We start from the raw sequence: 288358 nt of genomic DNA, 5'->3' as shown, positions 1-288358 counted from the left end.
TAAGTCATTAGCAGTCCTGACAAGTGACTCTCCTCATTGTACATCCAAGCTAAATGTCTTTTTGTGACATTACCCTTATGAACACAAAGGATATACTGTATACAAAGAGAATATATGACAGTATTTTATTTTAAGAACAACAGCATTCTGTTCTGCAGCACACCATTCTACTTATTCAGAATGTAAATAAAATGTTAAATCATTAGTGAAAAAGCTGAAATGCAAATTAAATATGAGTATTTGTGATAACTATCATTATGCTAAAGGGGCAGCTACTCTTTTGAACATTTTTTGCATTGAAATAATTGTATATTTAAGTGCAGTTCAATTTAGTAGTGGCCTCACAGCTTCAGAATTGAAGTCTAGCCAAGTCATTGTCTTTGTAGTATTTGGCAAGCTTTCTGTGTTTCCCTCCATATTATAAAAAACAGTGTGTTAGTTTAACTGACATCTCAAATGAATTCACCTAATTTGAGTGACTTTGAGAGTGTGTGTTAACCATGGTTCCTCCTAGTGTTCAGCATTTCCTTGGCAGGCTTCAGTGGCCTTGTTTATAAAATGATCATGGAAACATTCTTACAATTATACAAACTGAAAAGCTTGTGTGCAAACGTTTCTTTGTGCATATGCAGTTGTAAACTACTGCCGGATCAGTTTTTTTTCTTTCTAGATGAGTGACTTATGATAACAGCAACAAAAAATAAAACAAAATAAAAAAAATCAATTGATAAAACCTTAAAAACTAATAAAAATGGACAACCAATATACAGTTTTGATTGTATGACAATCAAAATGAGAATGGCATTGACATTTTGATATAGGTTATGAGCAGGGAAAAAGTGAAAGACTATTGAGAGCAAACAGTAGAAGGACTGCTTGACCCCCAGACTATATCAAAATGCCTACATTTTGTGTCTCATCATTTCAATTAATTAATATAAGACATTCACCTCATTGTAAATCACAAATTAGTGTGGTGTGTTCTCTTTTTACATTGAATGAATAGAAATATTAAAGTATAATAACAACATTTATTTACATACCATATTTTCATACAAATGATGTAGCTCAAAGTGATTTACAAGATGCAGAAAGACAAAAAAAAACATAAAAATAAGATTAGGCAATACTAAGTAACAAAGAATAAAGTAAGGTCCAATGGCCAGGAGAACAAAAAGACAAAAAAAAAATCTCCAGGGTCTTGGAGAAAAAAAAAACAAAATCTGCAGGAGTTCTGAGGCCACGAGACCACCCAGCCCCCACTGGGCATTCCACCTGACATACATGATCTAAATCACTCCTCATGGTTTTCAGGCTTCACGTGCAAGAATTAGATGATATTAATAATAATAATAATAATAATAATAATAATAATATTCCCTTAAAGATAGGGTGAGAAGCTCAGTCATCCGGGAGGGACTCAGAGTAGAGTCGCTGCTCCTCCGCATCGAGAGGAGTCAGATGAGGTGGCTCAGGCATCTGATCAGGATGCCTCCTGGACGCCTCCCTGGTGAGGTGTTCCGGGCACGTCCAACCGGGAGGAGGCCCCGGGGAAGACCCAGGACACGCTGGAGGGACTATGTCTCTCGACTGGCCTGGGAACGCCTTGGGATTCTCCCGGAAGAGCTAGAAGAAGTGGCCGGGGAGAGGGAAGTCTGGGTATCTCTGCTCAAGCTGCTGCCCCCGCGACCCGACCTCGGATAAGCGGGAGACAATGGATGGATGGATGGATGGATAATAATAATAATAATAATAATAATAAGGAGCTATGGCTATAATTCTTACACTAGAGGACTGTCCTAGAATATACAATCTTCAATTTTTGAAACTGCAGACAGCTTATATTAAATTTTAATTTTGCTCCAATGAACTAGGATGAACAATGCGCCTACGTAACTACAAAGGAATTTATAGGATTCTTAAGGCAATTTAACTACGGGGGTAATTCACATTGAAGGTATCCTCTCTTATACATTCATCCTGTATTGCAACATTAGTTTATGACTTTAATTGATCTGTTTTCATTCAGTTTATAAGTTAATGGTAGAGGGAATGGAAAGCAGAGTGGATACCACAAGATCAAAAGCTGTTTCAGTCAGTTTATAACTTGAGAACAGAGGCACATACAGGATTGAGGCCTTTGAGCAGAGTCATCCTTCACAAAAACTGCTAACTATTCAAATGTGTGCAATGTCTCAGAGCCATACATGTAATTTCAGCAAGACATAATGATGACATAAGGAGCAGAACAACATAGGAAGTGACATCAGGGACCAACACACGCCAGAAAGAGAGAGTTACCATTCTCCTACATGTCTGTGAATGTAAACTTATCACACTAACTGCTAAATTAAAAAGCTGCTCAGGATAACATAATAAGCTTTTTTTTTTTTCTAAGACTATATATATCCAGACTTTGCTATCAATTTTATTTTCTGTTATACATTCTTCTATTACTTGTTGCTCTAACATTTCTATACTTTATTTTTTATCTTTTGTGATTGAAGTAATTAAGTAAATATTAGGGCATCTGATGTGGGAAGATTGCCAGTTTCTTGCCCTCAAGGTTCATCAAGTCTTTGAGGTTGCATTTCAAAAGAGGAACAAGTGAAATAGAAGTAAGATTTTGATTGGCAAGTGGTAAGTTTAAGCGGGTGTTCAGCCTTCGTGTATCTCGGAAACAACAGTACGTTTGTCACTTCTGGTGACAGTGACACTCTATGCGGAGTACTGAGAAATGGCAGACTTGAGGCATCACTCTTATGTACTTATGTGGAATGGATCCTATGTGGTTGTGTGAATAGGACCTCTGTATGTGGTTGGGAGGTCCTATGTGGAATACTAGAGTGACTGGCATTTGGATATCACTCCTACGTAGATAAAAATTAGGTAATTAAATAGGAACTTTAATTTGTATGTGCATATCTATGTGTGTGTTAGTGTTAAGATGCAAGAGTAGACAAACTTGGTAAGTTTGACCCAGCCCACAATAATACAAGGACTTCACCAAAAGTATTAATACAGAGCCCTTGATTTCAGAAATTGGTTAGATTTTTTCACTCCTGATGAGGACTGGCTCATGGGCCATTAATAGCTGCATTAAACCCTAGAGAGTTTACCTACATGTGTTCATCCTATTAGAGTGAAGGTGTGAGTTCTCCTGGGCTTGAGCTCCTTCAACAGAAACCTTTAAGACAGTCCAAGAAGTTAAGTCAGATGTATTCTAGGCTAGGCTTGTTTTATTGACCACCACTTTTTCAGCTAGCCAAGCAGTTCAATATATTTTGCTGCAGGCTATGCCATGCTATACAGTATATATATTGTAACAAGGCGCTATATAGGCACCTGACCCGGCACAGAAGGACACAGAGGCACGTATAAAACACACAAGGACTTTTATTTTTCTTCATCCGTGGGCGCACGTCTTCCCCGTGACCCACAGGCAATACACAGTCCCAAAAGCACAATCCCAGTCACAGCAACAACACACTCTTCTCTCCCACCACTCCTCTGCAAGCTTCGTCTCCTTCCTCCCAACTCTGGCTTCCTGAGTGGTGGTGGCTGGCCCTTTTTATAACCCACCCGGAAGCATTCCAGGTGCTTGACCACCTGGTCCTAATTGCACTTCTGGTTGGGGCTGAAGAGTTGACCAGCCGGGCTGCAGACTCCATGCAGCGCCCCCTAGCGGCCATCCGAGCCCCCAACCAGGCTGTGGAGGACTCCATCTCCCCTGGAGCCATGCGCTATGCTGGGGGATCACCGTCCGCCAGGGAGGCTGCCACCAAGCGTCCAGGGGGAGGTACTGAGCTGCCCATGGTGGCTCCCCAGGAACAGGTGCAGCAGGGGCGTCCCTGCCGGGCATGGGACCTGGTTGTCCTTCACAATATATATATATATATTGCGATTGAGAGGCAACTAAAGGGCCTGAGTAATAATAGTTCCACAGCAGACCAGGGGGTGGCGAGGTGTATTGAATTTCTCAATCCTCTGCAGACCATCCACAGGAAATCCAACATGTTCCAGTGCCCATGGAGATGCCACTTCCGGTTCTGGTGCCTATGATGATGTCACTTCCGTTTCCCAGCGCTTATAATGATGTCACTTCCGGTTCTGACACTGATTACGTCACTTCTGGTTTGGGGCATGATGACATCACTTCCTGTCTTGGCAAATAAAGCCTCCATCTTTAACAACCTGCCTCAGTTCTGTTTTGGACTCAGACCTTTGAACGACTGAAAAATAAATTACCCATTTGCATTTGCAGGGCACAGAATATGGGTGACTGTCCCAAACCTTTTAGAGAACATTTTTAAGTGAGTAGCTCTCATTCACATTTATTCTCCTAACAATATAAATGACTCTTCAATGTTATACCTTATATGACAATATTACAGTTATGCTTATTTTTCTAGTAACTAGGAAATTGTCCGACATGTGTATGTTATATTGACAATTTTTATGACCATGCATAAGTCTATGATGTACTTTGGAAATATGCAAATGAGTTAATTATTGGCATATTAACCAGTACTTTGGTAAGAAATTTCACATTTGGGCAGATTAGGTGCTTTATATAATTCTGTGTCCATCTAAGCACTATGCATGCATGTGTATTATTGAGTCACATTTGTAAACTTTTTAAGATATACTTTCTTTATATAAACCAGAGACACTTATTTAATACATCTTACTGTTGAATGTAAACAACAGATCTATTTTTTCTACCACTTTCCTTCCTGTTCACAGCTTTGGGCAATTTAGAGCTGACAATTTGGGCACAAACCCAAGATGATACAGCTGTTCAAAATACAAAACAGGTGTTAACACAATTTGCATTATATTAGGTCTTAATTAATTACCTCTCATCTTTAAATTCTTTGAGATAAACTACAAGAAAAAAACAAGAAGAACTTGTAGTAAAGGAAAAAAAATATTTAGCCCTGGATCACAGGTCAATAATGCCAAGTTCCTCCTTTCATAACTTAATGCAACTTATTTTCTTCCATAAACAGGAGAAAACATTATCTATTAACATAAATTATTGCCACATTTCAGTGATTAATCAGGTGTATTAAAAACGCTATTTCTGCCTTAGTAAGAATTAGGTTTAAGGTACAGCTGAGTGCTTTGAAGTCACTGGCCATAATAATTCAACATTTGTCATCTGTAATAATAGCATTTTGTATGGAATTTAGTCAATTACATTTATATAATACATAATACTTGTATGTTTCTCATCCATAAGCATTCATATATTTAAATAATTATTTTATATTTTAAATAGTATGTTAGAATATGGCTGAATGAACAAGATACAGAATCTACACCTCTTAATAGTTGAATTGCAGCTAAATAAGAACGGCTCAGTTATAAAATTGTTAATCCACTTTGGTAGCACACTTTTTAAGAAACTGTTTGACTTAAATAGATCAAAAGAAAAATGTGGTTTCATAACAATGGCCTGATTTTACTTGTGAAAGGTACAATGTACTGTACTGTATTCAAACTGAAAAGATTAAAGCAATGATCATTTTAGAATTTTTTTTGCAGTGCATCAGAGCAGCTAGGAGTTTATCTTAAACTAACAATAATAATTGTCATTATAACAGATGCAAGTTACTTTAGCAGATAATAGCATTTCCAGTTTGTTACCAGAAATTCCAGATATGACGGTGAGGCTCTTTCCAACACCGTGGATTCGGTGATCCAGAAATTGTTAAATACTAAAGCATGACTGACCCTATTTTACCACAAAATCACAAAATAAAAATGCACATTCAGAAGTTTTGCTTTGTTATTTTGTATTGTTTTATTTAATACATCACTTTTGTTTGCAATTCTTAGTATTCTTTTTTCTGTATGAAATAAGCTTATTAATTTACCTGAAAAGATCATGCACACTATTCCCTGACCCAGCCATGAACACACATATGACAGACCAGACATACACAAAACTAAGACCCTAAATATATCTACACTTACTAGCTAGATGTTGGTGTGACTTGCCACCACATTACAATCAAAGCTTCTGCCTTCCTTTACACACTAATTTCTAAAAAACAGTCAGATATACCTTCCACCCATTTGAAAAAAACAGATGTTTGTCGTCTTTACAGACTTTATGGTACTGAAACCTTCTGCTATACATTTCAAGGATTACTAAAGTGCTTTCAGAAGAGGACAGCATGTATACTACTGAAAACATGCTACAGCTCAGTCATTCTCATTTCCAACTTATTCAGCTGAAGTTCCTTACTGATGTAACTCGGTTTCTAGAACAAAGTTTAATGGGTATATTATATCCATTATTTAATGTTGCCTTGTGCAAAGTTATATTTGTTCTTTTATTTATCATTTTACATAGTGTTTAATACTTAACATAATTACCTTCAGTCAACTTTTATTTATTTGGCTTCTTTTTCTGTGCTTCTTTTCTTAGTTTTCCTTTTTGGATATGTGTAAAGTGCTTTTGGACATGGGAAAGATGCGCTACAAATAAAATGAATTAAAATAATAATAATTGTATGAGGATAGGATCACTATCTAAAAGCAATGCATTTCAGATGTATACAGTAACAAACCAATTGCAGCAGAGTGAATTCTTTTTAAGCAAATTCCATAGTCTAGGTACAAAATGTAAGTAAATTTCAAACCATCGGTTTATACTGCATTCATAAACCAATTATAAAATTAAATATTTAAGAAAGATGGGAATTTTCATCTGTGTAAGAGACTGTTATTGACCGCTGCGGTCACTATGGATTTTCAGGTTTGAGACTAGTATACAGTATCTGTTTCAAACTGTCAGGTTATAACTGAGGACAGATATCTGATGGTAAAATGTCTTGAATAACATGACTGTATTTTAAGTGTAATCAGTTGTAAGGACTCTGGGTCCCTTACTTCCTATTGAATAAGATCACTTCATCACTTGCTGATGCAAGTCCTTTTTCTTGAAGATATAATTCTGATGACATGGCATTGCAAGGCAATGTTGGTGTGGTGTGGTGTGCTGTGGGGTTTAAGAGACAGCTTTTCAAATTACTAGAATGCTCAGTGGTCCAGCCGAGTAGGTCTGGATTTCAGATCATTTAGATGAATAATTTGTGTAATTTAGGAACACAAAAAAAATAAAAAATAAAATAGAATTGCTCTATTAGGAGTTTGTGAAAAAGACAAAAATTAGAATATGGATGGATCAAGATGTGCAGATATTTCAAAAATACTGGGGATGTGAATTCAATTGAAAGTGCATTTCATAAGACAGTAATAGAGGTCTTATGTGACAGACAAAATCTTTTGCAGCATAGATAAAATAAATTATGAGACAGATTCATTTTACCCTGGTTATTCTTTCCTCCTATTAAGATTGGGAAGATTTAGAAGAGTGAAAAAAGGCATGATCTTGAATTACATAACTGCCTATATAAACAACCCATTTTAGGGAAAGATATAATCTACATGATGAATTGTTCAGCAGGGCAGAAATGGAATCTATTCCAGCAGGAACAAATTCAGAGCAGATAGTGTTGTGAGTGTGAATATATAAATAAATAAATAAATAAATAAATAAATAAATAAATAACATATTATTAAGGTAAAACAGTATTAGTATGTTTTTTAGGGTATGGCTTTGATGCATTTTCATATATAATTCACCTTTCATCAATTTGAAAGTATAATGTATACTTTATATTGAGACTAATCCAAGGCTGGGGTTATGTTAATAAAAGGTCAAGAGGAAAAAAAATCATAGGTGAAGTGATGTTCACTTATAACATGAGTCAATCATGTTAAATCTAATTAAAAAAAAAACCAAAATTATTAGGTAATAATAGATCAAACTGAGCCTCCTAAATTGTTTTGGGGCCTGAATTTAAGAATAATGGGTGAAGCATTAAAGTAGAACCCCCTTCCATCAAACAGAGAGGAGCAGCTTAACAAGTATAAATGTCAAAGGGGTGTTATGACTGTCTCAAACGGCTCTCATAAATCTTACTCTTAAGGCTGTCCTAATGTATTAGCTTCTTTCCAGGCTGTTTTCCTGCCTTCTTTGATGCTGTCAAGTTAGTTCCTGTCTCCTTGTGACCCTGAAATTACATTAAGTTGGTTTATAGACTGATGGTTTGATACATTGGATACTTCATTCAGGTGATTTGGTAATTAAGAGCAAAAAAAGGACATTATATGTTTGAAATTGTTTCATGAAAATACTCTATAGATACCAAATGAATATTTTAGTAGTATTAGGACATTCATTATAAACAGTTGATTCTTTGGTAACAATGTTCATATGAATTAAGAGGGAATAGTTATGCTGATCTGCACCAAAATCTTCCCGTACAAAAAAATCCATGCACTTTATAGATTTATGTGAGCTGAATTCATTTTTGAAATTGGAATTTCTTTAAAACTAACATTTTCTGTGAGAAATTGATAAAGAACACCCTTTTGAAGAAAAATGTTGACTTTTTAAAAATGTTAAATTTGTTTTATGGTGCAAGCATTTTTCATGTTCAGAATATTATTTGAAGTATATTTTGAAGCTGAAAAATTGAACTCTTCCTCTTTTTTAGCATTAGTTGAGAGGTAAAAGAACTCAAAATCAAGTATTTGTATATTTTTTACATATTTGTTTGATATGAATCTTTTTTTTCTTTTCTTATTCCATTAAAATAGCCAGGAATTTATATAAAGAATGTTAGAAAGATTCCTTTTTTTATTACTGGGCAGCAAACATACAAGCCATAAAAACCTGGACACAAATCAATGCACATACACAGGCTTGGTCTGCAATAGAAGTAAAATCCTGTAGTACTTCTTTATATTCCCTGCTCTGCTCTACAATAAATGAAAGTTATCGCAAATATACTAATAACCCAATTGTGCTTTACTCACTCAGAATATGGAACCAAATTAGGAAGCATTTTAAGATGGAAAATCTTTTATCAGTGGCACCTCTGCAAGGGAACCACCTCTTTCAACCTTCGCAAGTATATCCAGTTTTTAATACCTGGAAAAGTTTTGGGATTAAAATGCTCAGAGATCTTTATATAGACAACATATTTACATCTTTTGAACAATTACGTTCAAAATTTAACCTCCCAGCTACACATTTCTTTTACTATCTTCAAATTAGAAATTTTGTTAAACAGAAATTGCCCGATTTCCCCCACCTCGCACCCTCCACAATGCTGGAGAAAATACTGCTCAATTTCGAGGAATTAAACACTATTTCCGCAATATATAAAATCCTATTAGAGTCCCTACCTTTCAAAGATCCAAGAGGACATTGGGAAGAAGATCTCTTAATCAATATATCAGAAAAGGAGTGGAAGGTAGCAAAGCAGAGAATTCACTCGAGTTCTATATGCGCAAAGCATAGAATTATTCAACTAAAAATTATATATCGAGCTCATCTGTCTCACTTAAAACTGTCCAAAATGTTTCCAGGGCAAGATCCAACCTGCGAACGCTGCAATCAAGCTCCTGCCTCACTGGGTCACATGTTCTGGGCCTGCACCAAATTAACATCATTTTGGACCAACATTTTTAAGTGCCTTTCAGACAGCCTTGGGGTCACAATCCCTTCTAACCCACTAACAGCTGTGTTCGGTGTTCTTCCAGATGGACTTGAAGTGGAAAAGGACAAGCAAACGGTGATTGCATTCACTACACTTTTGGCACGCAGACTTATTCTGTTAAATTGGAAGAATCCTAATTCTCCTCTGATAAGTCAGTGGGAAACCGATGTTTTATATTATTTGAAATTGGAAAAAATCAAATTCTCAGTTAAGAGGATCTGTACAAAATTTTTTCAAAACCTGGCCAGGATCTGATCAATATTATTTTAGAATAAGAGAAATAACTATAACCGCATTTAATTCCCTTCTCCATCTCTTATTTACATATATATTTATTTCTCCCTTTCTTTTGCTTATTGTTGTCTTATTAAAAAGCCCTAAGCAATTCTCCTTTAGCTAAGCTCTCCTTCTCAGGGGTGGGGTTTAATTTGTCTTCAATTTGTTTGGTTATAAATTGATCTATTTGTATGGAATGATTGCAATAAAAATTAATAAAATATAAAAGAGAAAAAAAAAAGAAATTCACTGTATGGCCAGCTTAGACAAAGATTTTACCCAGATTTTAATAATGCTTTGTGAGGCCAGTTTGATATCACAGTGCTGAAACAGCCAACCACAGAACTTTTATGTATGTGTGTGTATTCCAGCTGGATTTCAAAACTGTATGCGTTAAAAAAAAACAAAATCCAGGATTTTCATTTGAGTAATTCTGATCATAATGAAAACATTATGAATACTGCCAAAGGATTTAAAACATTGATCTCTGTGCTCCCCATGGCTAATTTGCTTGCATAATTAGCTATTTGCCACAACTAGTAGTCAAAACAAGCCTTGAAGGGACCCTCCCACTCCCTCATCAAAAAACACTAGAGACCCTGTGAAATAATAATAACAAAAGATTAATTACTATTTACAAGGTGTTTCTTTTTGATGGAAAAGATAAGTACAAGGCAACTGCACAGATTCATGGTAAACGAAAAAGAGGTTCCAGCTGCACCCAGAGAAGCCACTTTAAACAATGGAATGAGCCAGTCTGCTTCATGTGTGCCCCAAGACCTGAACTCTGTGAGCACAATGGTCTATATTTTATTTGACTTGTTGCTAGTTTTTGGCCATTTGTTGTAATCTGTGCAAGTTTAACGGTTCATCTTCTTTTGTTGTTTGAGGTACAGTGGTGTACAGGTTAGCACTGACGCCTCACAGAATAGATCACAGCTTTGGCCACAATTCCCTCATCCTTGGTTCTCTTATCCTCAGGAACACTTAAAAGATCATAGCACGATTATAATCTACTCAAAAAGTAGTTTAGTTCCTGTTTACTCAAGGACTTCAATGCATTTCACAGAGTTCCTTGAAGTTCCTGAACATTTCTGTGATTTTACCATTATAATAATGCTCTTGACCTTCTAGACTAACAAAAATGCAAACTGTAGATGCTGCCTGTAAATACACAAAATGAAAACCTTTCTAGACATAATCTAAAAGGTCTATTTACAAAAATTGTACTTACTTTTTAAATATTTTTTGTGTGAAAAAACTGAAACTTTCACTGCATTATACAACATACCTGTATATTGTGTTTAGCTCAACATTAACAAAAAAAGCTTCTTAGTTCTTTCTACGATAGCCTGTTATGCTTAGATGTAACACAAGCAGGGTTACGAAATGCTGTCTGGTATGGGAGCACCAGCTAGATTTGGGAATGAAACTTAGGCTACCATTTGAATAATTGACAAATGGGGAATCCATGCAAAATGTAGTGAAGAATGGTTTAACATTATAGATTTACCTTCTGGAAAACATACAAACATACTGTACATATAGCTTAATATACAATATTAAAGTTCATCATTAATACTTTATATTTTTAATTCATGAAAGTATAAAATGTTGACAAAGCATTAGATTCGATAGGTATTACATTCTTTAAACAATTCAGAATAAGATGTTAAGAATTAATGCTGTTTTCAGAACATAATACTAAAGTATCAGAATTACAAAAAAAATGACAATTACCTAATGCTAAAATATTGCTTGCAGTTATTTTCTAAATACATTTTTTAAGGAAATACTCCACCTGAAAATTATATTTTTTTTACTTACCCCATGTATTTGGTAGTGTTGGACAGCAAAAAAATGTTATCTCATTCTTTAATGGAGAATGAAGATAACAAACTTTCTGATAAAACTGGCATCTATAAAGAAAAATGTTGGATCTCAGGAAATAATTAATATAAAAATATTTGTAAAAAAATCTCATGTCACTTGTTAGGTCACCCAGTTGTATACTCACGTTGTACAAAACGCATGCATTTATTGCTAAAATACATACTGTATATATATATATATATATATCTAAAAGACATCCTGAAGCACACAGAGAAAACACATTCACAAATGAACACAAGCTTTTAAATTGAAGACAGAACTCTTGACTGATGAATGTGAGTAAGAGGCCAGTCTTCAATATCTGGGTATTGTAATTTAATTGATTCTTTTCATAACATGGCAAGGCACATTATACTCATCATGAATGTTATCTGATTTATTTAAAGACTTGTCTCCATTTACTGTATTTCTTTCACGTTGCCAAATGTACGTATCATTTTTTCTCCATGGCCTTGAATATTTAAACATTATGCTCAATTTTTGTTCAGTATTGTTTACCCAGATTGTGCTTATCAATTACTATGACCAAGTTGAATATTACAGTAGGTGACATTTAGGATCCACTGATACAGAAATACAGAACATTTCAGAGAGTCCAGAATTGTAATTTTTGGAAAACAAATGTGTTGCTTTTTATATCAGTAAATACTCTGATATTTTGATGCTCATTAATTGATTTAGTTAAACATAGATACATTTCTAATAGGGGTGGCACGGTGGCGCAGTGGGTAGCACTGCTGCCTCGCAATTAGGAGACACGGGTTTGCTTGTTCTCCCCGTGTCTGCGTGGGTTTCCTCTGGGTGCTCCGGTTTCCTCCCACAGTCCAAAGACATGCAGGTTAGGTACATTGGCGATTCTAAATTGTCTTAGTGTGTGTGCTTGGTGCTTGTGTGTGTGTGCGCCCTGCGGTGGGCTGGCGCCCCACCCGGGGTTTGTTTCCTGCCTTGCGCCCTGTGTTGGCTGGGATTGGCTCCAGCAGACCCCCGTGACCCTGTGGCTAGGATATAGCGGGTTGGCTAATGGATGGATGGATGGAGCCTAACAATAACAACACAAAACCAACTTGGATGACTTCTCTGAAATTGCACAAGAGTGCAAGAAAAGTGAAAGACTTTCAGGAACAAATGCAAGTCGCCTAAAGTTTTTAGAAATTTCTAGCTGGATTAATGGATAAGAACAATGTATTTGTGAGAGACAGTCAGCAGGAAATCTAAGTAAAATCAAAGCAGTAAACTCTTTGTGTCTCATACCAAAACAAGGTTCCCTGTCTTTACATTCAAAACATTACAAATTAATTTTTCTTACCTTTTTCTCAAACATACATTACACCACTAGTGCTAAAACTGTGCCTGCAGAAAAAATACAATGTTAAAAATAAGTGACAAATAATAATTGCAGCATACATGAAATAACTGACATGTGATGCTGTGAAATCCAAAACAAAACAAAAACAAGGATCAAATACCAAGAAAAGTCCAAACAAATGAAAAAAATGCCAAAAATGGTAGATAGTATACAAAATCCTGAAAATACTGCTGTTAGCATAAGTATGAAGTATGGTATAAGTCACACTTCCTACTTTTTAGATGCCTCATATCAGGGGGTTTGGATTCTCTCTTTTTCTTTCTTCAAAGGAGGTCATTCATTTCGGGTGAGTTTCCAAAAACCATTTCAGCACTAAGAACATTGTAAACATCTGAATCTTAAGACTGATTTGTTAGTTTACAAGTGTTTCCCAAACCCATCAAAACTAAATTAGTCAATCAATGTGCTATCCGACGCACTCGTTAATCACTATTTTATAAAGGAACTACCCTTTGGGCCCAACCTTAGTAACAAACGTCACCAAACTCTGGTCATTTTAAATTTACATGATAATTCTCCAGAAATTAAGATTACTAAACTTCACTAGATGGTATCATTTTCATGCATACCTGTTGATGCCTGTAACTAATTCCCAGACAATGTCTGAACAACAATCCATTGCAGCTAATTAACAAACTCACAGTGGTGTAATGCCGTATACGGATATGGAAAATGTGATTCTAGTGTCTTCTTAAGTTGTCTGGTGGCATGAGGTTGATTTTCATTTCATAAGTACTGTAAGTGGCATGAGGTTGATTTTCATTTCATAAGTACTGTAACAGGTACAATTGTGCACTGCCATTAGAAAAGGCAAACATTCTTGTACATTGAAGATGACAGGAAATGAAAGACATGGGTGCTAGAAATGTCAGAATTCCTGATTTTAGAGCTGTGGCTATACATCCATCCATCCATTTACCAACCCGCTGAATCCGAACACAGGGTCACGGGGGTCTGCCGGAGCCAATCCCAGCCAACACAGGGCACAAGGCAGGAACCAATGCTGTGGCTATACATCAGGCTGAATTGAAGGAAATGTAGGTCATCACTACCATTATACATAAAAATAATAATTATTATTTTTACCACTTTCTAATTGAAAGACCTTGTTTTCATTTTATTGTGAATGAGTGATAAAGGGACAACTTTATCTGCCCACCTCTAGTCTTGACCCTCACTTTTTTTTAATTCTACCACTCTTCATCTGACAGCTTTTTTTTCACACATGTCAGCACCAGCCCTAGACTGTGATGTGCAGCCAATTACCCTCTTCCCACTTTTATTTCTTCTCTCAGTTGCAAAGGCTGCCATTTGTCTTGGTAAATCACTACACTCTTGTCGATTTCACCTCAATGAAAAACAAGCTCCTCTGTACAAAAGTGTGCTTTCCTTTATTGGCATATGTCCATCATTTCTTTTGCATTTGTCTTAGAAATAATAGTGTCCAATTTTGTGCTTATTTATATAATTTGGCTTAATCTGTTATTTATGTACATCTTGCAACTTTATCTCAATCTAGCAAAGGACCAACAATCACATTATATAATAAAAGGTCTTGTTAATCGGTTGCCTTTCAATAGACTGGTGATACGTTTTGCAAAATAACTTCAGAGGTGGATTAACAGAGAAATAATATATACTCAGTCACAAAATGGCAGATCAAGAGTAATAAAATAGCACATGCTTTAAAAACTTAAATACATTGTAATGTTTCTTGTCAATCTGTCAGATTCACTGTTTTCAGGAATCACACCCAAGTTCATTTTGAACCACAAAACGGTAGATATGCATGTGTAATATAATAAGTTGTCAGAATATTCTTTCTTCCTTTTTTATTAAACTCAAAGCTAAAAATCCTCCTCCTTCAAGTATTCCAGTGTTGAAAACTTCTGAATTTACTTCTCTTTTCTCATAAGTTTTTTGACATTAAATATATATACTTTTTTTTATTGAAGAACACAATGTCACTCAGGGATGTAATATGGTAACCATCATGGATGAAGCCAATACTTATACAAGCAGTGGTGAGGACAAAAATGACTATATTTCAAGGGGACTGAGAGTTGGGAGTTGCAATGATAGTCATGATTACAAAGCCACTGTGTCCTCTGCACAAAAAGGTGCTCAGTCAGGACACTGAGTTCACTGAGTAAAAGATGATTTTTGAAAAATACTTTTTTGCAACTATCATACGTTTTCCAAAATGGTGCTCATAGTCTTATCAATAAGACTATTTGAATGAAAACAATTTAGCAAAGCATTAGAGTATGAAGCAGTTAATTTCTTTTATGAAGGTAACTTTTATGAAAGCAAAGTAATTTCATATTTTATTGACTACAACCTGTGTATGAACTCAAAATCCTGTTGCCACTCCAGGTTTTACTTTTCTGTACAGGTGCTGTATATTTAAAACATGACACCTTCACAAATGTGATATGTTGCCTTTGTACATTGTGCATGTGACACTGAATCACAAAGATTGCTCTGAAAGAGCCTAAGTTACATAACAGATTCCTTGATCTTCATAAGAAAATGCACCATTAGTAAGTGCTATTTAAGAATATTGACAGTTTCCTTGTTATCGTGATCTCTTTTTACAGTCCTTTAAGTTAACCTTTGCTAGCCTTATTCAAGTTAAATCTTTGCTCATCTGGCTGCCTATATCTATATCTCAAATCACAGAAATTCAAACCAAAGAATGTAGATTTTGCGAGCTGAAAAATTCAGTTTGTCCTTAACAGTTCAACTCTTTGCACAGCAAAAGCAGTGAGCTGAATTTTGCATGCCAATGCACATTCGATAAAGAGATTTCTCCAAATTTGTATTTTAAAGTTGATCAGTTGAATTTACTTAAAGTTACATAATGTTAATAAAGCAACAAGGAAGATGTTAACTGTATGGTATACTGACCAATAACACACTGTAGTTGGAAAAAGTGCTTTAATATGACAGACCTAAACCCTCACTGATGCATTCAGTTGGTTCTAGAAGTCACATAATTAGTTCAATGGAGATCACCGGTTTGTAGTTAAGGTGTTTCAATTGATTTTAATCCACTGTAAATGCACCTGTATGTGGGAAGTCTAACTTTTGGGAAACCTACACAATGAAGACCAAAGAATACTCGAAGCAAGTCAATGAAAGGGGATGGATACAAACAAATATCCATGTCACTGACTACCCCTTGGAGTTCTGCTCCACAAGGCTTATTCTAACCTGGACAAAGCTGGTTGCACTGTGAGGATTACATTTTTTGATTTTTTTAGCATCTTCAATAGAATCCAGCCATCCCTGTTAAGAGATAAGTTCAGAGATATGCAGTTGGATGAGCCTTTGGTGTCCTGGCTAATGGACTATCTGTTGTGCAGACCACAGTTTGTGAGACTCAAGGACTGTGTTTCTGATTCGAATATGAGTACCACTGCAGCACCACAAGGAACAGTCCTGTCCTTTTTTTATCTTTGCTCTGTACACTTTAGACTATATAACACCAGGTCATGTCACATGCAGAAATTCTCAGATGATTCTGAACTTATGGGATGTATTGATAAAGGAGATGAGACAGAGTATAGGAGTCAGGTGGAGAACTTTGTTTCTTGATGCAAAGGGAATTGTCTGTATCTTAACATCAGCAAAACCAAGGAACTGGTGATTGACTTTCTTCACACAAAAGAACCTCAATGTCCAGTCACTATTTAAGGAGTGGATGTAGTGGTGGTTTACTTCTACAATGTATTTGGGGGACTACATTAATGACAACAAGCTAATTAAATCCTCCAAAGTTCATGCAAATAGACAATTTCTTCTTGGGGTCAATATAGTGTACCTAAAAAAAAGTGCAAAGTCAGTTATATGAGTCACTCTGGATCCTCTGGAGGTCGTAGCGAAGGAGAAAATTAAAACAAACCTGAGTGCCAATGCTGCACATCCACTTTCTGACACTCTAACATTGAGTACTTTCAGCAGAAGTGTATCAAGAAACACTAATGGGGCTTGTTTATACCAATACGTCTGCATAATGCCTCACTGGTACTGTGATGCCAAGTCAGAACTTTTCATTCTTTTGAACTGTCTTCCTTTAAAGTCATTCTGGTGTGTGTTCAGACCAAAGTGTGTGTATATGTATGTATGTATTTACTTACTATATGTATGTGGTTTTTTAAAGAGCTATGGTAAAAAGCCAAATTTCCCCCTGGGAGAGGCCACCAAGAGACCTAGAGAACTCTGTAGGAATTACAAGTTACAACGGATGAGATTGGAGAGACTTTGTTGCTTGGGTTTATCACCAGTCGCAGCTTAGGGACTAGTGGTACTATTGAGGGAGGTCACCGACAGATATATGAGAACTCTGAAGAAGCTACACGCTACGTGGCTTGGAAATCCAGTAGGAAAACCTGATGCAATCTGCAAGAAACCTATCCCTTTTGAGAATACTTGTTTTCTAGCTAGACAATGATCCCAAAGATAAAGCTAAAGCTACATAGGAAAATTAGAAGTGAAAAGTGAGGAAAAAATAAATTTAAATAAAGATAAGGTATAAGCTATCCTACCTTATGGACAAACTCTAGAATTTGATAAGTAGGCCCCTAAAAGTGGTTATTTATTTTATATTTTAAGATACTAGCACTACAACGGACCAGTGGCCTGTCCATGGTTGTTTCCTGCCATGCTCCCAATGCTGCAGACCTAAAGCTCCCACTGCCATTTCCCCCATTAGAGTGGAATAGGTCAGTTTTGGAACATATGTATGTATGTTTGTCATACAGTGATTTTTTCACATCCTACTTCCATTCATACAGTTTTTTGAAATGTATATTTATTCAATTGCTATGGTGTTACAGACCATCCTAAACTTGCAGCATTGGGTACATGGTGGGAACCAATCTTGTATAGCACAGCAGTTCAATGTGGGGCACACCTAAATACACCAAACACACAAACACATCCAGATTCACTTGCCCTCAATTAGTGTAGCAGCATGTCTTTGGAATATGGTAAGAAAATTGAGCAGACAGAGAAAACCACATGAAAACAGGGAAAATGGTAACCTCCACAAAGACCGAGGTTCAAGCCACAAACTTTACCTGAGACAGCAGCATTAATCATTACACTACTGATATTAGTTCTGTCATTGTTTATGTTAGTTCTGTTTGCAGACTCTAAGGAAGCTTAGAAAACTTTGAGTGATTGTGGGTATTTAGATACAACAAACATTTATTCATCCATATGTTTACAAAACTGTTTTTTCAAGTATAGACTCACATGAATCCAAAGCTCAATTTGGCATTACTGGGTTCTTTTAAAGTTGCACTTACATTTAGTCCTTTTAGACTCATCAGTTAACCTATCAAGCACATCTTTGTGATGTGGAAGCGAAACAGAATAGCTGGAAAAACTGCATGGAGTTATGAGCAGAGCATGTGAATTGTACATAGACTAACTGGACTGGGATTAGAACCCAGTTCCTTGTGCAGCTCTGGGAGTGATATGCCAAAATAAAGAAAGAAAGATTGGGTTGAAGTAGTTACAAATGTTGCAACATTGATACATTTTTATAATTTACACTGATATATTATTTTAATAGTGTTGTACTCAATTGCATGCAGTGGTTGATAAAGCCATCTTGTCATTATTAATTTGTACACATATTAACACTACAGAACTTTAAAGGGAAAAATTAGGCATTGTGGAATGAAATATAGGAAATAAAAACTATTCAATTGACTCATAAATTTGCAACTCTTGATATTTTTGTTACATTTTTAATTCAGCAAGGTGCTGTTGAGTAAGCATATTTTACATAATACATTAGAATTTATTACACTGGTGCTATGGCAGATTCAGATTTCATCTTAACATGGTTGGTTAAGTACAATTTTTGAAAAATTAGCTGACTTCAGGTAACATCTGAAACTACTCCTTACTGAGAAAATAACCTGCCAGTAATTTTGTAAATTTCATGCAAATTGCATCTTTGTGAGTTTTCCTCAACAAACTGAAAAAAAGTATATATTTTAGTGCATGTCTTATGTGTCAAACATTTAGGCATAGTTGTTGTTCTATATTTTACAAAAGCAAATAAGAAAGAGTACTGTTGATTTTCTGTAGCAATAAAATGATACACTATTATTTAATTTAATTTTGTAAAGATCCGATTTAAAAATGTATTAGGCAGCTAAACTTGCACACGTGCATCCACTTACTGAATATGGTCTCTGTTAGCTGACAGAGCCATGCTGTTAAATATACAGTTTCCAAAGATTTGCAAAAATTAAATAAGTAAATAAAGAAAGAAATAAAGAAGGCACAGTTTTAGAGACACAGGAAAGTTCTAGTTAAATTGAATCAATCCATGGGAAGCGCACCACATCGATAATTAAGAAAAGGTAGGTGATTTAATCTTGCAAATTGGACATTTTAATAGGTTTCTTTGTATTTAATTAAGTACATGTGGCTTAAGCAAGTTAAATGGAGCTGTGTGCTGCTCGAAAGATTTGTGCATATCCAACTAAAATGAAAAATAGTTTAATAACGTCATTATGGAAAGCCATCCAAGGTCACTGCACAATACAAGCAGTCCTAATGTCACCACAGGGACAGGCAGACACAAACAGCACTCTACAGAAAAATAAATCTGATTTATTTTGTATCGTTAGAAAGTGTAATGCTAAGACTATGCAGAAATTAAAATGGAAGGTACAACTTTAATGTCAGTAAATAACCGCTTGAAAGTTGCTTGCAACACTAAAGAACATACACACACATAAAAAGGAAAGAATAGTAGAAATAAATGTTAAAAACAGAAAAAAGCTTCAAAATTCTACCTATTAATTGTAATCCTCTTTATGCATACCCGCAGTTGCTTACTCTAGACTCACCCTATATTAGCCGGTGTGGTAATGAAAGGACACATAAAAATTTGAAAATCAGCACAAACTAATTAGGCAATAAACATAGAAGCCTGGCTTTGTCTAGACTGAATAATGCAGGAATCTCAGCTAAGAGTCAAACCAAGGAAGGGCACAAGCCTGGTAAATTTAAAAATGCCCAAATTGCTACCATCCCATTACAGGTTATTTGTTCAGTTTTCAATTTGACATATATGAAAAAAATCACATTTTATGATTACATGAATCATGAATCAGTCGAGTGGTGGTGCAGTGGCTATGCCATCTACTGTACTGGAAAGTTCCAGGGTCAAAAAGTCAAAGTGAACTTTATTGTCATCTCAACCATATACAAGTATATAGATAGACGAAATTGTGAAGCTCAGGGTCCACAGTGTAACATCATGATGTGCAAATAATAAATTAAAAATAGAATTAAAAATTAAATTTAAAATTAAAACATGTATGTCAGAATAAGTGACCTCACTAAATTCGGCTGGAATGAGTACAAGTGAGTGTGTCATGTAATGGACTGACATTACATTTGGGCCCTACTCTCCAATCTGTCAACATAAACCTTTCATCCATCCATCCATCCATTTTCCAACCCGCTGAATCCGAACACAGGGTCACGGGGGTCTGCTGGAGCCAATCCCAGCCAACACAGGGCACAAGGCAGGAACCAATCCCGGGCAGGGTGCCAACCCACCACAGATAAACCTTTCAGCCCATGTGAAATTTGCAAAGGAAAAGAAAAAATGTATAACATCATATTTGACAAAAAATACATACCCAGCATTATAATAAACAGAGGTGGTAATTAGAAAATGAGGAATTCATTTGTGAGGGTATACTTAATAGAATGATATGAGGCTTGTAAGTATATGATTTTTTTTTCAATACCATGTCAGTCTTCACTTTAAATTTACCAAAAAAAATTCAGCATTACATTTCTTGCAAGTTTGCCTTACTACTTGTTAAGGAATAAGTGTTGAAACTCTAGGTTCTCTGTGTGACCTTCAGCTACTGATTTAACTTGTCTCAATTCTAAATGAAGAGTGCATTTCCAGCTCTCACTCAATCCACTTGGCTCAAACAAATTGCTTTTCTTATTAAATGCGTTTTGTAAATACACTGTAACTTTATTCAATTGGTATCCATTAGTCTTGTTTCATAGTGTGAAAACCTATTCCTAGAATTGATTCCTACTATTATTCTCATAACACTGAAAAAAGTTTTAAAATAAGGACTTCAGCTATAGGATACATAGATGCAAGAAGCCTTTGCTGTGCACAATTACAAAATGGAAAAAGACATTGATAGACTAGAGACTAGATCACACAGAAGAAATGTAGCTAACAGCACATTAAGGGGAATTAAATTCAATATGGAACTAAACTACTAAGTCATATGGTTCAACGAGGGGTTTTGACAGCCTTTCAATTCTGGATGGATATGTTATTGGAGCAACCTAATTACAAGCTAACAAACAGAGCAGTATAGAGTGAATAATCTTCTGTCATTTCAGAAGTTATTGTTTGGTCATATTTTTACTTCCCTGCGTACCGTCACACCACTTTCTTACAGATCTATCAAAAAAAGTGATTAATTTGCCTAATTTCAAAGAAGATGCTAAACTATTTCACAGTTGTTTATAGATTCAAGTAACTCGATTATTTTTGACAGACTGTCTTTAAAGAAATGTACAATGCTTTCCAGGGTGTTTTACTTGCCAGTGCTTTTAGGGATTTATTCTGATGGCTTTGTCTTGGAGAAAATGTTTACTTTGGTTCACTCTTGCAAAACTATATTTTATTTGTACTATATTTCTTTCAGTCACCAGTGTCAGTAGAATACCATTCTGTGAGAGACTCACTTGTTATTGATTGGAAAGCAGCCTTCTCCACCCACTCAGCACTCATTGACAAGCATTATTCCACTAGATCATAGTGCTACTAAAGACTAGCCACATCAGGCAGAGCACTTTTTCAGAATTACAGGCTTGGTGAGGTCAAGGTCTTCTGATGCAAACAGCAGTGCTGCTGCTGGATTAATCAAAACTGAAAAAAAGAAAATCACAAAATAAAGAAAAGTAACTCCAGAAGCCAGAGCACTAGAAAGTATGTGTGTCTTTTGTGGGCTTTTCATTTCAATAACATAATTTATGGCCATGTAATATTTGTGCTCCAGGTGTGTGGTTTCCATAATCAATTAACATACTGGAAGTAAATGGGACCCCCAAATAAATTAAACATTCTAATAATAGACTTTGTTTTATAATAAGATAATGTACTGTTTTGTCTTGGTAGAGTAATATATATTGCTCTACTTTCCCCTATTGTATTATTAATATGTAGCCTTAGAATGCCTAATTTCACAGACTTACCACTGTTTATAAGGTATTATTGTATATAACTTATCCCCACCTTCCCTTCTATATCTATTACCTTAGGCAATTAGATGTAGTAAAAAGACAAGCAGAAGTTAAGTTACACATAAAATAATGTATTATTGATAATATACAGAAATAATAACAAAATGCAAAGTATATTTGAATATTGGCAACCATACAACCTGATTAAATGATGATATGTAGTTCAGGTGGCACACAGACTTGTAGGTACTTAAATGTCTCTAGTTAAGGCAAAATTGGTGCTCAGCTTTCAGCCACATGTCTGTTCAAAATGGCTGCTGAGCTGTGCTCTTCATTGTGCTGTCTTCATCACAGGTTAGCAAGAGAAATGCTTCTTTCAGATGTTGGTTAGTAAGAGAAAGAGTGTGAGGTTAAACAAGTAAATATATAGATTTTCTGTCCAACCCCTACAGCCAATAGGGTGTCATAGTACTTAAAGGCTTCTGAACCAAGCCAATTCCAAACAGCCATACTTCAGACCAATGGGGGAAATAGAACATCTTAACACCTGCCCCCAAACCATATGTTAAAGTACACCTTAGCCCATTTACGGGGGTAGAAATGACTGTAGCAAAGAAACACTTGCCAAACTGGTTCAAAACACACATCTTCCCCCAAATCCTGTCGTAAAAATGTAAAGAGGCTCAGTTGTAAAAGGGTGAGCAAACACGAATGCCTCTCACCAAAGTAACACTAAATTACATTGCTTTGCCTAAAAATCAAATAAAGACATACAAAATATTCATCAAATTATATGTAAAATCTCACATCACAACATGTACAATACAGTACACTTTATCTATATCATGTTTTAATTTACACTAATCATGCCATATAAACAAATTCCTTAATGTGTTTTATATTCTGGTCAATATTTTGGACACAAAACTAAATAATAGATGGCCCCTTTAATTGAACATATGGTAAGGCTATCTTTACAATGTAAGAGATTGCCGGCAGCTCAACCTGCCCGGGACACCCCGAGAAGTGAAGGCAACTACGTTTTTAAACTGCCTCTCCCATGGCACTCCCATGGGACTTTACCTGCAGCATAATGGTATCCCGGATTCCCGCAGGTCACTATGGGATTTAGAGTTGGGTACCGCCAAGAGACACTGCAGGAGGACATGGAGAGGTGTGCTTCCCTTATAGCCCAGAAGTACTATTGAGTCACATGGACAGAAGAACAGAAGCCCTTCTGGTTCCGACACTATATAAAGGACTGCTGTGAACCCAGCAAGAGAGCCAGAGTCAGGTGGAGGTGGACAAAGCTTGCTGGGAGGTGTGGAGGAGAAAAAAGAGAATATTGTGATTATTGTGGTGTTATTTACTTGTGTTATTGTGGCTGTGGTGCTTGGAGAGCACTGTTCAAGAAGAAAATAAAATAAATTACTTCTTGGTGCTTTTACCTTGTGTCCTGCATATCTGTCTATTGGGTTTAAGGAGGCAACAGTGACCCCAAGCGTCCACAACCCTAATGTAAGTGAAAACAAGACCTTTTTCTAATTTTTATATCAGTATACTGATATTGCTGTTGTAGCCACTGCATACAACCTGTTTAAGAGTAAAGAGGGCTATTAAAAAACCCTCAGTACCTTCTGAAGTGGATTTTGGGTATTTTGCTTGTGCATTGACTCAGGCTGAATTATTTTCCCTGTTGTCATATAGAGTGCCATTACATCATGGAAAATATTAATTCATTGTAATATAACAGTATAATTTATGTTTTAATTTTTATTTCTATTTTAGACATATAACTAGCTTATTCAAGAGAATTTCACTATTCACATATTTGATAATGAGGGCAGCATAGTGGTATAGTGGCATTGCTGCTGCCTTACAGGAATGACACTAAGGTTCATATCCTGGGTCCTCCCTGTGTAGAGTTTGCATGTTTGCGTGTTTGCCATGCGATGGTCTGGCACCCTGTCCAGGATTTATTCCTGCCTCGTGCCCTGTGCTAGCTAAGATAGGCTCCAGCACTCCCTGTAACCCTGTTTAGGACTAAGCGGGTTTGAAAATGACATGACTTATTTGATAATGGTGCAGTCAGGCTTAATTCAAAGCTGACAGTCTGCAAGAACTAATTATCAGGTTCAGAAAATACCTTTTTTTGTTTTTAAATTTTATATAGCTTTTTTTTGTTAAACGCCATGCTAAGGCACATTACAAGTTTGGAAAATATTTTATTTATGCATACTAAATTTGAAGTGCTTAAACCAAACAAGCAATACTTTTCATTCTCTTTTCGTTCCTATAAGATTGATTTGCTGTTCCAGAAACATATTATGTATTATTTTGAAAAGGGGAATAAGTCACAGTCTATATCTTTGTGCATATTATATATTCTGATTAACCACTTTATTAAGTACATACTGTACACCTAGAGTTTTCTCTGGGTACGTTATTGAAATGTATTTTCTAACTAACTGCAAACTGCTGGTGCTTGCCTGCTGATTCCCCTGTCTGTACAGCGTTAGCACAGTGATTGTTTTGACTGAGCCGGCTGTGAGGCTTATGTTTGCACTGTGTGAGTGTATTCGCACAGGTGTTCCGCTGTACTCATGTTGGCATGTGACATTGCATCAATCACTGTTTGACAGAGGCAGATCTGCGACAAGAGTGATTTTAGCCTTTTCATGATCTTGTTTAGAAATGGCTAGATGTTGCGTTTGTGACAATTTTTTACACAGTTCTCAGATGATCCATTACGTCTCCTGCACATTTTTCCCTCCACCATTCTCTTTTACAAGTTTCCAATTCTTCCACACATTAGAAAGGTACTAGGAATGGAGGAAAAGAAACTCCAACAAAGGAGGTCTGAAAAAATAAAGTCATTCAAATGGAGGCATCTTGGTAGGCATATGGTGTAATACATTTTGTGTAAAATTCAGCTAAAAGTAGCATAGATTTCTAATTCAACTGAAAAATACTGACAATACAACAAAGATATTTTTTCAGTTTACGTAATAATTTAGGCAAAAAAAAATGAAAAGAAGAAAGGTGAAGAATTCATATATTTAACTGCTGAACCTCTTGGCTAAATTTTTAATAACAGCAGTATCATACATAAGGGCTAGTTACAGCTTCTTTTTTACATACATCCATATTGAAACTCTTTTGATTTTCTGTGACATTTACTAAAAAAAAAATCACATGTAAGAATGTATTTAATTAGCACTGATATTTTTATCAGCAAATGTTAAAGTATCTCCCTCTTTCTAGAAAAACACTGCAGTGAAAACTCAATATGATTTTACATATTACTTCAAATATCAGATGGCATTTCTTTGAAGGAAGAACCACAATATTCAGGCGTGAGCTGCCTGTCAAGGTTAAATCAAATAAAACAGCAATACAACATTCCTGACGCTTTGCCATTTCTCTATTTGAGACCAGGAAATATGATTTAAGGAGTAAAGGAAATGGGAAATTCAAGTTGAAAGAGGGCAAGAGAAAGCTTAAAGACAGCTTGGTCAAGAAATGGAAGCAAGTCAGACAGAGCACTGTCAGTAGTTAGGGAACATTTTGACAAAGATCTTCTGGAAGCACACTAGTGATTTAAATGCTTCTGTCCAGAATACACTAGTCAGACTCCAGTAACAGCATTCAAGATGTTCAATTTAGAAGCATCTTTGTAATTCTACTTTCAGTTGTCACTACACTTCACTTGGTGTCAGTGAATAACCAATTGATTCTACTTTTACACTGTTTTGCAGGAAGCCATTTGCAGAAATTTAAACACAATGTCTTTACAACTGACACACAGCTTGTCTATCCACAGGCAGAAACTTAGATTGCAACATCTATACCAACATAAAATGTATCAATAACATCTTAATATGCAGTAGGTTAAAGAATTTATACTGAATTTCCTACATCTGAAAGGTCTTTCTGAAATGAATCTGTCTACTGTGGCATTTCAAATAAAGCCACTGATTCAGTTACTTTAGAAGTAATATACACAAAATGATGTTAAAGTTTTTTTTTTTTTAATTTAACAGTATATTTCATTAGAAATTGGGCCTAATGAGACAACATATTTTAGTTATTCCATCTTTTTAATATTGGAAACAGCAAATAATAGTACCATATAACTTTTTATTTAATTTGAGAATTTTATATATTAAAGAGAAATCCAAATGCCTCACTGTTCAGTGTCGGCAGGTACCTTGCAATTTTTAAATAACTTGTTGATGAGAATATCTGAGGAAAAATGAGACATACGCCTGATAATGAGTATTAAATTAAAGACATTCAAACTTTCTCATACATATCTATGCTATATGTCTGAGGTTCACTAATAAAGGAGCATAGGGCAAATATATCTGTTAGAATGCTGCTTTAACATAAATAGTTTCATTTTCAGGTAGGAGCAAAATAAAAATGAGGTCACCAACGGTTTTTTTGATTTATGTGCATTTTCAAGTAAGGCAGCTAGTTTATGTGGGAAGATTGTAAGCTGCAGTTTTGTACCATTGACTTTACAAATCCTGATACAAGATCCTTCCTTTTCCCTTTTATGTTATGCTTTTTAAAATCTTATTCATTTTGATTGCAATTTTTTACTTATATACAATGACTAATTAAGAGACAGCCTGTTTAAACATTGCACAGATTTAAAATAATGCCATACCCAACATCCCACTCTGAAGAGCATCCTCTTACATGCTATCAAGACAACTACAAAAGAGTGGTGGCAGAAGCAGGACAAAACATTTTGAACATTATGATAAGTTTACTAGTGTTCACAGCTATTATATTAAAACGTAACATTTACTTGGTATTAATGGTGTTTCTCTTAGTAGGTAAAGCTCAAAAGATATAAAGTCCAAATTCCAGCTGTTCCATTCCATCATTCCATACTCAAATAATGACATTCTACATTGGATATAAAACAAACTTGGCACTAATCCACACAAAACTATGCTATATTAAAATATTGAGTCTTCAGGCTTGATTTAGATGCTGAGACCAAAGAGACTTTGTGATTGTTGGTTGTTAGTTTCCTTGCCAAATACTGTAAAATCTGATACTATTTGAACCACCATAATTAAATTAATTTATTTTATGCTTCTGTAGCACAGATTCTGTCACATACATACCAAGGAATTTATAAAGTGAATCAAATAGTCTAACATTATATATAAAAATCTGTTATTTTTTAAACTCACTGTAATTCAATGGCATTGTCTTACAGAGCAAAAGTTTATGTCAATAGGACTAAACACAACAGTGAAATAACCCCAGAAAGGCCGGAGCAATGCAAAGCAGTTAAAACTGTCTTTAAAAAAAAATCAGTTGAGGTTATAGTTTTATACCAAAATTGTAACTTTCTAATTACAGTATCTAAAAAGAAGAAAACATTCATTTACTGATAACAAGTTACTTATTTGCTTGAATGTGGCACTTGAATTGGTTGAAGGAGTGGGGCATTTGCGTAAATAAACACTCTCAAAAATCTTCTATCCTTAAAATTTCAGTATTAGATCCAAAACATTTTGTCACAGGCTCTCATACACAGTTCCTTGAGGGCTACAATGGTTGCAGACTTTAATTACTTTATTATTTACTTTATTTATTTATTTACTTTATTAATTAGAAGAGAATTTGGGTTAAGAAGGAAATGTGACATTTAATTAGATGTCTTGCTGTAAAATACTTCTCTTTAAAATTCAAAAACTTGCTTACTTTTGTCATAGCTTTTGATGCACAAAAGTCATGTTTGAGTTATTCTTCATTCTTTTTGGGTCTTATAACTTCACTTATTCATTAATATTAATTTGCATTCTTTTTCCTTAAATGTCTGCCAATTATCAAAGAGGTAAAATAGCAAAGCAGGTGTCAGTCAAGCAGTTAACTTCAACCATTTTAATCTGCCTAAAAAATTTAATTTATTCTTATATGGCACACTTTATTAAATGCAGACTTGGTAAAGCATTGAAACTTCTCAGTGTTTTTTTATGTTGTATGTTGTTACATACTGTGACAACCTCTAGAGGGCGTAGCAGCCACTCAACCCAACACAGACAGACACAAGATGCACACTTACGAAACTCACGTTTTTATTTCTTATTCTCCAATTCAGCACACAGCACCTTTCCACAGTGCTCCAATCTACTTTCTTTCTCTTCTTTTCTTTTTGTGCCGCCTGTACTCCTCCCTTCGCAAACTGTCCTCCACTTCCCGACTCCGGCTCCCTGACTGGAGTGATGTGGTCCCTTTTATATTGTTCCAGGATGTGCTGCAGGTGCTCCCTATCAATCTTCCTGCAGCACTTCCTGATGTGGTGGAAGTGGTGCCTGGGCACCCGAAAGCACTCCGGGTGTGCCCGGATTCTCTTCCTGCAGCACTTCCTGGTGTGGTGGAAGTGCTGCAATCCATGGCTCCGGAATTGTCCAAGCGCCCTCTTGTGTCCCGGGGGAGGTATTGCCTCTCTCCTGGTCTTCTCACCACAATACATATGGACTCATACAACATTTAGTTTATCTAAACACTCAATTCTATTTAAATGAGCAGTAATAGAGTGATTTTGGTTAAATTGTGATAGATATAATGGAAACAAAGGATCTGGGGCCTCATGTATAAACGGTGCGTACGCACAGAAATGTTGCGTACGAACCTTTCCACGCTCAAATCGCGATGTATAAAACCTAAACTTGGCGTAAAGCCACGCACATTTCCACGGTAACTCATTCCTTGGCGTACGCAATTTATCCGCCCGGTTTTGCAGACTGGCGGCACCCAGTGTCAAAGCAGTGCTACTGTTCCTGCGTGAACACCCTTTCTTTCTTAGATCCACATTCCTGACGCGGCTTTATAAATACACTGAAATTAACTGCATATTGTTTATTAGTGTAATGCATCTGATTGTAATTAACCTGTAGCAATATAATGGTCCAGGGAATAGCCATAGTATTCCAAATACCATAACTGCTTTAGCGTTGTAACTCTCACTGCATCTTCTTTCAGCTGATCCCGTTAAGGGTTGCCACAGCAGATCATCTTTTCCCACATTACTCTCACTGCACCACTCGGAGTATTTATATCACTGTATCTGAGTGGGAAATCACAGCAGCAGCTGATTGGAAAGAGAATTATCGGTACACAGCATGAAGCAGATGCTGCCTGAGCCACAGCAAACGCTTTAGTCCCTGTACGGACTTCGCGGTTTAGAAACACTTTCATCCCAAGAACTCTAAACGCACTAAATCAGTCCATCAAGTGCTCCTTGTAGAAATATTTGGACTTATACGTACAATTACCCCACTGTAAACTTGCACTACAGTTATAATATTGCACAACCTGCGCCACTTTATAAAGCGCGTATTTACATGTGATGACGGTATTCATTTCTAAGACGAAATGCAGCAAAACATGTTGATTATATTATACAGATAAAACTTTAACTTAATTTAAATAATCTGTATTGTTAATAATTAAACATGTGAGGACACGGTGCCGCAGCGCTAGCTAGTTCAGTAATTGTTCCTGCCTTGCGCTGTATTATTGCTGGTGCTGACGCGACACTGGAAGGATAGACGGATATAATAATTAAACACGTACTACTAAGATATTTCAATGTTCCTTAAAAGTTTTGAAGAATCGAAGTTCTAAGCTTACAGATGGCTTCACGTCTATTACATAGCTTATTGTGTGGCGATTGAGTTTTTGGAGAAAGAAAAGTAAGGACAGGAATTGGAGGTTAGTACGTTTGAAAGAGACAGTACTGCTGTGATAAATTATTTAACTGAAGGTTGCGCATGGCGCAGCAAGCCTCTTGCGTGAGACATGAACAAGCACTGCGCCACCGTGTTCCCATGTTTAATAACATGCTTTCATTCCTATCATCATGAAAAAGATATCACGTATACATCTCAGTATTTTAATTATTCAGAGAGCTGTAATATCAAGAATGTAATGGAGTATGTGTCCCGTCGGAGAAAGAGAAAGCCCGTTTAAAAAGCAGGCAGTGATTCATACACACAAAGCACATAGAAGATCAAATACAGAACAAAGCATTTAACATGCCACTTTAGTTACAATAGGATTTGAGAAACTAGTAAATTAAATGATTTTAAGATGAAGTTTATGATGTTCTACCTTAATGGCAAAATAAACTACGTGATTAAAGTGGAAATTTCGAGATTAAAGTTGACATTTCGTGCTTTTTTCCCCACTGTGTGCCTTTTTTTTGTCTGTACCCTAATAAGCTTTCATATGACACTCAGACGGTGGGCTACGACTCGCTTTTTCACGGCGACTTTGATATGTGATTTCTTTTTTATTTCGGGCACTGTGCGACTTTGTGAAGTTGAGCCTTCGAGTTTCTCCGACACTCTGTCACTCGATCAGCTTCCTTTTGTTGATTATACCACTGTTTAAACCAACAAATAGTACGTTTTTCATTTGCCTCCACTTGGTATTCGCTGAAATTCTTATATTTTCTCCCGTGCTTTTCCCATTGTCTTTTCACAGAAGGCTATTTATATTGATTTGCATATTCAAAGAGGCGTAATTCTGGGAGGAGTTGGGGCGGGACAGAAGGCGCGTGCACGTGCGTTACTTTTCACGCAAATCGGGATTTATGTAGTAGAAGAACGTGAAAGTATGCGTGCGCACAGATTCCTGCATCTGGATTTTTCTGTGCGTATGCACAATCCCGCTTTTGTGCTTACGCCATGTTATAGTGTGAGTTCTACGCACGGCGTTATACATGAGGCCCCTGGTGAGTTGATATCAGAAGAGAGGAAAATAAAAACTGCAGATGTTAGAAGAATGTAAACCTCTGAGGTGGGCACAATTGTTGGGAATGTTATATGACTACTGGCCTAATGAAATTTAAAAAGAGGTTTCAACTCTAAAACTGTACCTCAAAGTTCAAATGATTCCTAGAGATATAAAGTTAGACTGGTCCTGAAACTCGAGAAGAGGCTTACATCCTGTGCTAACTCTAAAATAAAGCCAAACTTACAGATTTGTGAAAAAAGACAGGAACTGTGAAACACCTTATTTAAATGACAAACACAGCATTTCTTTATTTTTAGGGACATTATTTATGAAATATTCTAACCAAAAAGTTTAGCAAGAGAGAGAAGAAATCAAAAACAAGGAATCAAAAACAAGGAAAGAGAACCAAAGTTTTAAAAATACAGTAAAACAGTAAAATACAAACAGAAAAACAAAAGCACTTATGATATCTCCAGACAATCCAAAAGCAAAAGCCGAGCAACACAAGAAAGGTAATGATTCAGCAATGGTTCAGAGACACACAGGTCTTATGTAGGGCAAGGACAGCAACAAACCTGTGCTTGTCTTATGTTCCTTGTTTTCTCAATGATGAATTAAAGCAAACAGAGCGCCCCAACACTGCATCTAAAGGACTGTCCTCATCGTATATAAGACTGTTAAATTGAATAAAAAACAATTCTTTTTAAACAAAGCAATACTCTTTAATGATTATAATAAAAAATAGAAAGGAAATACAGGTAGTAACATATTTATACACATAAAACAAAATATATAGAAAATCAACAAATACAAAAAACATGACTAACCCTGGCAAGACCATGACATGCAGTAAGTGAGAACTGAGCTCACCCTCATAATTCTGAAAACCAATATATAAGATGGAGGGCCTGTCATTCTTCGCATCTCCAATTTAGTTGTTTTTATTCTTTTAAAAGCACACAATATTTTATCTTTTTTGAAGACAACATAGCAGTGCAGGATGTGAAGCTTTGGCTGGAGTGTATAACTTGCTTGTTAAACCCTGAAAAGAGGAGAAAAGTTTAGGTTTGATGGTGACTGCTGGGTAGACAACTTAATACTGCTTTAAAGGAAGGAAAGAGTGAAGAAAACTGTTTGAAAAAGCAGACACCTATTTTGTGTATTTTTTATTAAGTCTGCATTTACCTGAACTTTGTAAAGCTGTAATTTATTGTTCAAACTTTAGGAATGTTTCAACATTTTGGCTTTTTTTTAGGGAAGAATTTGGATGCATATGTGTGGAGGGATTACAGTGTTGGGGTAACCTGTGGATTGGGAAGTATGTGGCATGCAGCATCTACCTTACTAAGTAGGTGCTGGTCCAGGCAAGTGTTCTGAAGGGCAACATGTGTGGTGCACTGTGTGGGATATGCCTCCAAAGTACAAGTTATGGAAAAACCTGTGAAAGACTAACTGCAATTTCCATGTGTGGACACTTTATGGTGACATTCCATGTCCCAAGAGCCAGCTTCTGTAGCCGAGGATCGGACCGCCAAGGTCCCCGCCTTCGGCCACCACCCAACTCACACTGTACCCTGTCCTCCTTGGCCCCTCCCATAGGTGGTGAGCCCATGGGAAGGGGGACCCACGTTGCCTCTTCGGGCTGTGCCCGGCTGAGCCCCATGGGTGCAAGCCCGGCCACCAGGCGCTCGCCATCGAGCCCCACCTCCAGGCCTGGCTCCAGAGGGGGGCCCCAGTGACCCATGTCCGGGCGAGGGAAAACGCAGTCCAAATTTTTTGTTCATCATAGAAGGTCTTTTTGAACTGCACTTTGTCTCATCCCTCACCTAGGACCAGTTTGCCTTGGGTGACCCTACCAGGGGCATAAAGCCCCGGACAACAGAGCTCCTAGGATCATTGGGACACGCAAACCCCTCCACCACGATAAAGTGGCGGTTCGAGGAGGGGATAAGTTGGCGGTTCGAGGAGGGGTGATCTTCAGCTCTCTCTGGATCGGTTCGCAGCTGAGTGTGAAGCAGCTGGGATGGGAATCAGCACCTCCAAATCCGAGACCATGGTCCTCAGCCAGAAAAGGGTGGAGTGCCCTCTCAGGATTGGGAGCGAGATCCTGCCTCAAGTGGAGGAGTTCAAGTATCTCGGGGTCTTGTTCACGAGTGAGGGAAGAATGGAGCGTGAGATCGACAGGCGGATTGGTGCGGCATCCGTAGTAATGCGGGCTCTGCATCAGTCTGTCGTGGTGAAAAAGGAGCTGAGCCATAAGGCAAAGCTCTCAATTTACCAGTCGATCTATGTTCCTACCCTCACCTATGGTCATGAGCTATGGGTAGTGACCGAAAGAACGAGATCGCGAATACAAGCGGCTGAAATGAGTTTCCTCTGCAGGGTGTCTGGGCTCTCCCTTAAAGATAGGGTGAGAAGCTCAGTCATCCGGGAGGGGCTCAGAGTAGAGCCGCTGCTCCTCCGCATCGAGAGGAGTCAGATGAGGTGGCTCGGGCATCTGATTAGGATGCCTCCCTGGTGAGGTGTTCCGGGCACGTCCAACCGGGAGGAGGCCCCGAGGAAGACCCAGGACAAGCTGGAGGGACTATGTCTCCCGGCTGGCCTGGGAACGCCTTGGGATTCTCCCGGAAGAGCTAGAAGAAGTTGCCGGAGAGAGGGAAGTCTGGGCATCTCTGCTCAAGCTGCTGCCCCCGCGACCCGACCTCGGATAAGCGGAAGAAAATGGATGGATGGATGGATGGATGGACACTTTATGGCTCTACATACTCTTCATTCAGCCTTGGTGTGTGCTGTTCACCTGATGACTGACTACCCCACCATGGCTAGAATTTCACATTGGTGGTGTGTATATTTTTGTTAATGAAAGTGTAGACCAAGATATTATCTTGTATCATGCAGGAGCTGAAAACATCCTGACTTTGTCACCTATATTATGAAAAAAAAAACTAGAAGGAGTAAGATTTAATGAGTGCCATGGGTTACATCTGGACCTCTCTTACAGTAGGCTTAATTATCCTTTACATTTTTTGTAAGGATTCACCCACTTGACAACCTCTTAATGCTATAAAAGCACTTCTTCTCTCATCTCCCTCACGTTATTTCTCTGTCTTTCCTCTCTGGCTAGTGGTTTCATGTTCAGGTAGCTTTAAAACTACAGAATATCATTTGTACTAAATAATTATAATTATTTATAATATTTATGAAATATATAATTGCATGCAAAGGTACAGTTCCATACAGTATATAAATAAGTAAATAAATTGTGAAAAACTCATCTAATTATAATGAATTACAAAGTCATTATTTTATTATTATTATTATTATGTTTTATTTCACCATGGCCTTATTTTTAAAGATTGTTGATATTTTACAATGCGACTTTTCTAAACAACATATTTCTGGATGGCTCTTTTAATGCCAGCACTATTTATTTCCCACTACCTCTTTTTATGATGGTTTCCTCACCTACAATCAAGTCAAAGACTGCCTAGCTTAGCCTGTTCTTATTGGTTAATCCTTTGATGTACAATTTCTTTTCCCTGATTGTAGACAGTAGGCTGTTAAAAGTCTTTTAGCACTACTTGCATTTAAACTGTCAAACACGCAGAGACAGTTGAAATTTGGGATGTACAGTTTAAATAAAAAAAGATTATTTAACACATGACACTATTTTGAAACAAATTGGTAATATATTGGAAATGCTTAGAAAAGGGATCTTCACAATGTTCACAATGTTCATAGTAGTTTTAGACTGACTGAGTGCTGTGTCCACAAGAAAATGTCCATGAAGAAATCATAAAGGCACATATTAATGCTAAACATTCGAGGCTGAAAATTCTAGATGACATGCTTCCAGATGACCTTCTGTGCAAACACAGCACTCAGTTGATCTTAAACTATTCAGAATCTCTTCATCAACATGAATATGTTGAAGATAATTTATCTGCTCACCTACTTCCAATGTATCAGCAGTTCATCTTAAAAACCATCATATTTTAGCTGACAGACTGTTTTTAAATGCTTGAGTGACAGTAACTTGTTAGGAGGGAACTGTAAGGGACCCTGCATTCCACAAGTCTCAAGAACATTCAAGTCGATACGAACTTTCAGAGAGAGGATAGGGGTTGGTTGTTCTTGCTGAATTGGGAAGTGTGAAAAAGAAGAAGTGAAAGAATTACGTTGAAAGGATGATCACTGCTACACCAGCAGTGTTACATTAAGTAGGGGGAACAGCATGTGCCTAGCCATTGCTATTCTTTTGCCAGGCATTTTCAGTGGATTGTAACAGTGAGAACACAAAGGTATTTAGATGTTTAACGCTCAGTTTATTATCGTTTAATATGTGCTTGCTTGGTACAGTAAAAATATGTTAAATTATCTCTGTATATTTCGATGGCAAAATAAACTATTTCAGCTCTTACTACATCAACGTTTTGCTCGTTATTAATTAGAGAAAAGAACAAGCAGAGCTAAAAGATCTTTGGTAGGATACCTACCACCTATAACAAGCAAAAATAATAGATAGAAGAGGATTAACCAATAGGAAATGGTTCAGTACGTTGGTCTTAACTGACAATTGATGAAAGCATCATGAAAAAATGTCTTTGAAATAAATAGGGCTGGCTTTTAAAGATCCATTTAGAAATGAGACGTTCAGAACAGTTGCATTGTGAAATACAAAAAGTCTTTAAAAATAAGGCCATTATTTTTTTTATACGCATTTTTTTCACAATTTATTGACTACGTTTTATACATTGCTGTACTTTTGCATGCTGAATATTTATTTCATTTTGGCACAAAAGTGTATTCCATATTAAAACTAAAATTAGAGTTACTTTCATCCAAGCTTCACAATCATTTCCAGGGTTGTGACAGATTTGTTATATCTTGCTTCTTTTATGCTAACTAATATTAATGAAAATTTGTGTTACTAAAGTTGGTAGAAATTCAAATTTCTTATTTGTGAAAAATCACCCCTCTTCTAAATACTACATAGGGGTAGTTTCTTTGCTTATCTAATTTGAATTTTTTAATTTGAATTTTTTTTTTTTTAGTTTTTAAGGCATTAAGTCCACACTGTTTGGTAAAGTTGTAATTTAGCTGTTCTCCATGTTCTTGCCCTGGGCATTTTAAAATTTATGTTCTATCATTGAAATCCTAATTTTTCTTATTGTACTAACTAATTTTTGTGAGAGGAGATTCTCTAAAGGCAGAGATGACCCGACTCCTTTCAGATTATTTGAAGATGACATCTAACCTATGATTTTAACAGTTTGTCAGACATTAACAACATGGGAAATCCCAACCAAGTACATACAGGAAAAGTTTACAAAAGGTGATTGTTTCCATATCTAGGAAAACATTAAATTCAACCAATAAAATACTCACCTATCAAACATACTTAAGTTATGATCACTGTATATTAAGGCTTATTGTCAACAAAGAATAGTGCCTTATAATAGTTATCCCACTAATTAACGACAACATTCTCAAACCTGTCCAATCCAGTTCCAGGTTGCAGAGAAGATGGATTCTATCCAGGCAGCACTAACACAAGGCAGGAAACATTCATAAACTGGGTGCAAGTCCATAGTGGAGCCTGCTTACATAAACCCACAAAATTTTAAATAACCCATTAACCTAACAATGCACAACTTTGGGGATATGGGTGGAAAACCTACACAGATATGGAAAAACACACAAAGTCCAAGCAAAGAATGGTTATGTGCATTTAAATCAGCTCTAACCACTGTGTTACTGTACCATGTACCATTACTAAATACTACAATTGAAAACTTCTGAATTCTCACGCTGATTTAACATGCATCTGTCCACCTAAAAATTAACTTAATAAACTTTTTTATAGATAGTTAGAGGATATAAATATATTATAAAGAGGAGACAACACAATGTCAAAGACTTTGGGCACCACCATGGTAACTCCGTATAATTAGAGTATTTAGAAATACAAAATACATGCAGCAAGTTATGGATGTGTCTATTCAGATGAGAGCTCAGTATAAAACTAATTTCAAAGTGGCTGAACTTCTGGTCATATGGGTTCCAGGCAGGAAAGTGCAGGTCCAGGAAGGCGGATAATGGAAGTGGCATCAGCATACACACACGCACACACATATACATACATATATATTCACTGTGCAACTTATTGGGAACACGTGTACTGTACACCTGCTTATTCATTCAATTACTGAATCAGACAGTCATGTGATGCATAAAATCATACAAATACAAGTCAGAAGCTTCAATTAATGTTCATGTCAAACACCAGAATGGGGAGAAAAATGTGATTTCAGTGATTTTCACTGAGGTATGTTTTTTGGTGCCAAACAGGCTGGTTTGAGTATTTCTGTAATTGCTGATCTCTTGGAATTTTCACGCACTACAGTCCCTAGAATTTGGTCAGAATGTTGAGCACCGGTCCTGTGGAGGGAAATGCCTTGTTGATGATCAGAGGAGAATGGCCTGACTAGTTTGACCTGACAGAAAGGCTATGGTAACTCAGATAACCACTCTGTACAACTGTGGTAAACAGAAAAGCATCTCAGAATGCACAACACATTGAACCTTGAGGCAGATGGACTATAACAGCAGAAGATCATGTTTGATTCCACTCCTGTCAACCAAGAAAAGAAATCTGAGGCTGCAGGGGGTACAGGCTCTCCAAATCTGGACATTTGAAGGCTGGAAAAACATTGCCTAGTCTAATTAATCTTGATTGAAGTACACAGATTGTAGGGTCAGAATTTGGTGTGAACAACATGAGTCTGTGTGGCCAAGCTGCCTTGTGTCAACAGTCCTGGTGCTGATGTAATTCTGTGGGGGATGTTTTCTTGGATCACTTTGGGCATGTTAATACCATTCAGTCATCTTTTGAATGCTACATCCTATTTGAGTATGGTTGCTGGCCATGTGCATCCCTTCATGGCTATAATTTACCCATCTTCTAATAATTTACTCATCTTCTAATGGCTAATTGAAGCATGATAATGTACCATGTCACAAAGCAAGAGTCATTTCAAACTAGTCTCATGAACATGACAATGAATTCAGTTTTCTTCAGTGGTCTTCCAAGTCACCAGTTCTGAAATTCGATTGAACACATTTGAGATGTGGTAGAATGAGAGATTAATAGCATTAATGTGCAGCTGAGAAATCCACAGAAATTTCATGATTCAATCATATCAACATGAACCAGAATCTCAAAGGAATATTTCCAATGTCTTGTAGAATTCATGCCATGAAGGACTGAGTTTATTTTATCTGTAAATGGAGGGCCTACTCAGTATTAAAATAGTGTTCCTAATAATTTACTCAGCGAGTGTATATATATATATATATATATATATATATATATATATTTTTTTTTTCAAATAATATATTATTTACTTATCTGTATGATATGTCATCCTTTTTTTACTTTGGCATTGATGTGACTGGTAGAAAAATAATGCAAAGATAGAAACACAATTACTATTAAACATTCATAGGGAGACTACAACATTTTTTAACTTCATCTTTAATCAATGAAATATATTCAATTCAGTACCAAGACACCCTAGGTTTATTTTTATGTTAAACCATAAATTCTTTCAACAATATTACTGTTCAAGGTTTTCAGATGCCCATTAGTCTTACTAATCAAAGTGTTCATCTATAGCTGTCTGTTCTTTGCTCTCATCCTGCTTATTTGCTGTGCACAGCTGGTTCATATGACCTGTCCAATTCATTTTCAAGCTTGAGATCAGCCGCCTGATCTCTGAGCAACTTGATAAGCTGACACTTCTTACAAGTGTATCTTGCAAGGATAGATTTATAAATGATGTACACTGCATTTTGTCTGTTTACATTTAAAGCAATTTCTTATTGAATGCAATTTTTACATGTAGTTTTGTGCTAGTTACTATGTTAACTCCCCCATATATCATACACAAAGTTTATACAAATGTTTAACACTAAATATCATAATTTTCCAACAAACTGTAACTATAACAGGGAAAATGTTAATAGATGGTTGATTTTTTAAATTCAGCTAATATTTTTGTAGCACCTATGACACTAGACCAGCTGAGTACTAAAAGAAAGGCAAAAACATGGTCCTTCTTAGCTGTAGTATTTAAAATAGTCTTTATCTTTAAGTGAGTCCTATTTACTATAATTTTCATCTAATTTAAGTATGAAAGAATATATTATAGGTGAACCAAAAATAGTAACTGTGCTATTAGCATTATAGGTGTCATTTTGCATCGGTAAGCAGAATAAAATGAATTAGAATAAAAGGAAAACAAAAATCAGTATAGAACAGACCTGTCAGAAGAAATGTAATGTCATAAGATGACAAGTATTAAGATCATGTGGAGTCAGCCATGATAAAGGTACGACTACAATGAATTAATTTGTAGGTCAGAGTTGTAAGAGAATATTACATATACAAATATTTCGAGAGAAATGACAAAGGATCCTCCAGGTGCTATCTTTCTCTAGCAGATTTAACCCTCTGGAGTCTGAGGGTAAACTCAGTAACTTTTGTGATTGTTCCATTTTCTGTCTTTTTTGCAGATTTCATCACTTTTAACTTTTTGTTTGCATAAACACAGCTAAAATATTATGCAATTATTAACTGGGTCAAGATCATAGGCAACTTTTTAAAAAAATACACAACTGTAAACATCCATTTTAAACATATGCAGGATTAAAAAAAGAAAAAAAACTGAAATATGCTTAAAGTCTTGAGAATGCATAAATGCCAGAATAGTTCAAATAATCCACAGAGATAGGCAATTATATGGCTAAAAAAATCTGCCACCCATCTTTTAAGATGGCAATGGAAGGACCAAAGGCTTTTTCTGTGTTGAATATGTAGCAGGCATATGTCATACTCACACTAGCTGTGCATACCCACTGGCAGGGGGGAGAGGGGGCCTCCAGACCCAAAGTGTCCCCTAATCAGATCGACAAAAAGCCAGGCACAACAATATGTATTCTTTCTGAAAACAGAAATAAACATTTTGCACGTTTTAGGCTAAAGCAAAGAGTAACAGTTGTGTGATGTTATAAACCAGGCATGTCAAACACGTGGCCCGCAACAGAAATCTGTGCGGCCTGCATGACAGATCCTAGTTAGCACTCAACTTGTACAAAATGATTACTATCGTTTGTGATTGAATCATTCTGCATCTTCGGTGTTACTTATTGACTTTTCTTACTTCTGCCTTCTGACGAAAGCGCGTTTCCCATGGCATTACGGTACCGGAAACGTCATCTGCTAGTATAGCAATGAGCCTTGTCCAAAGTTAATGAGCCGCAGCGTCACAGCTGAAGTGCTAGGCTGCAGCAGGGGTGGCCTTAGGCATGTGCAAACTGTGCACCTGCACAGTGCCGCCAAATCCCAGGGGCCGCCACATCAATATATATTGAATATAAAACAGAAAGAGAAAATAACGATACAGCTGACGGCAATGTGGCCGAAAAACATTCTGTTTTTTGTTAATTAGTACGCTGTATTTACAAATGTCGCCAGAGTCGGAGCAGTAAGCTATATGTAGTATTATAATGTTTTGCTGTAATGAGAATATCATGGGCCGCCACTTGGTTTTTCAAGTTACGGACACGCGCATATAGAAGCGTGTCATGAGCACGAGGCGGCTATGCAGTGTCCGCAACGGATGTGGCCATCCGCCGTGCATAAGATACCATATTGACACTGCCAGGTGACGGGGCCACCGATTCTTTCTCTGCCCAGGGCCGCCACGAGCCTAGAGCCGCCCCTGCTAAGGCTACACTACTGACTGGGCTGCTGAGACTGGCCATTGGGCAGAACTGACCATCACGAGTAGTAATAGCCCGCATATTTTCACGTTTTTTTGCTCTAGTTTCATGTAATTTTGTGCTAGTATTGTAACGAACAGTTAGTGCAGACTACAGCTGAAGATCTGAAGTGGATGCGAGAAGTGGGTAAGTTATTTATTAACATATTTTTGTGATTTTGAGTTTGTAAAATTATTGTAGGTCAGGTGGCTTTTTGCTTATCGGCTTATTTTACAATATAAACTTTGAAGTAAACTTAGTAAAGTAAAATTTGATTTTTGGAGGATTTGTTTTCCAACTTGAATTACTGAGCAATGAATTCAGTCAGCATTTTCGTGATTTCAGTTCACACAAACAGGGCATTGCGCTGTTCTTTTACAATGTTGAGAATACACCTAAGAATATCCAAATGGAATTTATTGAAGTGCAGTCAGATTCTATTCTGAAGGCAAAATACAATGAAGTTGGTGTGCCAGGCTCGTATGCTTACCTGCAACCCTTGTATGTGCAGATCCGTAAGCTGGCATCGAGAGTACTGTCAATGTTCGGAAGCACTTACCTTTGTGAGCAATTGTTTTCGGTTAATGAAAGCTACCAAAACCCACATCGCTCAAGACTTACCGTCGAGCACCTTTCATCCCTCATAAAAGTTGCAGCTGCACAAGATTTCAAGCCTGATATTGACGAACTGGTTACTAACAAGAGATGCCAAGTGTCGGGACTTCAATACCCAGCAGTTAGGATGAGTGCATAGTGACAAAAATTAGATTGGCACATGCCTTAAAGGAAGTTGCCATTGAACTTAACATGGAAATGAAATGGCCCAGGCTAAGCTGCAGAGGTATTTGACAGATAATCTTTCAGTTATATACATCATGAAAAGTAGCTTTTATGTATAATACTGGCATGATTTTTGTTTGTAGTCATGGCTTTTCCGTTGATCTGACAAAGAGGCTGTTCACCCATTTGTCCATCTCCATCACTCCCACTCCTGTGTGTATGCTGGTGGGAGAGCAGGCCACTTTTTGTTCAAAGTGATGGACTCCTTAATTTATTGTCTGTCTTCAAACTGTGTGGTCCCTAGCAAGTGTCTCAAGCTGCATATGTGGAACAGAGTAGGCCTTGAGAGAACGCTTCAAATAGTCCTTTCAGCATTTCTTTGGTTTACTTTGAGGACAGGATCCTTCAGCAAATTCATCATACAGGACTAAGTCTCATCCATGCAGATAATGTGCCCGGTAATGGCTTCAGTGCTAGTTGATGAGCAACGTTCCAGAATTTTAGTGTGTGGAACCCTGTCCTCCCAAGTGATACCTAGTATCTTCTGAAGGCAGCAGATGTGGAATGCTTCTAGTGCGGCAATTTGCTTGAGGTAGGGAGTACAGGACTGGCATCCAATAAGGAATGTTGATATGCAGCCCCCCTTCACCCCTAGTATGACGCTTTCACACCAAGTAATGTAAAAGATGGAGGAAAAGAAAGACCTTTACTTTGGAAGCATTGTCTGATTCATTGAAAATACCACACTAATTATATAAACAGAAGATGCACTTCACAGACATATACACCAAAGTTTTTTTTTTTCTTCTAGTAGACATGGACAGCCACATGTTTTGTTTTGACCCCGTGAAGTGACATGAGAAAAAAAAAAATTCTTATTTCTTGTGCGCATGTGAAACTTTCTCAAACACCACACGAAACATTTTTGTACACAGTTTCACGTGCAAACAAAAAATAACTGTTTTTTTATTTTTTTTTCTGCTTATGTGCCTTTAGGGATTCCATACTTTTTGTGCCTAAAACTCAAGATCTTTTTTGTTTTTTGTAACATTTCTCAAAACAGTTTCTGTACCTGTAGACAATATTTTGACACATATTAATAGGTTATTTAAATCGACTACCTAAATGTATTATTCCAAACTAAAGTGAATCACACACATGTTCAATAGGCTACAGCAGTACAATGAAATGTGAGTTCACCTTAGAAAACTTGCAGGCTCAAGTGTGCTGTATACACACTTCCGGACACTACTCATAGTAAATTGATTGAGACACCTGCTTTGGTGGGTTTACATTGACTAAGCACACAGACATGCACACTAAAAGCTCCTTCACAATTGGTTAGTTTGGTTAAGTTGATTTGCCTTGCTGATCTACTTATATAGTGTTTTTTTTGCTCCAAACCCTAATAAATTTATACAGTACTTTCCTTATCAAAGTGTGCACTACTGGACAGTTACAGTACTTAATTCAATCACTAGGCAACAAAACACGAAATAAACAGGCCAGACAAAAACAAAAACGAGCAGAATGTTCATCGCACTTTAATTGTAATACGTTTTGTTTACTCGCTGTCATTGCCAAAATATGATAATGAACGCCAAACAGCACAAGACCATACAGTATTTGTCTTGCATTAATTCATGCAGTTGAAGGTTTTTTTTTTAGAGACAGACAATAATGAGATATGCATTTTTTTTTTGCAGTATGACATAATCATTTCTCTGACTGGTGTACTCATTAGTCACACTGTGGGTCAAAATTGCATGAATAATTTTTCCTTAATGGTTTTGTAAAACTGCACACACCACAGAATTCATTTTAAGTTATACAAGCAATCTTGGACAAAGTGAAGAAATGGCCTTCTTCCAAATGTAACTTATCTAATGTTACAGCTAGTCATGGGCACATATCTAATAACACATATGTATAGCAGTGTTAACCAAAACATACATAATTTTAGCACTTCCAGAAGTTAGAATGCTTGCTTTCACACCAGGAGTGACCCATACACAAGACCCTCGTTTTCTGGGAGAACAGAGTATGTATGGAAAATAGCTTTTACACAAATCAACAAAATTGAGTGTTAAGGCCAAACTGATCCTGGTCAAGACCAAAGGCTCTAGTGTGAAACCTCTCTAAATGTGAGTCACTATTCCCACTAAATTGAGTGAGATAAAACCTTCAGAGAGAGCATTCACAATCAAGGAGCACAAATAAATTACCAACATATTTTAGAAATACTATACATTTAATGAAGGTAAGGCTCAATTTAGAGATTCTTAATGATAATATACAAATGACATACATTGACACACACTTTACAAAAAGGATGGGCAACCCCCTGGGGCTCTCTGCAACTGAAAATTCTATAAAAAATTAATTGAAAACTGTGAGGCTACAATTCCAAATGGTTATGTAGCAGAATTCTGCAATTTGTTGTCAGTTTAGTGACATAAATATTAACAATGATTGTGAAAGGCGCACACAGTAATAGCAAATAACATAATATCAGGTGTCAATCCCTATCTTTCCAAAGAAAAATGAAGACCTAATTCAGTGTATATTCCACAGACCAATCTTTCTTCTGAATAACAATGCTAAGATCCTGGATAAAGTATACGTAATATCTCGGGGTCATCTCATAGTAACGAAAGGCAGATATCTAGTATTAAAAATACCATAATTCAAAAATGTTACATATCTGTGTCTCAATTGTTAGGAATCAGAAAAAGCATTTAATTGAATCTACAGGTATTATCTATTTATTGCATTGTGCAAATCTGGTTTTGGTTTCAAGTGGATTAAATAAATGGCTTTACTTTAGTTATTTTTTTATACTACAAATACAAATTCTGACTACTTTGAGTTAGAGCAAAGAAACAGACAGGAATGCCCATTATTACCAACAGTTTATATAATTGCTGTTCAACATATACACTGCAAAAATGCATATGCAAAAATTACGAAGAAAAACTTTAAATAGGGTTATTGTATTAAGCAAAAACATCTACCATAGGGGTAAGCAAAATTTACTTGACAAGATTTCTTAAAGTAAACTAAATAATCATAAATACAAATTTTTGGAAAAGTCAGTAATTCTTACAATAAGGAAAACTAGATTTATTGTCATGATTTAAATACTTTTCACTTGGCTTGGATTTAATTTTTTCAGTGTAGCCATTAATCTGTAGTTGTATTCACATAATACATTATATTCATGATATTACAGATGTTTGAACATTTTAGAATACTAAGTTGTATACTTGATATCATTTTCATGATGAAATGTATTAAAGCATTTATTAAACATGTGGGAGCAGTAGCAATGAGCAGGTGCCCCTTCCATGGATTGATTTTGCCTTGTGCACAATGCTTGTTGGGATGGGCGCGACCCTGGATGGAATAATTTATTGCAGCATTACTTTCTCCATCAAACGTACCAATCCCCAATTCCTGTCCTTATGTTTTCTTTCTCCACGTAACCAATCGCCACACAATAAGCATTGGTAGTAAATGTAAAACCAGCGGTAAGCTTAGAATACTGATTCTTCAAAACCTTTAAGGAACACTGAAAAATCTTTGTTAGGCAATTTTAAATATTCCTTCCATGCATCCATCCAGTGTCACGCTAGTCCCAGCAAGTGGTGAGCGCGACACAGGAACAATCCCTGAACAAGGCACCAGCTCATCACAGGGTGAATACAAGCACCCATATACAATTGTAGTGCCAGATTAGCATCACCAAATCTCCTAACATGCTTGCCTTTGGAAGGAAACCAAAGCACATGCAGGAAACATACCAGAAAAACATACAAACTCCAGGCAGGGAACACCTGGGATGTGACCCCCTTACTACAAGGCAGTAACGTTTCCACTGCACCACCATGACCCCACATGTTAAATTAGTACCAATATTTTATTTAAATTAAGTTAAGAATTTATCTGTAAAATGTAATATACATACTGTACTTTAATGCATTTCATCATAAAAATATCAATAATACATCCTAGTATTCTAACAGCACACAGCTCCAAGAGGATTGCTCTTGGAATTCTAAATTGACTTAGAAGCCAGTCATTATCATGGGACAGGAAATCAGTATGATCTGTAAATACAGACTCTCTTATAATTCATCCATTTGCGATGTCTTCTAACAATACTAAAGCAGCCAGTAGTCGGAATGGTTTGGCCATTCAATGCACCATTATATTGTTACAGAATTATTACATACACAAAATTTTTCTGTGTACACACCATTTATAGTCTAGATCTGCCCATCTCCAAGTGTAATGACAAACCCATTTTTCACCCTTAATGTCTCATGTTGTGTATGTAATAATTTTGTAACAATATAATGGTACATTAACACTTGAATTGGCTAAGATATACTTAGAGATATCTGAATCTTACAATAGCAATATTTATTTACAAAAATCAATCTAAGTCACTTACCCTGTACATGCATGTGAATTCCATTTTAATAGATCAGAAAAACGCCAGTATGCTGTTCATGTTGCACATAAAATGGTTTATGAAAACGTTAGTCTCTCTCCATTGAGATGAGGTTAGCTTTTTATTTATCACATAAGTAAATTTATGAAGAGTAAAGCCTACATTTAAATAAAGAGATGCTGCAGCGTTTAACATAAATCATACCAATAATATTCAACATGTATTTAGTCAGCATCTCTTGCGTCGGATTTTTAAAAGGTAAATGTATTTACATTAAATGCTAATTGAATTCTAACTTAAAAATTCAGCATCAATTATAATGCTATTATAAGAGGATGAAATTTTCAAATACATCATATTGATGTTTACTTCAAATGCCAGATGATCAATAGCTTCGGTCAGTTGATATTTCTAACATATAGTATTACAAATTAAATATGCATTTATAACGAGCAGTAAATAAAATTACAATAATAAAGGTGCTTGTATTTAATGACAGGCATAAATGCGTAATAAATATAAATGTGTATGTCTCCTTATGCGTACATGGTAGTGTATAACTCCACTAAATTGTTTTTGCTTTTATTTGCATTGTCAATTCTTATAAAAATTGCTTGGAGAAAAGTGGAATTGCTTTTACATATGGCCCTTTCAAGGATAGGAAAGGTAAAAAAAAGTCAGTCTTGTCAACATGAATTGTAATCACCCACCCTTGTTATTTTGCCTTTAAGTAGGCCATTTATACAAAGCACCCCCCAATATTTATAAAGGGTAAAAAATACTGATCATTACTACTTTTATTCTTTAACGTTTTAAAGCAAATTTATGAATTTGAGTCTACTACAAAATTACAGAAAATAATTATCAAGGAAGTTCAAGGAATGTCCTTGGTAGTAACAGTCATGGCAATAAATATTTTCCATTTAAGTATGAAATTTTAAGTATAAAATTAAACATAACTGGAATGCTAAATGAAATCACTAACTTTTATATGGCAATATAGAGACAATAAATACTGAGGTACTAATTTCCATATTGGAAAAAAATCTTATGATCTGTACTCATCTCAGTTATATTCTGCATTCACATCCTTCTTTTTTGTTTCCTTTGACATTTTTTGTACTCAAGTAATGATGAGCACAGGTAATATATTATTTATTGAGCAGTGGGCACACCATGAGGCAAATTAGTATTCTATCCTTATCGCTCACTGCTAGACACTGCACACAGATGGAACACATTACCACATTAGACCAGTTAAGAGGGTTTAAATTAGATTTGTGACTTGAAAGTTTGAATAAAAAAAAACTAATAGAACACAAAATGAAGCAGAGGGAAAATTGGATTAATTATCTTTTACATTCAGAGTGAACTGTTGCTGTTGCTCGTACACTGTTTGTCAGTCTCAAATGTTTTTGTTGAGAAATGTAGGGTTTTATATTAAATTCTCTTTGCTTATTAATGTGTTAATATTGATCAATGTTACAAGTGAATATCAAGGTTATCCTTTTTGTTAAAAGTAATTTTGAAAAGTATTTTATAAATTGAAGTACACTTATTCTTTACTCTAGCCTATTTAATAAACCATACTTTATGCTACATTGTTTAAACTCTGCATCTATGTTTACTTCATTTATAAAGACTTTGCCACATTTTCTTTGAAGTATTTAAACTTCCTATTAGGTTTCGACCTTACAAGTGGTTTAATGATACAAATGTTTGAAAATTGCTATGACAACAGCAGGTAGAAGTCACCTATGGCCTTGAAGTGATTAACCGTACTTCTCCATGATGGTGCAAGTGTTTCAAACAACATTACCCTTAAGGGCGGTACAGCTCTTAAATGGCATGTGCCGATCATGATCTTGCAACAGACTACTTGAAAAAATGCTGTTTCCTATTGTGTACAAATCTCCAAAAACATTTCTGTTTTTAAGGAAGTTTAGATGCTACCTGGTTACCATACCAGGAACCTACACTTTGAAAAATTACTATTCGTTTCCTGGCAGCAAAAATATGATTTTTTTGACTTCTTCTAAAATAATCTTACAGTATTGGCAGTGTTGACCTTTACACAAATGGAAAAAGAGTCTTACTTATTCAAAACTAATGACAATGCCATTTTCTGAAAGAAGAAACCCTTAAATTTAAAGATAAAAAATCAAACAAAAAAAATAAGCATTTCTTTGGTTTGCAAACAGTTCTGATGCTCTACATAAACTGTTGCTTGTGGAATCTAATATCTACAGTAGGATCTAATATAACAGTAATTGGTCAAACTCTGTGAAATGAATATAACTTTCCAAAGAAGGGTGATTTACAATACACAATAAAAGACACATATTTTTCAATCAAGCAGACTTTACTACATAAAGCTAGCCATGCCCAGGCATTTGTTCTGGGATTTCCCCTCATTACTATCCCATTGTTGTCCGCATATTATTCATCTTTTACTCTGAGGATTTTGATGGAGAAGTATAGAGAAGGCCAGAAGGAGTTGCATTGCATCTTTGTGGACCTGGAGAAAGCATATGACAGGGTGCCTCGAGAGGAGTTGTGGTATTGTATGAAGAAGTCGGGAGTGGCAGAGAAGTATGTAAGAGTTGTACAGGATATGTACAAGGGAAGTGTGACAGTGGTGAGGTCTATGGCAGGAGTGACAGATGCATTCAAGGTGGAGGTGGGATTACATCAGGGATCGGCTCTGAGCCCTTTCTTATTTGCAATGGTGATGGACAGGTTGACAGATGAGTTTAGACAGGAGTCCCTGTGGACTATGATGTTTGCTGATGACATTGTGACCTGTAGTGATAGTAGGGAGCAGGTTGAGGAGACCCTGGAGAGGTGGAGATATGCTCTAGAGAGGAGAGGAATGGAGGTCAGTAGGAACAAGACAGAATACATGTGTGTAAATGAGAGGGAGGTCAGTGGAATGGTGAGGATGCAAGATGTACAGTAGAGTTAGTGAAAGTGGATGAGTTTAAATACTTGGGATCAACAGTACAGAGTAACGGGGATTGTGGAAGAGAGATGAACAAGAGAGTGCAGGCAGGGTGGAATGGTTGGAGAAGAGTGTCAGGAGTAATTTGTGACAGATGGGTATTAGCAAAAGTGAAAGGGAACGTCTACAGGATGGTAGTGAGACCAGCTATGTTATATGGGTTGGAATTGGTGACCCTGACCAGAAAGCAGGAGACAGAGCTGGAGGTAGCAGAGTTAAAGATGCTAAGATTTGCACAGGGTGTGACAAGGATGGATAGGATTAGAAATGAGTACATTAGAAGGTCAGCTCAGGTTGGACGGTTGGGAGACAAAGTCAGAGAGGAGTGATTATGTTGGTTTGCTCATGTGCAGAGGAGAGATGCTGAGTATATTGGGAAAAGGATGTTAAGGATGGAGCTGCCAGGTAAGAGGAAAAGAGGAAGGCCTAAGAGGAGGTTTATGGCTGTGGTGAGAGAGGACATGCAGGTGATGGATGTGACAGAACAAGATGCAGAGGACAGAAAGATATGGAAGAAGATGATCCGCTGTGGCAATAGCAGCCAAAAGAAGAAGGTGAACTATCCCATTGGACTTTTCTTAACTTTGTGGTTAACATCCTCTTGTAGGGTTTAGGTGTGCTCTTGATATCTCAGTAGATCTTCATCCACATTCATGTCTTTTTGGAGTTATGCTACATGGATCCCATTCTGAAATGTTTAATTACACATAGTGGCTTTTGTCACACTGGTGTCATATCACATATTTTTGCTCCAATTCCTCTACTCCTACTTTTCATATTCAAAAACAGGAAATTCCTTAATGAAGCTGTGTTGTCCCATCAATTTTCTCTGTCGAAAATTCTCTCCCAAATTTTGACCATTCTATCTTGCTTGTCACAACAAACTAATTCAGATATAATTCAAATATTAAAATTAGCTGTGGCAGTTGAGAATTTTGGTAAAGGCTTACAAAAAAGAAAGTCTTTGTTCACTTCCCCCTTATGTTCAAGGAATATCCAAGGAAATTGGAAAGGTTTGTAATATCCATAAAGTGAGACTTTGTCGCATTGTTTGTAACAGCTGTTGAGTTACATTATGTGCCTTGTCATTAATCCCTCATGAGAAAAAGAGATTTAACTGCTTGCAGGTCTTCTCTCCTTACATGACACCAATCATCTCTTTCGCAGTACGCAAAATGAAATTCTCCCTAGCTGCATGAGGCTTTCCAGACTTTGCTATAAGCAGCTACATGGCAGGATGTTTTAACTGCTTTAACATTTCAGAATTATTTCTCTTGCTTTGGTATTCCCTACATTTGTTTTCAAATAATCTCATAGTACTTGCTATATTTTGTTCTGAAGTGTTGATATAGTTAGTTGTCATTTAATAGCCCTTTGCAACATACAACACATACTGGCAGCAGCTCTTCTTAGTTAAGGTACGTGTTAAGCCTAGAGCCAGATACAGCACAGTGAATATTTCCTCTTTTTTGTTATGAGTTATCAATAGGAGACACTGAAGCAGCTTCTTTTCTTGTAAATGAACCTATTTCCATGTCTTTCCTAGTAAGAGAACCAGATGCTAGTCACTTATCTGTGATGTACAGAATAAGGCAGGAATACTACTGTACATCACATAAATGACGCTGAAGCATCTTAATGGTGATCATGCTGAATGCTAAGTCAGTTGGCAAATTTTACCAAAAATTAGTTATTATTTATCAGTCAATTAAATAACATGATCATAACATATTCAATATTTATATAACTTTTTTATAGTTTATACATTTTCATTATTAATATTTTTAAATGTTTTTACAATTACAAGGGTCATTTCATGGCCCACAGGTTGAAAATGACTCTAGATGTAGGTAAGTGAGCTAGGCACCATTTAGCATAGTTAGTATTTATACCATCTCTAGATAGACCTAAAGATGCTATTAGTATTTTATTGCTGAGTATTCTGTCTCCTGAATCCTTGTACCTGCAGTTACCTCTTGTTTTTGTTAACACATTCTTCATTTTTATTAATTGGCCCCCTTGACTCTTTTTTATAAGTTTGGGGTAATGGTCAAAAACACCCTTGCAGTGACAGTTTTTTCCTCATTAAAATATATTTGCTGTTATCGACATAAAAGTTTACAGAGTAGCAATGTTTCATGGCAGAGCTAAGTAGTGTTTACATGCTATTATTTAAAATGCAGCATGATTGCAGTCCTTTTGCTCTCCCAATTCAAAAGACGGACAAACTCTTCAGATAATTTTAAAGCTTCACATTTCATATTATAAGGCATGTATTCCTTATCCGTTGGCTACACAACACCCTTGTGTTTTCTTGTCAACTGCATTTCCAGAAAGAGTTTTGTTATTCACCTTTAAGTTGCTAATTGAAAGGTATATTTTCCACATATAGCAGATCTCTTGCCTCTCAGTCAGAATAAACTTTGCTTATCTTTCCTGCAGAGCTATGGTGCAAAACCAAAAAGATTACCTGTAAATATCAAACATTATATTTATTTTATAAGGGCCAGTATTTACACAGCTACAAATTGTTAATATTTCTCTCAAAAAAGACTTAAGTCCATCTACATTGTATAAACTCATTCTGTTCTCACGGCTAATTAACAGGTAATGATTGCAAGTGTGGTGGAGTCACTCATTTGTAAATCCTTGTTTCATATTGGATTTCTCTTTCATTTTTCGATTTTTGCTTGCTCTTTTGTAAATTACAATAACACATAAACTCTTCTTCTGTATCTGCAAATTATGTGCAACATTGCACATACATTTATACTTATGGAAAATGTTTTATATAAGCTTCTGCGTTTTGTTTTTTCAAAAAGATTTTGGAATTAGCTCTTGCTTATTGATTTATTGTCTTTGATGTGCTTCTTATCAATCACAGCACAAGCTGTTTGGTCCATTTCCTCAGTATAATCAGACAATTGTATTTTGTGCTTCATTTTTTAGTGACAAAATGTGCTTCACTGCCTTTCTTCTTGATTTTCTTTTGCAGAGTAGCATATGAAGTGCACATTATATATGCTTCTTTAAAAAAATATTCTGACCTTTTCTATTAACTGTAACTCTCCCTTTCCTCATCTATGTCAGATGGTTCTATAGCTGTGGACAACAGCTGTGCTTTTAACAAAGTGTATTTTAATTCTTTGCAAAAATCAATAATTATATAATTCTGAAGATGCTAGGTATACTAGTTATACTAAGTTATCTTAATAATTATAAACACTACATAATAAAAGTAATAATAATAACAACAATAATAATAATTGCTTGTGACTGTGCATTTACTGGCTACATAGTGGCGTAGCATGTGATTCCAGCTGTATGCACGCAAGTCTGTGGATTCTGAATGCCATTGAAGTGTCTGCATCAATTTTATTCCACACTTTGAATTGGTTAAATTGCAAGTCTAAACCCTTCTACAACCCCAACTAGGAAAAAGTTAGAACGTTATGAAAAATACAAATAAAAACACAAAGCAGTGATTAGTAAATGATGTTTGACCTGAAAACAATACAACAGCACATTATTTGAGTTTATAGCTAATGATTTTTATTTTGACTTTGATACTTGCAACATATTCCAAAAAAAGTTTGGACACTTAAAAATTAAGCACTTTGTAATGTTGCCTTTCCTTCTCACAACACTTAAAAATGTTTAGATATTGAAGACACTAATTTATTGAGTGCTACATGTGTAATTTTGCCCCATTCTTCTTGCATACCTTAAGACTTATTTGTAACAGTCTGGGGTCTTTCTTGTACCACACATTCTGAACTGGGGTCATGTCAGGACTGTAGGCAGGTCAGTCATGCACCCACACCCTCTTCTTAATCAGCCATGCCTTTTGTAATGTACACAGAATATGGTTTTGCATTGTGTTACTGAAATGTGCATGGCCATCCATTGAAGAGATATAGCATATGTCTCTTCAAAATCTGTATGTACTTTTCAGCATTAATGATGTCTTCACTGAAGTGTAAGTTACCCTTGCCCAGGGCACTAAAAAAACCTCTACCATCAAAGACACTGGCTTCTGGACTGGTAACAGTCTGGATGATCCTTATTTCCTTTGGTCCAGATGATATCACATGCATTTCTTTCAAAAACAACTGAAATATTGATTTGTCTGACTACAATACCACTTTGTGATGGCCCATCTCAAATGCCTCAGAGCCCAGAGAAGTCAACGGTACTTCTGGACAGTGCTAACATATGGCTTACTTTTTGCACAGTATAGTTGTAACTGTGATTTGTTGATAATAATAATAATTCTTTGCATTTATATAGCGCTTTTCTCACTACTCAAAGCGCTCAGCAATTGCAGGTTAAGGGCCATGCTCAAGGGCCCAACAGAGCAGAGTCCCTTTTGGCATTTGCAGGATTCGAACCAGCAACCTTCTGATTGTCAGTGCAGATCCCTAGCCTCAGAGCCACCACTCCGCCATAACTGATGTAACTATGTATTGCATTACTTGATAAAGGTTTGCCAAAGTACTTCTGAGCCCATGTGGTTATATCACTTATTGATGAATGACAGTTCTTGATGTGGTTTCATCTGAAATCATGGCCAGTCAGCCCCAGGCTTGAACCCCTTCTCTTTGCAAATTGAAATTTCACCAGATTTCTTGAATCTTGTATTTATATTATGCAATGTTGAGGGTCAAATACACAGACCTGTGGTATAGCGGGTCCACAGCTCCCGTTCAAAAGGCCCGTTTAAAATAAATAATCACGCTCGTGGCTTAGCGAGGGGGCATGGTAGTTGTGTGGCTGAAGCAGTTCTCAGGGCGATTTGCGATATGGGCGTTTCTCACCAAGTGCACAGGTGAGAGACTGCCCACATCTGTGATTGTTCCTGGGGCTGCTAATTTGCCGCAGCTGCTATGACCTCTCGATATATAGAAGCGAGAGTCGGCTAGAAGAAAAAAGTAAAGGAAAGAAAGGGAACGGGGAGGTAGCGAGAGAAGACAGCAAGCAGGTGGAGAGAGCATGAGAAAAAGCAGACAGCTAGGAGGAGAGCCCACGAGGGGAGTGTTTGGCCGACACCCAGTGGGGCTGAAGGAAGCGGTCCAGCTACAGGTTAAAGTGAAGTACAAGAATATACTTTGTGGAGGATGGCCAGGGTTCATGCCCGGCCAGGACGTCCCTTCTACTTGTATTCCGGGGGAGCAGCCATGGACTCCTCAATACCTCCCCCGGGACACTTGGTGGCTGCCTCCCTGGTCGATGATGCCTCAGTTTCCCACAGGGTTTCATGGGAGATGTTCTTCCCAACCCTGTGGGGACCTGGGATGGCCGCCAGGGGGCGAGGCAGAGATAGTTAAGCCCAGCTGGTCTAATCATGGGCCCCACACGGGAATGCAATTGGGAACAGGTGAGCAAGCACCAAGAGCACTCCCGGGAGGGCCATAAAAGAAGCCAGCAACCACCACTCAGGGCCAGAATCGGGAGGAAGAGGACGAGGTGCTTGAGAAGATTGGTGGTGCCAACGGAAGGATTGCTGTCTTGAGAAAGAGGTACTTTGGGACTGTGTTATACCTGGGGGGTTCACGGGGAAGACGTGCCCCACAGGTGAAGAAAAAGATTTGTGTTGTGTTAAGTGCTTGTGGGACTGTGTTGGGCCTGTGGGACACGGGGAAGACATGCGCCACAGCTGAAGAAAAAATAAAGAGTTGTGTTCAATTTATACGTGCCTCAGTGTGAGTCTGTGCCGGGTCGGACACTGATATAGCGCCTTTATTCACAACTTCAAACTGGTAAATATTGGTATATAACTATTTAAAGAATTGTTGACATAAATAATCATATCTATATATATAATTCACAAAGTCGACGCCAGAAGGGGAAGACACCCATGAAAGCACGCACACCAAAACAAGACACCCATGAAAGCACGCAGGAAGAGGCGTGGATTCACTAAGCCGCCGACAAGTAGGAAAGAGCCTCGCCCACCAACTCTATGACCATTGGATACGATGACAACTCGTAGAGCCACGCCCACTAACTGGGACGCGACGCCTCAAAAAAAACGGTGTCATTTATGTTCATCTGTTGTACGCTACACATGGACCTCTGAGCCACCTTGAGTTGGGGGCAGCAAGTCTTTGATAGGCTGCAACAAAATGATGAAAGTACGGGCGCATTTTTTTACACAAGCTGTGTGTGTGTGGGTGGGTGTTAGTTAATTTGTTACTCGAAGGATTTCAAGATTTAATATGCACAGGCGGTAACACTGCAAATGCAGCCCAAACGAACCAAAAATCTTGCACAGTCTCCTTACTGTAAAGCAGCAACACTACCACTGCGCTACAAGACAGAGAATGCAGTTAAAGAATGCACCAGGCTCGATTTTACTTTCACTTCTGTTTGGACAACTGTGTCGTTCAGAAAGTGTTCACCCATCAATACATAATTATGCGACATATGATACGCCGTGAGTTGGCAAGAGTCACGAGTGTTCAGCGGTGTTTTCCAAACTCGGTCCTGCTGAACCCCTGTGGCTGCAGTGTTTTGTTCCAATCAGATTCCTAATCATTAATGCCGGTGAAACTCATCTGGGATAAGTCAGTTTTTCAAACGCAGTCGTGTAGCAGATTAGCTGGATGTAATAATCCGAGATGAATGCGCACCTCCGCGCTGAGTGAAAACACAATGTATATTGCTGCAACAAAATGATGAAAGAACGGGCGCATTGTTTTTCACACAAGCTGAGTGGGTGGGTGTTAGTTACTTAATTAGTTACTCAAAGGAATTCAAGATTTAATATGCACAAGTGCTAACACTGCAAAAACAGCCCAAACCAGGAAAGACAGCTGGCAAAAAGTCACCAACAAACTAAACGCGTGTGCATTGTACTTACTGAAAGCAGCGTTACGGATTTTGCAAATGTTCATTTTTTTCCCTCTGCTTAAAAAACATTGAAAAAGCAGCGTATACTACGCCGCGGGTTGGTTTGCAGCGTGTAAAACAGTTTGTTTGTCGTGGATAATTTGCTATCCACACAGGGAGGAACCACGAAGCAAACCCACAATCTTCCACTGTCTCCTTACTGCAAAGCAGCCGTACTACTACAGAGCCACAAGGCAGTTAAAGAAGTTACATTTATATTTTTTACACATCACACACTAGAAGCTGCTGACGAACCCTTCTCTTCGTTGTCAGTCTGTAGCTTCGAAAAAATAAAAGCAATACGAGTTTTAACAGACATCATTGAAGTGTATCATATGTTTCTGTAACATTAATAAAAATGGCCAGGAAGTGTCACTAGAGAAGTGAGTGTTAAATGCTTCGAAGCTTCGATACGATTTCCGACACAATTGCTTCGAACCCTTCTCTTCGTTGTCAGTCTGTAGCTGCGAAAAAATAAAAGCAATACGAGTTTTAACAGACGTCATTGAAGTGTATCATATGTTTCTGTAACATTAATAAAAATGGCCAGGAAGTGTCACTACAGAGGTGAGTGTTACATGCTTCGAAGCTTCGATACGATTTCCGACACAATTGCTTCAAACGTGTTGATGCTTCGCGAGACTTCGGCGTCCTTCCCCTCTCCTCCGGATTTTTCAAATGTTAATTTTTTCCCTGCGCTTAAAAATCATTAAAAACCCAGCCTGATTATGCGGCGTATGGTACGCTGCGGGTTGGCTATATAATATAAAAAACATTAATTTTAAAGCTAATAAGAAGGCAGACAAGCAAAAAACAGCTGGAGGTCCACGCGGTCCAGACCTAACCCCTGCAGAAGAGTTGGCTATCCAGCAAAATGCCCATCAATCTGTTTCTGAGGGCATTCCAGGGAGAAGCTCCTCCTCAGAACCAGAGGCAGGATGCAGTGGTCACTTCATTTCAGGTAAAGGATGGTCATTGCATATATTAGTCCTCCATGTGTGCCATAGGTATGTTCCATATAGCCCTCTTTTTTGTTGGGTCAGTTGCAGGGAATGTCATATCCCTAGAACCAGTGTCTGACCAACGAGATATTGACGAAGGTCAAATATTTGATGAAGACACTGTGTCTGATTATTCATAAGGAGGAGAGGTACATTTTCCAAATCAAACTCCACTCTGATCAGTCCCATGTGCCCCAATCACATTTGGAAATCCTGGTAATGAGACTGTTAGGCTGATTGTGGGATTCTTTATGGAGCTGTGGGTGTTTTAGCCTGTGTATTACCTACCTGCAATGGCATGAAACGCCTCTTTTATTGTCTGCACACGCAGGTGTCCAGGAAACACTATGAAAACCCGAAGGATATATTTCAGAGCCAAACAGACTTTACGAATTGCCTGGCAAACTGCATTTTTAGTTAGATTTTCCGCATCGCCTACAGTACTGTCTGTGTGGTTGTGACACACACACACACAGCTTGTGTGAAAAAAAATGTGCCCGTTCTTTCGTCATTTTGTTGCAGCCTATCAAAGACTTGATGATGATGTTTTCTAGACTTAATATATATGGGCTTTTCACTCAGCGCAGGCGCGCGCATTCATCTCGAATGACTAGATCCAGTTCGACTAATCTACGACGCGGCTGCGTTTGAAAAACCAACTTATCCCAGATGAGTTTCACCAGCATTAACTCATCCAAGATCAGGCATCTGATCTCGGATGATTTAAGCGACTTACGGAAAATATCCCCCAGCTTTATATAAGAGTGATTTAAATCTATGGTAGATCAAGTGCTGCAGGGGAGGGTATGGATGATGTTTTGTAAAATTCTTATTGGTAAATAAGAATACTTAAATAGTCTGCATAAATAATGACATTTTGGGGGCAGTTGTTGGCCAGCTGCACTTGAGTGACCTTCTTGTTGCCAAGCTCCATGTTGATTTAAGTAGTTCTGGACAACGGCATTAAGGATGCTAGGAGTAATTTGAGCAGAGTCTGGAAGTGTAATAAGGAAAAGAGCCTTGGATCTGAAAACAGAGAGAAACAGTTTGGATTTATAGCAATAGTCTGTTTGTGATCCTGCATGTCTTATTAAAATCACAACATTATGGTCTCTTTTGACATTCTGGATGTTATTTCATATCTGGGCAGGGTGGGGGTGTTCTAACTGTTATGTAATATAGAAAGAACAATGTGTTTTTGTAATTGAATATAATAAGTACTCATTTGAAAGAGTAAAATGAAATAAGAAGGATAACAAATAAATTAATGCAAGGCAGTATGCTTACAAATTTTGCATTTTATTTACAAGATTTTTAAATTAAAATATTCAATAGTCAAAATGCCATGGAAATTGATGATTACATTTTATCTGACTCAGATAAGAACGCCATTTTAATTGGAAAGAATTGTTTTTTTTTTTAAACTGGAGACAGCCACAGACAATAACAGTGAAGTATGAGTGTTTTGCTAATCTGCAGACAACCTACTTAAGCAAAAGCTCTATAAAGAAACATTTAATTATTTGCAACATAAACCCACCCTTACAATGCAACTCAGGAAAAATAATATTGGTTAAGTTACATGCTAAATCCCATGGGGTTATCAGCCGTCTTTTGATATAAAGAAGCAGTAAAATGTATAGAGTATAATATTTTAATATTGCCTTTAAACTGTCCTTGTTGCCAAAGTCAGTTTCTTTCAAAATTTTGTAACATTTGTTTTTCTAAGAAATCACTGAGATAAATAACGTCATTAAAATGTGATAATTTACAGAACCATGCTACCCATTCATTTGGATATACAGTTAGGTTGTCCTGTCCATTGCATATATATTACAATGCATGCTTACACACACTCAGTAGGTAAACAATTGCTAGATCATGGCATATATTTTATATCTGAAAACAAATTGGAGTCCTTGAACTAGCACATATCCTGGGAATTTATACATTGTTACAAAAATGAACCCCAGCCATGAGTTGAAGGTCCAGGCTCTCTGGAATGTTATCTTCTGTGGCACAATGCTAACCAAAAAAGAAAACATGAATCTAAATATGTTCATTGATGAATATGAACATCTCCTGTTGTCAGTTTTGACAGGCATTAAATTGTACACTTTAAATGCATCCAAGGGCACAAATTCAGTAACTGGTCAATTGTTTTGGGCTTTTCTAACACATACAGATACAACATTGTCACTCTTTGAAATAGAATAGCAGCAATGCTGCTTTATATCTTTTTAAAAGCATTTCCTTATTTAAAAGAAACCTTTTAGCTCTACATTTTAAATTGGGAGCATTCAAAAATACAATTTTTCTAATGAATTCTAGCATCTACAATAAAAATTAATATAGTTGGTATTTAGTACCATTAGAAATTATATCTCTCTACCATAACAGAGAACAGCCATTTCACAATATTTAAATAATGCATCGCATAAGTAATCTCTTGTTTCCAGTCATGTGTTCAAAACTGAAATAATGAAGATTGCTTTTATGGTAATATTTAGAGTAGTGGTTTCAAGCATTTCAAAGCATAAGATCAACTTTTGATATGAAAACAAATCAGAACATCTACTGCCATATATGCTGGATAAAGGCTATCCAGAATAGTCGTGCATTAATCTTATTCCCACTACTTTATTGTAGCTACAACTGCATACAGTATCACTTTTTACATCTTTTTATTAAAGCACTGCAAAGTGGTGACATTCATGACTTTCAGTGAGATAGCTATTGCTGTGTACTCTCTTCAACTGCTTTGCGGTCCATTGTATAGTTTGACATAATAAGTCTAATGTTTTTGGTTCAGTCATCTATCAGGCTGGAGTTATGTCACATTTCTCTACTCATTAAAAAACCACATGTTTTTATTTTCAGCACAATTCCCTGCTTTCTGATTAGAGAGTGAAATACAACTAAGCTCATTAAGTTGGTACCTTTTGCTTTTGATTTCACCAGCAATTTCCAATAGTGAAATTTAGAAGAATTTATGCATAATTTGCACTGCATTTGCATAATAATGATCTGTTCTGCAAAATAATTTCCTACATGCACACTGCTCTTTTGAGTTTTTTTTCAGTTTTGTGTATAGTATTTACAAGTTGCATTGCATCTGCTTTCAGCATTATTTATTGTGCTCTTTATTCTGTCATACTGCTGAACTATACGGAATGTTTTATTTGATGTTATGTTGCACATTTTCATGTTATTAAAACACAGTTTGAAGTTTTGACAATAAGGCATGCTCATATTTGTTCAACACCACCACCCCACCCCCACATTTTATTCTGAAGGAATCAAAATCTGTTAGGAATAAAAATACATTTTATTTATAATAAAATTAATACAACATATTATGGAAGAATATCCCCATGCGGGAATCCCATACCTAGCACAAGACATGTATGGCAGTATTTAAGTCCTTCTCAATTTTTATGTGCTTCTTTTCATTGACTGTCCTGTCCAGACTCCCCAGACACTCCATATATACTCATTTTGACCTTTCTTCACATTAGTTAACTCCAAACATCTATTTACTAAGTAGAACAAATGGAAGTTAACAATCCTTAAGGTGTTCAAAAGTCATCTATTGCTAGAACCATTTCTTTTCTATTCTGGCATGTACAAATTCTGGACCAAATTTTGGCAACATCTAGTACAAGGTAGACACCAACATTGTACAATATGACCATTTATCACCAGGCACAAAATCACTTATATTATGCCAATTCACAGTTGCTCACTAACCTAACCTAAGCTGGAGCTCAGAAGAAATCCAGACACCTGGAGAAACCCATGAAAAGAGCTACATCTATGCAAGGAGCCTTGAATGAAGCAAAATCATTCTCAGGTGATGGACAAGCAGCTACTGACATTTTGGCAGTGACACTCAGAAATCACAGTTATAGATGTAGTCAAGCATGGCATACATTTCCCTTAAAGTCATGGCTTAGAGGTAAAGTCTATTGCATGGACCATGGGTAAAGCATTTATAGTGATTAAAATACTAAAATAGCCAAAACATTCTAAAACAGATTCATTGTAACTGGCATGAAATATTATGTACACTGGAACAAGCTGGTTCAGACACTTCTCAAGATTAACACGTAACAATAAACATTTTTTCTTGCTGAAGCCTGCAGACACCGATAAACTTAAAATACAAACAACATCAAAAAAGGTTATAATTCCTAAAAATCAAGGAGAGAATATGATGAACGATACATTTCCTAAAACTGCTTCAGTAGACTGGTCGAACTCTGACTTCTCTCTCTTGAAGACAAATAGTAGAAAGTTTTCTGTGTCTGTGGCCATCTCTGTTTTCAAAACCCTGTTTGATATTGGGGGATGATAACTTGATGCTGTTGGAAGACATCAAATATAGAAAAGATGTACAAATTCAAATGACATCTGGTTTAACCATGACCAATCTAATAGAGTACGTAGAAGAGATGCAACCTCAGCCAAAAGTTAAAAAATTGATTGTGGCTGTAGGTGTTGCGGATTATGATGGTGAGGACTTTAAAAGTTCCTTGCCATGGCCCTTGTCATACTGAGGTTGTGGGATCTCTCCCAGACCCACCCACCCTGTTGCCATAACACCACCAGAGCCTTGTTTTTCAGCTGAGACTCCACTAGCTCGACTGGGCTCTCCACTTCCTATCTGTCTGTACCAAGATGCCAGGTGATACCACTCTAGAGTCCCTGCAGTCCAGATAGAGCAGTGTCTCTCTTGTGCATGACACTTTAAACTTTTCTTATTATTCCTCCCATGAAGAGCTGCACTGCTTAAACTGCTTGGCAGACCCAGCCACCTGCAGAAGTAACAACTAATATTCCTCTCCAGGCTCTCCACAGTTGACATAGTCACCTCATACTGTACACCAGCAGAGGCCACAGGGTAAAGGGCTAGATACCATGTTGGTATAACCAAGCCTTGAACCTGCCACGTAAGCCAGATTTGTCTATGGTGGTGAGCCTTCTTGATTGTTGCTTGGACAGCTACTGCATCCCTAAGGCAACAGTGAAAAACCTTGCCTAGGCTTGTGACTGGTTTCTATGTAAAGGAAGGTATTGCAATGCAATCCACAAAAAAGCAAAACTTGTCCACCACCTTTCCCCACTTCAGCAACATTCCCCTGGATTTTGCTGGTTTGAAGCTCATTCTCGCCCAGGAGATGAGCTTTTCTAGGCCCTGGATGATCCACCTGCCACCAGGCACTGATGTATTGATGACAATCAAGTCGTCCATGAATGCTCTGATGGGGCGATGCCAAGTCTGCTTGACCACTATGTTAATGACAAGAGCAAAGAAGGTAACTGAGATGGTACACTCAATTATGATCCCTTTGTCAAGCTGGTGATAGACAAATGTTAATTTCCCAGTTGTGACTCTAATCCTAAAATTCCCATAGTAGTTTAGGATGAGGTCCTTGATCTTACTGGATACATGGTATCATTCTAGAGTACTTTCAACCATTTTACTGAGCCGTATGCATTAGCAAGATCAAGACACTTCACAACCAGGTCTCACATCCCTTTGCGTGCTTCACTGATGAGCTGGGTCACAACTCCCATATATTCTGGGCACCCTGGAACTCCAGGAATTCCACCTCTCTGTACTGAGGTGTCAATGTACCCATTTTTAAGAAGGAAATCTGTCATCCTTCTAGATAGGGAGCTGAGGAAGATCTTCCCCTACACACTGAGAAGCGAGAAGCTTAGTTGACGTTAATACACAACTTTGTTCCCCTTCTCCAGCTCCAGAAGTACACTGCAACTTCACTTAGTCTTGGTCTTGATCCAGTGCTTGTCCATAGTTCTGAGGCACACTGCCACACCAAAGTTAGTCTAATTACCATAAATGCGGACTAAGACCAGACCAGCTCAGGATCATCTCCACCTCAAAGCACACTGCAACTGGCTCAGGATGACTAAAGAACTGAACAGTAAACCAAAACATTGGCTTCTCACTATCTCCACTAACCCTCTGTGTGGCCCTGAACAAGGAACTTAATCTGCCAGTTTTATAAGTTTTAAAAATCTGATTTATTTCATACATGAGCTTCCTCACAAAATTGTGCTATAGCAGGGGGCAAAATAAAATAATCAATATTTGTAATAAACTGTGGTCCCTTAAAATGCATTTAGAAAGGTAATACCCATCATAAGTTTCATTTGGCCTGAATTATCAGTTTTTTAGTTTTAATGAATCATTTCATGACTGATCACATATGGACGCACACACTGATATCACCCTGAAAGTGTTTAAATTGCATTCAGAAATATCAAAACATGAAAATCTGTTGAACACTCAAATGGTACAAACTTTGACTCAGTACTTCTCTTATATCTATATATAACTAGCTGTGTAAGTCTGTGCTGTAAAAAGCCCGGGGTCCTAGAAACTTTTGAAATTGTCAGAAAAAAAACTGAAATGTAGAGATGTCAGGTGATTGAAAGGATGTACTCTGGGCGTTTCTCTCCTAGGAGGATGCATTTTGCCAACATGCTTGCATCGCTTGTGCATTAGCGGTGGGAGGAAAAGTAAAAGGGATACCGTTTTGCTGATGTTAGCGGCTAAGCAACTTTGTCTTTCTTCTGAGGTTTTGTTTTGCTGATGTGGTGGCCCCACTTGTGTTATTAGTGGCTAAGCGAGTTTTCTGTTTCCTTGGAGGCGGAGTCCTTACCCTGACTCCACCTCTCACTTCCGGGCTGGACAGACACACACACTTCCACGCGTAGACGTTTATATATAAGATATGCCTATGATATATGTAGGGAAATGAAAAATGTATGTTAACTAAAGATTGTTTGTTAGGTTTTATATTTCTGTCTATACCTATTTCCCTATGTCTTTAATGGTATTTTCTTAGAATATCAATTATGCCTTTTAAAATAATTCTGGAAATGCTTGAAAGGGATAAAAAGGCAATGTAGCTTACTTCCACATATACTTTAAAACAATGGCAGCAACCTAATCAAAAATACAGTATAATATTGTGAAAATGGTTATATATATATGTTATTATGATACAGTATATATAAATTATAAGAGCACACAATCTCTAAGCACTGCTGCCTAAAACATGGCATGTACACCCTTATAGGAATATATCTTATGTAAAACTGCATTCCATAAAACTTAAATTAAGAGTGATTAAAATGAACCATATGTGAAAGGCTTTGTGTCCTTGGAGTCATCTTGTCCCCACAGCACCTGATCCTTTCAAAATGTCCAGAGAATGCCCATAGTCACAAAGCAATTAGTATTTAATGTTTTACTTAAGATTTATCACTGCTGAAGAGGTGTCACGCCCTTCTACATCAGAGTTGCTAATTTATGTGTGATATCTGACATCGACCTCCAGTGTGCTGCTGGCAGCCCCTTGTGTGTGACATGAGTAAGTGTTTATAATAGCGCTTCACTCAGAGTATGACTTTTACTTTCTTTGAAACAGCCTGGCAATGAAAAAACTCCTGAGAGCAGCAAGCTGATTTTTATTAATTAGATTAAAGTTTGAAATGCACTGTGGCAATTTACAGATGTAGTAAAAATGAAAAGAAAATATAATGCCACTTTTTTGTTATTTGACTTCAGATTCTGCCTAAGGTTTTTTTTTAATTATTATTTGAATTATTATGCAATATAAATAAATCTAAAGGCAAGCTGGAATTTTAAAAAAAATGACAGCATTTTGATTATATTATTCCAACTCTGTAACTTGTTTTTACCACCTAAAAGAATGTTGCAGGCAAAAATAATATGGCCATTTCAGGTTTTTACCGATCATAATATTAAAAGAGACTTTAATACAAATTAAATATCAAAGTCAAGATGATACTATATCTGAGACCTCTTTTTGTTTCTTTAATCAACCTGATTATGTACTCTACAGCAAGCCCATGATTATGTATTCATTTTTCCCATTTTCTATTCTCATAATCTATGTCCTGCATTACTTTGTGCCACTGGATAATTCTAATTAATATGGCAGACTAGAATGGATTTGAGCTAATAGCTTTTTATCTCCATATTATTTTCTAAACTGACTTTACAGCATAGAATTTCTACAGCCAGCTAACTGTATTTCCTTTCACCAGAGTTTAATTAATTGCATCAAGATGACAGAAATCTCCATAGCAGCAGGATATGTTACACAAGGTATTTGCAAATTTTTTGTTTCAACTAAAACCTAACTTCTGAACCTTATTACAGAGATTATCAATACTCATCATTCTTTTTTGCTGTTTAGATTGGCAGGGTGCTTTAAACAGAAAGGAGGGATACAAAAGTAAAACAATTAATCTGTTATTTGTATTATTACACAGTACTTGTTCAAAAGTAAATAAGGTGTTATTTAATTTTAAAAGCTTACGTGTAATCAAGACATTTCAAGCATCATGAGTACATACACTACATTGAACTTGAATTGAATGATATCATATCAATTGCTACCCAGTCATACAAGACTTTTAACTTTAGTCACATCCACCCTGCTTTTTGTGTGCATCATTGCACATTTTCTGTAATGCAGAGCACAGATTATGCCTGAAAATTTAAATTTGACTCAAACCATATTCAGCTCAACCCACAGACGACTGGCTTAACAAGAACCCAGTGACTATTACTGTAAATCTGCTTTTCTGATGGTGTGTTTAGTGTACATTTTGCAGATTCAGCACCAAAAGTATGCTTTCATCTGGTTAAAGTGGAACTGAAGAAAATGTTTCTAGCAGCAGTGTCACTTCAAGCTTTTGAGTCCAGGCACTTGTAAGAGCTTTACATCAGCAGATATATATTGTATTCAGAGTGTATAATATTTGGGTATTTCTTTGTCAGTATAAGGAGGTGAGTGAAGTACTCTTATAAAAGAAAGAATCACTTATTAATAAATGCCTTCTCTTTTGCAAACTCGTTACCCCATACACATTATCATAAAATTATGCAGAAAGTTATCATAAACGCTCTTGGTATGTGGCTGCATATTCTGCGGTAACATGAAATGTGATCATTAGAAATCAGTACAGGGGTGTGTACGAGTGTGAGCTCTAATGCAATGACCTCCCATTCAGAGTTTGCTCTCTCATAATTCCTGACATCCTACAAAAGAAAGAGGACTTCAGTGAAACTCACATATGGTTGATTTTGAAAATAAATACAAAGCAGAAAGTAAGAAGGGCGACACGGTGGCGCAGTGGTAGCGCTGCTGCCTCTCAGTAAGGAGACCTGGGTTCGCTTCCCAGGTCCTTCCCTGTGTGGAGTTTGCATGTTCTCTCCGTGTCTGCGTGGGTTTCCTCCCACAGTCCAAAGACATGCAGTTAGGTGCATTGGGGATCCTAAATTGTCCCTAGTTTCTGTGTGTGCCCCGGGTTTGTTCCTGTGTTGTCTAGAATTGGTTCCAGCAGACCCCTGTGACTCTGTTTTAGGATATAGCGGGTTAGAGAATGACTGACTGACAGAAAAGAAGAATCATAAAATAAAAGCCATCTTTTTTGCAAAAGTAATTATAACACAGAATATAGCACTAGGTGTTGGGGTTTGGACACATAACATAGGGAATATTCCAGTTTATTTCGAAATTATGGTTTTGTTTGAAAGGATCACAATATATTTCTTACTCTGCCATCCATCCTTCCATCCATCCTCTTCCGCTTATCCGAGGTCGGGTCGCGAGGGCAGCAGCTTGAGCAGAGATGCCCAGACTTCCCTCTCCCCAGCCACTTCTTCTAGCTCTTCCGGGTGAATCCCAAGGCGTTCCCAAGCCAGCCGAGAGACATAGTCCCTCCAGCGTGTCCTGGGTCTTCCCCGGGGCCTCCTCCCGGTTAGACGTGCCCGGAACACCTCACCAGGGAGGCGTCCAGGAGGCATCCTGATCAGATGCCCGAGCCACCTCATCTGACTCCTCTCAATGCGGAGGAGCAGCGGCTCTACTCTGAGCCCCTCCCGGATGACTGAGCTTCTCACCCTATCTTTAAGGGAAAGCCCAGACACCCTGTGGAGGAAACTCATTTCAGCCGCTTATATTCGCGATCTCATTCTTTCGGTCACTACCCACAGCTCATGACCATAGGTGAGGGTAGGAACGTAGATCAACCGGTTAATTGAGAGCTTTGCCTTTCAGCTCAGCTCCTTTTTCACCACGACAGACCAATGCTGAGCCCGCATCACTGTGGACGCTGCACCGATCCGCCTGTCGATCTCACGCTCCATTCTTCCCTCACTCGTGAACAAGACCCCGAGATACTTGAACTCCTCCACTTGGGGCAGGATCTCGCTACCAACCCTGAGAGGGCACTCCACCCTTTTCCAGCTGAGGACCATGGTCTCAGATTAGGAGGTGCTGATTCCCATCCCAGCCGCTTCACACTTGGCTGCGAACCGATCCAGAGAGAACTGAAGATCACGGCCTGATGAAGCAAACAGGACAACATCATCTGCAAAAAGTAGTGACCCAATCCTGAGTCCACCAAACCGGACCCCCTCAACACCCTGGCTGCGCCTAGAAATTCTGTCCATAAAAGTTATGAACAGAATCGGTGACAAAGGGCAGCCCTGGCGGAGTCCAACTCTCACTGGAAACGGGTTCGACTTACTGCCGGCAATGCGGAACAAGCTCTGGCACCGATCGTACAGGGACCGAACAGCCCTTATCAGGGGGTCCGGTATCCCATACTCTCAGAGTACCCCCCACAGGATTCCCCGAGGGACACAGTCGAATGCCTTTTCCAAGTCCACAAAACACATGTAGACTGGTTGGGCAAACTCCCGTGCACCCTCCAAGACCCTGCTAAGGGTGTAGAGCTGGTCCACTGTTCCGCGACCAGGACGAAAACCACACTGTTCCTCCTGAATCCGAGGTTCGATTATCCGACGGACCCTCCTCTCCAGGACCCCCGAATAGACTTTTCCAGGGAGGCAGAGGAGTGTGATCCCTCTGTAGTTGGAACACACCCTCCGGTCCCCTTTCTTAAAGAGGGGGACCACCACCCCGGTCTGCCAATCCAGAGGCACTGTCCCTGATGTCCATGCGATGTTCCAGAGGCGTGTCAACCAAGTCAGCCCCACGACATCCAGAGCCTTGAGGAACTCCGGGCGTATCTCATCCACCCCCGGGGCCCTGCCACCAAGGAGTTTTTTGACCACCTCGGTGACCTCAGTCCCAGAGATGGGGGAGCCCACCTCTGAGTCCCCAGGCTCTGCTTCCTCATTGGAAGGCATGTTAATGGGATTGAGGAGGTCTTCGAAGTACTCCCCCCACCGACCCACAACATCCCGAGTCGAGGTCAGCAGCGCACCATCACCACCATATACAGTGTTGACACTGCACTGCTTCCCTCTCCTGAGACGCCGGACGGTGGACCAGAATCTCCTCGAAGCCGTCTGAAAGTCATTCTCCATGGCCTCCCCAAACTCCTCCCACGCCCGAGTTTTTGCCTCAGCAACCACCAGCCGCATTCTGCTTGGCCTGCCGGTACCTATCAGCGTCCGCCAGAATCCCACAGGACAAAAGGGTCCTGTAGGACTCCTTCTTCAGCTTGACAGTATCTCTCACCGCCGGTGTCCACCAACGGGTTCGAGGATTGCCGCCACGACAGGCACCAACCACCTTATGGCCACAGCTCCGGTCAGCTGCCTCAACAATAGAGGTACGGAACATGGCCCATTCGGACTCAATGTCCCCCACCTCCCTCGGGAAGTGGTCGAAGTTCTGCCGGAGGTGGGAGTTGAAGCTACATCTGACAGGGGGCTTTGCCAGACATTCCCAGCAGACCCTCACAACACGTTTGGGCCTACCATCCCTGACCAGCATGCTCTCCCACCATCGAAGCCAACTCACCTCCAGGTGGTGATCGGTTGACAGCTCCGCCCCTCTCTTCACCCGAGTGTCCAAGACATGTGGCCGCAAGTCCAATGACACGACCACAAAGTCGATCATTGAACTGAGGCCTAGGGTGTCCTGGTGCCAAGTGCACATATGAACACCCCTATGCTTGAACATGGTGTTCGTTATGGACAATCCGTGACGAGCACAGAAGTCCAAGTCCAGTTCTTACTCTGCCCAATTTTACAATCCACATATTACATAGAAGAAGGAAAAATAGATAATGAGTATAACAATGTTTTGAAAATAGCATATATATCCAAGATCAATAGACATTACCCATAACATGTGAGTTTGGACCCTTTTAAGGAACATTTGGCATATACTGGTTATCAGCCCTCCTGTATTATATAAATCGTTTCATCACCTTGTCTTATACTGAAGCAGAATGTGAAGATTAATTTCTATAATTTTTGCTTATCTCTTAAAGCTAATCTGTTCTGCTTTTTTCTTAACAATATTATGCCTAGTTAGAAATCTAGCAAATGCAGGTCATGTGATAAGATATTTGAACCCATTTTAAAACAATCATAAGCATGATGCACAAATGGATGAAACAAATCTTCCTTCCTAAATTGGCATTAAAAGATACTTTTGCTAAAGAAATCAAGGTCAGCACTTACTGACCAAACAATAAGATCAATACTTTACTGTTATCTACAGAGAAACAGTGGCAAGCAGAAGAGGTTGGATTCAATAATTCATCCAATCCACCAACTATCATATAGCTGGGCATCCTATAGAAGGCTGCCGTGACTTAAAACAATAGCTGAGCTAGATTCGGTTATAAGCAAAGTATTATTACATTGAACAGTGAAGAAAAGGAAAATATTAGTTGTAATTGACTTAATGTGATTTGAAAATACAACCCTATCCTTTAACATTTGCTTTACCATACTTAAAAAGTACTAGGGTGTTGTACCGTGTTAGCCATTATGAATGTAGAGAAAAGCCAAGCAAAATGACACCTTTTATTGGCTAACTAAAAAGATTACAATATGCAAGCTTTTGAGGCAACTCAGGCCCCTTCTTCAGGCAAGATGTACATCCATACTTAAAAAGGAATTTAGCTGTTTTGTATTTGTATACTCAATACTTGAGACCATGTAGGTTCAATCAAAATTAATAAATGATTTAAATTTTAAAAATACATGTATGTACATATACTGTAAATATGTCATGATGGCAATATACACATGTTCATCCATCCTTCCATCCATCCATCCATCCATTCATCCATCCTCTTCCGCTTATCCAAGATCGGGTTGTGGGGGCAGCAGCTTGAGCAGAGATGCCCAGACTTCCTTCTCCCTGGCCACTTCTACTAGCTCTTCCGGGGGAATCCCGAAGCGTTCCCAGGCCAGCCGAGAGACATAGTCCTTCCAGCATGTCCTGGGTCTTCCCCGGGGCCTTCTCCCGGTTAGATGTGCCCAGAACACCTCACCAGGGAGGCATCCAGGGGGCATGATGATCAGATGACTGAGCCACCTCATCTAAAACCTCTAGATGCAGAGGAGCAGTAGCTCAACTCTGAGCTCCTCCCAGATAACTGAGCTTCTCACCCTATCTTTAAGGGAAAGCCCAGACACCCTGTGGAGGAAACTCATTTCAGCCGCTTATATTCTCGTTCTTTCGGTCACTACCCACAGCTCATGACCATAGGTGAGGGTAGGAACGTAGATCAACCGGTTAATTGAGAGCTTTGCCTTTCAGCTCAGCTCCTTTTTCACCACGACAGCCCGATGCAGAGCCCGCATCACTGCAGACACCGCATCAATTCGCCTGTCAATCTCTCGCTCCATTATAAATGTTAATGTGATCAACAAATTATATAACATCTTGTTGGTCCAAACAGTGGCGTAGCTAGGGGCGGGCGGAGGGGGCGGCGCATTTTTGAGGGCGGCATTATTAGCCAAAAGGCTCAGAACACTTCACGTGTAAGCAGCAGGGTTCGGAAAAATATCACTCATGAATGAAAAAAGTCAAATTCTCTGATTTTCATCCACAAATGCTTAAAAAATCATTTTCAGACGGTCCTTCTTTCAGACACGGCAGTTGATATTTATGAGGCAGTAACAAAAGTAAACAGAAACATTACAACGATAATAATTTCTAGGAAGGTAAACAACTAATTCACAATGTACAATTTCGTTTCGTTAACAATCCGAATGCGTTCATGCTCATCCCCACCTATCACTTGTACACCACACCGGTTCTGGTTTTCGCAGCGTAATTATATTAAACTAATAATCAGAACATGGCTTATCAGCGTGTCTATACTCTATTCTTGTCAAGTTGATGCTTATAAATAATTATATGTGAAAAAATATTGCTGTTTCTCTATATATAAATAAATATGTGCAAAATGTATCTTAATTTTTCTCCATACGTCATTTTAATTTTCTATTTAAATAGGTTAACATATTCAGATACGTTGGAGGGCGGCAAATTGAAGCCCCGCCCCACCCCAAGTGCCGCGAACTCGAGCTACGCCACTGGGTCCAAACATAACATGAAAGTTCCAGTTTGACTCAGATACAGTAAATACCGACCCCTCAAAAAATAAAACCACACACACATACACACCATCAGTATTATTCACCTGAAATACTCATTCACCTGAAATACTCATTGTCCCTCATTGTAACGGCCAGCATATTTATTCTGTTTTATTTTCTTATTTAAATCTTTGAATATGGTTTCACATACTTATGGGGAACTTTCTGCTTACTCATACCTTGAATTCATATACACAGAAATTGATCACCATACATAATTTTCACTCTAAAGTTAATTGTGTACTTTACCTAGAATCTAAAATATTTTAATATTTCTGTTAGGGTGGCTAGGGAAGAAACTGAAGGAGATGGCATTGTTTGTTTATTATTTTATGACGAGTCCTGCAGTCTATTATTTATAGTATTCTGCACCAGGCCGTTACTGATGGGTCATGCCTTTTGCTGTGTTTTTACGTTTTTTTGTTTTCATTCACAATCTTGGATTATGATTAATCTGGTGGTGGCACTATGAATTGTCTAGGGTTATGCTTCTCTTTGTTTTTTGATTTTTCTCACCAGTATAACAGTAACATTTCATTCACAAAGTCTGCTTAGTGGAGTGTTTCCATCTTTTAAACAACAGAGTGGTGGCTCTGAGGCTAGGGATATGCACTGGCAATTGGAAGGTTGCCGGTTCGAATCCTGTAAATGCCAAAAGGGACTCTGCTCTGTTGGGCCTTTCAGCAAGGCCCTTAACCTGCAACTGCTGAGCGCTTTGAGTAGTGAGAAAAGCGCTATATAAATGCAAAGAATTATTATTATTCTATAAGATCATTTTCTTTCTAGTCTCAATCTCATAGGACTCATTCATGAATTTACTTTATTCAAACTTCACCTTTTCTCTGACATAAAACCTGTTGTTCCTATCTTGTTGACACTCTTTTAGGTACCACTGTCTAAAGTTAAGTGTCTTGTACCAACGAAAACACCTAATATGCTAGAAAATTTGAATCACTTTGGTCAGCTCTCAGGAAAAAAAAAATGAGTGCATGTTCAATAGTGTCAATAGTCCTGCACTTTTGTGGATGGCTATTAAGTGTTTTTTAGTTTTTTACAATTATTTTCATTTGCTTCCAATTCTGTTCTCAACAGCAGTGCTAAAGTTATACAGATAAATTAAAACAACAGGACCTTGGACAAATACAGGTAAAATTCCGTTACAACGAATATCTTTACAACGAAATTTTCATTACAACGAAGTATTTTTATGGTCCCGACAGCTTCCCCATATGACACGAGTCTACAGAAATCTCGTTACTACGAAGTACATTCAGTAGATACTTTCATTACAATGAAGTGCACAAAAGACCTTGAAATGCTTGAATGAATCATCCACAGAGCAGTTAGTTCTGTGGCCGCAGCTCAGTTGTGCAAAATGATCCCCAAACAGAAACATTCTAATTTTTTTTTCTTTCTTCGAACTTTCCTCGTAGGCCCTACTGTTTTTTGTTTTTGCTTTTTTTGTTTCTTGCGTTTTCAGTGATATCTTTTGCTTATTGCTTGTCAACATTTAAAAAACATCCATTGGAATTTAACTCATTGTCACCCTCCAAAAAAACGATAACAGTTCATATTAGAAAAAAAAAACTTTACATTTTTGCAGCTCTCGATTGCAGCAAAAAGAAAAAAGACATTGCCAGTGAATTCGGAATTTCGCTATTGACGTTGTCAACTTTCTTGAAAGACAGAGCAAAAAAAGTAGAAAAATCTCGGGTTGCAAACGTATGTGAACTGCTGCATTTGAAAACGTTGAAAAAGCCGTTTTTATGTGGGTCAGTGATTCTTGTTCAAGAAACATTCCTATTAATGCGGCACTCGATCAAGAAAACGTGAGGTTTGTAAACTCTCTTGGGACCTCCCCCAACTGGACAGCAATGTGAAGGTAGTCTTTCAGCGTCTTTTTTTTTAACCTGTAGGGGTGCGATCAGCCCCCCAGCTCACAACAGAAAAGATCTCGAGGGGTGATGCAAGGTTAGGAGCATGTAAATTGCAAATGCAGATACTGTAACAGGATTACTTGATCACTGACCTGGTCATGACTCTGCCTGACTGCTGTGTCTGTGTATAGCAGAGTGGCAGATCACGCTACAATAAATAACTGTGCCGTTCCTGTTTCAAGCTGAATAAAGCTGGTTTTGCTAAAGTACTGAGACTAAGCCTCGTGTTTTGGGGTGTAAGACAGGGACTTATAGTGTGACCCCGATCTTTTATGATTTGCTTCTGTGGCACTTCATTGCAGCGCTGTGAACCTCCTATTGCCCTGCCTCAGCAATGGACAAACAATCTTCCACAGACTCTGCAATCACGCTTCAGGATGCACTTCAGCATGTCGTTCCTGTTGGGTGGGGAGTGGGAGGGGGTCTCAAAAGAGTTCAGAAACCTCACGATATGACGAAGAAATAATGATTCGGCTCCTGATTGATAACTGTGCAGCCCACAACATGCTTCCACATTTAGATAATGTTCGCGTTGAATCCCTCCCACCCAATTGCACGGCAGCGCTTCAGCCATTGGTTTTAGGCATCATTCGCACCCTGAAAGTGTATTATGGCAAGGAAATGCTGAGAAAAAATCTCGTCAGCATAACTTGCAGGCAAGAGGAGATTAAAATTAACGTGAAAGAAGCTATTGAAATGATTGCAAACACCTGGATACAAGTTAAAGAAAGCACTATAGTAACAAATACAGAATCTCATTACAACAAAATTTTCGTTACAACGAAATATTTTTTAGGTCCCTGTGAGTTTGTTGTAACGGAATTTTACCTGTAAATCATGATATTTTTAATCTTGCCATTGAAGTGCAAAACTGATGCAGTGTGGTTGGAGCTTAGTTCTCTTTTAAGGCACTGTGCTGAATTTCTGATCCATGGTGTTTCATGGACAGATAGCAACAAGTGTGGATGTTTCTGTAGAAATTAATCTTTAGAAAATTTGCTTCCAAACATGCAAAGCACATGCATTTTTACTAAAATATTGATAAACACATACTAACAACATAGTATATCTCTCCAACACTGAGGATCCTCCTAAGCCCCAGTACTCCGTTTCAAACAAATTAAATTCTTTCACCAGGATAGATTTACCTGATTTACATAAAATAATTTCTCAACTGAAACCCTCCACCTGCGTCTTTGACCCGATACCAACACGTTTTTTAAAAGAAGTATTGGGCGTGCTAATTGATAATATTCTTGACAAACTAAATTCGTCATTAGATACGGGGGTCTTCCCAGACTGTCTTAAGACTGTTGTAGTTAAACCCCTACTTAAGAAAAATAATCTTGTCCCCTCTGCTCTTCAAAATTTTAGATCCTTCTCTAACCTGCCTTTCTTAAGTAAAATTCTAGAGAAGGCAGTCATTATGAAGTTAAATGACCACCTCAATAAACATGCTATTCTTGATAAGTTTCAGTCAGGTTTTAGAACAAATCACAGCACAGAAACTGCACTCGTTAAAGTAGTAAATGACTTGCGGGTAAATGCAGACAGAGGCCATTTATCTGTTCTCATCCTCCTAGATCTGAGTGCTGCATTTGACACCATTGATCATAATATTCTTAGAAATCGCCTTAGTCAATGGGTGGGCCTCTCTGGCAGTGTCTTAAATTGGTTTGAATCCTACCTGGCAGGGAGAAAATTCTTTGTTAGTTGTGGTAATTACAACTCAAAGACACATGATATCCTATATGGTGTTCCACAAGGCTCTATCCTGGGTCCGCTGCTCTTCTCAATCTACATGCTTCCGTTAGGTCAGATTATCTCAGGGCACAATGTGAGCTACCACAGCTATGCTGATGACACACAGCTGTACCTATCAATAGCACCTGATGACCCAGATTCTCTTGATTCACTAACACAATGTCTTACTTGTATTTCTGAATGGATGAATAGTAATTTTCTAAAGCTAAATAAAGAGAAAACTGAAATTTTAGTGATTGGCAACAATGGATACAATGAGGTTATTAGAAATAAACTGGATGCATTAGGATTAAAAGTCAAGATGGATGTAAAAAGCTTAGGTGTAACTGTTGACTGTAATCTGAATTTTAAATCGCATATTCATCAGACCACTAGGACAGCAATTTTTCACTTAAGAAACATAGCAAAAGTTAGACCTCTTATATCATTGAAGGATGCTGAGAAATTAGTTCACGCGTTTGTTTTCAGTCGACTGGATTACTGTAATGCACTCCTCTCAGGAATACCCAAAAAAGACATAAATCGTTTGCAACTAGTGCAGAATGCAGCTGCTAGAATCCTAACTAGGAAAAGTAAATCAGAGCACATTTCTCCAATTTTGATGTCACTACACTGGTTACCCGTGTCATTCAGGATTGACTTTAAAATTCTGCTTATGGTTTATAAAGCCTTAAATAATTTCACCCCATCTTATATATCAGAATGTCTGACATCTTATACTCCAAATCGTAACCTTAGATCCTCAAATGAGTGTCTCCTTAGAATTCCAAGAGCAAAACTTAAAAGAAGTGGTGAGGCGGCCTTCTGCTGTTATGCACCTAAAATCTGGAATAGCCTGCCAATAGGAATTTGCCAGGCTAATACAGTAGAGCACTTTAAAAAACTGCTTAAAACACATTATTTTAACATGGCTTTCTCATAACTTCACTTTAATTTAATCCTGATCCCAGCCAACACAGGGCACAAGGCAGGAACCAATCCCGGGCAGGGTGCCAACCCACCGCAGGACACACACAAACACATCCACACACCAAGCACACACTAGGGCCAATTTAGAATCGCCAATCCACCTAACCAGCATGTCTTTGGACTGTGGGAGGAAACCGGAGCGCCCGGAGGAAACCCACGCAGACACGGGGAGAACATGCAAACTCCACGCAGGGAGGACCCGGGATACTCTGTATATTCAATTCATTATAGTAACTATTCATGGTGGCTCTAAAATCCATACTAATCCCTACTCTCTCTTCTGTTTCTTTTTCTGGTTTCTTTTTGGTGGTGGCGCAACTACTCAAAGCACTGTGATGTTCCAACATTGATGGATTAAAAGACAGAGGTCTGCATGACCATCATCATCAAGTCCTTCCGTGAGAACCCTAAATACAAAGAGGACTATTTCATTTATGTTAGGTAGAATGCCCAGAGGGGACTGGGCGGTCTCATGGCTCTGGAACCCCTGCAGATTATATTTTTTTCTCCAGCCATCTGGAGTTTTTTTTTGTTTTTTTTTCTGTCCTCCCTGGCCATCGGACCTTACTCTTATTCTATGTTAATTAATGTTGTCTTATTTTAATTTACTTTGTTTTTTATTTTTCTTTTCTTCATTATGTAAAGCACTTTGAGCTACTTTTATTGTATGAAAATGTGTTATATAAATAAATGTTGTTGTTGTTGTTGTTACTACGGGAAAAGTCAGCACAAACCATGAACAAATAATGCATTCCAATAATGGTGCACTTTTTAATTGAAGATCTGCCTTTCCCCCTCGTTAAAAATCCTGTTCATGTGTTTCACATGTTCTGTGCATATGACTAGATAACTGACACGTGGATTATGCAAGGCTGGTAACAGGAGATTTTTTTTTCCCATGGACATTTTTCACATCCTTTGTCATTGTACAGCATTGGTCACTATTGGATGCTATATCTTAAACTTTTTTCTTTCGTTTCCGGCCATCGTTACAAACTTCTAAGTAACATATTAGAAAAATAGAATGTGTGGGTGGAGTTTTCCTTTAAATTAGAAATTTTAGAAACAGAATGTGAATTAGGCGGCACGGTGGCGCGGTGGAAGCGCTGCTGCCTCGCAGTAAGGAGACCTGGGTTCGCTTCCTGGGTCCTCCCTGTGTGGAGTTTGCATGTTCTCCCCGTGTCTGCGTGGGTTTCCTCCGGGCGCTCCGGTTTCCTCCCACAGTCCAAAGACATGCAGGTTAGGTGGATTGGTGATTCTAAATTGGCCCTATTGTGTGGGTGTGTTTGTGTGTGTCCTGCGGTGGGTTGGCACCCTGCCCGGGACTGGTTCCTGCCCTGTGTTGGCTGGGATTGGCTCCAGCAGACCCCCATAACCCTGTGTTCAGATTCAGCGGGTTGGATAATGGATGGATGTGAATTAGTTGAACTAATACATTTAAAAGCCTGCTAAAATAGGTGGCTTGTTTAAAAATATATTTTCATTTTAAAAAATTTTTTAAAACACGTTAGTGGGTTTAGAAATACTATATTTTACTTTTTCATTTTATTTTTTTTTTCTTCCAATCACTATCATCTGAATTAGGATTAGTTTCCAAGCCTTTAATTTTTAGTACATTAAGACCATGAAGGAGAAAGTGATTCACCAAATCAGTTTGAACTTCTCATTTTTTTCTTAATGTTATAAACATTTTATGCTAATCTTGTACAGGTTATATTTCTTGTTTATCCCATATAAATCAAATCTCATTTTAAACAAATGATGGCATATATACAATTACTACTTAAATATTTTCTGGAATTTAATTTCTTCCAAGTTTAAAATTAAAATATTAAAATGGTGTGAAAAAGATGTTTTAAAGAATGATCTCTTTTTTATCACTCTACTGTGGAAAGTAATTAGTAAATAAAAAAGAGCCTTAAGCCATTGCCATTTATGAACTCCAAACATGGAGTCCTTTATTTAAAGCAACAGGTGGGACCCACATGCTCTTGTTAATGCAGTATGGCAGACTGAAGAAATTTAACAGAAAGCTTCCTTGAAGCTCCTAGGCTCATTTACATATAATGACTAAGAAGTATTTCAGACACACCAATCAGCATACAGGTAAATGCCATTATCCACAAACACACTTCTTCCATAAAGTATTATGTAAAGTCACAGACTAGTTAAACATATTAAGAATTGTGAGTGGACGCTATCTTAAATTAAATAGGACTTGTTATTTGTAAACTGTTTCCAGGGAACAAAATATAAGGTAAAATGTTGTATATGATCTAATTTTCTAATTTAAATGCACTAGTATAGTATGTAGTTACAATGTCCTAGTTAAACAGGTAGGTAATTTCAAGAACATTTTATCTTACAATCTCCATTTTTTTTTATTTTGTATAATGTTGTGTAAACATTTCTCAAGAAACTCCTGAAGTAATTTACAGTTCTTTCAACCTTATAAGGAATCATACACATCTGCATCATGTGTAAAAATTAAATGAAATCTTGGTAATTTTGACTTGGAAATTCCCATAAATATACGGTAAGATACAATACCTTCTTTTATGGAGAAGTCAGTGCATATCTGCATATCTTAAAAAATACCCACATGCATAATGCAAACACTTTTTCCTCAACATCTGCTCACAGGGTAAACAGAAATTGAATCTGATTCATGTCAATCTATATTTTACTTTTATTTTATCATGAAAAGAATTCAAATTATTTACATAGGTAAAAAAATGTGCCTTTCTGTATTCCCAGATACCCCATAAATTGTTGAGAAATGTATAATATGCAGTTGGCAACTTATCATATTTTAAATGTGAATCTTTTCTATTCCCAGTCCACCATATACTGTATATATTGGCAAACGATGGAGCAGGTTTTTTTTCCCATTGACAGACATTTAATTTGGAGAAACCGTTCCCCATTAAACTCAGAATAATATTTTCTCTGACTGCTTCTGAACATCTGTAAAATACCATTATAAAAAACAAGGACTTATCCTACCCTTCCAATTCTAGGGTTTTTTCTAAAGATGTTTCTATTGCTTTTTTTCCAAGCTCAACATGAATATTGGTATGAAAACTTTTTACATTATAAAGTAAACAAAACTGCTTTCTGTTATTTTATTAATCTAATTTAAAAAGTCATAAGTATCCTTTACATACCTTTTTTGTTTTCTTGAGAAAATATTCAGATAGAAATCAACAACTGTGCCACTGTCCAACACTAGAGATGTTTTTTTTCTTTAGGCAATTTAGGTAAAAGGTAAAAATATCTGATTCTCGGATGTTTGGGTCCCAATAAATGTTCCATTTGTTTTTTATTTTATTTTCTTCAACCATCTTTCTCCCTGAACAACTATCTGCTGCTTTTAAGGAAAGACATGATAAGAGAGTTTTGTAGTAAGTACGGTAAGCTTTTTTCCTCAGGTTTAATCACAACATTGGAGTTCTTTTGAAAATGTTTAATACTTTTCTTTCTTTTTTTTAACAGATTATCTTTAATTTTTAAACCTATAAAATTACACGATTTTGGTATCACCCATTTTTATGGTTTCTAGATAGACAGGAACTTTTGTAATCCTGAAGGAAATTGAAGGGTTACAGCAGCAGACTAAAAGGCCACAAATATACATATAAAAAGAATGATCATAATCTTAAGTATGCTAACAAGATATAAATGCACATCTAACAAGAATTGTCTATATGTAGATTAACAAAGTGTAGGTATTTACTAAGTGTAAAGTGATTAGAATTGCACATTCTTATAAATTAGAATTTCATAGTACAGAATGTCAGTCATTGATACAGTACACCATAGAGTCTAAAATATTTAGGATTATGATCCAGATTGGGGTGCAGTTCAGGGTTAAGGCTTTGATTAGAGTTATAGTTAGGAGTTGTAGTGGGGTATAGGTCATGATTAGCGTTAAAATTAACATTAGGGTTAGGGTCAATTTAAGAGAGGTGATCTGTTTGGCATTAGGTTTGAAACTTTTATTAAGATTGGGCAATCTGTAAGTTTCCTCTCAACATTTATGGTAATAATAAATTCATGATACACGGTCTCCCTCAGACATGAACTATTATTATTCCCACTTGTCATGTAAATATATATAATATACCTAAGTCTTAACTGAATGTAAAAAAAAAATTGAGTAATCTCTAATCTAAAGTACTTTTAAAATGCAGTCATGTTAATATCCTTATGTCTACAGAAAATTCAGTAAATACTAATCAGTTGAGATTTAATTAACCCACAAATTAGCTGAACCATGTTCTCTAGTGATGCAGTTTTATAAATAAATAGGGTAACAGAATGGTAACCACAATGTGGTGTCTCGTGGAGAGGGTTAGAAATGACTTAGCTAACACACTTTGTCAGATATAAAGTCATAGATTAGTATCAACAAAGCTATATAGTAAGTGAGAAATTGCACACCAAACTATATCTTCAAAGTGTAGTGTGCAAGCTGTTATTATAATATTTGAAAAAAATGGGGAAGCTGAAGACAGAAAACATAGTGGAAAATGATGTGTGCTACCTGATAAATTACTCACATATCAGATTCTGCACCCATATTGCATAAGATGTCATGCACAAAATAGTGGTCACACCTCATTGTAAGGCCAGAAATTAAAAAGATTTCAGTAGAAATCAGGCTAGATTCTGGAGTAGCAGTTTTTTTTCCAATTCCAAAAGATACTATGGGACACTACTAAAACACTTAAGACAGCATCTAATATTTATTATTTTGAGAATACACATGCCTACATAGAGTCGTCTATGCTCAAATGTGAGTGAATGAATAAACTGCTGCTCTCCTACTGTACTTGGCAGATAGTAGATGCTTAAAATAAAATTAAAAGGGAGGCATAACGACTGTTAGCCAGAGCACACTGAATGTCACAGAAATGTTGCAGAATGCTGTAGTTTATATAGGCAGTTTGAGGTAGAAGAAGTTGAGGCAAGTATGCCACTGAAGCTTAAGTACAAACTCAAACTGTGCCAGACATGAGTTGCTTCATGCGTACTGTGACCAAAAGATAAAACAGAATTTGTTTTGGTTTTTCTAAAAGAGCAGCACCAAACTTATTAAATTTAAACGATAAAATAAAAAAATTGACAAGGAAATGATATACCAATGGGAAACACACACAGTCATAGTCTATAGTGAAGCCAGCAAAAACAAACAAACAGTGCGCAATACTTGTAAATACAATATGTATGGTATATATTCATATACTGCACATATAATCTATATGTTGCATGGTCACTATATTATTTATTTGTTTTTGGTAATTTTTGTCAACTGTTCTGAGGAGAAATACAAGTACGAATTTCATTGTACTGTGTACACATGACAATAAACTAGGCTTTATTTTACCATTGCTTCAAAATAGCAATAAGACCTATGCTGTAAAATTAGACAAAACTTAAAACAAATCCATTCAAATAAAAAGTGAAATGTATGACAGAATTTGACTCATCTTACACAAACTAGAGTATTAACACCTGTACAATACAGTGATTGGGGTACTATTAATTCTATTCTATTGTGTTCTGTACTGTATATTGATGACCTTTTTATGTCATCAGCAGGAGAACACTGCTTCAACAGATTAAACCTGTCCAATGCCTACCTCCAGGTGTGACTTAATCAAAAGTCATTCAGGTTCCTCTTAACTACTATGTACCAATGTTTATTCTGCTATAATTGCCTGGCATTTGAGATTGTGTCAGCTCCAGCCGCATTTCAGAGAGCTATTCTTATAGTTCACGGGCTAAGCTTGCACTACTACATTTTACAATAGCCCGGAGACAGAGTGTGCTGATACTGGCTACCAAGAACACGTGCAGTTCTAGGACATCTTGAAAAATATATATTTTGAGTTGATAAAGGAAAATGCAACTTTTTCAAAGATTCATTAGAATAATTTAGCCACATTATTGATGCTGCAGGTCTGCATAAGTCAACTAATAAAGAAAGAGCAATAGGTGCTAACACCATCCAGTTTCTTTGAAATGATGTTGTCCCTAGGTCTAGTTAATTATTATGGTTGAATCATACATAATGTGAAGATCATTTTGAGTCTATTGATAGTGTTGTTTCCTAAGGTAATATGTTGGCATTAATCAAAAAAGTGTAAGTGTGCATTTGCCAAAGAAAAAGAGTAGCTTGTGTCACACAATGTATTAATTTGGTATAATTTTCACCTTAACACATAACTATTATATTGTTATGTCAGAGAAACAACAAGATTTGATAAATGACTGGAAAAACTTAACAGAAAAGGGGGCAACACCAGGAAATCAAAAAGACGAACGTCAAAGCCAAAACAAGAAACAAGGATTAATCAAAACCAAGTAACATTAGGACTGAGAAACTTTTATAAACAACAATTTGAAAAAAGGGCTTTGAACCCATAACTAAAATAATGAAGTAAATCCCCGAATGAACTTATATTCTGTTGTGTTGTACCTGAAGGCCAAGAAATCCAAGGACATGCCCCTAGTAATGCATAAAGCATTCCTAACAAAAAAAACCAAACATGGTAGCAATTCTGAAAAATACAAAGTGGCAAATCAAAATGTCCAAAAAATTTGATAGCTGTTTAAGTGATTGAAATTTCCAGAAGTAAGCTTTAAATTCATATTCAGAAGCCTCAGAAACTCGACAAATGACTATTTGATCTCAGAAAGTCATGAAAAAAATGTACAAAAACCAAAACCAAAACCCTAAAACATATATTGCATTGCCATATTGCATTGGTTCAGTGATATCTTATTTGCTACCTTATGAGAAAGAAAAAGTAAAAGTGTTTGCTTCCTGGACAGTTGGCAAAGCTGAATAAAAATATGCACAGTATGAACATAAGTCCACCAACACCTACTGTATATGGATGGATTTTAATGTCCCCTTTCTATAATTTTTAATCCATAGAAAGGGTTTGTTGCAAGAATGAAATGATGGGCTTTATTGCTGTTGCACAAAATTACAAAATAGAATATAGCAAGGAAAGTCACCATGAAAATGCAATTAGTCTCTCTTGACTTCCGTTAAGTATGAAACACAATGACTCTACTTCATCTGGCAGACCGGCCAATTAAATTTTGGCTATGGGGAAATGGTCAGAAGCACAGATTATGGACTCCACAACCATGTAAAACATTGTTCAACTGCTGAGATACCTCCTTATTTGTGATATGGACCACAAATCACAGCACAAGAATTTGCCACATATCCGAAGTCAAGCGCATTTGCTTTGCTCCACACCATCCTGCTACTAATCGTCAAGCCAAGAGAATCATACCAACTATTAAGAAAGCACAAAAGCCTTCTAGTGACCACTGCTCAGTAAAGCCTGGATATTTTTCTGCTCATATACCACAATAATCCACACCACATAACAAAAGCATCCCTAGCAATGTTTTTTTATCAGCTTCCCATTAACCAATTGTTTAGATGCTTTGAAGCCCAGTGTGGATCCTACTGTTAAGCACACAAAGGACTCCAAAGTATTTTACCAAGTTTCACAGGACTGATAGAGTCATATGTAGTACCTTTCACAGAAGATATGTATTTATAGTAGTATGTATCACAAATAAAAACACTACAAGACTAAAAACTAAGAAATGTAAATAAAACCTCCTGTCTCACTACATTCTGGTCAATTCACTTTGGAAAATATATACAGCTCAAAAATACAACCTTACAAAAGTAAAAATATTTCCATGTTTATAATTTTTTGGCCAGTAAGACAATGGATGAGAATTTTTTGTCTTTCTAAACTAGCTTTATCATTACCGGTTGATAAAAGTTTCAAACAAATGATGTTTAACTTAGAAAAGATTTATCTTTGCCATAACAGTACTATGTATTTGTTCTAATTTAGAAATGTAACACAACCCTTTTCAGGAATTGCTGCATCTCTGTTTATTACTCCAAACTCCATTCTCTTAAACTTATAAAATTACTTGTAGAGATATTCATAAAAGATGAGTTACGTTTGAAAAATATGATTTGCAAGGCTTGTTATATTTGAGAGATATGCCAACCATAAGACCAAAGGAGAAAATTCCTTCTTTTGAAGTGCTCTGTCACTCTTTGATCAAGTTAAATGTGTTTCACTAATGAGGCACTTTATACCCTTCAAGTACATAAAAACCTCTATTTTCCATACAAAATGTGCACAAAGTCAAAACATTACAAATAACCTGCCTCTGTCTAGCAGGTAATCAGTACTGTATAGTGCTTTTAACAGAACATAATGCAGTTGGAGCCTATTGTTATTTTATAAAACATATAAAATAAGATATAAAAGTCTGTTAAAGATCTACTTGGTGGTGGCATTTTTGTGCAGTGATTAATTGTATTGCCTCATAGCTGCAGAGAGCTTAGTTTAAAAGTATGCATTGTGAATGTCTATGTACAGTTCTCACATTCTATCACTTGTCTGCATGGAATTTTTTGCTTGCACAACAAATAGTTTATTGAGAGATTTCATTCTGGACTGTATGAGTTGATGATATGTAGTAGTAGTAATTCATTCATTCATTCATTAATAGTAGTATATAATAAACTCACTGCAAAAGGACCACAAGAGCTTAACAGGCTGTTGGACTCAGTGGAAATATTCATCCAGGATATCTGCATGTCTTTTGGCTTTGACAAATGCAATATACTCCATCACAAAAGAGGAAAACAACCAATAATATCAGGTATAGGACACATTCTACTCTGCAGCCAAGTGTCTGAGATACTGCCCTAACAGACCTATACATATTTGGGGATTACATCTTACAAGATTACATCTTGCCTGAAGAAGGGGCCTGAGTTGCCTCAAAAACTTGCATATTGTAATCTTTTTAGTTAGCCAATAGAAGGTGTCATTTTGCTTGGCTTTTCTCTGCATATTTGGGGATGAAAGAATCTGGCAAAATTAATCACAAAGAAATCCTCTTGAACCTCAAAGCAAAATGTTCCAAAAGTCTGAAGAAGATCTTGGCAACTAAACTAAACTTCCGACAAATGATTAAGGCAATAAACACATACTGTATGCAATCCTTACCTACAGTTTCACAATAGTCAAGTGGAAATTATCTGAAATTCAATCACTTGATACAAGAACCTGCAGACTCCTCACTCTCAGTCATTGCCACCAAGCCAAAACTGAGGTTAGAGAGGTTATATTTACCAATAGGGAAGGGTGGGAGGGGACTTATAAACACTGAGTCGCTTTACCAAAGGGCAGTCATCAAACACACCCTGTATCTCAAAAGAAGAGAGGATGAGGTTGTCCGTGCTATCAGATCACATGATATGACAAAGCCTAAATATTCCAACCAATAAGAATTTCAGACTTAATCCGAATAGCGAACAATTTACTGAGGAGACAGCTAGTATACATATGAAGAAATGACAAAACCAACAATGTGACCAAAGCTGGAAGAGAAAATCAGTGCACAAACAGTTTTGAAACTATGTTGAGAAGGCATATGTTGATATTCAGGGGTCATTCGACTGGATGAAATGGCAAGCCGTCACATCATTACTTGAAGCCAGTACTTTTGCCATCCAGGATTAGGCAGTGAAAACGAAATACTACATAAAATAACAAATCCTCAAACAACCAGAAGGGAATAGTTTGACCATCAATCACATTGTCAGTGCTTGTGAAACACTGGCCAGTATGTCCTATCTATGGTGTCACAACAATTTAGTAAAATATATCCACTGGACTCTAGCTAAGGATAACAATTTTTAAGTGTCAAGGCAATGGTGGAGATGGAGTTTGCAGGAGAATAAAATCCTGGAAAATACTACACCTAAGATTCTCTGGGAGCTCCCTGTTCAAACAGATGTCACAGTCAATGTCCACCAACCAGACATCATTTATCCAATTCTATCTACCAATAAAACTTTTTTAATAGATGTCTCTGTGCCATTGGACTATAACATTGGTTCAAAAGAAGATCATAAATTAGAGCACTACCATCGGTTCTGAAACTAGATTAAAAGGCTTTGGAAAACAGACATAGAAGTAGCCCCAATCCTCATAGGTGCTACTGAGGTTGTTGTTAAATCCATCAAGTGATATTCTGAAAAGATCTCCTTCAACATCAACATCTCTGTTCTACAAAATCAAGCAACAATATCCACGGTGTCCATCATCAACAGAATCCTTGGAATGGTTAGCAGTGATTAATCCCAGACATTTTCCTTTGAGATGACCCTGACTAGACCTAAGTTCTGGAATGTATCCCTATCCAAGGCTTTCAACTATGCCATTTCTCAAGAGGTCTCTTGAGAACGGAATACTTTTCATACCAGTTGAAATGCTGTGAGATCCAAAGAGCTAAAATGTAATAATAATAATAATAATAATAATAATTCTTTATATTTATATAGTGCTTTTCTCACTACTCAGAGTGCTACCATGAGTGAGGAGCCACCATATTTGATCCAGTACACTCACCACACATTAGCTTTTTGCCAATTAGAAACAGGGTGATTAGGGAACCAGTATGACTAGGCCATGGTCGGCAACTTAGTCTGGACATCAGGATACACCCTACTCTTTACGAAGGATGCCCTGGGATCTTGTATGACCACACAGAGTCAGGACCTAGATTTGATACCTCTTCTGAAGGATGGCGTCATTTTTACAGCAGAGTGTACCCATCATTGCACTGGGGCATTGAGATACACATTCAGACCACAGGAAGAGCACCCCCTGCTGATCTCACCAACACCTCTTCCAGCAGCAACTCAGGATTTTCCTAGATGGTCTTCCATCCAAGTACTGGCCGGGCCCAAGCACACTTCAGGTGGATGACCTGTTCTGAAGTGCATGTGGTATGGCTTTTTGTATACTGTTTAATACCCTGATGTTCCATTCTGGGTTTCTTCCTGCCTTTGGCCCAGTGGTGCTTCAACAATAAAACATACTTTTTTTGAAAGCAATAGTTTTAAGTATAATAGTTTTTTCACCATTAATAACCAGTTAATTACAATATTTAATTATGCTTTTCAGTTGAATTCAGTTTTAACATAGTACACTTCAACTAAATATCAAGAAACAAATTTAAAAGCAAAAATATCTCACACTGAGACAAAGTGAATAACAAAAAACTATAATTATAGCCACCACAGACTGAGGTTAACCAGTCATCAAACTCTCTGTCTGGAAATTCCACAAAGCACTATAGTCCAGACAACTTTTGTTGAACAGAATACAACAAACATAAGAAGTTTCAAAAAATAAAGGTGACCATTCAGTTCACCAAGCTTACTTGTTTAGCTAATAGCTACATTGTCTCAGTATCCCATCAGTGTTATTTAGGAGGACTTTTTCATCTAGTTGTTTTCGGGGCATATCAGGTTGGAGCTGTAGTTCCCTAGAAGTATCATGATGGATCTGCCTCCAGGTCCTATGACTAATTGTTGAATTTTATGGGTAATTGGTATATTGTTATATTTCATGTCCTTTTTATGTTTTATTTTTGTTTATGTTTTACTTTGTTTGGCATTGTTCAACTGCTTTTTCATTCTGTACTGCAGTTCCCCAGTTTGCCTTGTGGTTATGTTTTTGCAGTCACCAGAACCAGTAAGGAGTGGGACTTGGGTGTGTGTCATCTACTACGCTGCCTCATTCTGGATTCTGGAGTTCAACTGCCATTATTCCTGATGTACTGGGATGGGCAGATTCATGGAAAGAGTGTTTATTAGTATTGCTTTACTTATTATTGGACTGGTGGCATTGGGGTTCATGTTTGGGTGCCCTGTGAGAGTTTTTATTAACACTTATAGTAAAGCTGTTATTTCTTTATTTCTTTACTCTGTTAATGTTAATTTTTTATGGTCTTTCTTCATTTTGCCTTTTCTTCCCCTTTAGTTCAGTTCCCTGAATTTTAAAACAATTGATATTCAATCTGATTGATATGATGCCAATGCAACTATACATTCTATTTTAGACAAAACTCCTTCCCCAGTTTTTCATCTCTTATTTGACTCACACCTAGGCAAATCTGCATCAGATTTTATTTTTAGTTGACAGTTTTTAAATGTTTAATTACTCCTCAGATGAGTTTTCTTTTCATTCCCCTCATCATGACTCTTAATGCAGATTAGATTACATGTTTTATTCCCAGTCTGTTGGTTCCTCTTTCTTAGACTCAGCAATGCTATCTAGCTCTTTTAGTTGCAACAAATGTGTTATTTTAACTATTACTCTCCCACTGCTGCCAGCCCAGGTCCCTCAAAGCCATTTGAGGGTAGGATTATTTTATTTAAATTGAGCAGGCCTTTGTAGATGACCCAACATTTATTTGGCCAGTAGTTAAGGGTGCTATTCATGATTTTACTATCTCTAATGCATATAATAAGGCAACAACACAATGAAAAACTTAAGTGTAATCTGCCTTTATTAGAAAACATGCACCCTTGCTTGAGTGACCACAAACATAAAACTCTACTAATCCAAATTAGACATGAAGTAAATTGGTAACAACTACTAAAAGCAGATTCATATTGAAACCATATCTGTGTGCAAATCTAGTTTACTTTCACTTATCTCTATCCAAAGGTTTCTTCAAAAAAATTCTTTATCTGCTGAAGATACGCTGCTTTACTTTGGTGATGTCTCCATTGATCTCATTGTCATCTTTAAATAATTTTTTTATTATTTTTATCTTTGGTATAAATTACCTGAACTTAATCATTTATCTTTCCTTTGAATAACCTGCAGAATGTTAACCTTGTTTCTAATATTCTCTTTACAAATACCTTCAGATATTTAGGTATTAATATATCTAACTCAGTAACTGATATTGTCATATCTAATCATCATGGCGTTCTTAGTGATGTTTACTTCTCCCTTTACTCATTGTCCCATCTTTCACCGCCTTTCAAATCTCATATGACCATTTTAAAAAGGAATATCATGTCCCGTATACCTTTCACAAGTTCATAACTCCCTATACCATAGTTATACACACAGTGTTATTATAATAGGTACAATTTTGTGAATAGCTACAGTTCACTAAAGAAATACACACTTTGTCTCGGGGACACCATGTATCTTTGTCTTGGCAGCCAGCCACACACGTGATTTTCTTGCACAGTAATTATCCTTTTTCTCATAACATTTTGCATTTTATTAAATGCAATAAACTTAGAATATAATCATGGTTCCAAAACATATTGGTTCTTGTGGTTCTGAAAGTGCTCTCAAGAGACAGAAGAAAGTGATGACCTTAAAAAAAGAAGGTTGTATTATTAGATGAGTTTCGTATAGTGAAATCAGCAGGTGCAGTTGCTTGCCAGTGAGGTATATCAAGAAAAAACTAATTGTAATTAATAATTATAATGCTATTGTAAAGGTGCTGTGCATACAGTATATCACCTCTCTCTCTCTGGGTTTTGTATTATAGCCGGTGTTGTTGAATGTATTCTCGGATTTTTGCCTTCATGGGGATATGTGTTCCTAACCTCCACGAATTGTAAGAGCTTGCATAACTTCTGCTACCTTAAAAGGTGTGCAGAATTGGAAATGAAAGCAGAAGTGTTGAGTTGTATGGATAAACGTGTCCAAAACTATATCATTTAAAATATATATAGAGGTAAACATAACTCAAAAAATATTTTTAGTTTGACAGATGTTACAAAAACACAAAGAAATCAAACAGATCATAAATCATTATAGTAATATCAAAGTAATTTTAAAAATATGCTGTATGTCTGTAGTAATCCAAACGTTCCATTGAGAACAAAAGAGTGGAACAATTTATAATGATGTCCATTCTAAATGAGAGGACACAGAATTGACAAAGTCAATAAACATAGGCAATAGCTGAACCTCTTCTGTGAATTAAGAAGGCATAGTCACATACTGAGATGTTCACCACAAAGCCTTGAATCACCAGGGGCCTCATGTATAAACGGTGCGTACGCACAGAAATGTTGCGTACGAACCTTTCCACGCTCAAATCGCGATGTATAAAACCTAAACTTGGCGTAAAGCCACGCACATTTCCACGGTAACTCATACCTTGGCGTACGCAATTTCTCCGCTCAGTTTTGCAGACTGGCGGCACCCAGCGTCAAAGCAGTGCTACTGTTCCTGTGTGGTTACTCTTTCTTAGATCCACATCCACAGCGGCGGCTTTATCAAATACACTGAAATTAACCGCATATCGTTCATAAATTTAATGCATCTGATTGTAATTAACCTGTAACAATATAATAGTCCACAGAATGGTCAAACTACTGTTCCTGTGTGCTCATCCTTTCTTTCTTAGCTCCACATTCCTGACGCGGCTTTATAAATACACTGAAATTAACTGCATATTGTTTATTAGTGTAATGCATCTGATTGTAATTAACCTGTAGCAATATAATGGGCCAGGGAATAGCCATAGTATTCCAAATACCATAACTGCTTTAGCGTTGTTACGCTCACTGCATCATTTTCTTTTTTTTGCTGCTCCCGTTAAGGGTTGCCACTGCGGATCATCTTTTTCCATATTACTCTCACTGCACCACTCTGAGTATTTATATCACTGTATCTGAGTGTGAATCACAGCAGCAGATGATCGGAAAGAGAATTATCGGTATACAGTTTCAAGTACACACTACCTCAACCACGGCAAAAAGCGTCAAAGCCTTTCCTGTACGGACCTCGCGTTTCAGAAACAGTTTCATCCCAAGAACTATAAATGCACTCAATCAGTCCATCAAGTGCTCCTTGTAGAACTGTTTGTACTTATAAGTACAATCACCTCACTGTAAACTTACCCTACAGTTATAATATTGCACAACCTGCGCTACTTTATAAAGCGCGTATGATGACAATATCATTTTTAAGATGAAATGCAGCAAAATATGTTGCTTATAGTATACAGATAAAACTTTAACTTCATTTAAATAATCTGTATTGTTAATAATTAAACATGTGAGGACACGGTGCCGCAGCGTATAGCTAGTTCAAGGATAGCTCCTGCCTTGCGCTGTATTCTTGCTGGTGCTGACGCGACACTGGAAGGATAGACGAATAGAATAATTAAACATGTACTACGAAGATATTTCAATGTTCCTTAAAAGTTTTGAAGAATCGGCGTTCAAAGCTTACAAATGGCTTAACGTCTATTACAGAGCTGATTGTGTGGCGATTGGAGAAAGAAAAGTATGGACAGGAATTGGAGGTTAGTACGTTTGAAAGAGACAGTACTTCTGTAATAAATTATTTCATCGAACGTCGCACATGGTGCAGCAAGCCTCTTGCGTGAGATATGAACAATCACTGTGCCACCGTGTTCCCATGTTTAATAACATGCTTTCATTCCTATCATCATGAAAATGATATCACGTATACATCTCAGTATTTTAATTATTCAGAGAGCTGTAATATCTCGAATGTAATGCATTCTGTGTCCTGTCGGAGAAAGAGAAAGAACGGAAGCACGTAGTGATTCACACATATAGAGCACATAGAAGATCAAACACAGAACAAAGCATTTAACATGCTACTTGAGAAACTAGTAAATTAAACGATTTTAAGATGAAGTTTATGATGTTCTACTTTAATGGCAAAATAAACTACGTGATTAAAGTGGAAATTTCGAGATTAAAGTTGACATTTCCTGCTTTTTTCCAACTGTGTGCCTATGTTTTTTGTTTGTACCCTAATATGCTTTCATATGACACTCAGACGGTGGGCTACGACTTGCCTTTTCACGGCGACTTTGATATGTGATTTCTTTTTTATTTTGGGCACTGTGCGACTTTGTGAATTTGATCTTTCGAGTTTTTCCGACACTCTGTCACTTGATCAACTTTCTTTTGTTGATTATACCACTGTTTAAACCAACAAATAGTACGTTTTTCCTTTGCCTCCACTTGGTATTCGCTGAAATTCTTATATTTTCCCCTGTGCTTTTCCCATTGTCTTTTCACAGAAGGCTATTTATATTGATTTGCATATTCAAAGAGGCGTAATTCTGGGAGGAGTTGGGGCGGGACAGAAGGCGCGTGCACGTGCGTTACTTTTCACGCTGATCGGGATTTATGATAGTGGAAGAACGTGAAAGTATGCGTGCGCACAGATTCCTGCATCTGGATTTTTCTGTGCGTACGCACAATCCCGCTTTTGTGCTTACGCCATGTTATAGTGTGAGTTCTACGCACGGCGTTATATATGAGGCCCCAGATGTTTATTTGGACATTAGTCCTTCATCAGAGCCAAATTTTAAAAGACAAATTGTATAAGGCAAATTATTTTTGGAACAAATAGATTGAATATGAATACATTCATGCCGATTAAAGAAAATAAAAGCATGTTACTAAAAAAAAGTACCCATCTAATAGACTAAAAACAGAATACACTAACTAAGCATGGGAACAAGTTAAAAATGCTGTAGTATCAATAAAATGCTTGTTGATTGTTGATAAAAGAACCGAAAGTCAACGTGAAATGAAATTCAAATAGCTCAGCATCAACAGAAAAAACAGAAGCTAACAAGTGTTAAGTTTACTTGGTAAAAACACCAGCTTGAAGACATGGAAATGGCATATAATATTTAGAGGTGAGAGCACATTGTGAATTAAACAAAACAATTGAGGTCATTGATCTCATTGAGTCCATTAGGTTTGCATACATTTATGGAGTAAATTGAAAACACTTCTCTGCACAACAGATGTTTGTTAAATTTCCCCCTTGGGGCAGTAATTATAACAGTTTTCTAAACTGTGAACCTAAAATCAGCCCTATGACTATTTGTTTTGAATAAAGTGATGTTACTGGATGTTGTCCGAGTTACATCTGATATTAGATTAATGTCCTACAATAAACAAATGCTGTTGCCAGTGTATAATACTGGTCAAGGAAACTTGAGAAAACAAATAATCCCTTTGATGTTGAAATTTCATCAGTGAGAAAGAGAATGTTTACCAAAAGGATTATAATATCTGTGGCATCTTCTTTCAAGACATTAAGATATCAAGATCAGTAAAAGCATGGGTAACATCCAAGAGAAGGGGTAACTTTATCTATTAGAGGATGTAATGCATGTAGTGTTTGGTAATTAACTATTTTATATTAGCACATTGAAAAAAGTGAAAACAAGAAAATGTACAGGCCATTCTCTTATTAGACTATTTTCTGTATTGATCAATAATAAATCTCTGCTTTTGTGTAAGGCATTTTTAAATACATTATTGATGGATTATGAAGAAAATACCTTTTTACAAATAATATAATTATGGTCACTTTTATTCATAGTAACTTATTACATTGCATATTCCGCTTTGTCTTTAAACAGAATATGTACAGTTTTGCCAGGAGGATTGTTCACTGTAGCATTTTAAAATAAGAGTTAGGCAGGTGGTTGGCCATTAAGTAGGACATGAGCTTCAAAAAGTGTCCCTTTGCAATAGTGGGGCACATAAACTGAAGCTAGTGACATGTAATGAGGATGAAAATGGAAGAGAAAAACATAATTTATCTCTTAACATCTAGTTGTAACTACAAATAATCAGTAAAGAAGGTGTACTATCTGTGCTCATTTGGGTATTTAGTAATAAGCAACAATAGTGCACTGCAAGAGTAATTAAAAATTGTCAATGCTAAACCCCTCAAATAAGACTGAGCACAGGAAAGTAAGGAGGAAAAAAGGAACCATGCAGTTTTGTTCACTTTGGTTGGGAAAGGTGGTTCACTAAAGAGGAAGGAGTGATGAAGGTGCTGAACAAGAAAGATACTGCACAAAGGGGCAGTGACTGATCACTTCAGAAAGTGCACACATGTAGATGCTGCCAGTTTCTTACATGCTGGTTTCTTTCAGAGTGTCATGGAGATATCTTTGGGTATGTGTCCTTGGTCTCATATAAGATCTTTCAATATATGTGTTACTGTTTATGGAGCTTGTGCTCTATTGTGGTTTGTGCAGTGATGAGACTTTCTTTATGAATATTGTCCCGCCTCTGATCAGGTATTTTATACACTTTGGTTACTGTTAGTTATTAGGAATAGCTGGGTGCATAATAAATGGAACCTCTTCTGTATTATGTAGGAAATTAGTCATAGTAACATAATTATGCTTCAGATAAAATGCCAGTAATTTATATTCTTGTCTTGTCTTGTCATTACTTTCCGTATAGGGATTTTCATATGGTCAAATTGAAAAACATTAAAAAATAAAAAATTGAGTTCTGGTCCACAGATAAGCCAAAACTAACTTTTGGATCTATTTTGTTTTGGATCCTGAAATTCTCTTGACTTATCTGTGAGTATATAGGATATATATCCTCTTTGAATATTCAGAATGGAAAATTAAGACATTAAAACAGGCTTTCAATCAGAACAAACTGTTCAGATTTTTTAACAAACATTGCCATTTTTACAAAGCAGACAAGTAACCTGCAAAATCACAGAATACTACCATGAAGATTTGTTCAATGCAAAGATGAGTAAGAAAACTAGATATTTGATCCCTTGAGTAAGTATAGAGTCAAAACTGCTGTTAATCACCCCAAAATAAAAATACATAAATGAGCATGCAGTGATAAGTAGCTGAAAACCAAATGCTCTCAATTTGATCAAGTGAGTATAACACTAATGTGAGCATATTTTTTAAGAGATCACAGTAACCTATAGTTAAGCATGTAAACTCTTAAAAACGATGGCACTTTATGGTTCTTTACTGGATTGTGTGATTCCTTGTAGAAATTTTGCTTACCAAAGCACAATTCCATTCTGGGAAGTGTTCTTTACATGTAACGTTGGTTTCTTGTGCTTTGAAAAACCTACTCTTATGTAGAAAAAAAAACCCAAATCTTTAATGTATGATAGGATACCTTTCAGGACACTAACAGATTAATAAAACCTGAAATTAGCCTGTGTTACTTTATGTATGCAGCAAGAGTCCTTTTAAAATCATGACCCATTGGTATTTCATAAAGCTGTTACCATCTGTTCATGGTTATTTACTTGTTACAGATCTAAATAAATAAAGATTCTTTCTAAAACCATTATGTGGAAGAGACTTTTGGGAACCAAAAATGGCTCCCTTATGGCATCACTCTGAAGAACTGCTTTGGAACCTTTATATTTAAGAGTGTACTTAGTCATCGTCCAGCTTAGCATATCATATGCTATACATTCATAAAGATTTTAGCATTAATGCTGTTTTCAGAGTATATAGTGGCAGTCCCTCCGGTTTCTCACACAATATAATAATTTACTGTATAATTCTCTGTATTACAAAAAGGGTCATTAACAAACCTAAACTTTCAATTCTTTAACTTAAAAACATTAATTTGCATATGTTTAAGTCCAATTAAAAAATAAACGTTGAAAGTATGCAAAGACTAGAAGGCTTACAGGCCACTTCCATAACAGCCAAGCTTGGAGACTAAACTCCTCAAAATTTTGGTTTACTTTGTTGCTGAGAGATCATTGTGTAAGAAATAAAAAAATATTCAAGCTTCATTTTATGTTTCCTGTTTTGTGAAATAATGAAATGAAATTTCAAAAACATTCATAATAAATGAAAAGTCATGCAGATACTAAAATATATATATATATATATATTGATTATCTAGTACTAGTAGTGCTTGATGTTGCAGTGGTTAAAAATGGTTGAGGCAAACCAATGCTGCAAAGTTAGAGTTGCCTTCATGATAACAGGCAGAGCAACACATGGATTAAAGGAAGGGTGATTCTCTAAACAATGTACAAATTTGATTATTATGGTGTTTTAAAAAGTAAAGCATACATCTATATAGTAAATGAAAATAGACTTGATTTTTTTAGTTACTCTTCAGTTCCATACTGTGAGTTTAAAGTATGTTTTTTGTGCTCAGGTGTCGAAAGCAAACAGTGCCATAGCATACTAAAAGTTCCCTATTGCCACTTCAGATATAGCAATTTAGCTGTGAATTTGAAAAATCACCTGAACAGAGCACAGCTGCTGCGGTGAGACGTGATAGAAAGTTAACAGAGAGAAGATTGGACTCTTGGGCCACAGTTCTAGTATTTAAGGACTAAACATTCAGGTTGGTGATTATTAAAATATGGGCATTATTGGAATTATGTTGGACTTTTTTTTTAATCAGTTAAATTATTATAGTTCTAAACCATTAGCCTACAGTATATTGCTTATTATTTTCCATTTTCTATGTTCAATACCATGTGGCTGGTTTATTACAAAGATGTAATAACAATTATGAGATAAATTACATTTAATTTATTTATTTAGCAGAACCTTTCATGCAAAAGACTTTGTAAGTCATGGTTGCATGAATACAAAAGTAGTGGAACATAAGAGGCACTCAAGAATTAGTACACAGTGAATTTTTTTCATTTGTTGCATTTAACAAATCTCAATGTAAGTCAGTTAAAACCATGAATTAAACACTACATTAAATGTATATTTACTGCTGACCTGTGTACGAAAAACAGAAGAAAATACATTAAAAACTAAGAAAAAATAATTAGTCAAAGTCTGTGCTCTACTCTATACAAGTATATAAGTATAAATGTTATAGAAGAGTTTAAATGTTGTTACATGTTTCTAGCTTTATGACAGTTTATGTAATTTTGACATATACAAGTTAGAAAAATAGAAATTGCTCCTAAAGAAAAAAAATGGGCCTATACCTTCTGTTGTGTTTGTGTCAGACATGGCCCACTTCTAAGTTGAACAGCATAGATAACTCCCTAAATATTATCAGAGTGTTTGTTTCTTGGTGTAAAAGAACTGTCTCCAACTAAACATCATCAAAACCAAGGAACTGGCACCACAGAGCCTCTGTGTCCGTTCACTATTCACTCCTACAAATATGTACTGTAACACAGAGAATTATATAAGAAAGGTCAGAGCAGACTCTTTTTTCTTAGGTGATTGCATTCATAAAATGTGGAAAATGACATCCTTTGCATCTTCTACAACTCTTTGATGGCCAGTGTGATTTTCTAGGCTGTGATGTGCTAGGTTAGTAACATAACTTCAAGAGAGGCCCACTAAATCAACAAGCTAAATAAAATGGCAGGCTCAGTTGTGGAACACTCTGGACCCTCTGGATTTTTTAGCAAAGGTGAAGCTATGGTATTTGAAATAGTTTGGCCATTGCATGCACCATTATATTGTTACAGAATGGTTACAATCAAGTTCCTTAAATTTGTAAACGATATGCAATTAATTTTAATATATTTGATAAATCCCATGCCATTGATGTGAATCTGAAAAAATGGGAGACCACACAGAAAAAGTAGCACTGCTTTGATGTTGGGTGACAAGCAGTTTTCATGATTGCAAGTCCTCTTACTGTTAGTTATTGTTATACAGTAGCTTACATGTAATAACACTTTATTCATCAAAGTTTTTAATTTATCCTTGATAGATATTATGTGTAAATATTTATAACTTTGTAATAGTTGGAAAATGAGGTAGGTCATTTTTAAAGGTTGTATGCAGATTTTAAAGCCAAAAGGAGGGGAAATGATAGAAATGTAATACATAGGCTATCATGTATTCTAGGAATGAATCTGAGTAGCACTAATTATCATTAGATGTAAAATATTAAAAAGAAAATGAACCAGAATTGTATGTTCCTAAATGGAGTGATGTTTTAGTTGATTTTGTGCTCTACTTCCTTTTTTTGTGCTTACTTGAATCTCTATATTAACTGAAGACTTCTGTCTGAATTATTTGGGCAGTAGTAGAATTAATGCTTTTGGACAGAAACATCATAACATCATAACACTGCTGGTTAATTTTCAGTTAAGTATCTTTGTCTAGCTATTTTGTTATAATCCAAATAAAAAACAAATTAATAAAAATTAGTGAAAACACCCAATTTCTATTTTTTTATTTTACAGAACAAGTTTAAAACAACATTTCTGAATATTAAGTTTATGTATAATATTTACAGTTTGCTCGTTAACAGTAAGAGTTACACAATGCTGAACACATTTAAATGTGCGTGTCGCACATAACTGAACACAAATGTTTAAACTATGAAAAGTAAAAACTAAGTAAAAACTAACATTCTTATGTGTTGAAGAGAAGTGAATATTGTCACAGAAGTGGCAGTGATGAAACCTTCAAACTTCTTTAGCTTACACTGAAACCAGTCAATCCTGATTTAATTTTCATTTTACAACAGATTCTTGCACAAAATTTCATTCTCAAATTGACTATTCAGAAGTAAAATGTTAATAATTGAGTTCTTCTATCAAACATCCATCCATTTTCCAACCTGCTGAATCCGAACACAGGGTCACAGGGGTCTGCTGGAGCCAATCCCAGCCAACACAGGGCAGGAACCAATCCTGGGTAGGGTGCCAACCTACGGCAGGACACACACAAACACACACCAAGCACACACTAGGGCCAATTTAGAATCGCCAATGCACCTAACCTGCATGTCTTTGGACTGGGGGAGGAAACCCATGCAGACATGGGGAGAACATGCAAACTCCACGCAGGGAGGACCCAGGAAGCGAACCCAGGTCCTCAGGTCTCCCAACTGTGAGGCAGCAGCGCTACCCACTGCGCCACCGTGCCGCCTCTATCAAACATATCCTACAAAATAATGTATTCCAGATAAAGATGGTTTAACCAAATTGCTGGCTTAGAAAAAGTATAAATCAATATTTGCATAAGAAAATGTAATGACTAACTAAAAGGGGTTGTAAAAATGTAACCATTATATTAATTCAGTAAAACTTCAAAACTTTTTTGCATGTTTTTTTTTCCCAGAAGCATGTTTTAGTGCAAATGATATTTTATTTTTGTTTTCTGTATTGCTTTAAATGCAGCTTCCACAATCTTAAAACAAACAAGCTACAAAAGAATAATGACACTTGACTTTGACATGCTGTATGATGAGATGAATGTAATAAATACAGTTCTCATTCAGAAATGAATGTATGCCCTAATCATAACCCTTTTTATTTTTAATAACAGTGTGATGAATTATATGTAACTTAATAAAGTTACTGGGATATAAACTTTCAGTCTTCCTAAAATATTTATGGGTAGGAGAATAACAGAATACATGATACACCAGCAGGTACACAGTGCAAAATTGTAGGTCACTCTAATTTAAAGTAATATATTGTTATCCAAACAGTGTTTGTTTCTGGGTATAGTTCTCTTCACTTTTACTGTCAAGTTATCTTTCTTCAAAGTATTTCTAATTCATGGTTTGCAGGTATATCACATAAGGTAACTTTTCTTAGCCAATGTAGTTCTAAACACTGTATCTATATGTATATTTCAGCATGTCTGTCTGTTGGTTGGTTGGTTGGTACGTTTACATCAGTGTTTTGATTGGCTGATATTCTACGAATTTTGAAAATTTGGACCAACCAACTAAAAAAGAAACAAGCTTGCATTTTAATGACGAAGAAACCCAAGAAAAGACCATAAACAATTTGAATATTGAACATTTGCCTCAACAACAAAATAAAAAACGAAGCACTGGGAAGCGAGTGACCAATCGGATTAAAAGAAAAGCTGAAGGAAGTCACTCGACTGAAGAAGACGAAAATGCAAAAAGAAATAAGATTTTGGATATTTCAAGTGCTCAAACTACACCTCAAGAATTGCCAAAAACGAAGAAACCAAAAAGAATTTTTACTGAAGAACAAAAACTGTGGAATAAACAGCGACGTCCAGTACGACAAGCAGCAAAGAGTGTTCAAATCTCGCAGCAGAGACAAAATGAACGCCAACGAGTTGCAGCTTACAGAAGCAACCGCACGGAAGAACAAACACAATTGGTTCACGAAATTGAGCGTCTGCGATTGCAACAAAAACGTTCTACTGCCACTGAAATTGAAGTTGCTGAAAGACGTGAACATGAACGGCAACGACAAGAAGAAAGTCGGTCAAACGCAACTCAAGTTGAAATTGTTGAGAGAAGAGAACAAGAACGTTTACGACAACGAGAGAATCGTTTAAATGCAACTGAAGGTGAAATTGTCGAAAGAAGAGAGCAAGAGCGACAAAGACTACGAGAAAATAGACTTCATGAAAACGAGGAAGATGCAAATTCAAGGCGTCAACAAGATCGCATTCGAACTCGAGAAAGTCGAGCAAATGCGTCTGAAATTCAGGCTCAACTTCGAAGAAACACTGACGCACGTCGAAGAGCCTCTGCAAGAGCTGCTTCCAGCAATCAACTTTGTCGTGCTCTAAATACTTGAATAAACATAGTTTACGTATTCGTTAAGTATGCATTGATTGTGTTAATGATTCATAATTTTATTTAGATAAAGATAAGTCGTTCATTTTATGGCATGTAACACTTTCATACATGACTTAAACTAGAAACAACTTTCATTATGTTTATTATTGCCTTGGAACTAAGATCCATACAGCTCAGGTGGTAGAGTGCACACTACCCTTGGTCGGTGGTTCGATGCCGGAACAAAGTTAGGACCTAACACCACCTACTGTCCACCTGGGTTCAAATCCCGATTTGTCGTGTGGCACAAATAACAAAAAACATTTTATTACTAAATTTAATCATGGTAGAAATAATTTTGCACTTAATGACTTTTACCCTGCAACACTGATAAAACTCGCCTGCAGCCCGTCCTTGACGGGCACGACTACCTTGTTAAATTATAATCCAGAAAATGACTAAAACAAGACCATGAGTAAATTTAAAAGTAATCCTTTGATTATGCTCCAGCTGACAGTATAAAAGCACATTATAGTTAGGATCATGCTGTCACCTATTTTCAAAAAGAACTTTTCCAATACTGGATTACTATGTCATCTCACAGGAAGCCAGAATTTACCCAGTTACAAATTAAGCTCACATGCATCCCTCACTTTTTACTTTCTTACTCACAGATTGTTTGATAATTTCTCATATTTGTAATTTACAATTACCCTCTTCTTCTGCCCTCTCTGAATTATTGATCTTTGCCACAATATAAATTACCACACTTTTGAATTGCTGTTTCTATTTCTAGTGATCACTCAGAGACACTTTTACCATGACTTGTAGACTGGCTCACTGCGCATTGTCTGTCTATCATCGATCATCAGTGCATTTATAGTGATGTGCTATTTAAAGACAAAATACACTTTAAAGTAAAGTGATTGAAAGCACACATGGAAAACTGAGGATTGGGGTCTCTGTGATTGATAAATTACTACATCTGGCACCCTGTTTTCTTACTTGTCAGATTTTGTCTTTTTTTAATAATCTCCTTTGCCATCTTAGTAACAAATAAAGTCCCTTTATGCATTTCAACCCATTCCTTACCCTAACAATCTCAAAAACTTTCTTTTAGTCTGTCCCATTGCTGTTTGTAAAAGCATGTTATTGAACCACAGCTAAACAAATATTTAATTTCCAGTAACTTGATGGAACTGTTTTAGCCTGTTTTAAGCATCGTTTGAATTTATTTAGTGACTAGCATCTTTATTGAAGGTAACTTGCAACATTTGAGATACAATTGGTTACATTTCCTTTGTTTTTCCTATTAGATTCCACCCGGGGGAGTAAACATTAACATTATACAAAATTACTGTCTGTTACACCTGCATTTTTATCACTGTCTAATTTCATATTGGTTTTTATCAGTATGCTGCTGCTGGAGTATGTGAATTTCTCCTTGGGGATTAATAAAGTATCTATCTATCTATCTATCTATCTATCTATCTATCTATCTATCTATCTATCTATCTATCTATCTATCTATCTATCTATCTATCTATCTATCTATCTATCTATCTATCTATCTATCTAGAGCACACACGGGTGAAGTGATTTGCTCACATAGTGGCAGTACTGGGATAGTTGTGAAACTGTATTAATAGGATGTAAAGCACAGCTACAAAAATTCTTCATCATTACTTTAGGTAATAACAAACATACGGCTCTATCTGCCATGACTACACATGAATTATTTTGGAACTTATTTAACTGATATAAATCACATATATACAGTAATTTGTTGCTTGTAGGTTATAACAACTGTGTCCTGAGATTTTTCAGGTAAGGAAGACGGAAATTTTGAGGTAAGGTAGACATACTTACTAATCCAGAGATTGGCAATGTGTTAGCATGTTGACTGCCACACGCAAGAAAAAATTTCATTTGACTCCACACACATGACAGTTTCTTTATTTCATCTATTGTATAACAATTTTTTCTTCTCTACTTCTGATATTTTTTCTTCTACTTTTTGTAATTCTTCTGTGTGTGGTGGAGGGGAGAGGTTGTTGTTGTTTGTTTTAATATTTGGTGAGTCTCAATAAAATACTAAATTTCTCCTACCAATTAATCTATTAGGTTCTTTTCTTGATGTGGGATAGAAATAAATGTCAAATCCCAATATACAGTACAGCTGTTACTCATGTAGAAGGATGTGTATGATTGATCAGTTAATTAATTATCAATTAAAATTTTGGCAATGCTGTTAATTGATTAAATTAATCAACAAGATGTCACCCCAAGTAAGACCAAGTTAAATGTAGGTTGAGTGAGGAGTTTCTGTTTCAGTTTCCATCCGGGACGCCAGAAATATGAAGAGATCTATACAGTTTATAAATGAGGTTCATATATCTGCATAAATCTACTTTCACACATAAAGACTTACTTTCACACATAGCCCAAACACGCTTGTTGAAATAAACAAAACAATGCAATTTATTTATAACATAAGAATAAAAGATTTTATATATATTGTACCATATATATTGTGGCGGACGACCGGGGACCTTGCCCCACCGGGATGCCTGAAGAATGGAAGGACCGGGAGAGAGGCAATATTTTCCCCAGGACGCAAGAGGGCAGCCCCGCTGGATTGCATCGAGGCCAGGGCTTGGAGCTTGGAAGCTCAAACCTGTGTGGGCCCGTGGCCAATGCCAGGGTCCACCTGGACAGTTCCAGAGCCATGGACTGCAGCACTTCCACCACACCAGGAAGTGCTGCAGGACAATCATCAGGGTGCAATCATCACTCCAGGACAATCATCACTCCATTCATTTTTTTTTCCCATCAGTTTATAAAAAGAGAGACGCTATAAAGTACATAATTGGGCTAGTACAAGGAGACATGGAGAGAAGTAAACTATTGGCCATCCATATTTTGTTTTTGCTGGCAAAATTAAATGTAAAATATTCAAAGTCAAACACAATCACCCATTTTTACATTCAACTGTTTTTTTTTTTCCTTTTTTCCAATCAATCTTATTACTCTTACTATGATTGCTCCCCATCATTTTGGACTTGAAGTGGTTCCTAAATGATTACCTTTAAGTTTTCATCTGTTCTGCTGTATGTAGTCTTATTGCTTTAAATGTATCTGGCCTTCAGTAATAGTAGGTTTATGTTTTTTTTTAATAAGGAGCTAATAATTGAGCACATTCCTAAATCAGATGAATTGATCCTTTATTCATTTTGCCCACTGTGATACTCTATTTAAGTGGAAGGTGCAGGTTACTCAGGGAGTGGCATGGTGCACCTAAAGTGGAGCTGTTAATGACTGTAGAGCTATTAATGCTGCTGCATGCAGTACCAGCTTTATATGTCAATTAACAAAGTGAGGCACTTTCTAAGCAAAAGGGTTGTTTGAGTAACAGAGTATCTATCGATGTGCAGTTTGTGAAGAAGAAGGAGAAAGACATCAGGGAAGAAGTGTCATTGGTATGGAGAAACAGACAAGTAAAGGAGAGATAATGAAGGGCAGAACAGGTCATGTTTCCTTTACTGATGACATGCCTTCTAAAAAGATCAGGATCAATCTTGTTCCACTGTAGCTAGGAGAAGAGGTGACAGAAGGTTGGAGCGTTCATTGAAGGGAAACCAAGAAATATGGCTTGAAGCAAAAGCCCAGGAGTCTAGGTTTACCAGATGGGATCTGCAAACTCGTAATATTTGAAAGCAATGAGGTGTAAGAAAGGAGTGGGTGACTGAACACGAAGTTGCTAGTATATTCCTAGAGTGAGTGGCGATGGTTCGATGAAGTTTCATTCATGGACTAAGCGTTACTGGGATTTGCTTGGAATATTGCTGCCCTGGTAGAGGACAGTGTTTATATTTCATTTATTGATTTTATCTTTGGTGACTCTGATCATTTTTTTAGAACTTATTTATTATCATTTTTAAATTTTGCCCATTTTGCACAGTAACACTTGTTATTAATAAATATGCACTTTTTGGCATCATAAATCTTGTTGTCTGCCTCCTCACTTATCTTAGTTGATCTTCAGTTAGAGGAAGAAGCCAGTGGCCAAGGCTTTAGGGGTTCATACCTCCAGTATATGTACAGTAAGATATTCCTGCCAAATGTACTTTTACGTTCCTGAGAATTATTGAAAAATGCTCTTTAGATTTTCACTTCATTTTAACAGGGCTTTGGTTAAAGAAAAAAAAATTTAGACTTAAGATCATAACAAGGGTGTGAAGTAAAATAAAGCCAACAGATGGCAACAGATGAGCCATTGAATAAGAAAAGAGTACCTGCTACTTACAGCAAATGACAGAACAAGAGCAGATAATTCCTTAACTCCATGAAGGCTACCACAGAACTTGAAGTCAGGATAAGGTACAACTGTTGACTTCTTCTCAGTTATTGCTGAACATAGAGTCAATTGATGCGCAATGATGAAAGCTTTTCTAATATCGAGACAGTGTGGCAAATAATTAATAGAGGAAGGTAGGAGAAAGTAATGTAGTAATGTAGGGGACAAGTGGAGAAAATTCAAGTTTAGCTAGATCCAATGGCCTTGAAACTTTTGTGAGTAAATTATTACATCTAGATTTTTTTTCAGCTACTTGATCAGCACATATTTTACGTGGCATTTTATTTAAAAACATGCACATGTATGTATGTATGTATGCACAGATTATGTGGAAATGAATTCCTGAGCTATGATATTGTGCATAAGGTGAGTATTCACAACACATTCTGAGTTACATTCAGCATTTAGTTACTGGGTTTTTTAATTCTAAGTTCTTTTGCAGGTGTCGGGTGATTCATGCAAAGCGTCTTGTTATGATCTATTATGTTATGATTCCAATCCTGTTTCTGATTGCACTCCTGGCAAAGGATATTTTATTTGATTACCTTGTTTTAGTTTTGAGATAATTTTTTTGTTATTTTTTACCATGTTTCTCTCTAGCACCTATAAGCAGTATCCTTTTTACAGAACTAGCCACTAAGATGAGCTGTTAACAACATTAAAATACATATTAGCAGTAGAATATTTCATAATGGTTGAACTTACTTGGATTCAAAAAAATAGCTAAAAACACAAGATAACGAATTTTAATAATTTACTTTTAATAAAGGGCATGAATACACAGTACAAAGAAAACTCTGCAGTTTCACTAGGCCTATTGCTTAAGGGCAGGCTTATGAATCTAGCAGTTGGATAAAAGACTAACCTTTGAATAGTCATTCTTGTAAAATGTAATTCCTTTGTGTACTATTCGTTCAGCAAATTTCATACACTGTAAAGTATGCAAATACTTCCATATAGATTATAGAAAGAACAGAAGTAATTACTGTATATGACCACCATCCCTACAGTATGTCTAAGTGGATTTTTCACTCCTTGTACAACAACTTTCCTCCTACATCTCAAAGGCCTTATTGTTATGATAAATAGCAACTAAAAATTACCCACATATGACTGAGCTTATGTGTTTATGTGTGTGTGTGTGAGTGTGCTTTGCATCTGAATGGTGCCCAACCCAGCCCTCAGACTCTGTAGACCTAAAGAGGAGTTTATAATGAATTGATGTCCATGGCCAAATTCAAAATATAACTTCAAACAAAAGAATATAGCAAATATTGTAGAGAAAATAATGCTGTTCAGTTCAATTTATTTAATTAGTTAAGCAAATATATAAAATAAAAAAATGAAATAAATATATTTTTAGTTAAAGATGTGGCCATTGATGACAAACACATCTCACTTATTCATACCTGAAAATACATTTTGAGGATTTCTTTTTGTCACAGGGTGTGGCATCAGAACTTTTAGAAAGCAATAAAAATAACAGTAGTCATAAAATAAAAATTGTGGCAGATTGTGCCACAGGATCCTTCTATTTAATCAGATTTGTGTACATGTAAGAGAATGGGGGGCTGCAGGAGTAGTGCTATGAGCAGCAGAGATGTTCATGCGGGAATGCGTATCAGCTTACTGGCTCTGTTAGGTGAGTAATGCTGGGGAGAGGAATGCTGGCAAGAAATAAGTGAGAGGTGTCTGAAATAGTGATTTGAAATAGCTAACTGCTAGAGAAGGTGGAGTGTGGGTCTTCACTGTATAGAGAGAGAGATACAGCGTAAGTGAAATGAGGCAATTATGATCAGCTGGGTATAATTGCTTTGTTTTCGCTTTGAGGTATGTATCAGTAGAGCTGTGTACAGAGAAAGGGAGTGGATAGTCTCTCTTAGGAGTATGAGTGGTCTTATTTTTGTACAGCTTGAGCTTGAGCATGAGGTTTATGGAGTGATGGAGCCACTTCCTTCACCATCACCATCAGCTGGGGACATTCCGAACTGCTGAAATCTACAGGAAAGAACAGCAAGGTGAAGAAGGCATGATTTTTCTCTGAACAACAGTGAAGTGAGGGATGGATTATAAATTTAAGTTGAGAGGTAATGGGAGCAAACAGAGTTAAAGAGTATGTCTGGGATAACCAATTTGTGGACACCATAGATCCAGATTGGGCTTTGGACTATTGGACATGGAAGCATGGAACCAGATTTGGGAGAATGAGTATGGGGCTTCTGGTATTGTTCCATTTACTTGGTTGAGTGTATTTATATGTATTTTTAATAATGACATATGGTTCTTGATTTGCACTCTAAACAGTTTACATTTTTTAATTGGTGGAGTGAACTGTTCTTTTGAGTGGATTTGAAAAGCACTTTTAATCTATCTATCTATCTATCTATCTATCTATCTATCTATCTATCTATCTATCTATCTATCTATCTATCTATCTATCTATCTATCTATCTATCTATCTATCTATCTATCTATCTATCTATCGATCGCACTTTCTCTTATTAGGGACCTCAGGTAAGAACTACAACAGGCTCCCATAGCGGTATGAGCCCACTAAGTTTGGGCATGTTTGTAATATACTTTTTTCTTTGAGGTGTAAAGTGAAGGTTTTCATAGTCTTTTGGAAATTTATCTCAGTTTAAATATAGTTTAAAATATTGATTGCCTAAGGTGGGTTAGGACAGTGACAGAAAGGCCCCGCTTAGGGCTCCAAAGTCCTAAATTCTAGTCTCAGCCTTGGCATTGTCAGTATGGAGTTTGCAGTTTCTGCATGGGTTTTGCTGCATAGGCTTTTGATCTCTGTCCCACATGCCAAAAACATGCATGTTAAGATTAATTAGTAACTCCAAATTAGAGTCATATTTAAGTCAGTGTACTGAGATGAACTGGTATCCTGTAAATGGTTGGTTTCAGGCATGTGCCTGGAGTGGTCTACTGAATGAATGAATATTTAGGAAGTTATAAAAGGCATAATATAAAAAATCCATCAATGGATTTCAACTTTGATTCAAGGTTTACTGGTCTGGGTGACCGTAGGAGAGAAAGAAGAATGCTTTATGTTGTCTGAAAAGCCTGTTTGTAATGCATTTCGTTCATGTTTTCTTCCTTCATTGGAATAATGCTTTTTAATAGGTATAAGCTATATGCTATATATTCATTAATGATTGTGCCGGACAGTGGCAATGTGCCGTGATTGCCACATGCAAGTATAAACTTAAATACGCTCTATGCACGTGACAATAATTACTCTATGAATCAGTATATTGTACTTTCAATCCAGACTCATTTTTGGACTAATAAAACTGATAAAGATTACCTTTTCAAGGTGTCATTTATTATAAACTCATTGTACCCCTACAGTCATGCCATTACAGTTGTTTTAAATCATTGTGACAACATCAGCCATAAATATGAATCCAATACCCAAATAATGCTTCTCACACTGTGTTCTCCAAGTACAGAGCATACGGTAGGTTTGGGAGTTCATAAAGGTCTATGTTTTCTCAGCCTTGCTGCGGACCGCCTAGATTACCTGCCTGCTACCCTATTTTGTCAGATGGATTGCCAGAACACTCTGTGGCACTGCTTGGGCCAACACTGCAAACTCTGCCTTTTTGGCCTACCAGTACCTCCCAGGCTAATCTAGAGATCTGACACTCTATTATTGATCATTTAAATACTATAGATATACAGCATGCTTATTTTGCAACAGTAGTTGATTTTGAATCCAGACGTCTGACTTAGACGTGGATAAATGTTAAATTGACTCTTTATTGTGCTCATTTAAGGTCTGTTAAAATACTGCAGTGTTTTAGAAAACAAATAGAAAACAGTACAAGGGACAGGAATTGAGTCTGATTAAAATATCTGCTAATTAATGTTCAGTAATTCTTATTTGATTAATATTAGAAAAACTGTCAATGTAGCACTCAGAAACTTTTTTTTTCTTTTTTTAACAATACAAAATGAGCATTTCATAAGTAATACAGCAATGTCTTTGCTTGAGTAGTGTCTATTTATTGTGATGCATAAAATACAAAGTTTGTGATTTAATGTCATGTTATACCATGCCCACTATACTGCTGGCTTACATACAGTGCCAGCCTAAAAAAAGGAGCAGTAGGGTATCTGTTCGCAATATTTCACACATAGGCTGGCATATTATGGACTTGGCTAGCACAAATAACCAAACATTGGCGCTTGTGCTGCATTATTTCTTGTTGATACAATCGCTTCATTTGCTTTTTTTTTACTGTGCATGTTTAAATCCACTTAATAAGGAATTTTACAGCAACTACTTCTGGAAAACATTTTGACATGTACAGTATGTCCTAACTATACAGAGTTTATATACATGATAGAAAGTTATAATATTTACCTCTTTCTCTGAATACTTGTGCATGTTATTACAATTGAAAAATACTTAATTTAGTACCTTCTCAATGGGAAATATTTAAAAAATGGAATATCTGTACTGATGTAATGATGCACTGGTTCATTGCAACATACTGAAACCAAACATTTTTTTGCTCCAGATATGCAATCAGCATATAATATACCAATCATTAGTTGCACACACACAGTGCACTTTTAGGAATCTGCATCTGTTACTAATGAAAATGAAGCAATGTCTGCACTGTCACTTTCTTAGACCTGTTCAAAGTTCTAGTGGTAGTGAGCCAGCAGAGAAAAAGAGAAACTTTCCATTTCTGGATAGGACATTCCTTTGCATCTGTGGGCTGTAAATATGGCATGAATGAGTGCATGGTTCATTATGAAGCGATCAAAATGCAAAAAATTAAATAGCGTTTAGTCAAATATTCATGGAATTAACTTGTTTCGCAAAGAGATGACAGTTTAATGTTACTGTACGGAAATTATTTTTTATTACATTATTATATTACAATGTAACAAATACATATAAACAGTATTGATGTGAATTCATTTTGCACAGCTGTGCCTTATGCGCCTGCACTTTGAAATCTGCCTTGATCTTCTCACTGCAAAGTAGGAAAACTTTTTCATATTGTTAAGCTGGGCTGGATTCCTGGAGCAAATTCTAATAAATAAGTCTTATTTGAACAGTTTCATTTAATTTGATGTTGCATTTTATTACATAAATGCAGGATTAAAAAATGGATTGCTGGATGGGCCAAGCAATGATATCTAAAAATGTATCTCCAGCAACTTACTGCTTTTTGAGTTTTTGAGTTAAGTTTTTGAAAATAACAGCCTTGCACTTTAAAGTTCAGCTGTTAATTAAGGAGTCCTCACCGCTAACAAAATGTGTTTCAGTAATTGCTCAATAAACTAAATTATAATGACCCAGCCTTCATGAGTTACCTTTAACAGACCTCATGACACAAGGGAAGGGTGCACATTGAACCAAATTGGAGTCAGTCCATCTGGCTTCATTTAAAACAAATCATCAATTTAATCTGACCAGGAGAAACTTAACCAATGCAACTCTAAAATGATCTCAATATTTTATGTGTGTATACACAATTGCTATTAAAAATATTATTATAACTTATATTCTTTGCATACGTCACAATGAATTTGGTTTGTTCAGTTGTTACTTTTTAATGAGAGACTTACTGTTATGTGCGGCATGGTGGTGCAGTGGTAGACCTGGGTTCACTCCAAGTGCTCCGGTTTCCTCCCACAGTCCAAAGACATGCAGGTTGGGTGCATTGACCTTCCTAAATTGTGCTTGGTGTGTGGGTGTGTGCCCTGCGGTGGGCTGGCACCCTGCCCAGGGATTTATTCCTGCCTTGCACCTTGTGTTGGCTGGGATTGGCTCCAGCAGACCCCTCGTGACCCTGTGTTAGGATATAGCAGGTTGGAGAATGACATGATTGACTTACTGTTACAGCTGTTAAATAGAATAATTTCTTCTATTGTTAGTTTGTGCTCTGAATTTCGGGGTTTAACTCCAATATGAGGTGACTATATTTCTCTTAATACCCCCATATTTTTTAAAGCTAAAATAGTAAACACAGGCATTTTTAAAGGTGAATAATATAAGCACTATAGTAGCAGAAAGTGATTATTAACAATAACTAATACTTTCAAACTGATAGTATTTTGAAATTTTATTTCATGCTGGGGAATTATTATGGTTTTAAAAAAGCTTTGCTCCCTAATTGAAATGCATTTTTTTTAGATAGCTGTCCAAACCTCTTTTATGAGAGAGAACTACTTAACAGATTTAGACTGGGTTTTTTTCTATAATCTGCTTGAACATTCTGTTTTGCAACTGCTCTCATCACGCTAAGAATCATGGTTCACTTGCAGGAGCGATATATTCACGCTAATCAGAGACAGAGGTTGCGGGCTGAGGGGAGGGGGAAGCGTAACGTCAGGAGTAGGGAGCTGGGCAAGGCCCTACTCACTGTCCTGTTTCACTACTATGTGGGCGGAGCCGCGGGGACAGCTAGTATACAATAAAAACAGGGAGATTCATTTGAAAGAGGCCTTGAATTTTCTGTTGTAACTCCAGTTAGAATGAAGCAATCTGAACCAAATAAATACGCTATATACAGTACCTTGACGTATGTGTAATCGATTGCATTACAAGCAATGCTGGAAGTGGTTTCCGTTTTCTGGCAGACACATTTTGACGCGGAGCTCCATGTTCCTGAACATATTGGCAAGCGTCTCGGGGGGAATAGCAGCAATTTCACTTAGGATGTTTTCCTTCAAATCTTCAACAGTGCGAGGCTTGTTCTGATAGACTGTTCCTTTGAGCATACCCCAAAGGAAGAAGTCTGGTGGTGTCAGATCCGGCGACCGTGGAGGCCAAAGCCCCTTTGAAATAACCCTGTTGCCAAAGAAGGAATCAATTTCTGCCATGCTCCTTGCTGATGTGTGACACGTTGCTCCATCTTGCTGGAAGTAACCTTCTGTTAACTCACAATCATCCAGTTGATTCTGACATCGCTTAAATGAATTGGTGACCCAATAGGTTCGCACCATGACGACGTGCTGCTTAATACTGTACACCACCATCCTGATGGGAAGTCGAGTGACTGAGTGAAGGGGTACGGGCAGTATGCACCCAGCAGTTGCAAACAGAGGTTAAATGTCGCAATGGCTGTCCATCACCTACCTCATCACTTGTTTGAAGCTCCACATAATGAGGAGCACCTTGCACATTGTTTTGTTCAGATTGCTTCATCCTAGCAAGAGTTACTGGGCCTCTTTCAATTGAATCTCCCTGTTCAAAGTACAGGGTCTTTGGCTCTCCTAATAAACCCTGTGGGCCATCCTGAAAGCCTAAAAAAAATCATTGCATCTAATGTTTTTTGCAATATTGCAGCAGAGTGCAGAGAGCTCTTCACAGTGTTTAGACTGGCCGGGACAAGATGAGGGTGTGTGGCAACAGAAAGGGTGGGATGAGAGGTCTGACTGGCAGCAAACCTTTACATCAGGAGGGTTTGAGAAACAGGACTGTATAGTTGGAACCCCAGGCAAGTATTAGTACTTGCCTACATGGAAAGTATAATTGAGATTGCTAACGCCATGATACTGACAGTGACACATTGTTAGATTTTTGACTTACATCTAATTTTTGTTTGGAGTGTTAAAATTAATTTTGCAAGCAATTCAAATCTGATATCAATGTGTACTGACATCTACCCTGAATTTGCAAAATTTATACTCATTAATTAATTAGACATGCAACCTAACAGACCACCATGAAACGAAGTTCAGGTCTTGGGTGCTTCCTGCATAGAGTGACATTCCAAAGACGTGCAGGTTAGGTGGACTGACAATGTTAAATCGGCTTTGATGAAGATGTGTATGTGTGTGTGTGTCTGTGATGGGCTTTCTTCCTGTCCCAGGATTGTTCCATCCTTGCACCTGATGCTTGCTGGGTTTGACAACAGCTGACCTGCAACTCCACTTAGGATATGCAGGCTTGAAATAAGAATGGATGGATGCATAACAAATGACATGCTAACCCCATATTATTTACGGTGAAAGTGTCTGTGAATTCATCAACGCACAATGGCAAGTCAGTGGAATTATTCTAAGTAGATATTTCTGCAAACTGGAGACATTATGGGTATATCTGTATGTAAAATCTAATGGGCATGAGAAAAGATCCAGTCTGCAAGACTTTCTCAGAAAAATGAGACACAACAATTCAGAAATCATTAAGCAATTTGTGCTGTATTGCTTCTGTTGTTTTTCACATTTCTCAAAAATGATCTCATCGGGGTCAAAGAAGTGAAAGACAACTCGTTTACGTAACATTATTCATAAAGCGTGAGTAATTTTCTGTTTAACCCACCAGCATAACAGATGACTTTACAGTGCCATGCTCTTTCTATGTAGCCACCATAAACTTGTAAACTAATTCAGGTCCTTGAAATAAACTGTCTAGCCTAATATAATAACAAAATGATATAAAATTGAGCTATAATGATGTGTTAAACAGATATTAATGATTCCTGTTTTCCACATCTCACATAGGTTTGCAAATAAGGCAATTTTGCCAACCACTCAGTGAACAATGTAAAGGTATACTTTGAGCTAAACTTGCCATTAGCTATGCAGTCAAAGCCTACAGCTCTAATTCAGTTGCCGTGTTGATTATTATTATTATTGTTGTTTTTGCTGTTATTTTATTATTTATGTCGTAGCTTGTATTTTGTTTGCACACACACCTCCACCCCCCCCCACCCCCCCACACACACACACAAGTCGGCGCTTGTGTACTTTATTGATTCTGTTGTGATAACTATGCATTTCATCAAGTATTGTTTTTGACCCTAATCATATGTCTTTTGGAACCATTTAAGTCATAGCACAAGGCAAAAACTATTTTTTCACTATTGACCAGAAGGCGACCACCATTCTACACTTACACTAGCAGGCACACAGCACAATTTTCAATGAAATCACTATAAAGATCACAAATGGAAAGAAGTTTTAAAAAAGGTATTTCCAATTAGACTGAAGAAGGTGGGTGCAAATAACCCTGTAAGGAAAAAACTCACTGGAACGTGAAACCTTTAGACAGATGACAACTACACTTGGGTATCAAATACAGCAGTGCTAAATGAAGCCCCTTTATATCTCCATTATGTTTGCTGTGTACACAATTTGCAAGTAGATATGAGGCAGTAACAAATGGTAATACATTAATCAGTAATTGAAGCACCTAAATGCAATATATTACTCTACTAGCCATCACCACTGTAAGGACAATAAAGTTATTAAAAAAGAAAAAATATTGTCAAAGTTTTCCCAAAACAACCACTTGTGACATATTTTATTGCTTAGATACTTGATTTTATCCCCTTTAGCCCCTTTCTTTGTCATTAATGGAAAGTTATGTTCTTACTATTGTATAGAAATGGATAAAACATTAGACAGTAACATTTTGATACATACAATATTTTAAAAAAGGATGCAGTTCAGTTGTGTACATTGTCATAGAATTTTTATCTACGGTGTTGATGCCATTTCATGGCTTTATCTTGTACTTTGGCCTTGAAAGACACAATTAAATAAAATGTATTATTATTACTGTTTGTATTTTCTACAAAAGAAATCTATTTTGAATTTTCCCTAAGAGGATGTAAGCCTGAAAAGCATACCTCACATTCACATGCTGCAGCTTAATAACAGTTTTAAACCAATACAAGTTTGAACTATTTTCAACTTAAATGCAGTAATTAAAAACAAGATTGAGCTTTGACTGAAATTTAAATTCTAATTCATTGCAAATATTTGACATTTAAACCTTTCACTGCTCCCTCCACCTGTTGGGTTTTCAAGCTAGTGCAGTCACAGCACTGGAACTTTTGAAATTCCTCACAGTGCAGTACAGTACAGGCGGCGTAACACAACATAAGAAGACATTCCTCACTCATTCTGGATGGCTGCATCTGTACAGCACCACAGTTACAGCATATCCATAGACGTAACAATGTAATCTCTGTAACACTGAGAATGACTTGAAAGGTGAGCTTACAGGTAGGCACACCGCTTTGCTATGTGGTATTCACTAAAATGCCAAGTGACAGTTCAAGGCAATAACTAAGCAACCATTTATTTGACTACTTGTGTTCACCACTGTTTTCTGCTACAGTTCTGGCAAAGATTATAATGAAGGTCCTCATTGATATACAATTCTTGATTATCCAGGATTGATTTGCTGCTTGAGGATGGCCCTCTGTAACATGAAATCTGGTGCTCACCCTCATTGTGAAAATGAATCAACCAGGGAATATTTATTTATGTAATGCCATCAATATCATGCAAAATCATCATTTTTTTTTGGGAAGAGACAATATTACATTATTTGCAGTACAGTATATACTACACAATCAGTTGTTGAATGTTGTATTAAATTCTGCTTTACCTTGCATGTAAAAATCCACTGATTTAAGCTACCAGCACCCTACACCTTGCGCTTAATATGCCTTGAAACCTCTCTTTACTGCTTTAGAGTATTTCCTTTGATATTTTGGAACATTTCTTAGAAATATGCAGTCACTAGCGTCATTGATAATTCAGTGGGTGCCAAAGAAGGACTCCTACAATTAAAAATGTTCTTAACAGTTTAACTCAATTTATGATTGTATTGGGCTCTTTTACCAAGCAAAAAGAATATCTGTTATAAATTACCACTAATACTGTAATTCAATAATGAGATAAAGACATAATCAATATTATTAGGTCCTTGTTATTGATAACTCTAGATACCTGAAAGTTTGAATATTCTATGACTATAATGCCATATGACACCGATATCAATGGTATTAAGGCATAATTAAAAATAAATGCACTTTATGGGTAGAAATGTACATTGTCCATGACTGATACTTTGATTATGACCTTAGTAAATTTTAATATTCTCTGCTGTAAATTAATTGCACAAAGGCAAGATATGAGAGTTTTGTCTATCATGCTCACCCTCATGGTATGTCATTTTAATTGACCTGAACATTTCAGGAAGTATAATGAATTGACCATAATGGTCAATGTCTATCGATGAGTAAATCTAATTATTAGTATTTTTTTGTTATAAAGAAAAAAAGCATTATATCAACATCACCATTGAATTATAGATTTAATAAATGTGAAGTGAATACCAAAGTTACAAAATTCACCCATTTTTAAAAATTTGAACAGCTGTAAAGAGCCTGTTATTTACCACATAGCATGGCATCTTGGACTGAGAACACTATGGAACAACAAACACTCATGAGAAACTGCAGAAATAAACACGTATTATGAGGTCATTGAACAATTTTGTATTGCCTTAACTATTACTGGGAAGATCATAATCTTGTTTTTCCCATTTTTCTTCATCTTATACCAATATATATCTCATAAATAAATATATCTTATACCAATGGAACTGCTGTTTTCTTTGTTTGTTTTTTTATTGGAGCCCAATGGTTTTCCTTAATTTAAATATTTTTAAATTAGCTTCTTTATTTCTTGTTTAATTTTAATAAGTGTGATTTAAATGTCCCTCCCCCTTCAATAAAATAAGCAGCCAGAGAAAATGGACAGAGCTTTTAGCATACAGGAATCACATCATGTCATGTATTGTTTTTTCTTTCATTTAAGGAATTTATTTTCATGTAAACAGCTTGTTCCATCATTTTTTTTCAAGCTTTATCATTTCAAAATGACATTTAACAAGCAGCAAACATTGGTACAAAGACAATGTCTCTAAACAGGAGCTGTTAATTCAGTTCCATTAGTATCTGTGCACTCATCAGCAGAGGAGCAGTTGATTTAATAACAGATATTGTACAAGAAATAAGAAAGAAAAATATTATCAAGCAACCACAGGAATATGAATCCATTAATTGGAATAAAACACAATCATCTTTGCCAGATTCCTTAGAAAAAAAAGTCAGGACATTAAAATAGAAAAAGGAAATAAGTTAACATAAAAATAATATAGCATGCAGAAAAAACAAAAGGTACAACATAAGGGAATTTATACAAGTCCAGGATGCTTCTCATTCAATGTATGGAGCGCGAGTCTCTTTTCTGTGCCTTTTTTTCTGAAATATCTGGGAAGGATTGTTCATCAGGAGGGACAGTTATAGTAGACGTTTCAGCACATTTAATCTCAGGCTATTCACATCCCACAATCATGTCAATCATTAGGGGGAGTGAAGCGCAGGTGTGCTCCAGAGAGAGAGAGTCTCGCACGGTGTGTTGCCTTCCAGGAGCACCGATTGGAGACCTCCCTGGAAAGGTGGATAGGCTCTTGGCCAGAGCGGGGGTAGATCCAGTTGTCATTGTCCATGTTGGAACAAATGACATACATAAGGGTAGTCTGTCAGTTCTGCGATCCAAATTCAAGGAGTTAGGTGCCAAGCTGAGGAGCAGAACTGACAAGGTAGTCATCTCCAAAGTTCTGCCTGTGCCACGCACCAGTCCAGGTAAGACTGAGGAGATCAGAAGGCTTAACGTGTGGCTCAAACCTTGGTGCAAGGTAGAAGTGTATAGGTTTATGGGGCATTGGGACTCCTTTTGGAACAGATGGGACCTGTTCCACCATGATGGGTTATATCTGAACTGGAGGGGCACCAATGTATTGGGGAGGCGTATGTGTAGGCTAGTTGAGGATTGTTTAAACTAGGGAATGGGGGGCAGGGAGTTTAGGACAGGCCAGGTTTGGAAGAACAAACAATGGTGTAGAAATAAAAATGCATAGTAATGTAAATTCTAAGCAAACATTTAAATGTAGAAGGAGTAACACATTAAAAATAGCTTGCCTTAATGCTAGAAGTATCAAAAATAAAGTAAGTGAGTTGGAGTTGTATGTAGCAGAGCATAATTATGATATTATAGCAATAACGGAAACCTGACTAAATACCAAAGATGAGGATGAGTGTAACATAGAGGGATACACATTTTTTAGGAAGGATTGACAGAACAGAAAAGGAGGTAGGGTTACTGTTTATACCAAATAGGATTTAAATGTAAGTCCTCTTCAGTTGGATGATGAGTCCCATCTTAGTGAGTACATGTGGCTTCGCCTGGAAAATATTAGGGAAAGAGGTCTTATTTTAGGAGTGTGTTAGAGACCACCCAATTCAGACAGTAATTTCAACACACATCTTTTTAGTAATATCAAAAAGGCAAGTATACAGGGAGACATTATTGTCATGGGGGACTTTAATTATCCAAATATTAACTGGGATAGCCTTGCAGATGGAGGAGCACAAGAGCAGGAGTTTTTAGAAGTAATCAGTGACTGTTTTTTAACACAGCATGTTAAAGCACCAACAAGGGGTGAAGCCTGTCTGGATTTATTATTTTGTAATAATCAGGATAGAATTGAGGGTGTAGAGGTGATTGAACCACTAGGATCAAGTGACCATAATGTAATACAATTCTCAGTATTTTGTAAGAGTACAGATGCAAAGACTAAAATTGTTAAGTTGAACTTTGGTAGGGCTAATTTTGAGCAGATGCGACAATGTCTAAGTAGGATACACTGGGATAAGGTTTTAAGTGTGGAGACAGTCGAGGAGCAGTGGAACAGGTTTAAAAATGTTTTACATGTAATGCAGGACAGATACATACCTAAATTTGGAATTAATAGGAAACTAAAAAAAACTCCACAGTGGATTAATATTTAAAAAAGAAATTGCAAAGGAAAAAACTGCTTTATAAGGCATATAAGACTAATGACTGCAAAGTGAATCGTAGAGCGTATGAGAACATGAGGGCAACCATTAATAAGGATATCAGGGAGGCTAAAAGACAGTTGGAGAGGAATATAGCAGATAAGGCGAAAGACGACCCTAAGAGATTCTTTCAGTATTTTAGTAGTAAAAGAACAGTCAATCAACGAGAAGGTCAAGTGCATCAGAAATAGTGAAGGGGAATTAAAAGAAACAGATAGTGAAATAGCGGATGCCCTAAAATTACATTTTTCTGAGGTGTTTACAAGTTAGCAAGTGGATAACCTCCCAGAGGTAACAGGGAAATTGTAGAGGGAGAAGTGCGGCTCAGATTAAATAAGCTGAAATCAAACAAATCAACAGGACCAGATAATATTTACCCTTGAGTTCTTAAGGAGGCTAGTGAGTACATATATAAACCCTTGACACATTTTTAGGAAGTCACTGCGCACTGGAGAAGATTCTGAAGGACTGGAAAATGGCAAATATCATCCCATTTTATAAAAAGGATGACAGGGCAGATCCAGGCAACTATAGGCCAGTAAGCTTAACATGCATCACAGGAAAATTAATGGAAGGAATCATTAAGGATAAGATTGAGCAACACCTGGCAAGGACAGGAGTTATTCTGAACAGTCAGCATGGGTTCAGAAGAGGGAGGTCATGTTTTACTAATATGCTGGAATTCTATAAGGAGGCAACAAAAGGATACAATCAAAGTGGAGCATATGATATTCTTTATCTGGACTTTCAGAAAGCATTTGATAAGGTGCCACATGAGAGGTTGGGCATCAAATTAAAAGAGGTGGGAGTTCAGGATGATGTTTTTAGATGGGTGCAGAATTGGCTCAGACACAGGAAGCAGAGGGTGATGGTGAGAGGAACCTCATCAGAACTGGCCGATGTTAAGAGTGGCGTTCCACAGGGGTCAGTGCTACGGCCGCTGCTATTTTTAATATATATAAATGATTTAGATAGGACTATAAGTAACAAGCTGGTTAAGCTTGCAGATGATACCAAGATAGGTGGATTAGCAGATAATTTGGAATCCGTTACATCATTACAGAAGGACTTGGATAGCATACAGGCTTGGGTAGATTTGTGGCAGATGAAATTTAATGTCAGTGAATGTAAAGTATTGCACACAAGAAGTAAAAATGTTAGGTTTAAATACACAATGGGTAGTCAGAAAATCGAGAATACACCTTATGAGAAGGATTTAGGAGTCATAGTGGACTCTAAGCTATTGACTTCCCAACAGTGTTCAGAAGCCATTAAGAAGGCTAACAGAATGTTAGGTTATATAGCACGATGTGTGACGTACAAGTCTAAGGTGGTTATGCTCAACCTTCATAATGCAATGGTGAGGCCACATCTTGAGTACTGTGTGCAGTTTTGGTCTCCAGGCTACAAAAAGGACATAGCAGCACTAGAAAAGGTCCAGAGAAGAGCGACTAGGCTGATTCCAGGGCTACAGGGGTTGAATTATGAGGAAAGATTAAAAGAGCTGAGCCTATACAGTTTAAGCAAAAGAAGATTAAGAGATGACATGATTGAAGTGTTTAAAATTATGAAGGGAATTAGTACAGTGGATCGAGACTGTTATTTTAAAATGAGTTCATCAAGAACACGGGGACACAGTTGGAAACTTGTTAAGGGTAAATTTTGCACAAACATTAGGAAGTTTTTCTTTACACAAAGAACGATAGACACTTGGAATAAGCTACCAAGTAGTATGGTAGACAGTAAGACATTGGGAACTTTCAAAATTCAACTTGATGTTTTTTTGGAAGAAATAAGTGGATAGGACTTGCGAGCTTTGTTGGGCTGAATGGCCTGTTCTCGTCTAGAGTGTTCTAATGTCATAGTAAAGACTTGAGAGAATCCTTACAACCAATCTTCCCATTACATCCTGTGTGAAATAATCAGACTCAACACACAAAAAAGGTCTGGGGCAGCCGCCTGTATAAGTTCTCTGGCTGCAATGGGTTTTGAAAATCAAGACAGATGTGTCCTTGATGGAGTCCAAAACAAGACTGAGGGTTCATGGAAAAAAGGCGGCTTTGAATGCCAAAAGAGGAATTGTCTTAGTGGACCTGGAAGTGACGTGTTTCTGGGGCCAGAACTGGAAGTGACATGCTTCTGGGTGTTGGAACCAGAAGTGACACACTTCTGGGTGCCGGAACCATAGACATAGAATTACTAGATCCCTCATGACCAGCAGCATTGTACGTCAACATCACCGCCATATTGCGAGTGGCACTGCTGTGGAGTGAAGCAATGGATAAAGATGCCTCATGCATGTGCTTCTTGGGATTGTATAAACCTCTGTACACTCCAAACCAGATCACAGGGATTACATTTCATAGATAAAGCTGAACAATTGTTTTGGTTATATTTGGCCATTACAAAATCCCGTTTTATAATCTTAACTTTAGCTATGCCAGTCTAAGATAGCAAAGCTATGCATTTATGTACTCAAGTGAGCCTCCAAACAATATTTTGCCTAAACGTATTTAGTCACTAACTATGTAGATTGTTGTTAGCTGTTAACATTTCTCAAACTTTGAAAGTTTCCCAAAGAAATCCACCTCAGGAAGCAGTGGGTGGTAGCCCTTAGACGGTATTTTGAGAAAGCTGTCCTGTGATGTGTGTCATGCTAGTTTGGTAACAGATGCTGTACTGGCATCATATGATCAAAGCTACCACTTGCTCACATTAAAAGGAGGTTTGATGATTCCTTCTGAAGGTACAGTCAAGATGGTCAAAGCAGCTGAGCGTGTTATCCGACAGTTGACATTAGGGCAATCTGTCAGTGTATCTTTGATCAATCAGTTTGTTTGGGCTGAGATTGGTTCAGATGATGTGTTTTTTCTCAAGGAGCACATTGAGGAAACACAGTTTGAAATTGACAACCATCATTTTATGCTCATGTCTTTAGTTGTGTCTGTCTTCCACAAACTAAGGCTGCACTATATTGCCAGACTGAATACTATCGAATTACAGAGTGGCAACACACGGAAAAAGCTATGTAAGACAGTTCTGTTTCATGGATTTTAGATACTATCCTGTATATATTTAAGTAACCACATTATGTGTGCGCGTGTGTGTGTGTGAGAGAGAGAAAGATTGAGAGAGGAATGAGTGAAATGTTTTCAGAAACTATTAAGCCAATTTGTATACAAAAAAAATGTGTTTATTTTTGTCATTGAGTGTATCATTTCACTGTTAAAAGAAAGACAAACAAAGATAACTGGCAGTAACAGTGCAAAATTCACAATTGGTATGCCAGCTTGAAAAGATAAGTTTTGAGGGTCGTTTTAAAATTTGTGATTGAATCTAGCTGACGTATATGAGAGGAAAGAGAATTCCAGAGTTGAGGAGCACTATGAGAGACGCTCGAGCTCCCATAGAACAGAGTTTGATGTGCGGTACAGAAAGTAAAGCTGCAGATGTGGATCTGAGTGAGTGAGATGGAGTGTAAGTCTGTTGGAAATCAGTGAGTTTGTGGAGAGCTTTAAATGTTAAGAGCAGTATTTTGTATTGTATTCTGTAGTTAACAGGGAGCCAGTGAAGTTAAGAGAGAACAGGTGTAATATGTTAGGTGGATTTAGAACAGCAGGTTATTATCCTGGCAGCAGAATTTTGAAGAAGTTGTAAGCGATGGATAAGTTTTTGTGGGATGCCAGATAGAATAGCAATGCGGTAATCTATACATGAGGTGACTAGGGCATTAACCAATACTTCAGTAATGTGTTACATAAGAACAGGACAAAGCCTAGAAATGTTTTGGAGATGGAAGAAGGCAGTCCGAGAAATGTTACTTATATGGGAGGAATTATTTAATAATAATAATAATTATTTTTTAATAATTGTTATTATTAGTGTATAAATGGATATAAATAATTGCATTTAAACGATTTGCCAAAATCTGTTGTATGCAAACGATACTGTTTTAAACGTTATTGTTTTTTCATCAGAATACCCGGTTTCCAAGTTTACCTGCATTAGTTTAAATGCCACTTTTGCCACTCGCAATATGGCGTACGCGCTGACGTATCGTGTCGACTGGGCAACACAGTGAATGCGGTGTCTATCTATGTATGTCTATGGCCGGAACCGGAAACAAAGCACTTCTGGGTGCCAGAACCAGAAGTGATGCTCTTCTGGACCCCGGAACTGGAAGTGACGTCTTCAGGGTTGAATCAGACAGGTTTTTCTGTTTTTGGTCTGCAGAGATAACAGAAGAAGGTTTAGGGCACCCCACAACACCCTGGCCTGGCATGGAATTACCTTCACTTGGTCCATACAGCTCCCTCCTATTCGCACGTGTGTGACACCTGGTAGGCCATAATACCCAAACCAAAGGAACAGAAGTGACTCTTTCTGTGAATTCAAGTAAGCAATGCCTGTTTTAGGTCCAAAAGTGGTAATATTATTACCAGTATTCAGTAGAGGTCTTATCTTGTTTCCACTAACCACACCAAAGTTTGGAAAGAGATTGTCTACTAACAGATAGGCAACAATACCATCTTTATGAGCAGCTGTGTGAATACTTGGGAAGGAGCTACCTCTTGATCTCATGGCTTCCACAAACATAGTCAGCTGGCACATTGTTTGCACCTTTTTGTTGGAGGGTCTCAAGAACATTTTTAAGGTGTGCCCGTTCCAGCATTTTGCCAGAACATTGTGGTGGCTACGCTATTATAAAAGAGAATAAGCATATATGTATAAAATGTGTTGGAAGAAAATAACATTTAACATTGGGCAAACAATGGTTAAAGAAATCTTGCAAAATATGAAAACATGGTAAATCCTATCATGTTTACAGTGCCTCTGTCTATTAAATGATGGACACTTTCAGGTTCTCTGTTGTTTTAAAGTCAGCTCTAAAAGAGGTGGAGCTGGAGGCAGGGCAGGAATAATGTCACTGGTCATCTTTAGAGGTGTTCAACTCTAGTCTAAGAGAAAAATGGTCAGTGACTGTGCAACATCCACTCCCTTCCTCTGTCCACCCATAAAATTGACCTCAATAAGAGGCTCATCTGGCCCACACGTGTGTTGACATATGTTGGAAAATTTACAAGTACAGTTAAGTTATGTCTCCACAAATTGAGAACAAGAATTAGCGAACAGCCAACTATCAGGAATATCCGGGATGTTTTAGTATGTTTTTCAGTATGCTTGATGTCACATGGTAATGATGTCAAAGAGCATGCTATAGGTTACATTTTGCTCTACAGTGTGCATATTGTTTTTACCCATGTGTGTGTGCACTGTGACGCATGATGCCTTAAACATCACGCTGTATTAAAGTAGTTAGCAAGCATAGGCTTCTTGTCAATTCTTTGCTTTTTAAAGAGAAGCCTCTGTTGTTTTTGGCAACTTTTGTTCATTTTTTTGAAAGGATAACAAATTGATTTAAGAATGGCACTAAGCCCCTTGTACTGGAATTAACAGTATAGTATTTGTTTTTGGAATTGATTTAAAGACTTAATATTATTTCAGTTTAGATACTTTGCTCTAGTTTATGTCTGTGTTTTAGATATGGATGTGAGCAACACTGGAGCACCACAAGGAAAAGTCTTGTCTCCTTTCCTCTTTAATTTGTACACCTCAGACTATAAATATAACACCAAATCATTTCACTTACAGAAATTCTCAAAAGATATTCTCATGCATATCAAGAAGACTGATGAGACAGAATATCAGAGTCAGGTGGACAACATGGTTTCTTGGTGCAGAAAGAATTGGACTGGTTATTGACTTTTGCTGTACCAAAAAGTCTCTATGGCCGGTCATTATTCAAGGAGTGGATATAGAGGTGGTGCACTGGTCCACATTAATGACAGGCTGGACTGGTCTCATAACACAGAGGAATGATATAAGAAAGAGCAGAGCAGAGTCTTTTTTTTCTTAGTTGACTGCATTTCTTTAATGTGGGTAGTTACATCCTTCACATCTTCTATGACTCTGTGAAAGCCAGTGCGATTTTCTATGCTGTAATGTGCTGGGCTGGTCACATACCTTTTCAAGAGGCCCACTGAATCAACAAGCTAATCAAAAGCATAGGCTCAGTTATGGGACGCATTCTGGACCCCCTGGTGGTAGTTGCAAAGTATACTGTAGAATAAAAATAACACTGACAGTCATTATGAACAATGCTGCAAATCCTCTCTATGACAAACTAACATTGAGGACTTTCAACCCACAAATAATTCATCAGAAAAAGAAATCTAGAAATGCTACTGGGGCTCCTTTATACCAACAGCAAAACGCCTGCATAATGCCTCACTTGGTCTGTAACTGTCAAGCCAGAATTTTTTTTTCTTTTTAATTTTCTTCCTTTTTTGTCATTCATGTGTGTGTTCAGACCATATTGTGTCAATCTATCTAAACTCAGCTCAACTTTTATTGTTATTCATCCACATACATAGTATATAGTTGAATTAAATTTTGTTCCTTACAGTCCCAGGTGCATAAACAAATCAACATACAGTTAACATACACCATAATCATTATCAAAGCCAGTGCAACAATACAATGTAACAAGACAAAAAACCCAGGACTATAAAGCTCAACAATGCTCAATGTCCATAGTAAAGTGCAGAATGTAAAGTGACAGTACATGATTTCGGAAATGTTTCTGAAATATAGTACTTGGTGACATGTAGGAGTTCAGAAGTCTGAGAGCCTAGAGAAAGAAACTATTATAAAACCTGGCTTTACTGGTCCTAATGCTGCAGAATGTTCTGCCTGACGGCAGGAGACCAAACAGTGTGAAAGACATCTTTCACAATGGCAGAGTCTCTACAAGCATGTCTGAAAGATGTCCTGGATTGAGAACAGGAAGACTCTTATGATCCTTTCAGCTGTTCTCACTATGTGCTGCAGGGTCTTGCACTTATGGGCTTTGCTGTACCTAAACCACACAAGGATGCAGTTAGCCAGGGCGCTCTCCACAGTTGCTCTGTAAAATGTGGCAAGAATCGGTTGTGGCAAGTTGATTCGCTTCAGTATCCACAGGAAATAAAGGTGTTGTTGTGTCCTCTTGACAACAGAGCTGGTGTTGATTGTGCAGGAGAGGTTGTCAGAAATATACACACCAAAAAACTTGTTGCTATTTATGAGCAGTGTGGAATAGTCAGCCAATGTTTTCCTGAAATTGACAAGCATCTCTTATGTCTTATCAACATTTAGAGACATTATTTTCATTGCACCATCTCACCAGATGTTGCTGATGAGGCCCACTATGGTTGTATCATCTGCCAACTTGGCAATGACATTGGGCTCAGACTTTGTGGTGTAGTCATGAGTAAGCAGTGTAAACAATAGTGGGCTTAGCACACAGCCTTGAGAGTCACAGAAATTCTTGTTAATCTTCTGTGCATACTGACATTTAGCTTTCCTGATGGACTTTAAAAGTTTATCCCATGCTGATCTGAGAGCCCCTCCCTCACCTGATCTGAAGGCAACATCTCTTGCTCTCAGCACAACATGGACCTCATCCGTCATCCATAGCTTCTGCTTGGCACTTACTGTATAATGATGGTTTTTGCAATAGTGACATCTTCAATTCACAGAGTCATTATACTCCTCTAAATAAATATGCTGGTCATAGGTGGCTGGCTCCCTGAACATATTCCAATATGTACACTCAAAGTAGTCCTGCAATGCAGAATTAGTTCTTTCAGGCCATATTTCTTTGTACTGGCCTGTACTATTTCAGCAGTGACCTTTATGCTAGGAGCAGCATAACACAGAGGTGGTCTGAGAATTCCAATTTGGGACAAGGAACAATCTTGTGAAAATCTAAGTTTGTATAAAATAGATCCAGTGTATTATCTCCCCTTGTGGCAAAGTTCACATACTGGTAAAACTTTGGTGCTAGTTTTTAAGTTGGCATGGTTGAAATCGCTATCAATAATAAAAGAGCTGTTGGGATGGGATGTTTGCTGCTCACTGATGACATTATGCATCTCTCGCAGCACCTCGTTAGCATTAGAGCTATATACACTGCCAAAACAATAATGGCGGTGAATTCTCTCTGCAAATAAAATGGTTAAAATTCCACCACTGAAAACTCCAGCTGAGGTGAGCAGTAAGTCACAACTACCGTTAGCTTCAACACACAAAATATTTTTTACATAAACATAGAGTCCACTGCCATGAGTCTTACCAGAGGCAGTGATGTCTCTGTCTGCACAAAACAATGTTAGTCCTCGTAGCTGAACATCCGAGTCAGGGACGTTGTTCTGTAACCATGTTTCTGAGAACATGAACACACAAGAGTTCCTCGTTCCAGACTGGGTGTCTCAGATAGTCCATTTTATTTTCCAGAGATTGTATGTTAGCCGGTAGCACTGATGGGGGAACTGGACAGCCAGGCTTAGCCTTTAGCCTACAGCAGATTCCTAACTGGTTACCTCTCACCACTTGCAGTGCCTTCCTAATCCCAGCAGCCAAGTTACGTGTTGCCGTGGTGGAACTTTGTCTGCGTAGTGAGAAAGAAAATTTAGAATTAAGGTGTGTCAGACTTTTCAAATAATAAAAGTATGATGCTAATAGAACTATAAGTGTGACACTTATGTATTAAATAAGAATGTGCTAAAGCTAACTGAACAAATGCAATCTAATGAAGATACTAAAGCAATAAAAATATAATTTCTTTATAACTAATGTAATGTACTGAACTAACCTTTATGTAACCCTTGATATTTTATGAGCAATGTGCGTGACCTCTGAAATGTTTCCTTAGCAGAATTAAACTGTAGATATGTTTGGATCGGAGATTGTATTAAAATTGCATTCAATATTAAACATAGAATTATTTTTGGAATTGTGTCAGTCTGAGAATATTTCTGGCAGCTTTTTATTTATTCTTAAATGTACACAAGAAAAGTAAAGCAAGAACTTTGTTCATCATACTCCATGTAATTGATATTCAGTATTGGTGCAATATTTTTATTAAAGAAATTCTGTTATATGCATTTTAAAATCTCTGACAACAAGTGTGCAATCAATGTCATCCAATTATACATTTTTGTAAAATATAATAATAAGACAAGAGTGCTCTGTTTCAGGGTAGTACAGTGGGAGAGATGAAGTATCTTGGTCACTGCACTGCAGCAGACCTTTCCGTGTATTATGACTGTTTTTCTAAATTGTTTCTTTTGTTTTTTATTACAAGTCTATCAGTAGTTCTTTCATAAAACACTCGCCTTTGTAAATCACCAAGCCATTTACACACAACCTCTGAAGGAAATTCCAGGTAGATGGCCAACGGTGTTCATCTACAGTCGGGATGTGCTGCTATCAATAAGACTAGCTGCCAGTAATGTCCCATGCACTGTTAAACATATCACATGAATGAAAAACTCCAAACCCAGAAAGCAAGCAAAGAGAGATGGACTTTGAGTATGTCTAAAATGAAGATGTTTTAAAACTCCATTGCCAATGACCATTATAAGCCATACACAGTCCATTCAGAATAAACTGTACAAGCTCAGGTCATCTTTGTGATACTTCCATGAGTACCATGAAAGTTGTCTAATATGATTTACTGGGACTTGGTTTAAGAAAACTGGCTTGAACACTAACATTGAAATAGATTAATTATTTGTGAACAGCAAGACAGAAACTTAACCTTCTGGTAAGCACACAGATGGTGGGGTCTGCCTATACAGTGATCCCTCCTCGATCGGAAAGGCGAAAATCCGCGAAGTAGAAACCATATGTTTATATGGTTATTTTTATATTGCCATGCTTGGGTCACAGATTTGCACAGAAACACAGGAAGTTGTAGAGAGACAGGAGCTTTATTCAAACACTGCAAACAAACATTTGTCTCTTTTTCAAAAGTTTAAACTGTGCTCCATGACAAGACAGAGATGACAGTTCCGTCTCACAATTAAAAGAATGCAAACATATCTTCCTCTTCAAAGGAGTGCACGTCAGGAGCAGAGAATGTTTTTTTTTCTCTCTCTCTCTCTGAAAAAAAATCAAAAATCAATACGTGCCCTTCGAGCTTTTAAGTATGCAAAGCACCGTGGGGGAAGCTTGTCACTTGATAAAGCAGCTGCTCAGAAGAGAGCAACGTGAAGATAATCTTTCAGCAGTTTTAGATAAGCGTCCGTATCGTCTAGGGGTGCGAACAGCCTCCCTGCTCACACCCACTCCGTCAGGAGCAGAGAATGTTTGTTTCTCTCTCTCTCTCTCTCTCTGACAATCAAAAATCAATACGTGCCCTTCGAGCTTTTAAGTATGCAAACCACTGTGGGGGAAGCGTGTCGCTTGATAAAGCAGCTGCTCAGAAGACAGCAATGTGAAGGTAATCTTTCAGCGTTTTTTGAGGAGCGGCCGTATCCTCTAGGGGTGCGAACAGCCCCCGTGCTCACAATATATTTGAGGAGTTTTATTTAATACGTAATACGCGCTCTGTTTGGGTAGCTTCTCAGCCATCTGCCAATAGCGTCCCTTGTATGAAATCAACTGGGCAAACCAACTGAGGAAGCATGTACCAGAAATTAAAAGATCCATTGTCCGCAGAAATCCGCGAACCAGCAAAAAATCCGCGATATATATTTAAATATGCTTACATATAAAATCCGCGATAGAGTGAAGCCGCGAAAGTCGAAGCGCGATATAGCGAGGGATTACTGTAAATTAAGAGAAGGTGAAGTTATAAAATAACTGTAGGAGAGTGCATCTGCATGACAGATATTGGACTACTCATTGTCTGACTTCATTCGTACCATTTGCTGTGTCAGTTTACTTATATCTTTGTTACAGTACATTATGTACTGCCACATACTAATGTAGGAGCTACAGCTGAAGTGATTTTTGAAACTGTTCAGAAACTGGAAATCAGATCACCTGGCTCATTCAAACTCATGATGGGTGATTTCAATTTAAGGAAACTGGAATCAGTATTGACACACTATTATCAATACGTGCATATTAACCTCCTTAGTGTTAGATCCGAGCATCACTCCAGCTGTAAAATCAGAGCTAAAAGCGTTAGTCCCAAGTGTCACTCGGGCAACTGTGTAGATGCGTCTCGTGTAAGAGTTAGACCCAAGTAATACTTGGACCGTAAAAGTGCCAACAGTGTTAGTGCCGAGTGTTGTTCTGGAAATGATATAGGCATGTCTTTTGTAAGCAACAGGCTCGAGTGTTACCCAGGCAATGGTGCAGACCCATCTTCTCCTGTCCTAATAATGACGTTTCGTAAGAAACATTTTTCAGTAGCCCAGGTGGTGCACACTCTTGACAATGATAACGAGCAGTATTGACAAAGTGAATCTGTCTTTAGGCAGTGAAATTGAAATGGAGAGTTAAATTGAAAGTGATTCTGATAAACTGTCAATCACACATGTGCAGTGTGCTGTTCAAAAGCTGATCATTCTGGAAAGAAAATCTGCAAAGAATCACATCCGAATGTGATGATGGATTGTGTATTTGACTGTGCTTCTAGATATATCACACAAACAACACCTTTTGACAGTATATATGGTATTAATATTATTATTATTATACATTATTATTATTATTTGTATCATTATTATACTTTATACACTTCTGACTTTGTACTTTTAGTGTTTTACAAAAGGATCAGATTTAATAAATAACGTCTGTTATGGTGTATAAAATCTACAAATTATTATTATTATATTTTGCTCAATCCCAACAAGATGAATTCAGATTAAGGACACTTGTATATGCTTTATAATAAAAAAGGCATATCCTCTTCACAGAATAGTGCTAAAATGGTTTTACAACCTGGGAAAGGAAGACTGAGCCGTGCCTCAGGATATTGATTACTTTATGGATGGACATCTGGGACAACAATTTGGTTTACAGTCTTGGAAAAGATAGATTAAAAAGTTTGAGCAAAATTCATCCATTATATTGACAGCCAGCCAATCAGGTGCATGCAACAATCAAGTGTTGTGAAACCATGGCATGAAAGTTTATAATAAATATGCCTCATTTTGGAAGCAATATCAGAAGAAGAGAAACAGCGACGACGGAAGAAGCCAAAGACACGTATGACCAGTTTTCATCCGATCGTCAGTTAACAGCATTTTCATGAACATTGATTGCTAAATCAAACACCGCCTGCGACATTCATCCTTGTCATCTTAACTTTTTTTGTAAGCTTTATCTGAAGACTATATACTGTATATATCCAGACTTTTCTATCAGTCCTATTTTCTATTATTCTTTGTTTCACTGGTATTATTATTATTCTTGTAATAAATACCATGTTGCTTTTAACTTTCTTTGCTTTTTCTTAATGTCAAGAGTGATTGAAGTAATAAGTTAGGTTTCTTTGAGCACCTGGTGCAGCCGGAGATTTGCCATTACCTCTGTGCTGCGAGGTTTATTAAGGCTGCGAGTGAGAGCTCCACTCAATAGTAGGGAACAGTATTTAAAGTAAGATATTCTTGGCTGATAAATGGCCTATAGTCAAGAGTCAAGCCTTTGTATGTTTAAATGTATTCTTGTAGACCAAAAGTAATATTTAGGTCTGAGATATCATTAAAACATTGTATGTTGTTCGTGCCGATAATAAGTAAGTCTCTTGAAGTTCTGAGTGACAGGCTGTGTTATTCCTAAAGCACTTGTGTGGTTTAAAGTGCTAAGGGTTAATCAGCGTGTGTGTGTCATTCATGGGGCACTGTTGTGGTGAAGGTCTGTGTGTATGCATATATCTATGTATGTGTGTGTTCATCTTAAAGTGCAACAGTAGACTAACCCGATAACGAACTTGACAAGAACACTTACTCTTGAGAAAACCGGTAAAGGGTAAGTAGAGGGAAATACTATGATAATACAATGCCTTATTCATGTTTCTTCAAGAAAATATGTAACACTAAGAAGGTTAATACTAGAGGGGACAGCAAACTGGATAAGAGTTATGGAAACATCCCTGGTGCCTACATATCCCATTCCAGAGCAACCCTGGGAGCATCTAACCATGTTGTTGTTCTTTTACTTCCAAAATCAGAAACTGAAACAAGATAAAAGTGCCCTATGGAAAACAGAGAATTGGTGCAATAACAGTATAAATGAACTGCTTCTACTCTTCTGACTAGGATGTGCTGACATCCTCACAGCCACTAGATCAGGGTACTTATGTTGTCAGTGAATATGTGAAACACTATGCGTTTATGATCATTAAGGAAAGACCTGTCAAAGTGTGCCCAAATAGTAAGACATGGATCAATAAAGATATAAAAGCACTTCTTATGGATAAATAAAATGCTAATGGGAAGATAAGGTAGAAGAAAAGCAATTTTTTAAAGGATTAACTAGTCAATTAAATAAAGTAAAATTATGTTCGAGGGAAATCAAAAGGTGGTTTAATGATAACAATCCAAAGCAGGTTTGGAAAGGTCTGAAAACAATCACAGGACTGGATTCTGAAAAAAAGTGTAACCTTTTAATTAGACATGGGCCACAAGCTTTTAGCAGATGAACTAAATAACTTTTTACAAGATTTAAAGCCAATAATTTGAGTACTTACAATTCACAAATAAGGGAGGTGCTTTGTAAAAATACCTAAAATCTTCCTGGTATGGTGGTTAGTATTACTGAAGTGCAGAAATCTTTGTGACAGGTACAAACTGCAGGTTGACTCCTTAAGTCCTGTTTCAAGTAGCACTCTCCAGTTTTTTATTTGCTTTTTAACTGGTCCCTGAGCTATGCTATTGTACCTTAACTCTGGAAACAGTCAATCATTCCCCAGTACCCAAAGTTTCCAGGCCATGGAATTTTAATGACTACAGAGCAGTGGCACTCACTTCAATTTCAATGGAACTATTTAAAAAGTTTGAAAATTTTAATGATAGATACTATAGGCACTTACCCACCACAAGAACTATTTTCAAGAACCAGAGACTTTTAAGAAATGCAGGAACTTTTGTAAATTCCCACCACAGGAACTCAGGCCATTTGTAGTTCCTTGTAGGTAGTTCCTGGTACTTTTTTTAGCTCCTACTCCATGGCAAGTACTTTTCATTTAATCAGGAACTATCGTGGATGAGGCTCAAGCAGTGAGTTGTGCTGATTGGTTAACCACAAGCAGTGGCACCATCCTACAAATCTATTAGTAGTTTGGATTTTGGAATGTTATTTGTGAAGATGGAGCACCACACTTTGATTCCCACTTTGTAATGCATCACTTTTCATAGCCACCTCCCTGGTGTGTACCGTGCCATGCACTGCCTCAACACCATTATCTCCTCTGTGAAAATCAGATCATCTCCTATGAACTCTCGATTGAGCAACACTTCATAGCTGCCTCCCTGGTGTGCCACACCATGCACTGCATCAAAGCAATAATCTACCCTGTGAAGTAGCACTCCCTTCGAACCAATAAGGTGCTGGGGTGTCCCCTGTGAACTTCCGGTGGTGCCCGTGCTTCACACCACACTACTCTTTCAATATCTAAAACTGTCACAGAACACAGACATTGGACAGAAGATGACTGGGAAAGCATATTATGGTCAGCATCTTGAAATTGTTATTTTCTCTGTTGCAGATGACATTGTTGTTTGGTGTGTTTTTTAAAAAAGAAGCCAAATAAGGGCCTTTATGGTGTTTGTTTCACAAACTGCAGACTTTTCTTCTTCTCCTCCTATGCAGGTGTGCACCTGGGCCTTCCCATTCTTTTTCTATCCTGGTTATATGCAGTTTATCCTCTTCTTTTAAGATAATTTTGTATGAAATCTTCAGCTACTATACAATCTGTTGTAAGGAATAGTCCTCATTCTGGAAAAAAAAACTGTTTTCATTTTAACCTTGCAAAAAAAGAAAATAGAATAACAGGTTTTAACTTCCTCCCACAGTCCAAAGACATGCAGGTTTGGTGCATTGGCAATTCTAATTTGTCCCAAGTGTGTGGGTGTGTGTGTTTGCCCTGCGGTGGGCTGGCACCCTGCCTGGGGTTTGTTTCCTGCCTTGCACCCTGTATTGGCTGGGATTGGTTCCAGCAGACCCCCGTGACCCTGTGTTAGGATATAGCGGGTTGGATAATGGATGGATGGATGGAGGTTTTAGCTGTCTTAATACAATACAAATGTTCCTCTAATAATCAATTATGCATGACTAATTAAGGATAACCTAATGGAGTTCACCATTAGGACACTGAAGGAATAGTTGCTGAAAATAGGGCTTGCAGTCATATGTGAATAAAAAATGTAAAATCACTAATTTCAAGAAATAATAGCCATTAGAAACACTAGAGATTCCTTGAATATATTTTTAAATCAATTTAATAGTTTGTTGATAAGGAAGGTATCAATTTCTATCAAAAACATGAAAATTTCTGTGTTTGTCCAAACTTTTGACTGGTAATCACAAGTAAATTTATCATTAACATACTTTATGAGGACTGATCAGAAATTTTTACCAAAACAATTTAAAAAATGAATAATTCATAATATACAAGCACAATTGTGACTTGTAATTGATTTTCTTACAGTTTGGAAAATTGGCCCACTGGAAGATGGAACCACAGCCCTTAATATTCTGTCAAAAACTTTGATAATGTTGTCTGTATTTGTGTGGAAAAGCAAAAGATATGATAAAGGAGCTTTAGCATGCTTTGATAAATGTAAAAACTAGTGAATGTTATTTAAATCATAAAAGTTCAATAAAAAAACTAAACCATCATTTTATTAAGAAATTCATTGCAGTGTAAAACTTGAAGCATTGCAGCCTGTCAAGTCCAGAATTCAATTCCCATGTCTCTGTTGGTGTTTAATAGATGGTCAATTTTATTTGAAGAAATCTGACTTTTTACACAAGATCAGTACATAAATAAATAATACTATTATATTATGATAAACAATAAACCCATCTCAAATATACACCAGAATGACTAAAAAGAAAGAAAACTAAAAAGAAAAAAAACAATTGTGACTTTGGTGTCACAGTCACACTAAGGCATTAAGCGCGTGTAGTACTGTTGGTATAAAGGAGCCCCAGTAGCGTTTTTTGATACACTCCTGATGAATAATTTGTTGGGTGAAAGTCCTCAGTGTTAGTGTCTCAGAGAGAGGATGTGCAGCATTATTCATAATGTCACTCAATTTTGTTTTAATTCTCTCATTTGTGACTACCTCCAGGAGGTCCAGAATCTGCCCTTTTAAATTGCCTATCTTGAAGTGATGATACCAGCCCAGCACAGCATAGAAAATGGTAATAATAATAATAATAATTCATTACATTTATATAGCGCTTTTCTCAGTACTCAAAGCGCTATCCACACAGGGAGGAACTGGGAAGCGAACCCACGATCTTCCACAGTCTCCTTACTGCAAACTGGTCATCACAGAGTTGTAGAAGACGTGATGGATGTCACTACCCACATTAAAGGAGTGCAGTCTTCTGAGGAAAAAGAGCCTACTCTTATATAATTCCTCTGTGTTCTGAGACCAGTCCAGCTTGCCATTTGACTCCCAAGTACTTGTAGCAATGCACAGCCTCTACATCCACTTCCGGTGCTTTGAAAGCTGTGCTGTTTCTTATAATTTTCTTGCTTCCACTTTAAAATTATTAATTTTTGATCCATTAGTAAAATAGAAATATTTAATAGAATGATACATAAGATGTTTGCTACTTGTCTCAGAATAATTCCTGAATCCTCTAAAGAGTTAAAGCCACTGATTATTTTAGTGAATATTATGAGAACCTGAAATTAAATATGATAAGAGAATACACTTTATGATATCTTAATGGGAAGTTAAATGGGAATAAAGGATGATTAAATATTGTGACTAATTGAAAAATTATGATGTTTAAAGTAGCCTATTTTTAGAAGTACATGATGATTTGCCTTAGGGCATTATCACCCATTTTATTAACAGCCTGGCTGTTAGCATAATATCTTCGATTTAACCATTTATTATTTTGTTATCAAACATTTTTTTTTATATTACACCTTAAGCCCAGTATATTTTTTTCATTTTGTTACATTGCTGCTGATTGCAATCAGCTTTATGTCAGAACAACAAGTAAAGTCAAGAGAAGGAAATTATTACCCGGCTCCCAGTCAAGATGTTATTTTAATTCCTGAGTGGAGGGCTGATGTTGTAGTGTTGCTGTGCTATTGCTATGACTCTGAAATGGTTAATGTTTCAGCATTTCAATCCGGTATAAGTGTTACCTTTGGTGTTACATAATACTACATCTCAGCCTGTTTTAAAATGTTTAGAAATGTATTAAAGAGACCTTGCACAGCAAGTACAGACTTATTACAGCTCTTTTGTATTTAATAACTTCCATGTCTATTTATCTATACCTTTCAAGGTAGTCCTGTTGTGGCACGGTGTTCTCAGAAAAAGATGTTAAAAAAAGATGCCTAAGAATAGGCTGTGCGCACCATGGGTATTGCAAGTTAAAATTACCATCTCTTGTATTATGAGATTTTAATATCTAACATCTAGCTGGCACCTGTTTTTGGGTGAATTATTCCTATGTGGTGTTTTATCTTCAGTTATACTATTTAGCATTGCAGTAAAGTTGTGTCTTGTGTGGTATGAAAAATGCTATTGACAACAGATACAGATGTTCTAGAAGAATTTGAGGAGAGTTATCCAAAATCATGTATTACCTGATCTAAAAGGAGAAAGCTAGGAGAAGTGGCAATAGGGTTACACTGGACAGGAAACTGGCCCATGAAGGACAAAATAAGGTTCTACAATTACACAATGACAGAGTTAGAGTTCATTTACACATTAGTTTAAAAAATAGGGGCCTTAAATTGAATTGTTTTAGAGAATTCAACTGAGGGAAAACTACAAAAAAGCTCAAAAAAAGAGTTGGCACTCAAAGTTACCAGTATCACTAAAGGACTGCATGAGCAATATTATACAATTGGCTCTGAATCAGCTACTAGAACAGTATAGAATGATAGTGCCTCCATAACGTGGCCCACCCATCTGGCTTGAATAGGATCCATAAATCAACTGATTAAACTAAGACTGGAGAAGCCAATCATAGGCTGAAATGTAGTAACTCTGTGCTATTCAGGGGCACTAACCACAGAACTGGACTAAGTCCTACAGAACAGGAATCATTGCTCTATTGGACAACATATTCAAGCTGACCTTCTACGCAAAGTAAATTGATACTATAGAAGGAAGTTATTAAAGTTAAAACCATTTTTTTAATAAAAACATGAAACAGTAACAAAATACAGGACATCTTATTAGAAGAAACACGGATGTTAAATGAAGAACTGATACCAGCCACACTGATAATCAGGACGCAGCAGGTGTTAATTGTCTGTACACCAGCAGGAAGTACAGATATGACAACAAGGTTATGGGTTGGTCAGCTACATAGTCATGACTTGTATTGGCCAGCTACAAAACTGATGTGATTGAAGCTGGGTTTACTGGCCAGCAGTCTTTTCTGACAAAACAAGAAGGGGAGAATGGCTGGACGCTGGTTATGTTCACTGGCAACTCAGACACATGGACAGAAAAAAAAGAAAACTACATGTAAGTCCTTCAAAACAAGCCATCTACCATTAGGAGTCACAGACAACGTTAGACAAAATGTACACAGGGAATTAAAAACAAACAGGAGGCCAGCTAGACAAGGGCAAAAAAGAGAGATAAATATAGATTTACCATACTTCTCTGGGCTGCTAATTTTACGCAGGACATAATCAATTCAGATCTACAAGGCATTGGGACTACCCTAAATACAAACAAAAAAACAAAACAAAACAAATCTTTTCTGTTTTTCCTTAATTTATTTCCTTAGTATTGTAAAACACGAGGATGTGTGCTGTCTTTACATTTTAGCTTTTAAAATATGTCACTATCATTTCACATTTGAACAAGAACATTCATGTGGATTTGTGCCTGTTCATGTGTTTTGCCACAACACACTGGTATACCTAAGACACGTACAGATGATGTCATAGATACAAGATGCCAGAAACACATAAACACAACGCAAAACACAGAAACTAACTGTGAACCTCAAATAATGAAATCACATTACAAACGCATTTAAACATGGAACCTAAAAAAAAAGAAGAGCTCAGATTCAGAAAGGAGGGTTCAGTATTACAAGCCCATATTACTAGGGTGTTGTACCGTGTTAGCCATTATGAATATAGTGAGAAGTCAAGCAAAATGACACCTTTTATAGGCTAACTAAAAAGATTACAATATGCAAGCTTTCGAGGAAACTCAGGCCCCTTCTTCAGGCATAGTACTAAGTTCTGTTAAGGGTAACCAATCACTTCCGTTATCTTGTAAAGTCTAAATATGATAAAAAGGATATGGATCTATACACTGGTTAACAATCTGCTTTACCATGCTAACCAGAAAACAGAAGAATAGAAATCCTAACACTTGAGAAGAAATAGCTTCAAAAATTAAAAAGTGTCATTTTAGAAAGGATACCATGGAACATAGAAAAGGGCAGTTGCTGGTGTCTTCAAAGCATTAGAAGATTCACAAAACAGTGACAACAACAAGAGTATAACTCCAAGAAACAGGTAAATTAGAAATAAGGTCTATGAAGTTATTACACAACCAAGCCAAGAATTTTAAGAAACTAGACCAGGCAATAATTTTGGAAAATTTGTCATAGTATACAGTAACTCTGAAATATTCTTTTATAGGACTGGCCACTAATAATAATGATGAATAAATTTTAATCACAGGTTTACCCCACTATATTTAGCAAAAAAAGAGTTGCATTCACAGTGTAAACTGAAGTGAAGACACCTAAAGAAACATAGCCCAATTAACTGTATAGTTAAGAGAATTAATATTTTTATGAATTTTCTAAAATCAAATTGGTTATGTGGAGTAAAAGCTGTTGTATCCAAATGAGCCTGATTTGGGTGAATCTATTTTGAAGTCTGTAAATAAGAAACATGATCTGTAAATAACATAAAAGGGCGATCAGCCCTCCCAATGTCACCACTATTCTAAGTCCAATTTAATGGTTAATAACTCCCAATTATCAACTTAACAGTTGTGTTGTGCATGGATGGATTTGTTGTGTATCAGGTAGTGATACTCCAAATTCTCTTCTAATTTTTTTTCTGCAAGCACAAGAAAAACATTGTCATCAACTCCCCAAGATCAAAATGTCACATAGCACTCCCTCACTTTTCACCTTGCATCTCATTTTCACTGGATTCTAACCTTTCTTTGTCTCTTCTTACAGTTCCAAGCACAGTTAATCTCCAAGTATAAAAACTCTTTAATTCCATTCTGATGACACTTTCACATCATATCCTACAAGGAATTTTGGTGTTAGGTGCAGTCCCCAATAGTTATAGCTCTAACAGACGGGGGATTCTTCTAATGGCTGTAGGAGTACCCTGCAATCCTGAGCCTTCTCTTGTAAAAAGAAAGAGTGATTTTAGTTTTCCCTGTTAGGATCTATGTATCAACCCATACAAGTCTGAAGCAGTTGTATTATCTTCAATGTTTGTATTCTTTGTTGCAGTTTCTTTAAAAATAAACTGGTTAGCCAGCTAATTTGCTTCTTGGAGGCATCCTTGCTTCCCCTTGTCCATATTATCCGTAGCTATGGACTGGGTTATCATTTTTATGCAGATGATACTCAACTCTACTTCAAAGTTAAAAGTGGAACTTCATCAGAGCTTTCTCAGCTCACAACCTGCCTTAGTGAAATTAAAACCGGGATGGAGCAGAACTCTTCAAAATTAAATTGCAATAAAACTGAACTCCTGAAAATTGGGACTAAAATGCAACTTAATAAAATGAGCTTCTTCCCAGTCTGTCTTGGCGGTGATCTCATCAGACCTGCCTCTACTGTAAAAAATCTTGGTGTCATTTTTGATTCCTCCCTCTCTTATAAATCATAAATCACATTAAGAAACTTTCTTACTTTCACCTCCGTAACATATCCCGTGTTCGCTCCTTCCTCTCCTTCTCTAATGCTGAGAAAATTGTCCATGATTTTATCACATCCCGCATCGATTATTGTAATTTCCTACTGGCAGGTGCCCCTTCTAATCTTCTATCACAGCTCCAGCTTATTCAAAACCCAGCTGTAAGAGTCCTTACTCGAACCAGCAGCAGCGAGCACATCACACCCATCCTGCTCCGTCTTCACTGGCTCCCTGTGTCTTACAGAATCGAATATAAAATCCTACTAATAACCTACAAAGCATTGAATAACCTCGCACCAAACTACATCAGTGACCTTCTCCATCACTATGTGCCTGCCCGCCCACTAAGGTCCTCTGATTCTGGCAATCTTGTTGTGCCCCTCACTAATCTACACTCCTTGGGTGACAGGGCCTTCAGCTGTATAGTGCCCAGACTCTGGAATGACCTACCGAAATTAATCAGGTCAGCTGACTCCATGAATTCTTTTAAAAAACAACTCAAAACTCATCTGTTCAGGAAGGCATTTAGCTCTACTTGACTTTATTACCCTTCTCTCAGTTTACTTCTCTGTCTAGATGCTCATGTAACCAGTATGTGTGTGTGTGAGACCATCAATTATGTTGTCTGTTTTTTTTTTTCTGAATTCACTGTCTTAATCTTCTTTATTTATTTATCTGGTTTGTACAATGCTATATACCGTATACCCTGTTGTTCTATCTTAAACTCTGTGAAGTGCCTTGTGCATGGGAAAGGCGCTATATAAATAAAATGTATTATTTTTATTTTTATTATCCTCCAAAGGCACCACACCCACTATACTACTCTGGTTCCCTTGAAAGTTTTATTTAAACAACACCGTTAATTATTATTGAGTATACTGATACCAGCAGATCCTTTCTGTCCACATAGGCATGCAAAATTATACTCTAACTACCATTATGCATTATTCTCTGGTAAGTCTACCTAGAGACTGTTTTTGCATCATGCCCTACTAATAATAATCTTGCCCCAGCAGCCCCTTTTCTACCAATCAACTTACATAAATTGTAATGTTATTTTCATATCTGTTGTTATGTGGGTTATCTTTACATTTTTATTTTGCTTTAGATAAGTTTTGTTAGCTTATTAGGTTATAATATTTTGAAAGTGGGACTGTTAAGCTTAATATTCATGCACAAGCACATGTTTCATTTTTATGTTCTTGCCTGAGGAAAATATAATTGTTTTTGTTTGAATTTGAAGTGCGTGACAAGTAAATTTTTCATTTTCAGTGTTAAGTTAATGAGTTGCTTTGGTTCATGTCATGAGGCACCAACTCGTTGACGTGCATCAGGAAGCCTCAGTAATAAATTGCAGGAGTAATTTTGCGTGAGGGTGAACATCTTTGGAGAAAAATACATTTCTGTTAGATTTTTAGGGTGTCATGCCTTCACAGGAAAGAGAATTTTTGAGTTTGGATTTTTGTAGCAGCACACCTTCATAGTAGAGACGTTCCAAGTTTTGATTTTTGTAGTGGCTGATTGCATAAGAATTCTTTCAAGTGTTGTTTTATGGTGACAGCTCATCTCATAATTGTGTTGCTATTTCAAGTTTTTGTCTTATGGCAGTTTACCTTTAATTCCTCATAAGGATTCAGTCAATGAACAAGTGTGATTAGAAGTTCTCATTTTTGGAATTAAGTTTTGACCCTTGATCATTCATGTTGAGTAAGATTTTTCATCATAGTATTTTGGCTCTGGTTATTTAATAAGATTCTGGTGAATGACCACTTGCAATTCTTTCCTGACATTGATTACGGTTTAGCCTCCAGTTTAGAAAAACAGATTTTAGTGCTCAGAAGAGTTTACTTATGGTTTTCAATTTTATTCCTATTTTTAAAAAATTAAATCATTTGTTTTATTTCTGAAAGAAATATAATTGTCACAGTTAACTGCTTTTAACATTCAAACACTGTAATAAATAGTATCAGTGATCAACCTGGGGCAGTTGGTTTGGGAAAAAACCAGTGGTGGACGTAGAAGCTGAGGATCCTTTGGGTCATTTTGTGCATTTGTAACTAGCATAACAATATCCAAGGCAATTGTATTTAAATAAAATAAGCATCTATGGACTGTAGAAGGGATGTAACACACATCATTCATTTTTTGACAATTATTGACTAGCATATTTTTAATCAAGATGGTAAAGTATACAGTTTCATTCACAAAATCAGTTGCTGTTTCACAATTGTAGCTTGGCAAAGGCAATTGATACAAAAGACCAGAAAACATATTTTAAAAATGAAAGCAAACTTTTTGGGTTATTCAGGTGAAGCTTCTTTATTCTAGTACTCTACTCCATGATTCTTTTTTGTTGTTTTATAGTCAAGATAGATGGTTTGAAATGTAAAGTACATAAGATGTGTTTGGGATCTTTGTTATTTGGTACTTGCTATAAACTGTAGCTCAGATATATATATATATATATATATATATATATATATATATATATATATATATATATATATATATATATATATATATATTGTGGATGCTAGAGGCGCTGTTGCCCCATTGAACCCACCAGACAGACGTCCAGGACACACGTTTAAAACAGCAAGAATAATTTCTTTAATACTATTCTTCAATATCAGTGCACAAAGCACCGCACACTCTACAATTCTCCAACAATCAATAATACAAATAAACAATAACCAATCTTCCACTCCCAGCAGCTCCGTCACACTTCCACCCAACTCCGGCTCAACTGCTGGGGTTTCCCACAATCCTTTTATAGTCCATGACCCAGAAGTATTCTCCGGGTGAAACGCCTTCTTCAGGTGTTCCGGAAGTACTGCGAGTTTCCGTCCTCGTGACTCCTACGTACTTCCAGGTTAATGTCATGGTAATATTCCCCTGGTTCTTGGTGAGATCACCCTGGCGGCACCCACAGCACCCAACAGGGCTGAAGAGACGGACTCCATGTCCCATACTGCCCTGCGGGAATCCGAGGAACCATTTCCATCCAGGGGAGCTGCCATCTAGCGTCCCGGGGGATGTAGTGGCCTGAAAAGGTTGGTTTCTTTAGTTGAGGGACATCCCGGCCAGACTGAAACGCCGGCCGTCCATCACAATATATATATAAACCTTTACAACCAATACCCCCACCCCCCTCCTGAACACACTGACTTATATATAGCTAAGAGCTATTATAAATTAATTATAAAAATGGAGATCATTGCTCATTAGGATAACACATTTAAACAAATTTATGCAGAGATAAATAAAGCTTAGCATGTTTCCAGGTAAAATTAATTTACTGTTTGAATTCCATGTGATAGTAGTGGGTAACATTTTTTTTTTTTTTGGAAAATGTTTTATTTTCTCCAACTGTGTCTCAAATCAATTTATTCCTTAAAATATGGAGACTTTAGCAGTGAGAATTGTAATATAATTTCTTGTACATACCATATCAGTATTAGCCCTGTTATGCTGTACTTTTCTTACTGTCACTTGACTTTGACAGACAATTGTAAACAAATTGTAATCAAAAAACTTTGAATGTCAAGGATTGGTGTCTCAAACATGACAAAATAGGGAGGAGGCCTCCAAAAGAAGCTTTACTAGCCAGCCCAGGAGTGGCTCACTCTGTTCAGCTTAATCCAAAGTGAACTACAGGCTTTAGCCTGGGCTAGGCCCAAAAATGAAGAATGCTGGTTTAAAGTTCAAAAATAAACTCAAATTTTCCGAAATGCCTCACATAAGGGAGAACCATGGAAAAAACCACTTTTGACTCAAAAGGCAGGTCAAATTGTTTATAAATTGAAAATATTTATACAAACCATTAAAAAAGAACATGGAACAAACTTACATAGAAAGTACACAAAATAACAAATAATAAACAAAATCAAAAGAAATAACATAAAATGGATGAAAAAATAATTCAAACCTAACAAAACTCTTAAAACATAGAATATTATTTTAAAGCAATATTTTGCCTAATATGGATATAGTGTAAAAATAATCAAAAGTGAATGACTGCAACATAAGTGTAAAGAAATTTATATTTTTACAAGTAGAGTGAACAAAGTAAATAAGGATTATTTGTTGCAAAGTGACAATAAACATGAATGGATGGACAGATGGAGGTTTCCTAACCAAGTAGAGCTTTGAGAGCTTTGTCATTATCTGTTCTAAATTATAGGCTCAGAAAGTGTGTCAAAAATGGAAAAATTTCAAACTTCTAGTAAGAAATGTTTGCATAAATACTAGCGTTTACACAAATATACAACAGTATATTTTAAATTAATTTTTTTAACTTTTTTTTACATTTCATGGCTTCTGTATTATAGATAAAAAAAGTGTTGTGGAGCTTTACACTTTTTCATTTTATTTTAAGCGGTGAATGTAAAGGTGCAATTGCATGAACTTTGTAACGGGCTGGTGTCCCATCCAGAGTAGGTTGCTTTTGTGTCCAGTTCCACCAGGGCAGGTGCTGACTCTGGCTCTGGCTCTCAAGAACTCTGAAACTGAAAAAGAAACTTTAGACAAGTACTGTAGTGGATGACTCTGAAAATATATGTACTTTGTACTAGATGTTCACCACTGTTTGCATTAGTAAAGCACTGAAATATAAAGCAAACATTAAAATACAGAAGCTATTTTCCATTGAATTAAAAAAAAAATTTCAGAACATTTTTGCATTTGTTATAAAAGCTATTACTTTCTTTCCTGCTGGAAGTGGCTAACGTTTATGCCACTCAAATAGATAGCGCAGAATACAGAGGCTATAATAAAGGCTTAAAAAATTATAGAATAGCTTTAAATTTGTGTGCCAATAACATCAATAAAGTATATTATGCTTTGAGTCTGGAAACTCCACTTAATAAAGTTTGTAAGATAAAAATATTAATACACTGTAATAATAGACAATTGTGAAAGTGCCACAATGAACCTGTAATGTTTGTCTCCAGGCCTTCAAGCATACATACAAACTATGACCTTGCTACAGGAGGAACACAATAAAGTACCATATTCAAAAGAATACAAAAAATACTTAATTTATGTTTTTCTGATACCTTTATACTTTCATGATTATTGCTTGCTATATGCAGGATATTAAAATGAGAACATTTTTGGTTGCCATATACTGTAGATACAGTCAGTCAGTCATCTTCCAACCTGCTATATCCTAAAACAGGGTCACGGGGGTCTGCTGGAGCCAATCCCAGCCAGCACAGGGCACAAAGCCGGAACAAACCCCAGGCAGGGCGCCAGCCCACCACAAGCACACACACACACACACACACACCAAGCACACACTAGGGACAATTTAGGATCGGCAATGCACCTAACCTGCATGTCTTTGGACTGTGGGAGGAAACCCACACAGACACGGGGAGAACATGCAAACTCCACGCAGGGAGGACCCGGGAAGCAAACCCAGGTCTCCTTACTGCGAGGCAGCAGCACTACCACTGTGCCACCCACTGTAAATACCATTTTTTTAATATAAAATAATTACTTAAATATGTAGTGTTACACATCTCATTGCAATTAGTAAACAAAAAATAAGGCAATCACTCTGAAATATATATAGTGGCAAGAAAAAATGTGAACCCTTTGCAATTACCTGGTTTTTTGTAATATCTTCTTCCAGCCTAAGAAAGCAGTTGAAACATTGAGACTGATTGGAGAATGAGACATACTGACGTGCTGATGTTATCTTTGTAAACAAAGGAGTAGCAGCTAAGAGTTTCATATTCAGTGGTGTTAGAGCTAATTAAAAATACATTTTACTCCTAAAAGGTTCATGGTTTGGTTGCCAGTAAGGAGCTGTGTGAATTTTTAAAGCCTTTTTCCCTTTTGAAGGGTTTTTGCTTTTTTTATTCACCCTAACAGGAGCAAAAACAGCTGAGTGTTTGGGGCAATGTTTGGAAAAGTTGCTTGTTACTTGTACTTTTTATTTGTATGCAAACTAACATCAGTGAAGCAGGGCAGTAAGCAGCAGTAGCTGACACCGGCATCTCTGTAGGTAAATAAAAAGTGTCATAGTAAATAAGAGAAACAAAGATTTCGTAGTGGGAAAAAAGGGCAGCGGCTGACTTCAAAGAGGTAAAGAGAAGGGTTCAATGGTATACAGGCAGGCAGCTAGCGTTAAGGTGCCTGTTTGGCACAAGCAGCTGTAGGAGCAGACAAGACAGTAAGAAATTAACTAGCAGTGGATATTCAGTCATGGAGTTTTTCTAAATTGAACAGCTGTTATTGGTCAGGAAAGTAGAGCAGTTAAGAAGGCAACAGCATAATGGTTCATTAATACGCAGAAAGACAAATAATGTGAGTGAAGAGTTTTAAGTAAGGAATAAGAGGAGCTCTAACTTAGGAGAACAGAGAAAAGTAAAGTTAACCTCATAGAAGGAGGATCGCAGGAATCGTCAGGTAGAGGGGTCCTTTCATTGGATTGGCTGGCCCAGCGCCGTCTCAGCTGTGGAATGGCCAATATGGGGAGGCAGCTTGATGGCTGAAGTCTCCAGGACTCTAAACAAATCCAAATCATATTATGTGATATCTTCTACTGTTAAATTCTGCTCTGTACTTGTAATATTTTTATTTTACTATTATATTGTAATGAGGTTTACTTGTGTGCTGTTCTGTGTATTGTATTGTATTGACCCCCTTCTTTTTAATACCCACTGCACTCCCAACCTTACCTTGAAAGGAGTCTCTCTTTGAATTGCCTTTCCCAAGATTTCTTCCATTTTTTTCACTACTAGGGTTTTTTTGGGAATTTTTCCTCGTCTTCTTAAAGAGTCAAGGCTGGGGGGCTGTTAAAAGGCAGGGCCTGTTAAAGCCCTTATTGTGTGATTTTGGGCTAGACAAAAATAAATTGTATTGTATAGTATTGTATAGAAGGACAAACAGCAGGCAGTCGAGAGGGAGAATATTACAGGAGCTTAAGGGGTCAGAAGGTGTAAAATAAGTTCAAATTGGCTTAATTATTTTGTTTTACTATTTAAGTTAAATAATTTACTTTTAACAAAAAAAACTTTAAAAACAAGCAGTTTTAGTAATCAAAAGTGAAATTTTAATAATGAGGACAGATCAATGCAAGTTGTTGGATCTGTTGTGAGGCTAACATCTGCAGAAGATGCCAGCTGATCCAGTACCTAAAGCAGAGGGTTGCTGAACTGGAGGAGGACTTGACTGACCTTTGTTGTAGTAGAGAATTCGCGGATCTAGCCCAGGTGTCCTTTAGAGAAATAGTGAGCACCCTTAAATTGACGCAGGAGGAGACTCCAGATCAGGCAGGTAGAGATGAACTAAGGTCACAAGGTAAAGGATGCACACTGTTCAGGGGCATCAACCCCAGAACTGGAAGTGTCAGACCATTTTCAGGTCCTTGTGGAGCTGGATGGTGTCTCTGAAGATTCTGATGTGGTTGCCAGACATGAGGAGACCACATGTGATAGGCAGGCATGATGGCCACATTAAAACCTGTTCCCAGAAAGTGAGAGGTAGTGATAGTTGGGACTCAGTCATTAGGGGGAACTGAAGCACAGGTTTTTTTCCAGAGACAGAAAGTCTCACACTGTGTATTGCCTTCTGGTTGCACAGGTGGGAGACCTTGCTAGAAGGCTCTTTGCCAGAGAGGGGGTGGATCCAGTGGTAATTGTCCATGTTGGAACAAATTAGATAATTTAATAAGGGTAGTATGTCAGTTCTGTAATCCAAAATAAAATAATTAGGTGGCAGGCTGAAGCGCAGAACTGACATGATAGTCTTTTCTGAAGTTGTGCTTGTGCCTCATGCCAGTCCAGGTAAGACTATGGAGATTAGAAACCTTAATGTGTGACTCAAAGTTTGGTGTAGGGTAGAAAGGTATAGGCTTATGAGGCACTGCGACTGCTATTTGAACAGATGGGACCTGTTCTGCCACGACGGGTAACATCTGAATCAGAGGAGCACCAGTGTGTTGGGGAGACATATGAGTAGGTTAGACAAGGATTGTCTAAACTAGGGAATGGGGGGTGTGTGGGGCAGAGAGTTTAGGACAGGCCAGGTTTAGAACTGTACATGAAGTTACAAATAATATTGTCAAAATGAAAAAATGAATAGTAAATTCTAACCAAATGTTTAAATTCAAAAGTAAAATGAGTAACACATTAAAATAGATTGCCTTAATGCTAGAAGTATCAAAAATAAAACAAGTGAGTTGGAGTTCTATGTAGAGAAGCATAATTATGATATTATGGTAATAATGGAAACCTGGCTAAATAACAAAGATGGGAATGAGTATAACATAGAGAGATACACATTTTTTAGGAAGGATAGACAGAATAAAATAGGAGGTGGGGTTGCTGTTTATGTCAAACAGAATTTAAACACAAGTCATCTTCCGTTGGCTGATGAGCCCCATCTTAGTGAGGACATGTGGCTTTGTCTGGAAAAAGAGGCCTTATTGTAGGAGTATGTTATAGACCACCCAATGCAGACAATAATTTCAATGTAAATCTTTTTGGTAATATGAAAAAGGCAAGTTTACAGGTGGATATTATAGTCATGGGGGTGTTTAACTACCCGAATACTAACTGGGATAACCTTGCAAATAGTGGAGCACAAGAGGAGGCGTTGTAGACGTAATCAGCGGATGAGAACATGTGGGCAACAATTATGAAGCATATTAAGAAGGTTAAAAGTCAGTTAGAGAAGAATATAGCAGATACGGCGAAAGATGACCCAAAGAGATTCTTCAATATTATAGTAGTAAAAGAACAGCGCAGGAGATGGTGAAGTGCATCATGAATAGCAAAAGGCAATTTAAAAATACAGAGAGTGAAATAGCAGATGCTTTAAAGTTGCCTTTTTCTGATGTCTTCACTTGTGAGGAAGTGGATAAGCCTTCAGCATTAAAAAAGGACTACTAATGAGGTACCTAGTGATTTGGAAATTGTAGAGGGTGAAGTACTGCTCAGATTAAATAGGTTGAAATCAAACAAATCACTTTGACCAGATAATATTTACCCTCAAGTTCTTAAGGAAATTATTGAGAACATGTATAAACGCTTGAAGCATATTATTAGGAAGTCATTGTGCACTGGAAAAAGGACTCAAAAATGGCAAATATTATTCCATTATATAAAAACGGTGACTTGGCAGATACAATACAATACAAGTTTATTTTTGTATAGCCCAAAATCAAACAAGAAGTGCCGCAATGGGCTTTAACAGGACCTGCCTTTTGACAGAAGACAAGGAAAAATCCCGCAAAAAAACCCTTGTAGGGAAAAAAATGAAAGAAACTTTGGGAAAAGCAGTTCAAAGAGAGAACCCTTTCCAGGTAGGTTGGGAGTGCAGTGGGTGTAAAAAAGGGGGTAAATAGAATACAATATACAGAACAGAACACAAGTAATTCTCAATACAATATAATAGTGCAATAGGAATATTACAAGTACAGAGCAGAATTCAACAGTAAATGATATCAAATAATATGATTGGGATTTGTTCAGAGTCCTGGAGACCTTGGCCATCAAGCCGCTTTCCCCTCCCTCAAGAAACATGATTTAGACAACTTTGTAATTTGCGCTTTAAATGACATACTAGAATCAAAGATTTCTCCTAGATTGCGGGCTGATTCAGTAAAATTAATGGTGATTACAACTGAGTTAAACGATGACAAAATATTTTGCAATCAGCATCATTCCCTCCTTAACTAACATCTTTGTTTTATCGATGTTTAAAGACAAGTAGTTCTCATCCATCCACTCCTTTAATTCACTAACACAACTAATTAAAGACAACATTGGAGAAACTTCATTTGTCTAAAAGAAAGGTATAACTAGGTGTTTTCTGCATACGCGTGAAAATTAACATTGTATTCTAATGATAGATCCATGTGGAAGCATGAAAAGTGAAAAAAGTAAAGGTCCCAGTACTGAGCCTTGCGGGACAGCATATTGAACTTCTATGTATAATGATGGAGTGCTGTCATAACATTTCTGTACATACTGGAATCGATTTAATAAATAAGAGCTAAACCAGGCAAGGACAGTGCCTGTAAGCCCAACGTTATTTTCTAGCCTATGCAGTAAAATAGAATGGTCAATGGCATCAAACCCTGCGCTTAAGTCTAACAACATAATTACAGTGGAGTTTCCTTCATCAGAGGATAGCAGAATGTCGTTTATAACACACGTTAGTGCCAATTCTGTACTATGACCAGTGCGGAAACCAGAATGGAATTTCTCAAATAAATTGTTATGTGTAAGGTGTGACTAAAGTTTAATGGTCACTACTTTTTCAAGTATTTTCGAGAGAAAGGGTAAATTTGAAATGGGTCTATAATTATTAAGTACATGTGTTTCTAGGTCTGTCTTTTTAAGCAATGTTTTGATGACTGACACTTTTAGTGCATCAAGTACTGTGCCATGCAATAATGAACTATTAATAATGTTAAGAATAGGTGCTGCAAGTACATCCATTGCACTTTTTCCTAATATTTTTGGCACTGGACCTAGGGAGCAAGTAGTAGGTTTCATTTTAGAAATTAAATTCAAGACTTCCTTCTCTGTTAAAGGATTAAAATTTCTAAAGTGTGGAGTGCAATGTGAGTCAGGGTCTGCCAAGCTAGTATGTGGTTTGCACTGTGATGCTGAGAACTGGGATCTTATATTTTTAATGTTCTCAAAGAAGTTCATAAAGTCTGTTCATAAAGAAGTTCATAAAGTCTGTACTGCTAATGTCTGTTGGTATTTTGCACTGTTCATCTGAATTCCCATTTATTAAAACAGCCATTGTTCTGAACAGTACACATGGATTTTTATTATTGCTATCTATTATTTTAGAATAGTAGTCTGAGCGAGCTTTAAAGAGAGCTTTTTTATATTTTTTAACACTCTCTGTCCATGCAGTGTGAAAGACCTGCAGCTTTGTTTCTCTACATCTGCTGTTCAGTTTTCGACACTCTAATTTAAGAGCTTGAGTGTTCTCATTAAACCAGGGAGAGTTTCTATGTGCTTTGATTACTTTTGTTTTAAGGAGACCCACTGCGTCCAGAGCATCCCCCAAGGTCACATTATAATATGCTGTTAGCTGATCTAAATGGTTTTCCACAATTACACTCGACTTATTCAAAGTATCTATAAATTTTGAAACAGAATTACAATCTAGATGTCACAGTCTCTTTGTTTTAATCTGTGAGTGCATTGGTATGAGCAGAACCAAATCAAACGTAATTAAGTAGTGATTGGAAATTACTTCATTTAATGGAGTAATATGTAATTTTGAATTTCTACTTGTTAAGTTATAATTAAATCTAATATGTGGTTGTGATTATGAGTTTAACAATCTGACAATATCCTACTGAATTTAGTCAGATAAATAAAACATTTGCTAAAAGTGTTAGTTTCCACATCAATGTGTGCATTAAAATCCCTCATCAACGCTATGTGATCATAATTTATAGACAAATCAGATAAAAGGTTGCCAAATTCAGCCATGAACAATGAATATGGCTCTGGTGGTCTGTAGACTAGCACTACAATTGTGTTGGAATCTGTTTTAATATTTAAAATGAATGCCTCAAAGGATGTGAAGTCACCTAAATTTTTAGAAGCGATTTGCATTTTGTTAAAATTAATTATTCCAAGGCATCCTCCTTGACCAGAATCTCTAGATTTATGAAGGAATGTGAATCCATCTGGTGATGCCTCAGCTAGGGGAACAGTGTTAAATTTACTAAGTCAGGTTTCACTGAGAAGACACAGATCAGATTTTGTACTTAATATGATATCATATATCAAAAGAGCTTTACTGCCAAGAGAGCAAATGTTCAATAAGCAGCATTTAAAACTGCATACTTCTTTCTGAACTGGTGATATATTTTTTGTTTTAATTTGAAGTAAATTTCTATTACAGGTGCCCCTGGTGGATGATCTGGTTTATCTCTTGGTCTAATTATACACCTTAATTTTTAGTGATCAAGTAATTGAAGGTCTGCATCATGACTAAATTTACTGGATGCCCCACAACAGGGATTATGGGTAACAGCTTCAGGAAAGTAACAGGTGGGATAAACAACAGCCTGTGATTTAAGATCACATGAATGTGGCCCGGCTGGTGCTGTAATCAATCAGCCAGGTAGTGTTGCTGCCATATTTTGGGATAATACATAATATCCTCTCCAGTTAGGATGTAGACAATCTCTTTTGAAAAATACAGGCCTTTCCCAAAAATCGTCCCAAGTGTTCACATTTATTTGCACACTAGGTTTCTAGCCAGCAGTGAAAGGAACACAATATGCTGTAATTCACATCCCATCTACTGTATATAATCTCAGTAAGGGGCCAGACACAACTAAAGTCCAACATTTTCTTTTAGCTTTGGTGCATAGATATGTCAGAAGGGGACCTTGTTTTTCAATTTCCTGGATAATCCAGTTACTGATTGTGTCAGGGTTGTCTGTGTCAGTATTTGCTGTCTTGCAAAGGAGTCACCGCTTTGAAGTCTGGCTGGTTGAATATACAAACAATACCACGTGTGATAAAAGAACTGCTGCTTCCTTGCAGGATCCTGGATAATCCAGTTACTGATTGTGTCAGGGTTGTTTGTGTAGGTATTTGGTGTCTTGCAAAGGAGTCACCGCTTTGAAGTCCGGCCTTGGAGGATGTCTGTATTTACCTGAAATTAACATGTTTGACAATATTGGTTTCTAATCAGCAGACCTGTACTCATTAATGATTGGTAACAATACACTTTGTTAACTTGTGTTTTCATTAATTGTTAAACCCAGGAAATTTAGATGTGCCATTGATTAAACTGATTGTCCAGGACTGACAACAGCAGGGACTGAAGGAGATTTAAACTCCTGGGCAGCAGAAGGCAGAGAGGACAGTCCACGGAAAACGCTGCTAAGACACTCGGACAGAGCACAGGGGCTTGCAGGCAGACGAGGGTACCTGGCTGGCATGACGTGAGGCACAAGGACGGCAACACTTCCAGGGAGGAAGAGACAGCTCCACAAAGAGACGCCGGATGTGGGTTGAGCGAGAGAGGGAATCCACATGAAAGGACCAAGCAAAGCTGACAGACGAGAAATGAGGCGTGCCTAGGTCCCAGCAACACAAGGAGCCCAGAGTGGAAGAAAAAGGAACAACGAAGAGACACTGACAGGAATTCAACAATTTGACACAACTTCTGTAGGGGAACGAGTGTCCAGTGAACAGAGTGCATCCGTGGACAGTTGAACAATTAAGTGTTGGGTTAATACAGTGCACCAACTGGACTCTGCACCACTAAGGGTTGTATCCTCCAATTCTTGTTTTTAACGGACTTTTAGAGTGTGGACTGTGTATTTTCCTCTTAAAAAAAAGGAAATTAATTCCTGATATGTTTAGGTTTTGTTATGTACATTTATCTTTTTAATGTACCTTATATTGTCTTGTGTAATATAACTTACTGTTGCTTTTTTCTGAAATTACTGTTGTGTTTTTCATTGTGTGTTTACTCACCGCCCAATTTAAAGAAACCTGTGTGTTATTATTGGTAAATTTCAGGAGTTCCCAGTCTCTTAATAAAACTGGGTGGCGTAGTTGGATATTTTAATGGTGACAAAGTTAGATTACCTGTAAGTGTGACCAGACACCTGTTACAGATAGATGAAGTTCCTCTTTAATACCTCCGATTTTTGTAAATAAATATTATTAGTCCCGACATGCAGCAGTAAGTTAGATACTTCATCGTCTGCAACACAATCTAATTGGGCCTCTATGCCAGAAATCTTCGCCCCTGTGAGGCATTTAACATTAACTGCTGGTTTAACATAGTTTGGAATTCTAACATTCCTCACTATGGACTCACCAATTATGAGCAATTTGTTGTTCTCAGGATCCACAGGTTTGCTGCAGAATGCTGAGAATCTGTTCTGGGTCTGAACTGGTGTCCTGGGTGCCGAGGGACTAAAGTTTGGTTTTTTAAACTCCCGTCTTACTGTTACCCACTTGCCCTGTGGCTGAATTGGTGCTGCTGATTTAGGCTGCACATTGACTACAGTGGGACCTGGAGAGACAGAAGCCAAATCAGAAGCAGCTGAATTGTCTAAACAAACCAATCCAATTTTTGGGTTGCCTAATTCCTATCAGGTTCCTAATGCGGTCCTCCAATTTGCATATTTTTCTGACCAGCTCTAAATTAACTAAATCCTTTTTTACAGGAAAACCTGAACTGTACATACTGCAGGACACACAACATATAAACATGCCCTCGACAGACAGAGAACAGATGGAACTTACATTTAGAGCTGAGTTCATCTTCTCTGTTTCTGCAGTAACTTCTGTGCTTTGTGTGATCAGCTGAATCACTAAGAAAACGTCAGTTTTAAGTTTCCACCACCCGCTGGGCAATCAGCCTTGATTTCTTACTGCTGGTTACTTCTCATAATTGGCTGTTGGCTTTACTCCAGTTGAACTTACTTGGGTGTTTCCGAAGGGCTATGTGCATGTGGGAGACGCTGCTGCTCTGTGGTTCCACTCGCTGCTGCTTAGAAGAGGTGGGGCCTGAAAGAGAGAGAGAGAGAGAGGGTTCAGTCCAGATCCATACAATTGTAGTCCATTAAGCTTAATGTAAATTACACATTAAATTAATGGAATTAATTATTAAGCATAAGTCTGAGCAACACATTGCAAGAACAGGAATATTACTGAACAGTCAGCATGGGTTTCAGAAGATGGAGGTCATGTTTATGAACACACTGGAATTCTATTAGGAAGCAACAAAAGGATATGATCAAAGTGTAGCATATGATATTATTTATCTTGACTTTCAGAAAGCATTTGATAAGATGCCACATGACAGGGTGGGCATCAAACTAAATGAAGTGGGAGATCAGGGTGTTATTTTTAGATAGATGCAAAATTGGCTCAGACACAGGAAGCAGACTGTTATGGTGTAAGGAAACTTATCAGAATTGGCTGACATTAACAGTGGTGTTCCATAGGGTTCAGTGCTAGGGCTGCTGCTATTTTTAATGTATATATAAATGATTCGGATAGGAATATAAGTAACAAGCTGGTTAAGTTTTCAGATGATACCAGTTAGGTGGATTGGCAGGTATTCTAGAATCCATTGAATCATTGCAGAGGAACTTGGACAGCATACAGGCTTGGGCAGATTTGTGGCAGATGAAATTTAATGTAAGTAAATGTAAAGTATTACACATAGGAAATAAAAATGTTAAGTTTGAAAACACAATGGGAGGTTTAAAAATCAAAAGTGCACCTTATAAGAAGGATTTAGGAATCATAGTGAACTCGACACTGTCAACTTCCAGATCTTGTTCAGAAGCCATTAAGATGGCTAACAGAATGTTAGGTTATATAGCACAATGTGCTAACCTCCAAGGAGGTTATGCTCAAGCTATATAATGCACTGGAGTACAGTGTCCATTTTAGGACATCCTCCTCCCTCCGAAAAAACTCCACCCTTCCTACTACCTTCGACAAAATATTCCTCCTCCCTGTGAGGAATCCCCCGTCACCCCTCCTCCCTCCCCTCTCCTCCCTCCTTCCACCACTGTCCGCTCTCAGTTCTCTGATGTCCGTTTTCCGTCATCCACCCTCATATCTCCGTCATCTGCCTTCAGCTCTCCGTCAAACCCCACACTCCCCCCGCCCCCCATCACGGCATTTTCGTTAATGAAGTGACGTAATACTCCAGCTCCACCTTCTTCACAAGTTCATTCACCGAATTATTTGTCAATTAGATTTCACAGTAAGATTTTACAGCACGACTCAAACGCGGGAACGAAGGTAAATGACGTTAATTGTTGAGTGTCTTTTAATACTATGTAAGCATACATATTAACACGTGTGCATTAAAACATATGCATTTACAGGGTGATTTCTCAGGCTTAAAAGCTCACCTTTTATTAAAAGGTAGATGCAAATTTTTTTCATTGTGAAGGGCACAAACCACGTCGGATTTCAGCCGTTAAACGCGTGAAAATTTTGGTACACTAGATAAATAAGCACAACATATTATCAGTTGTATTGTATGCTTACAAAACATATAGAAATGTGTTAATCGTTAACTAATAGTATGGGATGGTATTTTTCGACTCAGCTACAGATGCAGATCGAAACCAGAACTGCTTTGGAAAAATACAAACGCCTTACTTAGGACCGATCTGGAAGAAGGTAACGCAGCGTCTTGATTTAAACGATTCCATGTTTTGGTGGGTTTGCGTAGCTTGTTGTCAATATCTTTACACCTGTTTTTAAGGCTTATTGACTGAAAGGGGCTTTCATGAAAAAAGTTAGAGCTTTGCTACAGGATACACCCTCCACAAGTTTAGGAAGTTAAAATAAAAGTTATATATTTCTGTTTTATTTAAACCTTTTAAGTTTGTATGCGGGTGGCATGGTGGCGCAGTGAAAGGTGCCAGTTAAGAGACCCGGGTTCGCTTCCCTGCGTGGAGTTTGCATGTTCTCCCCATGTCTGCGTGGGTTTCGTCCGGGTACTCTGGTTTCCTCCCACAGTCCTGAAATCCGACGTGGTTTGTGCCCTTCAGAATGAAAAAAGTTTGTGTTTACCTTTTAATAAAAGGTGAGCTTTTAAGCCTGAGAAATCACCCCGTAAATGCACACGTGTTAATATGTATGCTTACACAGTATTAAAAGACACTCAACAATTAACGTCATTTACCTTCGTTCCTGCGTTTGAGTCATGCTGTAAATTCTTATTGTGAAATCTAATTAACAAATAATTCGGTGAATGAACTTGTGAAGAAGGTGCAGCTGGAGTATTACGTCACTTCATTAACGAAAATACCGTGATGGGGGGCGGTGGGAGTGTGGGGTTTGACGGAGAGCTGAAGGCGGATGACGGAGATATGAGGGTGGATGACGGAAAACGGACATCGGAGAACTGAGAGCGGACGGTGGTGGGAGGAGGGAGGAGGGGTGACGGGGGATTCCTCGCAGGGAGGAGGAATATTTTGTTGAAGGTAGTAGGAAGGATGGAGTTTTTTCGGAAGGAGGAGGATGTCCTAAAATGGACACTGTACTGGAGAGGCCTCATCAGGAGTACTATGAACATTTTTGGTCTCCAGGCTACAAAAAAAGACATAGCAATGCTAGAAAAAGTCAAGAGACATAACTGAATTGTTTAAAATTATGAAGGGAATTAGTACAGTGGATTCAGGAGAAATTTTAGACCATTCCTCATTACAGAATTGCTTCAGCTCAGCCATATTCTTAAGGAGGTCTAGTGTGAATGTCTCTCCTGAGATAATAGAACAACATCTTTATTGGTTTAAAGTCTCAGGCTCTAACTGGGCCACTCCAAAAGGCTGAGTTTCATTTCTGATGCCATTCTGTGGTAGATTTACTTTTGATGTTTAGGGTCATCGTCCTGCTGTATCACCCATCTTCTGTTAATCTTCACCTGGCGGGCAACCACCTCGTCATCCTCTAGAATAAATTGAAAAAACTTTGAAATTCATTTGTCCCTCAATTATCCAGGCCCCGAGTCAGCAAAGCAGCTCCAAATACATAATGCTCCTTCTACAGTACTTCATGTTTGGGTAATTTTTTAGGTTGGAATGTGGTGCCCTTTTTTCGACATACTGTATGTACTTCTGCATATTCTTCCTGAACAATTCAACATTAGTTTCATCATTTTCCCAATAGTGTTGTGAAGTGTCAAGATGGTCTTTGACAAACTTCAGGCATGGAGCTTATTTATTTATTTATTTATTTGTCAGAACAGCAGCTTCTTCTTTGGTAAATATTTGAATTGTGTATTCAATATGTACAAGAACAAAACAATAATTTGTATATTATTAGTTAAATCGGACTGTGTTTGTTCATTATTGTAACTTTGATGAAGATCAGACCATATTTAAGACAATTTATACATACTGTAAATGTAGTGATTTCCAAAGGGGTCACATACTGTATTTTTCTTGCTACTGTAACTGTATTGAAATCTTTGTAGTTTTCATACAGTGTTTTCAATATTCGTTTGATTAACAATGACCTTTCTAGTACAAAGTATGCCTTTTTCAGAACAGTAAACGCTGCTTTAGATGTGTCAGTATTAAAAACAGAAAATTCGCAATGCATGTTACTTTCACAACTAGTTACTTTCTCAATCAAAAAGTCATTTTTAATTGTTCCTTTATGAATTAGTGAGGATGTCCAAATGAGTGTGACCTGAAATAGATTGGTGCTTTTATCTTGGGCTGTTTCGTGTCTTGCACCCAATGCTTTCGGTAGAAGTTTCCCCTAACAGCAAACTGAAATGGATTAAGTGGGTTTCAAAAATGGATGAATGTGTGCTGTTTGATATTCTAAATATTCAATAAAAAAACTAACTGCAATATATATATATATATATATATATACAGTGGAACCTCTAGATACGAGTTTAATTCGTTCCAGCACTGAGCTTGTATAGCGAATTTCTCGTATCTAGAACAAACTTCCCCATTGAAAAAAATGGAAATCCAGTTAATCCGTTCCGCACCCCAAATATATTAACATAAAAATCAATTTTCCTAACAAATAACACTGATAAATTATATATACTGTAGTCTACCTTTAATAAATAACACTGGTAAATAATATAACTGATTATTAAAAGAATCAAAACAGGTGTCCAAAGTGCAGTAGAGCATTCAATAAATCTTTAAATAAATAATCCTTAAAACAGTTGTGAAGTGGAGGTTTAAAATACACAAGAATAACAATCCTTTAACACGAGGTTAAAACGTCAAAAGGATGCAGTCTTTAAAAAACAGATGACAATCCCCGGTGCTTCTTCTCTGTTAGCGTCTCACCTGCGGGCTCTGCAACAGGCGAGACACTCTTAATGCAGCTGACCTTCTCTACACCGTCCTGCTTCAGCTGTTTGGCTCGCCTGTTCAGCTCACTGTTCAACTACACGCGAGCCTGCACTCGCTCGCTCGCTCTCCCGCACCGACTTCCTGCCTGCCTGCCTGCCTGCGCTCTCTCTCCTCTCTTTTCTTTTACTTCTTCTCCCCCTTAACCGGCTCGCGCTTCTCTGTATATGCGGGGAGGACATGGCAGCTGCAGCCCGTCAGCCACAGGAACAATCATGGATGTGGGCAGTTTCCCACCTGTGCACTTAAGTGAGAAACGCAGACACCGCAGATCACGGCTCGCAACTGCTACCACGCCCCCTCGCTAAGCCGCGAGCTATACCCACAGCCTGGCTCGTGGCTCATTACGCGAGCCAATGCTCGCATTTAGATCTGAATTTTTCGCTCATACTTTCCTCGTATTTTGAATTTCTCGTATACAGAGGTGATCGTATCTCGAGGTTCCACTGTATATATATATATATATATATATATATATATATATATATATAGCAGTTTGGATATATATATATATATATATATATATATATATATATATATATAAAAACTCTCTATATACTGTATATATACAGGTACAGGTACAGGTACAGGTACAGGGGTGGCACACTCCAGTTTCATTCTAACCCTTTTCCTAATCAGTGACCAGTTTTCACTGCTAATTAACTTCTTTTTCCCTTCATTTTAATAGCCCTGTTTTTAAGGATTCAGTGCTCTGAATGAATTATTTTCTTCATTAAATGACAGCCAAACAGAAATCAAATGAGAAACAAGTCAACAGTTGACCAGCTAAATTGGGGCTTCAAACTCCAACTAATTTCACTCCAACCAGTTTCTTAATAAGCAGCCAATTCTTGCTATTAATTAAACTCGTTATTTAATTCTATGGCTTGTTGCTGCTCTCATTCTGACACAGCAGACATTTCCATAACTGTTGATTTTCTGTTTTTTCTAAGAACATTGTCAAAATGTTTTGGGGACCTAAGAGATCAACCTTACTGAGACCTTCACCTTTCTTTATTTTCAGATATTGTGTGATGGGCACGGGTGAGCTGGTCATGTGGCACCTTGTTTTGTGTCTCATTATTGTTTGGCAGCTACTTAAAAAAAAAGAAACAACTAAGGGGCCTGAATCAAGTTAATTAAAATTAAGGCAAAAGAAGTTAATTAGCAGCAAAAACTAATGAAGATGACTAATGAGATGGTTAGAATGAAAACCTGCAGCCACTGCAGCACTCCAGGACTGGAGTTTGCCACCCCTGACCTAGTATATATATATATATATATATATATATATATATATATATATATATATATATATATATATATATATATATATATATATATATATATATATACTAGCCATGTGCGCCCAACTACGTTGCGCGTGTTAAAGTTGTCTGTGAAGGGCTCCCTGTTTAAACGCGGCTGCCAGTCGTGAACTGGGCCCTTCGTCACACAGCATTATGATTTTTTAGAAGGGAAACAAAATTACAAAAGAAAACCCTTGGACATTGATTCGATAGGAACGGCCTACTCGGAATCACTGTCCGAATAGTAATTATGTGGTGGTGTAGGAGCATTTCTGCTTCTCTCCGTTCACAGTCCGTCTCGTTTTCACGACGCTGTCGTTTCCTCTCACGATCTCTTCTCAACCTTTTTCCAATCTCGCAGGTTGCTTTGTGGCAATCCAAAGAGTAAGGCAATATACACGGAGCAATGGTTATAAAAGGGGGACACATAGGTATCCATTTAAGCATAAATAGGGATCACTTCACTGACATGTGAGCAAGCCATGGTACAACTGTGAGACGCGCAGCACTCGCCGGCTACAATGTAACAATAATAATTTCCGGAACGTGCTGTTACGTTGTCATTCATTTTACCCACTGTCTTTCTTTCACTTATATGTTACGTAGGCACGTACCTTTTATCTTCGGCAATCTCATTCTCTAACCAGGCCTCAGGAGCTAACCAGAGTAACACTGTCCACCACCCCTTTCGTTATTCTGGCACATTGTTGACATCCGTGAGTAACAACAACGTACTAAACTGGAAGGTGGTCTACGCATGCGTGGAATTCGCGGACAAGCAAGATCAAGATCCAAATGAAGATTATATATAAAGATTAGTTAATTTAAAGCACAACAATTTGTTTAGTTTGAATGTCTGTGTTTTGAGGTGTGACTGGAGTACTACAGTCTTCAGTAGTATAAGCCTGGAGGAGATTCTTAATGTAATGCCTATGTTTTAGCTGTTTCTCTACTGCCATCTAGTGCTTCTTCTTCTAATTCATTCGCGGACAAACAAAGATCAAGATCCAAATGAAGATTATATATATATATATATATATATATATATATATATATATATATATATATATATATATATATATATATATATATATATATAGGTACCAAAATAATGTTCAGCAGAGTTATTACTGTAGTGGTCAATTAGCCACCATTCCTGTTCCTCATTGGTTCTGTTTCTAAGGTATGTGCACAATCTATAAATGCCAAAAAAAAAAATAAAACAAGTTTTACCAAGGAGGTCCATGGATGCTCATATAACTACACAAACAGCAGTCTCCTGAAATTACTTTAGCTCACTAGAGCACATTTGAGTAGCCAGCTCTCCTCTTGTCATTAAAATAGTAATCTATAATATAATTAAAAATAAAATAATAGACTTGTGATATGTGGCAGAGGTCTTCAAACAGTACTAATGATTAGATATACCATTTCAAGTGTAGATGGTATTGCACAGATATATAATTAGTTAACATAACAAAGCAAATATTTATGTGCTCTTTAAATGTGGAGTCTGTTGTCATTGCAGACTTGACATGAAACCTTCTCATCTGTCCTCTGTCCTCATCTGTCCTCTAAACTGTGATAACTAAATTTACCTGCTCTTATGAGCTGAAAATTACTTATTTTCATGTACGATTGGATTCCATAAGTGCTGTACCTCCTTGATAGGTTAGAACCATGAACACTACTTCTTTGTTTTTCCTGCTTTACAGTGGTTTCACAAACAGATGTCTAGTTCTACAATGATAAACTGGGTAGCTTGTTGAATAACTGAATCATTGATATGGTATGTAAGCTGAGCAAAACTACCAGTTTTTTGCATTGTTACTTCTGTTGAACCTTAATAATGATAAACTTTTGAAACTTCCAACTTGAATCTGGGTTAACTGTAATATATATGTAAAATGTTTTGAACAACAAATCTGCTGTTTTAGAGTAAGATTCCATTGAATTCACTGTAAGAAGCAACAAATCTAAAAAAATATGCCAAATTCAGCTGAACCATTTTGGCATAATAACATGGTTTTAGTTATAGAATGGATTTTAGGTTGGTTTAGCTTTATTATACAGTACATACAAAATAGTAATGACTCAATCATTTCGGAATAATGCAGTTTTTCCCTTCCCAATGAAATTTTGCAAATGCCATATACCCTAAGTTTTAGGTTGGATCAATGACACAGTATATGCAAAATTTTGTGAAAAATTGGTTCAGGTGACTTTGTGTCATTGGCGGACAAACAAACAGAAGTAAAAACAGAGAAACAAAGAGACAAGATGCAAGCTGAGGTTTGAAATTAGGTCCTTAGTTTGTAAAATTTAAATAATAATATCAAATGAAGATGAAATATTCAAAAGACAAAGAGTACTATGATTTTATTTATACAGATTAGCACTAAGCAACACAACAATACAATGAAAGAGCTGATGAATGATGTAGTTAGAAACATGATTATGTGGACTGAAATTCTACTCATATGAAATTCTGCAGTCTTCATTAGGACTAATTTTTAGAATTCGGTTGAGATATCCAGGCTGAATTATTATGTGGACCGATGTAATTAACAACATTCAGTATGAGCATTCTTCCATCTTGTACTGAAAGTTTGGATCATATCACAGAATGCTTTTAAAAAGACCAAGCAAACAACATTAAAATTAGAACAGTTCCAGCCTTCAATTGCATGACCTTTATCAAAAACAATTTACTGCTTAATGAATTACTCAGGCTAGTAGCAATAAATACTATGTGCAGGCAGGCTTTAACCATGTCTGATTATTAAAACAATACCTGATTCGGTAACAGTTTGTCAGTTTCAATTTAAGAAGCTCCAGGGATATTCTACCAGGTGGGTAAATGTTTTTTTTTATTGATAATTCATTTTCCACAGAGAATTTACTATACATACTGTAAGCATATGTGATAGCTATAGCAAACTGCTGCTTAAAGTTTCATCTTAATTTACACAAATGCATTCATTTATATATAAAAAGACTTTGGCATTGCAAATACCCATTTTTTGACAGTTAAGTAATAGAAATTACTTATCACTAAATTACTATTTTCCAGTATATCCTTGGAATAGAGCCCTAAATATTTCAAATCATTTTAATGGAGAACATATATATATATATATATATACAGTATATATTCTGTATATATATATATATATATATATATATATATATATATATACATATATATACTGTATGCTGTATATATATAGTATGCACAAGGGTATAAATGTTTTGTTAATGTATGTGATTAATTCTTGTTGACATGTGCTTTTAAAGGTAAACGTTTAGCTGGACCGACCCTAACACACCAAAATAATCCAAATTGGATTGTTTATTGTTAATTTATTGTTATTTTTTTCCATTTTTATATCTGGGCATAAAGCAGTAAATTCATATCTATCCATTCAGTCAGATTCTAACCTGCTTATCGAGTTCAGGGTCATAGGTATAGGAGCTTATCCCTGCAGCGTTAGACGCAATTTGGGAGCCAGCCTAGAAGAGTCCATTGCAGGGCACACTCATGCATGCATATGGATTCTTTCATGCTGAGCCAATTACCAAACAAGCATTTCTTTCATATAGGGGCCATTAAAGACATGGCAGGAAATTTTAGATTAAGGCAAACTTTGCATTAAATGGAACATTACATTTGCTGCGTGATATTTTACAATCTTGATTAACATTTATTCCTATAGCACATTTTCATAAAAATGATGTAGCTCAAAGTGCTTTAAAGATGTCATAGAAGTATTTACATGCAAGGAAAAACAATTTAAAATTACATAAGAATAAACGCATAAAGAGTACACAAAAATAAATAATGCACACTTACATAATACATATAATTAAGAGAAATATAGTACTTAAATATAACATAAATGAATATTTGCAAACAATTAACAAATTAATTTACTAATTAGCACTTTAGATACTGTATAACTGAATAACTAAAGAACTGGCAGGAAATATCTAAAGAATTTTTGGTCCTTAATAATGCATTTATGGGTCAAAATAAAATAAAAATGTTATTTCCTTATAGTAGTTTCTGACACATTTCCACCATGTTACTTTTTAACTCATGTTATTTATGCAACTTAGCATTACAGGAATTGAAGCATGACACATTTTACAAGGAATGGTGCAGTAAAATATGCTTTGAGGCAATTTCAAAAATGTATTTATAATACTGGGCATTGTTTTTTTTTTACTAATTCTGTAAAAAAAATTTACATAACGAAATTGTAATTCTTCTCTATGGTATCTATTCTTGTGCCATGTGGTTCAGGTTTTTGTAACTGTTTGCGAGTGTCTGTTTTGTGTGGATTCAGCTTTAAACAGTTCTAAGTCACGCAGTATGTAGCATCATGAATCTCTATAGTCTTCAACATATATAGTAAAGATTGTAATATATTTTTTTCCAGTCATTATGGTATTTGTATATTCATAAAATATAAATTTATTTTCACTTTGATACTTCTATCACTTTTTCACAAGGTGATGAAAAAACACCTTTTGAATAATGTTATATTTTTGAAGAACGTATGACATATCAAACCTCTCATGAATTATTTCCTATTCATTTTTAAATGCAGACAAACTATGAAGAATAAGCTCATAAAATTCTATTTTAAAGTCCATTTATTAGGCAATTAGTTCACACTGATCAGCATAGTACAAACTCCAAAATAAACTCACTCAAAAGGATTTTGAACTGGCAAATATCGAGAGAGTTTGTATATACTAAGGGATCAAATTTTCCATCATTTGGAATTCTGTGTAAGGAATTATATTATTGTGAGGTAAGTGAACTCTTCAAGTTCATTTTTGGATTGGTCTACTCTCACACCATAAGGTTAACACACACAAATAAAGACACACACACACTGAGCCTGAACTGATTATGAGCAATGCCAGAACTGCTTATCACTCCTCAGTACCCAACATAGATACTCACTTACTTCAGCATGAACAACATATGAGTGTCCCCGGATATAACCTACAACTAAAGGTTACCTTGGTCCCAGACAATAACCTAGAAACTTACAGACTGAAACACCTTGGTTAATTCCACTTACCAACCAACATTGCATAATTCCCACTGTGAGATTCTGTGCTGGGGATGTCTCCCTTCAGCTTGCTAACACCTTGAGAAAGAAAGTGTCAAATCTCCCTACTCTACCTGCCCTCTTTTGGCTTTATTACATCAGTCAGTCAAGATTTGCAAAAACAAAGTAATTATTAAAAATAAGTAACAGCTGCAGAAGAAAGTAATAGAAAATATATAAATGGATAGTGGGTGTCATGGTGGCACAGTGGTAACGCTGTTGCCTTGAAAAAAGGAGGCTAGGGTTAATGTCCTGACTGCTCCCTGCATGTAGTCTGCATGTTCTCCCTGCATATGTGTTGGTTTCCTGCAGGTGCTCTAGTTTTCTCCCACTGTCCAAAGACATGCAGGTTAAGGTTATATCGCATTGTACGACTTTATCAGCAATTGTCAGTTGTAGCCTTCATTTGCATAATCTTAGCAAGTAGTAGGCAGTTGGCAGCATACTTCCATGAAAGAAGCCATTTTCCTAATTTTACATACCCACTGACTCTCTCCAACTAGTCTCTCCAATGAAATTAAATAGGTTTGATTTTGTCTTTAGTCATAGGAGCAGGCCCTGCGTGGATGAGAGCTGACAATGAATGTTCATCCGGAAGTGCAATGCATTTAATGTAGAAACAAGAAATAGGAAGCAGAAATGTTTTTGGACCTTAAAAACGGAAAAGAAGCTCGTTTGCCAGGTGTCTCCTGTATTACATATCATGACAGAATGGAAAAACAAAAAAGCACCAAAATTACAGCTGAACACACCACAGCTGTTGACCCTTTGAACAGTGCCAGCAACAACAAATGAAGGAAACAGAGTAAACACCTTATTTCAATTAAATATACATTAAAGCTGACAAATGAATATTGTAAGAAAGAAGTTAAAAAATCTAAATATAAATGTATTTTTTCAAGGACTTTGGATATACTCTCACCAGGAGGAAGAAATCTGAACAAGAATAAAGCTACTATTAGTTAGAGAAAGGAAAGGAACTAGTCAAAACTGAAAAGAAATGGAAGCCAAAGTTTCAACAAGAATTTACTCAATTTGAATTATGAATATAATATTTGAAGAAATCATCCTTCAAATGCTACTATATATAGCATTAAATGTTATTATCACATACACAATAAATCAGAAGATTACACAACAATGAAGAAAAAACAAATATCCATTCCCTAAACCACCTAATTCAATTCACGGTCATGAGGAGTTGGATCATTGGCAGCTATTGAAGTAAATCAGGAGCCAGCCTGAAAAAGGTAGCCAGTCTATTGCAGAACAAAGCCGCTTAACCTAACATTTACATCATCAGGATGGAAGAAAAAGCTAGAAATCTTTGAGAAAGACCCAACTAATGCGATGGGTTCAATGTAGAATGTATTACTAAATACACAACAATTTAAGGATTCAAATTTTAATAACTTGCTAAATTTAACTATAAATATTTCTGATCTTGATGCAGGGGAGTTGCACAGTGATTAGACATGCAAGTAAGGCTTTTACTATACTCTACACATATAAAATATCTGAATGAACAAACACAAAACTACAGTTAAATTTACATGACACTTGCAAAACACGTGATCATGAATGTTTTGACTGTCATCTCACCTAACTGCTCTACTCCTAAACAAATGAAAGATTTATTCATAAATAAGCAGTAAGTAATGAAAGGGGTAAAGAATGGAAGTGTGCAAATTAAAAAAAAAAATTAAAATGAGCATCCACTAAAATCTGCCTGTAGTCTACCATCAAGATTATGAAAGGAAAATGCCCTTAAAGATTTTGTTTCACTGCACCTTCACCAGGCTTGGGGTGACACACTTCTGGACGCCATTAGTAAAAAAACTTACAGACCTCTTTTGTTCTATAGCATTTCTGTAACTAATTCTACAAGTTGGGTGTTAAAGAGTGTATTTTATCTTCTATCTAATATTAAGTCAGATTATTAATGTTCCAAAGATTTATACAGAAAGGGTTTCTTTTTTTAAACAGATATAGAGATGAATCTTAAAGATCATCTCAGAGCTCTTTATTATTTGCTTTGATGCACAATACAGTATTTATCTTTTTGAAAAAGCCAAATCCAACTAAAGATTGTAAGGATCATTGACATATCCAGCAGCTTTAAGTGCAAGACAGGAACCAAAACTCGAATTGGGTTTGGGTCAAATCAGTTGATAGACTTTTTTTTTTTTGTAACTTTTTTATGAGGGTTTCATGAAAATTTCTTAACTTTGAAGTCACCAATTATTTTATCTTCACCTTGTTCATGTACACTAACATTGTGCCACTCTGTGACTAACCTGGGAGGCTTCTGTATCTTTTCATAATTGTTTGTTAAGAGACTCATCCTTTCCCAGCAGCATCTGGCACAAGGAAGACCGGCTGGAACAAACTCTCATTTGACAGCAGTTCATTACAAAAACACACACAGAGAAACAAACCATCAGTGCACTTTACATTACATTCTTGTGTGAGTGTCACTATTTCAAAGCAGACAGTGCCACAAAGCAAATATATTGTCGCATTCTAGGCTCTGCATTGTACAAATCAAACTGGCAAACAGTCTTTTTCCAAAGCACGCTTTATTCTAGAGTCATAAAAACAGACTTAAATGCACAAAAGAAAACTTAGTAAATCTTCATCGACAAATTGACTCCATATCTGTCTCATCTGATGTAATAAAATTCAAAGACACCTACTTCAGAGCTTTCATGAGGGCAGCAAGGACACTGCCTTTCACACAGATCTGAAAGAAGCATCCCAGCCGGAAAATGGCATCTTTCATTAGAGAAACCAGTACTTAAAAAGACTTATTATCGTGCAATATGAGGCTTATGTGCTAAGGCAGATGACATTCAGGTGATCCTGCATCTTTCTGACTTATGTTTGTAAGAAAGTGTATTTTATTTGTAACTAAACAGTCTTTCTCTGCCACATGCATCAGAATATATAGTGCCCTTCTCAGATATTACACTCCTGATTCAGTATGTTTCACGGCGAGAAACAATACCAGTGGGTAGTTCTTTCCAGATGTTTGAATGTTGAAAATATATTTTTCATTCATTAGTTAACCATTATTTTCTTTGTTGACTTTCATTATAAAAATAGTGAAAATCACTATGCAATGCAATACAATAATTTATTGAGTTCATGTGTTGTATTTTACTGTATCTACACACTTCGATATAAACTTAACCCTATAAGGAAATCACTTTTCACACCAAAAAAATGTTGTAACTTTAATTTATCTTACACAGTTATGGGATTCTTAGGGCCTAAACCTACATATTAACATAAAAATAACACTGAAAATCACTGTTTTTCATAGATAACATCTAATATTGTACTGTATTGCATCTTCGTGTTTATAGCATTGTATACGTTTTACTAAGCTTAACGTGTATATTGTAAACTTCTCTGCTTTGTAAAGTACATTTTGACTATCCTTGCTGTGGATGGTGCTTATACAAATATTTGTAAATTTGCAAAACATCTTTCCTTGAAACCCTAATCAAGTTTTATGGAAAAATGTTCTTGTGGTAATTGTAAAATACAAAGAAGACAATTTCTTTCAGTAATAAAAATGTTACAAGCTGTGGCGTGTGTGTCAGAATAAGTACTTTTTGAAAGTATAGATGTTTTTGTTTTATTTATGTGCATTTTATATGTAAAGTATGTAAAAGGAGACTTTAATTGATTGATTCTTAGATTAAATATTTTAGATTAAGATATTAATAATTTTTAAGTAGGAATATATACATAAGTAAGTTTTTAGGTAATTTGACAAATGGTTTAGCATGCTTCACAAATTTGGAAAGGTAGTAAATGAATAGCACTGCTGGCCTTATAAAAAGAAAATTAAAGTTTAAGTTTTGAATATTTATGCGTAGATTTTTCATGTTCTCTCTGTGTGGCTTCTGTAGGGTCTGTATTGGCTTATGTGAGTGTGAGCTCAACCTTTAGTTGACTGGAGTCCTTTTCAGGTATTGTTGCATTCTGAGATGTGCTCTAGCAATAAGGGTAGTGTATGAATAATGCAAGGCAAATATTTACCAACAAAAAGGCTACTTTTTCTACAGGAAAACACTCTGAAAAAATACAAGGAAAACCTCAAGATATTAACAAGAAAAGTGCACGAACTAGCCATAAAAGGGAGCTATGAGTAAAGAAATCAATGATGTTAATCATAGATAAATTTTATATTTATTCATTAGACTATATTCTTATAATCAGAATAAAAGTAAAAGGGAGCAGAACCCCCTTTCTAAATCTGTAAAAGTGTGATGGTATAACTACTCTGAAGGCTTTTTAAAAATAAATAGACTTTGAATTGTACGGCATTTATTGCATATGATATATTGATTTCCTTTGCCATCCTTTCCTAATGTTTTAGAATTGAGTATATTTTAAATGTGAAATAGAATAGGATTTTAATGTTGGCATGAGTACATGGCTGGAAGAAGGTTTAGTTATATATTTCCTACAATTTGATGTTCTAATGACAATTTGTTAAAATTATAAAGCGTAAATTACAAATGTGTGTGTTAATTTAAAATAGAACAAAATAAAAGCTTAAAGAAACATACATAGGATATATACGTATAAAAAAACTGTTTTAGCTTTCCCATAACATGCTAAAGGATATGCTTAATAGATATATTTCAAGAAGAATTGCTGATCTAAATAGTTTTTAATATACTTTAAAGGACTTTATGTAGGTAAAGATAAAATATATTTTATATAAGTTACCTGTTAGCCTTAGACATAATGATGTATCTGTCACTCTTGAAAATTATTTTATAAACCTGAGACTGAAATATAAAGAAAAGTGCACATACCTGAACAGTATTCTGTAAAATGAAATATGAAAAAGTGAATGTAGAGCCTAACTGTTTTGCTTATTTTGATCTCTTTTCTAAAACTAATTAGGAATTTACCAAACCAGACTAGATTTCTTCCTTGATGTCTGCTTACTGTGCTGATGGAGAGTTGTCTCTGGGGGACAATGGTGCTAAATTACCTTTAATTAACTCCTGGCTCCCCTGCCTGCTTGCACTGACCAATCCTCATATCCAAAGGGCACAATGAATATACAGACAAACAAATGTGTACTTTGGAATAATAGATTGGAATTTTCTCAGTTTCTACAGGAGCCTACATAGAAGATGACTCTTTAACTAATAGTCTCCACACTATTCTGCCTTTTCTTTTCTTTTGATTTTGCTTCCCACCATGAGACAAATTTGTTATCTGTAGAAGAGTAAAACATTTGATTCTTACTAGTTTGTTATATAGTTTGTTATATTAATGGGAGTGGTTTCAGGGTTATTCCTGACCAATAGCCTGTGGCTCCCCATTCGTTCTAGTAAAACATATAGCAAAATTGACAGAGATGTCAAAAAGGGAGGAATGGTGTTACAGTAAATCAACTTTAACACTAGAATCCATGAAGCCTATGAAAAAACCTGTAATCCTGGGCCACCTTAAATTCCTTTGCACCTCTCCCAAAAAGTTCTCCCAGCTCAAGTCTTGTTTATCTCGGTGTGAGGTGCCTGGAGTTCTAAAGGGTAAATAATATATCATTATTTGAAACACATTCATTTCATGTGTGTTCCATGTCTACAGCAATCTATGTAAATGTAGGATAAGAAATGCAAGAAATGTTGAACACATACCTAAAATAAACTAATAAAATAATCATGTTACAGTACTAAGGTCAAAATTTTGACATGAAGTGTATAATGTGTGAAGCATGAATAATCATGTTACAATACTAAGGTCAAAATTTTGACATGAAGTGTATAATATGTGAAGCATGAAGTCCAAATCTATACTAATAAAAGGCAAAGCCCTCACTGACTCACTCATCACTAATTCTCCAACTTCCCGTGTAGGTAGAAGGCTGAAATTTGGCAGGCTCATTCCTTACAGCTTACTTACAAAAGTTAAGCAGGTCTCATTTTGAAATTGTACACGTAACGGTCATAACGGTCGACAACATCTGCCATGTTAAACTTTCTTATTTATGGCCCCATCTTCACAAAATTTGGTAGGCGGCTTCCCTGCGCTAACCGAAACCAATGTACGTACTTATTTTGGTGGTATGAAGCCACTATCGGCCGCCACATTGAACTTTCCATCGGTCTTTGTTACTTATGGGCCCATCTTTAAGAAATTTGGTACGCCGGTTCCCAACGCTATCTGACTCCTACTTACGTACATATATATGTCCATAGCCTGCAGCTCCCCCATCCCCACACCTCCCACGTAGTTGGCTGCCTGCCTATATAAGACCGTCCGTCGCTCCGGTCTCTTCATTCCCTTCCTTGCTTTGCCACGGTATCCACATCTCCCTGCTGATAACTGCAGCCTTTTTATTTAATCCACAGCTTCTCCGCTGTTTTATTGTTCATTTATTATGATTATAGTTATTGTGTAGGTATTTTAGACTTAGTTTACATTGTTCAGGTACCCATTTCCTTTATCATTCCAACCGTACCCCCATTAACATGTCTATCGAGGTGATCACCATCGATCAAAGAACTGTCACTTACCGAGTGGTTTCCATGCCCGGAGATGGCGACTGCCTTTTCCGTTCTCTGCATTACATATTGCACGGCCATATCAGGCTCACTCTTGATATAATAGTAATAAATTTTATTTATAATATCCGCAAGAACATTGTGTCTTATGTATTGAATGACTGGGATAGGTTCAAGGTGTGGACTGATGACGGTAGAGGAGATAATTATACTACACAGGAGCAATACAAGAGTGAAATGCTTAAGCCCTTCACCTATGGTTCTGCATGTGAGTTGATAGCTGCCACTGAATTGTTCAGTTGTCACTTTCAAGTGTACTGAAATGGCCAAATATTTTACACCTTTGGGCAACCGCCAATGCCTCTTGCAAGGCCTTCTTCAAAATGTTTCATGGTTGAGGGAGAGAGCTATCCTGACACCAAGAAATGACATGACTACGACTATAAACCACATTTTACTTCAAGAACTACCTTCACAACCAAAAACATATCAGTCTGTGGATTCAGTTGTAGAAGTGGAAGATGCGGTGCACTATCCGGTAGAGTTTCTTCACACTCTGAATCCTCCAGGCACTCCTGAGCATAATCTAATTTTGAAGATTGAGGCACCAATAATGTTACTGAGAAACTTACAGCCACCAAAACGTTGTAACGGCACGAGACTTCAGGTCACGTGTCTGCAAAAGAACCTAATTGAGGCAACTATTTTTACTGGCAGTGGCTCAGGGGAGAGAGTTTTTATTCCTAGCATCCCCGTTATACCCTCTGATCTCCCATTTCAATTCAAAAGCCTCCAATTTCCAGTAAGGCTCTGCTTCGCAATGACAATTAATAAGTCTCAGGGACAGACCCTACAAAAGGTTGACATTGATTTGAGGCAAGATTGCTTTTCACATGGCCAACTGTACATTGCATGCTCAAGAGTAAGCTCAGCGCACAGCTTGGTCATATTACAACCGGAGGGCCGAACTGACACCGTGGTATACAAACAGATCCTTAACAAATAATTATTGGTATATTTTCCCTCAGTTTAAAAGGTTTACTTTTCTTATTAATAAAAATTTTAAGGCAGTACTTCACCACTGCAAAGAGTGGGTATTTTGCTAGTATCAAATAAACACTTTCACAAAAGTTACGTGTATAACAAAACAAGTGCACTTTTATTCAAAAATATAACCAAAGAAAAAGAAATTGGGTTAGGGTGCAACACTGACAAGGCAAGTGGTCACATGTTTGAGTCTGGCCACTAACCAGCATCACCGTTTTGAGTAGTGAGCTGCTCGTATTGTTACTATTATAGAATAAAAACATACATTTAATTTTAGTCTGTAACAGCCAGTGTAAATTTATGGTACTTGTAAAGGTTATCATTTTTTTTTTTTCATTTTTATTCGCTTCTCCCAATATGACACTGCTGTTCTCAAATAAAGACATGCTATAACAGAGGTGAACTCAGATGAGGATGAGGGTTCTACATCAGAGAAAGAGAACAGAAGCCCTCCCCGGAAGAAATGTCAACTCACACATAGGAACAACGGAGCTGCACCAGGCATAAAGGTGAAAGATGGCACTGTTTGGATGCAGCAAGAAGTCAGGTGTTGTCTTGCCAATAGATATTACTGGTCAATCTGCCATGCATGTCCTTCAACAAAATAACAGGGCATGCCAAGCTCACCAAGGTATTGTGCAAGTTCTGTTTGTGATTACAGTAATCCCTCGCTATATCGCGCTTCAACTTTCACGGCTTCACTCTATTGCGGATTTTATATGTAAGCATATTTAAATATATATCGCAGATTTTTTGCTGGTTCGCGGATTTCTGCGGACAATGGGTCTTTTAATTTCTGGTACATGCTTCCTCATTTGGTTTGCCCAGTTGATTTCATACAAGGGACACTATTGGCAGATGGCTGAGAAGCTACCCAACCAGAGCGCGTATTACCTATTAAATAAAACTCCTCAAATATATTGTGAGCACGGGGGCTGTTCGCACCCCTAGAAGATACGGCCGCTCCTCAAAAAACACTGAAAGATTACCTTGACATTGCTCTCTTCCTTGCTGGGCTTAAATGTGGCTGCTTTGTCAAGCGATATGCTTCCTGTATGGTGCTTCGCATACTTAAAAGATCAAACAGCACATATTGATTTTTGATTGTTTACTTTTCTCTCTCTCTTGCTCTGACGTTCTCTGCTCCTGACGGAGGGGGTGTGAGCAGGGGGGCTGTTCGCACCCCTAGACGATACGGACGCACGTCTAAAAATGCTGAAAGATTATCTTCACATTGCTCCCTTCCGGCTTTGTCAAGCGACATGCTTCCCGCACGGTGTTTCGCATACTTCAAAGCTCGAAGGGCACGTATTGATTTTTGATTGTTTGTTTTTCTCTGTCTCTCTCACTCTCTCTGACATTCTCTGCTCCTGACGGAGGGGGTGTGAGCAGAGGGGCTGTTCGCACACTGGCCTGGATACAGACGCTCCTCTAAAAAATGCTGAAAGACTACCTTCACATTGCTCTCTTCCTTGTAGCTGCTTTGTACGGTGGTGCTTCGCATACTTAAAAGCCAAACAGCCCTATTGATTTTTGATTGTTTGCTTTTTTCTGTCTCTCTCTCTGACATTATCTGCTCCGGACGCGCACTCCTTTGAAGAGGAAGATATGTTTGCATTCTTTTAATTGTGAGACGGAACTGTCATCTCTGTCTTGTCATGGAGCACAGTTTAAACTTTTGAAAAAGAGACAAATGTTTGTTTGCAGTGTTTGAATAACGTTCCTGTCTCTCTACAACCTCCTGTGTTTCTGTGCAAATCTGTGACCCAAGCATGACAATATAAAAATAACCATATAAACATATGGTTTCTACTTCGCGGATTTTCACCTTTCGCGGGGGGTTCTGGAACGCAACCCCCGCGATCGAGGAGGGATTACTGAATTATTTGTGATGGTCTTTATATGAAAAACATTTATATGTTACTTATATAAAAGCCACATCAAATGTTATTTACCTATTTACTTTGATTTTTTTACTTATCTCCCTACAGCGTAAAGTCACAAGTAGACTGCAGAGCTTCTCGTGTTTGATCGACACAGGCATACTGACAAATTACATGTGCAATGCCACTCCTTATTCAGGAAAGGATCCCTGTCGTCCCACAGGTGAAAGACTTTCCGAGACTAAGGTCATAAAGCTTATGAAACCGTAACAACAGTTATGTAGTGTGACAGGAGCTTACACCTGCATCTAAAGTCATTCACGTACTGAAGTAGCATTGCACATGTAGTTTGTCAAGCACTATGTCTAGAACAGGCCAGGCACTGCTCATCACCTGCCTAATGCCATCCCTACAGTGAAGTGTGTTGGTGGTAGCATCCTGCTGTTGGGTGCTTCTCAGTGGTAGGGACTGGGAGACTGATCAGAATTGAGGGAAGGATGAATGCAGTCAAATACAGAGAGCTCATTAAATTAAACCTGCCCTAGATTGCACACAACCTCAATCTTTTCAGCACAAAGATGACCTGAAGCATACAGCCAAGGCAATGCTGGAGTGGCCTCAGGACAGGTCTCCAACTGTCTCTGAGTGGCCCCGTCAAAGCCCAAACTTAAATCCCTTAGTATATGTTTGGAGAGACCTGACAGTTTACAGATGCTTCTCAATCAACTTAATGGAGCTTGAGGGAATCTGCCAGAACAATGGAGCAAACTGCCCAAATCCAGTTATACAAAGCTTGTAAAGACTTACCAAAGAAGAATCAAAACAGGAATGGCGGCAAAGGTGCTTCTATAAAGTACTGAACAAAGGTTCTGAACACTTGTAGGAATAAGAGGTTTCAGTTCTTGATTTTTAATAAATTTGCAAATCTTTTGGAAAACATGTTTGTACTTTGTCATTATGAGTTACTGAATATACTGTATATAGATTGATGGGCAATAATGGCAAATTTATCCATTTAGAATTAAGATTTGCAGAAAATGGAAAGATCTGAATACTTTCTAAATCCACTTTATTAAACACATAAAATAAGCTGATTGTGTAAAGCACACAAAATCAATATAGTACACACATACAATCAATATAGCAGTAAAGCACAACCAGTATAGTATACTGTATACATAAAAATACTGACACGACTAAGCAAATGAATGGTATACACCTACAATTCAATATAGTTTATATGAAAACTAAAAATGTACTCCACTCCAAACATATATAGATAAGTAAGATTCATACGCAAACTAATAGCATATAAACATACTGTAAACCATAGTTTAAGCATACACCAGTAAAATACACGTGTGAACTAATACAGTTTCTGTACAAACCAACTGCATATATAGTTTATATGTATGAGAATTGTGCAAATAGAATATTTCATGCAAGCAAAGGGAGGTAAATGGCTTATTTAGCTCCTCATACTTACCTAGCAGTACAGTTGAATGTACAACTTCATCAATCTCAACTTAATATAGCTGTGTAAAAGGCAACTGTATGGAATTAAGAATGACAATTTTTTCACTCTTTCCTAAAAAACACTATAATTTTATATATGTGTTTGTTTATCAAAAGAATCAAGATGCCACTATAGCACCTCCTTACTTAATCAGGCTTAGTGTATGCACATTTGTAGAGTGGATTGATTTCTTCAAACCAGGAAACTCAAAAAAAATCGTGATTGTGGTAAAACCTGATGCCGTAAAATTGCAACACAAAGCAATTTGCCCTGCTAAAAAAAAAGAAAAAAAAATCTGATGTAAAATGAGATCTGAATATCTCACAGTGTGGTCAAAAGTTAATTATATGAATGCTTCAACTACACAATGTTGAGAATTTAATTAAAGTTGTTTTAAATGGGAATAGTGTATACTTGATTGAGTTTCACAAAAGGATATGAAATTTAAAACAGCATCCTCCTACACTTCATAAACCTTGGATTCATTTCATTTGTAAATCCTTTTTAATGACATCCAGCTTTGTTTTTGGACAGACTAAACTACAGCATAGACATACAACCACAGGGGAATTTTAGGATTTGATAATTACAAATAGTTTGCTTGTTATACATAAAGAGTTCATAAGTTTAATACTAAAAAAGATATGAAAATAAAACATTTCTTTAGAGAGATTTGGCTTGCAAAATTATTAATATACAAACATGTAACAGGAATATAAAGTACTGTATGTAAGGAATATATTGTATTTAGACAAAATCGTTCACTGAAATTTTCTTTTCTGTGACACTTTTATTTCAAAGGACTGAAACTCAGAATTATTTATATAATTTTTAATGTGACATTATTTCATGTTGGAAAAAAATATATGAAGAAAAAGGGTAAAAACACCCAGAGTAAGTATTCCATCTTTAATTTTTGTAGAGTCATCTTTTGCATCAGCTACAGCTTTAAGTCTTCTGGAGTATGTAAGTATGTATGAGCGTGACACACTGTTTGGAAGTGACTTTGACCCATTGTTCCAAAATTGCTTATTCCAGGTTGTTCATATTAATCAGACGATCATTGTGCATTACACCTTTCAAACACTACACCACATTTCTCAACTTGAGTTGAGAATAGGGCTTTAAATGGCCATTCTAGAACATTCACCTTTTTTGTTTTTGACCCAATCCAAGATTACTTTGGCTTTCAGTTTAGGATTATTATCCTGATGAACATTTGGTCAAGCTTCAGGTTTTTAGAAAATGGAAAGAATTTCTTTGCAGTATTTGCACATATTTTCTAAAGAATTAGCGTAGTTACTCATAGAACTTATTTAGTTGCAAACTACTAATTGCTTCTGTCAACTTTTAAAGGGATTGCCTTTACTCGTTCCTTCCTGGAAAAAAGTGATCACTTTAATAATTACTTTACTTTTACATTACAGTTGAAATGAAATAAATAGACTCCACACACTCAAAAAGGTTTAGGGCAGCCACCCATATAATATTCCTGGCTGCAAAAAAGGTATATGAAAATGGCACTGATGTGCATAGGTTGGAGTCCACAACTGAACTGATGATTTAGTGAATATATGGTGGATTTAAAGGCTGGGACTGGAAGTGACATGGCAGAACCAGAAGTGACATTCTTCAGGGCGCCAGAATGGGAAGTGGTGTCATCTAGGTTGAATCAGGCAGGTTTTCCTTTGTTTGGACTGCAGAGACATGGCATGGAGTTACCTTCCCTTGGTCCATACAGCTCCTTCCTACTCACAGGTGTGTGACACTGTCTAACCCCATGCAAATATTTACCAACTGCACAGTATAAGGATGACACCCACATGTTCTTTCAGTATTTTAATACGGAAGAAATAATAACAGTGAACATAAATTCAGCAGTTAACACTAGAATTACCAGAGCCACCGAAAAAACTTGTAAATCCGGCCCACCTTAAATCCCTTTGCACCTCTTCGTGAGCGTCTTTTGTCTTCTAAATGTGTCGATTAGCCTAAGCATCAAGCAGCCTGCTATACCATCCCCCACACCACCTCAGAATGGGCAAGAAGTTCTCCCAGTTCCTGCCTTGATTGATTATCTGGGAGTAAGCTACCCAGAATTGTATGGGGAAATAATTTGATGTGTGTTTTGTGTCTACAACAATCTATGTAAACACATCGTTAAAACAGAAACGTTTTTCATGTTTTAGTAATAAATAACAAAATGTAGATTTGAACTGTGTAATGTGTGAAGGCTGATGGCCAAATATCAAATAAACACTTTCACAAAACGTGCAAGTACAATACGACAGCTTTCGTGGTGCAGTGGTAAAATCAACTGATTTATAATCCAGAGATCTCTAGTTCGAAACCAGCTCCCTGGCAAATTTACTGTTTTGAGTAGTGAGCTGCTCTTATTGTTAATATTATACAATAAAGACATACATTTCATTTTTGTCTGTAACAGCCGGTGTAAATTTATAGTACTTGTAAAAGTTAGCGTTTTTTTTCACTTTTATTCTCTCAGTCACGATCACAATACAACACTCACCCCCTGCCCCAGATCTGACACAGTTACTTTTTATCTGAAACCAGGAATAACTGTAGATGTGAGTGGTGTTTTCAGACAAGGGAACTGGAAATTCTCTGATCTGGAAGGATAAAAGCTGACACACAAACCCTGGTGAATCTGCCTTCTTCGTATCTCACTGTCACTTTAATTTTTTTATTCAGTTTTATTAAGCATTCCTGCTCACGCTGAATTAGTATGCACCTTATGGTCCATGATGTCAAGGCTGCACTGACAAAAAAACTGACATACAGTAGGTATATATGATATTTGGAATAACTCATTTTATGACCTGTATAGTACATTTCGGAAAACATTGTGGCACTGATGCAACATTATTCATATTATTCATATTCATTCGCATACCTTCTTGCACTTGTAATCAGTGACAGCGTTTTTTTTTTCCATGATCTTGTCAGTCTTCACATGTTGCTGCATGGTGCTGTTTCTTTTGTACTCCAGGACATGCAGAGGAAAGAATAGTACAGAGAGGTCAGTTCCGTGCTATACGCAATCATCATATTCAAATGTTAACAGTTCCCACACACCCAAGGACCGTTCTTTCTACGTTTACGACATGTGTACCTGTTGCAATGTAATGAATTATTATTATTATTATTACACACTTCTCTCTGTACTGTGGTTACTATTACACTGAAGGGGCTGGGAAAGCGGTGGTCTTGGAACAGAAGCTTGTCGATGTTGCATCCTCTCTTGCTTTATCCATCACCTTTTCTAGTAAAAAGCGACGACGAAGCTCCTCTGCAAGGTGAGCCATGAACACTCTTCTTTTCTCAGTGGTCCCTGTGCATGCCTTGCACAGCACATGTGCGTTCATCGCCGCCAGGTCAAGCTTGTTATAGCACACAGCAACCATCCACCTGCGTGTTCCTGCTCACACTGAATAAGCTCACGCCTTCTGGTGCACGATGTCAACGCAGCACCAGGCAAAAAAGAAAGACAAACATATGTGATATTTTGAAGAAATAATTTTATTACCTGAATAGTACCAATCAGAAAACATTGTCGCACTAATGCAATATTATTTGAAAATGAACAGCATCAGATCAGCTGTAAATGTATGGTATTTGTAAAAGTTAGCTTTTTTTTCAGTTTTATTCTCTCAGTCACATCCACGCTCTCACTAGCCCCCCCCCCCCCCCCCCCTTCTGATCTGACTCTAACTAACAGCGGCAGTATAAATTTACACCTGATCTGACGCTGTTCGTTTTCAAATAATATTGCATTAGCAGGCTGCTTGCTGCTTCGGCTTATCGACACATTTAGAAGACAAGGGACGCTCACAGAGAGGTACAAAGGGATTTAAGGTGGGCCGGATTTACAAGTTTTTTCGTAGGCTCTGTAGTTCTAGGGTGTTGTACCATGTTAGCCATTATGAATGTAGAGAAAAGCCAAGCAAAATGACACCTTTTATTGGCTAACTAAAAAGATTACAATAGCAAGCTTTCTAGGCAACTTGGGCCCTTTCTTCAGGCAAGATGTAGGTAATTCTAGTGTTAAACAAGTAAACAACATGACTTACATAGCCCTGTGCTGTTTCAAATATATGAACAAGTAAGTAGAGACATTTAGTTCACAAAAAGTTTTCTTAATAAGAAATCCTGATAATTAAAAATAAAATGTTGAACACTTGCAAACTTGAACTTGGTACATGATAACATTATTGTTGCTGTAGTGGTAGTGGACAACAGCACCTATTTTTCAAGTGCCACCAGATGTTTACAGCATCTTATGTGTCTTTTCCCTCTCGGCGGTCATTACACTTTTGAAAATCACATGTCATACAAAATGAAGGAATTTACATTTGCAATTAGTTCTCATACATTCACTAACAATTAAGTTACCAAAATTGTAAAGTGCAGAATGTTAAAGAGATGTGGTAGAAAAAAATCTAAAGCATGTTGGGATATGCTACTACATTTTATGACAAATGAAGCTTATATTGCTTTCATTTGATTGGATATTGAAGAAATTTTTATCTCTGTAAATCAAATTCCTTAAGAGCGCTTTAATCAAAAGGCTATGCATCACAATGAAGAAAAATGTTAACACTGCTAATGTTCAATTATAAAAGTTCCCGGAAACACAGTGCTGTGCTCTGTCCTCTTTAAAGTAGAATTAAATTTTCTTCATTAATCACATTTAATGCACTGTAAAATTGAAAAGTCATCTTTCAAATTGAAAGTTAAAATCTTTGGTTTTTAATAAATACAAATCTGACCTCAATATAATCGTGAATTACAAAACGAACATGCAGTTTTGTAAAAAACACACATCTCCAGTATCGATCTGACAGCATTGCAAAAATAGATTTCATGTGCAGTGCAAATCAGGCCCTATGATGTTGACTTCATTGTACATTTGTCCCTCAAACGTTATGCTAGATGGAATGCCTAACCTTCATAACATTTATATATTATATATGTAACTCCAATTTTCTGCCATCACATCCTCCTCCTCTTTTAGCCAGGTGCCCAGTCTCTGATGAGAAAAAAACTGCACCACAGCATAAAGCTACTAGATAGATAGATAGATAGATAGATACTTTATTAATCCCAATGGGAAATTAACATACTCCCGCAGCAGCATACTGATAAAGAAAATATTAAATTAAAGACAGACAATAACTTTGAATAATGTTAACGTTTAAACCCCCCCCCCCCCCCCCCCCCCCCCCCCACGGGTGAAATTGAACAGTTGCATAGTGTAGGGGAGGAACGATCTCCTCAGTCTGTCAGTGGAGTAGGAAAGTGACAGCAGTCTGTCGCTGAAGCTGGTCCTCTGTCTGGAGGTGATACTGTTAAGTGGATGCAGTGGATTCTCCATAATTGATAGGAGCCTGCTGAGCGCCCGTCGCTCTGCCACAGATGTCAAACTGTCCAGCTCCATGCCTACAATAGAGCCTGCCTTCCTCACCAGTTTGTCCAGGCGTGAGGCGTCCCTCTTCGTTATGCTGCCTCCCCAGCACACCACCGCGTAGAAGAGGGTGCTCGCCACAACCGTCTGATAGAACATCTGCAGCATCTTATTGCAGATGTTGAAGGACGCCAGCCTTCTAAGGAAGTATAGTCAGTATAAAGATGTATAGTCGGTATAAAAATGTATAGTCGGTATATAGAAGTATAGTAGTATATATAACTTCACTGTAGGTATTGTGTTTTTAAAGGCGTGTATAGTGTTACATTTCAGTCATACATATGTCTCTTGTTCTTTTGTTAAAAAGCTCTGTTTTGGTCTAATCAAAACCTTTTCCCATGTTGTGACTACAGCACACTAATACATTTGGGCAAACTTCAGATGTGCGTTCGCATGGTTCTTTCTTGTGCCACACTCCAATATAGGCCAGTTTTATGCAGAACTCTTGATAAGGGTCACTTGGTACACCATTACACCAGTCTCAACTACTGAACTCTGTAACTCTTTAAAATATTTGGTATCCTCTCTGTTCCCTCCATCTTGTTTGCATAGAGAGTTTTGAGTTATGACCTTTTATGGGTGATGTTTGGTTGATTTTTAATTAGATTCCACTCTGATAATTAAACCAACAGTGACAATAATTTGGATATCGTTTGCTCTTACATCTTAATTTTAACACCTTTAGATATGTCACAATGATGCCCTTGGGTGTTTTTCTGTAGAAAAATGCGGCAGTTAATTTAATGATTCCCCAGTGGAAGCCAACTGTAAGACAATTTGGACCTTCTCCTTTTTTGTAACTTATGTCACATTAAAAAATTATTTAGAGATTCAGTTTGTTGAAATAAAAATATCACAGAAAACAAATTTCATATTCAGTAGAACTGGAAGAATGGTCAAGAGACTGAGTACCTTTAAAAGTAAGATTTGAATTAAGAAAATTAATGTATATTTAAGAAACAGGCAAACTACTTTGCAGCAATGATTAAGTATCGTACATGCCGAAAGTTTTAAAGTTTTAAACAATTCTCCAGGTAATATTAAAGATAAATTTTCAAAGCACAGTAACATCACAAAAATCTCCTTTATTTGGATTATTGCCTTAAGATATTCACAAATAAAACTTTTGCTGCTTTTTAATTAAGACATATGTTTGTAGTGTAAACAATAATGCTGAACAAACAAACACATAATTGAAATAAGTAACTAGAAATTATGTTTGCATTTGTGAAATTACCTCATTAATTTCTAGGCACATTTCATGCCACATTATGTAGGGTATGCAGGATTGAAGTTTGTTGCTGTTTTTATTTCTTCTTAGTTAGGAAGGCTAAAATTAGTTAAAGAAGAAAGCAGACCTTTTAGCATAGTGCAATTGGCTTTTGTCTTTCAAGTGGTGTGAACAGATTGTGTGCTTAACAGTTTAAAACCCACCACAGTAGAATACCTCTGTTGTCGCTTAGATTATTTGGTTTCTTCCTGTGTGACTGTGCTTTTTCAGATAAAATCATTCACCCATGAGCGTGAATGGAGAAAAACTAAACTGATAGTCCACTATGAAATATTGAAGGCAAAACTAACTGCATGTAACAATGTAGTCCGCTTTGAAAGGCAGCCCTTTTTCTCTAAAATTATAAATGATCATGCTAGTCAGGCTAGTAATGCTAGTAAGAGATTTATTGTCAACTATTGATTGTCTGTTTGATGAGTGTGTAGTTGCCAGTGCCATTTTTTTTTTGCTGTGGATTGATCAGCATGAAGGTAACAATCCGTGAAGAGGCTTAACAAACAAAGTTGGCTCTGTGGTAGGAGAGAAACTGGCCAGCTTGGGAACTGTGGCAGATCTGAGAATATTGTCTAGACTTTAGTGTATTATTGAAAATGCTAACCACCTACTTCATAGTGTTGTGGTTGGACGGAGGAGGGTTTATAGCAGTAGACTAACTAGCATAAAGTGCTCCACTGAATGTCACAGAAAATCCTTCCTCTCCACAGCCATCAGGCTATATAACTCCTGGTTCCGGCTCTGACTCCTGGAACTATGGCAGTAGGCTCCTTTTAAGGTGGACCTGGGAGCACTTCTGGTGATGTTGGAAGTACTTCTGAGTTATAAAAAAGCCAGGAAGGTCCTATCCCTGCAGCGGTCTCTGTCATCCCCAGGTACCCCTACAGGGCTGAACTTCTGAACTCCAACTCCCATGCAGCCCTGTGGGTGTCCAGACTGGGACTCTATATGAGGGACTCTGCCAACTAGTATAATGGGGAATGAACTAGTCCATTTCGTCCTCGCTTGCCATTTCTCGTAGCCTTCAGGTATCCCAATCAGGACGAGAATTATAATGGGTCCCGGCCAAGTAATACCCTTATTTGTTCCATCTTTCTATTATGGCATCCCGGCCAGGTAAGGAATTCACCTCCATCTTGGGCAAGATGCCCATCTGTCCTCTTTGGCAGCTACACAGACCTACAAAAGTCCATACCAGTAGCCCTTAATACACTACCAGATTCAAAATTAATTTGAAAAAAAGTGTTCTTTTTCCAGTGAACTCTCTAGCACACAATATTAGACTGGACACCTACTCATTTATTTTAGCAGATCAGTGTAAATACCTAGAGGTAAACATCACAAGTAAATATAAAGATCTATTCAACAGAATTTTGCTATTAGCATGTAAAAAATTATACAAGATGTGAATAGATGGTCTACCCTCCATCTCACATAAGCAGGGAGAATTAATACAGTCAAGAAGAACATCGTTCCCAAGCTTCTTTTTCTATTTCAGCGCATCTCCATATTACATTAACAAATCATTATTTAAGAAATTAGACACACTTATACCCTCATGTATTTGGAATTCGAAACATCCATCCATCCAAAGGGCAACTCTATAAAGACCTAAAGCTGAACGGGGCATGGCACTACCTAACTTTCAAGGCAAATATACAAGCTACAGATATCTGGAAATTGACACAAATTGATGAATATACACAAGCCTGGTTTGCAATAGAAATAAAATATTGCTGTACGTCTTTATATGCCCTGCTTTGTGCCCAAGCAGATACAAATTATCATCAATATACTAGTGAAAAGTCAAGCAAAATGACACCTTTTATTGGCTAACTAAAAAGATTACAATATGCAAGCTTTCGAGGCAACTCAGGCCCCTTCTTCAGGCAAGATGTAATATATACTAATAATCCAACTGTCCATCAATCACTCAGAATATGGAACCAATGTACAAAGCACCTTAAGGCAGAGAAGCTTTTATCTGTTGCACCTCTAAATGATAATCACCTTATTTTACCCTCTCAAACCTACATAATATTTAATGTTTGGAAACCACCAATTTAGAGAACACTTAGGGAATTGTATATCTAATTGTATATTTAATGTCTTTGCATCTTATGAACAAGTACTCTTTAACATCCCATCAACACAACTTTCAATTAGAAACTTTGCTAACAGGAACCTGCCCAATTTTCCAAACCTCCAACACTTTCCTGTTCCAGAAGAAATATTGACCAATCTTGAAGACTCAGACATTATCTGAATAATATAGGGTAGTACTGGGAAATGTGAAATTTTCAATTGACGTTCAGTGCATGAATAAAAACATTACAAAATACAATTAATGATGAAATGTATTGCGCAGGTAATCAATATTCATTCAATATTCATTTTATATTTTGAAGAAAACATCATGAAGGTGTTGTCCATTTCTCCATACACATTCTGACAGCCTGTTGTGGAAATTCTGCATTGCTCAACCTAACATGTCAAGAGGAATGTCAGCAATTTCCTCTTCAAACCTTCTCTTTAGCTTAGCAATGGTTGCAGGATGTGTGCAGTACACTTGGCTTTTAAGATGTCCCCACAGAAAAAAAATCACAGACAGTGAGAACTGGGGATCTTGGAGGCCATGGAATGTAACCGCTGCGTAAAATGACGCGCCTTCCATACAATCGCCAAATAGCTGCCATCAATTGTCAGGCAGTATGCAAAGTGACTCCACCTGGGGACTACTTTTTTTAAGGCTGAAATCGCATAAGCAGACAGGACATGATCATTACGTCCTAACTGGTAATGGCGCCGAAATTCCTTTTGCGCAGCAGTCACACTATCACCATTCTTATGAAAGGCTTTCACAGTGAATGCTCATTGCGCACCTCTCCATTGCTCCATTATAACTAATAGCAAGGGGTTGTAAATGAGGTAGCATTGGTCCCAAATAACTGCCGAAGCCCCAGAGCCGCCAACACCTAGTTCCAAAATTTTCCATTTCCCTGCGCCACCCTGTATATAAAAACATTTTAAAGTGCTTTCCTTTCAAAAATCCCAGGGTATGGTGGGGCAAAGATCTTTCGCTTAACATCTCAGAAAAAGAGTGGAAGTCAGCCATGCATAAAATAAACTCTAGCTCAATATGTGCAAAACATTCAATTATTCAGCTTAAAATCTTTTATTGATCACATTTATCTTGTTTTACAATTGTCCAAAATATATTCAGGGCAAGATTCAACCCATGAATGTTGCAGTTGAACTCCAGTCTCACTGGGCCACATGTTTACAAAGTGCATAAAATTAACATAATTCTGGACAATAATCTTTGAATGCTTATCAGACAGCCTTGGGGTCACAATCTCTCCTAACTCATTAAAAGCTGTGTTTGGTGTACTCTCAGATGGGCTTAAAGTGGAGAAGGCCAAATTGATTGTAATTGCTTATACCACACAAGTAGCACATAAACTTATCTTGCTAAGCTGGAAGAATCCCAGGCAACCTGTTTTAAGTCAGTGATATTCTATACTATTTGAAACTGGAAAAAATCTAATTCTCACTTAATAGATGTGTTCAAAACTTTTTCTAAAATATGGTAAGATCTAATGAATCAAATCTTATATTTATATTGGGTAGAGTAGATTTTAATTTTTTTTCTCTATATTTCTTTATGTGTCACATTGGTTTAACTATACCTGGAGACTAGGTTCTTCAAGGAAATAGCATATTATACCATTTTCCAGGCTTTCTTAATCCTGAGCATGGTCATTGGGGGCCCGGAGCCTATCCCAGCAAGTATAGGGCACAGGGCGGGAACAATCTCCTGGATACGGTGCCATTCCAGTGTGTATTCACTACAATCTTTTCCTAAACAAGGAGTGGCATTGCACATGTACTTTGTTCCCATATCTGCTGCAATCCAAAACTATGCCAAATTTGTCAAGCTTGGTTGAGATTTACTACAGGAAAGGCCAGCAGACCTAGATTGGAAACAGTTGCTCATCAACGGTAATATGTTGCCCTGGGTTGTAACTCAAAACATAGTTCTCAACAAAACATTGCTAGATGTCCAAGATTGCAGCAAATCTGTCATTTTTCACACGTTCTGCACGGGTTTCTTTGTTGCAAATGCCACATAATAGTCTGATAGCAGTCACAGGGCACCATATCTTTGATTGCCGGTACAACAAGTAGTTCTGACCAGATATCAACCACAGCACCAACTGTGATCATCGCTTGTCTTGTTTACAAAAAGCAAATATTTACACTGGGTGTTACAGACTCATAGCAAATGTATGTTTTTATTATATAATAGTAATAACAATAGCAGCTCACTACTCAAAACAGTAAATGCAGAGAAGACCTGGGATCGAACACGCAACCTCTTGATTATGAAACAGCACTTTTCACCTCTGTACCAGCCAAGTGGACATGTGTAACTTGTATCAATTGATATTTGGGCTTTGGTATTTACCCATTTATACCAACATGTAAATTGAATAATTTATTTATCTTTAGTTATATTCATGAATAAAAGAGAACTTGTTTTGTTATACCTTTTGTGAAAGTGTTTATTTGATATTTGGACTTTAGTTTTCACATATTATACACTTTCTTTCAGCATTTTGTCATTATTACTATAACATAAAAAACTTTCTGTTTTAGTTATGTATTCAACATTTCTTGCCGTGCATTTCCTGTCATCCTACATTTACACAGATCATTGTAGACACGGAACACACATGAAATGTATGTATTCCAAATAACGATATACAGTAATCCCTCCTCCATCGCGGGGGTTGCGTTCCAGAGCCACCCGCGAAATAAGAAAATCCGTGAAGTAGAAACCATATGTTTATATGGTTATTTTTATATTGTCATGCTTGGGTCACAGATTTGCGCAGAAACACAGGAGGTTGTAGAGAGACAGGAACGTTATTCAAACACTGCAAACAAACATTTGTCTTTTTTTCAAAAGTTTAAACTGTGCTCCATGACAAGACAGAGATGACAGTTCTGTCTCACAATTAAAAGAATGCAAACATATCTTCCTCTTCAAAGGAGTGCGTGTCAGGAGCACAGAATGTCACATAGATAGAGAAAACAATCTCAAGCAAACAAATCAATAGGGCTGTTTGGCTTTTAAGTATGCGAAGCACCGCGGCACAAAGCTGTTGAAGGCGGCAGTTCACACCCCCTCCGTCAGGAGCAGGGAGAGAGAGAGAGAGAGAGAGAGAGATAGAGAGAGACAGAGTTTGTTTTTCAGTCAAAAATCAATACGTACCCTTCGAGCTTTTAAGTATGCGAAGCACCGTGCAGCATGTCGTTTCAGGAAGCAGCTGCACAAAAGATAGCAACGTGAAGATAATCTTTCAGCATTTTTAGACGAGCGTCCGTATCGTCTAGGTGTGCGAACAGCCCCCCTACTCAATCCCCATACGTCAGGATCAGAGAAAGTCAGCGCAAGAGAGAGAGAAAAGTAAGCAATCTAGCTTCTCAGCCATCTGCCAATAGCATCCCTTGTATGAAATCAACTGGGCAAACCAACTGAGGAAGCATGTACCAGAAATTAAAAGACCCATTGTCCGCAGAAATCCGCGAACCAGCAAAAAATCTGCGATATATATTTAAATATGCTTACATATAAAATCCGCGATGGAGTGAAGCCGCGAAAGGCGAAGCGCGATATAGCGAGGGATCACTGTATATTATTTACCTTATACAATTCCAGACATCTAACCCCCAGATAAAGAGACTTCAGTTCTGAAAATTTTGCATCTGACTTGATTCAGGGGGAATGGGATAGCAGGCTGCTTGCTGTTCGTGCTGATTGACACATTTGCAAAACAAAGACACTGATGAGGAGGTGTGTTGTGGTGTGAAAGTTTGTATATGAGTTGATAAATATTTTATATATCTTTATTTGTAACTTAGACAAAGCAAGGTAATATTAGTGTTACATTATTGATAAGAACAGCAATGGTTTGATGGTTAAGAACCCTCCCACACCAGTCTTTAGGGCTAAGCCTTTAGAGAAAAGCCAAGCAAAATGACACCTTTTATTGGCTAACTAGAAAGATTACAATATGCAAGCTTTCGAGGCAACTCAGGCCCCTTCTTCAGGCAAGATGTAATTTTATGACAGGGTCGAGGGGAAGTGCCTAAAACCAGTCTGGCAGGTGATTCTCTGCGGGAATGTCTCAACCAACCCCCGCATGGAGGCCAACTACTTAGCTGGCAAGCTTCACCTTAACAAATGGTATTAGGGGCATGTGTGAAACCGTTGTTTCGCATCAGAATTCTATTGGTCTAAAGTTGCCAGTTTGGTTTTAAATCAGAAGCCATTAAGTACCACAATGCCCTATTGGCTTTAGGGTTTGGATAGAGAGTCTATAAATTTGCTTGCTTTACCCCTCCCTCTCTCTCTTACACCATCATCGTGAAGCATCTCTCACAATTTCCATGAAAAGGACAACAAAATGAAGAGCACAGCTCAGCAGCCATATTGAGGCAGGCATGCGGCCTGTTCTGAAGAAAACTGACCAAAAACTGATGCCTAACTAGAGACATTTTAAGTAACAAACAAGTCTGTGTGTTGCTTGAAACTACATATCAGCATTTATCAGGTTGTATGGTTGCCAATATTCACTTGCACTTTGCTTATTGTTATTATTTATGAATATTACCAGTAATGCATTATTTAAAGTGTAACTTAACTCCTGCTTGTCTTTTACTACATCTAACTGTCTGAGGTCATAAATGTAGAAGGGAAGGTGGAGAGAAGTTATATTGTACAATACCTTATAAAGAGTCTGTGAGATTTGAGGCATTTTGACAAAGGCTACAGATTAATAATACCAGGGGAAAGTTGAGAAATATAGAACTCTTCCAAGACAAAATAAGGTGAGAGGGAATTTAAGGTGGCCCAGCATTACGGATATTTTTGTAGACTTCAGAGATTCTAGTGTTAATTTGTGGAACTTTTGAATTGAGTTTATTCATTTGAACATGATTGTTCTAATGTCACTTACACACTACCTAATGTACTTTGGCACAGGGAACTGACCATTTCAACTGTAGGGTCAGTAATGTTAAATACAGGTCTGTGAGACAAAGGCATGCAACAGGTAACCAAACTTCTTGTCTCAACACCAGGGGCCTCATGTATAATGCCGTGCGTAGAATTCACACTATAACATGGCATACAGACAAAAGCGGAAATGTTCGTACGCACAAAAAAATCCAAATGCATAAATCTGTGCGTTCGCCAACTTCCACGTTCTTCTGCTAAATAAATCTCGGTCAGTGTGAAAAGTAACGCACGTGCACTCTCCTGCTGTCCCGCCCCAGCTCCTCCCAGAATTACGCCTCTTTGAATATGCAAATCAATATAAATAGCCCTTAAGCTCAGCCTTCTGTGAAAAGACAATGGCAAAAGCATGGGGGAAAATAGAAGAATTTCAGAGAACACCAAGTGAAGGCAAGGAAAAACTTACTATTTGTTGGTTTAAACAGTGATATAATCAACAAAAGGAAGTTGAGTGACATAGAGTGTCGGAGAAACTCGAAAGTTCAAGTTCACAAAGTTGCACAGTGCCTGAAATAAAAAAGTGGTCAGATATCAAAGTCGCTGTGAAAAGGCTAGTCGTAGCCCACCATCTGAGTGTCATATGAAGCTTATTAAGGTACAGAGAAAAAAAATAGGCACACAGTGGGAAAAAAGCACGAAATGTCAACTTTAATCTCGAAATTTCCACTTTAATCATGTACTTTATTTTGTCTTTAAAGTAGAACATCATAAACTTCATCTTAAAATCGTTTAATTTACTAGTTTCTCAAATCCCATTGTAACTAAAGTAGCAGGTTAAATCCTTTGTTTTGTATTTGATCTTCTATGTGCTCTATGTGCACTACCTGCTTCTTAAACAGGCTTTCTCTTCCTCTGACAGGAATCAGAATCCATTGCATTCGCAATATTACATCTCTCTGGATAATTAAAATACTGAGATGTGCTTGATTCTATATACCAATAATTCTCTTTCCGATCAGCTGCTCTGAGTGGTGCGGTGAGAGTAACAACGCTAAAGCAGCTATGGTATTTGGAATAGTTTGGCCATTCCGTGGACCATTATATTGTTACAGGTTAATTACAATCAGATGCCTTAAACTAATAAACAATATGCGGTTAATTTCAGTGTATTTATAAAGTCATGTCAGGGATGTGGATCTGAAAAAGAAAGGGAAACCACACTGGAACAGTACCACTGCTTTGACGCTGGGTGCCGCCAGTTTGCAAAACCAAGCCAGGGTTGGACCTACCGTGAAAATGTGCGTAGCTTTACGCCAACTTTAGGTTTTATACATTGCAATTTGAGTGTGGAAACGGGCTTATTCAACATTTTTGTGCGTACACACCATTTATACATGAGGCCCCAGGTGCTTGAACCAGAGATCTGGAACTACGGGGCAAATCTTAAAGAGCCCTAAGGTCACCATTGCCTCAGAATCTCTTACCCCTTAGCCTGGGTATCCCTCCTGGTCCGGATATAAACAGGAAACAGTAAGGAGAACTGTTTGGAATAGACGAAAAAAAAGGGAGGAAAAGAGACAGATAAAAAAAATTTCAGCTGTCTTCCTGGTAATATATATATATATAATATTTCAATGGCACTGTGCAAATGTAATACATAAATTAAGACATAAACATGCACATTTTTTTTTCAGGTTATGTAAATTTAAATAAAACAGACAATAATGGAAGGTTCAGAGGAGGGTTTTAAATATTTGTATATTTTAGAATATTTATTATTTATTATAATTTACTTATTTTGCTGACAGCTTAATCCAAGACAACATTTGAGATATAATCCTCTTTAATAAAATCCCTTTGTGCGTCCAGGTGTCCGTGTGTGTGTGTCTTCTGGTGAACTGCGCATGCGCGGGGCTTCTGGTGAAGTGTGCATGCGCGGGGCACGGTGTGATGTGCGATATTACTGTCAGAGAAAGTTAGAGGCATTTTACGGAAATACAAACCAGTATTACTGCAAGAGGAAATTAAAGGTACACAATACAGTGACGCATATTACAGCCACATACAAGCCAGTATTACTGTCAGAGGAGATTAAAGGCATATTACTGACACGCACGCCTGTATTACCGCCAGAGAAAATTAAAGGTATATTACGGACGTACAAGCCAGCGGACATACAAGACAGTATCACTGTCACAGAAAATTAAAGACACACAATACACGGCGGCAGCCCACGAAGAACGGTCAGCTCAGCAAGTAAACATCAACAAAAGAAAGGCTGAAAGAAAGAAAAATATGACCAACAAAAAGAATGAGGTCAAAGACCCTTGCCATTTAATATGGACTGTTCCTACTAATGTTTATGCACTACTGTTGTAGCGCCCGTTATTGTAACGGGCTAAATGACTAGTTGGTATATAATTGGCAATGTTTCATTTGTTTGTGCAAACCAATAACCTCCATGTTTGAAGTCCAAAGCCTTCACTACTATGCCACACCACTAAATATTAAATTTCAAATCCTTCAATTTCACTTTAAATATACAGTAATTATCAAGTCAATGCTAATAGGAGGAAGTGTAATATTTTGGGTTTATAGAAAAAGACAGTATCTCTGACTTGTGTGAGAAGCTTCAGTCATTCAAAATGTACTAATTATGACAAAATACAAAATCAAGAAAAATGGGTAGTAATCCTAAAATAACAAAATGAATATTCTCTACCACAGACATGTGCCTGTATTAATATATGACAATTATATATGTATTACTAGATACTTTATTACTTTATTTCAAAACTATAAAAGAAAATCTGCTTTAAAAGCCCAAGCAGTGGAAAGATTAATAGCATTTTTTTTAAATCTGTTTCATTTTTGGCACATCATGTATGACAAGTAGGAACTAATTATGATTTTTTGAAGCTACACTGCATACCTCACCTATAATGGAACTTGTCTGTTATCACCTCCTTTTTAACATGTAAAATGTTTCAGCTTAATGTTCAAAAAGCTTAATATAGGTGGAAAGTCAGGAAATCAGACATTCTTAAATATGACACACTTCACATTTCACTGTAACTGCTTAATGTAATGTCACAAAGTGCTATGCTGTCAGATTTTGATGCATGTACCCCTTAGGGCTGTCATCTCTGAGTTGATATTAATAAAAATGTGTTAATTTGTTCTTGGCATGATGCCAATATAGCTAATCATCTTTAAATACCTGTAAACAGTACACAGTGATGTACTGCTTCTAATCATTTGTGCTTGGTTATTTTACATTTTCTTAAGACCTTAAATTTTAGTTTTAGTTTTGTTACAGCTGAAAAGACATTTAATTATGTTTTCAGATGAATACACTTAATATTTTCTTCCACTTTTTCACAAGCAATTATTTAAAACATACAATATGTAATGAAAGGAACCATTCCTTTGAAATAATTAGTGGGTGGCAGAAATCTTAACATGCATCTATCCAGTTTTTCAGATAATTAGGTAACTGAGAGCTTGTTCAAATGATAAGCAAATGATACAGCAGCCCTTGATGACTGGAGCTTGGAACCCATGATCTTTGTGATTACATGATTGCATTACTTCGAAATTTCAAACAACTGCCTTAACATTTTTTAAAGTAAGAATAATCCATGGCCCTTGGAATGTACTAAATCACATCTTCTACATCTTTATATGTTTTCCTGTATATTGTTTTAACAATTATGTAGTCTTCATTCTACAGTTAGAGAAGGTGTAAACATAATCTCTGAGGCCACAGGGGCACACAAGCTTCCCAAACCCAACACAGACAGACACCAAGCACAAGTCTCCGCTGGGAGAATCCCTTTCCTTCGTTTCCCAGCTGCACAGCACAATAAACAAGCACCGAGCCCAGTGAAGCACAATAATGACACTTTCTTTTCTTAGTGTTCTCTGTTTCTGTCTCTGTCACTCCTTCCTACTCTACTCCTCCTCAAGCAAGTTTCGTCCTCCTTCTCCCGAATCTGGCTCTCAGAGTAGAGTCCATCTGCTGGTTCCTTTATGTGATCCCGGAAGTTTTTCCAGTGTCCCAAAGGCTTGGCTCGGGAACACTTCCCAGAAGGGGGGAGCCCCATGAAGCAAGGCTTCCCAGTTCCTGCACCACCCGTTGGCAGCACACACACCACCCAACAGGGCTCAGTTAAAGAACGTCTATTTTCATGATTCCCTGTGGGAAACTGTAGTTCTGTTGCAACCCAGGGGAGCTGCCGTCTAGCGGTACTGGGGAGGTAGTGCGCTGTGTATATCCGCTCCCTCAGTCTTTCCGTTATGGTGGCATCCCAGCTGTGAAAGAGCTCTGGCCGTCTGTTACATCTCTTAATTATCTTCTTCCTCTTCTTCTTTCGGCTGCTCCCTTTAGGGGTTGCCACAGCGGATCATCTTTTTCCATAACATCTCTTAATTATAAATGCCAGAAATACCATTTCATGTTCATTACTTTTATACAATACTGTATGTAACAATACAATAAATGTCTATACTGTCCTTCAATTTAGAGATGGAAGGGAATCAGTCATATGCTCTTAAGGAAGTTGCTGGACTGATATACCAAGTTAGCTACAGATCAGATAGACTAAGCTGTTGCTAATGTAAGAAAGGAGGAGGATGAGTTTTCTTAATTATCAGCTTCACTTTTAGCAAGGCCAATATTTAATGAGACCTTTTAGTAACACTTCTGCTTTACTTTTTCATTAACTTCCCCTATGGTTTATGTTTCCAGCTGTTAGACTTCAATATAATTAAGTGAGGCAGAATCATTTTAAGAAGCTGAATAATGCAGTCTGTTGACAGATACAAGGAATAGCACGATTTCTTATATCTAAGCAGAAACAGTTCCATGAAAGACTCACAAACCAACGGATTGAATCGACTGTTCTAAGTTCCATTGGAAGTTTTGGGATTTCCTAGAAAAACAATGGTATAATTTCTGTCTGACTTACTGAAAATTTTCCTTGGTTCATTGTGAGATTTCTGGTCCAATATGACTCCAATATGATATCACCGACACATTACAATCTCTTCTTCTAATGCATAACTTTGAGTGACTGACACATTGAGCCTTCTACTATAAACAAATCACCACTCGAGTGTCCCATTTGACCACACTTTTGGAGGTGGTCTTCTGCTCAAAGCAGGCCATGGCATTGGACAGCAGAGGAAGCATTATTAACAAGTAAAACAAATGCCAAAAAGTATGTGATCAAAAATACAAGTCAGGGATAAGAGAAAGAATGAAAAAAGGTAATGGTATTGAAACACTCTTTCAAAAAACAGAATCCAGAAGTAGATACAATGACCTAAATAGCTAGACAATGTCAACTATAAGCAAGCAATTTCTTTTATTTCCCTTTTCTCCGTCACTATTGGATTAAAACTCATTGCTGAAAACAGATAGAAATTGGAAAGGCAAGTGACAAATCACAAGCTACTGGTACATTCTTACCCACAAAATTAGACTTACACAAATTTAAACTTCCTTGAACTAGTAATTCATATCCATGTTATGCCCATGTCTTTTGTAGTAGGTATCTGTCACATTACTGAAGGGTCAAGGTTTGGTCATGTTAAACTTCTTTCCTGTAACAAACAATTAATAAGTGCATTAATGACACCAAGTCCTTTAACCATTCTAGAATGCTGAGAGAGTTATCATTCTGTTTTAACCTTCTTAGCATTATGTCTACCCAAGAAAAAATAGCCAAAAATGCTGATTTTTTTTCAGCAAGGTAAAAATGTTATTACAGGCTACCACAGCCCAAGGCTTAGTGACTTCCACATTTCCCCTAAAACAAACATTGACAGTTGCTGCATTGTTAATAGTGCTTAGGAGTCTAAGGTGTTATTTGTACTTGAACTCACAATTTTTTTGCATTTTTGTCACACATCAATTGTTTCACTAAGGTGAAGCTTCACACAACCAAATTCACTTGGAATATCACAGTAGTTCAGTCACATAGTGCCCTATCATTCACTTTCTGTGTCACTGTCTGTTGACCAATTCACATCACTTGAGCAATGGTTTAGTTTCACTTTATTCTAAAACTGCCTTTACACTTCATTTACCATTGTGTTTTTTGTTGGAGGCTCCGCCCCACTCATGAATATTGATGAGATACTGTACAGTTACCACAACTAGATGAATACTGTTCCAAGAGTCATTCGAGCTTAACACTATAATGTGTATCCTTATACATCACCTCAAGCCTGACTTGGGCTTTATCATAATTACATAAAATTCCGAGCATGAGTCACACTAGGGGCTAATATCAAAGAGGTTAAAGCAGGTGGTGTGTTTGTCTCTCACGTCATTGTTTTTTGGCACTGAAATACTTGTGGATACACTAAAACAAGAGCAGAAAAGGGAAATGCCCCCTTGGTCCATCAACACAGAAAAACTGAATTCAATTTATCAAATTTAACAAATTTCAATGTAGAAGTACGAATTAAGCTGCTAGGAAATAGAGCTGAAAGTTATTGACATCTACAAGCAAATGTTTATTTTTTCCTTTTTAAAGTCTTTACACGGTGTAGTTTAAGTCAACATTTGTTTTGGACTGCAGTTTCCTCCAAAGCAAAATAGGTGAGGCCACCAAACCAATCTAGAGAGCAGGCTAGAATCGTACCTTGTCAGCCTAGCAGAGACTCACCTGACTTCAGCAAGGCTCCTTCGGTTGGAGCAAACTCCAAAAGTGGGGAGCAGGGAAAACAACTATAAATATTAAAAAATTAAAGGAGAAGCTTCACAAAGAAGATAGTGACTGCAACCCCCCAGCTTTTGCACAAAAAAGGCAACAAAGAATCTTTATAAATTAATGATTTTCTGACAAAAATAAGGCAAAAAAGGAATTGCTTATCTTAAGCTAATAAACTCCCAAATCATAGTCCCGAAATAAGAATCCTTAAAATTAAACAAAAAATAAAAATTTACAGAAAACTCCTTAATCACAAAAATGATTCCTGCTCCAGAGCTGTCTTATTCAATATAAAAAGCCTAAGGAAGGGCTTTGCAGTGATAATGTCAAGTTGCCCCCCATAGAAGAAACCAACAAAAACAGCAATAAGACATAAAATATACATAACTTCAAGCTGATACATAACAACCTTAGATGGAATTTAATTCATTTTATTTTCTTTTGCATGCTCATGCCAGTATTTTTCTGGTCATGATTTTTGTATCACCAACAAAGTATGGTCAGTCCTCACCTTACCTGCCTTTATTTGAGGCATAAATATTTTTTTGCCCTTTTTAGTAAGACTATAAAAGATACTTCTGCGGTGGGTTGGCACCCTGCCCAGGATTGGTTCCCTGCCTTGTGCCCTGTGTTGGCTGGGATTGGCTCCAGCAGACCCCCGTGACCCTGTGTTCGGATTCAGCGGGTTGGAAAATGGATGGATGGATAAAAGATACTTTTCCACTCATCTCCAACTTGAATGATTATTGGATTATGTGCACTTCATAGATATAGTTTTTTTATATATTACTAGCTGTCCCCCGCAGCTCCACCTGCGTAGTAGTGAAAAAGGACAAACTTTAAAAATCAATAAGAAAATGAAAAAAAAGTAATAATTTCTATTAAGAAGAATTTATATTGATAGCTTTCATATCCGAGGGCCTCTCGATATGCAATATTTTTGGTTTTGCTATCGGGGTGAGAATATAGCTGTGATCTCTTTGCCAAAAATTAAAAATGTTGGCAAGGTATCTCTGGCCAACCAGAAGGTATGTACGCTCCTCCAACGTCAAATGTTGGCACTGTATCTGATCATATTCAGCTCTGACGGGTGAGCGTCTTCTGCGTGGGGAGAAAAGCACGTGCCCGTGATATCTGTGAAAATCAGTAGCTACCCCGTAAAACACACATAGCTGTGATCTCCCTCTCAAAAATGTCAAATGTTACTCCTTAACAATCTGTAGATGATGATGTCTGCTGAACAAACAGGTATTGCTAACTAAGCAGAGGCAAGGTACGCCCCAACACGTGGCGAGAGGTAGAGCGACTTGAATGAAGGCTGGCACATGAATGAGGAGGGCCCCGCCTAACTCCCTACTCCTGAGGTTCCACCTCCCCGTCCCCTCAGCCTACAGCCTGTCTCTCAGATTTGTGTGAATAAATCGGTGCTGCAACCAAACTATAATACTTACCGCAATGAGAGAAGTCGCAAAATCAACCAGAATTTTCAAGCAAATTAAAGAAAAAAACCCAATCTAAATCCGTTAAGTAGTTCTCTCATGAAAAGCGGACAAACATACAGACAGACGGACGGACGTTGGATTTTATATATATATATATATATATATATATATATATATAGAGAGAGAGATGGAATAGGAACTTGATCCAACAAGGCTGGGATCAGAGTACTGAATAGTTATTTTTAACACAATTTTATTAATGTCCCTGTAATTGCTGCATGGCTTAAGTGAAATATTTTTCTTTTCTATAAAAATATATTTTTCTCTTATCTATCTATCTATCTATCTATCTATCTATCTATCTATCTATCTATCTATCTATCTATCTATCTATCTATCTATCTATTGTAACACTAGGAGACGCTTTTGCTCTTCTAACCCGACAGACAAACACTCAGGACACCAGATAAAAGTAGTAAGAAGAGTTTTGATTCTTATTCTTCTTATTAATATTGTTCTAAGCACCACGGCCACCATACACAAGTAAATAAATAAACACAATAATCTCAGTTCTCTCCTCCAATCCTTCCAGCATGCTATTTTCTCTACCTCCCAACTCCGACTCGCTTGCTGGGTTCACAGCAGTCCTCTAAATAGTTCTTGACTCGACAGCACTTCCGGGTCAGATGGAGAACTTATAATTTCTTCAGCCCGTGACTTTGAAGTACTTCCGGGCTATGTAAACAGTAGGGACTCCCCAGTCTCCCTGCAGCGTCTCCTGGCAGCATGCACGGTACCCAGCAGGGCTGTGTTGGCGAACTCCAAGTCCCATAGTGCCCTGTGGGCATCCGGGGCACTGCTGCAGTCCAGTGAAGCTGCCATCTATTGTCCTGGGGGAGGCAGTGTCCTTGATAAGCTGCCTTCCCCTATCCTTCCGTTACTGGGGCTTCCCAGCCATCCCTTACACTATCTATCTATCTATCACTCAGATTTAGTCCCGGGGTCTTGAAATTTGAAATACTTGCTACTATTACTACTGGAATACTATATTTAAAAATGTAAAATTATGTTCAAGAAAGCCTGTCTACAAGTAGACAGAACTTCTGTGGACATACAGGCTATGTTATAACTCCCAGAAAAGATTGTATATTCTGTATGCTGTTATAAGCTCTCAGCCGAAAAATAGGATTTGTTTTGCCTGTGTATTGTTTTTGCCTTTTGGAACTTTCCTTTAGGAAATTTATTTCCCAGACTCCTTTTAATATAAATAATCAGAATCTTCTTTGCACTCCACACATCTTTATCTTGATAGAAACTTCAGAACTAGTTCTTGATAGCCTCCAGATGCAGGTGTTTTTACTAGGTAATGTTTCTGCCAAACTTCTTATTGCTTCTCGATGAAATTCTCTGGGAAATTTGTTCATCAGGCAGTGGTATGCCCAATTTTATGAACCAGTAAATTCAGAGCTAACTACAGCTAGGATTAATAATGTCTCCATGAGATGTTTTGAAAGGTGGCTTTCAGTGAAAAGTTTTCTGAAAACAAAGACTGATATTATTTAACTTTTCCCTCACTGTTCAAGGATTTGATGGGTGCATGGGTGGGAGGTTGGTCGTGTTGGGTTGGGGTTTGTTTCTTACATTGTTGTTTTTACTCCTAGTATAAACTCTTTTAAAAATAAAAAATACAATTATGTTCAGTTTCTCATATATTTGTAGTGTAATTTACTTGCAATAATAAATTGATAAAAAACAACACAAGGATATAATCTGCAATTATTGTAAAAAACAAGCAATGACTCTATTCATAATTATTTTAGATTACTTTAAGCTATTTTAGTCATGTATAATAAAGTCTGAATTAAATTTGTAAGCAAATTTATCTTTAAAGTCCTTTGTTTGAAGTTTAGGATGATGATATTCTTTGCTTTATGGCTGTCCACTATTAGACTGTCAGATGGCTGTGTGGACAAATTATGTAGTGGGGTGGGCTGTCTGTTTAAAATATTTTGCCCTTACAGTATTGCCATTTGTTCTCTACAGTGTCAACAGTTCACAATAAATACCAAAATTGGCTTAACCTTTTCGTTTTTGGTAGTTTTCTAAGGTTAACATGAAAGTTCACTGCCCCCACTGTTTACTTGGGAAAAACCATGAATTGGTTTGGATAGTAAGCATTATTTATTAAGAAGATTTGTCCCTTCATTGATGACTACACTTTTCACATTTGCTCCCTGAAGAATGCTGCAAGCCTTCTTGCATGATCTTTAAAATATTTTAAATGTATTTCTGAAAGTGGCTTTCCCATGTTTTGACATGCCCCTTGTAAGGTGGATAAGACTCTTTTTCTTACATCAATGACAACAGTTCAGGTTGACAGTAACGTTGAATATCCCTGGCTTCCAAATTTCTCCTTCAAAGTCTGCCAAAAGCCAGCAATGTCAAAATCAGCCTAACATATGAACTTACAGCCAGAACAGCAGAGGTAATATGCAATATGCATTTTCATTTGCATTCTTTTCAAGGGTATGTATCTATGGAGATTTACAAAGTTCAGGTTATTACAGTATTTGGATCATTTAAAGGAGCTTGTATACCATAAATGTTGTTTTTTCATTACTAAATGTACTGTAATATTGTTATCATCAATTTGCTGTGGTTGTAATGTGGAAAATATCTTGGAAAATATATTGTATACTGTTTCTGAAGGATCTACCATGAATCATTTTACTCAAGTTAATTTTGAGTAAATTCTGTACTGGTGAATTATTTTTAACTTTATATTAAAAATTAAAACAAAAAAAATCAAGAATTTTTAGATGTTATGGTAGCAGCAACTATGTAATTGTCAAAACAGTATTCTTTATTTCTTATAAATCTTTAGAGCTGGCCTGCCACTAATGATTTAATTTGTTTAATTTATCTTACTTTTAAACAGCATAAATAGTGTGACTGTATCACTAATGCTGAAGGTTTACAGCAAGTGACAGAGATGTTAAATGAGCCTGGATGAGCTTAAATGCACCTACTAAAATTAATTTCAAAAGAACACTGAAGTTAGTACATAAAGACAACAAATTGCACATAAGTCAGTCAAGTTTGTGCTGTTAACAAGAAAAAAAACATTATAAGCTCACTGCCATTCAAATAAATTTTGGAAGATGCTGTTATTTGTTTTGATTTCTTTGTTTGTTTTTTTTTTGGTAACACTGTAGTTTAGGTACTGAAAAAATTCATCTATTGCTCATTTACTCTTATGTAACAAGACCTTAGCAAATATTTATTTTGGTTTTCATAACACTTATCAAACATCAGTTGATCGGTTAGTCATCTCTGTGTAATGTGGCATATTGACATGATGGTAAAATTACTTGTTAATATAAAGAATTCACAGGTCTTATACTAAATATGTGCTATCAAGAGAAATGTGACTTGGTTAAGCCACCTCAGACCACACCAATGTGAAGTTTTGTTAGTAAGTCTCATTGCAGAGATGAAAATCACTTCACTGATGCTTTGTAAGTGTTATGAAGACCCAAAGAAGCCTTTGTTAAGGTCTCATTACATAATAGTAAATGAATAATAGAGGTGTTTTTGCGCTACCTGAAGTTTTTTTTTAACCCAGCCTTTGCATAATTCTACAGAATAATTTTTTAAATCTGTTGTATTACTTAAATCAAGTGTTTTTTATTTTTGTTTTCTCTGATTATTATACAAACCATTTGATACAACCCACCAAGTAAATTATATTCAAAACCAATGTACAATTTATATGTTGCAAGCACAAACCTTATAGAGAACAATTTCTGAATGAATGAATGACTTGACTATCTGTTCAGTTGTGGCCAAAATTCAGAGACTTTATGGACCAACTCCCACTAAGCTTTCTGATCTTTTACAGCTTCTTTCTGACATTCCATATTCATTAGTGTCGAACGTGTATGTTGTCTTCCTCTTCTTTTTCTTGTTCTGCTGACTGTACCTAGCATTAATGCCTTTTCCAATTAATTGGATCACATTACATGGCCAAAATAGGTCAGTCTCAGTCTGGTGATCTTAGATCCCAGTTATGTTTCATGCTTAATGCAATCCAGAACCTCTTTGTTCATAACTGGTGCCATTCATGGTATGCAGAATGAATCATTTTTATTCTGTCTGCTTTTTTCATTATCCAGCTTTCGCATCCATACATTGTTGTGGTAAACACCAAGCATGCATCATTCTGCACTGAGTTATAAGGCTGATGTCTTTATTTTTCCAGATCTAACCTATGCTGATTATTGCTATTCAACCTAGTGCTATTCTTCTTTTAATTTTGAGGCAATGGTCATCCACCATGGTTGAATTTGCATCCCAGAAAAATAAAATCTTGGACAAATTTGATTGCTTCTTCTACAATGAATACTCAGAGATTAACTTGCCAAATAAAGTAGAGGTAAGTTTAGCAATTCCCACTCCAGATATATGAGAATCGTGTGCATATTACTTCTGTGTTCAAAGCAATTTTCAAAATTCTTATTTTTGGTAAATGTCTGGCCTTCATACAAATCTATATCGAATGAATTAAGATGGTGAGATGTACTTTAACACTTTGTAAACCTTTTTAAATCTATCTCTGTATTTTATAGATCCCTTAGTTTTTTCTGCTGTACTGTTAAATAAATTGACAATTTGTATTTTTCACTTTGAATATGACAATACATAGCTTCCATATAGTAGTCTATCCTACAAGCATGATAGGACAAATGGGTTAAGTAAAAATATTTCTAAACTCTGGGAAATTCTGAAATAATCAATGATGAACCAAAATACCTGAATGTATACTGTCTGAATTTCATTACATCTCCATCTCCTACACCTCTCTGTGTTGTGCGCACTTAAAATGAAGCAATTCCTGCTTCCTTGTCAACACTTTTAACAGAATTGTTTTTACTGTTGGTATATAATCTTTCCAGATTTATAAAGTGGTGCGGACTACCAGATGAAGCATTTATATGAGGGACTGAGAATGAAGTTTGCAGACAGGAGCTAAAAATCACTGAAACAGTCACAGAAAGATTTAAAACAAAAAAGTATAGATGAGATATAAATAAAAAACTATCCATTGGATGAATCAAATACATAATTAAAACAAACATTAAACAACTGGTAACCAGAATTATTCATAAGATCCATAAGATTTCAATGCCGAGTTTTCTGCAACTGATGGAAGTTGGCAGGCCCAAAGGCAAAAGTAAAAGGATCAATAGACAAAAATGTAAACAGAAAACTAGCAGGGCAAATAGAACAAACAACAAAATGCAATGTGAAAGGCTAGAATCTCAGTCAAACAAAACAAAACACTCAGTCATTTAACCAAAAAACTAGGAAGCGATGAGCAGGCAGGCAGGCAGGTACCAGGTGGGCATTTAGGCAGGCTTGCTTGCTGAGTTTTTCCAAAAGCTTGGGAATTATTCCATGGGCAATGTCAGCTTATAAACCATCACATTAATGACATAACAATGAGTAACAATCAAAACAACACCCCTGGCAATGACTCACCACATCAAGACAAAGAACCACAAAATGATGGTGCCTGCAGAAAAAACAAAAGGGCAGTGCAGACAACATAAAAACAAAGGTTTTTCTCTGAAGAACAAAATTTGAAAACAATAACACAATCATGTTATTTGATCTTAACAACACCCGTGACCCAGAAAATACTGGCAGAAGAAATACATTTAATGCAGTTAAATTTATTAAGTCATGGCACTAGGACTATACACCTTTACTTACACTAGTAGTGCCAACAACAGCTAGAAGGGCTTTGTCTGACAATTATCAACTAAGGTCAACAGTAAAGAGGCATCTTAGCCAGACTAGCACGCTTGATAATTAAATGGATTCAGAAGGAACAAACACAATATCATAACCAGCTCAAAAATTATTCACCTGTGTTGTTTATATTTTTAAACAATATACAGAAGTATTTATCTACAGTACCTTGTCAGTTCAAATACAGAAGTATTTATCTACCTTGTCAGTTCAAATACTATCTTGTAACCTTTGACTTCTCCTATTTATGTTCATTGTGTTGCCAACACTTATTGCAAAGCAGTCATATATTGACTACGTTCACATTACAGGACTCATTGCTCATTTCCAATTTTTAGGTCATTTTAGATTTGCCTGCCTTGACGGTTCACATTTTTAAGTACAAGTAACCTGTATCTAACTGTACTTATGAATGTACCTAACTAAATGTGAATTCATTTGTTCTTCAATATGACACATGTGCACATTGATATGTTTGTGCACAAATCATCAGAGTTACCAACAACTAAAAACATTTTTGTGCGATGACTTGTGGAATTAACACTAGAATCCCTGAAGCCTAAGAAAAAAGTCATAATGCCGGCCCACCTTAAATTCCTTCGCATCTCTTCATCAGCACCTTTTGTTTTGCAAATGTGTCAATCAGCACAAGCAGCCTGCTATCCCATCTTCCACCAACTCAGCTGAAGTAAGTTGTAAAGTTCTCCCAGCTCAAGTCTGTTTATCTGGGTGTAATGTGCCTTGAATTGTACAAGGTAAATAATATATCGTTATTTGGAATACATACATTTCATTTGTGTTGTCTACAATGATCTGCTTAAATGTAGGATGACAGGAAATGTGAGGCAAGAAATTCTGAACACAACTAAAACAGAAATGTTTTTTCATGTTCTACTAATAATTGACAAAATACTGACGTGAAGTGTATAATGTGTGAAGACTGAAGTCCATATATAAAATATACATTTTCAAAAAAGGTTAAACAAAACAAGTGTGCTTTTATTCAAGAATATAACCAAAGAAAAATGAAATATTCAGTTTACAAGTTGATGTCAATGAGTAAAAACAGAAACTCAAATATCAATTGACAGAAAGTCGATTGTCTGCTTAGCTGGTGTAGAGATAAGAGCTGCTGCCACAAAAGAAAAAGGTTGCAGGTTCGAGTCTGGGTTCTTCTTGATTTGAGTAGTGAGATGCTATTATTATTATAATATAATAAAAACATACATTTGATTTGAATCTGTAACACCCATGGAAAGTTTGGTGAGCGATGTTATAGCAGGCTGCTTGCTGCTTGTGCCAATCAACACATTTGCAAAACAAAGACACTGATGAAGAGGTCTGAGGAAATTTAAGGTGGTCCAGCATTACAACTTTTTTTATAGACTTCAGGGATAGTGTTAAAACTGACAAAATTAATGTGCTAGTAGCTAATGTTTGCATTGCATTTTGCTCTGGAGGACAGCAAACAGTTTGTCAGCTAGCTAGCTAGCTTTTGACTTTTTTCCAGCTATTGCTGGCAGTGCTGCACGGTGGGACTGTGACAGTTGTCACAGAAGTAACTCTCCTCCATTTTTGCTTTACCATGTTGCTGTTGCTGATTCTCAGCAGATGCATATAGGCAAAAAAACACAAGAATTCATGTCTTGAATCTGACCGTTCTCATTCGAGTCACGTGGACTGAAATTGGATACATATTTGATCTAGGACTACATAGGAAAGTAACTCAAATCAGATTTGAAAAGATAATTTTTCTGTGTCCACACAGCATTGAAAACATATTATGTGTCACATTAAGGCAAAAAATCTGATTTCAGTTACTTTAGGCTGGTAAGGTGAACATAGTCTTAAGATGGTATCTTATGTAACTCAGCTTTTTAATAGCCCTTCTAGAGCTCCTCTTTTGCCTAGAGATTTTTGTACAATTTTAGATTTTTTTTGTACATTTTTGTAGATTTTTAGATTTAATATTTTTGACATTTTTTTCATTTCTGAGCTTATATTTAGCTTGCTCCATTTTGATTTTGGGTTCACATTTAGTTAAGATTTTTATCTCTGCATCACTTGCTTTTCAGTGTATGACATTTTGTTGGTTTATGGATTCACTCCCTGGATATTGAATTAGTTGATATTTATTTTGCTAATGTGTTTGCTCATTCTGTGACTTGTTCAAATCTACACAAATACTTTGGAGCATATGAAGTGGCACATTGAATAAAGGTTCTGTGGCCTGTTCTTGCTTGTTAAAGAGCTTGTGCCAAAAATCTTTCTTAGTGCACTTCTGCTTCCCTGGGTGCAATGAGCTGGTACATACCTGAAATTGAACATAATCATTAGTAAATGACACCTTGGATCACTTAGCTTTGAGGTAATAGGGTAAATGGGGCATTTTATTTGAAGCAAATACTAGTGGTCCTGGCTACTGGGTGTAGGTTTCTAAGTAGCATTAATAGGTGGTGCTATAAAATATGCCTATACACTATAAAAATCAAAAAATCAAAAACAATCATTCTGTTTTCCACAAAATCATTTATTTACTCCATGTACTTATAATATGTTTGAAATCTGAGCTCTAGTAAATCTGATATTACTTAATTTTCTTTTATTTAAAGTCAAGTTGATCATCAGCAAATATTTCAAGAGTTTCTTTATTAGTGACAGAGCATATACTGTAAGTATTTCCACTTGTAAGGGGAATGAAAGCATTGCTAGACCACGTGGTATTGATGTTTCAGCATGCTTAGAAGGCCAATTTGAAGGCCTTCAGCATTTTTTTAACATAACAAGCCTTACTATTGTGTAGTAGGCCTATACCTGGCAGAAAAGTAAATGCTTGATATTTAACTTCCCTTTCAAATGTAACCTTCCTTTCACAAAATATGCAGATTTTAAACCAGTTTGCACTACTTTTGGAAGGATAATCCTAATCTAAATGTGACTGAGAAAACCATCCAAACATGAATGAAACTGATAAGGCTGTACTTTGAGCCAATAACAAAAACAGGAAAGCTTATTTACAGTAATTTAGCATAGATGGCCTGTGTCAATTAGCTATTTAGAGCAATAAATGTGTTAGCCAAATAGTTGAAAATGCAGATTGTTTGTAACCAATCATTTTTCTTTGTAAACAAATCTATCCCATTTTAATAGATAAAGCAAATATTAGGCATTCTGTCTCATCTTTAATTAGAAAAGGTATTTTCTGTATAAAACACCACTTATCTCTTTCATTTTTTTATTTTGGCTTTTAAGAAATGGGATTTGGTGTGATTACATATGATTACTGTTTTCAGTTATACAGTGGTATGACCCCTACTTTAAAAAATAAACATTACATTACAATCCAAAGCCTACATACACTTTTTACATCATATTCATTTAGTAATCTTTTATCTGGTGACTATTGCACTCTTAAACTTTGTAATTGCAAAAAGAAATAGAGACCACTTTGTAATTTTACATAAAATTTCAGACTACCATTTTACAGTTTCCTTTAAATGTGTTTGTTTCAGATTTCCATCTATAAAATTAAATTTACTGTTTTTCTGCCCAGAACAAATTGCAAAATATTTGAGAAATTTGCAATCATGTGTGTCAGGGCTAAATAAGTCTAAAAGAATATGAAGCATTAGCATATACAAAACAAACGTTCTGTGTAAAAATATACTAGAAACAAATAATTCAAGTGTTTGATAATATTTCTATATCTTATATATGGAATTAAACAGATCATTATATTTACAATATTTAATATTTAATCCAAATAACTCAATAAGTAATTTTATAGATTTAGTCAATTCTGAAATCAGTATTTATAATATCTAGAGGTTGCTAGCAACCATACAGATATCCAAATTAGCACTAAAAATACTCATCATGCATAACTGTTTAATAATTAATGACAGTATGTCAAAATGAATTACCTATCTTTTACCATTTTGATTTTTCTCTGTATTGCTAACACACTCATAATTGGTTTCATTTGAGTCTTTGCTGATAGAAATGATGACATTAAATTAGACATTGTTCAGAATGGAATGGTGGAACAGTGGTTAATGTTGCTGTGTCACAGAACTAGGAGATAGTTCCTATAGCAAGTTTATAAACCCTATACTTTGCATTTCTACTGCATATCTCCATTGATTTTTTTTTCTGTATACCTTAGTTTTCATTAGACTTCTCTAAAAGATGTATGTAGACAACCTTGCATTTAATACTGTTCAGGAGGCTCCAGTTTCTTGTAACAATGAAGTTGTATTTAGCTAGTTTGTTAATTGGATGGAAGAAAGGTAGGATAAAAGGAAGGAAGAAGGGAAAAATGTTTAATCTAAAACAAAAATGTTAAAACACAACATCTCATGAGTATTGGGTGGTCAAACTGACCCTAACTAGAAATCAAAGTAAATTTCTTAGGTCCTGGAACCATACACTATGACAAGGGTCACTAACTCCAGTCCTGGAGGACCACCATGGCTGCAGGTTTTCATTCTAACCCTTTTCAGAATGAGTGACCCGTTTTTGCTACTAATTAACTTCTTTTGAACTAATTTTAAATGATTTGCTCTTGAAAACTAACCCCTTAATTGTTTCTTTTTCCTTAATTAGCAGCCAAATAATGAGATACAAAATGAACCAAAATAACTGGTGTCCATCATACAATATCTTGAAAATAAAGAACACTGAAGGTCTCAGGAATATCAATCTGCTCAGTTCCCCAAAACATTTTATCAGTGCTCTGAGAAAGAGAAAATTGACAGTTTCAGAAATGTCTGCTAATGCACCACGAGAGCAGCAACAAGCCACGGAATTAAAGAACGGGTTTAATTAACGACAAGAATTGTCACCTCATTAAGCAGCTGGTTGGAGTAAAATTGGTTGGAGTTTGAGGCCCTGACTTAGTTGGACTTCTTTTGGCTCACTCACTTCACATCTCATTTCTGTTTGGGTGCCATTTAAGGAAAGAAATGAAGCAATTCAAAGGAATGATGAAGAAATTCAGGGGAACAAATCTTAAAAAAGCAATTCAATTAAAATTAATTCACAAGAAGTTAATTAGCAGCACAAACACGGCACTCAATAAAAAAAAGGGTTAGACTGAAACCCTGCAACCACGGTGGTCCTCCAGGACTGGACTTGGCGACCCCTGCACTATGACACCTACTGTTCAGAAAATAGATTGTACACCAAAGATCACCTAAGACCACTTCACAGCTGTACAAGAATGACACTAGTCTGAACAGTGCACAAAATCAAGAGATAGCAGATTTCACTAATGCACAATTTCACCTTTGCAAGTTACTGATTCATGGTTTAATGCATTATCTAGTGGTTCATTAAGAGTTGCACATTTCTACAATTTCTACAATGAAAATAGAATGAACAAGAGCCATAAAAAGAGTTGTGGTACCAACCAGACAACTAAGTGTATTTATCATGCAGTTCATGACAAAAAAGCAAAGAACAAAATTCGTCTTCACTATTGGTAGATACTACCTAAATACAGTTGCAGGAGGGTCATTGTACTCTTTTACTGGTTTGCTGACCAAATGATAACCACTTCTTGCAAAATATTGTTTTATTCTTCCTGAGAGTAGGCATTAACCATTTTGCTGGTTTTTTTCTAATAGTAAAGGTGTAAATCACAGTTAAGCTAAACCTCTGTAAAAACTCCTTCAGACAAGAAGGTGCTGAAATGGACATTTATTTTAGGTTTGGCACTAAAAACCAAACTCTGACTGGATGTGATGGGTGAAATTAGATAGATAGATAGATAGATAGATAGATAGATAGATAGATAGATAGATAGATAGATAGATAGATAGATAGATAGATAGATAGATAGATACTTTATTAATCCCAAGGGGAAATTCACATACTCCAGCAGCAGCATACTGATAAAAACAATAAATTAAAGAGTGATAAAAATGCAGGTATAACAGACAATAACTTTGTATAATGTTAACGTTTACCCCATTACCTTTAATTTATTGTTTTTATCAGTATGCTGCTGCTGGAGTATGTGAATTTCCCCTTGGGATTAATAAAGTATCTATCTATCTATCTATCTATCTATCTATCTATCTATCTATCTATCTATCTATCTATCTATCTATCTATCTATCTATCTATCTATCTATCTATCTATCTAAATTAGGCACCTTATAAGCAGGCACTGGATCTTTAACTGGAATTGACTTTAATCTAATCAGCAGAAGTAACACCTTCCTTTAACACTAACTGCATTCATCTCTTTTTTCTCTTTGGGAAGCTGAGAGATGGTGAGCTGTTCTTTTTGGGGTGAGAAGCCACCCACTCTCTGCAGAGCAAAAAGCTCACAAACTTCTTTGACCTGGAAGCTAAACTCCATTGAGCCTTGAATCTAATTGCCCTGAACTAGCTCTAAGATCCATCTCTGCCAAGCCAACCTCTGAGCCCTGTCTGAGAAGACTAAAAAGCAGCATTATGTCAAAGTGGGAACTTCAACACATACACTCTTGTGCTAGAAACAGTCTTTTTCTCTATGAAGTTGCAGAGGACACAGGAAAGAGCTTAGTGGTGAACTAACTGAGATAGCATCACACTTCACCAAAGAACAAAGGACCATGTAGCAAAGACAAAGACTGCACTCCAATACAAGAAGATTCCTCCACTTCAACCTGGATCAGCAACAGCAACAACTCCACACAAAATAAGACATAATTCTTAAACACTTGGCAGCATAAAATTGATTATCTCTGCCAAGATAAATTAAACGCTGAATAGCCAGAAACAGTCATCCTCTTCTGTATTATATGTTTGTTTGTCTCATCTGTGTTATGTCCTGTCCTCTTTCTCAATACACTATATATGCAGTTATTATATTTCTATAATCCTCATGTTTATCAATAAATTGGATTATTCTGTGTCTTAAAACAAATGTGCTTCAGTTACCATGATATAAGTGTAATGGCCTTTAAATCTTTCCTATAGGGAAAAGTAAGGAAATAAAGCTGGATCCTTACCAAATTATTTAGTTAATTTCTAATACTGACAAAAGCTACACTGATAATTAATTAACTGATTGGTTAACATCAATCAATCTTTTTTTTCTTATATCCGAACACAATTTCTTACATTTATTTGGTGTCCCTGGGTGAACATGAAATAGGTAATCCCTCACTCATTTCCTACAAATCTTATTTGTTTGACAGAAAATTGTGGAAGTCATTAGCTCAGTAATCTTGACAGCCTCTCATATATTATGAGAGTCTTCCACTACTGTCTGGGGCACAAGCCCCAGTGTCAAATATACAAATCCAAAATATGTTATCATACATCAGCTGACCACAGCCTCATGAAGAGCAACCATTGTAACCAATTACATAGATGTCAGTTTTAAGTAAAACTGACAAGTTTTAAGGATTTTTGGTGTGGTGTACAGGCAGTATGGGTTTCCCAAGATGATCAGAATCTACCTGGTTATTGCCTTTTAAATGAGGAAGACAAAAAGTGCTACTTATAAGTACAATTGTTTCTTGACCTGATCTCGTGCAGGTAGGTTAACTAATTTCTCAGAGCAGCTGTTTACTTTTACTATAATAGGTACATATGTTTAGTTGATGCTATTAGTGGCAGACAAATCAAAAACCCAATAACTAATTCAAATCTATATATATAATTCACTAAGCCGGAAGACAAGTAGCCACCCATGGAAAGCACGCCGGAAGGGGCGTGGATTCACTAAGCCGCCGACAAGTAAGCCGCCCATGGCGCACGCAGGAAGAAGCCACACCCACCAACTCTAAGACCATTGGATACGACGACAACTCGCAGAGCTACGCCCACCAACTCGGACGCGATGACTGGGAAAAAAAGCCGTCATTTATGTTCGTCTGGCCTACAGTACACATGCACCTCTGAGCCACGTTGACTTTTCGCTTACGACGCACGACCGCGTGCACCATAGCAAACTGTTTTACATGCTACATACAGCAATTCGCATCCCCGACAAACATGCGTCTTCTTAGATGGTCCTGCAGGAACACGGAAGACGTTTCCCTGCCCATCAACACTCCTTTTTCCCCGTCCCGCATCTACCCTCGCTCTCTAGGTATTCACACTGCCTGCTCATGTGCCCGGACGCAAAAACTCACTGACCACCCAGTTAGTTCTTTTCGTCTGTGCTATGAGTCCACATGCACCTCTGAGCCACGTTGACTTTTCATTATTCTTTTCGGTTACGACACCCGACCGCGTCCCCCATCGAAAACCTGCCTATCAGTCGGGTTTTTTTGGAAAAATGTCATTGACGAAACTGTTGCTCTCAAACTTCGCAAACAGTGGCTGACAAATTAAACGCGTGTGCATTGTACTTACTGAAAGCAGCGTTACGGATTTTGCAAATATTCATTTTTTTCCCTCTGCTTAAAAACATTTAAAAAGCATTGTGATTATGCGGCATATACTACACCGCGGATTGGTATGCAGCGTGTAAAACAGTTTGTTTGTCCCGGATAATTTGCTATCCACACAGGGAGGAACCGGGAAGCGAACGCACAATCTTCCACTGTCTCCTTACTGCAAAGCAGCAGCACGGGCCACATGTTCATTTTTTCCCCTGTGCTTAAAAGACATTAAAAAAGTGTTTCTCAACTGTGACTCCGGAACAACTCAGTACGCGAAAAGCGTCCAGAACCGCAAACAACAATGAAAAGTCTACGTGACTCACATGTGCATGTCAACTGTGCAAAGAGGAAAACGACTCAGGTGACGAGTTGGGGGTGGGAACATGAGCAGGCAGTGCATACTGAACGAGAAATCAGCAGACTAGCATGACGGACGTGGCGTAATGGGCGTCCTTCCCCTCTCCTCCTGTTTTCTTGGTGGTTTATTAAATTACAGATTTTTCAAATGTTAATTTTTTCCCTGTGCTTAAAAATCATTAAAAAAGCAGCCTGATTATGCGGTGTATGGTATGCCACAGGTTGGCTAGTATTAGATAAAATGTCACACATAGTTTGAACAAAGAATTTAAATACCACAGAGAACATTAGTCTTTAACTTTATGTTTTTAGAACAAAAGCAAAAATGTAATTCTTATGAATCAAATTTCAAAAACACAAGCTATAACATAAAGGTAAATAAAAACATGTGGAATACCTATGAGGATTTCACTGTGTACTTTACTTTAAAATGATCATTCAGCTGGTAATAGCAATGAAAATCTGATTTCATAGCCTACCACAATCCCTCATTAATCAGTATTGAAAGCCATAGATTCTACTTTCTTGCTGGGGAAGACATTTAAAGAACATAAAAGAAAAAATAAATTTAAAACATCTAATTAATAATCATGATGAAGCCAAGTGAGGATTTCAAACCTACAACAGCACTGAAACTGCTTTTGTTAATATTATGATAAACTGTCTTTAGCTAAGATCTCTTATTTGGGATTTTCTTTTGCCTGGACCTCTTTATTAGCTCTCTTTTCAACTCTTTACCACTGGTTTCTTCTTTTATCATATTTAATGATTAACACATGTAGAAGAACTAAGTCGACTAACTTAGAATTATGATTATGAAATCGAGCAAAACCCTACAGTAAACTGTAATGCAGAAAATGGCCTACTGTGTATTATATGAAAACAGTCAGTCAGTCATCCTCCAACCCACTATATCCTAACACAGGGTCACGGGGTCTGCTGGAGCCAATCTCAGCCAACATAGGGCACAAGGCAGGAACAAACCCTGGGAAGGGCACCAGCCCACCACAGTATATCAAAACACAATATGTATAATACTTCTGTGGTGTTTCTCAAGTAGCTGTTCGAATTGTATTGATGATAAATGACAGATGGTTCTCTTAAACTGTTGTAATCTACTGTACATAAGTTGACCAAAGCTTACCTTTGTTTAGGCACAATTACAGTGTTAACTGAGAAAACAACTGACACATATATGTACCCATATAAATACATCTCAGATTATTTGAATAAGAAAAGGTTGTGAAATAATGGATGGCAAGAAAATAAATTGAATGATATATAGAGTGCCAGATGAATGTGGCATGACATCTGCTTGGCTAATCAACAATTATGTGAGAATAATTGATTATGTTAAGGAATGCACAGACTGGCACAAAATAAATCAACAGTACTGCCAGATTTACGTGGGAGTTGAAAGTAAATGTCCACAATAGATCTTTCATTGAAATAAATGATCTGCAGAAGACAGCTGAACTTTTTGAAACCTGTTTTATTTGTTCATTCAGCTTCACAAGAATGCTGGTTTGATCATTCTGATTCAAGGTTGCTTCATGGCATTTTAACAGATTGCAATAACATAAAAAACAAACTTGATGTTTAAGTACACTGATACAATGTAGACTACTTTCTGAGTCAACAGAAAATCATATGTGATTTCTGTTCAAATCAACTGACAAGTAGAAAATTGCAGGCAGATTTTTGTCATTTGTAGTGTTACAAGTATGCAGTTATCCAAATTACCATATAAGTTACCTTCAGGATATAACACATTCTAATTTAGTCTGAAATACATGTTGAGTCAGTGACCCCACAAAAGATGCTTTGTAACACAAACCTATAAACACTCATTTGACACAACGAGCAGTGACAGGACGAGGTGAATTTATTGCAGTACACCAAGGATCCTCAAATAGATTTAAACTGGCCCTACATTCTCTAAGAGCAAGTACTTTTTATTCTGGGCTGGACCAGGCCAGACCCAGGTATAACATCACAGAAACACAAATGTGCACCCATTTTAGCAGACACACCATCTTATTCACTCCTGAAATATATTATCCAATTTTTCACATCAAACAAGTTCTATCCTGTCAAATTTATATCTATGCAAGGTAAGGAATCAACATGTATATGTTGCACTGAATTCATTCTGCTACTGTCATTCCAAATAGGAATTACTTAAATTCAAAACGAGTTAGCTAGAAAAAATGTCTTAATCAAAATGGTTTAAGAGGATATTTGACACTAAGAATACCATTTAAATAACAAATGGACTGAGAAGCATGCCTTTATAATATCATTCCAAAATGCTCAAGCCAGCCTGTCTGGTTTGCAGTGAAACAGCTGTTATCAGAAAAGAATACAAACAAACACAAAAAAAGCCTTTACAGATGCAGAAGTATTAAAAGAATGTATTATAGATTTTGTATCAGAACTTACTAGTTATAAATGGATGTATAATGTTACGTAATCTATGAAGCACGAGCCTCTGTAAGCTATAACTGCCGCATGTCATTTTTGGGTGATAGATGGTGTCAATTGGCCTGATCATAGATTCCTAGATATTGATGAATCAACATGCATCACAGATATAATGCAACTGTGCACTTATGTCATACATTTTGATGGAGAACATTTCAGAAAATAACGGCAGAGTCATGTGTGAGTCATGGGAGCTAAATGTGCCTGTGCACATGCCGCTTTCTAACCATTTGTGTACTTGCTTTTGAAGATGAGCACACCTGGTTGCCCAACTTCTAAGTGCTTACTTTATACTTGAAGCAGCAAATGTGAGTGATTATTTACTTATCTGATTGTGACTTGTAAGGTATAGAATCTGAAATCAAAGTGACAAAAATGAAGTAAATTATTTAACTCCATAATGAATTCTCTCCCGTGCCTTGCATGCCTTGTTAAAATGAATTCAGCCCCTGTCCCTTTCCAAATGACTGCAAGCATTAATCTGATATTGTTTGTTTCTGAGTTTCCAAGAAAATCATTCACCTTCAACCAACCACCTTTAACTCAGCCTCTGGCATCAGAAACCAGGAAGTGGATTAAAAAAATTTAAATCTCCTGTTTGTGGAAATAATTATCGTATTTTGCTTAAAGAATTTGATATTGATGTATGCTTCTTTTTGTATATTAAGACCTCTTTCTTGATAATTGCAATTTTGTTAACCTCCTAGCCTACCTTTGACTACTGTTCTCAACAGTGTCTTTTTCATTGTTTGTTTCTATTAAGAACTGTCTCTAAAACCTACAGTTTTGTATAAAATCTTGCCAAGTTTTGTATGTCTACACATGACACACATTTAATACTTCTTTCTTCCATCTTTCTTCATAAACCATCACTTTTTTTCTGTACATTTTGCATAATACCAATTGCTGTGGGATTAAAACAGCGTTTTGAATTGCCCCTTCCCTCTACAAACAAAGGAAAGAAGAAAACATTATGATTTTACCTTGTGTGCCCAATTCCTTGTATGTGGCTAATGCAGACAACATTTTCAATGCTCTGTTGAAGAACACATCTATAGAAAGTTGATATTTTTTTCCAGTTGTGTTGACAGAACAAAGATTTTACACAAAATGTTTTGGTTTTCAAACTTCATGTGTGGTACTGAAAAGTCCCAGTTGAAGAATTACTTTACACTGTTAATCAAAAAACTGTTGTTCCCTTAAATTACATGACGCTCATGGCCAACACTAATTGGCATTGTGTTTTTAAGTCTTTAATTATTTTATCAGTGTTTGTCATGTTCCTTGTTCCTTCTTGAGTTTTCCTAAAATGCTGCAATTCACGTTCCCATGTTGTTGCAACTCTACAATTCTATTCACAAAACATGATTGATGATATATATATATATATACATTTTTTTTTGCATGAAAGACTATCTTTAACTGTCACAAGCAAAGCCATTGAAAGTTGGTACTAGATGTGTACATTTCCTCTGACTCACACTTAACTAAATATACATATCATTTTTACCTCTACAGATTCTGGAAGGAAATTAATCAACCCTGCAATTATCACAACAAACTGATGTATCATGAAGATCTTGTCAGCCTGTACTCCACGATTTGCAGGCTACTTGCTGTGTGACCAAGGATTATGTGCCCATTTTCTAAATCCGCTTTTTTGCCGTAAGGTTATAAGGAAATGCAACCATTCTGCCAGTACTGGGTGCATGGTATTAATTAAATCTGGATGGAATGGTAGTCCATTTCAGAGCACATACAGTGCCATATATTACTAAATCAGCAATATACTGTATAGCCTTTAGGATATAAGTGTAAACTAGGATACTTGGAGAAAATCCAGAAATGGATTTGATTCAACCAGGTCCCTTGAGCTGTGAAACAGGAGCACTAAACACACTACCATTGAACTCTATAAAAAATATTTAGTTACAAAAAGGTTAACATAGTTCATTTGATATTCTGAATGCACACATTTGTGTAATTTTCATTAGGAATCTTCATATAATCATGTGCCTTATTAAGGTAATTCAAATTATCAATGGATCACTGAAACTATTAAATTATATAAAGACCCTGGAAAACTGTAACTGTTGTCTTATCTCAGTCATAACTAAGAAAGCAGAGACTGAATGAAATGTAATCAAAACAATATTCTGCAATTATTTACATTTATGGTCACTTACATAATAGAAATGACACAGGAAAATCTGAGAGAAGAGATTAAAAAATGAATCTATACATTTTCGAGCATCTATTAGTGACAAGTGGATGAGGTCTGCGACAGCACTGGGCTTTTAAGGAATAACTAGATAAAAACAGAAAGGTCAAAACAAAGTGTTGCTAACGGTGTGCCCTGAAGATCACAGTGTTTTTATCACTTTGGAGAAAACACTAAGAAATGTATTTCATTTGTCACATTGTCAGCTGTGACTTTGATAAACATCCACTTAAAATAACAATGCAGCCGCTAGTTTATATTCTTTCAACACAAGACTCTGTCATTGACAGTGCTAATCAGCACATCATTAAAATTTTTAACTGCATTTCTAATACAATTTACTCCATTGGAAACATTTTGTTCCATTTTTCATACTTAATTAAACATGTCGTTCTCTAGGGTTAACAAGGAAAGTTTTTGGAGATTTTTTCTCCTGTCTTGACTTTTAAACTTACAGCCATTATTTAAGCTAAATCAGTCCTGAACAATAAAGTAGCCAGAACTTGCTGATTTATTAATTAAAGAATTCTGTTTAGTAAAGTAAAAGTTAGACTGTACCTTTTCAGGCTTCATATATTTTAGTAACTCAGAGTAAAGAAGGTTTGAATGTGGAGATGGCATTATAAAATATCACATTAGAATCATGATTCTAAATAAAATGGGTTATAGTTCAAAACAGAAAAAATGAAAAATAAAACTTATCGAAAGATGCATGAGAAGAATAACATACTACTAAGATAAGCCTTGTGCAAAGCTGTCTTTGGTCTACTCTGACCAGATGCATTCTAAATGTGTGACTTGCAGGTACAATCAACTTGCAAAATATTTCTAAAAACAGAACAATAAAATGTTCAGACTGTACACAGTGACTGGGTTAGGAAATGAACCCATGGAGCTATGTGGTAGGAGCAATAATGAGTAGTTGAAGGTGTCAACCCCAAATTCCAATTTACTTTTTAAGTGAAATTTGTAATAGCATACAATTATGCCAATTATTTGTCCATGTTTGTTTCCTCTACTCTTCACAGTCTTCTGTACCTTTAGGTATAATACAGTTCTTCTCAAGCCACCTTTCACCAAGTACATTCATATCTTCTTCAGTCACATTTTAGTGTTATCATTCACATCTATCTAGGCAACATCTTCATTCACCTATACACCGGATTCATGGTACATGCGCTATCCACCGTTACTTGTTTCTTTCATCAACAATTAACTTATTGCCTCCACAAGAATTACTACTCTGAATTCTTCACTAGGGTTGCACCTATTTCAGGACTCCACTTAGCCCAGTCATGTTTTGCTGTGTGTTCTGCCTTTATACAGTATATATATTCTATGGAGTGCAAAATAAAGAAAAATATTGAATTTCCAAATATATAAAACCAGTGTCAGAATATATAATTACATCTGATTATATAAAATAAAATATGTAAATTGAAATCAGATAACTCTGATTATACTGTATGTAGTTAGCATCTAAATAAATAAGTCAGTGTTTGAATATATAGGAATGCTATTTGATTAAAAACTTTTTAATCGAAATTAGCAGCTTATTAATTGCAATTTATCATATTTCCTTCAAGCATATTAATATCTTTCTGTAAAGCAGAAATAACTCAGCAATTAATTTTTAATACAAAACATTTTAATTATTAATTGCCAATGCATACTAAATTACTTCAGTTAGTTTATTGAACAGTTTTGAGTAACAGAAACAATTGAATAAACAGTAAAACACTAATCTGTCAACAGCTCAAAGTAAGTTTTTTCTTATTTTGAGCTACAATGCAAATTAGAGTATCACTTTGATTAGTTCTGTCAATAATAATTTAAAATGATACGAAGATAAAAACTAAAACAAGATTGATTTTCACAAGTGTTGGGAAACAATACTTTTAAAATGAACTTAGTTACAATACTCATTACTTACAGAGAAATAACTAAATATGTTATATAGTTACTTATTATAAAATATAATGTGTTACAAACTGTGCTGTTTTACTGCATCATTTTTACTTCAATTAGAGATATGAAAAGTATACTTTTATTCAAAATAAGTCTGTATCCCTTTATAGATTTAGTAGTCTATATCCCTGATGTAGATGTCTGGCTAGCGTGCCACAGGAATGAAACTCATCCACTCCACTTACATAACTGGCTTAATTTTAAATGTTCTTATATTCTCTGCATTTTGAAGAACTAGCAACTATATAAGAGGACTCTGATAAGCCTCACTTTCTTGAGTAACGTCGTGGCCTGGGATTTGGATTTTCTGTCCTTCTGTTTCCCTGGTCAACATCTGATGCCCAAGCAGTCGGTTGCCTCGATTTTATACTGTCAGCTTTGGAAGGGGTGGAGTCTTCTTGGATGTACAGGGTAGACCAAGGCATCTTTTTTTGGTAGTCCTTCAATGCTGCATTCTGGGGTGAAAATGCTTACCTTGCCAGAGCCAGTAAGGTTATCTCCAGGTACGTATGCATGACAATATATATTGAAGAAAAAATAAATACTACAAAATGTAATATAACACAGCCCTCAAAAGTAAACCTTGTTGAATCTCAAGTATCTCAAATATTTTATTGAAATAGGTTTACCTAAGCTTCGTTGAATAGTTATTTAACTGAAACCGTCCATTTGTGATCCAGTCCCAACGGTATATCTGAAAGTGAGGTAAATGTATTTTTCCAGATTCTTTATAGACTGCAGTAGTTAAACCAGCCCTTAAGAAAAATAATCTTGTCTCTTCCTTTTAGACTTATTTCTAGCCGGCCATTTTAGGTAAAATTCTAGAAAAGGTATTTTTCAGTTATAAATTACTCTATTTTGGATATATTTCAGTTAAGATTTAAATCAAGTAATAGTACAGAAACTGTGCAGTCTGTGTACAGTAGTTTACTTACTATATCTATAGCACCAAAGGGTTATGCTGCAAAGAACTTTTACAGATTTAGCTGATGTTAAAAATGGTACCCCTTGGAGATCAGAACTGAGACCACAGTTCTTTTTAATATACATAAACGAACTGGACAAAAATATAATCAATAAGCTGGTTCAGTTTGTAGATGATATCAAACTAGGTGGAAAGGCAGAAACTGTAGACCTGGACAACATACAGGCTTGGGCAGATTTGTGGCATATGAAATTTAATATAAGTTAATATAAGGTCTTACACATAGGAATTGGAGTAGTTAGATTTAAATACAAAATGGGAGGTCTGAAACTTGAAACTACACCTACATCTAGGACATTGCTGTTAAAAACCACAATCTGTAACTGTCTACAATTCTTGAAAAGCCAAGTTAACATGAAAAGTGTCTAAAAAAGCATACCCAAATTAATACATTATTTTGGATTTTAAACCCACCACACTTAAAATCTGGAATTTTTTGTTTTTGATAAGCACACTCAGGAGTCTTTTGCTCCTTCTCATTTGTCTGTCATTGAATAAAATGTGTATTATCAACTATTTTGTTCTGTACCTAAAAACAATAAAGAAGAATTTTACATGTCAAAAAAAGTCAATTAGCAGATTACACCTATGAACAAAATACTCAGTAATGCTCAAGACAGCTGCCTAAAAAAGTAAGAATTGGGAAGACACAGAAGTGAATGAATCAATAAAATCTCCAAGGACATTTACTTAATGTTCTGAAAAGTTAAGAGTCTGTAATATGGATGAAAAGAGATTTTATAATGCACAAAGTGCTGTTGAACAGGAAAAAATAATTAGGACAGAAACAATGAGACGCTGTGCATGCTTTAACTGAAGACTGAAAATAAAGTACATGTTATAGAGTATCAGCTGAATGCAAATAATTTAGAAATAAATTGAAATGTTGAAAAGAAAATTGTGCAATTCACAGTTAAGCTGTAAAAAAATCTTAATAGATAAATATTGAAAAACAGACAGCAGTAGATTATTTTGATCTGTAAGATGTGATGAAATTGGGTATGAGATTTTTATTCACTTGAATAATATAACATACAACAACAACAGCAGGGTTAGATGGCCACACCTACTTATGATAACAGAAAATCATTCAAATAATTGTTACTTTAACTTCTGTGTCCGGCTAGCTTGTGAATACTGTATGTGTCCATTCTTTAGAATCATTGCTTATTTATTACACTGCCGTCTTGTTGATGTTATTAAGCATGGTAGAAGGAAAATGTCACTGGTGATTGCTTGCATGTTTAATACTTAAGCATTTTATTGTTTTGTGTGCAGAATTTGAATATAATGATGTTTTAGTAACTTCTCTTGTAATCATTCAGGTGAAAATAAACTGTATATGATTTGCCAAATTATGTATTTCCAGAACACTGATTAATGTTGTACATTTATATGTTTTGTTTAGACAAAACCATCTAGAAATAGAATAATTTACAAAGTCTGACAGACTTCCTTGAAAAATGAGATGTTTGAAGAAGGCTAATGTAAAAATGATTATTTAGTTTTGAAGTGTCTGAATGCATAAGGAATGTACATGGATACACATACCAGTAGTATACCTGCTACTCTAACACCAGTTCTTTGATGGAATAGAATAGTGCAAACATTGCAATCTTTTTCATTATTCTGTATCCAGTTATTCAAGAAAAGTGCACCAGAACATCATTTGTCAATTAGAAAGATATGACAGTAATTTTATTTATTTATTATTTTATAACAAGTACTATTATAGATAAGAATCATTTGTGTTTTGGACAAGTATGTATTGAACTGGTTACCAAAGTGACTACTAGATGATAGATAGATAGATAGATAGATATGCAGCCTATTATATTCTCTTTCAAATTTAATGATTGCCTAAGAGTCCATCTTGGCAGCACTGCTTCTAAGGCATGAGCCAGCTCTAGATAGGGGCACTAGTTCATCACAGAGATCGCCTTTTAAACACCACATCCACAATTTAGAAATTCCATTAGCATAACATGTACTTAGGATATGGGAGGAAAAGTGGAAGACCCGGAGAAAATCCATTTTCCATATGAGATGAATCTGCAAACCCTACAGAGACAGTGCCAGATTTAAACCCAAGACACTAGATCAATTAGACAGAGGCACTAACCACTGTGCCTTTGGCAGCACACATGCATATTATTTTGGCTTCAAGTTGATGAGAATCAGAAGTGATTTTGCATTTTCCAATGTACATAGTATAGGGAGCGCTCAGTCACAATGATCATAGAGGAAGTGGAACAAAGGCTTAGGTCTTTTAAACTGCATGGACTGATTCAAATAAGTTACTAATTTGACTAATGGAAAATCTAAACTGACTTACAAAATCCCTAAAAATGCAGATTTTATTTTTTTTGTGATCAAGTTGTTTATTGGCAATAAATAAGCAAGAAGAAATCAGGAACATTAATTGATTTGAAAAAAAAAATTAAATTAAGAACTTACCCACCACCTTCTCCAGACCCACCTACCAAGCATAATGTTTTGCCTTAGTCATGTAAATAAACATCAAACAGCAATAGGGTCAAAATAACTGGGCTAACCAGAAATGCCCAGCAGGCACTGCGAGAACAAGTAGGTTCAACACTGGAAATCTGGCATCCAACTACTACTAGTCACAACAGCCTTCTGTCTCTTAGTAATGGGGCCTGATGACCCATTAGTTTGTGCTGTGGACATTACATGTAAAAGTAAATTGAAGAAGGAAAATTTATAATGAGTGAAAGAGAGAGAGAGAATCAACAGATGTCCAACAAGAGGCTTATATGGATTTTGTAATAGAAGTGCTAGTTTTAATAACCTCTGTTGGAATTAAGTGAAGGGGTGAGTAAATCCAAAAGAAGAAATATTTGAGGCAGAAAATGTATAGTAGAAGAGAGAATGGAGGCCATAAAGTTAGAAATGGTAGACCAGAAAGTTTTACCAGTAGACAGATGCATAACATACTCAATAATGTATGCTGTGCATTCAGCAGGCGTAGATGACAGTAAGGATTAATAGCTAAACCAAAAGCATAATGAGTGAGGAATTAACAGTGTAAATATTTGAATTAGACACGCTGATAGTTTGGATTTTTCAAACAAAAAAGAGATATTTTTAGAAGTTGATTCCCAAGAATTTGACAGTAGAAGAACCATCACTGGGTCCTTTGTTGGCTCTAGTTAGCCAGAAAAATCAGTAGTGGCTACTATTTAACCATATCAAATAGTATGGAGTTGACAGGTGCAGCACTGAAAAACAGTGACTTTAAATGAATCCTCATGAGACGATTAATGTTAGTGCATAATTCTAGCAAGAATCTGATTTTTAGATTTCATAATACTGTATGCCTTCACTTACGAGCTTCCCGGAGTCCTCCTATTTAGATGTTTTACAGGTAGATTCCACCTTGTGTGCGAGCGTCTACTTACTCCCTTTATGCTGCTAAAATCTAGCAAGCAGCTGATTTCACAACAGTCAAGAGCAGTGAAACAGGAAAGGGGGAGAGCAGTCATATTGCGGAGGTGGTAGAAGTTTTACTTTACTTGTTTGTGGATTTTGTTTCTTTTTTGTTGTTAAGGGTTTAGAAGTAATCCCCAGGGATTTGTGAAATGTATGTAAGTTAGTTTATATGAATGTGTAAAATGACTATAAGTGGATGGTTCCACCCTTTTACAAAATGGGGTGAAGCCATCACCTTTAGGCTAATCTGGCAGAGTCAGCGGTGAGTACAGGTGTCACTATTGTGCGTATTGCAAAGTTTATTTTTTTGCTTAAACTAAAAAGGCTCAACTCTATTAATCTGTCTTCATAATCCACCCTCTGTAGTCCTGGAATAAGACTAGTCGCTCTTCTGTGGACCTTTTCTAGTGCTTCTATGTCTTTTTTTTTCTTGTGCTGTTTTAAATGTATGTTTCAACCTTGTTAAGCCATGGTGTCTCCAAGATTTTGAGAGAGCTTCAGCACTTGTGTGAGAGAGAGATTTTAGCTGCTACAAAGCCATTTGATCAATTATCAGATTTTTTTACCTCTTTGATTATTATCCTTTTTTTTTTCTTTTGGTAGCTTTGGATTATCTGCATTTTCAGAGCCATTGCCGGTAAAATGCAGTGAATGAAAGTTTTGGTTATTTATTGTATTTTTCCTGCTTCTTGGATATGACTATTTCATTTTAGCTTGATTGCTACATATTATTTTTATGTATTGTTACCAGTTTATGACACATTTTTCTTGTTGATTTTTGGTTCTTTTTCTCAGTAACAAATGCCAGATTATGACTGTTCCTACAGTAAACATCTATGACTGTGGTTTCTAAGTGATTTGTTCTTTATCTGTGTTTTGGAGCATCTTAACTACCATTTGACTATGGTACTGACTTACAACAGTGAATTGTGACAAAGAGATAGGTGGATTGGAGGAAAGATTGTCTTTCCATACTGAGCCTGTTGACAGTGGGTTAAAGAATGCCCTGCAAAGAGTCACATTCAGGGTTGGCATCAAATTGCTACGAGGGGAAAGTAAGTGAGAGGGTGAGAGGGGATCAAAGAGGATAAATGAACACCACTTGTCCTAAGAACAGATCAAAGTTATACGTAGAAGAAGGATAAGGAAACACTGAAATAGGTCCTCACTGACTGGAATGTTTGGAGCCCGGTGTCATCAAAAGTGTTCTGGAGGAGCTGAATACCTAGGCTTAAGCAAAGAGAGAAGAGAGTGGATTACTACCAATAGGTAACTTTAACTTTAATTTCTAAAGTGAAGCCTACTATTTGTTCTTTAGACCCATTCTCAACAAAACTACTGAAAGGTTTAATTACTATTCTAGTAGTAATCATTCTTAACATTATTAATAGATCTTCATAGACCGGCACACTTTCTAATTAACTAAAATTGTCACTTGTGAAATATTTATTGAGAAAATGTGAAATAGACTAAAATAAATGGAATAATTATAGACCAATTTGGTTTTTTTTCAACAAAATAACAGATTTCAGTTTATATAGGTTTCAGTTTATATGTTAAAATTTAGCTGAGAAGTTTTAGCCTGGCTTTTGCATACTGTAGGTCACTGTATAGAAACTACATTTACTCATGTTGTCAATGACATTTTAAAGTCTTCTGATTAAATAATCACTACAGTCCATTACGATAGGCATGGTTTAGTTGATACTACACAATTCAATTTTAGTATGTGAAGGAATGTGATAATAGTCCTCATTAAGATCTGAATTAGGTTTCGTGTCCCTCAAGGCTCATTACTTGGATCGTCACACTTTTCACTTTATATTTTGCTCCTTGGAGATATAGAAATCATACTATAAAATTCACTATCACTCGTAGGCAGGTGATACTCAGCTATGTCTTAACTTAATACCAAACAACATTTCTCCTACTATGTTCTTAACAAATTCTGTCAGTGCTAAAAGATTGGACGAACAATATTTATTTGTATTTAAATACAGAAGAAAAAATGAACTATTGTTAATGGATAGGAATAATACCAACAGCAATGAGATAATGTTATTTTTTTAATGCTGTATGCAGTCAGCATACAATTTATGTCTTTGACACCTATGTGTTTTTTACAAACAAACATTACAATACTATATAAAGCCAAGTTTATTCAAGATTAAAATATAGGAAGATTAAAAAATTTCCTAATTAGTGAGAAGTTGTTATTACACATTATTTCTAGAAGAAATAAATATTGAAAAAATGTTATTCACATCCTGTTCAAATACTTTGCTTGTATCTTTCACTTAATTCAAAATGTTGTCGCAACAATTATCAGAACCGATAAATATGACCACATACTGTCCTTAAGTCTTTATACTGGAGTTAAAAATTGTTCTTTTGTATATGGCATTAACCCTTACAATGTCTCCAAATGTTGACTTAATGCTTTGCCTTAAAATTCGGATACCCCTTTTCAAGTGCCCTGGACATCAAATGTTTCACCCAAATGTAATTTATATTGATTGACAATCTTAACATGTAGTACCAAAGATCCCAAGTCTTAGGACAGACACTGTTTACCAATAGCAACCTCAGTCTGAGAGACTGCAGCGATAGTGGTCAATACTTAATTTGGATAGTACCACTCCTTCAAGAGATTAACATGCTTGTGCTGGCCAGGAATCCTAACTTTATAGCTCACAAGACTCATGCATTCCTCAAATACTGTAGGACCCAGCCATTTCACCAGAAACTTATGTGGGTTAGATGGGATCAAAACAAGAACTTGATTGCCCTTTTTGAATTCATAAAGTTTGCTTTTTCTATCATAATTACATTTCTGAGTCTCCTGTTTGCATTGCTGATGCTCTACAGTGATGGATGACAATTTAGAAATATGTTCTTGGACTGATGTGTCCTGATCATCAAATTTCGCCCTGTGAGTTTCACTGCGAACCCCTGACCATTATTTCCAAAAAAAGTCCAACAGACTTCGTGGCCACCTGCCAAATAATAGTTCAAATAGATTTAAGCTGTTAGATGCTTCAGGAAATTCTAGAAAAGCGAACAGGAGAAAGGGTATCATGAGGTCAGGTTATCATGAACCACCCGACAAATCATCCATTTTAAAGTCTTATTAAATTGTTCATTCAGGTCATTCGTCTGAGAAAGATAAATAGTGGTGCTCACTCGTTTAATTGCAAGGCTTTCACATGACACAAGAAGTAAAGGGCATACCCTGGTCAGTTAAAATCTCGTGTGGAATGCAATACAAGTGAATACCTGTGGCAGTGCCTTAGCAACAGTATGTGGATTAGCGTTCTGCAAAGCGGCCACTTCCAGATGTCTCGCTGCATAAACCAGCAAGAGTATATACTGATAACCATTCTTACTCTTGGGAACTGAACCAACAATGTCTAACTGTACTCTCTTGAAAGAGACATCTAAAATAGGCATCAGTGAAAGGGGAGCCCTAGCAGGTCTATGAGTGGAAACAACTTGACAGTCGTGGCAAGACTTACTGCTCCACAAGATGTAAAAATGTATTTTAATTAATTGAATGTATGAATGCATTATAAGGGGTAGTTAAGTTTTATAGTTAATATAAAAATAATTATATAGTATGAGCACCAAACTGTCATACAGTAATGTGTTTGTACCAACCTTACAACAGGACTTACAAAATTAAGTCAAACGGTAGAAAAAAAAGTTAAAATAAACACAAGAAAATAATCATATGGTTTTTCACACTACAATTGAATAAAAATAGAACAACTTGAAACAACAATGCCTTGCAGAATCCCTTTGAAGGTTTTCTAGTCAAAGTCTTAAGTTCCAAAATAAATCTTAACAGCTGGGGGACAATTTAGACAGGCAACAGAAGAACATGTTGGTTTTTAAAAACAGACTGAGTCCCCTCTGGGTGTCAGGAAATATACATGAAAGAAGTAGTGGAATTAGGAGAAGTGAAAATCATAATACTGAAGTTGAATAAAAAAACAAAAAAAAAACAAACAAACAAGTAAAACAAAATAAAAATTCACAGAAAGCTGTTAGGCTGAGGTTAACAAACAAAAATACAGCAGGAAATTAAATTATAAAAATGTGCTTATATCTGGTTGCCCCCTTTTCTCTTTAAAAATAATAAAAAAAAATACAAAATAAATAAAGTATACTAAGAATTGGTTGTCTGCTGAAAAAATGAGTATTCAAATATGCAGAATCAGCAAAATGGAAAATTAAATTAGATATGGCACACAAATGATGACTACTTGAGCAATAGGCTATAGTTGAACCTACTTAAAAATCTGATGTATGAATGTGCTACAGGCTTATTATCCATTAGAACATTAGAACACTCTAGACAAGAACAGGCCATTCAGCCCAACAAAGCTCGCCAGTCTAATCCACTTATTTCTTCCAAAAAAACATCAAGTCGAGTTTTGAAAATCCCCAACGTCTTACTGTCTACCACACTACTTGGTAGCTTATTCTAACTGTCTATCGTTCTTCGTGTAAAGAAAAACTTCCTAATGTTTGTGCAAAATTTACCCTAAACAAGTTTCCAACTGTGTCCCCGTGTTCTTGATGAACTCATTTTAAAATAACAGTCTCGATCCACTGTACTGATACCCTTCATCATTTTAAACACTTCAATCATGTCACCTCTTAATGTTCTTTTGCTTAAACTGTATAGGCTCAGCTTTTTTAATCTTTCCTCATAATTCAACCCCTGTAGCCCTGGAATCAGCCTAGTCGCTCTTCTCTGGACCTTTTCTAGCGCTGCTATGTCCTTTTTGTAGCCTGGAGAACAAAACTGCACACAGTACTCAAGATGAGGCCTCACCAGTGCATTGTAAAGGTTGAGCAGAACCTCCTTGGACTTGTACTCCACACGTCGTGCTATATATCATAACATTCTGTTAGCCATCTTAATGGCTTCTGAACACTGTTAGGAAGTCGGTAGCTTAGACTCCACTATGACTCCTAAATTCTTCTCATAAGGTGTACTCTCGATTTTCCGACCACCCATTGTGTATTCAAACCTAACATTTTTACTTCCTATGTATAATACTTTACATTTACTGACATTTAATTTCATCTGCCACAAATCTGCCCAAGCCTTTATGCTATCCAAGTCCTTCTGTAATGATATAATGGATTCCAAATTATCTGCTAATCCACCTATCTTGGTATCATCTGCAAACTTAACCAGCTTGTTACTTATATTCCTATCTAAATCATTTATACGTATTAAAAATAGCAGTGGCCCTAGCACTGACTCCTGTGGAACACTATTCTTAACATTGGCCAATTCTGAAGCGGTTCCTCGCACCATCACCCTCTGCTTCCTGTGTCTGAGCCAATTCTGCATCCATCTAAAAACATCACCCTGAACTCCCACTTCTTTTAATTTGATGCCCAACCTGTCATGTGGCACCTTATCAAATGCTTTGTGAAAGTCAACATAAATAATATCATATGCTCCACTTTGATCGTATCCTTTTGTTGCCTCCTCATAGAATTTCACATGTTAGTAAAACACAACCTCCCTCTTCTGAACCCATGCTGACTGTTCAGAATAACTCCTATCCTTGCCAGGTGTTGCTCAATCTTATCCTTAATAATTTCTTCTATTAATTTTCCTGTGATGCATGTTAAACTTACTGGTCTATAGTTGCTTGGATCTGCCCTGTCACCCTTTTTATAAAATGGGATGATATTTGCCATTTTCCAGTCCTTTGGAATCTCTTCAGTGCACAGTGACTTCCTAAAAATATGTGTCAAGGGTTTATATATGTACTTACTAGCCTCCTTAAGATCTTGAGGATAAATATTATCTGGTCCTGGTGATTTGTTTGTTTTCCGCTTATTTAATCTGAGCAGCATTTTCCCCACTTTCCAATTTCCAAATCCCTAAGTACCTCCTTAGTAGTCCTGTTTACCTCTGGGAGGTTATCCACTTGCTCACTTGTGAACACCTCAGAAAGATGTAAGTTTAGGGAATCCGCTATTTCATTGTCTGTACCTTTTAATACCTCTTTACCATTTCTGATGCATTTCACCTCCTTCTTGACTGTTCTTTTACTACTAAAATACTGAAAGAATCTCTTAGGGTCTTCTTTCGCCTTATCTGCTATATTCCTCTCCAACTGTCTTTTAGCCTCCCTAAAATCCTTCTTAATGGTTGCCCTCATGTTCTCATACACTCTACGATTCACTTTGCAGTCATTTATATATGCCATATAAAGCAGTTTTTTCCTTTGCAACTTCTTTTTAAAATTTTTATTAATCCACCATGGAATATTTTTAAATTTCCTATTAATTCCAAATTTAGGTATGTATCTGTCCTGCATTACATGTAAAACATTTTTAAACCTGTTCCACTGCTCCTCGACTGTCTCCACACTTAAAAGCTTATCCCAGTGTATTCTACTTAGATATTGTCACATCTGCTCAAAATTAGCCCTACCAAAGTTCAACTTAATAATTTTAGTCTTTGCATCTGCACTCTTACAAAATACTAAGAATTGTGTTACATTATGGTCACTTGACTCTAGTGGTTCAATCACCTCTACACCCTCAATTCTATCCTGATTATTACAAAATACTAAATCCAGACAGGCTTCATCCCGTGTTGGTGCTTTAACATGCTGTGTTAAAAAAAACATGTAAGCCATTGTAATAATTTTCCATTTGCAAGATGGACTAATAAGGTATGCAAAAATCCTGGGCACATACAATCAATTGAGAAAGACACTCCTTGTTAATAAAGGTTTTGAGTATAAAGGAATTTTTTGTATTTTAGTTATAATATTTTTACATATGTAATAAAATACATAGCATAGCTTACTGTAGCTTAGAAATCAGAATTGTACCTCTTACTGAATCCTCTCGCTCTGACAAACGTAAGTAAACGTGTATAAATCTACACAAAAAATTGGACGCTAAATCAATTATTATGACTACATGGGTCATCCTGCATGATCTTGAAAATGTAGGGAAGTAACAAAATTTTTATTATTTTTCCAATTTGCAATAACCAATTCTTTTCTGAGCATTCTAATGTTCTGTTTTACATACTTACATACCAAAATTTTATAGTTTTTTTTTGTCAAATTGAATCCCCTTGACCAACACTGGCAGCAACCCAAAACGGTATTTTTTATTCACATGAAAAATATATCATGGGACAACAATGTGTAACTTTGCACATGTATGTACAACATGCAGTTATCTGAAAGTGGACATGGCAGAGAAGGTGTTGGACTGTTTTCTTATCATATTCAAGAAAAAGGTCTAATGATCGTAGAGATAAGAGTTACAAAAGTGAAAAAAAATTATAAAATAATCCTCTATATTATTATAGAACTATATATTGTACTCTAGGCGAGGCTGCACACCATCCAACTTCTGACTATATTTCTAAATAAATAACAAAGGTAAGTTAAAATTATTGCCCAACTGTAAATGCCAAACATGACAAACCATAATATAGCCACAGTATTTTAACACACAGTAACTTGTCCATCTTGGCTAATTCATTGCATAACAATAATGTTTGTGATTAAGCAAATTCTGCATATATCCCCACAATCCTCACTGAACTGCTGCTTGGTAAGTAACCTCTCATGAGACCTTCTTGTGAAAAGACTGCACATTACACATTACAACAGAAAGATTATTAAAGTACTAGCAGAGGTATCTGGCACAGCCCAGGGTAATATAAAGTGTTAGTGTGGTTCCTAAATAAACACTTTAGGGGAAAAATTTTGGCCACAAATAAAAAAAATCACTGATTAAGCCCATCGTGGGGAGCCACTTGCGTACCCATCCTGCATCTAAAAAAATGCCTCGTAATGGCACTTCCCCAATAAGGGCCACTAAATAAAGTTCCTCAAGGGGAAAGATTTCAGAATGAATCATAGCCTATGGTCTTCCCTGTACAAATAGGGAATATGGGCAAAATTTCACAGTGTGGATTTGCATAACAGGCAAACACAAAACAATACATTAAGATTGGTATATAAGAATTGTTTTATTAAACTGGTTATGTAAAAATACATTTTATGTCAAACTAAAGCAATAAGGAAAGTTGAATTAAAAAAAATATAAGTTACAGTTGAACCCATATGAAGGTTGTGTGACACCCCTGGCACAAGCATGACTGAGTTTGGCATATGCGTTCACTCTGAGTTTACTAATTCCAAAACGTAATCTAGTACTAGCTCAAAATCATTCTAGTGGCAGTTTTTCTACAACAGCCTCACATAGTTTCCCTTACTGGTATCCTGTTAGTCAGATTGCCACCACAGAAAAAATGGAAAAAGAACAATAGAGAAAGTAGGGATTAAGTACGGATTGCAATGCAATGCTAAAAATGACAATTCAATGTATATACAGTATATTAGGGTTACACTAGCTATGAAAAAGCCATGTTATAATAATGGGTTTTTAGCAGTTTTTTAAAGTGCTCCACCATATTAGCCTGGTGAATTTCTATTGGTAAGATATTCCACATTTTAGGTGCAAAACAGCAGAAGGCTTCCTCACTACTTCTTTTAAGTTTAGCTCTTGGAAATTATAAGCAGACACTCATTTGTAGATCTAAGGTTACAATTTGGCGTGTAAGGTGACAGGCATTCCAAAATATAGAATGGAGTGAGATTATTTAAGGCTTTGTAAACTATAAGCAGTACTTTAAAGTCAATTCTAAGTGTGTAGAAGGAATTTAAGTCATTTAGCAGGGAGGGATCAATTTTATCTGATGGTATGTTTTCGTCCGTGTTCGAAGTTTCAAATCACATACTAGACCTGTAAAAAATGATTTTTCAATTTTTGTTATTTAACTATGTTGTAGTTTATTCATCCATTATTAAACTAGTTTATTCTACTCAGAATACTGGTTTTGCATGTACAGTATAATGGTTCAAAACTGTCTTTATTTTCTAATGCTGAGAAAAGATGTTTACATATTTCTTTTGGTTAATGTTTTTTGGAATCTGCTATAGTAAATAAAAGCTGAATGCTGTAGCAAAGTAAGACGAAAATGAAAGGTTTTACATCAGATTTTTTTTAAATGAGGCATTTCTCTGTAGCTTAGAAATCAGAATTGTACCTTTTCTGAATTATCTCGCTCTGACAAACTTAAGTAAACAAAACACTATTAATCAATAGACACTTTTTGATTGATGACTAGATTTTCCCAAAGTGAGAAAGTAATCCCAAGCATGGTGAAACCCATATTCATTAACTCAGCATTATTTTCATTGAAAACTCAACACACCTTCTTAAATCAACACTAAACTTTTTATTTTTAAAGTCCCATTTACCTCCTGGCACAGATAAATAACTTTATGATACCAAGTCATTAAAGCTGATGTCTGATGTTGTGTGGAGTTGTTGCTTGAACTCTTTCTCTTTGCTGCATGATCCCTTGTTTGTTGTATGCAGTGCTTTCCTTGGTTAGGCCCTTTGCTGTATCATCGGTAACTTCAAAGTAAGAACATTACTTTTCTGGCACAAATGTTTAGATGCTAAAGTTCCCTTCTTGAAGTGATGGCTGCTTTTCAGCCTTCAGTCTGGCACACTGTTCAGCATGGCAAACTGGGTCTTAGCTCTTGGGTTCACAAAGAGAAGAGTTTGTCAACTTCGGTTCTGTAACACTAGAATCCCTGAAGCTTACGATTTTTTTCGTTGCCCCTGTGTGTGGTTTAGCAGAACGCAGCCTGCTACAACCTCCCACCCCCCATTCAGTCAGATGAAGGCATCGCCCTGCTCAAATCCTCACAGCTGAAGTCTGTATCGATTCTTTTGTATTGAATTATATAGGTAATTAAATACTGTGATTTGAAATGCATTCATTTCATGTGTGACAGAGGAAATGCGAGGCGAGAAATGCTGAACACATGGCTAAAACAGAAAATGTTTCATATGTTATAGAAATAATAATATCATTTTAACATGAAGTGTAGAATTTTTGAAGCCCAAATATCCAAGAAACACTTTCACAAAAGCTCTAAGAAAACAAGTATGCTTTAATGGAAGAATAAAACCAAAGAAAAAGAAATTGCTCAATTGACATGTTGCTGAAACCCAACTATCAGTTGGTACAAAGTAAAAGATGTTCAAATTCGTGTCTGTGCTTGCATGTTTAATTTTCAACCAGTTATTATTATTATATAACAAAAACAACATTTAATGTGAGTCTGTAACATCATTATTTATTTATTAAAGCAGCCACTCTTTTTGTGTCGCAGAACTGCTATACCACACCAAGTGGACAAAAGTGTTGTATCGATGAATTATAACATGAAAAATGTTTCTGTTTTAGTTATGTGTTCAACATTTCCTGCCTTGCATTTCCTGTCATCCTACATTTACACAGAATGGTGTAGGCACGGAACACACATGAAATGTATGTATTCCAAATAACGATATGACTTGACCTCTGACTTGACTTCAGCTGTCTTAGTGGGGGATGAGTGAGCAGGGTGCCTGCTGCTTCTGCTGATTGACACATTTGCAAAACAAAGACACTGATAAGGAGGTGCAAGAGAATTTAAGGTGGCCCAGCATTACGAATATTTTCGTAGGCTTCAGGGATTCTTGATTTTTTAGAGGTTTTCAGTCATTTTGGAAAGTGAGAGCAGAGCACTCGTGGGAGTTAGCTTGAGAGAGCTACCTGAGGGATCCAGGCAATATCCCAGAGAATAATTCCCAGTTGGGACAAGTGTAACTGGGCTTAAGGGAATATATAAATTCTTCTAATTGGATTGAAGTCACTTTCTGGTACAAAATCAGTGTGTCCTTATAGTCCTCTTGGCGCCCTCTGGCTCAGGAAGCCTGCAGAGGGGCTTGTGAAGAGATGTCAGTTCAACTCTCTTTTGCAGCTTTGTTATCAGATGAAGTCCAGGCAGGTCACAGTACAACCTGGAGTTCAGTCACTTAGTTTGGAATGCAGGTGGGGGTAGGTGCAGCTGGATGCCTGCACCCCTGTTAAATGTGCCTCCTGGTGTGCCACTAAAGCCTAGCAGAGTGGGCCGTGCTCACTTTGTCCTACAAGAATAGTAGTTGTTGTTCATCAAACAAGGAATAATAAAACTAAAGAACCAAATAAAATCATACTTGTTAAACAGCCACTAGATTCAAAAACTACCAAAAAGTCAAAAAATTAACTGAATAACCCAGAAAGGAAAAGCTCATTTTTCTGAGAGTCTTGATTTAGAAAAGAAAAAGGAGCAAATGTCAGCAAAGCACGACAGAAAAAAAGAGTTTTCTTGGAGCTGCTGCACTTCATCACACATTATAGATACTCATTTACTTGTGGGATTACAACTTTTTTCTTGGATTTGTCACTCTTGCTCTTTCAAGACAAAATCACTTTATTCCTGTAATAACAGTTTACCTCAACAAGAGTTACATTTCATTTAATGTCATCCACTGTTCCTTTGTTTAATCCGGACTCTTTTATCACTTTCTTTGGGACTGTGTTTGTGGTTGTTTTTATATTTCTGTTATAGTTGTACTTTTATAAATATTAAAAATATTATCTGCTCTCTATTTTTAAAATCCTAAGCCTAAAAGTGCAACGATTTAATGTGACTTTTTATGTCATGTTTTTTGTCACACTTTAAGTCTGGCTTATTTTAAAACCTACATGTATATGTTTGGTATTATTCTTTTCAGAATTTATCAAACTTTAATGTTATGTTGTTAGATTTTCAGATTCTTATTCTGTTTTATATTATAAACTAAAATATCAAGAAAGTCATGGTTTTTAATATCAAGAAAGTTGTGGTTTTTATTATTAAAATTCATAACACTAATGTTTGCTATTAAGGTGATTTAGTTAGCTGAAGGTCGAGTTACGATGGCCCATTGCATACCACTTTAGTTTTCATGTGATTTTTCCTGTTATTTATTTTTTTTAAGTTTTTTTTATCTATAAGAATGTCAGTTAAAATGAATGGATCGTTTATTTAGTCTCTTATAAATACTCATCGAGCATAGTGGACCTCAGTTTAACGGGAATACTCCAATCGGTAAGAGAGTAAATATTTTATTCTCATTTCATGATTTTTACTCCGTTAAATAGTAATTCATTTTTCCTTTAGATATTTATAGAATTTTGTGATTTTGACTCCAATAAATGATTTTTCTTTTGCACATTTGCAGATTTTACTAATATTCTGGCTGCAACTGAGGCTTGCCCCCCTAGTAAATATTATAAATACTCATTGTTTTATATACTCTTTTGGTAATTAAAATGGAATTGGTCTCTTTCTGTGTGAGTTAGATGTATGAGCCAGATGTGCTAGACCTTAAAAACAAAATAAATAAATCACAGACCTAACTTGTGTGAATCTACAGTAGGTGGACATTTCCCAGCCATGCTACAATTCGTATTTGAAATTATTCTGATAGGGTCACGGGCAAGATGTAAACTATTAATAAAATTTGGCGAACTAACAAAAATGTCTTAATCCCTGACAGTAGGGTTTTTGCATATTCTTCTGGTGTATGCAGTTTTGTATTGGTTCTGTGGGTTTCTTAGACATCTCAAAAGATGTGCATGATAGGCTGTCTGGCAGCTCTATATATATCCTTTATGTAAAGCAACTTGTTTATGGTGCCTGCCAAATCATTTAACGTAAGACACAGTATTGAACATCTAATATTAAAGTGCTCCTGGCTCATAACTCAACAGGAAAAATAAATAAGAATAAACTAATAAAAGGCTCAAAATGTTATTGTTTTGCAAAAACTTCCTATGCAATGATGACTCAGTACTTTTAGATATGCAAATCATAATTGAAGTACTTCTTAAATAGCTCAAAAACATATATATATAGACAGGAAAAATAAATATAAAATATACATTATTTGCATGTATGTCTTCACAAAACTGATTTGGTAGAGTTGCAGGGAGACTGGAATGACGCATACCATGCAAGGTCAGTGTTTTCCTGAAGCTAGTGTTTCTGAAAGTGCACTCCCTGGTAAGCTTTCAGAAAAGAAGTATTTTTTTTCTGTTTGTTTTCTATCAAATAATGCAGAGATTGTATTTTCCTTAAAGAAATGCAAATAAACAGGAAATTATAAAAGGTTACTAATTAAAGTGAGCATCGAAAACATCCATCTTTGTGTGAATGAGATTTGTGGTAAAATGGATAGAAATGACTCCATATCAGTACAAATGTCTTAGTGTAATGCAATGGAGTTAATACTTAAAGAACAACTAAAACCACTGTGGCCACCAGGGGGTGCTCCTGATGCTCAAATGCTCGACACAAACAGGCTGGGACACAAGTTACAGTAAACAAGATTTTTATTATGTTTTTTGTGGGAAACTCTTTCCCACAGCACCAACACAGATACACCAATAAGCAGCACACAGCAACTCTTTCTTTTCTTCATCTCTCTGCGCCTCCTCTGCTCCTCCAACTAAGCTTCATCTCCTACCTCCCGACTCTGACTTCTGGAGCAGTGGCAGGCAGCACCTTTTATGTAAAACCCAGGAGTCCTTCCGGTGTTCCATAATCGTGGCCCGTGAGCACTTCCAGGTTAAACTGGAGCCTGACAGCTTAGGATTTGTTAGTCTCCATAGCACGCCTGGAGGTGCTTATGGAACCCAACAGGGCTGAGCTAAAGATCTGCAGTTCCCATGAAGCCCTGTGAGAATCTGTGGTGCTGCCCCAATCCAATGATCTGTGTATGTTATTTCCTCCAGTACTTCCATTCTAAGGGTGTCCCAGCCATTCCTCACACCATAAATGTTGGGAAATCTTTATCAGAATTACTTAGTATCAAAAGGAAATGGTCTACTCTTTCCTCTGTTAGGAAGACTTATTTTAATGTATAAAAACTAACAGTAAGAGGTATACTTTAGGAAATAATAATACCCTTGGATCGACTGAAAAACTTTTTGTAAAGAAGAAGAGTCCTTTGGTAAAACAAGCATTATTGATGCAACACTAACAAAGTACTAACTAAGTGCATGTAATATCTAAAGGATTTCCTTTCACAACATACGCAAAAGCAATAAAAACAGTTTTAAATCAATGATATATCGGCCTTATATTCTGGATTGACTACTTTAAATGACACAGCATATTTTTTAGCATTATACAGCTATATGATAACAAAAAAACTTTAAACCTCTTTGTAGCTTTATTGTGGCGTTTCACAATTTCTTTTTGTTAGTTGCAGTAAACGTGAGAATGACTTATGCCACTAATGATAAATGGCAACAATCACACGTTGTGTTGACTGCAGGCTAGAAAAAAAAAATTAAAAAATAAACCAAACAATCACATCATGCTGTCACATCAAATCCTGATAACAGATCTTATATCCTGTAATACCCAATTATTGTTCCACTAAAAGTTTAATACAAAGAAAAGGATTTTCAAAAGTAATAAGTATCTGATGACAAAAGGTGACTGATGTTCTTGAAAAAACATTTTTCCACATATGGTTTTACACTGGGTAGCTTTTTTTTAACCATGTTATTATTATCATTGGTTGAATTTTAAACCATCAAAATCAAAACTAATAAAGATTAATTTGCAACAGGGCAGAATGTTTATCATCAAATATTGCATCAATGCAGTTTATTGTATTTTTCAGCTGCAAAGTTTCACCATAAATTAACTTTATTCATCATACTTGTGTATCCAAAACTATGAATAAACTAGAAAGTTGCAAGCAGTCATGTCCAGATCCATTCAACTTGAGAAAACACAACTATCAAACACACTTCTCTGAATTAATATGGATTTTATTGACAAGGAAACAAAAGTAGAACCCTCTTTCAATTTGCAGAGCTTGTGACATAAGTAATAATTATCTAGTCCTCTCTAAGTCCTAAAATTAAGAATCATAGGCACAACAAAATAGTAGATTCCCAGGAATAAACATAGCAAAATTCCTATACAGTACTGTTGAATAAAACCAGAAAATTATATGGTAAATTACTCAATGTTATCATCATGAAAGTGAATAAATCATAAGAGACTTGGTTAATGAGTGAAAGTTTTACTTAATCGTGTAGCAGAATTCTGCATCTTTTACCTTTGTGAAAAGTGGTTGGAAAATGGATGGATTTTGACATGGGAGATCCTCACTGTTCAAACCCACGGAGAAAAGTGTTAAACATTAATTCTTGCCAAGAAAAGAAGAAAAAAAAACAGTTGCTGTCTGTGATTGCAGATCTTTTGCTTACCTTTTAGGGTCCCCACCGGCTAACCTTACCTTACAAAAAGATCTGGACAACCTTCAGAACTGGGCAAACACCTGGAAAATGCTATTTAATGTAGAAAAGCGCAAATTGCTACACATGGGCAAAAGGAACATCAATTACAAATACAAGAGACACTGTCATACAGGAAGCAACCTGTGGAAAGGATTTAGGGGCTTATGATTATGCAAAATTTACATTGACAAAGCAATGCACAGGAGCAATTAAAAAGGCAAATAAAATGTTAGGTTATATCATAAAGACTAAATTTAAGTCAAGGGATGTTATGCTCAAACTATAATGCAGTAGAAAGATCTTATCAGGAGTAGTGTGTGCAGTTCTGGTTGCCACAGTACAAGAAAGATATAACAGCACTTGATTCTGGGCAGAGGAGAGCAACAAACTGCATCCCAGGACATGTCCTACTCCGACAAACTCAGAGAATTAAACCTGTTTAGTCTCGAGCAGAGGAGACTACATGGGGACCTAATCCAGGTATTTAAAATCCTCAGAGGCATTGATTAAGTAGATCCAGCAAAATTCTTTTGGCTTAAGGGTGAATCACATCCTCAAGGACATCAGTGGAAATTAAGGAGAAGTGCATTTAAAACTGAAACCAGAAATTGCTTCTTTACACAAAGAGTTGTGGGACTCTGGAACAAACTACCAAGACATGTAGTTGAAAGAGAAACCTTGACAACCTTTAACAAAAATCTGGATGAGATATTGGGACAGCTTAGCTATTAGCTAAAGAACATGATTGATGGACTGAATAGTCTTCTCTTGTTTGTCAAATTTCTTATGTTCTTATGTATGTTCTTCTTACCTAGGATAAGAGGTTTATATGTGAGTTACCTTTGTATGTGTAATAATGATAATCCCAGTAATTTATTGGGCCACATATGTGAAAGAGGTTTATTTAACCTTTAAAATAAACAAATTATGTCAATATTTTACTTTGTCATACAGGTATGGGTATATATGGGCCATTAGGACAATTTACTGATCAATTTAAAGTATAGGAATTTGGGAGCATGCTATTTTCTTGATTTAATTAATATGTTTGAATTCTCTATCTGTAAAAACATGTGTAGAAGAGAATGGGCAAAATGAACCAAATAGTATGTATGTATCAGCCATGTACAGACTTACATTAGCAGCTTTTGGTCCTTTGTTATTCCAGGAAGTAGCTGACCTGCTTTCATCTCTTGTTCAACAGTTCTCTCTCATTAGTCTTTTTCTCACAAAAAGCTGTTGACTGCAAACACTAAGATCAAACTGTGCCAACAGGGACCAACCATTTTATTTCCACATAGTTTTTTTTTTTGTTTTTTGGTTACACACTCCTATACATCTAAGTCCTGCTTCATACAGAAATTGACAGGGATTGCTCCTGGACCATTTGCCCTTGCTAATAGTAAAGATGCATTTTTTCTGTCATGAGGTTCCCTGCTGCTAATACTTCTTACTGTGCAATGGGATTTATTCTGGCGTAATATGATTTAGTTTTTTAGAACTTTTTGTTGTACAATTTTTGTTGGTATGAAAATATAATCAGTCCACTCATGGTCAGTCACTTACTTATTGAATGGAGCCTCACCAAAAGTTTCCCACTAAAGCATACTTTTTGGAAATCAAAATGAGGGACTTGTCTTGGGACTTTAGGGGGACACAAATATTTCAGAATGCATCAAGAAAGAAATAGCAATTTAATAATCTGCAATTAGAAATCTGAGTTGCTTTTTCAGTGAATATTTTACATTTTGAAATATACTGCTTCAACTAGGAAACATTTAATTTGTTTAATTTAGACAAAAACTTATTCTATTGTTGGCTAAAACTTGGATGCAAAATATTTCTTTTATGTGTTGTTACCTGCTGATATCATCAGAAGCATCAATATTTTTAACATCTTTACTTCATTGGAACAATATTTCTCATATTAGCCTCATCTCAAGCTACAGTGTGTTTACATTTGCAGTTCCAATGTAATACTCACATGTGATATATGCTGTTCTAGCAGTGACTGATATTGTTAGCTGATATGATCTTCATTTATTTTTGTACAACCCGCTATGTTATCTTTAAACTAATACTAAGCTCCTGTTACTTGTTTCAGTTTTAACTTTTCCAATTGCTGCATTAAAACATGCTAAGCAAACTTCTCCATTACATTAAACAGGAAAGGAGATTAAGCTGCCTGCCCAATTATACAGAGGGTGAGGAACCCAGAGCTCAAACAGTTGGAGAGCTGTCTTGGTGATGTGTGTTTATAAAAGCATTTGAAAGGTTCAAGACTGTAGTGATACCAGGGGGTGCTAGAGTGAGCTTTAGCCTGGTCTCTTCGCAGGATAAGTAAGCTTGCACCTGATTCCAGAAGTACTGTAATTCTGGGACTTGACCTGGAGCAGCTCCCCAATGACAGGGATTCGGCTTAAAAGCCAAAGGCCCTTAGAGTGTACATTCTTTGTGCCTAATGTACATGTGAATTGCTGGTATATTTTTTGTTATTTAAAATGAGTTCTGATTCATGAGCATGTGCAAGTATCCCTTACTGCTGGAGTCTGAATCATTTCTTTCATCAGTCATCTTTCCCTGACATGGAATACCAAAGCCTCATCGCTTGTCAATGACTTGCTCTGTGAACTTCATTGGCCAAAATTGACTGTCGGTTACAAATGTTCCATTGACAGCAAATGGCAGACATCTTTCACTAACTAAAATTAAAAACTAAACAACAACTAAAACTAAAAGGTATCTTAAGATTTCAAAAAATACTGCTCCCTATGACCTCTGTATGGAATACAGTACCTTGGAAAAAAATGAAATATTAGAAAAAAAAAAAAAGAATGGAATGAACACTTCCAATATTTGAAATGTTTATTGTTAGTCTGCAATTACTTAATTTTGAAGATGACAAATGATAAATTTGTTAGTAGAGGTATTGCAGTTTAATATCTAAGCAGAATTATTAGTCTTGTCCATTTGTTACCTTGACTCTGATTGGGAAAATTCGCAGTAAATACAGTATGCTGTGTCCGTCAGTGACCTTATTTGATTCATATTTTCCTAAAAATTCACCTTGCTGCTGTTGATTTTTTTCCACCATTCCATGATGCTTTGCAAGAACCAGCAGGACATCACAGAGCTTTAGCTGCCATGTACTGAACTTTCATGTTTGTCTATTGTAAGATCGTTGCCAATCTGCTCCAGGCATGTATAATGTTAGACCCAAGCCAGTTGGATATAAAAAAACAGCAATTTTTTCATTTGAGGGGTACATTAGTTGACCATAATGCAAATATTATGAATAGTGCCTCCATACATATATGTTTTATGCATATAAACACTGTAGGCTGAGCATCACATGGCTAATTTACATTTCATAATTATCAATGTGCCCAGCTACTTCTCAAAATAAGCTTTAAAGGAGCCTTCCTCTCTCCTTGTCAGAAAACACAGGAGAATCTGTGAAAAAATAATAACAAAAGATTTATTTCTATTTACAAGGTGCTTGTTTCTTCTTGATGGAAGAAAAAAGTGTGAAGCATCTGCACAGATACATATGAAACAAATTAGATCATCCAACTGCGCCTGGAGTCATGACTTCAAACAATGAAACAAGCCAGTCCCATAGCCGCTGCTTCATGGCACGGCCAATGTTTGCTATCTGTGAACTCTGTGAGGGCAATATTCTATATTTTATTTATGTATTGCTAGTTTATAGCTATTTGCTGTATTTTCTATGTGGTTTTCGCTCCAATTGCATCTTTGGTCATTTGAGGCATGGTGTCTCATTGTTAGCACTAAGGCCTCAAAGCTCTGATCACATTTTTGGCCACAGTGATTGGTCCAGCATAGTTGGCAGACAATCCCCTAGTGCTCAAAGAAAATTAAAACACCATTGCACCATCATAATCTACCCAAAACTAGTTCAGTTCCTCCTTCTTCATTGACTTCAATGCACTTTGTGGAGTTCTCTGAATTTCTAGAACATTTCCATGATTTCACCAAACGTAATACCAAAGCAAAATCTGCGGCGTTCACTCATCGCTATTTGGCTGTAAAGACAGATTAAAACTGAGTTTCCTGTGGCCTAGGGTTTCAGTGCTGTTAATTAATAACCAGATTTGACACCAGGTGAAATACTGTTTCAGCACATAATATTTTGTTACTTAAAAAGCATGGAGCAGGAGTCTTTATTACATTGTCACAGTACTTATGCTTAGTTCAGTTGCATTTTTGCATACAAAATGCATTTTTGAAAACAGAAACCAGGTCTAAATGATTGTCATAATATGTCTAAAGTGCCTCAAGGTGCATACAGTAGATGTTTTTGTTAACAAATTGTAATTGTTAGCAAGAATAAAGTGCATAATGGAAATTTTTTTTCTTTCTGTTTTGTTTTTCTGTGCATTGCTGTTACAGATTACCTAAACTGCAAAATAGCATTAACAGAGCTGGCTTTGTTTATGCTTTCAGGTGATAATATACTGTATAATGGAACATGATACTGTACATTCAATAGTTCACAATGCCTTGTTGATTAAACATGCTTTTCTATTATCTGTGCCTATACTCAAAGCATGAGAGGCACTACTGTTTACTGAAATTAAGTGAAGAGATAGAGTAATGGTGGATATTTAGAGCTAGCCATTATATATACATTATATTTAGCCCTAGGATCAACTGATTCCTGAACAACTCTAAAGTTCTGGAAAATTATCCAATTCAAATATTTTCTAAAAATACTGTAAGTATACATTTTAATGTGGAAAAAAAATCATTCAAATATATCTTCATATATAATACGGTACCGTGGCTGTCTATCTGTCCAGGGTTTTAAATCACCTCTAGCTCGCAAACCGTTTGACTTATTGATGTGAAATTTGATACACATATACTACATGAAGGCTACTGTCCGCTTTTGGGGTAATGATTGACCTCCAAGGTCAAAGATCAACCCAGGATGGTTAAGTTGAAAAATCAGATAACCTGTAGCCTGAAATTTGGTACACATATACTATGCTGAAACTCTTCACTACAGCTTTATGTTAAAAGCGAAGAGTTTTGGAATTATTACTTTTTATTTTTATTTTATTGTAGAATCAACTCTCGGCAGCGGGCAGCAGAGCGGCCGTGCAGCAGATGCATACGGGCGCAGAGCATGGTGTCTCATGGTTAGTACTAATGCCTCAAAGCTCTGATCACATCTTTGGCATTGATTGGGCAGTGATTGGTCCAGCATAGTTGGCAGACAATCCCCTAGTGCTCAAGGACACTTAAAACACCATTGCACCATCATATTCTACTCAAAACTAGTTCAGTTCCTCCTTCTTCATTGACTTCAGTGCACTTTGTGGAGTTCTCTGAATTTCTAGAACATTTCCATGATTTCGCCAAACGTAATACCAAAGCAAAATCTGCGGCGTTCGCTCATCGCTACTTGATTATAAAGACAGATTAAAACTGAGTTTCCTGTGGCCTAGGGTTTTAGTACTGTTAATTAATAACCAGATTTGACACCAGTTGAAATAGTGTTTCAGCACATAATATTTTGTTACTTAAAAAGCATGGAGCAGGAGTCTTTATTACAAAAATCAGATAACCTGTAGCCTGAAATTTGGTACACATATACTATGCTGAAACTCTTCACTACAGATTTATGTTAAAAGCGAAGAGTTTTGGAATTATTACTTTTTATTTTTATTTTATTTTATTGTAGAATTGACTTCTTGGCAGTGGGCAGCAGGGCAGCCGTGCGGCGGATGCGTACGGGCGCAGAGCATGGTCAAGTGGAGTGTATTCACTGCACGTTATCGTGCAGTATGTCGTTACTGGTATATACTAAAACTGGAACTTTTTACTAAGATGATGTACATATTTTTATTGTTTTCCTATTTATTTAGAACTTTACTATTATGATGGTAATGTTTATTATTTTGTAATATTATGGATGCTGCTACATTGCATATTTGTTTTATGGGCATTGCCATTTTGTTTCTGGTTTGTTTAGCACAACCATTTTTCATTTCAGGTCTTTATGGGTACCTTCATTTTACGTCTCTGATCCCTATCATGTTACATGACCTGTGCCATCATAGTGGCTATGTTATATAAAATGGTTGTCTAGTTAAAGTACTACCTGAACTTTGTTAAAGAATAAATGACCAATCAAGTGAGAGACATACATATTTTTTCAGGAATTCTTGTTATGACTATAATTTTAAGTGGCTACATATGAATTGTAAAGTTGTAAAGTGTAGTAAACTTTATTGACTTTCACAGATGTTCTGTGACTGTTTAATATAACAACCTTAGGCCACCTCTAACAATCCTTTTTCTTAACCCCAAAACCTTTTTGTCCTGTAATTTTTTGAAAATCAGTCCATCTTATCTTTTGTTAAAAATTTTTTGATGGGCATTACACTACTGTTATATCAAAATATGCTTTCAAGTTCCTATTTCTTGCTTTATGTACTAAACATACAATGATACATTATGTCTGAGTAACAGTTCGGTTGTAGTGCAATTGGTTGCTGTTATTAAGCTACATCTCCACAATGGTAAAACTAGTTTACCGCATAATATAAAGACAAGTACTGTAATATGTGATTTTTCTAGATACACAGTTCAAACAGGATATTGTAATTTCCATCACAACCTTCTGCCCTTTTTCTTACTTTAACTGCCAACCTTCCCATTCCCTGAAGCCACATGTAACAGAGATTCAAAATGTCCCACCTGTGGAATTTGATTAAAAGTCATTAGATGGCTTTGATGTTGAACTGTCTATGTGTCAACTGACCAATAATTGTCTAAGGATCTCCAAATGCATACATAGATAATTCCAGTACTTTGGAGGTACACATTTTATTAGTATTAAGTGTTGCGGAGATCCCTTCAAAATGATCAATAACAGAGTAATTTTACTCATCAACAAACTCTGACAATACCATGCAAATCTGCAGGTGTAGAAGACAATATGATTGGAGACTTAGTTATAGGAGTTATAGGAGATAGTTTGGTGAAAAATTGTTGATGGAAATAGATGAATTCAATTGGCAAATTAAACTCAATTTAAAGAACATTGCATTTGTATATGTGAAGCAAAACTTGCCAGGGTGCATCTGACCAGCTTCTAGTACTCAGAATGGATAAATGCTTTTTTTGCTGATTTTAACACCAGGCTACCAAAGCTTCATTCAGTAGTTGAGGCAGATGGGAGTACATGGAGCCACATAGAAGATACCACAGAATATCATGGAGACAGCTGTGTTGATAGAGGGTGGCTGGCAGTTTCAATCAGAAGATAACAAATGCCCCACACCAATGATAATATGTATCTTTATTTCTCCAGTGGTACAAAGTTTCTTACAACAAACTAAAATCCTGGAAGGCATCTGCTTCATTAACTGAGGTCTTTGTGTAGAAAACTGAGTGTGGCAAACTGAAGCAATACCATATTAATGTATTTAATCAAATCTGATTTTAATGTCACTGTGTTTTAGATGAGATTTTTATTCAAACATTTAAAAGTTAGTTTGTATGTGTGTAAAAAACTGCCATCATTTTTCACACTTTGTGAGCAAGGAAGCAACTAAGTAAGCTAAAAATCCCAGCAGTGCCTTTCCCAAAGAAACACAAATGAAAAATTCAACCAGAGTATATTGTACAGTTTTTTTATTTGATTTTTTTTTTATAAAATATATAAACATTTTTATTCATAGGTACCAGGCATGCGTTGGTACAGTGTGTTGCCGCACCCACCATATCCCGGTTGGCAATCCCCCCAGGCAGACACGCAGTCCAGTCCCACCCTTTGGAAATTACTATCTATCTGCCACAGTGCCAGGGTTTATGTGAGCATCCCCTTTTCCAGGCACAGCAGCCGGGTCCTCAGTAAGATCACCCTCAGGGAATAGTACCACATGGCCATAGTGCCATAAGTGACGTTTCTTCATAATGCAGGTAAAGTGCCTCATTCACCACTCTTTCAACACAACGTCAAACCAGCGGAACCCAGGGATTCTCCTAACAGACCACAGTACCGAAGGAGTCCAGTCATTGTCTCAGGAAACAGAGTAGCTTCCATGTCTTGCATCCATATAGCAAAACAGGGAGCACCAGAATTCTAAAGACTTGGACTTTGGTCCATTTGTTGAGATATCTAGAGCGCTACCCACCCCTTTCCTCTTGACCCCCACCCCATGCTCTCCCGATCCATCGACTGACTTCATAGGAGGAGTCACCAGAGACATGAATGCCGCTGCCGAAGTAAGTAAACTTCTCGACGAGGTTGACATTCCCTCTGCAAAAGGACACACTACTAATGGCTGTGCCCAAGGCCTGTATCTTGGTTTTTATCCAGGACGCTCAGATGCTCAGACTCCTCACTCAGTCTCTCGAGAGCCCTGATCAGAGCCTCCATTGATTCCGCGAAGATCACAGCATTGTTGGCAAAGTCAAGATCGGTGAATCTCTCTTCACCAACAAATGCCTCACATCTGCTGGATCCCATGACCCTGCCTAACACCCAGTCCATGCAAGCATTGAACAGAGTAGGAGCAAGAACTCATCCCTGCACAGCACTCACATTACAAGTGTACAGACCAGACATGATATCAAGCATTTTCGGGAGATCCCGCAAAGTCTCAGGATGTCCCACAGGGCAGCTTAATCAACTGAGTTGAGAGCCTGGAGAAGGCTAGTGATAGGGTTTATTCATAGTTTGGTAATATAGTGTAGCAACCTCATTGTAACAGGTTTGAAAAGGAAAATACAGAAGGGCAAAGAAATGGTTACAGAACAGTTTACTTGTAACAGTCTATGAAGAATGCACAAACGTAAAACAAAAACAATGGGAATTGAACTAGAACTATTTACAATTAGCTATAAATCTCTCATTGATATGGCCCAGAGAGACGGTGTAAATGCAAACTCCAGTTCCCTATACAGAATCCTCCCCCATTCCTGTGCTCGTACATTATCTTTATATCCCACACATTCCCGTTGCCCCCCCCCCCCCCGAAATGTCCAAAAATCCCCACCTCCTGCTATAGCTCCTCTGTTCAGAGTTCCACCCCTTTTCTTGTCAATCATATCCCCAACAGATTCCTCTGCACTGCCCTCCATGCTTCCCGCTAGGTTCAACACTCCCTTAGCCTCCTACAATATTTTTAAAAATGTAATTGTCTATGATTATATATGTACAGAATAAAGTAATCGATTAACAAATAAGTGAATTATAAAGTTATACACTAGTTTTCATTTTTATTATGTGATTATTTTTATGGACGATTTGCCACAGTAAGTAGAAAGATTTAATGATAATTATATTTAACAACAGTAGGTACAGTATATATACTGCAAGTGAGGTCTGCTGTGTGTTGTGTATATATATATATATATATATAGATAGATAGATAGATAGATAGATAGATAGATAGATAGATAGATAGATAGATAGATAGATAGATACTTTATTAATCCCGATGGGAAATTCACATATATATATATATAAATAAATAGAAAGAGAGAGAGGGGGAAAAGGAGAAACAGGAGAAAAAGGAGAATGCACATATAGTGTACTAAACTATTTATGCTTTCTGAAGCCTCATTGCTCCTTTTCAGATCTGTATGAAACATTAAGAGCTGATTAGCAATCTTTCTCATCAGGGCTGTAAATATTTTATGCTTTATATCCACCTTTTACTGCTCAATATGTATTACACAATTCCATTATAATATACTTTAATCATAAGCAATACAAATCCATATAGTGGTATTTACTTTGTAATAAATTTTTAATTTTCATTGCTTGTAAAACCATAAAACGTGTAAGACTGAGTTTTTAACAACTTAGCTATTTTTTATTTTCCAAACAGGATCACTTGGAACAAGAGCCCATTCTGGCACACAAAAACAATTGGGTTGTGTTAGGTCCTACATTAATGTGTTCTTGTGCTTTCTGTTACTGCTATTATTGTTCTGTTTAGAATTTAAAATGATACTCAACAAACTCAGTATTGAAATTTTCATTTGCTACAGGTCACATTAGTTTTATTAAAGTTGTGCAATAAACATCATCTGTGAGAAAAACAAAATTACGGACATTTGACTCTGAAAGAAAATAATAGAGATAACTCCTTCCTATGGACTCCACATAAATTATTAATCTTACTTTGTGACAGAGCCAAAGATATCAGATTCTGTAATGCTTTCAAGTTGTACAGTCCAGTGGATGAAAAGTTTTTTTTCTGTCAGAATCTTAATTTATCTTTCCTTTAGTTGTGAAGCACTATGACTTTTTTATGTAAAAAAAAAGTATTTTTTAACAGTTTTCAATAGACCTTACCAGGGTTGTGTTCAATCAAAAAAGTATGATAGTTAGTAATATGACTAATTTGCAGTTAAAGCTGACATAGTAAATGTAGGTTGTATGAACACTTTAAGAAAGAAATGTATATTTTATAATTGAGAATATACACTTTCTTCACCAGTTTCAAAACCTTTGAAGCTTTTGAATTGTTAAAAAATCAAAAATAAGTTTCTTTTTTGAAATATTTTGTTTCCCTCACATAACATTTCAGTCCCACATGACCTGAGAGGATTTTTGTTTAAAGCATACCTTGTAGGCAGAGCTGTTAATTTATAACCTTTATTTACTTCAGAAAAGTCACAATCCCAGCTGCAGAGCTTGCTGTCCATAAGGCACTCCATCATTCTGTCCTGAAACCTTGATATTTCCAGATGTGCAATAGCCTTCAGCTCTAAATCAGACTGTTCACTTCTGACACGACCTTCCCCCAAGCAGAATAGCAGTGTCTCCTTTTTTCAGAATCTGGTACACTAATAATGTCCCTGTAGTTTATGTTTGTGTTCCCCTTACTGACTATCTTGCATTATTCTCTTCCTGTGAACCCTTCAAATTCAAAGATGTTATTAAATTCCTCCCCTGCATTTTTTCCATATGCAAAATGTGGGTCATGAAAAGAATTTTAATCAAAAATCACTATTAAAACCATGTTGCAATTCCTACACCTGTTACAATACTAAGGGATCTAATATAGCTAACAGTAATTGTTAATAACAAACGAATATTGAAATATTGTGTGAGGTATATTTTATGTCCATTACAAGCATTAAGCGTGGTGATTGAGCGGAATTTTCATTAGTCCTCCAGATTACTTTCAGAAATGGTACCAAGTGCAGTGTGCATTTCTGATAGATTTATTAAAGACAGGTAATATATTAAAATCTGAGATGTTCTGTTTTATATTAAGTGTAAATTAAAGTCATAAATTTCATGAAAGCACAGATGAACCCAGTCTTAGCAAACAATAATCGCTTGCTGTTTAATTTTCCCTAGCCGAATTGCTTCATCATGACCTGCCGTAACATTGCAGCTAACGGTTCTGCTCCCGTCTGTTTGACATTTTCTTCATTAGGGAACTGGCTTTCCTGATTGTCACAAAACAAGATGAACTGTTTTATTAAGAGGAAATGATGGCGTTGGACCCTCCATAATTGAATCTGGAAGATATATCTGCTATTTTTTTAGAGTGACAGATTCAAAAAGTCTAATAACCAACCTCAGGGGAATAGCTCTTTGTGCCTCATAGATTTTGTTCTTTTAATACTTTGCTGGGGCTTTCATAGGAAATAACCCAACCCTTTGCCACTACCAGCTACTTTCCTGACAAATAACTCTGTCATACAAAAATGGATGTTTCAAGTAAAAGGGCTTAGAAAATAAAGTTTAGGATACTAGTTCAGATGAAATAGGCTGTAAAATGGACAATCCATCATATGCTCTAACCACAGAAGGCACTGGGGACAACGTTTTAGGCACTTTTTAGAGTCTTTGATGTGCATTAAAAGCAGCTATTCGAGAAACAGCATTAAATAATGACTAGGACACTAAAACAATTTTCTTATATTTCTGCTGAATCAGACAAACACATTTTTTATTGCTGCTTTCCAATGATACAGTCTTTTGACAGAGATTGAAACTATTATTTTTCCCAGTGTAGTACCTGGACTAAGTCTATGCCCCTATAAATGCTTTGTAGCATGATTAGCTCTAATTGCTGTCTTAATGCATTAGTTTTTATGGCATTGTGTATTAAGTAAAGACTGTTCAATTCATGTTTAACAATTCCATCATTCTTCTATTTCATTTTGAAGTATACTGTATTTATTTTATCGGCATATTGCAGAAGAGTCATTTTTGGGCAATTCAGAGATTAAAGCTTGACCTCAGCTTGGAAAGAAATAGCACTCCATGTTGGGTGAAGAAAAATGCAAACATGCATCTTGCCTTCCTCCAGTTTTCTAAAAGATCTCTGTCTTAAGAACTATGGGATTAATGTAAAGTCTCCTGGAGATCTTAAATGAACATAAGGAATGCAGGCTCAACTCAGAAGGCATCACTTGAAACCCAAGTGGTGTATAATGAGATAATCCACAGCTCTCTAATATGCCAAGCAATCAACTAACATGTTTTCCTTTATTTAGTATAATTTCTTGTCATACTGTACTTATGTAATATTATGCAGCAATATTACCTTTGTCCAGATACTGAACTCTAGCTACTATCTTCCTCTTTAAATATTGTTTCACAAATTCTGTTTTTGCTGTATGGGCTTTCATAGTGGAGAGAATGAAAAGTTTTAAAACTAAATAATAATTAGCTAAATAATAGCTAAGTCGGAATAGTGGCTCTGAGGTTAAGTATCTGCGGTGGTATCTGGAATGTTGCTGGTTCAAATCCTGTTGCTGCCAAAAGGGATCCTACAGGTATCAAAGGCAATATATAGCTGGTGAAGGGTAGGGTTAGTCATGAAGTCTTTTTTATTATTTAGATGTTCTTCTTTTTAAGCCTGCATATGGAGGGTTCAAGTCAAAATGTCTGTTAATGGCGTTTTCATTAGGGAGCCATGATTCAGCCAGCTCTTTAGCACTCTTAGTATTGGCCTTGAATTTAACTTTCACAGTGTCCCAGTTAAACGTGTATGTATGTAAATCATAGACTGTGGGTCTTTCCTTCTGACGGCATTGCGATGTTCCTGTATAAATATTGCGAGTCTTTTAAATGTTTGCCCCACATGTACCACTGGGCATGCTTTGCATGGAATGCTGTAAACTGCGTTTCTTGTCTCTGTGGTCGACTTTTTGCTTTTGGCATTGAAAAGGGCAGTCTGTAAACTGTCTGCTGGTTTGTGCACTATCTTGATCCAAGATCTGGACGAGGACGTGTGCAATACTTTCTGACATGCCACAATGGTAAGGGAGGGTGTGGTAAGTGTGATGGGGGACCAAGTTGGAGTTGACAGTTTGCTGAGGTCTATGGCATCTCCTATATAGGCATTGTTTAATAAATGTCTTGGGGTAGCTGTTTGATGTGAATAGACAAAAAAGATAATGTTTTTCATTCTTTTTTGTGTCCATTGTGTTACAATGGGTGTTAATCCTTTTGAACAAAGTCCTAACACAACTCCATTTACGTAATGAAGCGTGGTTGCTGGAAGAGTGTAGTATTTTTTTAGCATAACAATGTTTGTGATAAACACTTGTAATTAAACGGGAGTGCTTACCTCTTTAAAAAGGAATGTCAAGGAAATTGATGTGTCAGTTTATTTCTTTTTCCATTGTGAATTGTATTGTGCGGAATACTGAGTTGATGTGATTGTAGAATTCATCAAGCTGGTTACTTTTTAATATGACGGATGTGTAGTTGATGTAGCATATCCAGATTTTAAGTTTGAACTGAGTTAGAGCCGCGCTTTCAAATTGCTGTATAACCAGTTCAGCTAAGAGTCCTGATAACGGAGATCCCATTGGAATGCCTTCTTTCTGTCTATAGTATTTTCCATTAAAATGGAAGTGGGTATTTTGGGAAAGTAATGTTAGATACATTATGTCGCTAGTGGTCAGCTTGATTTGTGCCATTATGATGGGGTCGTTATTTAGTTTTGTCAGTAAAGGCTCTGTGGCCAGATGAATGGGGATCGTAGTATGTAATGACACAACATCAAAAGAGACCATGATCTCATCATCAGCAATGGATTCATTCTTCAGTTGTTATAATGTCATCTCGGCACTATTAACAGAATAATCTGAGTCATATGTTAAATGTTTGAACATATGAAAAAGTCTTCCAGATAAGTTGTAAGTTGGTCCATCTGTTAGAGTGACCATAGGTCTGAAATTTAAAGGGGTCTTGTGGAATTTTGGGTAATCTGGGTATGAGTAATCACTATTCATAAAAACAATAGGCTTAGGCTAATCTAACACTATTTCACCTTAATTACTTATGTTACTTTTCTAAATATAACAAATATAACATTTAATTTTGAGTGTGGATAATTAAAATATTTTATCCTTATGAACACTTTATTGGAAAAACATTCTTGTTTAGCTCGGTATCATGAGTACTTCACGTCACCATTGTGATTGCCTTTTCAACAACTTCCCCTTTTTGTTATGACACGTTTGTATTAAGAAAGAAGATGTTTTTACCTTATAATTTGCACTGTACTTTGTACTTATTGTTATTATTTGTTGTAATAGTATTATATGTTTAGTATATTTTAAGGTTTTATAAGGTTATTCGTATAAATAAAAAGTTACTGAAATGTTACTGAAATATTGTCCTTTACAATGAGACATGCTTTCATTTTTTTGATCATGGCTAGCCTATTAAATATACACTCACTGGCCTCTTTATTAGGTATACCTTGCTAGTACCAGGAGGGATGCCCATTTTCCATCAGAACTGCTGTAATTCTTCATGACATAGATTCAACAAGCTGCTGGAAACTTTCTTCAGGGATTTTGATCCATATTGACATGATAGCGTCACGCAGTTGCTGCAGATTTGTTGGCTACACATCCATGGATGCAAATATCCCGTTCCAACACATCCCAAAGATGCTCTGTTGGATTGAGATCTTTTGACTGTGGAGGCCATTTAAGTACAGTGAATTCATTGTCATGTTCAAGAAACCAGATTTGTGACATGGCACATTATCCTGCCGCAAGTAGCCATCAGAAGGTGGGTGCACGGCAGTCATAAAGGGATGGACAGGTTCACCAACACTACTCAGGTAGGCTCTGGCATTTAAACGATGCTCAATTGCTGCTAAAGAGCCCAAAATGTTCCAAGAAAATATCCCCCACACCATGACATCATCACCACCAGCCTGAATTGTTGATATAAGACAGGATGGATCCATGGTTTCATGTTGGTGATGCCAAATTCTGACCCTACCATCTGTTTGGCACAGCAGAAATTGACACTCATCGGAACAGGCAAAGTCTTTCAAGTCTTCTATTGTGAACCCGTGCAAATTGTAGCCTCAGTTACCTGTTCCTAGCTGACAGGAATGGCTCCTGTTGTGGTCACCTGCTGCTGTAATCCATCTGCTTCAAGGTTTAATGTGATGTGTGTTCAGAGATGCTGTTCTGCCTGCCTCAGTTGTAACCAGTGGTTATTTGAGTTACTGTTGCCTTTATATCAGCTCGAACCAGTTTCACCATCCTCCTCTGACCTCTGGCATCAACAAGGCATTTTTGCCCAGAGAACAGCTGCTCGTTGGACATTTTCCCTGTTTTGGACCACTCTCTGTAAACCACAGAGATGGTTGTGTGCGAAAATCCTAGTAGATCAGCAGTTTCTAAAATACTCCGACCAGCCCATCTGGCACCAACAACCATGGCACGTTCAAAGTCATATAAGTTACCTTTCATCCCCATTCTGATGCTTGGTTTGAACTTCAGAAGGTCGTATTGACAACATCTGCATGTATAAATGCATCGAGCTGCTGCCTTGTGATTGGATAATTAGATATTTGCGTTAAAAATGTATCTCATAAAGTGGCTGATGGGTGTATTTGGAATAAAACATCCTTAATTTGATAATTTTTTCATTTATGGTTAGACTACATACTTTAGTAACCTTTTAATTTTTATTTTAACTATTATTTTGAATTAAATTACATTGTTATTATTAATATTATTCTTTTTTAAAATACCCTTCTCATACATTAGACACCAAAAGTTTTTAAGCAATGTGGACTAAAGTAGACATTTGGGTAGTAAAGAGTTTTTATGGCAAGTGACTTCATTTGATATTGTGTTTAACATGTATTTCATGATCAGCAATGAGCAAGCCAGTTGCAATCAAGTTAGTTGACTGCAGCAGGTTATTAGAAATCAATAGAAATATAAATTACTGAATTAACAAAAATCAGAAAACATTATTGCTGCATTTCTTTTCATTTTCCTGGCTTCATCTTTGTTTTTGATAGACACGCTGTCTAAGAGAACTCTACGATTTCTTGAATTTTATATTTTTTTTGAAGGGGCAGGCATGCTGGCGCAATGGTAGCACTGCTGCCTTGCATTAAGGAGACCAGTTTTAAAAGTTCAGATTGCACAAAAATGTCTTATGAGAGAGGAACTATAAAAACTCTGGCTCAGTCAGACAAGTCTCATAAAAATCATTATAAATCAAGAATGTATTTAAATAAAAGTAAAAAAAGTAGCCGGGTCAAAATTAAGGGCAAATAGGATTTGTCTAAAAAGAATATTAAGGGAAATAAGTCCATCCATCCATCCATTTTCCAACCCGCTGAATCCGAACACAGGGTCACGGGGGTCTGCTGGAGCCAATCCCAGCCAACACAGGGCACAAGGCAGGAACCAATCCCGGGCAGGGTGCCAACCCACCGCAGGAGGGAAATAAGTCAAAATACATAATTCAGAATTTGAAATCCCAAAAACTGAAGTAAAAATATCAAGAAAGCAGAAAATCAAAAGGAAGACAATGTTTAACCCTTAACTACTCACACCATCAGTACCAAGTACTCACACGGTTTAGTTTTTGCACCAGTGTTAAAATGGCTATTCATAAGCACGCTGTGAGGTTGTAATATAAAATATTGCAATAATTTCACTGATATGAGATTCAGAATTAAAGGCTATTGAACAAAACATTTAAATAAAAAACCTAGTTGTAACGCTTTCTGAGTTGACTGACTGACTCAGCTTGGAGATACAGGGATGAACAGTTGGCTTTGTTGCTATTCTACTTGTAGAACGTTTACTTTTGGGCAAAAAAAGAAAGTACACACAGGTATCCTCACTTCTGGGGCTGGAGTGCATTTTTTCTCTTTAAGATGAACTCATTGGTAGCAATGATGACAGAAATGCCATGTTGATTAATAAATCCAGTATAAAAAGAGAAATGGATTATTTGTTTGCTAAATTGGCCCTAGTTTGTGCTTGGTGTGTGGGTGTGTTTGTGTGTGTCCTGCGGTGGGTTGGCACCCTGCCCGGGATTGGTTCCTGCCTTGTGCCCTGTATTGGCTGGGATTGGCTCCAGCAGACCCCCATGACCCTGTGTTCAGATTCAGTGGGTTGGAAAATGGATGGACGGATGGATGTTTGTTCATTATATTCACAGGTCAATTTTTTTAGAAAACGTATGCAGTATTTATATACTTCAGAAGAGCATATATTGGCCTCAATTTACATATTTTTTTAGTTTATGAAATAAAAAAAAAAATATATCTAACAGTCATGAAAAAGTTCACCAGTGATAAGGGCTGCCTTTAACTCCTACAGATGCAGAGGGCTACCTAGCTTCAGAATACTAATTAAACAGCTATGGGCAAAATAATTAAATTTTCACCAGCAGTGATACACTAGTGTCTTATTTCAGCCTGATCACTCAGTATCTCAGATTTGCTAAATGTTGCAGAGTGATTAATAATTTCATTTTACAGGTGGGAATGAGGTTAAAATGATTATGGTGGAATAACAAATTAATAATGTACTGAAACTCAGAAATTAATTTGTTTCTTTCTACAAATTAAGTCAAGAGGTAGCCTTACTCCTGAAAGCAGCAAGCATGTTTAAAAGAAAAAAAACATTGCTAATTTTTTTGATCTTACTGTAGATTCTGTTCTAAAAGAAAATTTAGTAGATGTCATGGATCGCTCAAATAGATTCTGGTGGACATTATTAGAGTTTGTATGCATGTATATGGGTCTTTAGAAGGCTGAAGTGGCCAGTCCTAGAATTTATATTGCATCACCCTGTGGTAAATTTGTGTTTCAGCAATGATGATTCACTGTGTCAAAAACTGATGTTATCTGTATGAATGGCATATACTAAAGTAATTTTTTGACTATCATGTTCCTTGTGAAGAGTATGTACTGCTGCGGCCTATTAGACTGAGTTCCCAGTCCAGCCATTTTTGAGTGGAAACACTGCAAATACAGTAGGTATTTACTATTTGGCATATTTAAACTGGCACAGAGTGAATGAGTGTGGGTGTATTCAGTTGTGCAAAATGTGATGATGGGTTACTTTATTTACATTTAATTCCTGCTTTGCTCTCAATGCTGTCAGGATAGGCTTCAGTTCCATATGGCTCCATATTGAAGATAAGTTAATAAAGTGAATGGATTGATTAATAGATTTCATATTGCAATTACCATGTGGACTTCAGTGCCTTTTAAAAGGCAGAAGCCACTATTTGATTCTGGAAATATTTTTTAAGCATGAATGTTAATGTGCTGAGGAGTTTATAGAGCTTCCTTAATAATTCCTACATTTTTCATTGCCAGTTTTTCATAAAACCATCACAATGAAATGATCACCTTGTTAATGAAATAATTATCATTTAAGAAGTGATTCCTGAGGTATATCAATGTTTGTATAAATGCTTAGTGCAAACTTTAGTAAACCTGAGAGAAATAAATTCTTCTTTACAACCTGAGCAGTGTGATTATGAGATGATTTTTGAATGGTCACTTAACTTAGCCAAATGACTTATGGTGCTGGATAAGGAATCAAACTAGTCAAATAGTCAAAAACTAACTGATCAATGCAGTATATTTATCTAGTCTTAAATAACATTATTATTATTATTATTATTTCTCTATTATAATAAATACGTTTTCTGTTGTGTCCGCGTTATTCAGCCTTCACCACTCCTCTCCACACTGCTTGCCCAATTATTACTCCTACTACACACATCCCCTCTCTGTACCACCCTGTAACAATCTCAGTGCTGCTAACTTATCCTTCAGCACAGTCAGTTATAATGGTAGGTCAGAAAATCAAATTATCAATTCAAAAACATCGAATTTTAGATTATGACAGAAAAACAGCGGCAAGAGCTGATAATGAACATCAAATAAAAAGAAAATGAACAAAAAAGAGCTGCATTTAATAAAAATCAAGAACAAAGTGAATTGTCCAATAAATGAGAAAAAGAAGAATATCCCAAACAATATGCGAACAGAATGCAAAAAAGCAACATTTATAGATGTAAGTTAGAGGATAAAGTAATTCATAATATTGTTTTTGATGAGGCTTTAAAGTAGTACTAGGGTGTTGTACCGTGTTAGCCATTATGAATGTAGAGAAAAGCCAAGCAAAATGACACCTTTTATTGGCTAACTAAAAAGATTACAATATGCAAGCTTTCGAGGCAACTCAGGCCCCTTCTTCAGGCAAGATGTAAGGCTTTAAAGTAATTTAATTTTTTAATGAATTTTTACTACATTTTACATTTTTACTTCTACTTTTTTACTTTTACTTTTTATTACGTTTTATTATTCCTTGGTATTTAAAATAGACAGCTATAGTGAAATATTCAAGTAACTGATTTTCTATCTATAATAGTTAAGGAGCAAACTGTCTGCCTCCCGCGCCCCGCATACTCTTCTATGCACCAACACTTTAAATACATTCACTTTCTGTAATGAAGGACCACCCCAATGCCCTTTAAGTGGCTCAACCCCAAGATACCGGGTGTTTGCACAGTTGGGGGTTGGCAAGAGAAGTGAGCAAGGGCCGGAGCCCTCTAGTTATTATTATTATAAAAATTATTTTTCATATGACATCCATCATTAGCAGCAGATTTTTCTAAATGATTTTTGCAAACAGTTCAACGTATATTGGTTTCATTAAACAGTACAATAAACTGAGCAAACAGATGTGAAATGTACAGTTAAATGTTTTCAAAAGACAAAAAAAATTATATCCACTATGAGTATTTTATATAAGTGATAGGATAAATCTTGATAAATTGATCAGCAAAGAGTCCTATCGGAAATGGTTGGTGCTGCTGACTGACATTGTGCTCAATTCTGAAGTCTGCTCTACCACCTGTCTCAACATTTGAATATTTTCTGATGTTCATACAGGTCTGAATGGTGAAACAAATACTTTTATCACACTACGAGCAGATTGAAATTTATTGAATCACATTAAAATGTGTCCCTAATGCCAACTAGTCTTCAGTTATTGCAACACTGGTAGTCCTTCATATCTGTGAGCTTTGTCTTTAATGAATTATCCTTGATATTGATTCCGATCTCCTTACAATAGCAGTTGGTAACAACCTTGGCAGAGGTGGCATCATGAACTCAGCTCTCAAAGTATTCATATCAGCCTGGAGCTTGGTATGGTCACATTGAATGATGCCAAGTAGGAAATTCTCCATAAAAAAATTGTCATGTTCTCAAGAAAAGAAGCCACAAAGAGAGAGAGATGGTTCATCCAAACCGTCTTCAAAGTAAGCAGAATTTTTCATCAAACCAGAAAGTGAAGTTCAAGGTTTTCCATTTGAAGTGGATGTTTTTTAAAAGAGCAGACTAAGTCCCAGCTTAGGTGCTTTTGGATGCAGTTCAGGCGAAAGAGCAGAAAATATGGATTAAAAAGTGGAAAGGACATAGGCAGAGACAGAGCTGAACAGCCATTAGTAGTGTGTGTATGTCACATGGCCTTAGCCCTATTTTTTCATTTAGTGTTTTATTTAAAAAAAAATCTAAGGTACTGAACTCAGTTTTACGCACTGTTGTAATTAAATCGGAGTACAGTATATTTACTTATTTAGTTATCATGTTTATTTAAGATTGGTGGGCGATTACAACTTGTTATTGCAGTGTTTAAGTAATACAACTTATAACGAACTTATCTCAAACCCATATTATGTAATTCAAGTTCATGGGGAGCCCTGTTTTATCCCGACAATGCTGGGCAAAAGGCTGGAAAAAGCCTTGAATACCAATCAATCAGACACACATGTCTTTGGGGATGTGGAAGGAAATTGAATATACCTGGAGGGATTACCCAACCAAAAACAAGGAGTGCCTGGTGAATTGCACAAATAAGGCCCATAAAATGGGATTGAGACCAAGAATGCCTGGTTTATGGATACTTGTAAAAGAGAACAGGTAGGTCAAGTTCATAAAAGTAAACACAAACCTTTGATACAATGAAAAAAATTAAATACTGTTTATTTGTATGTCAGTGACCAATCATTGTAGTCAACTGCACTGTTTTCCTTTGTGTAAGGCAGTAATTGCCCAAGTGCTTTGAATAGAGGACCGCTTTGAGAAAAAGTGAAAGACAAGGATTAACCACCTATAGCCAACAGTAACATCATGGCATGAATTATAGGTATCATACTTATTTGGCAACATGTATTTATTTTAAAAATGCTAACATTCAAAACTTATACTGGATTTGCATTTCAAAGTACTGGATTCCATCCAGTGATCCTTATTAGCCTTGAAGATAGTGTAAAGGCAGGCTACAGACAGCATGGATGCAGCAGAAATAGCACAGGTCACCACCTGCGCAGAATTAAAGGATTACCAAGGTTGGGCTCTTCATGGTGAGGATGGTATGCAGGATGGTAGGCTGCATTTTGAAGTAGTGTTGAGGGTCAAAGGGAACGATCACTGCAAACGAACATTGGATTTACCTGGGAAGAAGAGAAACAGAAATAAAAGTTATTATTGTCTGCAAGAAAATTGGACAGAGCAGTCAGTGAGGATTAGCTGAAAAATCTTCATTTGCTCCAACAATGAGGATGTTCATTTAAATGTATTGAGCATGCTGTTGTTATAAATAAATAACTAAGCCTGAGTAAGAGCGAGAGAGACATAAACTGAAGGAATTGTGTGGTGTTACAATATTATTATATAACATGAACTTCTGTAGGTGGATATTGTAATAGCAGTAACCGAAATTGTGCTAACACAAAGTAATATAGAGCTGTCAAACCGTAATAATCCACATATGAAATACAGCAAATGAATGGACTTATAGACAAGACGCCTTTGCAGCATCAGTAATTGTGATTTAAGACTATAATGAATGATGCTAAATTTCCTTTAACTGTGACAAAGCTAGAGGAGAATGTGTTTTTACCTTTACATTTTGTGTTATTTTAACAACAGACAATCTGATCACATTTTTGGTGGGATATACTATATGCCTGTAGCTGCAATAATCTTCTAGAATGATCCTTTCCAAAACAGTGCTAATTATCAGGAATGATTTTTTCCAGGGGGCAGGCACTACAAGGTGGCATCTTAAAGGATTTCTAAGGGGGATGCTGGGAATGTGAGCAGAGTACAAATGATAGAAATAAAACATTTAGAAATATCATTGTCTTGGAAGACATGACAGAGTTTGATGTAGTTTATTTTGAGTGAACACAAGGCATATTTAAATATTAAAACTGTGCAAACTCTTAATAAATCAAATGTGACTTTGCTCACATATGATGACTTTCAATGGTTTCAACATATAATGTATTAAAAAATATATGTTAATTTCTGCATTAGAGATGCCCATTGTAACAGAGGATTATAGATAACCTAGCATTTCTCTTCTAATAATATTTCTAGCCATTGGAATAATAAAGTAATTAGAGCAAAGTAGCTGATTGGTGCTGGTTTTCAGTAGAATGATTTTCTTATTAAGTAAGGGAAACAAATAAAAAGTGTTAGAAACATATGAATCTTACATGGAAGGATTTCATGCTTGTTATGGTTGCACTTTTTCACCGTATCCATACCATAACTACAAGAAGACTCACAGAAGTAAAGATGGCTGCTAGCATGGAAGGAACATCATAGCTGACAAACTCTTTCTCTCCTTCTCTCTCTCAAAAAAAAATTCACCTTCTTTTAGCCTGTTGGAAAATAAACAGGGTGACCATCATTGACACCAATATTTTACATTTTTTGACCTTCTTTCACTAAGTTTACAAAAGTTTAACATAAGCTTTGTCAGTATTTTCTAATTTTAGATTAACCAAAACAAGGCAGACAATACAAAAGTGGCTGTTTTACCAGCATGAAAAAAGGGCTACAATACAAGTAATAATTTGTATTGTTATTTGCTATCTATCTATCTATCTATCTATCTATCTATCTATCTATCTATCTATCTATCTATCTATCTATCTATCTATCTATCTATCTATCTAAAGCATTAGCAATCAGCCTGCTAGTATAATAATGTGTATATCCTGTACACAGAAATGAAAATCTCTAAAACATATTACTTGGCCCATCCAATAAATAAGAGCTAGGTGTTTTTCATATACATTTTAAATATATTTTAGTTAATTGTACTATATTCAAACTTTAAAGCTGAAACATCTGTGTTGGAAGTGTATACATATTCTGTGCAATACTGTTCAGTAAATTCCTGGATTTTGCTTCATTTTGTAGGTTTATAAAAACCTCAAGAATGAATATTCAATTGCAATTCATTCCCCAATCCTTACTAGCTATTACTGTTTATATCAGTCAATTACGTCCATTTCCATCAATTTATGCGTTCCTTAATGTTGCATTCAAGTGTAGAATGGCTCTCATTGTTACTAAGCCAATGTTTTGGAAGACAGGCCATCTAATCCTTTTATAATATATTGTAAGTGCTCTAGCTAGTTCTGAAACGTTTTATATTAAAATGATGCTTCTTGCTGACCTTTTTTTTTTACTTTTTGTGTATGTGACTACTGTATTGTAAGGCTTTTTTTATCTAACCGTTGCTAAGTGTTCCTCTCATAAATTATAAAAGTGCATTTTCTGCCTTCAACATTCATTTCATAGCTAGTAAGATCAAGTAACTGACTATTGCTTGTATTTGCCAGGTAGATCTGGACTACTCTCATAGATTTTTCTTTCACTTCCTCTTCAATCTTGGTTGTACTCAATCTTCTCTGTTTACTAAAAATGGGAGAAGTAGAAGAATTAGCTGTTATCAGTGTGCTCTAGCATGGTGCCAAGTCAAATCTTTGCAAAATTCATCTATATGAGTTCTGTGTCATAGTTGGAATGTGGTGGGGTTTTTTCATCATTTTTGGATGTCATGTCAATATTTTTTTTATATTCAACCTTTTTTCCCATGATCTTTGTTGTATCCCTTTGCCTGTTCATGTGTAAGTGTTTTTCTATTCATAATGATAGCAGCCCCATCACAAGTCAGGCCATCTGAGAATCCGGGATGTGAACTTAGTCCCTTCCCTCAGTAGAGAAAGTGCAAAACTGTCTTGGCCAGCTGGGACAAAGGACAACTCTTTCACACAATGGACTAATCAGACATTTGACAGCAAGGAGACTTTTGTTCAGTATGCTATCTCTGCTTGTGCATGACCTTCTGCCTGCTCCATTTCTCCTCTTCCTTTCAGAGCTCAGTCTAGGTGTTTTGTCTTATTGGCATTTGATCACATCATCAGCTCTTCTCCTGTAATGGGCCCTTGTAATAGTTATGATGTATTGAACTCTGCTGGAATCGTCGGTATATACCTGCTCTATAGTGTATAGCAGAGTGCCTGTTGTGGGAAATATTAAAAACAGTAGATTGATAATATAGCTACATTTATTATTATAATATCATTTGTAGAGGTTGACTTATGTTTGTAAAATGAAATATATGAAACAGGTGATTAAAGCAAGGCATAAGGTTTTTTTTTTGCTTAGTTATCAATTGTTTCTCTTTGACGAATTTTCTTATATAATATACTATCGTGGCTGTCCGTTTGTCTCTTCAGGATTTTAAATCACCTGTAGCTCGCAAACTGTTTGAACTATTGACCTGAAATTTGGTACATATATACTGAATGATGTCTACTATCTGCTTTTGGGGTAATGATTGACCTCCAAGATTATTCCTCTTTTTATTTTTATTTTATTTTATTGTAGAATCAACTCTCGGCAGCGGCCAGCATGGCGGCCGTGTGACGCATGCGTAATGGCGCCATTCTCAATCCCTACCAACTTCGCCGTCACTTTCCCTACCTCTTCATATCTTAAATCATTCTTGAGGCAGATTGAAGACTTAAGTGCCCACTTAAGTGAAAAATTAAGGGAAACGTACTAAGTAATTACAACACAAACACTGACTTAATCAGTTTTAACGCAAAAAGATGCAGATGGAAAAAGAGAAGATGTGGACCGCTAGGGTGGAGAAAAGAAGAGCTGCTCACGAAGCAGCACGTGTATCAACCTCTGAGCAAATGAATGCTAAACATTCAGAGAAAGAGTATGAAAACTATGAATGCTCAAGTCAAGTGTATTCAATGCATGTTATCGTGCAGTGTGCCATTACTGGTAATACAAGAAGCAATGCTGATTCGCTTGGCCACTCTTAAAGTGAAGTTACCAGCCTAGAACACCATAGTCTCTGCCCTTTCTTATTTAGCTCCTCTGTTTTACGAGACCAGTCCAACCTGTCATTGATGTGGACCCCTAATTGCTTGTCTCAATGCATCACTTCTACATCCACTCCTTGAATAGTGGCCAGACATAGAGGCTCTTTGGCATGGTGAAAATCATTAATTAGTTCTGTGGTTTTGCTGATGTTAAGTTACACACAATTCCCTTTGCACCAAGTCACAAAGTTCTCCAACTAACTCTTACACTCTGCCTCATCCTCCAAATAAATACACCCATATGTGCAGAATCATCAGAAAATAATGCAAGCATGGTATGAAAAATAGGTTATTGACTTACTACAGTTTCTCAAAAAAAAGTGAAGTTGAAGTGTAAGTTAAACAGGTAGTTCTTTTGGTATTATGTTACTGTTTTCACAGAATTCTTAAAAAAGAAAAAAAATCCCATGACCCAGCTCAGGATAAAGCACGTTTAGACAATGGATGGATAGATTATTTAAAACTAGGGTTGCACATTAATAGAGTGGTTGGCACTGCTGTCTCAAAAGCAACAGGAACCTCATTTATAAAACTTTGCGCGATTTCAAGCATGAAAATACACGTATGCCAAAATACAGGTAAATGTGTACACTAAAACCTGAGTGATGCACATTTTTACCGAATTTACCCTTTATAAATTACAGTTATCTTGTAAATGTGCATTTGTGAAGGCACCACAAATCCCGCCTGGTTCCGCCCTTAAACAATCATATATGGACCATGCTAAACAACCTCATACATATGCAATCACTATGCTGAAGACCTTCATTGGCCAATAGTGCGGCCACATCCAGTAGTGTGAGACAGAAGTTCTTGTCTCTAAATTAGAGGCACGCCAAGAACCTTTATTTTGTGGTATCAGAATGTCAACATGTTACTGCTGCTGTAAATGCCTTGAGCTCCAACCACACCATGCCTGAAATAAAAAAAAAGTTCAATCTCTGGCGACAATGTGGATCACTAGTTACCAGAGTGTGCATGTAATGAGAGAAGGAAAAAAACATCAGTGAATGGCATCTGTATGCAGCATTATGACATAGCAGTCCTCATGACTGCTAGACTTTTCTTGGCATAATGACTTGCATGTTAATAAAATGTAATTGCTTACAGTTAACAAAAGCAACATCATTCTCGCTAGGTGGCCTTATTGCAAAATGAGTGCATTAAAGTGCTCTGATTAAGTTAATAAAACAGACACTGCTGCAAATTGCCTTTTTATTTTGGTAACAACATGTTATGTTATATGTACTTTATGTACAGTACATATATGTACTTCTCTGATGCGTTATTTGCAGCAGATTTACTTGTGTTCGTGTTTGCCCTTGTTCATCAAATTATTCACGATTTTTTTTCCCATGGCCATGAAGTTGATCAAGGGCGTGGTACCACCAATCCGTCCACGTCTTCACAGTAACCTGCGGCAATACCTGTCAGTCTTATGGAGATTGCCAGCAGCTGTGCAGTCAAAGTAACTCTGTGCAACCAACAAGCTGTGGCCAGGTCTCCATATCCTTAACAATTCCCCCTGAGGAGAAATCCCCCTGCTCTTTGATCACACCTTGAGGGACCTCTGGGAAGAAGTCCAAAAGGAGATAAGGATAGACCTTTACAATGATGGACAAGAGCTGCTGGGGGGAGGTGCTAGGCACATTTACTGTGGAAGACAGTGAGGACTTGGAGCTTCCACCAGCTACAGCAACACAGTGGAGTAGGGGCAGTGCATCACCTGCTGAGGACCAGACCTTGGCAGCTGCATGTTCCTGCTATAGCTGCCTCTGTTGACTTGGTCTGACTTGGTGCAAGAGAAGGAGGGTAAAAATGACAGACTGTGGGTACCACCTACCCAGTCACAGAGCAGCAGCTCCAGCAATGAGGTGGAGAGGCTCCAGCCCCAGAGACAGAGAATGGGGTGCAGGGCCGCCACAAAGTCCATTGCTAGGCACTCTCCTGTTTTGGTAGGCTGTGCCACTGGCAGGCAGAACGTAGCAGCAGACACCCAAATCAATGATATGCCGTGTGTTACCACTACCAGGGTAGTGCCACACATGTTGCCCATCTCGGCCTATTTTAGTATATTGACAGAGGACTAGCCCACTGCGTTATGTAGGTACATAGGGGGGCAGCCTTGTTTGCCATAGGGGCTCTACCCATTCATCAACTATATGAAGAACCACCACAGGCTACTTGTGTGTTCCTACTAGTGTTTCTGCTAGACTGGGCACTAGGTGGCCTGCTCAAAGTGGGAGAGGGTGCTGAGGAGGAGGAGTACATGCCCAGTAGGTAGCCTGGCAGGGCAGGGGCACTCCAGGAGGAGGACGAGGAGGAGGTGGCATGGGGCTCACAGCTGGAGGATGAGCAGCCGCAGAGGGTGGTGGTGGGGGGACACTGAGCAGCAGCAGGAGTAGGAGGAAAATAGTCTGGTAGTGGTGGGCAGGGGGCACCTCTACAACATGGCTATTCATATGCTACAATGCCTTAGGAGGGACCCCCAGATTAAAGCTATAAAACAAAGGGACGATTACTGCGTGGCCACTCTATTAGATGTCTGGTACAAAGCTAATATCAGGGAGTTTATGCCAGCCAGCAGAAATGGAGGATGTGGCACCTACGTTCTGTCCTTACCAGCAAGCTGATTGAGGCATATCCCCAGCCTCACTTCCCCACTACCTCTCCACATGTCCATAAGAGAGCTGTCAGTAGCAGTAACAGCAGCAGCCATGGTTGTGGGAGCAATATGATGGATGTGTGGAGAGACTTTTTCCAGCCTCATTCACCCAGTCTGAGAAAGGATGGCAATAACAGCAATCACTGCCAGCAGCTGGACTGCATTGTGAGTGACTACATGGGGTGCATCGATGTAAATGATTCTATGTACACTGATGACCCCGTGGAGTTGTGGGTAATGAGGCTGGATTTATTCCAAGCGGTTGTTCAGTATGCACTAGAAGTGCTGTGTTCCTGGGCCTTCCAGCTTACTGTCTTGGCGGGCTTTCAGTGCTGTAGGTGGGGTGGTCACAGACATGAGAACCCTATGACCTTTATAAACATAAACAAGTCCTGGATCAGAAGTGATTTCCAGCCTTCTTCTGCTGATACCAGGAACTAAACGGGTTCCTTGTCTATCTCTCTTTATTGTTCTTCTGTTTTTTTGTAAATCTTATGTGCATTGGGCTTGTGGGGTCCACACCTCTGTGAATTCATGCTACCTACTCCTGTTGGCACTGTCTACAAGAAATTTCACTGTTCTGATATTTCATTCAATTAATTTTATCTCCTGGAGGCATGGTGTGCAGTGGTTGGCACTGGTGCCACACAGCTCAGGTCTCATTTTTGCCCAAAATAATTAGTCCAGCATAGTTGGTTGATGCTTCCCTAGCCCTTTGGGACACCTAAAAACTCAGTGAGTTTGGAAAAACAAAGTATTCTGTTTGGCAATTGTTTGTTTGAATTTCCTGGTTTTAAAGATCTTTGATTATTTCTGACTTTAGACTATGATTTGATTTTTCTTTTTGTTTTGATGAAATATAAGATTGCTTTCTAGTTACAAAGCTTGTACATCTCTCACAACATTCTTTCTTTTTTGATCTCATACAGGCATGGTCGCTCAGTGGTTGGTGTCTACTGGCTGACACACTGCAGATTTGAACACTGGGAGAAACAAGGAGTTAGTAGAGACTAGATTTAAATCACGAGCCCATAGATAGTATCTGGGGAGTTAGAACATTCTTCTTATGTCTGCAGTGGTGTTTCTCCAGCTACTCTGTGTTTTTACCCCAGAAAAGATTTGCTTTTAGGCTGACTGGCAACTATGTATTGGTCTGGGGCTTGAATTGGATTGGATGGATAGATTCATTTGAAGCTGGCTTTTATTTTATGTTAGACACACTTGCAGTTTTGTACATATTTTCTTTTCTGAATACCATAATGCTAGTTGAAATGTATATGGTAAATAGTAATCCCCAATGCTACAATAATAAGAAATTACTTTTCAATTTTGATAGCCACTCTGTTACAGAATAAAATATTTTTGTTCTCATTATTGTTACTGTATATTTTCCTCTATTTAAAACCATAGTACCAATTTCTATGTTTCCTATCATAGAGTAATTGCTGGGCTACCAGCACAACACAAAAATGTAATGAAAAAATTATAAAAAACACATGAGAAACATTGAATTTCTTCATTTTAGTTAGGGATAGACACTCTTCAAAAAGTACACAATTTATAATGACTGAATTATAAATCAATTTGATGACACTACAGTTGGTAAATGAATAGGAGATACTAGTCTGGGTCTTGTCAAGATGAACAGAAGTGCAGTGGATGCTGGCGAAGTTGGAACACAAAGCAGGAGTTTGTTTTTTTTATTATTATTATTTTTGCTTAACTATGCTGGGATCTCATTGAAGCAACCCAGAGTGTTGATAGCAATGTGATATCTGTGAGAAATTGTAAAAGGCAATGTCTACATACTCTAGTACTGTTGTGTGTTTGCTGCTGTTTGGAGAAGGAGAGCACTGATGCTGGAGGAGCCCCACTTCCTCCCTTTCCCTCAGTTGCTGTTTAAAGTACGGCCAAAGAGTTATCTCTCGCTGTATTTTTGACAAAGAAGTCACCTGGGAGTGGAATGGTCATCAGCATCTTATCACTTCTGCAAGGGCTTGATGAAGATATAAAGCATTCAGCTTGTATGATTCTGTGTATCGGTTTTTATCTGCTTTCATTAGCTTTAATGGAATTAAATATAGTTTACAAGTAGAAGCTTAAAAGTTGATACCTTTGCCTAATTATTACTTGTGAGCTGAGAGGCTAGATTGTTCATTCCTTGTCTAGCCGCAGTCCTTAAGGACACCAAAGATGAATCTCTCTGTGGCGGGTAAAACTGGGTTGAAGTAAAATAAAAGACAACTCCAGTCAGCATGCAGCCTGCCATTAGAGGTCCTTAGGTTTGAATACGCGCAGTACAATACAGACAGTGAGACAGGTAAGAGGTTACAGGTAACAGGTACATAGCTGGTTTTTACATGTCTTCCTATTTCCCATTAAGAGAAGAACCTAAAAAGGTAATTGGCACCTTTTGTGTTAAGTGATCTGATAGCATGATAAAACAGTACAATGTCCTAAAATGACTTCACGTATATGGTATACAATATATTTTCTCAACATTAAAATTTAAATAAAACATTAAATCTTCTTGTAACTGCAGTGTGAAATTTCTGACACTTAATATTTAGGGTATACTGTATCATCAAAGACATTTCAAAATGGTTTTGAAAATAAATTCAACAAAATTTAAAGAAAAACCTCTCCATTTTATTTAAAGCCGCTGAAAAAAAGAACAGATTTCATTGCTGTCATGAGTCATAAAAATATACTTGTTAAAAAGTAATTATTTGGACACTTGGGGAATTGGAGTGAAAGAGAAACAAACTGCAGGAAAAATAAATGTACAGTGGAAGCTGGATACATTTCCCATTGAAGAACGTATTTAAGATCTCATCTGACTTTAAAGATTCAGTTAATTTTCACACAGCAACAAAAAAATGGCTAAAATGTTCATGGATGATGCTTCCATCACCACTGGCAGACAAAAGTGGTACACTGTTCTTGATGGTCTATCATTATGTTCCCTACACTCAACTACACTGAACTTGAGTCGTCATCATTAATTTAAAAGCACAAACACAGCCACTAATACTACAGTTTCTGTTTTATAAAATAAAAGAGTAAACTGTGCATGTATTTTTTTGTAAATACTGTAGATAAGATGCTAAAGGGATAATAGAAAATAGGTTCAAATGTCAAGAGTCAGTTTAGTTTAAGGTAGTTAACATAACTAACTCCAAAATTTCCATTAAGTACTGTGCACATTCATAACACATTTTTTCAGCAACAATAATTTTATATAATTTTTTGTCCTCTCTGAAGTCTAAGCCAATTTTTCCAGTTTTGGGTTTCTCTCAAACCAGTAAGTATTTATATACCAACACATAAACCCAATATGTTTTGTGTCATTTCTTTCAGTGCAAACTGTACTATTGAGATAAAGTCCAAGTTCAAGTAGCCTTTATTGTCATTTCATCTATACATGGGCAACTCAGTGTTGCAAAATATTCCCCTGAACCAGGGTGCAACATAAAACCTGTTCTGTCTGGGTGCAGTAAGAAGGGCCAGATATAAGAAGACTTATACATATAAATAAATCTATAAATATGTGAAGTTACGAAAGATGTTTAAACAGTCACATACAATAGGTACATTATATTGGAAGACAGAAGCATAATTGAGGCTGTGCAGTACTTTAATTATAAATTAATTTTGGAGATAGAAGGCTATTCAGTTGTTTAACAGCCAAGGGGAAGAAATTGTTGCACATCTGCTACAGCTGGTCCAGATACTCTAGTACCTTCTGCCAGACTGCAGGAGAGCAAACAGTTTGTGGGATGGATGGAGATTGTCATCCACAAAGTGGGAGACTGTTCAAATACAGTGCTATTGGAAAATGTCCTGGATAGAGGACAGAGAGGACCCAATGGTTTTCTCCACAGTCCATTCAATCTGCTGGAAATTCTTGCAATCTGACAAATTACAATTACCATACCAAACAGTGATACAGTTGGACAGATGGCTCTTTACAGTGGCTCTGTAGAAGGCTGTACGGATGGAAGGAGGCAGTCTGGCCGCCTTTAGTTGCCGCAGAAAGTGGAGACGCTGTTGCGCCTTCTTGGCCATAGAGTCCAGAGTCCAGTTGGGAGTCCAGGTAAGGTCTTCTGTCAGGTGCACACCAAGAAATTTGGTGCCTCTGACTGTCTGCACTGTGGTGCCCTCAATGTGAAGGTGGGCATGGTGGGCTCTGGACTTTCTGAAGTCAACAGTAATCTCTTTTGTTATAACTGCATTTAGAGCAAGGTTGTTGACCTTGCACCAATCTGTTAGATACTCCACCTCCATTCTGTATGCTATTTCATCACCGTTCTTTATGAGGTCCACCACTGTGGTGTCATCAGCAAACTTAATAATGCTGTTTGAGCCATGGGAGTGGGCTGAGCACAAAACCCGGGGGGCATCTGTCAACGCGACAGTGTGAGAAAAAATATTTTCAACACGGACTGTCTATCGGCTTCCAGTTAGGATGTCCAGGTGTAGCTTTTCTATCAACTGCTGTGGGATAATGATGTTGAATACTGTGCTGAAGTCAATAAACAGCATTCCGACATAGGTGGCTTTATTTTCCAGGTGAGACGGAGAGATGGAGGGCAGAGGAAATGGCATTCTCAGTGGAGTGGTTTGGACACAAACTATAGGGGGTCATGTGTGGAGGGAAGCCCAGCTCAGATTATGTGTCACGTGACAAGCCGCTCAATGCATTTCATGATGGTTGATGTTAGTGCTATCAGTCAGTAGTCATCAAGGCATGACACTATAGACTTTGTTGGCACAGGAGTGATGGTGGTAGCCTTAAAGCACATTGGGACTTCCACCTGACTCAGGGAGGCATTGAATATGTCTATATGGCCAGCTGGTCTGCATATTCCCTGTGCATATATCTGGGAATACTGTCTGGTCCAGCAGCTTTAAGTGTATTTACTCAGGATGGAGTTTTTCACACATCAGCTGTGGACAGACAAAGAGACAATTTATCAGGATGAGTGATGGTCTTCTTCATGGGCATGTTGTTCAGCGCTTCAAAACATATGTAGAAGTCATTTAGCAAACCTGGGTGGGAGGCATCACTCTTACAGGCCTGTGGAGGAGTTCTGAAGTTGGTGATTAACTAAATGCCTGGTAACAAGGTCCATGTGTTATTTGTTTGCTTGAAGTAACTGTGAACATTGTGTGGGCAAGCACGCTTTGCTTCTCTGATGCCACTGCACAAGTTGGCTTTTGTTTTCCTCAAAGCATTTTTGTCATAGGTCCTGAAGGCAATGTTAAATGCTTTTAAAAGTGCACTGCCATCAGCAATAATCCAATGTTTCTTGTTTCATGTAATGATGGTTTTGAAAGTAGTAAGGTCATCAATATACTTGTTGATGTAACCAGTGACAGATGATGCATACTCTTCATGTTCATCTGATTGCTGTATGTAGCCTGTTCTTTAAACATCTCCCAGTCTGTGCTTTTAAGCCATCCATAAAGCAAATATAATAGCATATGACCATATTTAGGAAATTAGTCATTGCAGTTTATCTTTACCATCCACCACATTGACAATTATTAGTTTCACTTTCTTCATTCCTTGTTATTTACAGCTCATTTTATGACAACATGTAGACATGTATCTTAATGCAGGTAGACAAAGCATAATATGTTCAGATTGCATCTGTTAGATAGAGAGTAGGCAAGACTAGTTCAAAGTGTACTTGTTTCATTGATTCCTGTCGTCTTAAGGGATGGAGGCAATGCTTTATCCTAATTATTCCAGGGACAATGGAAAGATATTAGCAAAGTTCATAAATGGCAAAAGTAATCACAAATCAACTTTCACTTTCCCTATTTGGGGTTCAGATGTAGCAACAGAATATTTTTCAACACATAATGCAGACATATTGTCAACTTTAGAAATATTGGCCCCACTCAAAAAAGTGATCAAAAACATTAATATAATTTAGATAATACATACAATGATTCTAGAATTCCTCAAATGTTTGGAGAAATTATTGACTGTTTATTTAATAAAAACAATTCCTGCAAAAATGTTGTTATATTTTTGGAATAGTTAGCTATTAGGTGGTAAAGGGTTGAGAGAGATAGCCAATTAGAGACAGGGGATGATTTGGGGGCCAGAATGAATGGGGCCACAATGGGGAAATTATCTAGGACATCAGGAAACATCCTACGCTTTTTGGAAGATGTTCAGGGATCTTTAAGGACCACAGAGAGTCAGGACCTTGGTTTTATGTCTCATCCAAAGCACAGAGCAATATTTACACTACAGTGTTCCCATCACTGAATAGAGGCGTTGGAATCCACACACAGACCACAGGGTATGCGCCCTCTCCTAGCCTCGCCAACAGCTCTTCTAGCAGCAACCCAAGCTTTTCTTAGATGGTCTCCCATCCAAGTACTGGCTGGACCCAAACATGCTTAGCTTCAGGTGGATGACCTGTTCTGAAGTGCATGTGGTATGGCCATTACATATGTACTTTAGGTCTTACAGGCCAACAAAAGATTAGCCTTTGAAGTAGATTTATTCCAGGTTTTGTTATGGTAACACCTTAGGTAATAGGAGTCTTGCTACAGAGCGGATGTTAAATGCAGGAAGAGAACAGGCAGAGAAAGCAGAAGTTATTCTTGCAATGGGTTATAAAGGTAGACCATTTGAAATTGGCTTCTTGGGTGGAGATTAGTACACCCATTTCATTGATTACTTGTGCAAGTTTGACCATCAAGGTTGGCCAATGTTGAGTTATAGCCTTTGTTTACTGGCAAAGTGTGGTAAATGATGCAACACGTAGATATCCCTGAATGTCATTTGCCTGTGATGCTAGAAAACTATATTCCAAAAAGGGTCTCAGTGCAGTCTTTGAAACTCATACTTCACCTGTATTCACTTTTAATGTTAAGTGCCAGTGAGGATAGAACAACAAATGTCAAGTTTAAATTTAGTATGTTAAAGAAAAGTGGGCAATGCCCCTCCATTCTATACTGAACTATATTCTGCACTCACACACAATTTATTATTTTATAGTAGCTGCAAACAGTTTTAGGAACGTGGATAGTTTCAATTATTTTAATTAATTAAATTATTTATAATGTAACTAATTATTAAATCAAACTTTTTGTAATATGATCAATTGTTTTAATTTGTGGACAAGGATAGCCTTTATTGCACATTTTTTCACACATCTACACGCAAAACTTATTGATATTTTCACTTTATAATTTTTCCAAAGGCTTTTTTTGTGTCTTACATAAACATGAAATCTGTCATAATTAAATTACTTTTTATTTTAATCATACAGGCTGCATGCTTATTTTAAGTGCTTTAAGCTAAAACAACTTTTTAATTCTGAAATGACACATCCAATTATTATTTTTACTTGGTTATAGTAAAAACCTTACTGTAATGTAGTAATGAAATAAAAAAAATCTGTTATAACATTCATTACATCTTCTTAATCCAGTTGTGGGTTATGGGGGACCAAAGCCTATACCTTGTACTGGTTGCAAGGCTACAGGAACCAATTCTGGACAGTATGCCAGTCCATCACAGTGCCTACTAACATATACAACCACAGGGGTCAATTTAAAGTTACCAGTAGTTATGAGCAAACCCAGCTGAGTTAATTTGCCTCAAGTCTGTAGAAATTGTGTAAATGTCTTGGAACTTTGTCAAACACATTGACTTAAGTAAATGGGGAAGACAAAACCTAACTAGATTGGAGTGGATTATGATGGTGTGATGGTTATTTAGGTGTCCAGAACAGCCAGAGAAATGTCTGCCAAATATGATGGACCAATTACTGTGGCCAGAAATGTGCCCTGTTCTATGAGGCTTCAGTACCAGTGTGCCACCCTGAGATAAAATACCCTAAGTTCTTGTCTATAAGCCGGACTCATGTATTAGCCGGAGACCAAAAATCATACGAATTTTTAAAATAAAATCGTATCATAGATAAGCCGGACTCATGGATAAGCCGAACGTACTATAACCTATAACTAATAGAAGGGAGGGAGGTCAGTGGTCTCACTCGCGCCCATTTAATTTCTTTAAGGGGGGAGAGAGTGTGAGATATTGCCGTCTCTCTCACTCCCCGCATGGCGCGGTTGGAGCGGCCGGAGCGCGTTCTTTCTGCTCTGGGCGTCGCCGAGTCAACACGAGCGCGTAGCGGTCATTTAAATTGTGATTTTATATGTAAGCATATTTAAATATATTTCTGCGGACAATGGGTCTTTTAATTTCTGGTACATGCTTCCTCAGTTGGTTTGCCCAGTTGATTTCATACAAGGGACGCTATTGGCAGATGGCTGAGAAGCTACCCGGCTTACTGTTCTCTCTCTTTTGCGCTGACTATCTGTGATCCTGACGTATGGGGATTGAGCAGGGGGGCTGTTTGCACACCTAGACGATACGGACGCTCGTCTAAAAATGCTGAAAGATTATCTTCACGTTGCTATCTTTTGTAAAGCTGATTCCTGAAAAGACATGCTGCACAGTGCTTCGCATACTTAAAAGCTCGAAGGGCACGTATTGATTTTTGACTAAAAAACAAACTCTCCCTCTCTCTCTCTTTGTCTGCTCCTGACGGAGGGGGTGTGAGCTGCCGCCTTCAACAGCTTTGTGCCGCGGTGCTTCGCATACTTAAAAGCCAAACAGACATATTGATTTGTTTGCTTCACTCCTTTGAAGAGGAAGATATGTTTGCATTCTTTTAATTGTGAGACGGAACTGTCATCTCTGTCTTGTCATGGAGCACAGTTTAAACTTTTGAAAAAGAGACAAATGTTTGTTTGCAGTGTTTGAATAACGTTCCTGTCTCTCTACAACCTCCTGTGTTTCTGCGCAAATCTGTGACCCAAGCATGACAATATAAAAATAACCAAATAAACATATGGTTTCTACTTCGCGGATATTCTTATTTCGCGGGTGGCTCTGGAACGCAACCCCCGCGATGGATGTATAAGCCGGACTTATGTATAAGCCGATATTCTATTTTTTCATTTTCACAACTTTTTTCCTTAGATAAGCCGCGGCTTATTGACAAGAACTTAGGGTAAATAGAATTAAAGACAAGGGAAGTAAAGAGAATTAAATACCAGAACAGTAAAATTTCTTCCAGACAAATAGTAAACATGCATTCACTGAGACTTGCCACCCTTAGATCTGATAGCAGGTACTTACTTCTTTCAAAACGAAGAAGTAGTTTGTTCTCTTTTTTCTGTGATTCTTTTGTTCATTCAATTGTGCTGCTATCAAATAGCTGCAACACTAAAGTACAAGGATTCTTCACTTCATCCTGTTTGCATCAACTGCACAGCACTCTGGGAAATATTTTTAAAGGTGTAGGCTCACATATTATACACAAAAAGACATTATATTTAAAACAGGAATACACCAACACAGTTTCCTTCTCTTTGCATGTTTTCTGCATAAATGTATTCACAAGTTTTCCTATAATTTTTAGCCCAGTACTAGGATCAGTGTTACATATGTTCGAGAGGCTGTCCAATCCAACATTGGGTGCTGAAGCTCTGTGATGTAATGCTGGCCTTGCAAAGCATCATGGGGCACAGAGGAAAAAATTTTGTCTAAGCCATCCGCACTGTGAATTTCCAAGAAAATATCTGGCGAACAAAGTCGCCAAAGAGCACAGCATATTCGCTTCAAAACAATGCTTTGGTAAATTTCACCAATCAACACTAGCCTCCAATCAATGTAATCTATATCTCTTTGTTAATATTATAGAAAAAACACAAAAAAAATAATGGTCCTACACTGACAATCAATGGGCATGGGATTTAAACTCAAAATGCTGTTTCTGTGTGACAGCGGATTTATTTAAAATATGCTGTTAAGTTGAAATGAGATTTTATTGAACATATTTCCCAAATGTAGAGATTGAGGCTTTGATTGTAAATTCTGTAATATGTAAGTGAAAGAGACAATCCAATGATCAGAATATTAGATTCTACTAGTATGCTGCCATGAAGCCTCCTTATCTATGAAATGGAAACAGAGGTCAGACAACCAGAGGTGGCACTACATACAGATACTGCTCTCTCATTTAGGAAAGGAATTAAATGGTACTGATGCAGCATTAATAAGTTTATCACATAATCTGTATAATTTAATTTCTTCTGCATAATTTCATTTTCTTCACTACAAGAAATAATGCATAATTATGAATGAAGCTACTTTATACATTTTAATTAGAAAATGAAATAGAAATATAGTTGCATACACCTTTGTTCTTACTCTTTGTTTGTTACTTTAATACTAATAGTAACCATTTCGATTTCATAACTTAGTGAAAATGTTTTTTTAAATCATTTGTTGCCCCCTACTCCATTCTGATCCACGTTACTCACTAGGTTAATAATGGAATAGAACAGACTAGATGGTCACTGCAAAACAAATTTCAAAGACCACTGAAACCTAAAAAAAAAACTGTTATCTTGTTCCCATTTAGGAATGTCAGCCATGGAGCGGGAGCTGGTTCATCTTAGTCTTTGACAATGATTAAGAGTATGATCAGTTTGGAAGCCATAAAAAATAAAATGGAAACACACATCCAGCTTCAGTTTTTGTTGGTTGGCTTCAGTGTTTGTCAGAATTTAGCTGGCAGTGCACAAATTTACTGTGAGTGGAGTTTTGCTGTCCTTCCCCTAGACATTTGGCTGTTTTCTTTTTACGTATTGTGTGAAAAAATTTTTTTATATTTTATCAGAAAGTACATTGTATTATGAATTAATCATCATTGTTTCTTTATTTATCAACCTAATGTGGCTGTTAAGTGTGTAGGGTCAAACATCTAAGTTATTCACTTTTCTAGAAATTAAAATGTTTGAGCCCTGTGAGGGATGGCCGGTATATTTACCTGGCCAGGAAGGCTCCTTAAAGGAAGAACAATTGGAGATGGCTTTTGAAGAGCGCTATCTCCCCTGAACTGCTACTTGGCAGCCCCCCAGGGTTGCAACAGTGCCTCGGATTCCCACAGGGCTGTATGGGAATTGGTATTTTTCAGCTCAACCTTATTGGGTTCTGGGGGTGCCGCCAGGGGGCACTGCAGGAATTACTGAGCCCTCTTACATTGGGCTTTCACCTTACCTGGAAGTGCTTCTGGATCACAATTAGGTGGCACCAAGAGTACTCTCAGGATTCTGAATAAAAGTAGCCTCCTGACTCCATTTGGAGAGCCAGAGTCAGGAGGGAGAGGATGGTGTTTGCCTGAGGAGGAGTGGAAGCAGAAGGATAGACAGGTAGACAGAGAAGACAAAGTGCTGTATTGTTGCTGTGCTTTGTTGTACTGTGGACTGTGTTTGTGCTTGGTGGGAAGCAATTTATGTGTTTCTCACAGATGAATAAACGTGTCTGTTGCTGCACTTGTGCCTAGTGTCTGAAGTGTCAGGTATTTGGGGAGCTGGTGTACTCCCTGATGTTCACATTCTTTTAGTTTGTGTACTTTAGTTTCATAAATTTATTAAACAGAACTATTTTATTATCGTTAATTTGTTAAACAGAACTAGCACAATTTAGTATAATGTGTTTAACAAGGAACATGTAAAAGAAAAATGTGTGTAAAAGCTTCTGTACTTGACTCTTCATCAGATTAATGTACACTACCAGTCTGGACATACCCAGAAATCTTAATGTTTTTGACAGAAATTGATACCGAATTGATAACTTATGCAGTATCATCTGCAAAATGTGAAAACTGGCCTTAGAGGCAGAGTTTCAAAGAAAAATCCATATGTGAAACCAGCAAATAAAAAGAAAAGGTTAAAATGGGAAAAAGAAACCAGACATTGGGCAGAAGACTACTGTAAAAGTGTATTATGGTCATCTTCTTGAAGTCTTCTTTAATCTGATATGGTATATGGCATGGGTTTAAGGAAGAAATCAATTGAGTATCTTTAAGGCGTTTGTTTCTCAAACTGCAGACACTGATGTACTTTTTGTCTTATGCAGTTGTGTATCTAGGCCATCCTATAGTTCTTCTGTCCTGGTTAGATCCATTTTGCCCTCTTCTCTCAAGACCTTTGTATGAAATATTCAGTTTCTTGGCAATTCGTCACATAGAATAACCTTCATTCTGGAAAAGACGATAGACAGACATGTTTCTTCAGAAAGCTATTTCAATTTGGCCATTTTTGAACCTAGAACTGAATTTAGGAATGCAAGAACCTTTCAACCCAATGAACAGAATAACAGGTCTCAGTAGTACTAATGCTATTACAAAGGTTTCTCTAATAACCAATTAGCATTTAAAATGACTAAGCTAAAAGAGTTAACCATTAGCACACTGTAGGAATGGCTGCTGAAAATGCAAGAAAATAAATTTTAAAAATTAGTAATTTCAAGCAGTAATAGCCATGAACAACATTAGTAATGTCTTGGCTATTCAGTAGTTTTAACTCAATTTAGTGGTATCTTGATGAAAAGGCATGAATGTCTATAAAAATCACAATTTCTTCTGGGTATGTCTAGACACTAAACTGGAAGTACACATATTTCTATATTGTCCTGCCTGGACTGAGTAGTAGCAGTTTAAAAGAAAAGGGAATTGGTAGAAGTCGTGAAGTCAAAATAACAAGCCAAAGATCAAAACCATGAAGATGTAAAATAAATTAACAAAGCCTAGGATGTGTATCAAAGATCTAAGATAAGATACAGTATAGGATTTCAAAGCCAAACAGGAACACATAATCAAGAGCCAAGTCATGCAGACTTTGAACAAAATCAAAGAACAGAAGAAGAAGTTGTGACCGGAATATACTAATAAAAATGATCATTAAAGATGTTGCTTTTTATTTTTTGGAGAAATCTGAAACTTTCAAAGATCAGGGGAATGCACATGCTGAATTTAATAGAATCGAGTTGATAATGTGATGTGTCAAACACTCCCGATTGTCTTGCCTGGTAACTGTATATCAACTGGCAACAAAAATATCAGCACCCATAAGAAAACAATATGACGGGAGCTTTGAAATAGAACACAGATGTAACAAATGGATATCTTGGTACTCTAAACTGTAGAAATGATGTGCAAAAAAGTGAAAGACGAGGAATTGTCAGTTAAAAATGAAAGTTGCAAGCCAAATCATTACATATGTTTAGATCAATTCTTTTTATTGTTTATTCTCAGAACACAGGCTGCAATCATTACCAATGAAAATATATAATAATAATACAATAAAAACACATTCATTATATAAACTGATTGCATCATCAAGCTGAATACTGCTAGACACAATAAAAGACAACCACTCCAGCTAATATCATTTCGGGAGAAAATAAACTTCTCCAGGGTCCACAGTTCACTGAAATAAGTAAACATGGGCCAACTGGCTGCCCACTACTTCCTGACTACCTGTATACTGAAATGAGAGGGTGCCTGCTTTGTAATCCACAGCAGGGAATACACTGACCTTAGAAAAACAACTAGACAAGACCAGAGTTTCAATACACATGGTATTTATTAAGGGGATTGAAAACAAATACCAAGATATAATGGAAGTTGAAAAGCAGAAAAATACATAAGGGTGAATAAACACAACTATGTCCCATGTGAGCCTGACTAGACAACAATGCCTCTACTAACACCTAATATAAGACTTTGCCCCAAATAATAGTTTCCCCCTACCTCTGACCTCTGATTCTTTTACTTTCTGTGTCCTTCTTATCCTGTTTACCAGCAGAGTGCTCGCCTCTACTCGGTTCCTGGTTCCAGGGTTCCAGATTCATGTTAGGGAGGCTCTTATTAGTAACCTTGAAAGCATCTCTAAAATCACCCCTATCTGACTGAAGGCTAGCCCTATACCCTGTGTGAAGAATGTAGCAACTACATTTCTCGAATTCACTGTGGGCTTAACCAGGAGCAATATAGCTGTTGCTCAATAACAGGCTTGGAGTCTAATTGACTGAAATTAAGCTCCCCGGTTGTCCTTCTATCATGTGGGCATCCTATCCCATCCAGGATGCACCAGCTTCTGCAGAAATCCTGCCGATCATTACAGTGCAGCACTCAAAGACTGTTTAACACTAGAATTCTTGAAGCCTACGAAAAAACTTGTAATCCTGGCCCACTTTAAATCCCTTCGCACCTGATATACTGATGTAATGGGTTTTCAGTCAGGATTTAAATGAGGCAGCTATATACTAAGAAATTTTAAATATGTGAGGCTAAAACTGTTTATAGCTAGCTTTAATTATTGTAATATCCTCTATCACTGTACATGAACATATGCATAAACTGTTTTACTGGTTATTTTTGTAAGCAGTTAGTTCTGTGTGTTAACATAATAGTAGAGAATATAATCAGAATATGTTAATACCTATACAGTAAATATTCCTTTGCCATACGCATTATTATTCACATTTTTTTTTACAGGCTTAAATTAAAATATATTTTCTGAAATACATAGTCTACGGTTTATGCTTGTTCTACACAATTTCTTATTTGGTAGCCTCTTCAACTCATGATCATTTTCAGGTTCATCTTCCTGTAAATGACATATTTTTAAAAGCACCATCAGTCTGCTCTAAGCAGTAGTGGTAATTTTTAGTTATTTTTAAAACATATTTTAAATAGCCGCATCAAAAGAACATCTGTCATTTTATAGTAGCATACACATCCTTTATTACTGCTTTGTGATGCTTTAAATTTGTCTTGTCTGATAAATGAAAAAAATGAATGAAGCATTCATTTCTATTTTTATAAAGCATGCAATTATTTGATGTCGATAGACACTGCCTATTTGATTAGGTGTACACATCTGCCTAATACAGTAATAGTAAAAATAAATTAAACTAAAATCATGACTTATATGTAACAGTTAAGATTTTGTTAAAAAAGAAAGAATCAACATTAAAAGAATGACTATGCATGTTTCATTGACTTGTTAGAGGATAATCCAATCTTTGCCCGAAGGATGAAACAAAATGTGTATAGAGTCATATCCATATAAATAGCCTGACTGACAAAAATAATGTGTACAATTAGTAGGTAACAATAGAAAATGACAGGTGCCCCAGCATCAAACCCTCCATCTTGAATGTTAATTTTTGTTGCCATGGAAATATTCATGAGTATCACACAGAGTGAAACAGAATTATTCAAATTATTCTAGCTGAGGATGAATGAATAGGCTCTCCTTTTACATCGATTATAGAAAAATACATGGAAGGAATACATTTTAAAAGTTTGCAGGAACTCTTTGAACATTTACAACTAGAGCTTTATCAATAACCAGGAAACAAAATATAAATATATACTGTATGTAAGATGAATGAGAATCTATGAAAAATATAATTCAAAAATCCATAGAAGAATCAAAAACTTGATATGTACCATACACTTACAAGATTATAACATGTCTCCCATCGCCACTTCTTCTCAATCATAAATTAAAGTCAGTAACTCAACTGGAGTATCTCCTCACATTGAAATAAAAGACATTAAAAAACAATATAATGCAGATTTTTATTGATCAGAATATTGAATATTCATTACACAGTTTAGAAAAAGATAGATATTTGGTGTGTATAACTTGATAATGGTTTTTGTAAAAATTAGGTTTTTTTTATACTCTGTCCTCTTTTTATAAACTGTGCATACACCCTGTATATGGTGATATATAGGGTCTGCAATGAAGTCAATTTAAATATCCAAAGAGTCAAAACCAATGTGCTGGTGGACGTCAAAGTAGTCCATATCAGATGGACCAATATGGAATAACACAGTATACAGTATATTACAATAAAAGTCTGTTTCATAGTCTCATTAATTTCATGACAGATATTCTATCTATATTTTTTGCCAAAATGGAACTTCAAATAGGCAATACAAAGTGTAAATATTCTGAAACATTAATGTGGCTGTGGGGCTAAGTGAATCTGATTCTATGGGTACAATTTCTATACAAGTATGTATGAAATCTGTTGCAAAATCATCAGCCACTTTAACTAAATTCTTTTAACTACTTGAAAATCTATGTCGGGCTTTTACCATACTAAAGTTCATCTACTGCACTGCTTTCTTCATGTTTCAATTGGACAGTTCAAAAATGTATTAAATGATGCTGATATCATCAGTGTTCCCTTTCACAGCATTACTCTAATTTGGTTTGTAGTAAACATTTTATTCAGCATTACAGTGTTCAAGGTGAGGAGATTTAAATCGCTCTATGATATTGGTTAAAAACCATGCCTCATGTTATTTCTTATTGTGAATATACTGTGTTTATTATTATTTATACATGAAGAAACAAAGATTTGAAATCACCTTTAAATGGAAATGCATGTAAATTAGTTTTTTTTATAAAATACACAGAGAACATACTCAGAAGTTTTAAAAAACTGATTGCAGAGTTGTATTACAGACACAAGCGTGTATTACAAGACAGTGATACTTGCTTTCAGAGCTCACTGCCATCTGCCATTTTATCTAAGAGAAGTCCAGTAACCTTTCCGCTTCTGTGGAGTTTGCATGTATGATGCCCCGTGCACTGGAACTCATATGCAGATTATGCCCTGGGCATCTTTTAGTTCATGACCAAGCTAAACAGTGGGTGAGTGAGAGACACAGACAAGTAAAATATGGTGCAAAACAGCTGTTCTTTATAGCAGCACGTGCCATTATAAAAATCTCCAGTACAGTGTCATGCAATATTCAAAAACTGTCAATAAGCAATGACACTAATTAACAAAATGTAAAAATTAAAAATAAATAACTATTTACAGATACAACTAGATACAACTGCATAATAAGCTATGCAGTATAGTAAAGGAAAGAAAAACAAAAGGTATTCTTCTTTCAAGCAAAATGCATAAATAGTCCGGTAGGGTATTCCAAAAATTACAGATAGACGAACAGACAGCTCATAACAATCATCTCCAGTGCTCCTTAAATCAGAGGTTAACCCACATGGCGCTCTTTCTTTTACTTTTCTGTAGATCAAAGAAAACAAAGACGACCTGTAGAATCTACCTTAGAGTTTTATATCCTCGTGGGGATAACCAGACCAGTCCAAACTGATGATCTCTTGGATTCTTCAATTGTAACTCGTGCCATGATGCTCACCACACGGCGGGCTCCATGCAGGTAGGAAAACTACTATATCAGTTGCTCAAATTCACACAAGCAAGTTTCATGTGCTTAACTCTGGTGACTTGCTTTATTAACCTGGGCTGTTTCTCTCTGCTGACAACTAATTCAGCAGCACTGCTCCCTTTGCCATAATGGCAAACAAACATTGGCAAGAAAGTCTCTTTTTTTCCGGAAGCCATTACAAGATCAGTAGGCCTACCATGTGTCCTGCACGCTTCTTTTGAACCTCAACCAAAGTGCATCTGTGTGCCAATATGAAGCCATTTCTCAACAGAGCGCCTCTTTTCATCACTCTGTTTAACACAGGCAAGTGTCATTTTAGCTACACTTTTCCTTTGTCTATAAATAGTTGCAAAAAAAATTATGCAGTCTCCATGATGTGACTTGTCACAGCGTGCTGTCTTAGTGTCTGAATAGGTTTCCATTCTGCATCCAAAAGATGTATACTTTAGGTCAATTGTCAGCTCTAAATTGGCTAAGAATGTGTATGTAAGAGTATAGTGTTATAGGCAGTCAAGGCTGGCTCCCACCTTGTACCCGTTATTCTAAATAGTCGCATGCACATGAGTCTAGAACTGTGACTGTTCTCTATTTGGATGCAGAAATTCCTGTAATTCTGGAGGCAGAAGATCAGCAGTCTGCTTTGAGGTATGACTGAGACACAGAGAAAAGTTTTTCTGTGACCCTAAAATATGGAGCACCAGTAATGGTGCACTGCATGATAACGTTAAGTGAATACACTTGAATTGAGCATTCATAGTTTTCATATTCTTTCTCTGTACGTTTAGCATTCGTTTTCTCAGAGGTTGATGCGCTTGCTGCTTCCTGAGCAGCTCTTCTTTTCTTCACCCTAGCAGCCCGCTTCTTCTGTTCTTTCATCTGCATCTTTTTGCATTAAATCTGATTAAGTCAGTGTTTATGTTGCAATTACTTAGTACGTTTTCTTTAATTTTTCACTTAAACTGGCACTTAAGCCTTCAATCTGCCTTAGGAATGATTTAAGATATGAAGAGGTGGGTGAAGTGATGGCAAAGCTGGTAGGGATGAGAAGGCCGCCCGTACACATGCGCTGCACAGCCGCCCTGCTGGCTGCTGCCAAGAGTTGATTCTACAATAAAATAAAATAAAAAGAAGAATAACCTTGGCGGTCAATCGTCACCCCTAAAGTGGATAGTAGATGTCACGTACTGTAGTATATCCATCCATCCATTATCCAACCCGCTATATCCTAACTACAGGGTCACGGGGTCTGCTGGAGCCAATCTCAGCCAACACAGGGCGCAAGGCAGGAAACAAACCCCGGGCAGGACGCCAGCCCACCACAGGGCGCACACACACACACACCAAGCACACACCACCATTTAGAACCGCCAATCCACCTAACCACCATGTCTTTGGACTGTGGGAGGAAACTGGAGTACCCGGAGGAAACCCACACAGACACGGGGAGAACATGCAAACTCCACGCAGGGAGGACCCAGGAAGCGAACCTGGATCTTCTAACTACGAGGCAGCAGCGCTACCCACTGCACCACTGTGCCGCCCACGTAGTATATGTGTACCAAATTTCAGGTCAATAGTTCAAACAGTTTGCAAGCTACAGGTGATTTAAAATCTTGGACAGACAAATGAACAGCCACGGTAGCATATTATATATAAAGACAGGTTGCAGCTGAAAATTGATATACACAAATGTCTGCCTCTGAACAAGGGTTAAGTATCTCTTCAAAAGTTCAAGATGCACATTTGGAAAGTTGTAAAAAATGTTTTGTTCAGTATCATGCATTTCTCAGATTTTCTGCTTACTTACTGCTGATGCACCCACTTCTTCTTTTCTCATACTGAGATCATTTAGATTGTTTCTTTTGTTTTTTTTATTTTTATTTGCACTTTCATGTAAGCTAACAACTTTATAGTATTTTAATATTACAGAACAAAATTGCATCTACGTACATTTCTAATTTAACAATCCTACCAGAAAACCTTATTTAACATTTCATAAACAAACCCTTCACAACTTTTTATTAAAACACAAGTGGACAGTCTGTCTATTATATTTTAGTCTATTGCTACACAGTTATCAGACTCAAACGGGAGCTGCAAAAATGAACATCTTATTCTTTCTATAAAAGTGGCTAATAAAGATTAAACAAATGTAAGTGTCCTCCAGCACAAAATAATGCCTATGAGTTTAACATTGCTTGTCAAGGACAACAAAAACTGTGTATATGATAGTGTAGTACATACTTGCACTCAGATGTTATTATTTAATCCAGGGCTCCATTGGGTAATTTTGCTACTACCTTATAAATGGCAGGTGGGGAAAACATATGGCAAATATGTACAGGTAAGATGAATTGTGTTTATTATTATCTGTGGAGACCAAATGTTTAATTAAGTTAGCAGTTAAAGCCGAGGTTCTCAAGCTGTGAAATAGTATCTCAGAAGGAGCATATTTAGGCTGCATTCAGTATGGACACTCAGTCTAGTGTTCTAGCATTTTATTAACAATATCTGAAAACTTGCCCTATTTCTCACATAAAAATAAAATATTTTTCTTATGACAACTCCAGACAAACGCAATGAAACTGATCTAAAACATTTTGAAAATCACATTATCTTATGACAAAAATTCCTGGCAAGTAATGTAAAAGGAAATGTAATTAATTTAAAAAAACAGGTCAAATCAAAAACACAGATCCAACAGCTCAGAATTAGATTATACTAAAGTTAAGGAAGCAATAGCCTAATATAAACTTACAATATATACTTTCATTATTTGATTCAGAATATTAGAAAGAAAAAATCAATAATTTATAGTGTCTTTAACCTATCAATCTTCCTTGACCCTTGCATGGGATTAATAAAGTATCTATCTATCTATCTATCTATCTATCTATCTATCTATCTATCTATCTATCTATCTATCTATCTATCTATCTATCTATCTATCTATCTATCTATCTATCTATCTATCTATCTATCTATCTATCTATCTATTTTAAACAAGCAACAGATTTACAGCTTCCCCAGCTAAGGACTCTTTGCTGTCTTCTTTTGGGCAGGATGTGGTCTCTTGTCAACTCTCGGTAACATTTCCCTCAGTCAGTCCTGGAATTTTGAAGGAGCATTGTGTGAGGAGCATTGTGTGATTCCTCTCAGGGTGCCATTTGGTGATTTCACTCGTAGGACATGATCTGTGACAGGATTTAATGCCCCTATCGATCCTTGCCTTCTCACTTTGGCAAGTGTTGGTGTTCTGTTACCACTTTTCTGGTTCTTTCTCTGTCTTATATATTTTCTTCAGAAGTGCACCCTGCCCTCGGCTTTATTTGAGGTTTACTTACCACATTTAGGTTGTACTGTTCCTCACATAAATACCCCTGAAGTGGTTTTATTCCTAGGACATAATGCATGATAATATTTGCCAACTCTGGAGACTCCTTTCCGTCTCACGTACGCATACATTCTGGTACTGTTACTGCTTTGTGGTTTGCTTGGGGGTTTTCTACAGGACTGTACCCTGCTCTACATTGTATTGGTGATGCCCTTGTCCCAGACAACATTCTAGTAGCTACGTAACTCCTCACATAAATTCTTTCTTCAGCTTTGACCCTCTTGTTGAAGTGACCACTATCTTGTGGATGTTAAGAGGTGGGGTTCTATGAATTGTGGTGCATTTATGTGAGCACCAAAAATACAGTGGTGGTCTATAGTGGACTGTTCTACTGAGAGTGTCAATGCTAACCAAAAGACTAACATTTTTGTGACATATCTCATCTGTCTGAGGGTGTTCAGCTTAAGAACATAATGACCATATGAATTATCGTAGTCTTTCCCTCTACTTACCCTTTACCTGTTTTCTTCAAGGGTAAGTGTACTCATCAAGTTCGTTATCGGGTTCGTCTTCTGTTGCACTTTAAGATGAACACACACATACATAGCTATACGAATACACACAAACCCTCACCACAACAGTGCCCCACGAATGACACACACATGCTGATTAACCTTTAGCACTTTAAACCACAAAAGTGCTTTAGGAATAACAGCCTGTCACTCCGCACTTCAAGAGACTTACTTATTATCGACACAGACAACATGATGATGTTTTAATGATATCTTAGAGCTAAATATTACTTTTGGTCTGCAAGTATACATTTAAACATACAAAGGCTCAGCATCCTTGACTATAGGCCATTTATCAGCCAAGAATGCGTTACTTTACGTACTGTTCCCTACTACTGAGTGGAGCTCTCACTCGCAGCCTTAATAAACCTCGCAGCACAGAGGTAATGGCAAATCTCTTATTTACTTCAATCACTCTAGACGTTAAGACAAAGCAGAGAAAGTTAAAAGCATCATGGTATTTATTACAGGAATAATAATAATACCATTGGAACAAAGAATAATAGAAAATAGGTACTGATAGAAAAGTCTGGATATATATAGTCTTTAGAGAAAGCTTACGAAAAAGTTACAGATGACAAGGATGAATGTCCCAGGGTGGCGTTTGATTTAGCAATCGATGTTCATGTAAATGCTGT

Source organism: Erpetoichthys calabaricus, chromosome 4 (genome assembly GCF_900747795.2).
Source record: "Erpetoichthys calabaricus chromosome 4, fErpCal1.3, whole genome shotgun sequence".
Classification (NCBI taxonomy): Eukaryota; Metazoa; Chordata; class Cladistia; order Polypteriformes; family Polypteridae; genus Erpetoichthys; species Erpetoichthys calabaricus.
This window is presented reverse-complemented; position numbering follows the sequence as displayed.